Source organism: Pezoporus occidentalis, unplaced genomic scaffold, assembly GCF_034315485.1.
Source record: "Pezoporus occidentalis ecotype Australia unplaced genomic scaffold, CSIRO_AGI_Poc_V1 ctg4, whole genome shotgun sequence".
NCBI classification, from domain to species: domain Eukaryota; kingdom Metazoa; phylum Chordata; class Aves; order Psittaciformes; family Psittacidae; genus Pezoporus; species Pezoporus occidentalis.
The window spans coordinates 20,295,245-20,575,857 of record NW_026915724.1 but is presented as its reverse complement, the minus strand read 5'-3'; the positions used below and the strand labels follow the sequence as shown (position 1 = coordinate 20,575,857).

Below are 280,613 nucleotides of genomic sequence, written 5' to 3'. Positions count from 1 at the left end.
GGAGAAATACAAGTACGTGAAGCTAAAGAAACAGGTGAAATATCTAGGAGCTATTGTACTAACTTTATTTCTTTAAAGACCCTTGAAGTCTGCCATCCAGGTACCAATAGCCAAACAATCACATAGGAGTCCTAATAGTTAACTTTTCTTTAACGGTCTGTCTATGGGGATATCATTCTCTGATTTTCTCCAGTTCCTGAAGAATAATTTGGCTGCCTGTGCAAGCTTGATTTGAGTGTGATTCCACAGCTGCAGAAGCCCATTGATGTGTGGTGGTGAGCAAATCACTGTGTTTTTTTCAGGGCTCAGCTGTTTAAAATATACTGAATGCAAAATCACTGGTAAGTTACAATGTGTTTAAATTACTCTAATTAAAGCTTCTGTAGTATGGCACAGTTCATGATATTTCATTGCAAATTATAGCTCATGTACCTACCATGGCAAGCAGGCATTATCCCTTATCTCTTTATTCAAAAACTAGAAAGAATGGGAAGAAACAAACTTTTCAAGTTAAATTGCAGACTAACTAGCTGAAGTCTTTTGACAAATTTTTTAGCACCTCTGCAATGAGACAAACAGTTAAATTATGGGTCTGAAGAGCTTCATCTGATGGTGGGAGAATGAGAAATCCCTCCTTAGGAAGGCTTTAGACTGTTTCTATTTTTAATAGGTTGGCTATACCATACAAAAGGGTGCGCTTAATATTGCTCATCAAGCTGTGTATCATGCTGTGCAGATTGCAAGTCTTCATGCTGCGGGCAGGAGCAAGTCAAACTCATTAATGGCAAGTAGGTGTTAAGCTAGTGGGGATAGAAGTTTGGGGGAGGGTTGGTTTGGGGATTTTGCATAAAGATGAAGACCACCAGGGAGAACCTTAGAAAAAGTTCTCCTGGCTTCACAGAAGATTGACATTATAAAGTTTCTGGAGTGTCTTTTCCATGTTTCTTGCCAAAGCTTGTTTTCCCTGTCTCAGCACTGCCAAAGACAGGCCTGTGTAACACAATGCTTTGTTGTAAAGAAACTTCCAATCAGACATCAACAGTGATTTCCAGCCAGCCAGGTTGCAGTCACCCAAACTGGGTGTGGAGTTGCCCATTGCTGCTGCAACTGGTGCCCATGAATCTACCCAGTTCAATTGCACATTTAGGATATTTAGATTAACTAGTGGTTTCAGCAGGTTTGGGAACACGGTACATGACAAATAACACCCTCAACTGCTGGGCGTGCAGCACATAGAAGTGACATAACCATATTGGTACAGCACAGCACCCATGTTGACATGGACTTAACAACTTTGAGTTTGATGAACACGTACTGCCTCTGAGTCTGATCTGGCTTGGAATGGGTGTGTTGAAACTTGTAGTTCTACATTTGCCCACTCCAGGATATCCTCTTGTGAAGAATTTTTGTTCCATATCTAAAATTAGTTCCATATCTAAAATTAGTTCCATATCTAAAATCAGGTATTCTACTCCATAAACACTAGGGGGTCTATGGAGTATCTTTCCTTTTGTATATTGAAATTGAAAGTGGTGAAAGAGCAAGGAAAAGGGGAAACAGAAACATACACAGAACAGAAAAACAGGTGCTAAGAGCTCCTACCCCAGAACTATTGTGTGATTGGAGGGATAGATTGGTTTGTTTGTCTGGAGCACTGTAATGGATGACTGCAAGCTCTTTAGGAAGGACAGTTTGGGCAGCTAAGGAGGACATGTTGCATGCCATGCAGAATAATGCATCAAATACAGAAAACTGCTATGAAATAAGTAAGAGGTTTGTCCAGAGCTTATGGGTAGGGAACAGAGGGTACTGAGGGAACTGTGCTAGATGTCTGCTACAGACCATGAATCAAGAGCAGCAGTTGAGCAAAATTGAATATCTGGAAGAAGTCTCATGACCATAGGGGATGCTGCCCTGAAAGGCAGAGGAACTCCAGAGCTGGTTGAAATTCTTAGGCAGCCTTCTCAAAGGGTAAGAAAGAACTGTTTCAATGCTCAAAAAATGAACACATGTAAGGATACCGTCTGGGCTCTCAGCAAACTGGTGGGTGATACGAAACTTGGTGAGAAGCAGCTGAAAAGCAGGACTGAATCTGAGGACCCTCAGCAAGCTGCAGCAGTCAGCTGACAGCAATCTCATGATGCTCCACAAAGACAACCATGAAGCCTTATACCTGGGATGTGATAACCCCACACATGCATTGGGGATGACTGGCTGTGGAGCAGCCCTGCAGGATAGGACCTGGGAATCCTGACAGACACGTTTAACCTGAGTCAGCAACATGCTTTTGTATGGCAATGGGAGCCACCTGTATGCATGCATTATAGGACAGAGTAGATGCTGAGCAGAGTGCTTCTTCCTTTCCTTGTAGCACTTGTGAAATGGCACCTGGAGAACTACGTGTCCGGTTTGGTGCTCCCTAGTACAAAAAATACATGGAAATGCTGGAGCATGTCACAAGACACAAAAAAGGAGAGGAAAAGGAACTGGCTTTTTTAGCCTTAAAAAGCAAAGGGAAAAAAAGATTAAATTGCTCTCTACAGCTATGTGTGGGGGTGATTACAGAGGCAATGGGGATAGACTTATCAGTACACAATGACAGGGCAGGAGGCCATGCTGCAGCATGGGCAAATCCCAGTGATTAAGGTCTGGAACAAGCTGTCCAGAGAGGCTGAGCAGCTTCCATCCTTGGAAAATGTCAAACCTCCGCTGACCAAATCCAGATTTGGTTTTGGTTTCTTAATATCTGTTTTAAGTGTATGCTGAACACCAAGGCTGACTATTTCTTGTCATACTCCCAAAAAGCATGCAGACCATTTGCTGATTATCATCTTTATAGCAAAACTTTTACATGCTTGGATAGTCTTTTCTCTCTCATATTTCTCAGCTAGGTTTAGTATCTTCATCCTTTCCACTTCAGGCCTTTTAAACTGATTCACCCTGGGTTTTGGGTTTTTTTCCCCTCATTATTCTGTCTGCACCTTGTGGTATCCAGAACTGGACATTGGGCCCCAGCTGCTGACTCTAGGCACCACAGGAGGTGAAATAAAACCCCCTGCTTCCTATGCCTTAGGTATGATGCTCAGGTTACAACATACAAAAATTCAGTTTGCTTTTATTGAAATAGCACTACAACATCTGCATGTGTGCAGTTCATATCAGCTACTTAGGCTTTTGCAGTAGTGCTGTTCAGCTGCATGGCTCCTACTCTGTGTTCGTTATCTGTTTCTTTCATAACCCATTGCTCTGCAGTTTCATGCATTGAAATTAACTTTTCAGATTTCAGCCAGTACCCCTGGTGCTCAAAAGTGGAGTTTGTGATGCTCTTTTCAGAGTGCTCCAAATTGGTATTTGTTCGTACTCTGAGATAGAAGTTGTTTACAGAAATGTTGGATTGTGACACTACATTACCTACTACCCCAGAGTTTTAGCTAATGTCAAGTTTAGCTGCAGTGACAGAATTCATCAGCACTAAGGGCAGATAATCAAGACCAAAACACCCCCACCATTTCTTGATGCTCTTGACATTTTCTTCATGGGTATTGAAGTTAAGCTTTCTGGTTTTTTTTTTTTGATTTCATTTTCAGATATACTTTCTGAACTTTTCCTGTTCTCAGACCTTCTTTGTCCTCAATGAATATTCAAAGAGAATTGTTCCAAGATTATTTTGGCTCATATCCCTAGACTCTTTCCTGGAATTCGAGCCATCCTGACAATTAAAATACCTTTAACTCCTTGTTTTCTTCCAGATTCTGGTCTGTATCTCAGTCCTCTGTTTGAAGTGGCATAAATGTCTGGTCACAAATAACCCTAATTGCAGATGAGATACAGATTTGAAGTATACACTGACCTAAATCAGTGCTTAAAAAATCCCAACATCAATAGACAGTGGGATTGATGATACTTAGCCTGTATGTAAACACTTAAACCTGACTTGGTTCTCTTGGATCCTTCTCCTTGCCTTTTCTCTATAGAGGCTGTATTAAATATGTAACTCTTTTTACTGGCTTTTCTGTCTGTTCTGCCTCAGAAATAGTTTTCACTTCATATTGGTCAGTGCTTAATCTTAACATTCATGTTCAATTCAAACTGGACGCTTATTCACAGTCTCAGTACAGCCATTTACTAAACCTTTCTCCTGAAAATAATCTGGCATAATGTATGTTTCGCAAGCTCCATCTGGGCTGACTTTACTGAAGCTGTGCTGTATGTTGTTAAGGTAGAAACTATACACTTGTTTTCAGAAGAAAAGACAGTTCTATAAGAACAGTTAAGAAAAAATACATGGATGTCCTAAGGACTGAAGTTACATAATTTTTTATTAAACATTTTGATTTGATAGTAAATATGCAAAAGCTATAAATAAGTATTGTTTAGGAATGCATTACTCAAATGCAAATATTCAGAGAATAGTATTCACAAACTTTTCTCTCTGTCCACTGTACAGGTGCAGCATTATAGCTAAGGACAAAAACTGATAGAAAGGAAGCAGTCTGTGCTTCATGGCTAGCTGAACATGAAGCAGAAGGAAATGGAGAAATAATCTTCATAGTTCTTATTGATCTCCCTTTATATTGTTGCAAGCTAGAAAGCCAAGCTATTTATTGACTGAACTTTGGATAGCCACCTCTGATTAGCTCAGCTTTCATGAGCAAATCTCAGTTCAGTGAAAACACTGCATGCTGTCAGAAAGCGTAGGAAGATGTGAGGTTACAAAACAGATGTCATTTTTTCTTCTTTACCAAATAAATTCAAAAATATTCAAGGTTAACCTTATCACAGTTGGTGACAAAACAGAAGGTGTTGACATGCTTCTGAACTTACACTTCCTTCATTTTTATTGACAAATGAGTTAAGGTATTTATCAAAGATTGATACAATACAAACTCACAAGAATTGAAATATTCAAACTATAATAAATTTATCTGGATTAAGTCCTGCTTGCCTACTGAAGTTCTCAGACCAAATGTAATGATGCTCCCAGACTGATGTTTCATTTGGCAAACATACTTGCAGAGTAATGTCACTTAAGTTCCATCCTCTGGTCACAGATGTTTCTCCCCAGGAAACTGAATTTACAAGACATACAACTCTGGATTCAGCATTGGCAAATTAAATGGAGCTCAGGGACCTGTTCTTAGAGGCTGTCACACGCCATTTTAGGCAGTCTCTAGTTTCAGGTTCAGGGAGTGCAATGCAGCCCTTGATGTCTCACACTCCAGAACTTCTCAGCAGTCAGTAACAAACTCAGGAATAAAAAACCTGCAAATACGGCTATGGTACCAAGAAAAGTTGAGGGTCATGTATGTACCTTAGATCCATTCCATAGAAGGAAATTTGTTACTGTCCTAAAAGCTTTAGTTACAAACTAGAGTATGCTCCACGCTCCATGAAAACACATCTCCAGCACCCCTTTGTTGATATATTCAGAGGAGGTGGAAATTTTCTTCACACTCCAGATCTAGAGGTAGGCAACTGTGAACTTTTGAGCAAGACCAATTAAATAGGTACCTGATGACTTGAATATTACTAGAATTAAAGACATACTCTCATTTTCATCCTTCTTTCTAGTAGAGGAATGTTTAAAAAATATTAGAGCTCAGTTCTACAGGAAGAAGAATAGAGTAGAAGAGCACAGAACAAATAAGTGGGGTAAAGCAGACAAAAATTAAATTGAGACTAAACAAATAAGTTGAAAAATTATTATCAGCAGGAAGGATCAAGTCTTCTTTTAAAGTCCTATAACAGGACACTCAAAATCTTACATTACCCATCTTTAACTTTTAATTCCAGGATCTTTTCTGCCCAGCTAATTGCAGCTAATATATCCTGATGTTATTCAGGCTGTTTTTCCCCACAGCTGATCTGAAATACATAGCTATCACTCCTCTCTTTGGGTGACAAAGAAACTCCATCAAGTTTAATGCCCGTTTATATTTATCTATTATATTATATATATTATATTATATATTATATATATTTATTATATCTATTTATATTATATTTATCTAATCAGAGAAAAATTTAGGGCCTAGAGATTTTTCCAGTCAATACAGGATGCCCAGAAGTTCCCTCCCGTAGGATGATAAGCCATGGGAGAGATCCAGCAAGGTACTATCACAACTTTTTTCCCTCTCACTTTGGAGCCCAACTGGGAATGTACAATTTCCAATGCCTCTCTTCTGAAATCAGTTCATTTCCAATTCATATCACATCTGTTGTGGTGCTAGAAAGTTGGTGGACTTTTGCTGGCATTTTCCTAAGCTTCTTAATTTCACCACATCTTAAATTCAGTGGATAAATATTCACAGGATTTTTGGTATAAACTGGTCCTTTTGGGATACTTTTTTATGAGAAAACTTATAAAAGTGCTGCCTGGAATAAAATGCAAAATAACAGCATCTTGGATTAACAAACATCAATTTTAAAAATAGCTGCTTTTAATTACTGAGCTTTACATCAGAAAGTCAGTGCAACATCAAGGGGCTGCTTTTCTCTATTGAATGTGAATAATATTTAAAAGTGAGATGTCTTCTAACCCTTTAATTTACACCTTCTAGGGATGGTTCTGACTCACAGTTTTAATTTCTCCCTATTTTTTCCTCCATGCATTGCAAAACGCATTTCAAAGCCTAGAATAAGTGCAGAGACCTGATCCAAAATTCCTTGGCAAATCTCCCTCCTATTGTGAGGAATACTGGCTGCCAAGAGTCCAAGACTGAACTCTGTAAGGACAGAGTTTTTCCAACAGTTCTTGGTCACTTCAAATATCTCTTGTAAATCTCCTTATTGTGTATCAGGTGGCTGAAGATTTCCCGTTCGTACTGTTCCACAGCAGCAGTCCTTTATTCTTAACTTGGACATTGCAGGAAATGAAACGTTCAGCCTCTGTGTGGCTCTTGTAGCTGAAACACAGAACCTCCATGTGACCCAAACTCACATAGAGGGAAGGGTTTGCATTAAATGTTACCACTGCTGAGCTCTGGTATTCCCCCAAAAAATATAGTGGAAGGCTGCTGTAAAATCTTTAAAGGAAAAGGCACTTTTTACAAGACTCATAGTCTCGCTGTTGCTGCATCAGAGCCTTCTGAGATGAATGAGTTTCATTCACAACTGAGGCAAGTTTCATTCAGTTATTTGTTACATCCTACTGACGACTTGTAACTTCCAGTAGATGAGGGTTTTCTTAGCTAATTGAAAAAACATTTCTTGACTATGATTTTTTTTTCTGAAGCCAATTAATTTCAGGGGTGCAAAAGGCAAGCAGTGTGGTGGGTGATCATTGACTTTTTGACAGTACATGTTTTGGTATGGGGGAATGTTTATTAAGCAATGTTAACTTGACCTAAGACTGACTTTGATCTCCAGCAGGAAGACCTATCTAATGATTAAACCATGGAATTAGGCTCTTAGAACCATAGTTAATAAAAGCCTTGCGTGTTTATAACTGGGATGCTGCAATTCTTCATTCTAGAAACATGCTGACCACATGAAATCCAGGGACTGAGGGGGATGATTTAAAGCTATTCACTGAGCAAAGAGCTGCTTTCAGCCAGCCCCAAAAAAGGATTAGTACAAGAGTGAAGGCTGGACTCTGACCTCCTTAGAGGCTAGGTGCCTGAGGGAGGCATATGAGGTGACACACAGCAGGGCAAGATTCATTGAACCAGAAGGGGAGGTGTTAAGGAAGCTGACTCCACTTTTCTCAGCTATGGTACACAGCTGAGAGCAGGTAAGTCCTGCTTTTAGAGGGCTGTTTTCCCCTGGGCAATCACAGAAGAGAAGAGTAGGAATGACCCCAAGATCAGAAACCAGGACCTGGGGATCTCCACCCCACTGGGGCTGTGATTTAGAAAATGGACTGGGGCCCAGGAAGGGCAGGCTGTATTAGGAAGAGAAGGGAAAAGGAGGGTCATCACACAGAAGATTGAGTTGAAAGGATGGGAGCACATGTTGATGGCTCTTTTTCTCTCCCCAGTGTGTAATATAAGTCTGTAAACCTTACAGAAGCCATCCTCCTGCAGTGGCATGATAGGACTACCGGAAATGTTTAGTGCTTGCCTAACCCTAGAGAAAGGAAGCACTGTTAGAGCATGGTGTTCAATGTGTTCTAATGAACCTTTAAAAAGCTTTCTGTAGGCAAATATACAGTCTTTAACATAGCAGAAATAGTTACAGAAAGCCAAAAAGGGATCTTTAGAGTTTAACAAAACTAGCTTAAGAATATGCAAATTTGGTGATTTTTTTTTTTTACCATGGATTTAAAAATAGCTGAATAACCAGAATAACCTTACCATTTGCAGTGTGGTGTTGCATAATGATTTTGGTGCTACCACCAAAGTTTAGAGACTGAAGCCTAGCTATTTGAAGACATTTAGATACCTACTCCTATGAGTGTTGGGGGAGCTTGGGGTAAGATTCAACTGTCTAAGCACAGGTGGATGCTTAGATGGTACCAAAAACCAGGCAGACATGACATGGTACCTGCAGGAATCTTGTACTCTGCTTGAGAGGCAGGTGAGGAGGACACTCTGTGGGTAACGATGGCTCTGGGAATTCATGTGAGTCACCCAAATCACTTTCTAGGTCTTTGGGGAATGTGTTTGCTGTAGGTGCAGAGATGCCCACGCTGGCTCTATCTGAATGTTGCACTGAGCACCCTGCTTCATCTCTTGCTGTGGACTTCTGTACTACACAGGTTTTTTTTGGAAAGACGGCCACAGTGGCAAGGTTCAGGGTCCAAATTCACAACTTTCCAAGGGAGGAACATTTTTATTCTGATCTGTGAAACCTAAGTGAAGACTTGGGTCCTAAAACTGTATTTTATTATGTGTTGGTAAGGCACGGCAAAAATTTTCAATGCTTTATTAAAGGTTTTTAATATGGATGATTGCATATATCCCAGCCAAAATCTTCTCCATCCTACATAGGTATTTATCTCAGCTAGCAGATTTTGTTTGCTCAGATCCAAATTAGAAAGCATTTAAAGCAGATAGCACATCTCTAAAAATATACTGAATTTACAATGAAGCTTTAACATTCTCTTGCTAAATTTCACACATCTCATTTGATTTCTGAAGAAAAAAGGTAAACACAGAAATTTTCTTCACCAGTCCTCATGCATTGCTTGCAACAATAAAAAATGAGTATTTCTCATATTACCACTCTGTGTTTCCAGTAGAGAACAAATGGCCATTCCCTTTACAGAAAAAGAAGTCAAATTCCTCACTGTGGTTTGTACCATTTTTTTTCTCTTTATTGGTAATGTAAGCTCCTATGCAAATTGAATGGCTGCTGCTCAGACTCAGTTGAATATAACAGGGGAGGATGGGACGAAATTACTTCTGTCTATCTTAACAGGACTTTTTATTAAAATTTTCCTTGCATGGCTCCAAATATTTCCAGGATAAATTATCACTTTAGCCATGTTCACATTCTTGTTAATGTATTTTCACTGCAGTGCAAAAGGTTAGGGTAATGGGAAGAGATGAAGGCAGAATGGTTACAGTGAAAACCAATTGCTGCCTGTATTTAGATAATTTTCCTTCCAAGTGACAGTCCATTAAGTCTCTAAATTGTTTTATTTGCTACTTAAGAAAGCTTTGCTTAGTCTTTGGGTGCCAGGAACTAATGAAAGAAGCCTTAGAAGAAGAAAAGTAAAAGTAGAAATAATATGACATGCAGAGCTTGTCTACTTTGTAGAAAAGTGAGACAGTGCATCATAAAAGGTATTTTTTTACAGAGATTTTAGATATTTATTTCTCCCTTAATTTTAGAAAGTAATAGTTTCAAAATTCAGGCTTAGAAAAATGTCCTAATTTTTTATTACTTAAAAAAAAACATAAAATTCTACATTAAATATGTTGGGTATCTTAGTACAGTTCAATTTTTTATTTTTTTTTTATACTGAACAGAATATAAAAAGGTTTTCAGTTTTGGTATCATACAGGTCTACCCTGATTTGTGTCACGCAATCCAATATAAATAATGTTTTGAAATACTCAGTTATCCAAAATTCATAAGGACTTCTGTAAATCAGTTTATATGACACCTCCTCTTCTCCACCCCTGTTCTTCATTGCTTGATATGGCCTCGGTGTTGCTAGCTCTTCTCCATCTCAAAGCTCTTCCAGCTACAGTGGCTTACTGCAAATACACTAGATCTAATTGGAAAGACAACAGGAATTACCACAACCATCTGATATGCCTCTCCTGAGTTATGTGCTCATAACCGAATGTTATCAACACTCATCAGTTGAGGAGTTAAAACTGTCATTATGCTTTTACGTTTCAGTACATTATGCTCTCATATTTGTGTATATTTTTCCATATATTTGCAGTGCTGTCCCACTTGGGAAGAAATATAACTTTTTCTACTTCTATGGAGTATTAAAATGTTTAATGAGAGAGCACAAAATGCCCAAGTGCATTGGGTTTTTGACATTTCACACATAGGTCAGGCATTCAGAAAGCGCTAAGAAGATACCCTGGGAAAAAATGGACCCTGATCTATCCACAACAGGTTTAAACTAGTAAGAGAAGAAAAGAAGACTGTGTGGTCTAATGTCTGTACTTGGGAGTATGAAAGATTTCCAATAAAGAAAATACAGGGTACCAATATGATATCAGAAAATACATGCACCAAGTTTTAAACAGAATTCTTAATGAACTGCAAAAGAAAGAGTATACAAAATATCTGTCAAAGGCTGCAGAAAAAACTTTGTTATTATGCTGAAGAAAAAAAAAGAACAAACAACAAAACTTGTTTTTTATAACTGAATGGGAAAGTTTTAGCTTTGTTTGCAGTTCTAGAAATATTTCATATCAAATTTATATGAGAATTTAAGTTATAGCAATCCTTTTTAAAGGAGCCTGGCCCTAAACATTTAACAAGTCAGTAAAGTAGTTAGTTGTTAGAAAAAGCTATTTTCCTCATATTTAACACAGCATTCCATTTGGTGCATGCACTATATGTAGGGCTGCTTTTCTCTCCTGGGATGTGTGGTGTTTCTTATTGTCTGTCAAGGCAGAACTTGTGGATCTTGTGTACTGGTCTAACAAGGCATTAGCAAGGAAGCTTATTTCACGTAACAAATACCATTGTGAAATATATATTTTACTTGATCTGTCATGACATTTGAAGCTATGGATTTTAATTAAGTACCACAAATCAACAAAGTAAATAGATGCAAAAAAATGGGCTCTTGCCTTGTTTCTTTTTGTCTCTTATTTCATTTGTATTTGCAATATGAGTCAATTAAAGCTATGCTGACTGAAACACATGAATTTGCCTGTTTGTAGACCCAGGCTGAATGCTGAGCTGGCGTTTGAGTTTTACAACTGGTACTTCAATAGTCATTGCATTTTAATATAAAATTTAAGCAGCATGTAAAAAATTGCACAGAAACAAAACAAGACCAGCCTAGAAACTTTGGGTATGACCTCCGGAGGACTTCTGGTCCAACCTTGCAGCTCAAGCAGGGACACCTGAAGACATCTGCCAGCCATGTCCATGGCTTTTGGATATCTCCCAGGTTGGAAACTCCACAACTGCATTGGGCAACCTGTGCCAATGCTTGGTCACTCTCTCAGTAGACAAGTGTTTCTTGAAACTGTGTTTCAGTGTGTGTGCCCATTGCCTCTTGTCATGTCACCAAGCACCACTGAAAAGAGCCTGTCTCTCTCCTCTTTGCACCCTCCTCACAGGTATTTGTACACATTGATAAGACCATCTCTTCTCCAGGCTGACCAGTCCCAGCTCTCTCCACCTTTTCTCACAAGAGAGATGCTCCATTCCCTTCACCACCTTTGTAGTCCGTCACTGGACTCTCTCCAGTATGTCCATCTCTCTCTTGTACTGGGGAGCCCAGAAATGGACTCAGCACTCAGGTTGTGGTCTTACCGGTGCTCATCACTTTGGTACAGACTTTGATAGGCAGCAATCCTGGCAGTCTGTCCTTTTACCATAAAGATTGTTTGGTGTTGTCATTTTGAGGATTAGTAATGCCCAAGTGCTCAGCTAAAAGGTGGGAGTCAAAAACAAAGGGGTTGTAAGTTTCAGCACTGACAAAATCCTTGTTTCCTTTGTTGTGCTTACAAGGGTTTTTTATATAGATTGAAGTTATTATTCTGATCAGTCTGAGCAGCCTGATGTTCAAGAGATTTTTCAACACATTTTTACAAGTTGGATTCTCTATAGACTCACAGTGGAGTAGTCTGAACTACTTATACTTTTTTCCTTTTAAGTATCAAGCAAAAATTAGATAATGCTGTGTCCCATTATTTTCCTAACCTATATAGCCTACATAATCTGTATGAGTTCTTTTATATTTTGCTATGTGAAGCAATTTTGCAAACTATGAAACCCAAGATACTACAGACATAGTCAAATCCATTTCCACAGAAGAAAGCAGTATTACTTAAATGGATTTTAAAATACATTGCTGAATTTGGAAGCAGAATTTGTGACATGGCATCCCCGAGTTGCCCTCTCACCAGAAAATACTGGGTGGAATCATCAGTAGAGAACATTTGCTATCACTATGTCCTGGGTTCAGCAGTAGCAGTCATTTTTCTCCTTCTTGGTAGCTGGTGCAGTGCTGTGTTTTGACTTCCAGCTTGGGAACAGTGTTGGTGAAGCCGATGTTTTCGGTTGTTGCTAAGTGATGTTTACCCTGACCAAGGACTTTGTGAGGCTCATGCTCTGCCAGGGAGGAGGGGAAGCCAGGAGGAAGCAGAGACAGGGTGCCTGACCCAGGCTAGCCAAAGAGGTACTCCATGCCACAGCACGTCATGCCCGGGGTGGGGGTAACTGGGAGTTACCCGGACGGACATGGGTTTCATGGTGGGACTCGTTTCTTGGCCGGTGGTATTGTATTCTCTTCCCTTGTTATTTTCTCTTATCACTGCTGTCGGTGGTGGTGGTGGTGATTTGTGTTGTACATTGGTTGCTGGACTGTTCTTGTCTCAACCCGTGGGAGTTGCACTCGTTCGATCCTCCTCCCCATCCCTCATGGGAGCGGGGAAGGGGAGAGCCCGGGGGGGAGCTCGATTGCTCTCAGCCCAGCGCCACTCACTGGGAGTGAGTGAACAAGCTGTCTGGCTAGGGTTTAAATCATGACATACCATATTCCCAATGCTCCACACTTCTGCTATATTTCTGTTGTTTCAGAGTTTGGAGTATTTAATAGGAGCACCATGACCTAGGGTGGTGCCCCACAGATTCAGTCTCCTATAAGAGAAGGACCCAGCCCACTGTTCTGCTTTGGCACAAGGATGGCTGCTGAGAGGCTGCATTGGGTGGATGTCACATTCTCCTGAGTGGACACAGCCTTTCGGATGAAATCTCATGGGACTCACAGCCACTGAACACCAGAGTTTGCTGTGTACCTGGCCCCTAGCCCCGCTCCACCATCCTGCTCATTTGGCTGAGGATGCTGCTCACAATAATGAGAGTTGGACCTAAATGATCTTAAGGTCCTTTCCAACCCTAACCATTCTATGACACAGTGGTTTATCAGCTTTTGTAGTTAAGCCCACAGAGATGCTGGCTGCGTTGGGACCCTTTACTCCACACCACCCCGCCCGCCCACCCCCCCCAAAGGACAGTTATCGAAAATTGGTTCTGGAAATCATATGGCAAAATGAAGTGACCAAATTGCTACCTACACTTACATTTATGTAGCACCAGACTGGAGGTTACAACACTTGCTGCCACCCCAGTGAGCAGCCAGCCTTGCTAAGTATTCCACATGCTGCTTTCTCACACCATCAGAAGTGAAGAGCATTTGCAAAAAGAATTTTGTGCTGAGATGAAATAATCCTTTTGAAATATTCTTTTTTTCTTTTTTAATAGCAATTTTATTTTTTCCTAGGAAAAGGCAACTGTACAATATAACCCCACTATTCACAATGCAAGGAGCGTGGAGCATTTCCTGCGTTAAAGCAGCGCAACAGTCTCTAGACATATCTAGGACTAAAAAAAAATAAAATTTAATATCAGCCCTGTAAATATAACTATATTTATCTTAACAATAACCTCTTCTTTGTGACATGCCATTTTCCTTTACCTTCTTGCAACTTCAAGAAAGCTTTAGAAAACATGGTTTTGAAATATCTCCGTGTGTGGAGCTTATTAAATTAGTCTGTTTCTTCCAGTATATAAAAAAAAAAAAAAGAATAAATAGATTAAACCTCAAGTCATTTCATGGTCTGAAAAGAGTGTCAATAAAAATGAAATAATGTTTGTACAGTTTAGTAAGGTGGGTTAACCTTTTGAAGAACACAGCAAATGTTTTGTGGGAAAAGAAATTACATTCACATGTCCTTTTGGCTTCACAGAGGTAGTTTTTTAATATAACATGAAAGAGCTGCAAATACATGTATTGAATGGCAAGTATGCTGATGGTTGCCCTGTGGCAGGTTTAAGAAAGGCGACAGGCAGAGCACACAGCAGAACTGCCTGAGAGATCGGTTGCCGTGTCAGTTTTGACATCTGTTTTGGAAGAATTTTGTCTGTCTCTAAAGCAGTGTGATCCTCAGTGTACAGTCGCTTTGGAAGTGTTAGCTAGTCCATGTTGTGCTGAGCACACTGATGCTTTGAAGTGTCAAAAGCTGCTCAAGATATTTTAGCAATATATAAGCCCATTTCCTTTGACGGAAGATTCAAGACAAGGCTGTGGGAGAGTGAAATTTCTTCTGGAAGATTACACTCATTGCTATATTAAGTGGCGGAAAATCTTCCAGTCACTCTAGCCTTTGAAAATTATGATCTACAGCCTGAGTCAGTGTGCTCATATTCTTCCCCTGACTGGGTGGTTGAGGCTCAGGAAGTGTCTCCATTAAAACCAAATGACTGTGGCTGCAAAGAAAAGGAAGGCTCTGGGGTTGAAAAAACCCAGAAATGTCTCTAGCCAAGATGAGGAAGCCAGGGAAACGTGGTACAACATGAAGAACTCTGCACAATTTAATCATTTTTCTGTACACATTTGTTCTGTTCCCTGTAATAGCTTATTGTAATCTAAAAAAAAAAAAAAAATTGTTAATTATGAATGTATTTTTTTCCATTCTGTTAATTTGAGAGACTTTTACAATTAGAATTCATAAACCAAACTCATTTAATGTTCAGAAAGACAGAATTGCCGCTAATTAGAGATAACAGTAAATCAAAGGCATAAAACAATCACATGCTGTACTGAATATGATTACAGCAGCCAATATGTTGAATACTGTGAGATATATTTTCTGTTGTTGATGGGAAAATATGCTGCGTCTTCTCTGATAATGCAGTTTCTCCCCCCTGCTCAGGTAGCCTTTATCCATTTTTCAAAATACTGTCATCCTTCAGATTAGTTGCGGGCAACAAGGCTTTTCATAGCTTGACTCTAATTCCCCATTATGATATAGCACTTCACCTAAGGTATTGCATTGCAAGCAATAGTGAAGATTTACTTTCTACCAGTAAATGATACACAGGCACCAGAGCCAATCTTCCTATTGACATTGTCTATTTAAACAGCTATGGATGGTTCATCAACTCCCTGTGCTAACAGAGAACAGACAGCTCTCATCATTATTTTTCTTCCCAGTTTTCTTCATCCTCCAATTTTGTTTCACTTACTGAAGATTATAGCAGGCCACAATGGAGCAGAGCTGGTTAATAAGCAAGGCATAAAACAAATTAATTATTTAAGTTTGGAAACATGCTAACTCAATCAATTTGAGAGGAAGTTTTAGGTACTGAGTTAACTGATTAACATCCAAACTTGTGCATGTCTCTAAAGAGTCATTTCAGTAATATTCAGCTCCCCTGTCTTGAAAGGAAGAGACACATATTTTCTTGGCATCAGAGTAGATGCCAATTTAAATCTGCTAGCTGAATTCAAGCTCCCTTTCAAGAAAATCTCAGGATATATGAATACATACTCAACAAGACAAAACCTCAAAGTCTGTTGTTAAAACAGAGATGACACTGACAGTGACTGGACTGAATTTACCCCAGGGAATACACTATTAACCTCAAAGCCTGAGCTTTAAGAGAGTAATCTCACTTTACTCCATGTAAATTAAATGAGGATGTGGAGAGTTGTATAAGAAGCAGTCAACAGGGTCTAATTTTGCCTCAAGAATGACCCTCATTTATGAGGCTGTGGATATACACTTGAACCAGCATAACATGAATAGTCACACTGAAGTGTGAATGTTTGGAGAGTCAGTGACCTTTGTATTTCAGACCATTGCACAGAAATAAAATAACAGAACAAGGATGCAGCTCCTCTCCTGGAGGACTTAGAAATGTTTTAGTATATTTTGGCTGCTGGCAGATGATAACTAAGCTAGAATGATAACATAGTCTTCAAATGTTTTTCTTTGTAGATAGTTTATCTGCCCAGCTCTCTGTACCTAAGTCAATGCAAAAGTCAAAGGTATGCTAAAGACATGCAATTCCTCCTGTTTCAAGGAATATGTTTGTTCCATTTTAAGAAGTAAAGCTACCTTTATTCTCACTTATACTGGACTCAGGTCTTATTCTGAAATTACCAGAGTGTGACAAAAGAGTGTAAAACTTTCTCTTGCCAGTTTTGCTCACTTTCAGGGCTCCTTGAGTGGTCAGAAGGCATTAGAAACCTATTGTTCATGAAACTCAGGCTTAGTATATGTAATAGCACAGAGGAATATTAGAAATCTTAAAAATTTAATAGATCAGTCAAAAAAAAAAGCTGAGCTTAATTAGTTAATTGTTAATTAGATTTGGATATATCACACATCTCCCAGATCAAGCACCTTGTAATTAAAAATTAGTTTACAGATTTCAGTTTTCCCTATATGAAAGAGTCATCCATTTTATTTTTATCTCCAATTGTTCTTGGCAATCCATGTCAATCTGGGAATGCTCTGGATTTTGCTCCAAAACTCTCCAGTAAGTGACCTCATTAAAAATAGAGTAGTATAGCATAAAGTGGCAGAAAATGGTTGCAGCTTCCAAAACACTAAATTTCCCAATGCAACCAAATATTTTGGTAACCGGGGCAAACGTAGATATAGGTGGAGAGTCTCTGCTACTTAGAGACATAGAAGTGTTATGATTTAAGCTCTGTTTTCTTCTAGATTATTCTGGTTTAGGCTGTCATTTGATTGCAATGAAGATCCTGCTAGGAGTGTTTTTCTGAAATGAATCTTTAAAATCCATGAGAATAAGTTGGTACAGCTTACTATTTTGTAGATGAAGCCTTATTTTTGTAGCTACTTTTAATCACTGTGATATTCGTTTCATGTATTCAGAAATATGCGCATCACCATTTGTATGAGAGGTACCAGGTTACTTCTGTTTAGAGAAAAAAACAAAAAAAAGTGATGATTTCATTCACGTTTCTCAGCATGTGTGACTCAGAACTAGAAACATTGCTATAAATAACATGAAAAAAATTAGATTGTTATTAAAAGCTAAGGGCTAATTTTTCCTTCGGAAAGACTCACTAACCTACCAGCATCCCTAGTCTTCTGTTGCTCAGAGCACCAACGTATTACATATTCAATGTAAGCTGCTCAGAAATCATGATGTTGGGACAGCATTTAAAAGTTAAGATTTCCTTTTGCATTTTGTATCCAGTAAAGAAAGAGCAGGACAGATTCTTTCATTTTACTTCTATGACCTAGTGTACCTTCCTATGTTTTTATAGTTTTAAAGGAAAGGATTTTTTTAAAGGAACATAATAAAAGCTTTTGTGAAAAATGTATGCTTGCATCTTTAAACAGAAATGCCTACAATTCTGATTATGTGAAGTCATTAAAGGAGTATTTTCTATTTTTTTTCTGGGACAGTCCTTTTGGCATCATCTCATTCAGCATTTCCCATTATAGCCAATGATTCCATTATGTCAGAGCAACAGCCTGGAGCACCTTTGAAAGGGAGGTTTCCCTGGGCTTTGGGACTGTTCTTGCTGTAAGGAGATGATGATTTCATTAAGTGAGATGGAGTAACGTCTTGGTCCTAAAAACCCAATGCAGGCTTGCTGTCATGTGCAATAGCAATCGCGAGGAAAGCAGAGGTGCCTTGCTGCCCACCAGGAAGCACATGGCTTCTTCCGTACTCCACCCTGGTATTCCAAGCTGGAAGCTGAAGGAGATGAAGATGCCAGCCCATGTGCATTTGACTGTGTGCTTGCTCCAACACCTCACATTGAATGGACAGCCTGGAGTCTTACATGATGATTATCCAACACCCAGCACATATTTTTGGTCAGCGCAGGGCTTGGCCTGCAGAAGCGCTGGTCCTCTGGTCACAAGGTCAACCTTGGCTGGCTTCTGGCCACCCACAAAGTCACTGCCTCCCCACCTCCTCCCCAGCAGGGCAGGGAGGGATGGATTAGTACAAGGTGTGATGAATCCAGCGGAGCAGCAGGTTTTCTCCTTGGTTGCATTTCTTTCATTTTCTGGCTTTCATTCAGGCCTACCACTTGATTAAAATTAATCCAGTCAAAAAATGGTCTTAATGTTAATTCAGATAAAAACTGAGCTGAGGCCTCAGAGTATTTCCATTAAGTTCATTCACAGTAATTTCTCTTTCCTTGTTTTGTTTTTTTAATAGGACTATCTCATGATGCACCCACCTTGCCTTCACACAGAGCAGCAATCCTTTTTTAGTCAAGGCAACAACTATCCCCATGGGTCCTCTTACTCCACATGAGATTCCACAGAGCATGGACATGCTTTGAAAAAATGAGTTTAAGAGTCAGCGTACTTTTACAGTGCCTATTGCTGATCAAGAATGGCAAGATGAAATCCTCGTAGGTGTCAGACAGAAAGAGACAGCATATACATTTGGTGTTTCTAAAAGGAGAGAATGAGTGCACCACTTAGGCTATCTGCCTTCTGATCACCTGTATGCTTTCCTACCCCTCCTCCCCTGTCTCAGCAGCTGAATGAGTAAGGAACTTTTGAGGCAGTAAAGGAGGGAGGGAAGGAAGAAAGAAAGAAAGAAGATTTGGGCTGTGGTGAGATTGGTGTTCCACCACCTGACTGCCAAAACTAGTGGCCCACAGAATCCACACTCCTCCCTTATGATTTGTTGGGGAAAAAAACAATCTGTTCACCTTGCTGAAGAGAGTATACCTTCATCTTCAGCACTGGCAGATTCCCAGTTCCTGAGGCTTGGCTTAGAGACTCATGGTAGAGTGTAAACATGCCAGGTGGAGCAGAAGAAAGGCTGGGTCCAGGGAAAGGGAGGTGTATGCTGTCCCTATCCAAACACACAGACAGTTTTTAGGAACAAATGTGCCTTGGAAGGGTATTGACGTTTTCATAGAGGGTCCCAGGGGAGGTAGAGCCACAGCTGCTGTGCTGGGTGAGGGCCTGTCTGGGTTGCATTTGCTTCGCCACCTGTCGCAAACGGAAATCATATTGTCTATTGTAGAACCAGTGACGGACTTTAACAGCAAGCAAATAAGCAAGGGCACGGCTGCAGCTCTGCTGGCTCTATTTTGACTGACTGTAGCTCCATGAAAAGAATGGTCAGGGCAGAATACAGGACCTAAGCCCTGGTAAGAGACTTTTCAGCATAACAGATGAGAAAATTCACATATTTACACACACAGATCAAGAACAAGAAAGCAAATAAATAAATAAAGACTCTACTTTCATTCTTTTCTGCTAGCAAAGAGATATATCTGAACTCCAGTTTTAGTTCAGAGGATTGCAGTTTATTTCTAGACACTGAAATTTATACAGAAACCAACATTTTTTTTCTGTCTAAATAAAGTATGGGAGAAAAAGCTGTAAGGCATACGGTAGCCTTAGAAATCTTATATGCATGTTACAGCAAAGACTGGAGAAAAACAGCTACTAATGGCTAACATGCTGCTGAATAATCCATCCTGTTACCATGATAGGCACACTAGTACCTTGAAAGAAATTATGCTTGTGTGAATGCAGCATGATAAATGACAAAAATAGCCTTGGATCCTCGAAGACCCAGGGAAAGAACTAATCAATCATGTTCTGTTTCATTCTTTTTAAACAACAGTTGTTGCTGATAACAGGTAAGTAAATAGAATTTATTCTCCCAATGGAGGAAAGCTGAATTAGCTGTTTGATGATAAGCTTCCATACTGGGAGCAAATTGACTGTTTGCAGATTCAGGCTTGAAGGTATGTGTTTTGTCAGAGGTATTCTTTCTGATGAAAAGCCACATTTGGTTTTAAAGGCTGTCCAGCTGATGATGCTCACCCAGCAGGGATTTGCAGCCTACATTTTGATGCCTCACTCCCTTATATACATGATTTGGCAGCACTGGTGCTTTCCATTCAGCCAGGCATTCCCCGCCCAAGAACCCAGGATAAAGTTTCACAAATGTGGGAGTCAAACCCTTCTAAGTCTAATGCTATAGACACTGGAAAAAACCTTCTGCAAGCTTCCATCTGTTCGGCCCAGGGAAACAGGGCTTGGGTGCTCACACCCAGGTGACTGATTGACTGAGTAGCTGCAAGTGTGAGTGCGAGCATGAGAGCTAGTGTGAGCTTGAGGGGCTTGTCTCTTGGCCCATGTACTTGTCACTGGCCAGATTTGACAACTGGCCCAAAGTTCTTCATTATCCAGGTCCTGCAAGTTTCATAAAAATAAACAGTAATATAGGTCAAAAGACCATCTTAGGGCTTCCTCTGAGGGGACTGCTGCTATTTAGTTTCAACTCTTACTATATTTAGAGGCCAGATAAAGTAAATAATGCCTGATTTGTACAGAAAAATAAAAATAAAAATAAAGCAGAGATGAGACAGTTTGCAAATTCAGAAATCCCTGTAGGAACTGTCACTATAAGAATTTTATGAATGATTAGTTACTCATCAAGTCATTCCTCCCTTCTGCTTCTCCTTAGATAGTTCCCTTGTTAACCTACTACAGCTCAATAAATACATTTAATTACTGTGGAGCAAAATAAAATGCCTGCTACAGAAATGTACTTTACAAGAGCAGCAAAAATTGTGAATACTCATTGCCCTGTGTGTGTAATCAGGCAAAGGTCTCGTGGATGAAATATTACATGATCACTTAATTAAAGACTGTCTCACAGTGAGCACACACAGGGGGAGTGTACTGAGTCCCTGCTAATTCTGGATGCTTTTCTTTAAATTCTGAATACTTTGGTCTGCAGCCTTTTCTTTGTTTCTTTCTCTTTCTTTCTTTATTTATTTATTTCTCTCTTTTCTTTTCTTTCTTTCCTTCCTTTCTTCCTTCCTTCCTTCCTTTCTTTTTCTCTTTGTTTTTTCTTTTCTTTTCTTCTTTTCTATTTTCTTTTCTTTTTTCTTTTCTTTTCTTTTCTTTTCTTTTCTTTTCTTTTCTCTTTTCTTCTTCTTTTCTTTTCTTTTCTTTTCTTTCTTTTCTTTTCTTTTTTTCTTTACATAAAGGCTCACTTGAAGTTGGTCTGAAGGGCTTAACGATTTCTTTAAAAAACAGGCAAGCATCATTTGAACTTCAGCAGCAGTGTTGTTTATTGACATAACTACTGCATAAATCTCTGCTTCCTGATCGCTTTTGCTGCTGGAGCAGTGGGGGGTTGTGCTGGACTGCAAGCCAGCTGTTTGGAAATGAGAGAAGGTGAGATTCACACATTGTTATTGGATTTCTTAGATATTGACTGACAGCAGAAGAGTGAAGATGCTCCTGGGATCAGACTGACTTCCTGGAGGGCAGAACACCCCAGTGGCTACAGACGGTCTGTCTCTGAGTTCTCTTTTCACTTCCCTTTACTCTTACCATGTTATTTAGTCTTTTATCTCCATCCATCTCCACCATGCATCCTTGCATCCCACTGTTTATCCCATATGCACTTATTCTGCCTCTCCACTCCTACTCTAGCCCTCTTCTCCCATGAACAGGTCCTCCCTGAGCAAAGCCACCTCTTCAATAGCTTGCACACCTGGCCGTGCAGTAAGCTGGCAGCAGGCAACACTTCAGAAGACAAGCTGCCTTCCTGAAAGTTCTGACAAGGATATCCGTACTGAAGTTGTTCATTTATTATGTGAACCGAAGGAACTGTTAATGAGGCCAGGCACCTGCTCAAAGAAAATTAAGAAGAGAATCATAGAATCGCAGAATGATTGGGGCTGGAAGGGACTTCTGGAGATCACCTAGTCCAACCCCCCCTGCTAAAGCAGGTTCCCCTAGAACAGGTTATACAGGATTGCACCCAGCTAGATTTTTATTATCTTCAGGGGAGGAGACTCCACAGCCTCTCTGGGCAGCCTGTTCCAGTGCTCTGCCACTTTCAGAGTAAAGAATTTTTCCCATATTTAGATGGAACTTCCCGTATTTCAGCTTGTGCTCGTTGTACCTTATCCTGTTGCTGGGCACCACTCAAAAGAGTCTAGCCCTGGACTCTTGAAGCTGTCTTTGAGATATTTGTTTATGTGCATTGATAAGATCCCCTCTCAATTGTCTCTTCTCCAGGGTAAAAAGGCCCAGCTCCCTCAGCTTTTCCTCATAGGACAGATGTTCCAGTGCCCTAATCACCTTCACAGCCCTCTGCCGGACCCTCTCCACTAGTTGCTTGTCTTTCTGTACTGAGGAGCCCAGGATTTGACACAGTACTCCAGATGCAGCCTCACCATGGCAGAGTAGAGCAGGAGGATAACTGTTCTCAACCTGCTGGCCACACTCTTCCTGATGCATCCCAGGATACTATGGGCCTTCTTGGCCACAAGAGCACATGTTTAACTTCTTGTCTGCCAGGACCCCCATGTCCTCCTCCGCAAAGTTCTTTCCAGCAGGTCAACCCCTAACCTTTGCTGGGCTGTGGTGTTCCTCTCCCTAGGTGCAGCACCATGCACTTGTCTTTGTTGAACTTTGCTATGTTCCTCTCCACCCAACTCTCTAGCTTGTCCATGTCTCACTGAATGGCAGCATAGCATTCTGGTGTATCAGCCACTCCACACAGTTTTGCATCCTCAGCAAACTTGTTGAGGGTACATTCTGTCCCTTCATCCAGGTCATTGATGAATGAATTGATAAAGACTGGAAACAGTACTGACCACTGGGGAACACTGCTACCTTCAAGCCTCCAGCTAGACCCTGTGTTGCTTATCACAACTCTCTGAGCTCTGCCATTCAGCCATTCTCAATCTGCCTCACTGCCCAGTCATCTAACTTGCACTTCCCGAGATTACCCTACAAGGAAGTTATAGGACACAGTGTCAAAAGCCCTGCTGAAGTCAATATAGGTAACATCCACTGCTCTCTGCTCATTTACCCAGCCAGTCATTCCATCAGAGAAGTCTATCAGATTGGTCAAGCATGATTTTCTCTAGGTGAATCCATGTTGATTACTCCTGATAACCTTCTTTTCCTCCACATGCTTAGAAATGACATCCAGGATGAGCTGTTCCATCACCTTTCTAGAGACAGAGGCTGACTGGGCTGCAGTTTCTTGGGTCATCATTCTTGCCCTTTATGAAGACTGGAGTGACACTGGTTTTCCTCCAGTCCTCAAGCACCTCTCCCATCCTCCATGACTATGAGAATAATCCTATTTCTTAAAATGGACAGGACAGTAGATTCTTTCCTCATCCCATCCACCAAAGCTGTTCGGCTGCAAAAACGTTGCAGGGAAAAAAAGTCAGCTAGCAGAAGACATTTCTTCACGTGGATTGCTTCCCTGCAAATACTATAAAAGGCAGCAAAACTGGCCATTAGATGGAGACAGTCTGTGCCATGGTGGGTGCTCCTCTCCATTCTGCGCGCTATAGCAAATCTTCACAACAAGGAGACAAATGTCTTGAAGTGGTAATAATGGAAGCATTTACTCTGCTCCTTCTGCAATCTTTTGCAAAGAAAATGTTTTCTACTCAAATGTCCAGTGTACCTTCTAAGACATTTAGATAACCTACCTTCCCTTGAAACTATGGTAGGTGTCATGGCCATATTTGCAGACTACTATTTGCAGAGGTAATGAGTTGCGGGCCTATCTCACTAGAGAAGCTCTGAGCTTGGCTGAAAGCAAGCCTTTTGTGATTCCCATTCTCACAAAGCCACATAATGGTAGAGAACTGTGATCCAAAAGCTAAGCTTTCATTAAAGCCAAAATAAAACTCATATATAAATAGAATATGAACCAGGTCATTCTTGCCAATCAGAATTTGCAGACAGTCTGAAATAATAGCTCTGGGCAATATATAAACTGTTCCTATTCTTCTCAATGTGGTGCTAACTAGGAAATCTAATTATCACAATTTAAATGTCAGTATCATTAAATATTTTGCTACTGAATACTCTAACAGAAACATCCAGCTAACGTACTCTTATTACATTCTCAAAACACCTCCCAGATTTTTCAGTGTGTGCCAGATGGGCCACGTGACCTCTGCCCAGTCATCAAACTCTCTAGATTCCTCCCCAAAATCCCTAGGCTACAAGGTAATTCAGCATTGTCAGTCTAACAGGCTGGGATACACCTTGAAAATAAACAATTTGGGAGAAGATAAATAAAATTTAGTTAAAACATGCTTTGCAGGTAACACTCATTTAATTCAATATAATACTGATTCTAATATCCATTTTTATATGCAGTTCGATACAGTAACATGTTCATGATTGCATTTATCTGGATCTGCCATGGCATTTCAGACAGTTTCCTTCCAGGTTTTTTAGGAGCTGGTAAAAAAGATGTTGGCTAAAAAAATAATGCAACACATAAAAGTAAATTTTTATCAGAAAGAAATAGCAGACGTTTGCTGCAAGTTTCTCAGTACAAACGCCTTTCACTTATTGTTGCATATGCTGTGACAGGGGCTGTATTTCACCTTCAGCAAATGACTGTTAAAAACTAGCAAATGAACTCCTGATTTATTTCACCATCCAACCAAAGTGGGTTGTTGTGATTTTTTTTTCCCATTGACGCTCAGAGGCTTTTCTTGAAACACTTGAATCAATTCTTTGCTCCAAATAAAAAATGAATTTTTAGGCTTACTTGTGATCAGAAGCAATAATAAATTATATCCTTTCAGGTACTGATATATATATTGAAAATTGCATTGAATAATCTTCCAGAAGGCAGTCTGACATGGAGGACTCTAGTAACCAAAGACCTGCTTCTTATTTTTATCTTTGATGTCAGTTGTTGGCCATAGGCAAAGCCATGAAGAAAGCCTGAAGAATAAGTTGCGTTCCTTATTATTTGCAACTTAAGTAAAGGCAAGCTTAAGAATACGAGATGGGCAGCTAGAGAATAGACTAACAAACAGAAGGCCTGATGTCCATCAAAAGACAAGCAGAAGTTAACAGATAGGCGGAAAAAATGTTGTGGGTAGGGGCATAGGAAGAGTAGGAATATATAATAAAGATACATGGCATGAACAGAGCTCATGGAGCATTCAATGACCTAGAGGGTGTGTCTCAGGATTGAATAAAAATAGCAATCACAAAATAGACACTCTATGTATGAAATAAAAAAAAAAAAAAAAAGAAGTGTAAGAGACAGGTTTATGTAAAAATGCCATTGTATCACTGAGCTGCTGAATAGTTGGATTCCCCTGCAGTCTCTGTGGCTGGTAATGCACAACATGGGGGTTTCTGTTTGCTGCAGTGCCCAAAGGGTGGCCTATGCACAGCAGGTCCTGTGCCAACACAAGTCTTGCAGCTGGGGTAAGGTCAGCTCCCAGACGGCTCCTGAACATGCCAGTGGACAGTGGGTGAACAGTTCTATCCATGACACTAGCAGACCTCAGCCCCAGACACCTCTGATGTTAATAGTGGTCAATAGGAGAGGCAGATCTAGAAGGATGAGCCAAAGCTGTTTAAGGAAGAGCACAGACACCTAACTTTGGATGCTGGCACAGAAAGGTGACCAAATTCAGAACTGCAGCTCTAAGAATGTGCAGTGTGCCCATCCCCATGGAGCCACCAGAGAGCATTGCAAGTTATCACATCTATAAAAAAAAAAAGATACCTTATAAAATTTATCTTTAAAAATCATGGGTTTGAGGTAAGACTTAAGGAACTCCAGGAGCTCCAGGAGCTTCAGGAGCTAGAGTTATGGCACTGAAGACCTCAGAAAGACTGTATCTGAATTCCTGATGACAAAACACATTTAATGTTACTGTCACTGTGCATGCTACAGAAGTAGGGGCAGTCAATGGCACTTTGAGACTGATTCTCCGGTGTCTCTTGCATCAGATGTATAAACATCTGCCCCAGGAACTACACAGATGGTACAAACTGAGCAACTATATCCACAAACTATGGCTTTATTTCCAGATGTGCAAGTGAGATCCATCTTACAAAAATGTCTCCCTGATGATGTCATCTTGGACAGGAAGACAAATGAGAGCTTTTTGTGTCAAAGCAGAAGTACTTACCACAGTCTGTTTCTTATTTAGATTATATCACTGCTGTCAAAATCAAACTGAATACTTTGCAGTTTTAGATCAGGAAACACAAGTTTCTTCTCAGAATCATCTCTAGGTGAGATTAAAATTCAAACTGTAGTTCCCTTTAAAATGGAGGCCAGTACAGTCTGTGTAGTTGTGCCAAACTTTTCCTGCTTGCCAATTTGTTTGAAACAGGGAAAGCATAGTTTGGACGAGTACTCACTGTGCACTCAAAATAGATCCTAGTTGTGCTTTTGGAAACAACTAATCAATGAGCACTTTAATACAGAGACTTTATTTCCCATCAGTGTCATCCCTCCATATAGCTGGCATACTGCACTTCAAAACTTCTCTCATTAGGTACTCCACAGAGGCCCTTTATTCACTCAGGCTTATCAGCTCAAAACGCACTTGTCTTGTTTTACTGTCTCCTAACCGAAAAGTACAGTGTGGGCTACTGCTTGTTTTAGACTGCTTCCAAGGGCTAATTGAGAGCTCTTTGGATGCACCTTTGCCATCACTTTTGGAATGATAAGTCAGTGAAAAAAAGTGGTTTTTGATAGCCAGGCCACAGAGACCAAAGATCCTGGAGTCTGCCGGCTTGGTGAGGAGCCATATAAGAACAATTCAGATGGAGGACAGCACTGGGTTTGTAATGGTATTTTGTTCTTGCTCTGCCTTCTCATCTCTTTCCAGTCTGCTAGTGCTCAGAGCAGAGAGTGTGTGTGGTCTCTCTGCAGCCATCCAGAAGGAGAGAATTAGTGGTCTTCTTCATGACATGATTAAAGAAAAAACAGTCTTGTAAAATAAATACAAATTTACTGGGATATGAACATTGTCACTGGAAATAAAAACAAAACTCGAATTTTAAATTAGTTTTTAAAAATCTACCTCTCCATAGATGAAAAAAAAGACCAGAAAATTGACCAGATATTCTGTAGAGGGTCAGATCTGTTTCGCATAAGTTTCTTAAGGCTCTCCGGGGAAGAAAAGTCCCCGGAGGTGAGGGGAATCTTAGCTCCCAAAACAAGTCTGTGGCAGGGCTTGGAGGTATCTGTGAGTCTCACAAGATGGTGCTGGCTGGGAATAGAGTATTTCCAAGTAAGCAATGCTTTATTGTGTGCCATGCTGCAAATACTTTTGCTGTTCTGATCTTACCAGACTGTAAACCATTCTCTTTTCTACTCCTGGGGGATCTCGCAAAGGAGAATTATAAACAAACAAACTAAACCCTTTTCTTTGTTCCTGTGTCCTCTGATTCTTCAGTGAAGCTCTCCTTTGAAGAAGATGCCTGAACTGCACCTGAATGGGTAAGCTGAGCTGAATAAATACATTTTGATGATTTGGAATTTCAGAAGTCCACAGAAGCATAAAGTACATTGCTATAGATCCACCAAGCATTTGAAAACTATATTCAAGGCTCTCAGTGCTGCTGATATTTGACCTATCATAAAAGTAATATATTTGGCATCATCCTTTCCAGAAAGAAAACAAGCTAATGGCTTATTATTTGATAAGTGTTTTCAATGGAAACATTCCTCATTCTCGAATAATGTTTTCATCCATAAAAAGTATCAAATCAATGGGAGAGGTCTTTGCTAAAGTGAAAAAAAAAGGATCTTTTTGAAAAGTCCTTTGCTTAGCTTAAATATCTTGCATAAGCAATATGATGATGTGTCTACTTTCAAAACTATTTTCATTGAAAGTATAAGAAAACTTTAAACAAGAAAGTATTTGTTACTTGGTTTTGCTCTAATACAGTATTTCTTCCTGCAAATGATCTGTTAATTGAAAAACACAAAATGAATGTGCTCTTTCTTCCACCTGTGTATGTCGTAATTTTGCTTTATTCAGCAACTTTGAAAGGTATTTCTTTTATTGCTCAATTTTCTTTCTTTCCAATTGAATGCAAAATACACACTTAAAAAAATTGCTTAGTTGTAGAAATTAGAGGAGTTAGGGTGGTTACCGAAAGGAGTGAAAAATGCTGGCCAGAAAGCTCCTGATGCATACTTCCCCCTCTTAGGTAACAGCCTGGAAGCTAAAGCCACTCTGAGATAATTGTAGGCAGCTCTAGAATTACCCCCAGGCCAAGAGGACTCCAAAGTGCAGTGCAACGGGGCCATTTGCAAGAGTTCGATTGATTGAGGTAGACTTCAGTAAAGGTAAATGCAAATGACTGCAAAGATGAGCTGTTTCAATGACTGTTAGACTTGGAAGCAAGTTTGAGTGTCAAAAACCTTGTGTTTGTGTTTACCATCAGTACAAATGTTCACTGGAGGAAATTTTTATAGATCCATCATTCTTCACTAAATATTGCAAACAATTGATAGAAAGCAATTTTAGAAAAATCAGTAGCATCATTTGCAACAGCTTGTTAACATAAGGAACAGAAACCTATCAGGTAGCTCACAGTATTTACTTAAACTGCTAATAAAGAGAATTCAGATGTATTTTCTTCATTTTATAAGTTCATTTTTGTTTAATAACTGTGCTATTTTATTATATGTTTTATAAGGTGGAATTAGTCTAAACTAGTGGGAATGGCCCTATTTCTATTTAGAAAAAAATTAAGATTGGTAAGAACCAATCACAGTTGCCATCCTGGTAAGACTTACTCGGATGCACTGTTTGCTTATTAACCAGAGAAGACAGAGTTTTCTATTTTGCTGGAAGCACACACTGTGTTAGGAAACATTCCTTATCTCTCTATGTCCAAAATATTTATGTGGGAACCTAGAAACATTCCTACCTGTTACACTCATGCAGGAGATGGCTTGAAGTCTGCAGAATGCATTTGGATGTGCCAAGTAGTTCCTGCAACTCTTAAATCCGAAAGGGTTTTATCCAAACCAAACTGCAGACATCCAAACTCATGTCTCACAGCCTAGAGGTTTTAGAATTTTCCACAGGATTAATTATTTATTGGGACCTTGCTTGGGCCTGGGGTACAGTAAGGGAAATTGCATTTGAGTCTGTCAGCATGATATCCTCTCTCAAGTCTGAGCTTGGCCATCAGTATCTGTATCAGCTGCATCAGTCAGTCACAGACTGGAACAAAATTTGAAATACATTTTAGGAGCAATTGCTGACGGTTTCCTGCCTATAAGCAAGATAAAACATTATATATACAGTACTAAGGCACCTTTTTCCTTCTAGAATGGTAAAATTTTCTAGATCAAAATACAGTTGAAATGAGGAGTAGATAAAAATGGATAGTAAACTATCCTAGTTTATCACATTGTCTTTTGAGAGCATTTGCTATAGGTAAGTTTGTAGGACTGAGGTTATAAATCTAGGATTTTAATTACAGAATTCTGAAGTTAAGAATATTGAGTATATGCTGTCAAATATTTAATTTTGAGTCATTCGCCCCCTGTTAATAGATGGAATGATTTTGCCAATGAATGCTATTGATTTTTTTTTTCCCATTTCACAGGTCAGTCAAAAGTACTTTCATTTTTTGAAAAAAAAAACATTTCTGCAACAACAAAATCTATTTGAGAGTTGAACTTGTACTGTTACTTCTACAGCATCCTTGTTATTTCATGGTAAAGTTAAAGTTCCACCAAATTTACTCCCTGTAATAGTGACTTACTTTACAAAGTAATGAATAAAACATTATGCAATTCCTACAAACATCTGGTTTCAATGTAGAATGTCTTAATTCAATAGAAATTGAAAGTTTCCACATAAGACTTGGGAAAAGGTATCCTATTTAGGATGGAGCAATCCATAGTATCACAAATCCATCTTCATTGTGAGAAAAAGTTCCTCAAGACTGTCGTGCTGATTGAACTGTATCTTAGCCTTTATCTTTCGTCACAATAAAATTTGATAGTCAATATACATTAGCTGTTTTCCTTCTGTCTTATTATAAATCTGAATTAAAATCTCAAATCCTGCTCCAGTATCCTGCCTTATTGTAGCCATGAAATTTAGCCAATAATGTTCTAATTCAGGGAAGCACTTAATGGTTACATTTAAAAGTAATTTTGTTCTTTTAGATGTTTTACTAAGCACGATGCTAGAGGACTAAAGCTGCATACAGTGTTATCAAAAGAATGTAAAACATTTAAAATCAGTTTTGTAAATAACATAAAAATGCTAATTTTTCTCTTATTCTCAAGCTAAAAGGTCATGGCGTAAATGCTAAGCGACAAGTTTGACTGCAAGATTAATTTTGAAGGCACAGTACATCCTCTGAACTCGCACAGCCACAGGCTTATCAGAGAAATGGTAACACATAAAACACATGGTTGACCTTCTTTCCAAACTGCTGAGCACACTTCTAAGGCTTTATATTTTACTGCATGGGTGTGAGGCTCTGCTCTCTGCTGGGGCAGATCATGGGGGCCCCACTGAAATCAGTACCATACACCCCTTCACACTACCCACGACTCTAGTGTACATCATGTATGGCATAGTCTTGGCAGGCCTACTTGAAAGCAGCTCAGAAAGATTTTTAGCATCTAAGTTTGTTTCTGAAAAACAGGCTGATAAAATGAGTCTTAACCACTGCAAGCAAGACAGCCTGCTGGATTACATGTGTAAGGTACAGCATAGTGGAACAAAATGCTATGAATAATTCACAGAAAAAGTTGTGGCTCTCACTAAAATAAAAAAATATATGGAAATATATATTCATTTTTCTTCTTTAAAGACTTTATATATTCTTTAGTCTTTATACAAGTAACACTTCAAAGTTGGAATACAAGAGAATCTTCCTGCTTTCTTAATATCCCAGGTTACAACCCTGCTGCTCTTTATATGCTGTTACCAGTTGCCTCACTAAAGTGATGACCGTAAGTGGTGACTTCCAGTCTCACTCATAAAACACACACTATTTACAGGTAGGGTTTTGCAGTGTGGTTAGATTTTTCTAAGTGAGTCTCCACATTAATGTTGAAGCCAGAAATGATAAGTAAAGCTAATAGCTGTCTTCTGTTAGGCCAAGTTTGAAAAGTGGACAGGCTGTATCCTTTGCTTTCAGATTCATTGTCTTTCCAGCAAATTTGAAAAATTATAGTCTCAGTTTTGAAAAGCTTTTTTCATCCACTCATGTGATTGAGAAAGATGCTGCTGACGTCAAAGAAGAACTGGACTTAGATGCATCCATTCTGCCACTTCTACAGTTGTGTGCATTTGAGTTTAGTGTGTGGAGTTAATAAATTGTATGAAAGTAGTCAAATACGTCAGCATATTTGTAGTTATTGAGCCTAATTGATGCTATTCTGTATTTCTTGTTACCTATTGTTTACAGAATCTACTTCATTCTTCAGTTCATTTGAAGTCTTTTGGTTTTTTTAAGTAGGGCCTTCATGAATGTTAATAATCTCTTTTTTCCTGTAATAACTAAGAAGCCAATTTGAGGTCCCGTTTTAATCATTAGTTTTGATCCCTTTATTGAAAATTGAAAATTAAATTATAAAAAAAAAAAGAAAAAAGATTCCACATTGATACTCACCCAAGACAAACATTAACTCACTAAGGAATTACTATCATCTGTCAGACACCAGTGTGAAGGGGATGGACTGATTTTCTGGATTTTTTTTAACAATAAATGTGACACTTGCTTTTGTGAAAAATGTTCAGCTGTTAGGAAGATTAACCCTTCCTCTCCAGAAGAATTTGTGGGCTTATCAGGGAGAATAGTATGGTCTGAAAGTACATATAAATCTATTAAACAATCCTGCTTCAAGCATTTTTTTATTTTTTAAATATCACATGCCCTGCAGATTATTGATCTTAAGCATATGCAATGGTCCTTTTGTAATCAATCCATGAGCCATGCTGTAAAACCACATACAAGAACGTAAAGGGTAGTAATAGTAACCACCACAGCAAAAGTAAATGTCATAAAGGAATGACATAGTCAAAATAAAAAGGCTGTCAGGAAGCACCTTAATAAATCTTCTGATCCTCTGAATGTTTTCAGCTCACTTGTCATCTTTATTTTCTCCACTATAAAAGCCTAAGCTTTAAAAGAAGAGAGTAAAAAGGCAGTGTGAGCATGCTCTGCTCAATGCTTTCTTAGGCTTGTGGCAGGTCACATGGAAATAAAAGCAGCCTTACCTACAGCTGGACCTGGTTCTCCATGTCCATTCTAGACCATCTATGTCAGCAGATGCAGTGCCTGTCTGGCCAGAGGCAGGACTGGCCTGTTCTCTGAGGACCACCCAGCTGAACATGTGGCCGGGAACACAAGTGGGAAAGCGCAGGCTGGGCAGAGTGGGGCAAGCTCCATAAATCACAATGCCTGCCTTAGCACCAGCTCTGATTGCCAGCCCATCTACGCAAACCATAACAAATGAGTCCCAAAGGCAGCCCTAGCAGTGGACATTTCCAGCAGCAGAGTGCACAAGCCCTCACAACAGGGAGTTTGCCCTGCACAATGCAAGGCTAAAAGCAGGTACTGTCCCTGCAGCTCAGCTCTTTCATGGGAAACCCATCCCAGGACAAGGAGCTGGAGGTCCTGCACCGTGTTTCAAGCTCACACTGCTGCATCAGGAAGAAAACGCAGGTACAGCTGCTACAGCAAAATGCAGTTATAAGTCCCCACATTGTCGAAAAAGAAGTAAAATGAGAGAGAAGTCAAAACAAGGGAATCTGCAACTTGAAAATTATCATAAGATGATTGCAACCTGTAGGCCCATCCCATCTCATCAGGGGTATCTAAATCCTTCTCTCCTCCCCTCTCCCTACTTATTAAGGCTTAAATGCCATCTCCGAGGGCTATGCACAGTTCCCACCTCAGCTCTTGCCACAAGCTTACGTTCTCTTCCACAGATCAGGTGCAAGAGAAAAAAAAGCCATGCTGTGCTTTGGGCATCTGAGTCTTTAGCATTGCAACAGGGTAGCGAGAGGCAGACACCAATAGAGGATATGTAAAATAAATATTCCAAATCAGTATTAATCTGTCTTTAACGCTGAGGCACCTGTTCATTCAAAGGATTAAGGCATACATTTCTTTCCTCCTGCATTGTAGACTTTAGTGTGTGTTGTTGGCACAGAAATTTGGGCTAAAATTTTCACCTTCAAATAGGAGCTATTTCTGTTTTATCAGTGAAAAGGCCCAGATTACATACAGCTCAGGCTACAGAAGCACAGTTTCCACTGTCAAATTAAAGAAGGTTCAGTCAAACATGACAAAATGCTTTTTCTGTGGGCTTCACAAATATGTTTGTAAGAGAGGATGGCTTTTCAACGAACTGGAAAGGGACGCATTTAAGGCAAATGCAATAAAGCTTTGCTGCTCTGGTACTATATAGCATCCTGAAGGGATTTATCATGTCACTGGGGTAGAAAGCACTGCTTCTCTTGAAGCATTTCCTCAGACAGCCCAAGGAAATCAAGCTGCGACACACATCTGGATAGCTCTGTACTCAAATGGCATTGCATCTAGAGATGAGGAATTGGCAAGAAAAAAGCAGTAGTCCATGCACTATTACTCATTTCCGCAAATTCTCAATTCAGCAAGAACCATGACTAGTCTAAACAACTAAAGTAAGGTAAAACAGGATTTTTTTTTTGTCAACAAGTGTGGTTTTTTTCATCCCACAGACCATCCAGACAGAAATTCTTACCTGGAGATCCGTCTAAAGGACAGTTAACTAGTATTTTATTATTTGAAAAAAGCTATCCCACCATGAATCTTCAAAAAGCAGGGAAGGAAGGGTGAAACACTAGTAGCACAGCATGTTCCACTGTTTCCAATAAACTAACAGGTGTGGAAGATTAATACATTCAGAGAAATCAGAACAGCCTAAAAAATTCATCAAGCTGGATGTATTTAAGCAGCTGAAAGAGTTATTCATACAAATTAGATGTTGCTTTACTGTTTATCCCTAAAGGAATAAAGGTTTCATAACTTTGTGGGAGAAGCTGTATAGCTCTGAGACTGTAATATACATCTTTTGCAGACTGTTTTGTGAGAAGAGTTCTAATTGATAGCAGGATGGGATTCTAAGCCAGCTTTATGGGGCACTGATTTAAGTGCTGTAGGTTGTATGATGTTGCAGTTAGATAAGCTGCTCTTTGCACAGAGTTCTAGGGTCACTTCAAGTCAAAATTGTTTTTATGAGTGGGGTAAAACCTGTTTGTTAAAATACAAATATTTTTTCTGCTCAGACACAGGAGGACCTTACAGTTAGAAGTTGTCTTCTTGTTTGTGAGATATTTTTCCAGCCTTTTCAGAGCTGGAAAGAAAGAAAGTCATTTATTCTTGGCTACCTTTCTGGGGCCACACACGCTCTGCCTGTCCAGCTGCCTGCTTGCTTTGTGCTTCTTTCCACCCACAAGCTAATGCAGAGCTTCAACCAAATCAATGCCCCATTTCCTTTCTTTTTTGCAACCAATTTCCAGTGAAACCCCTCTAGCCACACGGCCGAGTTTCCAACCCAGCCTTCCTATTTTGTGTTGCACCTTGGGCGGTGACTCGTCTTGTTTCAATTACCACTAAACAAATGAGGCTTTAATTTCTCTTTCATTTCCTTTGAAAGAAAGATGATCAGCATGCCTTTCCACTTCAGTGTGGTCTGTGACTGTCCAGACTTCACACTTGCAGGCTGCCACCAGTCCTGTCCAACAACACTATATGCCTCTTGCGCATTCAGGTCAACCAGACCAAGGACAGATGTTTCTCTGGTTTTACTGCATTTTCGGCCTGGACTGAGGAGCCATTATAGGGCAAAATGGCCAACCTGCCATCTCCTTCATCTTGACATTGCTTTCTGGTTGGAAATTGTCCAATATGTTTTAATTTGAAACATGGGAGTGTATATATTCCATCCCAAACTTCGAACATAAATGTTTTCCTTTCAAACTAAATAATATACCTATTTTGCATCACTAATTGAGACATCCATGTGGATTTATTTAATTTTTCACATTAACACAGGCATAGATTTGATGGCAACAGATGAAAAAACATTCTTTATTTTACAAGCATAATATGGTTTTAATATGCTGGTATGTTTTTAATGATGCATAGCACATTTTCTTTCATCAAAGTCAGGAAAAGGAATTTCACTAGAGTATTTTGTTATTTTGTCATTGGGAAGCAAGAACAGTGCTGCTCTGTGGGGTATCTGAATTAGTCACAGAATCACAGAATGGCTGAGGTTGGAAGGGACCTCTAGAGGTCACATTGTCCAACCCCCCTGCTCAAGCAGGGCCACCTACAGCAGGTTGCCCAGGGCCATGTCCAGATGGCTTTTAAATATCTCCAAGGAGGGAGACACCACAGACTCTCTGGGAAACCTGTGCCAGTGTTTGAGTGCTACCACTGTAAAAAGTAGGGGGGTTTGCATTCAGATGAAATTTCTTGTGTTTTTGTTTGTGTCCATTGTCTCTTGTCCTGGCATTGGGCACCACTCAAAAGAGCCTGCTTCCCTCATTTTTGTTCCCTCCCATCAGGTACTGCTACACTTGCTAAGACCCCCCTGAGACTTCTCCAGGCTGAAGAGACCCAGCTCTCTCAGCCTCTCCTCATACCTCAGAGGCTCAGGTTCCTCAGTGATCTTCATTAGCTGGACTCACATCAGTAAGTCCATCTCTCTCCTATATTGCAGAGGACAGGAGCCTAGAACTGGACCCAGCACTCCAGCTGTGTCCTCACCAGGGCTCAGCAGAGGTGAAGGACCACCTCCCTCAGCCTCCTGGCAACAGGCCTCCTAATGCAGCCCCGGATACGGCTGACCTCTGCGGCAAGGGCACATTGCTGGCTTCTGGTCAGCTGCTTTTAGATCAGGACCTCCAGGTCTTTCTCTGCAGAGCTGACTTCCCGCTGATGAGCCCCCAGCTGTACTGGTGCCTGGGCTTGTTCCTCTCCAGTTGCAGGTCTTTGCATTTCTTTTTATTGTGCTTCATGAGGCTCCTGCCAGCCCATGTCTCCAGCCTGTTTGAGGTCCCTCTGGATCGTAGCACAACCTCCTTGTGTATCCACCACTCCTCCCAGTTTTGTCTCATCAGCAAACTTGCTGAGGATACACTCTGCCCCATCATCCAGATTATTAATGAAGATGTTAAACAGGACTGAACCCAACCTTACGCCCTTGGGTACACCTCTAGTAGCTTGCCCCCAGCCAGACTTTGTGCCTTTGATTACAATCCTCTGGACAGTTCACTTAAAATGTCAAATAATATATGTCTTGCTATTCTCTTTAAGGGTCAAGCCTTGAAAGCTGCAAAAGCAGCATTTCATATGCTGAAATGCTAATTCACACAATTTATTTGAAGTCTTTTCTGTACAGTTTGATAGATACATACTATAGATTGTTGTTATTCTGAAATTCTTCAGAATTATTCACTAACTAAGGAGACAATAAATAAGGAAAGCTCAAGTGACATAGCACGGCTTTGTCATTTGCAATTTCTTAACAAAAAATGCCATTTTCTTAACAACAGTGAAAAATTGCTCTTGTGACATGGGGAAAGAATGATGCTAAAGTAAATTCCTTTCCCTGAATGAAAATATGGTGTAGGACAAACTTAAAATATTAGACAGCATGATGTGGACACATAATTACAGGCATAGCTAGCAATAAGTGACCAGTTAGATCGTCTGGTCAAGTCCCCTGCCAACGCTAAACTGAATTTTGCATGCCTTTTGTATTGTTTTAAGCAGCCTGGGTACTTTCAGTAAATGTGATAAGCATAATTCTGCAGTGTCTCAGAAGTCTGGGGCGAGAGAGAGAGATAGAAGCATCATGTCAAACTACTCAGCGTTGATACTGCAGGTTAGTCTCATTTCAGTTTTCAGAGAAAAAAAACTGTCAAGCTTTAAAGGAGGCCTCACTGCACAAAGAAATTAACAGTAAAGTGCACATTGATTCCAATAAATCTGTTTCAGTCCTGAAACTGTATATTTGCCGGGGCAGGGATGCTGCCTCTTTCTGTAGTCTTTTAAACATCATGTGTGCCGATGATAGTATAAAAATAAAGCTGTGGACAGCTGTAATATCAGATAATAATGGTCTCTGATTTGAAAGCAATCCTCAGGGATTGGCAAATTATAACAAACACTGCCCTGGTCCTTCTAACAAACCCCATCAATTTAAAATGACCAGGCATGGGCAAAGCAGTGTATGGTTTCATTTACTGGAAATGGAACATTTAAACAAGTGCTCTTGGATTTTGCTGTAAGCAGGTAAGTTGTCAGACTAGAAAACTTTTCAGGAACTAATCTGCACCGCAAGGGAAGGAGGACCCATGCTATGGTGAAAGATCTGTGGGATGCCCTTGGGGGGCAAGGGATGTCAGGATCTGGCATTGCCTGCTGATATGCCAGCAATGGAAGGGCCACAGGGACCATTCAGAAAGGTCTTTCTGTAAAGAAAATGCTGTCTTCATAGTATATTACTATAGTATTTATTTCTCCATATATGTGAACTCAGATTTAGTTGTAAATCCACACCTCTGTCTCAGAAGCTTGAGAAGGGCTGGACACCTCCTTTGGAGTTTGGAGAGTGGTGACCGCCAGGCATTCCTCTCCCACCACCTGGTCTCCCAGAAGCATGTTAATAAGCAGCGGCAGACAAACCATTATTAATTAGGTTCTTTTAAAGTAAAAAAACTCAACACTGCCATGCAAATAATACAGAAAGCCCATAAAAGTTTGGATATATGAGGCCAGCCCACACTAGGAAGTACTGATATGTGTAGAAATAATGATGCTCTCTGGTGTAAATGGCTCTTTAGAGTGATGCTGTAAATACTTCCCCTTGTTCATCACCCCATGCTCACAGGCTCTTTATTCTCCCCCGCCGGCCCTCCTCAGGCTTCCACATTCACATCATGGTCAGAGACGAATGTCCTCTCTGTCGCAAGGTTTCAACTTTATATCACCTATTACTGCACATTGTCATGCCAGGTTGCCATAAATCAGATTAACATTCTTCGAATGCAGCCTCGGCAATACATTCTTAGCAGGGAAATTTCAGATAGGGTGCTTAGGATGGTAATTCTAGTAAGGAGAGAATCCTATACAACGTGCTGAAAGCATTAACTGCAATATAAGCAAAAAAAATGCCTCTGAGCTGTTACAGCCTATTAAGTAAATACGTAATGAATGTATGTAAGCCTCCTCCTGGAACATGACTTCGGAAATATGAGCAGAAAGTACCGGAGGAGGGTCAGTGTGATTTATTTGTGTTTTACCTGCCCCAGAACACTCTCATTTCCTGATGAACACAATGACTTGGCACAACTTGAAGCCCAGCAAGTCAGATTTCTCTCGGCAGACATCCTGATCACTCTGATGGACACTGTAGGAACTTGCCATTACTTCCTTTAATGAATGCCTCCCTGACAGGGACTGGCAAGGCCTTTTCCCACATCAGCGGAACAAAATACGCTTCAGCCATTTTGTCCAATAAAGCGAGGATGGGTGATTGCTTCCAAAATGCCTAGAGCCAGTTTCCCTGAAGCCCCAGATACCTGCTCCAATCCACGGCAAAGCACCAGCTTCCCCTGGGAGCCTTCCCACCCCTAGCACCCATTTTATGGCACTTTTTCTACATATGTGGATTCTTCCAGTGCCCCTCTCAACCTTAATAGAGATAAAAAACCCTTATAACATGGGATGATGCACCATCGGTCCTTTCCATGGTAGCCAGTGAAAATCTATGTGGCATAACCAAAGTCACTTTCCTGCTCACAGATTCACTCCTTGCCTTGTAGCCCTGCTCCAGCTGGGAAGCCTGGCCTTGCCATCCCCAGCTGGAGCTGCTGTGACAGCATCCCCACTGTGACAACACCACTGACTCTCAGCTGGTGTATGCCTGCTGATGCCTTGCCCAGGGCCAGGTCCCAGCTCCCTCACCTCATCCTGTGTATTCTGCCATAGACCTGGGACTTTATTTTCTATGAACACTTTGCCAAATAGCAGAAAAATCAAGTGAGGCTATTTAAATAAGTTTTGCCTCTGGCTCTTTGAGCCCATCACCTCTTGCATATCAATTTGCAAAGCTGTAAAAGTCAGTAGCTGTACACAGCTCCGTCGATAAATAAAAATATAATGATAAAAAAAAGCAGGCGGCCAGGAAATCTGCTTGCCACACAACTCCCTTGGAAGGCAGGATGTTCTCGCTGAGCTGACCTCAGCTTATCACAGAAAATTATCCTGCGTGCTGAACTAAACCTTCCTAGTTGGAACTTTAACCTTTGCCACTGGTGGCTGGCACCCTGCACCCTCCTTACAAGGAGACCCTCGCTACAGGTATCCTTTGACCTCTTCAGACGACGTGTGGTGGAATTCAGCAATAATTTTCACCGCAGGCAAACTCCAGGCGAGGATGGAAGCCAGCACTGCTGGACAAGCTCCAAGGGATGCCGCAGCCCTTCCTACCGCAGCGTTTGTGAGGGATCCCGCTTGTCCCTGCTGCTCAGCTCTGGGAGGAAGGAGATGGCTTTCCCCACCACCGGGAACAGGGCTTTGCTGGATGGTAAGCGCCATCCAGCCAAAGCCAACAGGGCTTTGCTGGATGGTAAGTACTGTGCAGGCGGCAGGCTTGCTAAATGCGGTGATGCTGGCTGCCTCCCACAGGGGATAAGTCAGCCTCGTGGTGACTTAGAGACCTCAGCAGGGTCAGCTATAATCTTGGCGTTAATGACTTAAGACATGACACCCAAAGCAGTGAACATGCTTTCTGCCTCCTAGCAGGACATCTCATGACCACTTTGTTCACTACAAGTCTGTCCTGAGCAGTTCTAGCTCTTCCTCAGTGTACTTTGCTCCAGGGAATTTCTCACTTCTGTGTGGGCATCCCCATCACTTCCAAAGGAAGCTGAGGGTTTCCCATCACATGACAGCTGTGTCCCCAGAGGTGCCACCTCACTTCTCCTGAGATTCAGGGTGATCCCAAATCCAATGGGAGATTACCACTGTGTGGGAAGTCTTTCCACACTTCCACCAGTGCAGCTGTACTTTGATTTTTGTCCCACACCTCCTATACACTGTCCTCCTCTGTGTCTAGGGCACATTCGCCTGAAAGCTACCTATAATTCAAGCAAAAAAGGCAGAAAATTGCTGTGGGTTGCTGAGGAAAGAGACTGAATGGACGAGGTGCTGGGGTGTTCTGGCACGCATTATTGCTCGGGAGGTCCAGTCTGCTCACCTGGCCCTGTTCTTCAGTTGTCTCAAGGAAGTTTGTGTTTCCCCTGGATCCGCGGTGGAGCACTCACCCTGCTACACACTCCTGGGATCCTGCTGCCTCCCCAGGGCGTTAAGGACCGTGTTCAGCTAGGTCGGACGGGGCGGCAGCCCCTGCACCCGAGCCTCTCGAAGCGGCTGTGCCAACAGGCTCTTCACATGCCTAATGATGGCACCAAGTAACGTCACGGATTTTATTAGTTTGAGCCGAAGGGGGAAAACTCGGGGCCCGGGTGGAAGGGGTGGCAGGAGCTGCTGCTTTCCTGCACGACTCTTCACCTGCTCCCGGGAGTGCCGCACCGAAGTCCTTCGCCGCCCAGGAGGGCGCTTCGAGCAGGCGGGGCGGAGCGGCTGCGGCGTCGCCAATAGGGAGGTGGAGGGGGGCGGTCCGATCCGTGCGGTGCCGAGGCGAGCTGAGCCGTGCCGGTTGCTGGAGTCTGCCGGGAGCTGCAGGTGGGAGCCCGGCTCCGCGTAAGTTCTGCGGGCCGCGGCTGTCCGCGTCAGCCTTCTCCGCGGAGAGCGGGAGGAGGCGCTTACCGCGGCGGCGGCGGAGGAGAGCGCGTCCCGAGGCAAGCTCAGGTGAGGAGCTGCCTGTCCTCGCTCCCCTCGCTTCCCCGGGCCGCCCTTGCACTGCCAGCCCTGGTGCCGCCGCGCAGCCCGGGCGGTCGGTTCGCGATACACAGCGGGACCGCCGAGCTGTCCTTGGCTTGAGGTCGGCGGGGAGGGCCGAGGGGCCCTCGCGGGGCGCCGTGCTGCTGAGCTCCGCTCCGCGCCTCGGCGCAGGGAGGCGGCCGGGGGCGCAGGTCCGCGCTGCGGGGTCGCCGCTTCCCCTTTTTATTTCTCCTCCTTCGGCGTTTTTGCCTTTGGCTGTTTGTGATTCTCCCCCACCTTCACGTTTTCGCCGCCCCCCGTGGGTCGTTTCGGGGTGCCCTCGATCAGGGCTTGCTCCCCCACAGTCCCCCCAGCGGCGGAGCGGAGTTGCCGCCCGCGGTGCGGTGAGGAGTGCGCGGGGCCGCGCGGCGCGGAGTGCCTCAGGCGGGTACTGCTCTTGCGGGAGCCTGTCCCTCAGCCGCCCTTCCCGCCTCTTTCCCTTCCACGGCATCGTCCGCGGAAGATCCGCCCAGGTGCGGGGGGCTGGGACGCAGCAGCAAAGTTGTGAGCTTTGCGCGGTGCAGCTGCGGAACGGGGCGGGCGGAGAGCGGGGGGATCCGCGCTGCGCAGGGTGGAGCGCGGCCGGGGGAACGTCCGATGGTAAGCCCGTTCGGTGCTGATGGGGTGCTGGAGCCCGTTTTTGGGGTGGTTTAGTGTAGGCTTGGGGTCAGCCCTGAGGAAGCCGCAAGGTTTTGCGGGCGGTCGGTGGGGTCAGCACGTCTGCAGAGTTAAAATGTGTAATAGTGGGGTGTTTATGTGGTGTGCCGCACGCGTACTCACACGTTCAGATGTTCAAAAAAAGCTAAAACTGTTCAGCCGGCACAGTTTACATTTCGGCAGTAACGTAACGGCAGTTCATTAGAAAAGTGATACTAGCAGGAAAATCAGAAGTCGCAGTAGCGGAGCCCCGGCGACAGCGGAGCGGACAGCGCACGGTGACCCGCAGCTCCGCGCTCCGCCGGCGAGAGGGGGCTGCGGGGCGCTCGGGAGCGTGTGGGGCTGCGGGGGGCTGGGAGCGCAGGGTGCAATGCAGAACTGGAAGCACCGAAACTCTGCATTTTGTGCACAGTTCAGTGCTGGGTGGCCATTTTCCTAATTTTTCCTGACGGGCTGTTGGACACCCCTCTCCCCCCCCCCCCCCCCAAATGCTCGTGTGGGACTTGAACCCCCCCTCACCCTCTTCCTAGGGCTGTTTCGGTGCCAGGTATTCGCATTTTTGGATCCCAGTTTGGTGATCCTTCATCAAGCATTAAACCTCATTAAGATGTAGCTAACCGTTTGTGAGAAGGATTTCCTCCCCTCCCCCCCTTTCCTGCTTCAGTCCCTCTGGACTTCATATGTTTGTTCCCCTGTTCTTTCCAGGGAAGGATTTAGCCCCTGGTATGATGGCTGAAATGGTGACACGCAATTTAATGTGCTGCCAGATGCTCACCTTCTTTCGGAGTTTGGGTTAGGCTCAAGCAGTATTAAAAGCTTGCTAAGAGGATACTGTTATATGGTTTCCTCCATTTTTGGGCTGTATTAGAAGCATCTAAAAATATCGGATCATCATTCCTCACAATGTGACTACAACACTTTCAAAGAAACATTCTTGGATATATTCTTTATATATCCACCCCACACCCTTTTTAACCTTGAAAACTCTTAGTCCTGGTACCTACTAAAGAGCTACTCTGATATCCTTGTTCTTGCAACTTGGAGGCATTGCTGTTGATTCTGAATTGAGCAGTTTTTAACATCAATTTCTCATCATTATGAAGGGTCAGGTATTTTAACAAAACTTCCTGAAGAGATCCCCCCTAATGTTCCTAGAAATCCCCCAGCCTTTGCCAGCTGCCATAAACACATGCAGTTAATGTAAGTTTGTTGAGAAAAATGACCTTTTCTTTGGCCTTTAAAACAAAAAATTAATTGGGAGCTAGCAGGAAAGCAGACTATCGGTTTCTCAGTACTACTCCTGCCCTTCCTGCAGCAGCATTTATCTCAGCATATGAAGTTTCTTTCAGAGGTAAATGTTACAGAAGTCCCTCGCTCAAATATTGGTTGCACATTACTGCCCAGAACTAGCTTAGGAAGGCACTTTACTATCTCGCGCAACCTTATCTGCTGTTCTACAACTTAGTAACAAACCCACTGGAACATGAAATGACCTTGGAAAGGCATCTTTCAATCTGACATGAGGCATTCTCTTACAGGGAGCAGCGCTGCTCCGTGCAGAGCTGATGCTTTCAAATGGATGCTTCTGAGCTGACTTTTTAAAGAGGGGAGGCACATGGGTGGAATATTGAATTTGAAGGGAAAATGTTTCTTTTAAAAACAAACCCACTCAGCTGAAGTTGAAGCACCACTCAGCTGAAGAAGAGGTGTATTAAGAGCATACGTACAATAGTGACACTTAAGTCATGGGTGAAAACAAGTCTTTAATTTTAATCAAAGGAAAACAGCATTTCCTCTGCCAGTTCTGATTTGCTCTTTCATGAGATCTTCAAAAGCCCAAATTATTAGTGGGACTAATTGAAAACTAGTTGGGTGTGCTAAATGGGGAAAAGAAGTGATGAAGTCTGAAGCAAGCTTTACATTTACTTGTATTGTTCCTGACATCATAATGTAATACTTCTATGTTGAAAATATCCCAGAACCCTTCCAGCCCCCCAAATGCTCCTCTGGAAAGGCTGCAAAAGCACTTGAGATTTGGCAGCTGTTGAGGGAATTAATGGAGATGGTGCCTGCCCGGTAAGCTTAATGGAATTTTGGCCCAGATACTGGACTTGATGCTTCAGGTCTTGCAAAAGGGTGGTAGATGCTTTCATGACCATGATGGTTTTACCTTTCTGGAGATGGTGCCTCTTGTAGAGCTGTGCCTGCTCGCAGGCTCCCACAGTGCTCCAGCCTCGGGAGCTTGTGCTACGAGTGCCACCTGCTGGGTGATAGAAAAATATAAATTTTATATAAATTAGATACGTATATGTGTGTATCTCTGTGTGTGTACATGCATAAACTACGTTTATGTTCACTTTTATTTACATATGGGTGTATGGGTTTTTCACAGAGTTGCTCTTAGATGAACCTAGGAAACTTTGCCAAGACCTGAAGTTTCTCACCTTCTGAGGACTGACCATAGTTTGTATTTTGTGAAACTCAAATAGCGCTTGGGCTTTGTATTGCAAGAATGGAGGGGAGATTTTGATACTGCTCATGTTTAATGCTGCCTTTGCTTTACTGAAAGCAGCTGGGAGTTTTCAGTTGTATAGCTCATTGCTCGTGATGTGGTAAGCTTGAAGCAGTTGTCTCAATGGTCAGCAAGCTGTGGAGGTGGGGCTGTAGACCTGACATGGAGACTGAACAAACCAAACCCAGCTTTGTTATGCATCACTTAAATGTGAAATCTCCACAGCACTGCTGATTTCATCATTTGTCATGTCAACTATCTTATTTCCATAAAGTTTTTTTTTGATCCGAAATAGCACTTCTCATTTAGATTAGCTGAAGATGCACAGAATTTGTAGGATGTTGCTGGATGGTTTTTTCATTTTAAAGAACATTTTTTCATGTTCACACTTGAATAACATTCACATAGAGGAGTAAAATATTAAAGTCTGCTTCTATACTAGAATTTCCACTGGTAGGTGATGCCATAAATCCAAGTCTGACATCATCCCCAGCAATGGCTTTCCAATTTCCATTAGTTTCTTTCTTGGCCCCCTGGAGCATTGCCTGAGATGCTGTTTAAATACCAGTTTGGTTCAGCTAGATCCAGAGTGAAATCAGATGCAGCTTCAAGGCATGTAATTGTTCTGTATTGTACCAACGGTACTGGGGAAAGATGCATAGCCCTGGTTTTTGTTTTATTTGTTCAACAGCTAACCTCCTTAAGGCTTTCTTGTTTGTTTATTTCATGGTGCAATGGTGCCAGATGAGTCTTTTATCCTGCCTGTGGATTAGGAATGGGTCCAAACTGAGCATAAAAGTTTTGAGGAAACTTTCAGAAGCTTTCAGCTGGAAAACCTATATTGATGTATTTCTGTGATAAATGGATGAAATGCTTCACGTGGTTTTGAAAGTGAATTCCACCACTTGAAAGCTATATGCTGGAGAGTGTGTAACAGTCAGGAACAAGTTGATGATGTAGAAAGCAAGTAGTGTAATTGTAGAGTTCATCTTAAAGTGCAATTCTAGAAAAAAAAAAAAGCACCTGGCATAACAAGAGGGATTACAAGAGAGGGTTTTGAGATGGGGACCCACAGTAATAGTGTGTAACTAAAGTTCACTGTCCCCTAAAACATTCACAGCTAATTTGATGCTTGAAAAATTATGATTTCAGTGTCTGGTGAAGAAGCAATTGACCCTAAAATTACTGCCTGATGCTGAACCAACGTTTTTGGTTTCCTAACCGGTGTCATGCAAAAATAGCATGCAAGGAACTATTTTAGGGGGAATGCAAAATGTCTCTATGGTCTTGCTCTAATGTATTTCTCCTCACTGTGAGCCAAGCAACTGGCATGTAAGGTAGGCAGTGGATGCTGTTGCAGTACTCAAGGCAGTTTACATCACACCCATTCATACATCCATCCTGTCATGGCATATTGTCACTTCCTCCCTCTCCGAGCTGCCCATGGGAAGCTGTCCCTTGTAACTTGTCAAACTTGAGCAACCACCTTTTGTTCTCACTCAGAAATGCATGTGCAGTATTGTCAGTGGAGATGCTGCAGTACTATCCCTCTCTCCCATCCTCTCCACATCCTAAATAAACTAGTTCAGTAGATTTCCTGCTCAAATTCTACAGATTTTGAGTCATCCACGCTATTTTTTTTTGTTCCTTCCTCCTCTTTTTGCACACCACATTTCCCTTGTTCCCACCTACTCGACATATGCTTTCCTGTGACTTCTTGACCTCTTATCTCCTGGTAAATTCATTAATGTTTGTCTTGCTGCATGCCACCATCAAAATCTGACTTTCCTTAATTTGAAGTCCTGTGTTTAGTCAGGTCACTCAGTGGCCATTACAGTCCTTGGGAGTATCTTGGAGTCATCTCTGCTCTTGTAAAAGCATCCTCCAAGTAATCACAAATTCCCTTGCAGGGGGAAAAGGTAGGTAATATCTTGGGCAGTCACGCTGACAGTGATGATATATGGTCACATCTCTGGAGAAGGACTGTGGTTCACAAGACTGACAAGAGAAATCAGAAATGAAGGCAAATCCTTTGTAATCTCTTTTCCCTTTCCCCTCTAATATTCTTCACATGAAGGCGTTGGAAAGGCTCCTTCTGTAAAAGCACTCCTACAAAAACAGTGACACAAAAAAAAGTTGCTCCCTAGCAAAGTGGTAAATACATGAGCAATCATCATCCTTCTTCTGCAGTCTTTGTGCTGTCTTATTAATGGGCCGTGGAGGCAGAGGAGGAGATATTTCATCAGCCGTAATCCACAGGGGGGCTGCAAATTAGTTGACTGTGCCAGTTATGTTTTCCTCTTTGACACCAACAGATAAATTTGCCTTTGTAAGGCATGGTTTCTACAGGGATCAGAAAAAAACCACACCAGGGTCTGTGCAGATAGCTCACTGCCTTCTTACACTGCCTTGGGATTTCTGGAGGGCAAAATGCTGCTCTGGCCCCAGGTCCCTTTGCTGGGACCCAGCAGAAGATCACTGAGTTGTGAGGATATCTGTATTCCTGCAAACAGTTGGTTTGAAGAATATGGATGGTCAAAACCTATGAAATGGGGAAGATACTCCAGTCTGTTGCAGGAGACTTTGCAGTGACTTTTGGCTTCTTAGCATCGCATTAGCCTTGGTGCTGTTTGCATTGACAATCAATCTGATAATCATACAGCTACTGAGAGAAGATGGCTGGTTTTCTTCACTGCCACCTCCCCTCCACCACAGGCTTCAGTGTTCTCTTCATCTGGTGTCTTTGTACTCATGGCTTTGTGCTCTTAACTTGCAAATGCAATCGGTTTCTCTGGTCAGAAGAAGAGCATGCTTTCACTGCCGTTACACATGCATGTGCAATTTGTTTAGGCTAACCCATAGTAATTGCCATTTTGTACAAATCTCTTTAAAGCATTCCCTCTCCAAAGGAATAATAACAAAAAAGCAAAATACCAAATGCTGAACTGGCTGAATGTTTTGGAGTGGTTGTCAAAAGAAATCAATGCTGAGCCTGAGAAAGCTGTAAAACTTGTTCTTGGGCTTTTTATTGGTAGGAGAGGTGACACTTACTGGGTTTGGTCACCCAGGCACTGTTCAAGGTCCAAGTAAAAAATATTTGTTATTTCACCTTGGGTATTCTTGACTGTTTGCAGATGTGTAACTGTGCATAGATACTCTGGTGTGGGGTAGGCCTCGGGCCCCCTTAATTGCAAAGAATAAATTATCAATGCTCCATCCTCGAGTGTGGATTCTGAAAAGGAGCAGTTGCTGTGGCCTGGGGTGGTTTTTGACTTGCTTCCTTGACAAATGTTACATTTCCTCATCAAGGATTTAGAAATGTCAGCAAATAATACACCTTTTCTGGGTGTGATGTTGTTCACCTGTTACTGCTAATGGGGAGGGGTTACTGTGAAAGATTTGCCTTTTTCTTTTGTAAATATATTTTTCTCCCCTCACAGAGCCTTTCTTAGGAAGGCCAACCTTGACAGTTCATTATTCGAGTGTAATTATTATTCTTTTATCAATGCGACATTGCTATTATGTTAATTTTCTTTTAGAGTAAGTTAAGGGTGTGGGTGTGTGTTCAGTCCCTTCAATGAGTTATCTGAAACTATTCTGTAACAGACTTTATAGAAAGCAATAGTGTTGTCTTATTAATTGAATCTGAAGAGTTTTGTTTTTGTTCTCTCCTTTTCTGCTTTGTTTTCCTGTTGATTGCTATGAACATGCTACAATCGTGGACTTCACAAACTGGACAACTGGCTGCCTCCTGGAATATGGATGACACTGGTGAGTCTGCAAAATGAATTTCACTTACTTATGCTACTTCGGAGAAAGAGGAGTGGTGTTTATTGGCAGTTGGGCTGGATGAAAGCTAATTCTGTGATGTTTGTCTTGTAGAAGCAAAAGGCAAAGCTTACTGAATTTCAGCTTTTTTTTTTTGGTGTTTTTTTTTTTCTTAGCCTGTTTTATTGTTGGTAAAGGTGAAGGAATTAACACACCGTGGATTAATTTGAAATAGTGTCATTTTATGAGATTGAGTGTAATAATTTTAAAATTACTTTTCTGTAAGACACACTGTGAAGCAATGGCTTGGAACATTTTAATTTTTCTTTTCTGGCTTATTCAGTTGCTTCTGCAAATAGTTCAGACAGAAAATGATTAATTCATTGGATGGCTTTTCTGAAAAGTGCTGTGCAGTGCTTACTGTTCCTATACCTGTGTTGCCTGTGGTGTGAACTTTAAGAGATGATGTGTTGATAGTGTGTTTGCATTAAATATTGTACCAAAGTTTTCCATGAAAAAGATTAACATCCCAAGTAGTCTCAGGTGAGATCTCTCTTTTTTTTAGTTTAAAAAAAAAAGGCACAGTGCCTTCTCAGGGTCATACTCTTTACTCGCATGCAGATGGCTGACCTCAGAGTACCAATCTGGGGATACGTGCTGTTGCTCGTTGGGGATGAGGCTCTGGCACTTTGGACTTTCTGTGAAAGGTGCAGAGAAAGCATTTGCTGCAAATGTATCAGCCCATAGATTTGCTCCAGAAGCATGGTTGGAGGTGGCAGTATTCGCCCAGCGTTGCTGTAGGAGTAAAGCTCTAAGCACTGACTGGAGGTGGTTGGCAGCTTAGCAGCCTTGGGATTTATCTCTGAGCTATTTAGACCTAGCAGGAGTGACTTGTTACTACTAATAGGCTCAATTAAGGGAAACAACTTGCTTCGCCTCTCACCTGCGAGGTGACAACCTCATATATGCACAGCCTTAAATTCTGAGGGAGAACACAAGTATGACGTGGGCATGGTGTTGGCTGCCTACCCTGTCCCAGGGAGATGCAAATGTTCCCCAGTGTGGTGGTGGCGGCCCCATCCTGGGTAAGGCGTGGGGCTGGGTGCTGGCTACTGTCTGACAGATTGCCACTGGGTTTAGCTGGTGCACACCCTGTTGGGGTGTGTGTGTGGCGCACCACCCCTCTACCTTTCTTCCTTTTCATTCTCTTCCATGTGCAGTCTGTGGCACCTGTGTCTTTTGTACCAGTGCAAGAGCCTGAGACTGAAACGTGGGTCTTAAAGGTTTCTTCTCAGGCACAGCTTTGGAGAAATCTGAGATAAAAGCTGGTATTTTGCTTTTGAGCATTTCCGAAGTATTGCTGTGTAATCCTTTTTATTGATCCGTAGCTTATTCCGGAAAGCCCTTGTCTCAAGGCAATATAGAGAGTCCTGGAGGATAATGGCACTAATCACATTTCACATGACCTTTCAGGCAGGATGAACATCTGTTGCACTGCTGCACTTTTCTCCTCTCTTAGTTCTGGTTACATATCTTTTATTCCTCAGTGTGGCTTAGGAGTGCAGTTAAGAACCCTTCTGCATGACTGGTACATGGCAATTTGGTAACTGAGTAGCAGTAAGGTCTGTAAGTGGACTGCTGCTTCAGATTGATGTGCTTTGATGTGCTAAGAAGCCTTGATCAGACTGAGAGAGTAATAGCTCCTGTGTCCAGGAACAAAAGTAATGTGTGTTTACTGTGATGGACAGACTACCCGAAACTCTCTGAGTCTGAAGATGAGCAGAGTGCATTCCTTATGGCTCTTCTTCAGCATGTATCTTTCTTTTTTAGCCTATTTTGTAATGTATATGAATAATTGGATCTTATGTTACACCTATTTAAAGATATGCCACTTCAGTATCTGGAAATGCAGTAATATGAGTGTTGAAGGGCTGCCATCACCATGGCACATCAGGGGAAGTTTGATGTGATCGCATGGATGAGCATTTCCACCCAAGTTTTATTCTTAGATTTATTTTTCACTTTCCCTCCGATTTGGTTATATTTTAATTTTTTGGCAAATGCAGTTAGCAAAGTTAAAATCTGAAACAGTAATCTAAATCAAAGTGCAAAGTGTACTTTGCATAAACAGATAAATATCAGAGCTAAAAGTGTAAGAAATGATATTTCATTTCCTTTCACTAGAAGAGTAGATTTGATGTCACCCCAACTCTTCCCAGCAGTATGTGGCGGAAGGCCAGGAAACAGTGGGCAGCAGTTGAAAGGAGCGGGGTTCACACTGGTTGCAGGGAGAAGTATTTTCACCATGAGAATGGCTGGCCAGGCAGGGGCACAGTTTGCCAGGGAGGCTATGCAGTCCCCATCCTTGGGATTTTCAAGACCTGACTGGATAAAGCCCTGAGCAACCTAGTTTGATCTCACAACTGACTCTGCTATGGCCATTCCCATCCTTCAAAAATTATGTGAGAGTGCGAATAAGAGGCAGATTAAAACCTGCAGTTGATTGGACTGAGCAGGAGTCTGCTCCCCAATGTGAAGTAGGTGGTTTCGGGTGGTGATGTGAAGCCAAACATCTACTACTGAGAAGAGAGAAGTGGTCAAATACTGAGGCAGCCTTGCAGGAAGAAGTAGGCAGCTTGTAAAGAGGAACACGTACGGGTCAGAGATGTTCACAGAGATTTTGGAGGAGCAAATGACTGCTTATGGTTTAGACAACACCCCTTTGTGTTTTCAGGAAGGTGGCCTGCAACATCAGAGTTAGTCTGGCAAACACTTGAAAACAAACATAAAAAATAAAAAAATGTGCTATTAATAGGATATGGCTTATAAACATGCAAGTGACTGAATGTAAGTGTTTAACCCAATCCCAGTTTTTCTGTTGAATTTCTGATTTTGTTGTCTTGATTTTTGTTCTTCCCAGAAGGGAGTTTAATTTACAGGTTGATTTTCCTTCCTTCCTTCCTTTCCTTCACAATACATGTGAATATGGAAAGCAACAGTTAGTAACTCCAAGTGGGATTTCAAAGGCTTTCTCTTTTTTTTTGCACTTTTTACCATTATCCCGTCTGCTTCCACTCACATAGCAAGTGAACTGTCATTCTTGCTTGTTGTGCCCCAGCTGTGATGGGATATGGTCAGTGGGTGAGATCCCAGCAAGGTCACAGTGTCTCATCCCTTCCATATTTAAAAGCTGAAAGCCATCAGGATTATTGCTGTGAGAAACTAAAAGCTTTAGATTTTAACCTTAACTTTACCTAGACTGTAATCATGCTGCTCTATGTGCCTGCACAGTGACTATCTTTAGAATTATGGACAAAGTCACAATAGTACATGAATATTTTTCCTCCAGTCTCAAATACTACACTGGGTAATAAGCCTTTTATTTTAACTTTGTATATGTATGCAAAGACTTTGTATTTCTTCTCCTCTGCTTTTTCCCCATAGCTGTTTATTTTCAGTTGTTGCATGGATAATAGTGCTGATGAACAAGTATTTAGTCTGACACATAAAAAGCATAGCTGTAAAGAAAATGAAGCAGAGAAAATTACAGTGGCAAAGGTTCCTAAATTATAGTTGTACAGCAAGATTGTGATAAGGAAGTAGTTAAACATTACTATTTAGTCAAACCTGCAACTGTGGCTGGTACTTCAATTGTCTCCTCCTTTTGCTGACACTTAATTTGTGCAGTTGGTGAGATACTCTCCTGCTAATGAAGTCCCTGTTTTGTTGAACCAGAAGCTTGTGAAAGTGAATGGGCGTGTTCCCCCAGATGGTTTTAGGTCAAGTGCCAAACAAATGGTAATTGTTTTCAGATTTGCTTTTAAAATGAATGTTAGGTGCTTGCTACAACCAGTGTTAAAAAAAAAAAATCAACCAAACCAAAACACAAATCCATCTATCTAAGAGCAGATACATGTTCCATTCAGGTATATTGGAAAACATACATAATGGAACAGGACTGAGCCGCAATATTCATCAACAGAAGTATTAATGTTTGAGTTAACTGTATGCTTGCTCCAGCTGGAAAGCCTGTTGCTTTTACAACAGCAGCATGTTTGCTCACAAGCCTCGGGTCTGACAAATAGCCTGGGCAGATGTGAGCATCGCCCTGTGCATCCTCTTCAGTTGAGTTGGGCATTCACTTGTCAACATGATGGCGAGTAGAAGCCATGATCTCCTAGCAGCGTATCTCACTTTTTAAGACCTTTGCTTGCATCACAGCAGCACGACCCTGAAGACCAGCTTTCATCCACAGGGATGTGGGACCATGAAAATGTGCTATGTAGATGTTTCACAGAAATAAGGAGCAAGTAGGGTCCTTTAGAGAGAACTTGTACTTTTCACAGACGCTATTTTTCCTTCTGAAAATTGCTGTTAGGATCCAAGTTGGTGGCTAGTAATTCCTTCTCTCCTCTAATCTCTCCTCCAAGATGATTCAGAAAATGTCCTACGGCAAGCTGGGTTACTGTGGTTAATTTTGTTTGAGAAGGATGAAACACTGTGAGCAAAAGGTAGTCTTTTGTGGTAAAGCTAACTGCCTTCATGCTAATCTTAACCTTGATGAAGCTATTACCATAGGTTTGTTAGGAAGAGAGTTAGGTGAAGGCAGTGGCCCAGGCTGAGCAAAGGTTAAAGCAATCAGTGATACCTCGGCTGTCAGCAGAATTGCATTGCTGGGAATCACATATCAGGCTTTGCACAACTTTATTGTCTATCTGCTTGGCTTTTAGCTGTTCCTGTGAACATGTCCTTCAGCAAGCAAAGGAAAGGCCAAGGGTTGTCTGCCTGTGATTTCTGCTTACCCTTTGATTGTGAAGTCAGCCCAGAGCATGGCTGAAACACAGCAGAAGCAGCAATTGTTTGTGGTGGAGCTGTAGATAAACGTATTTATCCAGTAACCGTGAGGCTGTTAAAGTTGGATCTTGGCAACTTGGCGCTCTTTTTATTTCTTTTTCCTTCTCACCAGAATAGTTATACTGTGGTTTGGTGCTGTTGCATCCTATTTTTAACACCAGAGCTCACTTATCTCTAGTTAAACATGTGGTATGTTTCATTTGAGAGAGCTGGCATTTTATCAAACATCACAGATGAGCTTTTTTGTTAGAACTGATTCAGACCAACTGAAAACGGATCCTTCCTATTTAAAATCAATTTATTCTTACCAAATTCTCATATAGTTGAATCAGTAGAGTTTATTGTCAAAATCAAGAGGGATCAGACTCAGTCGTAGTCCTCTCAAACCAGCATTTTGTTTGTTATAGGGTACTTAAAAATCCATATGTGCCTGGTTTATCCAAGCATTGCAGGTCTTCTACATGAAGTTAATGTATCTGTAGAGGAATATAAATTCTTGTGCAGTTACTCAGTATTAAAGCCTGTCTCTTTATGCAGAGATCTAATTGCTGGCCAGTATATGTTTCTGAAGTAACGACAGTCACTGCAGCTGTTGGAGTTCTGTCATGTTTATGCATGACCAGATATTGCAATAGGCTGGTAAGAATTTGCTGCAAGAACTTTCATTTTTCCAGTCTTGGGAAGTGGGCTCCATCTAGTGTTTAAATTAAAGATCAGAAACTCCAGTTCCTTCTTGAATGCCCTTGCAGTGTGGATAAAGGACATAGTGGAGAAATTGAGATAGGCATCACTTCCGCTGATGATTATCTGGAATGAGACATTTCTCGATACAGTCAGTATGTGAATGGCAGCTGAAACACTGCTTATATCTTGCAGTGCACTTGAAGCTATAATAATCCTTTTATGAAATGGCATATAGTTAAACAGAAATTAAACCAGAATGGCAATAATGTGATCCTGGACTATACTGTGGTTAGCTCCTGTATATATTCTCACATTATTTGATGTGGCATGTTTGAAAGCAGCATTTTTGTCTATGAAGTCAGAATCAGAGATCTAATTGTGAAGTTCTGAAGTAATGAATTTTGAAATGTGTACTGGATGTTAATATCCAGTCAACAGAATAGTTTTCAGGTATGTAATGCTTATCTAAAGAAGCATGTGGGGTTCTGTCCTTTATTTTTACTGTTTTCTTAATATTTCAGTTTTTATAATATGTAGGCCTCTGTTAAAGGCTGTGTAAATTATTTACTTTTTTATTAAAAGCGATATCATGTTTTGAACTGATATAAACCAAAATAGAAAAGTATTTTATAGCTATTGTCTCATGGCACCAGTGTCCTGATGATAAACAATGTTGTAAAACAAGCAAGAAGCATGAAGAACAGTTGTTCATCTGTTCAAGGTGATGATCATTCATACAAGCAACTTTTTTTTCTTTTTCTTTTTTTTTCTTTTTTTTTTTTTTAACTGTCTCAGACTGAGAAAGTTGAAATACTTTAGACTGAACACAGATTTGCCTTCTCCACTGACCTTAAAGTCCAAACTGGAGAAGCAGGGAAGTTGCAGACCTTTGCTGCAGCTTGAAGGCATGTTGGGGTTGTTTAATATGCCCCTGTGGTCAGAGATCTGTGTAGCTGCCTGCCCCTTGCAAAGGTGGAGGAGATCCTTGACACCAATCTCAAGACAGCTCTTGGCTTGTTTTCCACTGGGCGCCAGAGTAATGTAGAGCAGGGGCTGGGATCCAGGCCTGTGTCATTGGCAAAGAGCCCGTTGTTGTTTCATCTGTCAAGTATTTGGGGTCTGGGCTTTCCAGTTGACACTTGCAAGCTGAGTGTGGACAAAGTTAATGGGAAACATCTGGTGCTGGGTGGGAGCAGTGAGATGGTTACCTCGGTTGCATGAAATTGGGAACCATTGTGGCAGGGTGCTGGGGGGCCCAGAAGACTGCAGCATGGGGGGAAAGAATTGGGAGTGGTGGCCATGGGAAGTGGAATGTGGGTGTTGAAACCGCCCTGGGCATGGGGCAGCACTGCTGAGCTCCAGGCATAGGTTTTGTTTTGAGATCCTGGTGTACTTGGCAACCTCTAAACTTCCAGCCCCATACAGACGTAAACTTGGTCTCTCAACCCTACAGAGATAGTAATGTTGGGGTGAACCTGCTGGACTGCCTGGCCAATTTTTTTTTTTGTTATTAAATACTGTCTTCTTCAGAAAAAGAAATCCCAAACATTTATTTAACAGTTGAATTTTTTAGGAAAAAAAAAAATAACACATTGTTAAATCTAATTTACTTTTCCATGTTACTTAATTTCACATTTCTCCTAGAGTGGACAATGAGTGCAGACATAAGTTTGTGTCACTTGAGGTCTCTGAGTCTTACAGTGATCCGGTAGATCACTAGATACCTTGTGTTGTTTGGGGTTGGTTTGTTTTTTATTTTTATTTCAATTACCTATTTAGAAGCAGTGGTTACATGGCAATTTCTGAACAAAACATGGAAATACCTGTTTTCCTTAAATCCTGGAAAAAAACATTTCCCTCCTTAAACAAAATTAAATTTGGTCCAAATAAAAAATGCCCCTGTTCCTTTAAAACCTGGTTGTAAAATTAAAGATTAAAAGAAAGCAAGGCAGTATCTTTCTTTTTGTAGTGCTGGATGATACGGCGTTGTCAACTCAAATGCTGCACCACGCACAAGCCGGTTTGCATGGTAACCAACACCGTACTTATAGCTGAGGCTAAAATTGACCACAAAGGCTTTGCAGGCAGTTTTTATTGTCATCCACCAGCTAACAGAGCACCTCACTCAAATTCTGTCTTCGAATCTGTGAGAGGTGGGCTTTGAACCCATGCTTGCCATGTGCAACACTGCTGGTGATCACAGTGGTGGTGGTTTGTTTTGGTGCTGGGGGGAAGGAGGGTCCCCAAAGAGTTTTCCACATCCCCCCAACATGGCCCCATGGCAAAGCTGCATCAGAACCTCCCAGTCAGGTCCCAAGTCACCTGTGGTGAAGCTCAACAAAGGAAAGAGAAACCTCAGAAAGGCAAACTCTTTACTGTGAAGGTAGTGAGGCACTGGCACAGGCTGCCCAGAGAAGCTGTGGCTGCCCCAACCCTGGCAATGTTCAAGGCCAGGTGGGATGGGGCTTTTAGCAACTTGGTTTATTGGAAGGTGTTGTGCCCATGGTGGAGATGTTGGAACAAGATGATGTTTAAGGTACCTTCCAACTAAACCCATTCTGTCATTCTGTGATGCTGAACTGCAGGCAGGGAGGTGGCAGCACCAGGGGAAGCTCATAAATAATGGGTGCCTCTGAGTCCACAATGTCCCTCTGCTGGGTATAGAGGAGCCCAGAATGACAAAGCAAATGCCAGATAGTCCCTCTGTACTTCAGAATGGCAAAGTTGAGAATAATCTGGAGGAAAGATGCTTTGCTGTACCTAGGAGAGCTGTTGCAGAGTTTATAGCAGCAATTAAGGAAAGCGAAGTCTTGAGAACATGAGGTTACAAAGGTGCTTCTGGCACATGAAAATCGTGTCTCAAGCTTTCTGATCACTTCTGTCACCCTGTTAGAGGAGGAAAGTGATAGAATTGAGACAGGGAGCGGAAAAGAGCAAAAATGATTCATGATTTCGAGTAGTGCAGGTCATGAAGATGTGATTAGTCCTGGCCTGTTTAACCTGAAAGAAAAAGAAAGCTATAAATAAAAAGAGGAGTGGGGGTGGTGGTGTTGTGGGAGCAGGCAGAGAATTGTGGAGAAGAGGTAGAATATTAAGAAGACTTGGCTATTTTGGACTCAGTATCTCAGTATCTGATTATAAAATTCAGTTATAAAATAATTTATTATCTTTGCTTTGCTTTATGGTATAGGTAGCAGATATGCAGTGCACTGTGGAAGTAAATAATAAGGGTAGGCAGTTGGCATCAGCTAATTGAAGGGTTAGGCAGTGTATTTTGAGAGGAAGGGAATACACTAATACATCAACTAACTAGATTAAGGGTGCTAAGACAACAAGATCCTTAATTTAGATCAGTATTTCAGACCACAGTATGTCTGCTCCTGGCTGTTAGTGTTCCTCCATGCAAAGGGCACAGCACCCGTGTTGCAGTAGATCTCTGTTCATCTCTCTTATACTTTCATCTCTCTTCCCAACACAAACTTCAGCCTACTGGTGTGAGAGCTAGAGCTAGCCAGCACTTACAGTCTTGCACTGGCTTTGGGTACCTCACTTGAACTCCATGCTGGGGACTGATGTCTTTGATAGCTGCATGACCTGTTGGGTCTGTACCACGGTAGCATGTGGCATTGGAAATTTATGAACCAGAAACTTGCTGTTAAAAGGACATCAGTATAAACTACAGGAAGAGAAATCAGGAGGGCAACTTTACTGTCCTGCAATAGAGAGGATTGATTTCATGGCCTAAACTGTTGCTTTTATCATTAAATTATCTCTTCACTTGGGGAAGAGATGGATCTGCTAATATAACTTCTTTCTCAGTGTGCCCGTAAGAAATAACAACAAACATCATTGTATTGTAGCTCTGTTCTCACAAGTCTGATGTGATTTGCTTTTGGTATCCTCTGTGCTTATAGGGACATTAATGGTTTCTGAAGGAAAGCTTGCTCTAATTTGTAGTCATTAAATTGGTAAGAATTTGCCTGTTGTCACTGACGTAATTTCTTCTTTGTCTGACCTCATTCACCTGGCATTAAAATCATATTACTGAATCTCACTTTAAAAATTGCTATAGCTAATAGGGAAAATCTTTGCTTTAAGTGTTTTGTTGGCTTGATCTAATCTGTATCTTTAATGTCCACTGTGGGACTGGATCCAACTCTTCAGGGCTGACAAAGTGCCTTTTGGCTTCATTTATTTATTATGGGGAAAACAATTTAAAAGCTTAGTTATTAAAGCCACTTCTTCTATAGGAGAAAGTAATGAAATTGCCCAGTCTGAAGACACAAGTTATACAATTTAGTATCTAATCTTAAATAGCATTATTAAAGCCAAATACCCACCGTTAAAATTATTTGAGGTTCATTTTGTTACAAAACCCATGAAAAATGCCTTTTGACATAATACCTTGTAATGCAATAGGCAAAAAAATACTGCTTTACCTACAGTGCACTTTGCAGGTTACATGTAATCCAGGTTTTATTAGCTTGATTTGCCAGACTGCCTGCCCTTGCAGTAAATGTCCCTTGTGCTTGAAGCCCGTGCATGTTTGCAGCTGTTGTCCTTACAAAGTAGATATGAGGTTAGTTGGAGCTATTCTGTGGTCTGATTGCTGTGTAAATAGCAATATAAAACTAGATCAGACTGGAGTAAGCAATAACATTTGATATGGTTTTATCCTTCCTGTCTTAAATTGCAATGGTTTTATCCTTCCTGTCCTTGCTCTAAAGTTATAAAGGGACACCACCTACCTGAAAATCTTTGATTCTAGAAAAACTGGGATTTGATCTTAATTTGTCAATTAAAGTGTACATGTTCTTGCATACAAAAAAACCCAACAACTTTCATAACTTTTTTTAATGCAGAATACAATGTCGAATTCCTGGAGATTTGCTTTTCTTGATAATTCTGATTAAAGAAAGAATTGGCAGCTGGTCAGTGGTGGGGAAAAGAAAGTGCTGAGTTCATGATGTAAGAGGAGAATAAGAATTTCATTAATTCCAGAGATAACTTTACTTTTTGTTTGATTTGATTACTTTCACACTTTGCATGCAAATATTTCTTCCTTGCTGTGCTCAGTGTTGAAAGAGCTAAAGTAAATTGCAAACAGAAGTGATGAAGACAAGTCTTTTTCTCCCAAAGGAGAATGTAAATGTTATCAGTACTAGGATTACCTTTTTTTTTTTTAAGCAAAGAAAGTATGCTTCTCATAAAAGTGCAATAATCAGAGTTTTGAATATTTAAAGATCAATTTTGTCATTACATCAAACTAGCTCAATCAGAGCAGAAAAAATGCAGTATTGATAAATGATGATGCCTCTGAGTGAGGTATTTGAGATGGTACTATGACCAAAGTGTATTTATAGAGCTCTCAGGAGCTGTTCAGTACTAGCACTGCACAGGAGATTTATCTTCTTGCCTCCTGGTCTGGCTTATTTTACCAGATAAGGAGTAAAATAATTTCCAATCTGTTGCTTATTTTTGAATAGGAAATAATCCATCACTGTTTGGAAATGAGGGCTTTGACTTCCATTCTGAAATTCACTGGTATTACTTTTTCTGGAGGTAGGGGAAAAGAATATAGGGAAACCGACATATCTGGTGATGATATAAAATAAAAAGACTTCTTGTGTGGGGGTATCATTTAATTTCTTCCTGACCTGCATTAAGTCCTAATATGTGCTATTTTATTGTTGAGAGAAAATAGTATTTATTATTTTAGAAAGGAAAAATCTTGTAAAATCTCTGACTGCACTTCATCTCAGACAAGACGGATCAATGACTTTTTCCATATATTGTAGTAGGAATTTACTGGCTTTATGTTTAAAATTCAGTGTTTCTGGTGTTATAATGGTACTACTCTCCGTGTTAATTCAACTGGCTTGCTGCAACATTTCCAGTTTATTAAAAAGAAAAGAAAAGGGGAGGGGGCAGCCTTTCTTGAAGCCTGCTGGCAAGAGGAGGGATGAGAGAAGGGTGTGTGCATAAAGAGGGGCTGCAGTCTGGAGGTAAACCAGAAGATGCAGAGGCCATCATGCAGTTAAAAGTTGAATTAGGTGATGTTCATGCACACACTTCACATCTGTTTAAGACAGGGTGTGTGAGTAGTCTCAATGTCAAAAGACCCTATTATGTTCTTGAAGTTAAGCGGATTTATAATTGTTTGTTGGATGATGTCCCAAGCTGGTCTTACAAAAATTATTGCTTCTAATGAATTCCTATTGCTTGATGCAAATGAAGGGGAAAGGAAATCTTTGAACCACCTATTGTACCACCAGAAAAGAAAAAGTTATGAGACAGAAATTTGGAACCCTTTTATTGACAAATGCAGTCAGCCCTGAAGCGCACCTGAGATTCTGTCAGTGGGGTATTCTCCCCTTGAAGTTCTGCCGTGGTTTTGCCTCCCCTCTCCTTGCCACGTTACTTGTTGCAACACTCAGATGCCTTTTTCCCACCCCACTGTGTATGGATGTCTCCCTTGGATCTCCCCCTTGCTTCCTTCTCTAAATGAGTAACTGCTCTTGACCTCTGCTTGCCATCCTGCTTGGCACCTCACTGCTGTGTCCAGCACTTGCTGTCCTTCCATGCCCTCCTGTCATGCCACAGAGAGCCCGGGTATGTCTCAGGGTGCTCTCCTTGCTCTAGCAGGGCTCTGCCTGCAGCCTCATCCTTGTGCCACTCTGCCCCTGTCTTGCTGCTGGCTTCACCCCTCTGTCACAAGCTCACCCCAGGCAGCTGCATGGGGTGGGGGACTGAGGAGGCTGGTGGCTGTCTGCACAGACACCCAAAGTGGCTGGAGGATTTCCTGTGTTTCCCGTTCTTCCCTCAAATCCCTCTTTTTTTCTAATTTAAATGCTACACTCACATTTCATTTTGCTTTCGTTTCAGCTTTTTTCATTTTCCTCTTATCCTGACATATGTGGCTCCCCTGAATCTGAAGCAAAGGTTAGACCAGGTGATCTTTTGAGGTCCCCTCCAACCTGGTATTCTATAACTCTGTGATATGACTACAGACATACTAAAACTTTCTGACTGAGATCACAGTGGAAACTCGAGGCCAAGATCCTTGCAGCACTAGAAAGCTTTTTTCTGTTTGGATACCTTACCAGAACAGCTCTTTTGAACTGACTTAATGTTTAAAAAAAGAGCCTGAGAAACTTCCGTTTGAAAGTCTTGCAACTTCTATGGTTAGGCTGAGATTGCCTTTAAAGAATCCCAGAGGTGGAGCCGTCTGGCTTGCTGTTACTATCAAGAGCTGTCACCAAAGACAGCTTTCACTGTTTAACCTCTACAAAAATGTTCCTTGCTCTTAATGAATGTCTGATAGCAACCTTAGATAAGTAGATGACGTCTTATGAGAAGGAAATCATTGTGATAAGGTTAACGTTTTAGCTACTGATCTGCACTTTCCAAATGTTCGTATTTACTGGAAGATATCTTGATTATTTAATTTTAATGTAGTTAGATTTGTTCTTATGTCTGGGCACAAAAAGAATCCTTAGGTTTCTGGTTCATCACTTTTATTGTGTGAATATTTTTTTATTATATTCATTTTCTCTGAACTTTTGACTATGAATACATTGAAATACAGTGGTTTAATTGTTATTATCTCTTTTGCATATGTACCATGTTAAACAAATGCATCTTTCATCCATTATGAGGTTACTGTGCTTTGCGGAAAAAAGTGTTCTTTGGCCAGCAACATAAAGATCTGTATGTGTATTGAATAAATGTATCACAACTGCTGTTGAAACCCTTCCCTTCCACATCCCCATAAACTGCTGGTGCTTCCTCCTATGCCAGTTTGCTTCTGGAAATATCCTTTCTAAGCATGGTTAAATGGTAGTCTGTCAATAGCCCAGGGTTTATTTTCATTACTGAGAGGAATGATGCTAGCATGCTGCAGAATGTATCTGGCAGCAAGTGCACAACCATCTTGGCTTTTCAGAATAAATTCAGGATTCCTATGGTATCATGTTTTCAGCTTAGAGCTCTGCTGGTGCAGTGTTAGTGCAGCCTTTTTTCAACTCTCCTCCCTGCCACCACTGTCTCAGGTTCACAGTCCAGCTCACTCTCTCTCTCTCATTGCTCTGCCTCCACTTTAACTTGGACATTTTTTCCAGAATGACAGCTGATAAAATACTGGGTGCTCTTCTTCCCTCCTATGTTTTGTTCTTCTTTTCTCCCTTAAAAAAAAAGGTTTTTTTTGTTTTTTTTTTTTGTTTTTTTACTTGTTGCCCTTCTCTAGGTTTTCCTTTCCGCTGGCTCCTGTACAAAATATAGCCAGAAAAGGACTTTTAATAGCTGTCAAGTTTTCAGACTACTACCAGAATGGCTCTTGTGAGCTTTATATTTTCCTTAAAGCTCTTTGTTTGTGATGACACCCAAAGAAAAGCAGTGGCTGGTGGTCATGAGCTTGCTGGTCATCCAGTGGGCTTCTCTCGTCTGCCCTGCTGTATTCTGGGAAGCACCTCTCTCTCCCGTCCTACACCTCAGATATGAGCAGTTTCTTGAAGCAGCATTTGCGAGGGATGCAGCTGCTGCTCCTTCATGCAGTTTCATACCTCCTCCTGATAATGAAAGTGATAAAATGTTAACAGGCTCTTGCATAGGAGAGAATAGCACTTTGCAGTTATTAATCAAATCCAAACATCCTTACTTCCAGCAGTGGGAGGTTGGGCTCTTGGACCCAGGGCAATGAGATCCTTTCTGCACAGTCCTTGCAGCTTCTTCCATATGCTTTCCTCATCTGGGATGGTGTGCTTTTGAGTCCAGTCTTTTTTATTATTAATTATTATTAGCTAGGGATTTGTGAGAAGGACACTGCTCTCCCTTTGTGGTAGGTTGTACTTGGTAACGAGCTGAGGGACATCCTGTGTCTTTTTGTGGGTCTCCCAGAAAGTAAGAGCTCAGCAGATCCCAGTGGTCAGAGCAGCAGCCATCAATGGGAGAGCACTATAGCAGCACAAGACATTTAGAAAGCAGTCCCAGTTTGCTGATGATTTTCCTAGGATCCTGTCCCCAGAGATCCAAAGGATCCCCTGTGATTCCTGTGGCCTATTGCCCAGCAGAGCACACTTGTCTCTCGAAATAACAACCATCTGGGAGGACTACTGGAAGGGATTCCTGCTTGCTAATTATCTGTCTTCAGCATCTCCTCAGTCCTTTTCTAAGCTGTATATGGGAATCAAAAGCAGCTGTACATGCAATTTTTGAAAATACTATATGTGAGATGTTACTTCTGCCAAATAAGCTGCATTTTGCCCATTGAAGCATTTTGTATATTTTTTTTGCTTTAACTTCATTCTGTGTACTACAGTTAAGTACCTTCCATTGAGCTAGTTTGGAAGTTTCTGTGAGAAGACTACAGCTGTGTATACTAAATAATAAATCAAATTCAGTAGAAATAATTCTTCATTATATTAATTAACAAATGATGCCTTTAGATTCATCTGCTTGAAAGCGATTAATACACCATGCAAAAATAAGTAATTTTCTGGTTTGTCTATTTGTTTGCTTACAAGTGCTTTCTGTAATTCCATGTTGAAATGAGTTTTCCTACCTAGCCAATATTGTAGCAAGACACGTTATAATATACCAAGAGGAAATGTAAACAAATCATAATTTCTTGGAGTAAGGTGCACTGATCCCTCTCTCTCCTCCTTTTGTGGCAGAGAGATTAGTCTCTTATTCCCTTCTGGACCCTTACCCTGCCCCAAATTTATGAAACGCATACAGTCCACCAGATGCTTTGGCAATTATGTTAGCAGAGGTGTTACCCAGGTTTCTGCATTTCATTTGGCAGATGTCACCCATAGTGGCTGCTGACGAGAGGGTGGATGGGATGGTTGGTGGTCAGCAGCCCTGGCTGTTACTGCCAAGGGATGGAAGGGAGAATGCTTTAGAAATCCCATGCAAGTTCCAGGTGCTGGTGGCTTTGCAGGGGAAGGAAGCTGCCTTTATTCAACTCTGCAAACATGGCAGAGAGTCATCAAAGTCTCCAAAGCTCAGTAAGTTGTTCTAAAAAAATATTTAGCGCCTTACTGCGAATATTTGGTATAAATATAGCTGCTCAGATGAGGAAAAAAGAAAAAAAAGGCAGTGATCTGTATGCATTTTGTTCCTGAACTGTCTCCTCAGCATTAGGGCTTTTGCTCCCTTTCCTCATTTAGAAATAGTCATCCACCCTCTTTGCAAGTGTAAATTGCTCTCCGGTAATGAGATCAATGGACCTGCACCGATTTACAGTAGTAGAGAATGATTTGGCTCATTACACACTTAATGAGATACGATCTGGGAGGCCATCTTTGCATGGACAGATAGTAAAATAAACATTAAGGACTAATAAAAAATGTCATATCCTCCACCACTGTGCTCTGGCTGTGCATATGTCATTACATGCAAGTGGTTTAAAGTATCTGTTGGTCAGCTTCCTGGATTGCCCAGATGAAGGCTTTTCTCTTCTTCCTGTTTCTATTGTGCTAAAGCCTGTTTTGTCCATCAAGGTGGCAAGAGGCTTGGGTTAATCTTGGTTTAGCAGATGTCCTGGCAAAGTGCAGCTGCTCTTCATGAAAGCATAGCTGTTGTGTTTTGAGATTTTTTTTTTTGTCTAATGGAACACAGATCCTAATGAAGTCTCTTAGAATAGCATCAGGCTGATGTTAAGGGTGGGTGTTTAGAACAATGATCAGGATTTAAAATCAAACCAATCATCTCAAAATTGGTTGTTCCTGTAATTTGGTTGAGTAAGTAATCAATCATGCTTTTGACAGCCAGCTGGCTACAGTCAAGGCTTTCACATTCCTGCAGTTTCAGTGCAGATCCTCAAAACCTCTACCCCACTGTGACTGCTCTTGCTACTGGCTTGTGCTGCCTGGCAGTTGATTCTTCAGGAAAAAGTTAAATGTGCTTGCTTTTTTTTTTTTTTTTCTGCTCAAAGAAAACGTGATGCAATGATATTTGCGGTGATATTCAGAAACTATACATGTTCCAGCTCTGGTGGTGTGAATTCTGGAAAGGGAAGTGGGAGAATAAGATAAAATTGATTGTGAGATGTGTACTTGGAAAGTAGTAACATAAATTATGTGGAGGTGATCTTCTGCAGATTGTTTTAAGAGTTAAATTATTTTTGTTTCTCAAGCTTATATATGTTGCAAATTAGTAATGAACTAATATAGAAACGTGAATTTTGCTAAAAGGCTGCAATTAGGACTTCTGTAGAAAATGAAGTATGAAAGAGCTCTGCTGCTGGTCATGGTTCCTGCATATTGTTTTCCAATAACTTTTTAATAGTACTTTCTTTTCTCATATACCAATATTTTCCCTTTTATTGTAACACTATAATGAGTTGGATAATGTTATATTTGTGGTTTACTCGCGTCTTGCACATGGGCTTCTCAGGACTGACTTCTTACTCTGTACAATACATGTGATGTTTTTACCCAACACATCAAGAGGACTGGGCAGATCACTTTGACCTTATAAATTTCATCCTTGCACTGTAAAACTTTGGAGTGCTTTGAGCTTGAGAGGCCTCCCTGTCACGAATCGGAGACGTGTTCTCTGATGGCAGTAACTGCGGATGAAATATCTGCAACAGCATAGGAGCCCTTCGGTGCCCAGGGCTGCACGCTGCAGATGCTTTGTTTTGTTTATACACCAGCTGTTTTGAAATGGGTCGTAACTGTGCTGGAGTCCGTGCCACAGAGGAGGCATCCTACATAATCTACAAAACTGCTGTGCTTCAAGTCCAATGATGATGTCCTTGTAAATCAGAAACATTAACTTGCTTAAAATGTACTGTGTTTTATGTGATTTTGTGGTATCATCTGAGATGGGATGCTCAAGATGCCTCTTGTCCACTGACCCCAAAACTTTGATGTGTGACCATGATGCTTGTGAGAAACACAGGTTTGCAAAAATGGCAGACTTCTTGAAGTAGGCGTGAGCCTTGTGGGCTGTCTGGTGCATGCAGAGCTTTTTCATGTATAAACTGGGCAGGACTTAGTTTGCTGCACATTGTACCATTTTCAAACTGAAGTGTGAAATTAAGAGTTAGGGTGTTTTTACCACCCAATGGAGAGGCCATACTCCACTGGGAAGTGGCAGCAAAGATTTTCAGACCTTTTGTTTGTTTGTTTGTTTTCTGGGAGTTGCAACTGGACTACAAGGCACAATCATTTTTCTTATTATTTTTTATTCTACATAAATGCCTCTTTCTGCTGCTGATAGTGATGGGGGGAGTAAATACGGATCAGCCAGGACAAATAAGCCCTTGGGTTTTTTTATTTTTATATATATATATATATATATATATATATATATATATATATATATATATATTTAGACTATGTTTCACATCAACACATCTCATTCGTTTGCTTTGCAAGTACACAAATAGGAAAGTTTGTCCCAGCTTCTTCAGGAGGTTCACAACTATCGCAGTACAGCCCCCGTGTTGTCTTTGGCAGTGTACTCAGGTAGCATCCAAGCATGGTGATGACAGCAGTCTGAAGGAGGAAGGGTAAGGGACACTAAAGGGATTTTGTGTGTTGTTCTCCCAACAACCTCTTGTGGGGCTGGAGCTTCAGTATCTTCTCTGTTGTCATGTATAACTGGGAGGGAAGGAGCTCCTGTGTAAGATGCTTCCCAAGCATCATGATACTTTTGGAGGTTAGACCTATTGCCTTGAATTATTCTTAGAAGCTATTCAATGCTAATGTGGGTCTTTATCTTTGGTGGGAAGTGATGTGATCTGGAATTTCACATTATAATTGGGTGGCTCCATTTCTTCTTGTTCCTGAAAACTTCCTAAGCCAAGACTGTGCTGAGAGCACACTGTAATCCTCCAGTCTTATCAGCCAGTCTGGGCACCTACAGTTTAAAACTACCACAGGGCTGCCTTTCTCAAGTACAATTGAAAGCATAAAATGATTGTATATGAGAATATGCAGAATCATTTTGGAAAGTGAGCAAAGAGGGTTTTAAAACATTTTTAGTAAGTTTTGTAGGTCCATGGCCTTTATGTTGCGTAAAGACGTTATTTTCAAAATCTTTTATGAGCATCTATTTTACATGCTTTTCATTTTATATTAGTCAAGATTTCACAAGTGAACATGCTTTGCTTCTTTGAAAAAAGATAATGTAAGCTCCAGATGTGATTTCATTCTCTGGAGAGGTAAATTTAAACCTAATGATTCCTTCCAGGCTTTGAATCAGCCATTCTTCCTTTCTATTTTATTTTTTTTTTTTTTTTGTCCTTAATCCCTAGCTCATGAATTACAAAAGTAACTCAAACTTTGTTTTCCAGTTCTTTTTCTCTTCTGCTGGCAGGTGGCAGTACTTTTGCTGTGATGTATATCAAATTGCAGCTCGTTGAGGCTCCTCAAAAATACGTGTGCAAAGCTCTTGTGTTGTGTTGTGTGTCAGGGTTTGCACCTTTGGGTTGACAGTATGCTGGCTGAATGTGAAGTCATTGAGGACTTGATCTCTGGAGCCTTAGAATACTTTGATTTCACTATTAAAAAAAACATAAATTAAACCCCCTCACTGGTTGCCCAGAAAGCCATTACTCTGTGGCTGCTTTTTATACTCTTTGCACAACGTTTCAGAATCATTTGCTTTAGAAAATTGAACGAAGAAATGGTCTTGACAAAATCAAATTGAAAGCTCAGCTAACAAAGGGTGTGATTGTAATGTTCTTGCTGCTAATGAAGTGTAATTTAACAAGTCAGTTCAATAATTTGCTTCTAAACCCCAGAGTAAAGTTTCATTCAGTTGCTGTCAAATTTAAGATACCCAAAGTCTCTCAGATGAAGCAAAGACCATGTTTATAGCCCATTTGCACTGGGAGCCAGACTGTCAATGTGGAGCCCTGCCAGCTTGGGCCAGATGAGAATGTGGCTCCATACAGAAAGCATGAGATCTGTGGTTTTTACAAGTAGTTTTTGACCCTGACATCTAATCCAGGAACCACAACTGTAGCTGAATTGCTAACAAACAACAATTTTTATTTTTTAGCACAATAGAAACATGTGTCAAGCACTGAGGCTCATGTGCTGTTCCTAGTCCAGGGAGGCTGGGCAGCCTGCCTTGCATTGCTCTAGCAGAGCAATCATACAAAAAAACCAACCCTAGGGCAATAGCACATGGGGGTTTTAATGCTTTGGGAAGGGGCAGAGAATGACGAGAAAGCAAAGTTGGCCAAAGCAAGTACACAGGGACGCGGTTAAAGTATTTCTTATGACAACCAGAAAAACTGCAATGCCCTTGGCATGGGGAGGTGATTACATCCAAGCTGAGATCACTATCAGCTGTTTTTGTGTGGGAGAAGTCAGTGATGTCACCTACTGGTTCAATTAAATATTGTAGGAATTTAGATGGCAATTAACATCCTACCAGCAATATTTTGCTTCAGTGGTGACCGATGAAGTGATTTACTTTCCATGAACTTTTTACTCGAGAAACAATTCTTTCTCCATTGTGGGCAAAGTGTCATTAAACAGGGATCTCAAAAGGATGAGTCAGCTAAATATGTTCCTTTCTTCATCTTCTTTTCCTTCATCTTCCATGTCTAATATTAATTTGATTCTTTCAGAGGCAGCCATTTTAGTTGATTAAGTGGACCCAAAAGGTTGGCGATGTGTTGCCAATATTTTTAACAGTATGTTCCTTCACAAAGTCATCCATCAGCTTCATGCTCTTTTCAGAGGAGGCAGGGGGAAAGAAACCTATCAATTCTGCATCCCTCACCTCATTCTCCAAAAGATCAATCATTCCTCCTTGTTAATCATCTGGTTGAGTACTTCCTAGCTTGCATTGATTTTTACCTGCCTCCGCTGGAGGGAAGTTCAAGATAGCAAGGAATCTGAAGGACAGAATGACAGACCAAGAGAGGAAGGAAGTGTGGCTTTACTTATCCAGGAGAAAAAAAACAATAAATAAAAGTGGGATCTTACGAATGGTTTATAGAGAAAGTGATCAGACCCATCTTGAAATGGTATGGAAGCAATGGGGATTCCTGGTAGGTGTAAATAAACAAATTTCACAGCAAGAATGATCAAATACCAACATGGGATGCCCAGAGAGTATGCAGATTTTTCATCCTTGAAGATACTCAAGTCTTGACAGAACAAACACTGGATCAACCTGATCTAATTTTGAAGTTAACCCTGTTTTCATCAGATAAGGTTTGATGACTTTCAGAGGCCGCTTCCAGCCTGAATTAATCAATGATTCAAATAAAATCCTATGCTTTTAAACTTGTTTGATTTTTATCAGGAATGACTGCTAGTCTGGGGTTTCTCATGGAAAGTGTTTTATCACCCATAATTATTCCCAATTTGATAGACTTAGGCTAACCCCTTTACCCAAAAGGAGTGTGTGTGTGTGTGTGTCACCTGGAGTGGAAGAGAAGGGATTTATTGGTGGTTTTTTCCCAAGCCAAAATTATCTTAAACTTGTTTTCAAGAGTGAAAGGATAATACATTGTTTTATTTGTATTCAGACATTTTGACAGTCCTTTCTCAAAAATTCTATTATTCTCATGCTTTCTGGCAAAGACCATTAGTCTAGGAGGGTGCGTGGGTCTTTGGCAAGAGAAATACTGCAGAAAACTTTGTGTTCAGTGGGAATTTGAACAAGTTGATAAGACTAGGGCTGAATGGAAGGAAAGCCTCAGAGTGGAGGGTATGACAAGGATCAGAAAGCGGGAGGAAAAGAAGGGAGCAGAATAGAAACGAGTCAGAGGAAGGGATGGGAGGGTGGTATCTTTGCTTTCTCCTGGTTAGAACTCATTTGGTGGTGTGCTTGGAGCCATCCAGCCTCCTGTTTACTCTTTGCAGAAGGGCTATGATAAATGGGGTAAGGCAATACAGGTGATGAAGTAGCAGGTCAGACCTGACTGATCAATCAGTCCTATCCACTGACCCAGAGATACCCAGTGGTGCTATGTCACTTTATCTGAATTTTCCTTTTTCTGTGGTTTGAGCTGAGATTTGAGAATCACAATGCAAAAATGATGAGCTGTAGCTGAAAGCATTGGGATTGTGCTAGAAGATACCAAGTGGTGTAAGCACTCTTCCCTGGGTGGCACAAGCTGGGCATCGCAAATTGATGGATGCTTTTAACTTTAATGTGTGTGGCTCAGTCTCCTGTGTAAAATGGTCGCTGGAAAAATGGTGATTATCAGTATCGATGGCTATTCTTGCAGTGCTCATTTATCAGTGTTAAACAGTACAGGCATTCAAGGAAATGAATAATTCTGTCTTCATAGCTCAATACCTTAAATACTCTTTACACTGGGTAAGGCAGCAGTTTCTTCCTGTCAAAAAAGAAAAAAAAAACACCCCAAAAGCTGAAACAAATAAAAACCAAACAAAAACAAAACAAAACAAAAAAAAACCAAACAACAACAACAAAAAAAAAACACAACAAAAAAACTCACAAAACAACAAAACTAAACAATAAGGGAAGGGGGTTGGAAATAGTGTATTGATAGAAGGCAACTGAATTCTGGCATTCCTTAAGTACTGACCTCTGTAAGATTAATGTTTAACATATTCTGGTGGGTAATTTTACCTAGAATATTGTATTCCTATTTGTTTTGTCGATTTTCTTTTTGTAAAAGTTGGCCCTTGTGGCATGTTCCTCTGAAGCGTTTCAGTCTGTTTATGTCCTCAGCATTACTGACGTTCACTCAAAGAAAAGTAAAAATGGTCTGTCTGAGACCTAGTGGGCCTTTCTGGTGCATGGGTTTCAGCCATCCCTTTCACCTCGCTGACGGGAAATACGTATTTCTTCTACATTTTGGCTTCTGCTTATGATACTGTTAGAGCCTTTATTTTTAGAGTTGCTATCTTTTCTCCTGCTGCCATATCTGTCTGCAGTATATTACAATGCTGCCAAGTTACACTTGCTCTAGACACAACATAAACAAAATTATATGTAAGAAATCTGAAGTTACTTGGATTCCCTGTGAATATTTCACTTTACCCCTCTTGCTAATCTTAATCCTGGGTGTCTAAAGCAAGGCTTATCTGTTGTTGGTATTTACAGGGTATAGCATATTTTATCTCTTATCACTGCCTGGAGTTCTGAGGTGCTACAGGGGAAGAATTAATAATGTTACTTATGTGTATCAATAGAAAGAGCTTTCTCATTCTCATATTAATACCTGAAAATTCTTACTAGACCTGTTAAATAAATTGGAGCTAAAAAAAAAAAGGGAGAAAAATCTTTCATTTTCTTTAAAAAGTGCGGCCCAAATAGTAGGTGGTACAAAGGACAGACAAGATTAAAGGTTTTATTCAGTGTCCCCTCTGAGGTCTGTCTTCATTCCAAGTCTGTTAGTTCTCTGATTATTAAGACTGTTGTGCAAGCCACCTTACTTTGATGCAAAAAAAAAAAGGAAAAAAGAAAAAAAATAACTAAAACAACCCCAACAACAAAACTGAACAAAAAAACACCAAAAAAAAACCCACAAACAACTTTAGTTAGTTCAGAGAATGCCTGTTCTCATTTAGCTCTGAAGAGTAAAAACTTTGAGGCTGAACTTCAATAACATGTGTTACTCAAACATTGCTTTGATGACTTTTTGGGTTTTTTTTAACTTGCAGAAGAGTCACAGAAACACAACTGAATTGGTAATTTGGATGGGTCCTGGTATCTGATCTAGTGCTGGCAAGAACGATGTAGCTGCTCATCAAACTATTGAAAGACAATTTTTGTTCAGGCTGTTTTCAGAAGAGACATGTAGATGTTATGAAACTTACACAGTTCAGTTCAAAACAAAACCAAGTCCAGCCTTTCATTGGGCAACACAGAAGCTCTAGAATACAATGAAATTGTTAATTTTATTCCTGCTTTTCTTCTGTGTCATGTAGGACTGTCTTGTATCTAGTGGCAGTAAAATGGGTTTGACGCTCCCTTATCTAGATAGTGTTCTGAAATTGGGAGGTAGAAGTGGTGCTGCAAGCAGTGATGAAGGGAAGGAATTTAGTTAATTGCAAAGCAAGGTGCAGATGAGCCCTAGTCCAGAAGACCCTGGCTGCTGGGGTGACATGCAGCTGCGCAGTTCATGGGTGACGTTCTTTTCTAGGACTCTCTAGAATAGCTCTAGAGAAGAGGTCCCAAGCTTGCTCTGATCCTGAGTGAATGAGCCCAAGAAAATGTTATGCTCTCCGTGACAACATGTTGAGCAGTGTCTTGCAGTGATTTTAAACACCAAAAAAAAGGATTATGTGGCCGTTCATGTGACTCCATGAATATTGGCAGTGTTTTTGCTGGCCTGAATAACATAGACTCATTTTTGAAGTTCCTGGCAGAGCAGCCCTGGAGCTGTAGGGGCTGCGCCTCACTTTCTGCTCCCATTTGTTTAGGGGCTGGTGGCAGCCTCAGCTCTTACCCTGTCTGCACCCAGCTTTCCTCCTTGCGTGCATGCCTGCTGCTGCTGCCCTGCTGAAAGGATGTCTTCTTTCTACTGCAGGGAGCAAAAAATTAAGCTTGGAATAGAGGAATACTCCAGGCCATGTTATTTTGCAAGTTCTCTGCAAGAAAGGATTGGTGTGCAGGACCAGTGAAAACTCCAGCTATTCTGTGTGTGCTCGCTGTGTGAGGAGATAAGATACAGCCTGTTTAAAAATATTCTTCACAGTTAGAGAAGAACATGGGTATAAAAGAGAAAAAGATGGGTTGTGTCATGGCCCTGGTTGTGCTCTTGTAGCACCCATTTAAATTCCCATTTATGTTTTCCTAATACACTCATCTCCCTTTTTTCCTCAGAGCTGTTTTAATTGAATTTTCTTGTTCTGCCTGCCATTTAGCTGCGAGCTACCCTGACTAAAGCCAGTTTCAATGCAATAAAAAACCAAGCTGTTTCACTAAATTTCCGGTGCTAAAAGCAGCTGACCTTCATGTGCTGCTGGGGGAAAAGGGAGGTCCAGCAGGTCTAATGCTGAGAGCCACATGCAAAATCGTTGTGCACATAGCTTAGATGAGAAATTATTGTAACTGCACTAGCTGCCCATATTAAACACAGTCGCTTTCTTTTCTGTGGAAGTGTGTGTGTGTAATTTTTAAATACTGACTGCATTTGGAATCATCAAATGGGCTGTAATCATATGCTAGAATACATTTGGGAGGAGTATGTATTTTGGAATAATTAGTTCATTACTAAGCATAATAATGTAGCTGTTTCTCTCTAATGTACTCATTTATTTGAAAAAAAAAAAAGAAAACCCGACAAGTATTTTTAAAACTTCTTTAATGAAAACAGCATTACTAGTATTGGATAAAACAAATAAAGGGATGGGGTCAGAATTTAGTTTCCCATAGTACACTTTATACAGCTGTACAGCTATTAAAATTATCTTTGGCTTGTAAAACAGAACAGTCAGCCAGTGTGCTGTTTCTCTGGCACTATAATTTTGTTGCATTTGTTGGGCCAACTGCTTGACCACCAGGAATATCAGACTGCTCAGGGCAGGGACACCCTTGTATCATTAAACTGATGAGTTTTCCCATCCTTTTCAGTGGTCCAAGATTTCATGCACTGAGCTGTTGAGATTAGACCCATCTGTTGCGGGGGGGGTGGGGTGGGGGGTATTCATGTTTGCTTGTGCAGAACTACTGTGGCACATTACTATAGGTATAATTGATTTAATTTTTATTTTTTTTTGACCTCTGTTGTACTCTCTGGGACTCCTGGTAGTGTGTTTCAGGCTCTTGTTGAGTGAGTGATAAGGTTTTCAAACAGCGGTTTAGAAAGTTTCTGTTACTTCTCAATGGTTTGGTTGGAAAAGAATGTGTCAAGATAAGGCCCTTGAGAAGCACCAATGAATAACCCGCATGCAAAAAGGCAGAGAGGCCACTTATTTGTGTTCTGTAATGCTGCTTTAATTCTTAGTTTTATAAACAACAAAAGTGTTCAGGCAGAGAAGTGGCCTTGTGAAATCTGATATAGTTAGGGGATGCTGCCTGGCAGCAAAGTATGCATTAGGAAATAGGTATGGACGAGGGAGGGCTGCTTTTGCCTGGCCCTCCTTTCCTCTCCCCAGTGCACTCAGGTTCGCTGCAGCTTTCAAATCAGATTTGAACCTGTTCGTTTAAGCAACCTGCTTTTATGACTCTGGTCATGAAAGTCCTTCCATTGCTTGAGGATAGCATCTCCTAAAATCATTTACTAGAAAACAGGTGTTAAAATTGGTTGATGCATTATCAGTGTAATGATGAACACTTGAACAAAATGTCTTTTTTTTTTTTTTCTCATATATATGCTTTTAGTTTGAGTTTCTTTTATGGTGGAAAGTACTTTATCACAGTACAATAAAGACTATAAAACTTAAAGAAAATTATAGTCTATACAGATATGAGAAGCCTGGATAAGAGCAGGTCCAGATAATTTATACAAGTTGTCCACTGGGGAGTCTGAGTTACACAATGTTGAGTTTCTGTTATTAACTAAAATTTTTAAAAAGTCAGGTTTTATTGTGAGTTAATATATGTCACACAACTCAATATGATTCATACCATCTCTCCTTTCCATGTTTTCTTATTCTAGTTATTTTCTTATTCTAGTTGCAGTTACAACACTCTGCTTCCCTTCTGCAGAGAGCTTTACAGCTCTTTGGAGCCATGAGGCTTAAGCAAAACCAGAAGATGTAAAAATGTGGGTGGGAGGAAGAAGGGAGAATTCCTTCTCAGAAAGACCTGGTAGTTTTTATTTCCCAAAACCTATGTATATAAAGAGAACTAGAGCCTGTAAGAAAGATGAGGAGAGGCTTTTTAGCAGGGCCTGTTGTGATAGGACAAGAGGTAATGGTTTCAAACTAAAAGAGGAGAGATTCAGGCTGGATGTGAGGAAAAAAATTTTACAGTGAGGGTGGTAAAATACTGGCCCAGGTTGCTCAGAGAGGTGGTGGATTCCCCATCCCTGGAGACATTCAAGGCCAAGCTGGATGTGGTTCTGGGCAGCCTGATCTAGTAGAAGATGTCCTTGCTTATTGCAAGAGGGTTGGACTAGATAACCTTTGAAGGTCTCTTCCAACCTAAACTATTCTTTGATTCTATAGAAACATGTTTAGGAGCATTGGAAATTTAGGGAAGAGAATGTACAATACAGTTGGAAGTTATATTACTGCTACATTGCAATGCTTTCAAAACGCTTTCTCTGGTAAGAATTTCAGGCTGGTTTTCCTTCACTCCTCTAGAAGGTATTTGCAGCTCATCTATTCCACAGAACCTAAGTTTCTCCTGTCAGATTCGTTATTGGTCCTTCATAACGAGCCAGGCTCGCCACAAAATACAGGCTTTCTATGATGTGATCCTGGTATCATCAGACTTGTGTTCAGGCATGTGTTTGCTCATTTGCGTTGCAGTTGCACAGATGAGCTCCCACAACAGGTCTGCAGCTTGGTGATCCAGAAGGTGGAGGTGCTCCGTGGGCTTGTTCAAGCTTGATGTCAGCTGTGCAGTTGCAAGCAGTTGCTGTTTCTCTCTCGCGTTCTGCCTCAGATGTGTCGTCTCTGTGCACACAATGTACAGTTATTCCCCATGTGTAAAACTCTCAAATATTTGGAATTGCCTAAGTATAGCTTTAACTATTTTCTGTGGGCTAAGGAACTTGTACCCAAAATGTGCCTTTTCGTTAACTTCATAAATTTTACATTTGGTAAATAACTACTGTAGGTGTTTGAAAAGTTTCCTTCTTTTTCTTTTGTAAATATGGAAAAACAAAAAACACTTTTATTTTAGTTTGTTTGTTTGTTTGTTTTTCTTTTTGGAAATCTTAGTTTTATTTTCAGATAGTTTATGCAAGTAAACTTCTCTCAATCTGGCATGTGGATTCCCAAGACAAAACTTGAACCGGGATATCTTTGGGAGTGGTTTTCTTCTTTCAGCTAATGCAGTGCAGGCCAGTGTGTTTGAAGTTTTCATTTAACCAAAAAAAGAGTGATATAAACACATTTATTTTTGAGAGAGTTACTTCATCTGTATTTTATGTAAAAAAGGTTTAGACTGTGAATTAGTTAAGTTTGAACAGGGTACCATGTTTTTTTGCCCTATCACTTTGCATCCTAGATTCTTCAAGCAGCCATCTCTCTGCTTTTGAGTTGGCCACCAGCTTGACTTGACTTTTTCTACACCACCCTTACACTGTGAACGTGTCTTACAGATTTCAGGTAACAGGTAGTAGTTAAGAGCAGTCGCTATACTCACTGTACAGAAACTGAGGGTATTAAGGAAATAAGAGATAAGGAAAAAAAGATGTAACATGCCTCATAATCTTACCATAACTCAGTTTGCATGTATATAATACATAACTGCTGTTTTATGGCAAGTTTTCCAGACATTGTAATTGCCTTGTGAATGTTGCTCTGCTAAGTTCATTGACTGGTGAATTCTATACATGAGATGTCTGAGAAGCTGCAAAGTGAAAATTTTATTTGGTTAGTCTAAATAAAATGGATAAATAACGGGGAACACAATTTTAGCTTTAGAGACTCTGAAGAAGGTAAGTGACTAAAATGTTTGCATTGATGATGTAGCCTTTGCAGGAAACCTTACAATTCATGCTCGTTTTAAGATCACAGTCAATTACAGGAAAATAAAAATTTGCTTTTCTTTACTTTGTAAGTTAATCACTGGGGAGTTTAACCTCAGAAGTCCTCTCTTTAATCATAATAGTGGACATATGTCAGAGTATTTGATTTCATGGGAGTTGTGGAGTATAGAAAATCTATTTCTCTCGAAGAGTAGACTTTTTTTCATGTTATTCTAAGAAATGTTCATTATAAGGCGTTGGTGGTTTTGATTTTTTATTTTTTTGGGGGGGGGGAGTGGAGTTTGTTTTATTTTGTTTTGGTTTTTTTTTTAATGTTAATTGCTGATCATTAAAAACTGGGAGGGAAAAAAAAAAAATGAAGCCTGCCAGTGAGGAATTTACTGATGATCCGAAAACACTTTGAAACTCATTTCACGGTACTACACAAAAGTGATCTTGCCATCTGAAGGGTTTTGGCACTCTTGCACTCCAGGAAGTATTTTGCCGCAGTTGTGGTGGTTAAGTTCTCTAAGAATAAGCCACTGTATCTTCTGCTTTTTTGCTTGGATGGAACATGAGAACAAGAGCTCAGGTTTCATCATTCATCTGTATAATCACTTTCAGGTTTCTTCAAAGAGTGGCAGAATCCTCCAAAAAGGAAAATAAAGCAGGACTTTGTATGCTTAATGGAAAGCAGAGGGTGGGTGGCTTGGGGAAAGAGGTAGAGCTCTATATGATGAGACAGTGCTACTGCATCTTTGATACTATATGTTCAGATCTACCCTGCATAGTGGTGAGAGAAATGAGTAGTGATGTGGTGTAGAAGGTTCTGGAGGCAAACTTTGCCTTTCTAAGGGAAATGATTTAGCATGAGCTCAGCCATTAAATGTCCTGTGAGGCTGTAGTGGCTGGTAGCCTGTTTGAGTAACCAAAGCATATGTTGTGATAGACAACCAGCATGTGCAGTGCTGCCTGTCAGCATGCATATAGCTATTGCATATGCTCTCTCTTGCCTGACAGAAAGATCTGAAGGGATATTTGGAGCTCTGGACTTAGTGGTGGTAAAGATGGAGGGTAGAGGACAAGGAGCAGCAATAAAAATCTTAGGAACATGACAGTTCCCATATATAATTTTCCTAACTTTGCTCCCCAAAATGTGAAAGGAACATAGGAGAGCAAATGACTGAAGTCATCTGAACCCTCTGAAGGTTGTTGCATGAATTCATTTATCTGGCTTGCTTAGATTTCTTTTTAATTTCTTTCTTCCAGTATAACACTTAGACTATGGACTAGATGCTGTACATAAAGCAGTAAAATGGCCCAAGCCTCCAGAAATGGATTCAATACCAAAGTCAGAATTGGAGGGCTTTGGGACATTTCATTCCAAACTAATTGAATAATAGATTTTTCTTGCAGTTGTAAATGAAACAACTCTGTGATGCACACTGTATAAATGCAATAGTTCATATCGATGCCACCATGTCTTTCATTTGAGAAAATATTGTGGCTTTCATTATTTCTGCAGTTATGTGTCTTGTCAGGAGAAAACACAGTTTCAAAAGGAAATTACACCTTTTACAGCCTTTGTCGCACTTGTCTGGCACCTCAAGTATCAGTGAAATTCCAGATACTATGAGCTCTGGTTACTTTTAAGAACACTGCTAGTTCATGATAGGTGTTAATAGGTGCAATGGCATTTGCAAATTTTTCCAAAGCAGCTTCATTGGCCAGGATACCAGAGCACAAGCTGATGTAATCAATCACTGTGGTCTCATAGTATTCCTGCAAGCAAGTTGGGAAGCTGAGGACTTTTGTAAGTCCTGCCACTATTAACATGATTTTTATCTTGCAACAAAGATGCCGCTCCATCTTTTTCCGTTTATTACTTTGTTATGGGAGAGGAGCTAGCATTAAAATCTTGTAAAGTGTGTGTGTTTGGCTGCTTTGATTGGTATATTAAAGAGAGCCTTGAAAATAATTTGACCGAGGCTTGAGGAAAAATGAGTTCAGATGTGGGGGAGGACACAGCCTTGTGAAAACCTATTTGGTTTTCAGGCTTTATGTAAATACGTTTTGTTTGTTTGTTTTTTTTTTGGGGGGGGGGGTGACCACGAGATGTATTTACGTGTAACTGCCACCAGTAGCACTGCATTGGCGTCCCAGATGCACTGAATCAGTGTTTGCTTGTTCCTTAATTGGGATAAGGGAAGGCGGTATACACTGTCTGCAGTTACCCAGAAAACAGACTTTTCAACCTGAATCTTTGTTTAGATTTCAGTTTCAGCCTTAGAAACTCCAGCATACACATTGTTTCCCCCTTTTTTTCCTTTTTTTTCTTTTTTTTTTCTTTTTTTTTAGAGGCAATGACAGGAATAGCTACATTTATTCTACTACCAGGAACAAACTGTGTGCCCAGAAGTTTTCTGGGAAAGAGGCAGAACACCTCTTCTAAATGTGGGGTCCTTACGTAAGCTTGTGCTTTCCTACCAGCCTTTTTTCTGAGTTACTTTCTTAAAGCAGGCAAGCTGGCCCAATGCTTAAGGCATTGAGGATGTTGCTTGGCAACTTGAGGCTGTGCATGCGCCTCTCAGGGAGCAGCTGGACAGATGTTTGCATACTGGGAGCTGATGGGAGCAAGCCAGTGGCAACTGAGCAAACCTGGTCCTGAAATTATTGGTCCAGGGGATGTGTGGTAAATTAAACATTTGCACTGTGAGAGGCTGTTCGTGATACTCGTTATTTGCGAAGTGTAAAAAGCTTTTATGAGGGTGAGAGGCTGAGATGCCTGCCTTGGCTATTTTTCAGTGCCTAGGGGACAAATACATATAACTTGTCACTTGGGTGAGTGAAATTTGTTTAGCTTAAAGTTGTGAGTTGAAGGTGATTTCCCCCCCGCCCCCCCCTTTAATGTAATAGTAATGCTTTCATGCTATTGAGAGGATTGCTCTTCAAAGATACAAACCCAGACCCCCTGGGGTTCTTTTGCAGGTCTGTGTCGGGTAAGCAAGTAGCTGTATGGCAGTTAGAAAGAAACCAGCGGTGTGTGTGACTTCTTGCTGCTTTTCTGTCCCAGGATACAATATGCCTTTGGTGTATGCCAGTATATTTGCCAAGGGAAAGACACAAAGATCCTGGGTTGGTACCCCTCATTTTTTCTCCATGAGAACTGAGAGTGAGTTGCAGGGTAAGCTGTCAAAGCAGAAGGAAAGGGTGGGTTTCTCCTCACTACCTTCAATTCAGTTTTACTGGCAGCATCCCATCAACTCAGTGTGAGACTCAAACTGTGTACTGAATTAGAGCATGTTTTTTAAAAGCAGTGCATTTTGAAAGTGCCTAACCAGCTATGAACATAAGGTGGAGGAGCTCCTGGCTGTGCTCAGGGGCTGTCTGTTAGGCAAAGGTGGACTGGTCCCTGGGAGCCCAGTCCAGCAGGGGCTGAAATCTAGGGGTATCGTTTTGAGCAGTTGCTCACATAAATAAAGGCTGGTGGCCAGCACCACAGTCTGACACCAGCACAGGTTGGCGTGACCAGAAGAGGCAGTGGTGTGACTCTGCCGTCATCCCCACTTCTCATGTCACACCACACTGTCTGCTTTTCAGTCTCATATTGATGAGATCTCATGGGGAATCATGGTGAGGAATTGATCAGATTTGTCCTGACTGTTCTATGAGTCTCTCCTCCCTTTTTAGTTTTAATTTGGATTGGTTTGCCTACTTCTTTCCATGGCCTTAATAAATGCTTATAGTGGCTTGGTGGCAGGGGCAGGATGGAGCTGGGAAGGAGCAGCCAGTAAATGGTGGGGAAGACACAGACTTTTCTCCTGTTGGTACTTCAGACGTGTGACTGTCTGGGAAAGCATGGCAGAACGTGGGATGGGGACAGGGTGCAAGGAGCAAGGGCTGTGTCTGGCTGGGTGGGCTTGGAGTAGCCAGGTGCGGCATGGACACAGAACTGTGTCCTTTATTTGTCAAGAGCAGCTACTTTTGCTGTTAAAATATTGTGCAAGAAAAGAAGTAATAGCAAGAGGAGGCAGCGTACTGGGAAAAAATACTTTTCTAACTAGAGACAGAGAAATTGCACTATCTGTTGTGGGGTTTTGCTTTCTTGTTTTCTTCAATAAGCATATTTGGTAGATTAAAATCACCAGTCTTTTCTCTTTCTGTGAGTAAAGTTCACTTACTGTCAAGCATCAGATATGTTTTTTCTTCTCTTCTGCCACTCTGGGAGAATAAAAATTGAGAGGGGTTGTTTGACAGGAAGGATAGCCAAGGAACCTAAAATTCTTCTTTAGACATGCCAGGTTAGAAACGTTTTAATTCTAAGGAATCCTTGGAACTAAAGTAATCTTTCAACCATTAAAGAAAACAGCCTCTGACATGTTAGCATGTGTAACTGAGAGCCAATACAGATATGGATAAATGTGTTCATTTGTGGGCAGGACTTCTTACCTTTTCTCAATAACACTTTAGTATTACGACAAGCACAAGTATTCATTGTACTTTAAATAAGAATCTGCTAGTGCTTCCCTTGATTGCTATTAACCTTCATTAAGATGAGAGGTGAACTGTGTTGGGTGCTATACAAACACTCATTAAAGTGCCTCCCTCCCTGGTAAATCATGCAGCTTGCAAAGACAAATGATATAAAAGCAGTTGGGGGCCAAACCTATTAACCTGGCTACTGAGAGACATTTAATTATAGGTGATAGGAGGAAAAGGTATCTTATAAAGGGATTTGTAGAAGGTGGTTATGGTGTTTCTGTTTCTAATAGCACTTAACAAGTATGAGCATTGATTCTCCTTCGAGTCAGTAAGACGTATGCTTGTGCTCAATGTAAATTGCTCCTTAAGTCCTTCTCTCAGTTAGATGCTTCATGAAAAGAAGACACAGAAGAGTTTGAGATAGTTTGGGAACTAAAATGCCACACTGGGCTTAATGGCATGGAAAAGAGGGAAAGAAGGTATCTGCTGTCCTGCTTAACACACCACAAGTAGGGCAAAGCACCATGCACTGTGGGAATGAGAAAAAAAAAAGACAGAATTTCATGGACTGAAATTGATGGACTCGACAAAAAACACCTCAGTAAAGGAAGGTGGTCTGTGGTGACCTTGATAGAGGTGGTTGCCATCTAGGAAGCTCTGAGTCCTAGAGCTGCTGATAGAAAATGAGAGCTGTCCTTGCCTCCCTCACTGTTAGGCTGTCTAGGAACCCTACTTAAATCAAAATAAATTGGTATTTGTTAACTGCATGTTGCGTATCTTCTATATTTTCTGTTTCCTATAGTCAGTGTATATTAAATCGGAGTACAGTTAAACCATATTAATGACTGTGCATACACAAAATAAATTCAAAATTAAAACCTTAAGTGAGATTAAAAGCCTCAGTTTATTACTCTATCTGAAAACTAATTCTTGTCTGTTTGCAGCACAGCCTCAGGTACATCCCAAAGCATCATATATCCATAAAATTTGGTTACCTTTGTTTATAGTGGGGGCTGGAGAACTGCAGCAGGTGGTAATCACTTAATAATCCAGTTAATGCTCTCAGCCAGAAAGTAGCTACAGATATGAAAGTGGCAAAGGGCAGTGCTGAATTAATTGCAGTAAATCTTATATAGGCAGGATTTCAGTTGCAGCAGCACTGGGGCCAAATTTACTGATTGTTTCTTCAGTAATCTTAAAAAGGGGTGGATTTGGCACTGTCTGGCAGAGTGAGACTTGCTTCAAATGACAGACCAAATAAGTCCCTGCACTGAGGTCAGGAGTAAATCTGACCTGCTGTGTCACTGAGTTACACTAAGGGATATCTCACCTGAAGGTTTACTACTCGCATATTTGAAGGCAGTGGTAATATTGGCTAATTAGAGGTCTGTGGGCCTTATGTTTGCAGTTGGGGAAGACAGAAATAGAAGATTTGGTCTGATTTCCAAATCTTACCTTCATTTGCTGTCTCACAGTGATCGCTCTTAATTATGAGAATTTTGTTTCGTTGCCATGCAGAAAGCTGAGCTGCATGAGTCATGGGCAGAACAGTTTGCTTTTAATAAATGGAAGTGGATACAGTAATAATAATAAAAAAAAAAATCAGTTTGACTCCAAACCCATCCACCCGTCTAGACAGATAGTGCCAAGCTCCTGTCTGCTAAGAAGTATCTTCTTAATAATGCTATAATAATGCTACTACTTTTATGGTACTTGCCATTTTTCAAAGTGCTGTACCCAGCTAATTCATCGTTGGCTGGGCTTGAGACAGCCTTTTGCTAGGTTTGATACCATTTTTGTGTCTTGCTTTTCTGTAATGTGCTCTTTTGAATGCCATGTCCAATCAATTAGGGAATCACAAGAATGTTTTAGGCAGCAGTTCCCAGGGCTGGGCAATAATCCTTGTCCCTGCTCTTCCAGGGTTGCCTATTCATCCTTTCCTGGCAGAGACCATGTGTCTCCCCATTCCCTTCTGCTATAAAAGAAAAGTCCTTGTCGTAGCCAAATACTCTGCACAGGCCCATTTTCTGTAGGCTGCTCTCCTCCAACTAGTACCCCATGGGGAAGGGGGTGCATGTGTTGGTACCTTTTCCTTCCCGACCTCTAATTTACCTACTGCATGTCAGAGGCTGTCTTTGCCTTTATTCTTCTCTAGCTTTTCATGCCAGGAACAGCTCCTTTACTTCCTTCCCTACCTTTGCAGGGCTTTCCAAAGCAGATTGCATGTGTTCGTCAAAGGGGCGAAACCAGAAAACCAAGTGATAGATGGATAGCAAAGGGAGTGCAGGGCAGAAGCTGCTGCCTGTTTTACTCATGTCCTTAGCTTAGTGTTGATCTCTTGGGTGACTCTCGCTCATACAGTGGGTTACTGGGATCTCGATAGCTATATGCCTTCCTCCCCAAAGCCTGGTGTGGTGGAAACTGCCTGGATTCCAGACCAGCATAGAGCAATTTCGATGTGCATCCAGCTCCTTGCATGTTAGGAAAGGGAGAATCCTGGCCTGGAGAAAACACAGGGGAGGTACGTGGCACAAGGGAAAGTAAACTTACTTGGAGGGAAGGCAAAGAAATACCTCTTGTAAGGGCAAAGGAGAAATAGAGGGTTGGGAGGCCCTCGGTGAGAGGTATGTTGGTAATGGAGGGAGGGGAAGAAGGTGCTGAGCAGGGATGGAGAATGGGGCATGCTGGATATGCGAAAAGGAAAGGGGATGATGACCCAGCAGGAGCAGGCTGGGAGAAGTTCTTTGCAGTCACTGAAATGGAGAGGTGCATGGGGAGTGGCACGCAGGGAGCTTGGGTTTAGAGCAGCAGGATACCAAGAGTTCAAAGGCTGGGCACTCAGGGCTACCACGAGTGTGTGGCACTTGACTTCCTGCCCACGCAGGTGCTGGTTTTAATGAGCACAATGCAGGAGTTACATTTCTCTGTAGCAGGCAGCCGGGGCTGCTCATCAGGCGTTTGGTGGTGGTGAGAAAAGGCTGCTTTGGGCCACATGGAGCCTGATGTGTTGGGAGTTGGGACAAACAAACTCAAATGGGATCATTGAACTCATTTACTCCTGACATCCAGGTCTGAAGCACCACTTCCAGGAAGGTGAGAAAATAGCAAAAATAAAACTACTGTCCCACGTCGAGGCAGAACAGTCTCTTCTAGTGCTGCTTGGACTTCATCTGAGCTTCCTTTCATGTAAATGGACAGTGGGATAACTCCAGTGAAGGGGGGGGGGGGAATGAGTCATGTTTCCCACCTATGTGATAAGAGTATGGATTCAGGCTGGCTGTAAATTACTGGAAGAATAGGATTTTAAAATAATTGAAAACTGCTGATTCATGGAAACCTGTCAGATGGAAGCTCCATGGAAGTTTAGAAGTCAGGGCAAGCTGGCCAATTTAACCCACTTGGGGATTAGAAAGTAACATCTGAAAATGCCAATAAAATAAAAACACTGTGAGTGTTGAGTACTCTGAAACTCAGGCCCATATTGGTATCCCAGAAGTACCAGCTATCTCATATCTGTTGCAAAGATTTCCTGCTTGTAGGAATAGCCTGTTAATGCCACTTGATGTTTTGAGGTTAAATCAATGTGCTGAAAGCCTTATAGATCCTCAGATGAAAGATGCTATTATATTTGTAATATATCCACAAAAGGGATCAGAGAATATTGTAGCTGTGGGGCAAATCTGCCTGCAGTAGGGCTCAAGGACAACATGTGTTGCTGTGAAGGAAGTGCTAATACTCCAACAGTGTTATCTCTGCTTAAAAGCAGTGTCAACACCTTCCTCTGTAATGGGCAGGACAAGAGCTGCAAAATGTTGATCTAGTAAAAACAATGGCATTGTTTGTCAAACAGTATTTCTTTAAGTCTCCTAGTTTGCCTTTGAGACTTGCTTTGATTCAAACCAACTCAGTCTTTTTCCTACTTTGCTTCCTGCCCCCCTCCCCCCCATCAAACCTTATTAACTCTAATGTGTGTCTTAGCTGTCAAGTCCATTCCCTTGTGATTCATGATGGCTTCCAGAGCTCCTCCAGGAGAAGAGTACACAAGTCTTTGTATTTCAACTGACTAGAGGTATGCCCTCTCTCAGTTGATGGCATGCATTTTCCTTCTGAAGTCTCTCTTCTTGTGCATGTTACAGTGTGCCAGATCTGCTAAAAGGCACTCCTGCATAGCAGGTGAAGGGTCTCTGTGTGTGTGCATGTCTCATTATGATTCTGCATTAAATACAGAGCAGTGCAGTTTTGCAGATCTGAAGAGAAGCATCAGCTGCCTACTGTCAAAACCTCTTTCCCTTCTTACCCGCCCCCCGAGATGCTGCTAATTAAAGCAGATACTACCCCCCCCCCCCCCCCCCGATATCAGAGGCCTGAATATAATTTGGATTTTATAATCTTGGGGAGCTGTCAATACACAATTTAAAGGGAGAATAAGCCTAATTGCTCCACTGTGTTGCAACAGGATTGAAGGTGCAGCATGAGAGTGGTTCTGTCTGTGGCTCCTACATAGCCCCAGCCATCGCTAGCTTTCCCATGGTCAGTTCCTTCCCTGGAAAAGAGCAAGTTCAGCCGCTTCTGGTCCCCCAGAGAAACGAAGGAGCGGTGTCTCTGAGTGCCGGGGTGCGGCAGTTTCAAATCCAGTCTCTGCTGCTATGCGTGTAGTTAGTTGTGTGCTCTAAGGGGAGCTACGTATTTACCAAAATGAAATGGTGCAAGTAGGATTATCCCCTCCCATGCAGCTTCTGTATGTGTTAGGAATTTTTGTTGCTTTCTGACATGTGGCATGTTGTGGTCTGTGTTGTAGTGCAGACTCAGAAGTAATTTCCAGTTTTACATTACCCTTTCTGCATCGGGAGCTGATGTGTGGCAGAACCTACGGGTTTTTTTTTTTCTGTTTTGGTGATGCTCCTGAGTGAAATAGGGTCCAGATTTTAAGAGCATGTGGTTTGTCACTGGAAATTAAAATAGAAAAGGCTGGTACATTCCCCACCCCCCAAGCAAAACCCCATGTGGAAATCAAAGCCAGACCTTGCCAGCACCCAGCTTACTCCTTACTCACCATCGCTAGGGTTTGGTTACAACTGCCGCAGCTAAACTCATTTGTCTAAATAGAACTCATTTTGCTGAGCCAAAAATCGGCCGGGTCCCTCCGGACGCAGGTGGGGAACCCGGGGCCGGGCTCCTGGAGAAGAAGGTGCACTCCCTGCTGTGTGCCCGGGGAGGTGCCCTCGGCACCCCCCTCTGCCACCGCGGCAGCAGGCGGGGGGGGGGTGTTGGCTCCAGAAACCTGCCGGCATCAGCTTTTGCCGTTCTCCGCGGAGTGGGTTTCCCACCCCCACACTCCCCCTTTCTCTTCTTTTTCACCTCTCTATTTTTTCCCCTTCCCTTCTCTTCCCCCTTTCCTTTTTCCCTCCCTCTCTCCGGAGGAGCCTCCGCAGTCCTGATTTGCTGGGAAGCGGCGGAGGCTCGCTCTGGGCAGAGCCGGGCTGCGCTGCTGACGCGTGGCCGCCGCCGCCGCCTCCCGCCGCTGCGCCGGGAGCAGCCCCGCGCCCCGGTACCGCCGCCGCTCCCCGCCTTCGCCGCGCCGCCGCCGCCGCCAAGGTACCTGCCCACTGCTCCCGCACTCAGTGCGTGCAGTGTCCTCTCCGCAAGGGGAAGCGGAGGATATACCGGCGGGGGGGGGGATTGCATTTCTTTTTAATATATACATTTTATCTATATGCGCACATACATGTGTATATGTATAAATGAGGTTTACAGAGATAAAAACCTCATTCCTAGGAGCCATTTTTAAGTTAGCAGCGCGGGGGGGGGGGGTGGGGGGGGTGGTGTGTGAGTGAAGCCAGGGTGTCGGTGGGAGTTGGGGGGGTTGTGCCGAGGGAGGCGGCGAGCGGTGCCCCCTGCAGAGCGGGGAGGACACGGGGGGCTCCGCGCGGTGTCTGACTCGCTCCGGCCTGACGGGGGGGGATGGGGCACGGTGACACGGACATGGCAAGGCTGATCCCGCTGCAGCTGTGCTGGGGAGAGGGATGAAGGGGGGGGGGGGGTGTTTGCAATTTTAATTTTTTTAGGGCGATACGCGTTTTTGTGGGAAACTTCTGTAGGCGGCAGAGGCATGGCGGTGGAGGGGGGGGTGGTCTGGATTAGTGAGGCGCGGACTTGCCCCCCCATTCCCCCTTCCGCCCGGGTGCCCGCTGCCCCACTCACCTGGGGGGCACAGCGCCCAGGCGGTGCAGGAGGAGCCGGAGCCACTCCGCCCCGGGCCCTCCTCTCCCTCACTGCCCGACCGGGGTGCGCTGCGCGCCCTGCGGTGAAGAGGGGGGGCTGTTTCCCGCTTCACCCCCCCCGGCCGTGGCTTCTGCAATGCGGTGGGTGTGGTTATGTGCGGAGCACATCGCGGCCCCGGACCGCTGCAGTGGCAGCGCTGGCCCGGGTCCGCAGAGGGGGCACCCTGCTGCCCGCGTGTATCGGAGCCGCCGGGCCGCACCCGCTCCGCCCCGCGCTGCCAGGGCTGCCCGGGGGACGAGTCGCGGCTCCCCGCTCTTGCTGCCTGCCTCCTGCCTCGGCACCGGCTCGCAGGTGCGCGGGAGAGGCGGCCCCGGCGCTGCTTCCTTCCTCAAACACGAACACCTCACGCGTGGCTCCGCGAAGCGCGGCGTGGAAGTTGCCGTGCTTGGCCGGGTGTGTGGGCAAAGGGGGACCCCGCACATGTGGCCGGCAGGAAGGCAGTGCGGGCCCGTCCTCCTGCATCCTGGTGCGGGGAGCAGAGAGGGGCTGGTGGAAGAGCAGTTTGGGTTTTTAAGCTTTCTTGGTTTTCACTTTAAGACTTATATATACTGAGAATAAAACTTTATCATATGTACCGAGTATAAAACTCCCACTCTGTGACCATCACAAGTATCCAAGTAGTGTAGACACTCTGTCCTTGTGGTTTCTTGGTCTTACTTCTCTTGGGGCTGTGCTTGAGGATGACGGTGCTTGGTAAAGGTGGTCATTGCGCTAAATTCTGTTCTCCAGCGTTTGAGGCAGAAATGGAAAGTGTATCCTCAACTCAATATGCAGGGTGATTCGAAGTAGAAGGGAAAGTGCCCCCTATGTTTCAACTCCTTTCTGTCAGAATGATGGCAAGTCAGAGGCCTGCCTGCCAAAATTAAAGCTCTCGGTTAAGCATCTTTTTACAGTGTGGTGAACTGAATATCTTTTACATTTTACTTCTAATATTGTCAGTGCTTGTGTCCATAGAAAGCTGAAAGGTTTGTATAAAGAGAGCAGGTATAACTAAATCTCATAGAAAATGAGAATATAAACAAAATCTGTAAGGTTTTGACCAGTAAATTTTGGTCAGGTGCAATTCAGTGTATGCTTTTTCTCAAAATCTGTGGAAGTAGTCCTTTCATAGAGTATTGAAAGGTCAAGATCATCACAGAAGCTGCATTACTGGTGTGGTTAAATTCACTAGTGTTGCTACGCCTGTATTTGTACATGCATAATATAGTATAGGCGAATGCTGCTGTGCTGGTCTCCTTGAGTTGGAAAGTTTCAGCTCTAAGGTGAGGGTGAGACCTGCATGGTAATGAGGGGAGGAGAAACCCCAAGAGCACTGCATTAGAGTAAGAGCCGCTGGGAAGTTTATTCCTTACAGCACTGCTTGAGCAGGAAGGCTCCTTGAGCTGCCAGCATGCTGCAGACCTGCTCACTGCAGCAGAGAACACGAAACACATCAGGGAGTATTAAAAATACACTGCTCAGTATTGACTGGTACAGCTTGGGCCTCTTTCCAAACTAATTGGACGCAGTCGCATCTCCATAAATGATGCAGCTGATGGCCTTTTCTCCCCAAGGCTGCCCCGTATGACCGAGGAGCTGGTCGGATGTGTGTCAGCAGCTCATCCGATGGGAGCCTGCTTCTGCGGTGGGCAGGTTTAGCCTTGAGGAGCAGGAGGAGGAAGAGGGGAAGTAGGGGGGGACCTCAGGGTGTGGCACCCATCCCCAGCACCCCCTCCCCCCCCTAGTGCCTCTGCCTTGGCAGCTTCTTGCAGGGCAGGGCTGAGTCTGCTGGGGAACTGCAGCAGAACTGAAGAGGTCCGATTTTAGTTGGGGTTTTCTTCTCTCTTCCGAGAAGGAGCAAGTGAAGGTGAAGCTAAAGCTTATGTAATTTTTAAATTAAGGAGGGTAAGGTGGTTTTGGGGTATTTTTTTGGTTTTGTTTTTATTTTCTTTCTCTAGTGGGAACCTGCTGAATATTTAGTCTTTGAAAAAGAATCACTGTTTACAGGTTTGTCTTTGGCTGTGTGTGTGTGTGTGTGTGTGGTGTTATAGACAATATGGGCACTCCTGGTAGGTTTGACCCACAGCAGCATGCTCGCACCTATGTTTGTTAGATTTGTCGTTTGGTGCAGTGGTTCCTTGGAGGCTATGCATGGTTTGTTGTGTTGGTTTGTTGTTTGTTGTTTTGTTTTTTTTTTAATACATAAAATGTCACTTCTTTGTATTTCAAGGATGCTCTTGAGTTAACAGAAAGTTCTTGAAATGTGTTAAATGTGTTATTCACGCTGGGTGACATTCAGACTTGTTTCATGGAAACATCATGTATCAGGAAATGACTGCTTGTTGTCTTGGGGAAAACATGAAACCATTTATAAGCTTTTATGAAAGAATACTTGTTTCTCATGAGATGAAGCATCAGCTTTATCTCTTGAGCTGCAGTGTTCTCAACATGAAAGTATTAATAACTGTGTGGCGTTTTCACATCAAAATACATCCTTGGGTGAGAATCTGTGTATGCTCAGTGAGCACTCAGTATATGTTGGGCTTTGAAAACAAAGGGTGGGTCCATGCAGGGAGGGTTCTTGTCTGCAGGACTGTGCTTCTTCAGTGTGTGTAGCATGGCCTTCGGATACTTTGTTTTAGCATCTTATTTATCATGTTTTTAACTTGAAATATGTTATGGCTACAGAGCTTGAATTTTCAAGGTGTTTTGTTTGGCATAATTTCTCTCAACTGAAAATAAATGCGTGTGTATGACTGAAAAATGATTGCTGTCAACTAGGCTGAAAATTAAGCTGAAAACATGTTTATTCCAAGCGATCATGGCAGATTTTTATTTGGTACAAAAGTCATAGAGCGTATATATATATGAAGACCTTTACCAAACCTAGACTTAAATAGGTACTGCTAAACAGTTTGAATCAGTATCATAAAGAAAATCTTTAAAAGAGATGCACTACTGAAAAGGTGATGCATTAGCTAGGTTTTATAGAGTGTTTCTTTTAATTTTTAATCTCCAGTATTAGCCTTCTCTAATAGCTACTACTGTGAAATGGCAAGTGTAAATGTGTATATGGACACATAGCACTTCCTCCTGCATTAGCTGACTAGAAATGCCCAATGAGAAAAACTTGTTTTCTTTGGAAAGACCTCCATTTCTTTAAATTTGAAATGCACAGGTAGTGGAGAAGAAGAGCTCAGGCACTTATCTTGGTGTTGGTAAGAGAAATCCTATGAGCTCTTTGCTCCTGCCCCTGCCACTCTCAATTGTTGTCACCAAAGCATTGGTGCAGGGGAAACTCAGTAGGATTGCTGGGGACTAAATATCTGTGGAAGTGCAGAAATGGGTCAGTATTTGGGACAACTGAGTTAATCTGAGACAATGTGCTGTATAAACAGCAAACTCAGTATCTCCTGCACCCTCCCTGAGTAATTGATAATGGAATTTTAGTAATTGTCAGCTTTTTATGGCTGGGGAAAGATGAAATCTTGGTCATTGACTGTGTCAGCAGAGCTGGTTGTTCTTGAATAAAGTGAATAAAAGCAAAAGGAAATTATAATAATCTAAATCATGTATCTGTTTGCATCCTACAGGGTGCAGTATATGAAGGGTAATACATAAACAAAAGTTTAAAGCAGTACATAGAAGTAAGAAGTGGGGAAAAAAAAATCCAGTTTACTGTAACCCCTTCAGTTTTTATCCTTTCCTTTATAGATCATGGAAATACTTTGAGTGCCTCAGACAGAGAATCCCTTTCAGTGGCTTCACTACATATCAAAACTGATCTGTTGGCAAATTTGGAAACAAAAGAAGTACTGAAATCCGCATGAAGATCACCCACCAGATGTTTGATCCCACTGAGAAAAGTCTTTATAGTTTAGAGGGTTAAAGAAGAATGTGGAAACTGGGGACTCAGAGCGTGTGTGGGGGGGTAAAGGGCTAGAATAAATGAAAAGCATATGTGAATACAAAGAAATATTTTGGGAAGGGGCAAGGGAGTGTGTGAAGAGGAAAAAAAAAAAGCAGGCTATAGCTTTGAATACATGCTTAAGTGCATGTATTTACATGAAATGTGACAGAAGGCAAAAGTCATAGCGCTGCTCTAATGAGGTAGAGAAGTAAGAAAGTTCCTGTGTGAAATGGAGAATGGTTGATGTTTCTGTTCTCATGCTATGTTAAAGTCTGATCTACCAAGGTATAGCGTGTGCCTGTTGCTTGGCTTTTACCACAGCCTTTTTCCTAAAGTAGGGTCTCAGTTTGATCCCAGGTGGGCTGCAGGTAGCAAGCAGGAGAATATATTTGAGGTGGGAACAGCTGACCCTGGCACGTTCTTGGTTGGAGTCCTGTTGATGGATGGTGGGATGTGCATGGAAGAGGAAGGGAAAACACCCATCTCTGGCCCATGTCAGACCAGAGCAAGCTGCCCACTTACACCTGTGGTTTTGCTCTTTTCCTTAGTTGTGTCCTGCTCCCCCAGCCAGGTTCCTGCCTGTTTGCTTCCACTGCAAGCCCCCTTTCACTGGCTGTCGTCACTGGCTGGGTGACCCTTGTTTTGGGCTTCATGGAGGGGTTGCTGCTGGTGCAGGAGCCTCTGGCACCCTCCATCCTTCCCATCACCCAGGAAGGTGGCCAAGCACCTGCTCCACTTCCCCTCCTCCTGATTTGGGATTATCCCTCTGCATTCTTCATCCTCAGAGCTTCCCACCCTTGCAGTGGCTCAGCCTCAGCGCTCTCCACCTCCCCAGAGGGGGGCAGGAGGTGAGTAAATCCTGGGAGGCAGCCTTTCCCCGGTAGGAGGAGGTGACACGGCTCACAGCAGCTGGGGCATGTGACATGTCTGGTGGTGATGGAGCAGGAGTTGTCCCTGGTGGTAGTGGTTACCTTGTTTACTCCTCATGAATCTCAGGGCAATTATGTGTAACACCTCCTAGTTTCCTAGGACATACTGGCTGCAAATAAAATCTTGTTTCGTAAGCCAGCAAATGCAAACAGGCTATGAAGAGGAAAAAAAAACAAACCAAACCCAAAGCAAAAATAAAAACCAAAAGAAAGAAACAAACAAAAAAACCAAACTCAAAACTCAAACCGAAACAGTTTATGCTGAGGGTTCTGTTCTCGCACCCTGACTCATGTCAGGAGTATCTTTATCTGCTAGTCTTCCTACAGAAGTCAGTAAGCAAGGCTTGATTTCTTTTAGACAGAGGTGTCAAAATCTGACCCTACTGTCTTGGGTCAGGAAGCTGTAATCTCTGTAATGACCTTGGAGATGATTACTTCACCAGGTCCACTGAATTCGTCACTGTTTTCTTTCAATTAAATCACTGCTGTGTAATCAGAGCAAGGGTTGGGGCAGGCAGCACTCAGCTCCTCTGCTCCCCAACACAGTGTGATGGCTGCGGATGTCCCACAGCTCTGTTGGAGTCAGTATACGGGCACATACTTCTGTACAGAGAGGAGTATTGCCTCTTGAATATGGAAGTTGTTTGCATCAAGAAACCTAGTACTTCTGGTTTGTTCCTAGTACTCCTAGGTTTATATTAAGAACCTAGTGGTTTTTGACTTTGCATATCAGTAAATATGAGGTTTGATAAAGGTGGTGGGTGAGGTATAAAAGTGTTCTCTCAGGGAAGCAGGGTTTTTTTGCTTCAGCCAGATGGTCTTGGTAGTCCAGGCACAGGTTGCACAGAGCCTTTTGCATGGAACATCTGGCACCACTGCTGGCTGGGCAGGTTGGGGAGGGTGATGGGCAGCTGTCTTTTCAGAGGTTAGCATGTCACCTTGTCTCAAAGCAGGAATAAAACACAGGTCTCGCTCTCACTTGAGGGGCTGGTACAAGACAGAGTTACCTCTTGTTGTAAGCAGGTTTCTTAATATATCATTTTGTAATGGAAGTGTCTGGTTTAACCATGTGTCTTGCTAGGCAGACACTAATGTGAAATGCTGAGAACAGCCCTGGAAGGAGGGGCCAGCTGTGGGGTTGAAAGATAAAGTGAGATGGCAGGTTTTTACCTCGGAATTTGTCTTTTCCATTTCTTCTGTCTCTCTTTTAGATCATTCCAGAAGATTGAAAGTTTTGGTTAATTATATGTGCGTAAAGGGAAACACTGTAATGTAGTTTCCATGTACTGGAGCATTATTCTTGTACAGCTGGAGCTGGCAGCCTTTCATTCCCTTACCACCTTCTTTTTCTCCTAAAAATAGCAACATACTACAGTGGGATTACAGGAGCGGCAGAGGAACGTTTCCTGAGCAACAATTTTTGCCAGATGGTTGTTGAGGTAGCATCAAGAGTGGATTTTGGGGGAGTGAAAGGGAGATAGGAACAGAACAAAGTGAGACAGGGGCAAAACTGGGATGGAGAGGATGAGGCTAGTAGGTGGGAAGCGGATGGATGGTGGGGTTCACTGGGCTGTGTAACATCCTACCCAGGGAATTGGGAGAAACCTCAGCAGTTGAATCATTTAGAAGTTGCCAAGGCAGAGCACTCAGCAGCAATGTATGGGTAGCAAACTCACAGTGTGGAGGGGAGGAGTGAGCAAGATGACCTAATTTCCATCTGATTTCTATGATTTATTAAAGAGTTTTGCAGGCTTTCTCTTAGCAGGCTTAGAGATGGAATTTGAGGCATGGCAATTAGGAGTGTCCTTTTATACTGTGCCAGCACACTGTTGGGATTTGATCACTTCCTTGGAGGGGTAGTGTGCTAAGAGCAGCAAACAGAGGTTGTGGACAGGCTCTACACTAGTTTAGACCTGGTACTTACACTGGTTTGCATTCTGTGTTCATTCCTGCCCTCAATACTACTGGTCTATGGAGGTTATAATAATATATTAATGGGTTGTATCTTTGGAAAAGTAAAGGAAAAATATGAGCACCACCCAGAGCCGTTTCTCGCACCACCCAGAGCCATTTCTCACACCACCCTATTTAATGACACCTTCAAGAACTAGGGGATAGTTAACTTGTCTTAGTTTATTCCAATCTTGGGAATCCCTTTCCGCCTGTAATGGGTTGGAGAAGAAGAGTCAGCATATGATGCTTCCTCCCCCACCGGTTGTCCAAGGCAAGGAGAAGAGAGCACCCACCCCCTTCATCAATATATTTAAATATATTCAGCTAGGCTGGCTGTCTGCATAAACCACGTACTTACTTGCTTTCCTTATAACTAAATATGCCACACATTTATTGTGATGGTGAAAAGCTGATGTAACTAAAGTTACGGGAAAAGCATGCTTCTCTCTTCAAAGAGTTGGTATTGAGGTTATTTTTCTGATGTGTACGGATTGACCACAGTTCTTGCAAAGCCAAATCAAACCATCCAGAACTTCATGTTTTAAGTTTGAAAGTGTTTTATTCTCAGTTGGTAGTTGTGTGACTGTCGTGGTTTAACCCCACCTCTCAGCTAAGCACCACACAGCCACTCGCTCACTCCCCCCACAGTAGGATGGGAGAATCAGAGGAGTAAAAGTGAGAAAACTCGTGGGTTGAGATACAGACAGTTTAACAGGTAAAGCAAAAGCTGCACGTGCAAGTAAAACAAAACAAGGAATTCATTCACCACTTCCCATGGTCAGGCATCTCCCGGAAGGCAGGGCTCCGTCATGTGTAATGGATACTTAGGAAAATAGACACCATCACTCTGTATGTTCCCTTTTCTTCCATCTTCCCCCAGCTCTATATTCTGAGCATGATGCCATATGGTATTGGGATGTTCCTTGGGTCAGTTGGGCTGTGCCAGCCCCCTCCGCCTCCCAACTTATTGTCCACCCTCAGCCCACTCACTGGTGGGGTGGTGGGAGGAGCAGAAAAGACCTTGGCTGTGTGTGAGCACTGCTCAGCAGTAACTGATAATAGGTTCCTGTGTTACCAACACTGTTTCCAGCACAAATACAAAATATATCTTCATACTAGCTGCTATGAAGAAAATTAACTCTATCCCAGCCAAAACCAGCACAGCGACACAGATTTCTTGACTTGTTCTTCATTGTGCAAACCCAAAATTGTATTTCTTGCACTCATATCATATATAAACCATGAGGAATATTTTACTTTGCAGCTTCTCTGCTAACAGGGCAATGCAGAACAGTAAAGCCAGTCCTTTTCTCAGCCCAAGGGGACAGTGATTGAGTTAAGGATGCAGAGCTGAAGAATAAAAAGAAATTCCTTCTTTTTACATTTTTACTGACTTGCCGCTGCTGTGCTACAGGAATAGACATAAAATGCCTTTTGCCAGAGCAAATGGTGGGGTTTGAGGGTTACCCACAGAGTCATGGCAGTTCTAGTTTGTGTTATGCTGGCCAGAAAGACACCAGCAGCTTCCGTAACAGGAGCATCCATAATAAGAAGTAAACGCTTTACCTGGTTTTGGACTCCTTTCCTTTCAGTTCCAATTTTATTTTTACCTGTCTGTTATGCAGACATGATGATAGTGCTTTCTCCATCTTTTGTTCTGAATCACCTCACCCCAGTAGCAGTTTGGTTATTGTACTTTATTTTGCTGTTTGCTTATGTCCTGCATTTTCCATCATCTGACACACTCCTTCCTAGCTCTTGCTGGCATTTTTTCTGTCTAAAAGCCAGATAGCTGTATGAAAGAAGATGCCCCCTGTGACCTTCTGATCCTGTGATGTGGCTTCAAAGAATGCAGTCAATGTAGTTATGCTTCCTTCTCCTAACAAGTTTGTGGAAATCAGTACAAGTGTTTAATATCTCCATAGTTTTGTAAGAAATCTTGCTGTGATTTGTTTTTTAAGTAAAAAAAAAACACCAAAATGATTGTGTGGAACAGATAATACAGCAACAAGCCATCATATTATACAGATACAAGTTGCCCTAAGAAGATATCCGTAGTTCTGTAACTTCCCAGCAGTTATCAAGGGATAAAATAGATACATTAAGTACATACTACATTACACAGTTTACTAGAAATGCTTTGCTATGTCTGTTTTTTTAAGGTATGCCAGGGCTATTGTCATTCCTCACCTGCAGAACTGTGAGTCTTCTTCCTTGATAGTGCTCTCTTCACCTTGTAGATGTTGTTGTAAGCAGAAAAATCACTGCAGGATGGGACTTGGCAAACAAATCAAGGTCTCAGCCAAGGAAATGCATTGTCTGTTCATTTTCTAAACAAAACTAGTTCAGCTGAAGGCGAGTGTTTTGTATTTTGTTTCCACTAGCTGTATTTTGATTTTGTAAAGTAGCTCTGATGGGCAATTATTTCTGTATGTGTGCCATTGTTTAAAAAATACTAGTGGTTAAATATCTCTTAATTAAATGTGAGCCTGAAAGAAACTGTCCAGAAATTGAGAAGGGATAGCACAAACATTATCAAGAGTCTGAGTAAGTGTTTACATGATGAACAGAATTATTTCCTACTTAAAAACATACTAGTTGGAGAAGTGGGCTGAGCAGAAGTAATTCTTGGACTACTGGCATGTTTAAGCCCAAAATTTTAAGATTCTCAAGCAAGGAATCCTACTTTTTGGTTGCATTTTGCCTTCCTTTTAAGAACTTATATAACCCACTGTAATTTAATCCAGTATTATGAAATTGTGGTGTATGGAAACCCCATTTTAAGTTACTCTGTGGAGATTGTTTAGAACTTTCTTTCTTTTTGAACTCTATTTAGACACTTAAAAAGGAAGTTATTGATCTATTGATTATTGATCTAATATCAAATATTAGAAAATTAGTACCTAAGAGTAATATTTAACATCACTTAAGATGACAGCTCTGCAAAAAGCATAGTATCTTCCAGAAGTGGGTTGGCAAGACATCAGGACAAATGCACTCTGTTAGAAAAAGGCAACTCCTTGAAAACTTAGTGTGAGCTTGGACTGTTTGTTCCCTTCTGTAGGGAAGTGACCTGCAATAGGTAAAGCTTTCATTTAGATGCAAGTAAAAAGCTCCTCAAGCTTCTTAGTCCTCCCTTTCAGAGCTGCCAGTACAGAATGAACAGCTCTTTCCAGGTGCAGATAAAGCCCTCAACTTTGTTTTGCTGTCACCTTCCTTGCAAACCACAGCATTTTTTATTGTTTGGGCTGCCCAAGGTCCTCTCCTATTTTGGAAAGCTGAAGCTGGGAAGTAGCAGTGGGGACAAGGATAGAGGTCCTGTGCCCTCCTGACTGCAGTGCCTGCAAGAAGTGCTTTACCCTGGGGTGCTGCAAAATTCTGCTTTCCTGTCTTAGAGATGTTCTCTAGTAGCTCCTGGGGCTGGTAACTCACTGACTTGATCATTTGTTGTAGGTGCTGTGAAGATTAATAATTCAGTTTGTCAGGTGAAAATTTAAATTGCATCAGTCACACCTCTTGTAGAGTTACCCTGTGATTAAAAATGACTAACAGTTTTCAGTGAAAGGCTGTTTTCACCTTCTCTTAACCTCTGAAAGCATACGTATTTGAAGCTTAAATGTGTCACATGCACTCTTCAAAATTTACCTTTAAAATGATACGTTTAATGTAAGAAGAGAGGAAAGTTTCAGCTGTAGTTTAGATAGAACTGAAAGCATATTAATTCCACTTAAAATGTTGAACTTTCTTGCCTTGCCATTAGGAACAAACCATAGCTGTCCAAGCTTTGATTTTTTGCGCCTGTCTGGTATGATACCTTCACTGAGCAACAATGCTTTTAGACTTGACAAAACTCAAATGATCAATCTTCTGGTAGCTTACCAACATCATAGCCTTACAGTAGTTGATAAATCCTGACCAGTTACTGAAATACTTTTCAGCATTAAAACCTTAATGTTAAATTGTTAGCCTCGACCAGCAGGATAAAATTAAAAATGAATGTGTTCCCTTCCTGAAGGTGCCCCACTTTGTTTAAATAACAGCTAACTTTCAGCGAGGCTGCAGCCTTCATTCCCAAAGAAACCAGCCTGTGTTTTCTGAAATGTGAAGACTGGATCTAAGCACTTAATTTATCTGTGCTGTGTGGGGCAAAAGGCAAAGCCAAAGCATGCTGTGACTCCTAAACATGTTAAGAGGAGACACAGGGGTGGCTGACCCCGAACATCCTCATGTCTTCATCAGCAGGCAGTGTGATTGCTACAGGCTGGTGGGTTGTCATGATTGCTGGTGGATGCTGGCCAGACATGTTATGAATGGATCCAGCTCACTGTTTGTAATGATAGTGTTTCGTCTGCTGAGCAAATGTTGCCCTACTCTGTAACAGATAATATTTGGAGATGTTGGCTCCTGGTTTATATTAAGGAGTTGTAGAGCTCTGGGATTGAAGATGCTGTGTGTGGTTATTCAGCCTTCAGGTTCGGGGCGGGGGAGCATTGTGGACTCAGAAGCTCAAAAGACGTCTGAGGTGTTTGAGGCTTCCAAAGTAACACAAGTTTGTGGCTGTGTGATAGTGTTTTCTTGTCCTGGATCTGAATGGCTTGTGAATCATCATTATCCTGAAGCCTGTCTGTGCATGTGCGTACTGAGTGTTATGGTGCCCTAACATGCTCTGTTCAGCTGCCCCAGGGTCCGGTTCTGTCTTGTTACCAGAAAATACAGTGTTTACTTCAGACCTCTTCTCCTTTCCTTTTTCAACTGTGAAGCCAGACACTTTCTCATAAAATACAAAGTCCTCTTGAACACTGTAACAATAGCATCAGACAGAAATGTTGCCAACCATCTCTACTGTTCATGTAATCATTTACGTGAAATGTGAAAAACAGGTTTTCAGATTGAAGTGCTAACCCCAATTGACTGTTGCAGTCCAAAGTAATATGTTTAGTCTTTCGTTACATCTATTCGCAAGGTATTTCCAAATCTTAATTCTTTCATCTCTGAGCTGCTGTTTAAACTTTGGGCTTGGATTGAACATCTTTGTAAGTGATGGTCCTTATACAGCTCTTTCCAGTGTATTTTCCATGCAAAATGTGGAAGCACTTGCAGCATATATCCATCATGTTTTGAGCTTTTTGCTTGAAAGCTTATTTTTATAGTGCTTGAAAACTTATTTTTATAGTGCTTGTTGGCACTATAAAAATGCATTAGTTTATTCATTAAGATAATGCTTCTTGGTCATTTGATTTCCCTAGCAAAAGATGGAGCAATTTGTAAGCAAATTGAAGGTTTTCAGCCTAAAACCTGGAAGTGTAAGAGGCTTTTGTCCTTGCCCATGGTATTGGAAATTGGAAAAAGGGCTTTTTAGGGACTGCTGAGAAACAAATAATGGATATTGGTGTCATCTCCAACTGTGGCAGCTGGAAAGTTTAATTATAGGCTGGAAAGTCAGTTAGGGATTAAGGAAAGTGTTAGCAGAAGGGGTGAATGTTAATGACAGCTGTTTGCTGTAGGCTTCAGGGAGGCAAAATACATATAGCATATGAAGTGTAGGGCCAAACATACCCTGTCTTTGAACATTCTGAAAGTCTAGGTCAGTTGTTCCTTCACATGTGAACCTGGCTTGTATGAAATCATTTAATGGCTCACAGACACGTAGGGGTGTGTGTAGAAGGGCGACAAAAGTCCTGTCTTTGTTTCAGAGCCCTCAGCATGAATGAGCTTGTGTTCACTGTTGGAAAACGGCACCTGGGTCAGGGATAAATATAAACTGGGAGGGTAGCATGAGCCCACATTAGGCAAGGGGCATTGGCCTGGGAGATCTACAATGAAATGTTCAGGGCTGAGGACCTGTCATCCACATGCTTTGCACTGGCTTTACTCTGGTCCCAAAGAGCATGCTGCCTGTGCCTGCCAGAACCTGAGAATTAAAGCAAGTTAGAAACCCTGTGCCACTGAGTATGGGGTTTGTAAGCACACTGTAGCTTGTGTTGCAAACCCACACTGCTAGTTTGAAGGAAAATTTCAAGTCCTTTTGCCTTTGAAAGTGTATAGGTAGGGAAATAGTTCTGCATTTACTTAGGGTACTTACAAATCATATTGTACAGATCAAGCCCCACTGCTGAGATTAGTAAAGGTGCAAATTGCTAGGATGCTTACAGCCAATGCAGTGTTAAGGCTGAAACAGTCTTGCCTTTCTGTAGTTTTTCTCAGTACTGAGTTTAGGTTTTTTTCATTCAAGTACATTTGGTCTGAAAATAGCACTTTTAATTCTTTCCCCTTCTATGGCACAGGTTTTTGTTTGAATGAGGAGGAGTTGAAAGCGATGTGTGCCGGACTTCAGCTTGCTAGGTGCATACATGACTTAACAAATCTGCTTTCTAACACACTACAGCAAGCAGAGGTTATCCTCTGAGAGGACAGAGAATGATAACATGAGCCCTCATCTGAGAAAAAAAAACAAAAAACCAAAAAACCAACAAATCCAAAAACCCAACAAAAAAAAAAAAAAAACCTCAAAGCAACAACAAAAAAAAAACCAGCATTTTTGTTTTGAACAGTGTTTAGAACAGATGTGCAATAGTGACTTGGTAAGACTTCTTCTTACGTCATATGGTAATAGCACATATGGACAAGTCTAAGGGAATCATCTTCCCCATAAAATCGAACTAATTTGAGAGGAGAGCCAAGAGGATGATCAGGGGGCTGGAGCACCTCCTGTATGAAGACAGGCTGAGAAATTTGGGGCTGTTGAGCCTGGAGAAGAGAAGGCTGCGTGGAGACCTCATAGCAGCCTTCCAGTATCTGAAGGGGGGCTATAAAGATGCTGGGGAGGGACTCTTCATTACAGACTGTCATGATAGGACAAGGGGTTACGGGTTAGATTGGATATAAGGAGGAGGTTCTTTACTGTAAGGGTGGTGAGGCAGTGGAATGGGTTGCCCAGGGAGGTTGTGAATGCTCCATCCCTGGCAGTGTTCAAGGCCAGATTGGATGAGGCCTTGGGTGATATGGTTTAGTGTGAGGTGTTCCTGCCCATGGCACAGAGGTTGGAACTAGACGATTTAAGGTCCTTTCCAATCCTAACTATTCTATGATTCTGTGATTCTATGTGGCATTACTTATAATACATTTAATATGTTTCTATGTGTACGTGATCTTCCCTGATAATTAAAAGCTTGTAGAGCACAAAAATGTGTCTAGTTTAATAAACTGTAAAACTTTCCCATATGAAACTTCTGGGTGTTACAACACCAAGGTTGCTGCAAAAAGGTAATAATTTGACCTTTCCGCATGTAATTCAGTATGACCCACCCTAATGACTATATGGTTGCAGTATATAGGGTAGTACAACCGTCTGCTTAACAGAGTGTTCATCACACCAAGTTAGTAGCTTTTTGGTTCTTGCCGATTTCAGTTACAGCTGGAGCTGTTGGCAGTGAAGAGTGTTTGGCATTGGTTATCCTGCCAATGGTGTTTTCTGTCCTCACTCGCATGGTTAGAGGGGGCTCAGGCATCACCCATTGCTGGGTGTGTGCTGTAGCATGCAGGGGATGCTGGCTCTCTCTCTAGCCCAACTGCTTCCCACTCACCAGGGAAGGAGAAAGGAATTTATACCTCTCTTTCCTGGAGAGCCTAGAGTCCTTGGGAAGCTCTTGGAGGGTTTACAGTCCTTGGGAGGCACACTAGGGATGGAAAGAAAGCAGTTTCATGTGGTATTTAAAATACTGGACAAGATTTCACAGCAGGCATTTCCTCTCTTAAGAAGTGTGAGAGGAGGGAGAGAAAAAAAAGAAAAACCCTAACGAAATATAGATCACTTGGTGAAACTGCACACTTGAACCTGTTTCACTTAAGGTTATGTCAGTGTACGTCAAGCAATACACTGACCTGCAGATAAAATAAGAATTAAAAGGAACCCTCATCTTCCTGAAGGCAGCATGCTTTTACAAGACCCTAAAAGATTACAAATTAACAACAGGCTAGAGCCTCAAGTATGTGTGTTCTGGGAGTTGTGCCCTTTATTGTGTGCTTCCATGTGAGTGTGTATGCGTGAATAAGAGAAGATACCCTTAACTTGCTCAGTCTGCAGGCTACTGGGGACTTTTGGGGTTCTTTTGATTTAGTTCTTTTCCCTGGTTGATTCTTTCCCTCTCCAGCTTGGAAAACCCATTAATTACAGCTGTAATTCCAAAGCTTAGATGCGGTTCTGGGCACAAAGGACCCTGCCATGTTTCTGGTCTTACTCAGTACTAATGGATTAGACAAAAAGAAAAAAAAAAGCCTGTGAACCCCACCCTGAAATACTGCGGCAGAAAAGCTGCTTTTCTTCTTAAGAACTCCTAAATGTCCAAGTCCACACTTGCATCTACTTAAGCCAGCTTGAACTAGCTTCTCTGCAAGTTTTCAGTCATCTGAATGCCAGCCATTGTCTAGCAACTGGTTTGAGTGAAATGGTATCCTATACAGGCGTGTCAGCCCACTCCTTGGCACTGCATCTCCATGGCATGTTTACTGTCAGTACCAGGGATGGGGAGAGTAGATGTTCTCCTTGGTGGTGTAACATAGGTTGGGGGTTTGTTCCCTCTTAAGAAACCAGTATCAGGTTAAAGGAATCAGCCTTAATCAGCCTTTTGATTTTCCAGTTTTCACTGGGAAGGCATAGCATGGAGTTCATTTTATAAGTATATTAAGGTGCCTAGATTAACCTGAAATTGCAGTCTTTCCTCACCATTTAACTTTTGGTGTTCAGTAACCATTGAGGCAAGCATTTGCCAAGCATACTGAAAGGGACCTGACACTTCTGTTGCAAATAACTTTTCCCCAAAAGCACTGCTTGTGTTGAAACAGTTTGGGTTCTGGCTTGCAGCCATGGGTTCACCTAAGCATGTTACAAGAAGTGACAGGTAGACAGAAGTAATACATATTTTAACGTGATTGACTTGGCTGGAGACCATAAAATGGGGTAGACTAGACTTTCCTTTCCCAGCACATGTGAGCTTGCTCCCAATTTACTCAAGGTTACAGCACTGCCACTCGGGTCACATTAATGGCCCCAAGGCTTTTGAAAACACACAAGAATGTTGAGTTCCTGCAGTTTTTGGAAATGTCCTTAGCTCCTGTGAAACTACTACAGAAAATGTGCCTAGGGGTCAGCCTGCCTAATTGCTAATAATGCCCCTAAAACCAGCCAAGGACTGTGGTAACTGCTTCTGGGGTGGGTATTTCAGCAGTGGGTGCAAGCTGTAAGTGAAATAGGAAGTGTTTCCAACTGGTATTCCCTAATATTTTAACAAATGAAAGTATCATGTCTTGAATGTACTGTGGATACAGGGAGCCACAGTTGTTCTAATATAAATCACATGCATTCTGTCACTGAAACTAGATCTCATACATTAGTAAATACTTGTTTGAATGATACTCAGCACAAGAGAATAAACTTTTAAAATATAAAATAAATAAAAAAATCAAATAATATCTGCCTAGTAGGTGGTGGTGGTGTTTTTGTTGAATATCATGTAGTTAAGATAGTTTTTTTCAATTTGGGAGATCTTCAGGCAGGAGTTTAGAAAAACAGTGTGGGATTATGATGATACCAAAGGCTAAACTAAGTTGGTGTAAGTGTCATAATATGGTGAAAATACTGAACTCTTTACTACCAGGAGATACAAAGAAGAGTATTCAGAAATAAAGCCATCCTAGGAATCTCTTCAGCACTAGTAGGCACAGTTGATCTTCAGCCTAAAGTAGGGTTTGGATGCTATTGCTTGGGAAAGAGGTGGGCTGACGGGAGAACAGGAAAGAGAACAGAGGGAAGAGCCTGAGAGAGGACTAAAAATAGGACTTGCCAGAAGAGGGAAAGGAGAGAGTGGTCTGAGGGGCGGACAGCAGCCATCTGCAAGCTGCAGAGCCATGTTACACATCCACTGTTGTCGGGGCGAGGAGGAGTGTGCCTACATTTCAAATAGGAAGAATTAGGTCAGTCATTTGGGAGAATTTTCCTAAACAGGAAGGCAGTGGAATAAATGGCCTGTGGGAAGCATGGAAACTTCAGTATTGTGGTATTTTAGTGTCAGGGGACATAGATATATACCGGGTAGAGTTTAGACAGAGGGAAGTGGGAAGGGGACCATGAAGCACTGTTGTTGGTATGCGAGACACTTTGAAACAGCGGGTCCCCTAATTAAGATCTGGCATGTATCTGACGTGCTTGTTTTGTTGGTGGTGCTTTTGGCATACTTGCATGGCTGTTTCTCTCAAAAATAATGTTTGGTGGCTGTTGCTGTAGGGATATTTAGTGCAGTTCTGCAGCTGGGGGAAGGATTATTTGGTTTCTTGCTTCCTTGCAAACCTTGGAAAAAAGGATTTCTTAAAGGTGGCCCCAGCTGTGGTGAAACATGTGCATATAGTGAAGGCGATGGAGAGCAGAGTGGGTTGGACCCCAGCTGCAGGGTACCACTTCTCCAGGGCATTCATGACATCCAGGGAGGGGATGGATTACTTCATTCATTTTTTAGTTCAGATGTAATGGCCATGTCAGTATTGGCATGGAGATTTCTGTCCCCACAGAAAACAGACTGCACAGCGAACAGAAGAGGGGAGGGAGAGGTGAAATAGAATGCAACTCTGTCATTTACCTAGCATCAGCTATAGCTACTAGAAGAATTTTTTTGTCAATGAACTGCATTTTATGATGAAGTAAGAAGTAATTCTCTGTATTTTCTGCATATTAGTAGCTTCTGAAAAGGTTGAGTTGTGAACTAAGATATCAAAATTGTTTGATGTTAAACTTTGAAATGATAAATGCCTTCTTGGGAAAATCTTTCCAGCAAAGAGTGAGACAGTTGCCTTTCTTCCTCTGCACATTACCACATAATGTAATATATAAATAACTTGATTTTTACATGCTGTGATCTGAAGGGTACTGAAAGAAATGAATTGGCATAAAATAATCAGTAGATGTAGTACACAATGGTCATTTGTCATATGTCCAGAGTCTTGCATTAGGTCCTGTGCAACATCAGGAGGAAGGATGGGAAAACCCACCATTTATGGGCCTGTTTCACTGATTTGGGTGCTTTCCTGGTTAACACATGAGACAAGTTCGATACCAGATTCTGTTTGGTGCACTGAGTTTCAAAGTCTTTTACTTTATTTCTGAATTGTAGGATTCTCCCTTAAGTGAGGTAGGTCATTTCTATGATTCGGATTATTTAGTAGCTACCAAATTAGTGGTTTGTATCCTTAAAAAACACACCATCAGACATTTAGCAGAGCTAAGTATAAGTACATAGGGAACAAAATAATCCAGGTTGTCAAGTCATTCATTCATGAGTTAGGAAATAGTAGTATCTGGCTTAATTACATTCACTTCTGATTTCAAATTATAAACTTGATACAGAATGGATTTTTATTTTATTTAAATGATTCATTCCTATTGAGTAACCTGTAGTGATTTATGTGACTTGCTTTCCTTTTTGAATCCCCAGTGATTTAAAAGCTGCAAAGAGCTTTTCTTCCTCTTTCTGCTCCAAGAATTTGTCCATTTCCTCTTACTCTCAGTTTTGTGATTAAGCTGCATCACTGCCACTTTCTCCTTTCTGTTGCCAGATCAATGACATCTACGGAGATGAAGAATGGGTCAGGAGTATATAAAGCAAATTATTCTATAGCTGTATGTATAGCATTTCAGGGTTGAATAGGTAAAAAGGGTCAGACCCCATTTAAAGCTATTTTCTTTGTAATACTGTACTGGATGCTGGTCTCCAAATCCTCATAATTTAGTGTAGCTGCACAGGTGATGAAAGATTTTGGCTTTATAGGGATGCTATGTGAAGACATAGAAAGCTTGCTGTTAATTCCTTGTAGAGTTCATCATGCGAAGGACCCTCAGGACTTAACTAGTATGCACTGGGACAACATGTGCACGAGCTTCCGATGCTTTGAAACCACATCACTAAAATGGTCTGAAAACACGTCACCAAAGTGTAGCTGAAGCTGGGAGAGAATCCCTCTTGCTCATTGATTTTAAGTGAGACACTCTACTCTGCAAATGCCTGGATTTGCTGTAATTCCTTGTTGTCCATACGTTTCCAATCTGACCAGTTTGTTCCTGGAAGTCCCTGCTCCAACACCATCTTAAGGTCTTGGTCTGCATCCAACATATTAACAGCTGGTGGCTTTGAGGCATTGTGGCTGACTGTTAGTATGTGCACTTGAGTTTTGTGGGGACATGTTGGGAGCTGGCCATTTCTCCTAGTTGATGTCTGGCACACAGCGTTGGGCTGGGAGGGATGGTTTTGGAATGACAGCATAACATGCAGCATGGGTGTCAGAGGCTGGCTGCTGGTGCCAAACAGTATTTTTGTAATCTGTGGTGAGTAGTTAAAGCGCTGGGGAGCATGGGGATCCCAGAAGTGTTGAAGGATAAAAAGCTGGCTGTCTAATGCCACTGGTTTAGTTGTTTAGACTCGAAAGATTTTAATTTGTTTGGGGAGCCAGTGTTTTCCTGATGCGGTGCTCCAAACTGGAAAGTCTCTTACTTGATATTGCAGGGTGTGTTTCATGTTCAAAACTGATGTGAATGCCCAGGAGATTAAAATCTTAACTGCAAAATGAATAATGTTTATGCCTTCAAAAGTTGAAAAATGTGGTATAAAATTTGTATGATACTGGGGGGGGGGGGGGGGGGGAAGGGTGGGTGGTGGTGGCGGAAAGATGAAGAGGGAGTGCTTTTGGCCCCAGACCTCGGCGTGATGACTTTCCTCACGCAGAGGCACATTTATTTAACTAGGACCCAGTACGGATTCAGGGGTGGTTCCTCTGTGTTTTTGCACTATCTGTGACTATTTCCTTTCTTTCATGTCTGCCTGAGTTTGAAGGTTTCCCAATTATTTTAATCCATTATTCCAGAAAATTTGCAGGACCTCAGTGATGGAGAGTGGGCGCTGGCCTGGGATGCCGTGGGGTAAGCCATCCATCCCTCAAGCACCCTGTCTTGCATGACCCATGTCAGATGGCTTCCTCTAAGAAGAAATAATTGATGACCTCCTTATAAAATTTTTTTAAAGGCTCAGTTCTGGGCAGGTTCATGGAGAACATTGTGGCCTGCTGAAGCTGAGCAGGCTTCAGGCAGCAGTATGTGAGGGTCCGTGCCAGGTCTGGGAACAGGGAGCAGAGCTCTTGGCTGCAGTCATGTGTCTTGCTGGGATGATGGAAATGGCAGTGGCTGGCTGAAAGAGTCATTAGCCAGCTGACTGCAAAACGTCTGTCTTCTCTGCCCCAAATACTTCCTTTTTTCCATCTTTGAACCACACTGGATTGGAGTAAAGGCTACAGAAAATTAAAAAATTATCCCCCCCCCTCCAAATCATAAAAATGGAGGAAAAGCCTCCATTCACTGCAGAAAAAAAAAAAAATACTACATCACTTTTGCAAGTTAACAGGCTGGGAGAGGTGGTGTTATTTCATCAGTCGCTTTTGCAAGTGAAATAAAGCGCAGTAAAATAAAACAAAAACTCTGTTGGTTTCTCTGCTGATTTCTAGTTAGTGAGATGTCCAGGAAATCAGAAAAGCCATGTTGATATTTTAAATTTCAGTTCATCATTTCTTGTTTTACTTCATAAAGCTTTTGCATCACCTGAGTTAGAAAGATGAATGGCTGTTGGGAGGGATCAGGAAGCCCTTGGAGGAGATGGGCTTCATGCTTTGATATGTCCCTTGTCTATCCGATTCCCTTGTTCCTGTGAGGTTAGGCAAGTCACCAGCTTGGGAACACTAGAGCCGTCTATTTAGGTAGTGTATGAAACAGAAAATATTGTTCACAGGTGTTACAGTATTTTGGCCTGAGGGTAGTGTGATAATGTAGCACACCTGCCATGTGTCAGCAACTCCTGCAACTCTTATTTATTTATTTTAAATTGTGAATTGATTTTATTTTCTGCTCAGTATAAGAGAATATGAACTTTAACGATCTGATGCCTCAAGCACACTCAGTCTCTGTAGCATTAAATACAACTTTTAAATAGTGAATGATGCACAGGGGCCGCACGTGAATGTTTGGCTCCAGAGCAATTCAGAAAGGTCAAAACCTCATGGAAATACAACCCAAGTAATCAAAGTCACTTTGCGGAATACCAGCGTGTGCCATTGAAATCTTTTTCTTGCCTTTTTAGTTTCTTGATGAAGTACTACCCATCAGTCAGTCGTAATCACAGCACTACAAGAAGTTTTATTATTTTCTTTTGTCTGGATTTTTTTTTAAGTGAAATGAGAGGGTGAAGGCGGGGGTGTTTTTATGCAGCTCTCTCATGACCAGCGTTTGTGGGATGCTGCTGTAGTCTCCATTACTGCTTCCTTCATTTCCTTTTCCTCCTCCTCATATCTGCCTCCCCTGTAATTCCCTGTTGTTTCTCAGCATACTTATTTACTGAGTTATTTGTGTGTTATTTCTGCTCCCCCTTACTCTTCCTGTAATTGTAGTATTTGAGCAGATTAAAGCTTTTCAGTGAGCAGATGCTTTGCTGAAGTCTGCTATAAGCAGCAGTTTTTTGTGTTTCTCAGGAGTCCTCCTTTTACCTTTTTGGAGTTTTGTTTGGTTTTTTTTTTTTTTTGTTGGTTGGTTGGTTTGGTTTCTTGTTAGTTTGCTTGGATTTTTTAATGAATAAAGTAGCCACCAGGCTTAGGTTTAATTTCTGTGCACTTCTATAGTTATACCCAGTGCTCCCAGGAGAGTTTGCATGGTCTCTTCCATGCAGGAGCCGTCTGCAGGATTTGTGGTGTGAGCAGTGATCCACAACCCTGCTTTTGGAGCAGGTGGATGAATCTTGGCACTGGGGATGAGGAAGGCAGAGCCAGCCCCCACTCTGGGGTAGGAAAGAGTGCAGCGGCAACTGCACCCCATTTTCTGGAGACCTGTACAGAGAGGTTGGTGGGAGAATGCGATTCCCATCTTCCTCTGCTAAATACATGTCTGCCCACGGGGAAAACTGGTTGGATCAGCAGGGTGGGAAAAAAACAGCCAAAACAGCTTATGGTGGCCTGATTTTTCTTGCCCTGTTCAGAAATTAGGGCAGCCTTGAGGTGATCTAGTTGATACGACCAGGTGATCTGGTGTCTTCAGGGAACCTGGTCAGTCATACCCTTCATAAACCTTGCATGCAGGATGAGCAACAGAAATCATAGTTTTTCTGGGTTTTATTGCTGTGGGAAGCCACCCATCATGAGAGCAAAACAGACACTGGTAATTTCACTGAATCATAGAAATGAAAGGTAACCAGGAGATAGAAATGTTACCCTGTGCATCCCTATGCTCTGAAGCAGAAGGAAATATATGCATTTTGTGAATTCACAGTTGCCAACCCAAGTACAAGGGGTGGCAAAGTCAGTGAAATTTTATTTGCTTATGCTTTCTAAAGTTGCAAACTGACAATTTTGCTACTGCTTTTTATATGTACAGTCTCCAGTGATGACTCCACACAGCTACAGATAACCTGTTCTTGACTGTCGTTATTGTTGCTATACCATCTACTCTAAATCCCACTTCGTGACAATACAGTTCTTGCTCCACTGTTAGCAAATGCTTGATTACCTTCTGTCTGCAAGAAGCTTGTATGTATTGCAAGCCTCTTATCAACTCCCCTCTCCCTATTCCTTTTCTAGGGGTAAGCAAACTCTGCTCTTTAAACCTTTTACTGCTGGTCACATTTTCTGAACCTATTACTGTTCTTCCTACTCTCTTCTTGGCAGTCTTTAGTGCGTATTTCTCAAAAACTATGAATCCCAAACTGAAACGTGGTGCTGCAGAACATGGAATAGGTCCAGCGTCATGTACCAAACTGAAACTCGTCTTGCTTAATGTGTTTCTTCAGACCCTCATGCTACTTCATGCCTGCTGCCTAAGCCACATCACTTTTCACTTCTCAGATCCCTGCTTCCATGGCTGTTACCCTTATCGGAATGTAGTCAGATTCAGGTTATATATGATTTTCTGTCAGACTGCTTTTCTCTTCTTTAAGTCTGTTGAGGATGCCAGCAGCACCAGTGGGTGTGGATTGGGCACTCTCCTTCACTGATGCTCAAAGGGCTGTGATTCCCCAAATTGATAAGTTCTCACAGGTTGTCACTGTGCTACTGATAACTGTAGGCTAGGATTTGGGTGGGGTTTTTTTTAATCATTTGTACAACTTCCCCCCCCCCTTAATCATTTAAACTATTTCTGTGGTTCGCTTCTGAAAAAGTCACACAGGACTGTTTTAAAAGCCTTTCTAAACATAGCCTCTGTCATCTTGTACCACTTTCTGTTTATCAGATGCCCTGTTGGAGAGAGTGGGAGAGACATTGCCCTAGTTTGGCATGGCTTTTGATATGTTCTTCTTGACTGTTCGTGTTTTATTGTTGTTGGTTGTGGTATCTCTTTTTCTAATCTCATTATTTTTACAGGATTAGAAATCCTTTAGCATTTTGCTCCAGCATCCAGCATTTTGCTCTGGTATTAAATGTGCTGTAATTTCTGGCTTTTCTGTCCCCACTTTCCTTCGTAAGATCAGGTGCTGTGTTGGGTTTTTCAATTTCTTTTAGACCTTACCTGGCCTCTGTGGCATCTGCAGAGTAGTGGTTAATGGTTTAGAGATGATTGCTGCTGGTTCCCCAAGACTGGTTTCTGCTAATTTGAAACAGCCTGGCTTACTGATGTGTTTGCTCAGTTCTTCCCTTACTCCATCCAGCCTGCATTTGCACATCAGGTGAAAGATGCCTGACTATCTGGTCCCAGCTAGTTGCTGTTAAATGAGGCACTGAATAATTCAGTCTTTCCTATGTTCAGTAACAGGCCTGATTTTCCTTCAAAATCTATTTATAGACTCTCTTCCTATTGTTTGCTGCATCTCTTGCTGATTGTAAGTCACTTTGCATCCTAGTTTTCATTTCTCCTTCTATGTTGATGTTCTTTTATGTTCATCCCTGAGTCATATGTCCTTGGATCTGCTTTGGTATACAATCCCTTTTTGATGTATTTCCTCCTCCCATCATTTAGAAGCTCCTGGCACTTCCCATCCCCACCTTTGCTAGGTAGAGGATAATCTCTCCAGAAACACTTGGTGCGTTTTCTTTGAGTGGTAGTACCAGAGAGGTGCATGTGTGCCTGAGGTGGGGGAGTTTCAGATCCTAATGTGTAATTCAGGTCTGCCACATTGCCTTTTTGTCCCCTCTGAAGGTTGTGTCTGTTGGTTTTAAGGTGTCTCCTCCATCTCCTCTGGATTACATGGCTCCTTCCTCAGATGTTGTCTCTGGTTTTCCTTCTTTCAAGAAACTTGGTGATTTAACTTCAGATTTCACTCAAGAAATCTGTATCATGCACTTCCCTAGAAGACCAAAAAAGGATTTTAACCCATCCTATGTTCTGCAACACGTCCAACCAACCTTTTTTATTACTAGTAATTAACACCTTCCTGTCCTCCCTGAGGCTATGTTTGGGCCCATGGTTTGTGCCACCAAATCTGTTAAGTCATTAACATGACTGTACTGCATGCTGTACTGGCACAATTGCTGTACTGGCACAATTGCTGCTCATCCTGGTGCTTAGCACCTTTCTTCATTGTTTTTTCATCTTGTCAATGTTGTTATTACTTTTTCGGCTTTCTTTTAGTGTTGTTTTTTGGTGGGTTTTGTTTTTTTTTTCCATGCTGACTCTAATGTGTTTGTTTATATTTTTGATGTTTAAAGTGCAGTGCTAAACAGTCATTGTGTTTGTGAGCTAAAGTGTAATGATTGCACTTGCTGGGGTGAAGGCCCCCAGCGGGGTTAGACAGATGAGTGACCACTGATGCTAGAACAAGGGGTGCTGCTTCCCCCTGCCCATGTTGGGGAGGTTCAGTGCTCCCAGCTGAGCCACTAGGCCCCCCAGAATCACACTGGTGCTGGCACAGGAGAGGTGACAGGAGCATGCATTTGGGAGGGGGCACATCCTGTTGGCCTTTTGGGTCTTTTTTTCCCCACCTGTTTTCATTGAGGCCATGTCTCTGCAGTTGCTCTGGCCTGTTGGTGTCTGCTGGAGAAGCCGTAATGCCAGGGAGATGTCTCCTCTGTAAGGCCTCTGGTTGCTGCTGCCTGGATGGTGATGGGTAAAGAAAGAGCTGGTCTTAACTCCTGGCAAAGTGCCACAGAGGTCCTGCATCTCCTGGGGACCCTGCACCAGGCTTTTGTGGCTGAGGGTACCTCCTGAAGTGAGGGCGAAACTCAACCAAATTAAAGAGGAGCAGCAAAAAGCCACTGTTTTCCTAATAAGGAACCCAACTGGAATGAAGTGAGCTGAGACTTCAAGCAGTCTGATGGAAACAGTTTATGCTTCAAGCTTAGAAGTCGGGGGTCTGGCATGTATTCTTTTCTTGAAACATATTGACATTTCTGTTACTGCTCTTTGCAGCAATATTGTTCTCCGTATGTTCTTCTCATCAGTGTCTCAGCATTATTGGATAAATATGTCTCTAGTTATGCAGAACATTATTTTTGAAGTATGGAATCATTATTTGATTACATAACTTCCAAATTTGGACTTTTGCAATGATTCATAACAATTTTCAGAAAGTATTGTAATTAAAGAACTTTCCACAAAGAGAATTAATTAGATCAAAGAAGCATTTAAATGTAAATCATTAATCTGTGCATTACAGGAAATAGTGACTATGTATAGTACATTAAATTATACTTGGTTCAATTTTGATTTGTCATTACATCCCAATTTTCTTGAAATTAATTTGCAATTTCTTTTGTAATGTGATTTCCATTTGCTTAATATAGCAGATATGTTCACTAACATGTATTTACATATAAATAAAGGTTTATTATGACTGCTGGGTTAATTAAATTAGGGACTCTGCTGTCAATTATCTGTGAATTTTGGTGCTTGGTAGATGTTTAGTCTGGAGAAGAGAAGGCTCAGGGGGAACCTTATTGCTCTCTACAGCTACCTGAAAGGAGGTTGGAGTGTGGTGGGGATGGGTCTCTTCTCCCAAGTAACAAGTGATAGGACAAGAGGTAATGGCCTCAAGCTGCACCAGAAGAGGTTAAGACTGGATATTAGGAAAAGTTTTTAACAGAGAGGGTGATCAGACATTGGAACAGGCTTTCCAAGGAAGGGGTGGAATCATTGTCCCTGGATGTGTTCAAGAAACATAGAAATGAGGCCCTTAGTGACATGGCTTAGTGGTGGTCTTGGCAGTCCTCGGGAAGTGGTTGGACTTCATGATAAGGTCTCTTCCAACCTAGTTGATTCTGTGATTCTGTGCTTTAAGTCCATAGCAAATAATTGGTAATGGAAATGGTAATCTCCCAAGCTGCAGTATGTTGGTAAGTGTAGGTAACAAGGACTAGTTGTGTTGGAAGGTTTTAAGATGCAGGCTTTTTGCGCAAGGGTTTTGCAGGTTTTGCAGTCCCTATGTAATGTCTTTACTTTGTACAGTGTAAGGGTATGAAAAGATTTTTTTTCTGTGATTTGATCTAATAAAAAATGTTCTCAAAAATGTCATGTAGTCTTTTGAAGTTGTGTTTTAATACTTTGATAATATGTGAATGTTCATCTTCCCTTAATTATTCTTCTGCAGCAGTCACTTATATTTTAAACCTTCATACTGCTGAAAGTACATATGTTTTTCACTTTAAGAAGTAACCTGAAGCTAGTTCTTGGGGATTTTTTCTGGGGAGGGGGTTTGTCTGTAGCCAAATTGACTTTAGCCTTTGACTGTCCAGTGTTAGCAGCATCTGGGTTAAGTCTGGACTCAGCTAATCTTTTGGAATCTTTGAATATTGGGTTGTAAGCCAAAACTTTGCTATCCAAGAGCACATCTGGCTTGCATCGTATTACCTCATTTGTATAAGGTAGTGCTCTTAGTGTCTTTTCATTAGTTTGTTTTCTGTTTGCTGAAAAGAGGAATTTGATACGGGGTTGTGCTGGCAACAGAAAAAGTTTAAGAACCTTTTCTTTCTTCCTGTACTGAAATTCACATTGAAAGTCATGATTTTGGTCCACATCCAGGTATAGTAAATAAACAAGAAATTCTCAGCCAATTATGTTTGACAGATGTGTAGACACTGTTAGCTGTTCTGTCAGGTTTGCAGTGTACAAAGGTAGAGTAATATTTATGTTGTTAAATTTCTTAAGATCATTGTTATTTCTTCCAATAAGTGAAACCACCTCTTCCTAGGAGGATTGTTGTGCCATTTATAAGAACCAAAATGCTTTTGAAGTGCGTTTGAATAAAACAGCCTTTTGCTGAGAAAGGCAAAACAACCTATTGTTTTGAACTGAGAGAGGGATGTTTTCTGTCTCGCAATGTAGGTATTTTCAACCTGCACTAGATGGAATGAGATAAATAGTAATAATACAGTCATCTGAGGAGTTTGTAAGAAATTGGATTCAAAATGTTTGTTCTGCTTCTGTTTACATCTGTATGATAACAGTGTGAAATCGATAGTATTTTGTTCTCAGTATTTGTTATTAAACATATTAGTATGCATTGGGAACTAAAGAAGACATTTGGAAATGGATAACCTTGGGTTAATTAAATCCATCTGCTGTCTTGACTAATGACAGGAATATTGTATCCAGGAAATCGCTTATGCTAAAAGATTCGATAATGCACAAAAAGTTTTCTAACAAAGCACTCTTAGAGCAAGCAAGGACTCATGTAACTGGAAAGAAAATCAGTCCCAGAGAGTTACTCACTGTGTTGTGAGGCTCTGCTTCGTGTGGGAATGTCTTCATGTGGGAAGAAGTTAAGAACCACATTTGTTGTTCCTTGAGGTAGAAAATTATAGCTGGCAAAAAAAAAGTAAAGCTTGATTTAATCTCTAGCTACATGAAGTTGTGTCTGTGAAGCTAATTTAAATGGCTGTGTTTCCATACTCTTGAACAGCCAGGATACAAATGTTCATTAGGAAAGAAGCTACATAAGGTGCAAAATTGAGCTTCCAGAAACACATTGATGACAGCTGAAGGAAGACAGACTTTTGGTTCGTATTGGCTATCAGTCTGATCTTATACAGATTAATGCTTTGAGATAGTTGGGTTGGCAGTTTCCAAAAAGCAAATAACGTTGATTGCTTCCTATTTACACTGCCCTAACTCATATCAAGAGGGAGGGGAAAAAAAGACTTTGTACTACAACTTCCAGGCATTACACTTTGTATTGGTCATCTGTGCTGTTTGGTGGTGTTTGGTGAATGGTTTTTCTAGCTGGAAGGCAGTTTTTTGTTACTTCCTAATTCATACCTTATGGAAAAGGAAAATCAAGTACATAGTTTGCTTTTGTTCACTTATTTAGTTGGTTAATTTGCATTTCATGTCTTCATACACCTGTACAAAACATGGTTTGGGGGGGGGAGTTTGTGGAGACCTGGGTGCTTTTAAAGCAGTGCGCTCATAATCAGCTGAAAAATAGTTTATTCCTTGTTCATCTGACAGATGGGCAAAACAAAACTCTGAGAGATTAACATTGTTCTGCAATTTAATTTTTAAAGCATAAAAGAAATAGTGGCTTAATAGAATTAAAGGTGGAGGATGGGTTTGTTTGATCTACATTGGAGGAACTTGTTTAGGCTTCCTTTGTAGTGAGTTGGACAGCGTCATGCTAGGATGTGATTTATCTCAGCTTAATGCAGGCATCTAAAATAGGTCAGTGCTCTGAAATGTCTGGCTTTCTGCTCTGCGTTTAAAGTGACCATCTCAGATGTGGGCACCTGAAGTTTGATCAGGTGAATGCCTTTCTGACTGTCACATTTTAAAAGACATTGAGTTATTATTGCTTTTTGGAGATGCTAAAGACAACTCATTAAACAATAAATTATAATAAGTGTTTTTTATATAACTGTGGCTGTTTGAGTGTAGAAATTTATGATGGATTCCTAAACAAGTGTATCACACATTAGTACCTTGAAAGTATGGCCTGAAGTGTCAATCTGCCATATATGCTTTCTAGTTCTGCTTCTCTCTTGTGCTGTTTTAGACATGCAGGAGGTAGGAACTAGCACTCCTGGCCTTACACAGTGCAAAAACTGAGCACAGGCTGAATGCTGTGCGCTTGCTTGATGTAGAGACACACATACTCACTGTAGAACTTAGCGTTGAAAGTACAGAGTACATAAATGAGTTTGAAAATAATAATTGGCCTAATTTAAAACATTTCTGTCAAGCAGTGTAGCTTATTAAACATCGAAATAAAAAAATAAAAACCTGTACTTTTTTTTTTGGTGATCCCTAATAAACCTGCTTCTATTAAGTAAACATTGCAGTGTATGTTAAGGTTTGATAGTGACTTCCTAGCAGATGAATTAGCAGATGAATATTTTGTGGAACTGCTTATATTTACATAGTAGCTATGGTTACCAGGTTAAAGAAATCATGGCCTGATAAATGAACAGAAATAGATTGCAGCAGATTGGTTTCTTTTCAAGTTGCTTAAAAGCAAAATGCTCAAGGATAAGATCACGAGGACTAAGAATGTATGAGTAACAAACAAAAACACACTCTGCTTAAGTGGCACAAAGTCTGCTTTTTCAAATCTTTGTTTTGATAATGAAATCACGGTATGATTTTTTAACCTTGGGTATAGCTTGTATGTAGTTTGAGAATTGGGTGCCACACACATATTTATAATTAAACTATTTAATTGAAATAGTTAAGATTTTAAATGTATATTGTAATGTTTTAATTTTCATTTAGTATTGGACAAAGTTAAATTCAAACCTCTAAACTTTGTTCATATTCAAGGAAAGTCATATTCACTTTACATCTAACACATAGAATGACTTAATGGAAGTATTTTTTCTTCTGGATGCTCTAGTACTTAGAAAAAAATGACAGAAATGTTGATGAATTCAAGTGGGAAGGACGGAAGTGGGCTTGAGGACAGTTGTACATTTGCACTGAAGTTGGTGGACCCACTTCAGATGTTTCTAGCATATATGTTGCCTGGAAGCGTTGAAAGTACTTGAGTCCATTTCTGAAAGGGAGTGCAGGTGCTGAGGAGTTCAAGCCCTGTTGACTTTAATGTAAAGAACAAAAGATGTAGTGTTTGCAAAAGTTTCCACATGGTTCAGAAACCCAAGCTGCAGTGAATTGTGTTGGATTTAGGGCCCGCAGTCACATGAGCTTTTCTCAGTATGTTATTCTCCTTTATGGCCATTGCTCTTTGTCCTGTTGCTGGGCACCACTGAAAAAGGGTCTGGCACCATCCTCTTGGCACCATAATGTAGAATAAGATCTTATGGCATTGTGCTCTTCCTTAGCGTATGGTTGCATTTAGATCTCTTTTGTACCAGGGAAGGTTTTCTAGGGAACCTTGTCGGTCCTCTTTAGTTCTAAAAGCTGAGCATATGAGACTAAAACTTGTGCCTGATGTTTCTCTGTTTTGTAAGCCTAGCTTACAAATTCATGGCTATGAGATCGTACTCAGTAGGTCTGCTCGCCTTGTTTTACAGAATAACCAACCATGACTACGGAATCAGGATCGGACTCCGAGTCCAAGGATAAAGAGCAGGATCAGCAGGAGAGCCCTGCTCAGCAAGAGGCAGCGGAGACCCAGCCACAGGACCAGCAGCAGCTTAGCGAAGAGCATCATAACGCGCTCGAGCAGTTCTCAGCTGTGGCAGCCCACAGCACACCAGTGAAAAAGGAGCAGGTAAGGGAGCTTCTGCATGCATGCTTGCTGCACCCCACTAGCTACGTGCCCCCACTTATTACTCGTGGGATAAAAGGGGCCTGGTGTGCTATGAGTGGAAATATATATTCAGATGTTTGTGGAAGGATGTTTCATGTGATGCTGTAGATCTTGAGTGGTTGGTCTTTTGCTTTTAAAAAACAATAGTTCTCATGCAGAGTGTTTTTAAATTCATGTTAGGTCTTTTTGTCTCCAGTGCTTAAATATAAGGGAAGTCTTATTAACTAAGCAGGAAATGTCTGCAGTCTTCCATTTGCATTAAATAGCAAACAGTGCCAGTTTTTAAGAAGCTGAAGATGTTTTTAGAGTTTATTTCTTTGATACCTGCTAAAAACTGATTTCATGCTTGCTTGTCTGATGTGTGAGCCATGAAGAATATGTGGACCCTTAAGCTTCTCGTAGTTCTGAAATGACTGCATTATAATTACTCTAACTATTCATGTAATAGGTTTCAGGAGAGCTTTCACATGCTTTTCCATTTGGTTCGTTGTTGCACTTATTAAATTTGAGGAAGCTGCTTTCTTTTTCTCTGTTAATAATTTCCAGTCAATAGGATTAACAGGCATTGTTCTTCATGGGTAAGTGACACACAATTAATGAGGTACCTGCAAATTACATCTCTTAGCTCTGTAAGGTTATGACCTCCACTTGATTGCATTCACACTTGAAGAGGGGAGTAAGTCTAACCCCTCTTCTTCATCCTTTAAAAAGTGGGGTCCTGTTGTTTTACCTAGTTGTGAAACAGTGCTTATGAAACAAGCAGATGTGAGGTGTTACTTAAAATCAGTGTGACCCTTCTGTAGAAGCTATTTGAGGGGCTGGCTGTGCTTTTGGGTTTGAAACAGAGATACAGCCCAGACTTGATGGTGGGGAAAAAGTGGGGAGGTGAGCAATTTCAGATACAAAGTATTTATGTATCTCCCTCATTTAGGGGTGCATTACATAAATGCTTGGGGCAACAAATGATTATGAGACCAAATTAAAAGGACATCTAATAGTTTAAGAGGTAGACATGGCAGAGCAGGATTTCTCATGCTTATTTCTGTTGGAGATCAACTATCGGAAAAGCGGCTTATTTTTTTGATTGCCAATCATTTTTACCATTAATGTAACCCTTGATCACCCTCATGCTGTGCACACCAAAGACACCTCTGCTCTTGCTCCCACACCCACCAATTATGTGTTGGAACAGTCTTGGTCTCTGAAAGAGAGTTACTTTGGGGAAAAGAGGCAGGGATGCTTGTCCAGAAGAGAAAGGCACTGCACAAACTGGTACTAGTTTAAAGTGTAATTCTATCAAGCCTAGGCATAAGTATTATTAATTTTGTTCTTCCAGACATCTTCAGTAATCTTTCTGTCCCCAGTAGAAAAACCCAACAAACCAACAAACCAAACCAAAACCCAAAATAGCCACCAAAAAAAACCCAACTCTTTAGACACCACACTTGTCCATCTGTGTTTACTATGTAGGTTTGAGTTTGGAGACCTGAGATGATCTCATTTGCATGATCCCTTCCTTTCCCAAAGACCACCACTTGTCAGCCAGTGTCTGTAAGAAGCCTTGATAGAAGAACTGGATTTGTGAAGGGATATGTGAGACTTTCCCACTGAGATGACCAGATTGAATCCAAAAGTCCATACTGTAAAATGAATGCCAAATCCACCTACAGTGATCTGCCCAGTATATTTTGTAGGGGCTTTAGTGTCTCTATCACAAGAAAGAACTACTTAAACAGAACACTGAGACAGAGCTGTTGGGAGTAGCATCATTAAAAAGGTCAATGAGAGAACCTTGGGAAGAAAGATTTAAGTTACCAATCCATGGAAGTGACATTTTGTCATTCAATACACGTAAAAAAGAACATTTTAATGAAGACTAAAAGGCTTCTTAATGTTGAGATTAGCAGCTACTAGAGGAAGTCTTACAGTCTTACGATCTTCCTGCTTTCCTATTTTGTTGAGAAAAAGCAAGAAGGTATCATGGAGTTTGGACACTAACATTACTGAGCAACTACAATCAGTAGGTGGAATTCATGTGTTGTGCAAGCTTGGCGACTTCATACCGCAGTGAGAAGCTGTGAAGCATCAAAGAGCATTACTGCTGAATCCTATGACTCTAAAGGCTTTTTTTGAGAGAGGGGTCCAGCTTCAAGAAGGGGTTGGACATGCTGTGTCAGAGTAAGGTGCAGTAATATAGACAAAAATAAGAGACCTTATGCTGAAAAAAACACAAATCCTGAAGCAGCTTGTGCTGCACGAAAATTTAGTCTGCAACACTGAAAATACTGCAGAAATAAAGCACAGAAGTATCTTGGAGAAGAATTAAAGAGAAAATGTAACTGCGCTTGCAGAATTCAAAATAATTCACTGAGTACATGGATTTTCACTGGCCACTTTTTTCCCCCCTCTTCCTAGATACCAGGATGTCGGGTTTCTTTAGGAAGAAGATGCTTAATACAGCCTGAAAGTACCTCAGTGCCTGAACATGTCAGCATAGTTTGGAGAATCTTCGTAATAGTTCTTGGCATGTTTTGTTCTCCAGACAAATGAGAAAAAATCCTTTGTATGATTTTAACATAGACACATTCTGTGATCTTTGTGTAGATGGGAACCTTAACAAATAAAATAACCTCAGTACTTTTGTTTTTTAATATTTATAAATAAGCAAATATCTGCTGTAGTCTTGAGATACCAAATGTCTTAATGAAGACATATAATCACCAGTCCATTAGGATTCGCAGAAACATTTGCAGGCAGAAGATGATTCTAAAACTTAAATGGCTGCTTGATTTCCTTGTTGTGTTCTTTTCTCTCAAGTAGCTTGTCTGTTTTCTTGCAAAAGATTAATTCCATGTATCTGTTTGGGTTTTTTTGTTGTTGGTCTGATGGAGAGGGGTTCTGACTCTCACATCAGAAATCTTAAAGAGCCACCAGGTATGCCAGTGTATTTTTTCCAGCCCTGGAATGACTTTTGCAGCCACACGTGTGTGCACCTTCCCTGGCAGATTTCTTTAACAAAGCATATGAAGATCATCAAAGAGCCCTTCAGCAGCAGCACAGCTCTTCCCAGAGGCCCTAACAGGAGACATCTTCAGTCTTGTTCTTGGTGCAGTAGGTTGGACCACTTGCCACCTGGCCGTGGTTGTGGTAGAGGGGTAACTGACCTTCAGCCTTGCTGTGAGCATGGAGGGGCTCTCCCCATTCCTCACAGTGTTAAATGCTCAGCAAACAGCTAATCCACTGACATACGTTGTTCTTTCATCTCCCACCAGTCTTCAAGGTATGTGAGAATCTTGATATCCAGACACAGATCTGGTGTTCAAGTGCTGGAGCCGGATCGGAAAGAGCTGGCTGGCATTGGGCTGCTTCTGGGGAAGAATTTCCATGGCTCAGGGAATGAAGTGGATTTTCAAATCAGCTCTTGCTCTTTTATCTTTCTAGTTCCACTTTCTTTTTAGTCTCCCTGCCCAGGGAAGCCCACGAGATCATGGCTGTGTGTCCATTCTTGCAGGTTAAGGAGGACTGTGCGATCTTGCCTTGCCTTCTTGCATTTGCCTCTTTGTGATTTGTTGTGGCTTTGGTGGGAGCTGGTGCTGTTGGTAGTGCAGCTGATTCCAAATTCCTTTTCCCCCCATTCACCCAAAGGCAGAGGTGAAGGTTATGGCTTGTTTGTATGAAATCTCTAGGGGAAAGTTCCCTGTGATTTAGCAGTACACTGTTGTTGCTGTTTATATGATGCAAGGCTGTTTTGCTCTCAAAGCAGATTAAAGCATTTGGATGGATTTGCTTCATTCAAGGTTTTTTATATACAATGAATGGAAACCGACTTGGAGGACTAATTTCTATTCTGTTTCCAGCAATGCTGGTTGCTTATTACACTGTCATCATTCAGAGCCAAATATGTTTGGGTTTTCTTTCCTTGTAGTGAGATAATGGAAATACATTATTTTAATTTTATTTTATTTAAGCTTTAGTTTAGGTATTACTTCACTCACGTTGAGGTTTTGTTTGGAGACTGTCAGGGGCATAACTGATGAGAATGGTAATGACTGTGACATAGAGCTGTTGCTAGGGAAGGTGAAATGCTGTAGAGCTGTTCTGGCTTTCATCTAGTGCTGTGGTGTGAGGACTACGGGCTGTGCTGCATCACAGTAACTCTTCAAATGGTCTGACCCTCAGATAAACCCAAGCAAAAGTAAGCATGGTTGTTTCTTCTTACCGCTTTTCCCTGCAGTGTATTTGTCTTTCAAATAGCACCTAGTTCTTGCCAGCTTGAGGGACTTACCAGGCATCTGCAGAGAGCAAAATTCAGCCTCTCATCCTGTATTTATCATCCATTAGCCAGCTGGCTGCACATGAAAGTTGTTTGGTCCCTCACTTCCATCCTGTTTATTTAACCCTTTGCTTACAGAGCCTTTCACTCTCCCAGTCATGTCAGCATCCCCCTGCAGATTCACACTGTTACAGGGATCCATTCCCTCATTCAGGTACTGCTCGCTTACAGACAGCAAAATTAGTGCAAACCTGATGGTCTTTTCCTGTTCCGTATGACACTATGGAAGCATCATACAATTTCAAAGGTAGAGAACTTGAAAGTAATATTAAGAAACTGTAGGAATATCTGTTCATCACATTTACCAATTATTCAGGATTTCCAACAGAGCAAACAGGTGCAGGAAGTCCAAGTGCGATTTTGTATCTATGGAAAAAATAGAAGCCTAAAGTGTTTTTATACATGTCTATCCTTCATGGGTATTCTGTGTATTTTGGAGTGAGAAAGGAGGGTTGGGATGAATATGGGAAGTGTTTTCAATAGGTAAAGGAGACTCCATCCTTCATCAGCAACTTTCTCATCCAAGCCACACTCTAGGCTCACTTAAATACTTCGGTGCTGGGTGCATAGTGTACTGCACAGCATGATTGGCTTATCTCACTTAAAAAAGTATCTTTTTTTCTCTTTTAGGACACAGACAAAGAGCAGGAGTTTGCTGCTGCAAGTGCAAAACAGCTGGAATACCAGCAGCTAGAGGACGACAAGCTTTCACAGAGATCATCATCTAGCAAACTTTCCAAGTCTCCTCTAAAGATTGTCAAGAAACCGAAAAATATGCAATGCAAAGTGACACTCCTGGATGGATCAGAATATGCATGTGAAGTAGAGGTAAATTGCTTTTTGTCTTTGTTTTTTTTTCATCCTGTCTGGAGGAAAACAATTGAAATTAGATTCCTAGTTAAAGGAAAAGAGTGAATGGTCTGATATTTTGCCAGTGCCAAGCACAGAAATGTTTCTGTTGTTTTCTCTGGAGGTTGAAGACGTTGCACAGACTTGAGCTGGGTGAAGGATCATGAACAGTCCCTGGAGGAGATGGAGACTTTAGATTAATATAGTGTCAGCACATGCTGCAACAGAATGCAGAAAATGAATTATGGGCAGCAAAGCCCATAAACAAAGGATTTTGATCCCATCAGGCTTCTCTTTTCCTTGGTACTCTGCTGAGTTGACACTTGCATTGAGTCACTATCCAAACTAATTCTGACCATCATGAGATTAGTGGGGGCATGAGAGATACCCAGTGGAAGACAGCGGAGACGTCAGGAGTGAGTAGCAGTGAAAGTGGGGAGTTTTATGTCCTTGTCCGTAATATCTGTGAATCCTAACTGTGTCTAAACATTACTAGCAGAAAGGTGCTGGTGGTTTTCTGTAAGAAAACTCGCCTTCCTTGCTAGGACTCTACCAGGAGCCTTCTTTTGAAAGGGATGGTCATTGCCACACTTTCACTTAGGAACTAGTCTGTGCCTACAGGCAGACCCACGCTAAGAGGATGCCTTGATTGCAACCCCACAAGGTCACAGAGACGCAGAAAGTGAGCAAATTCAGCATCTCAGAGTGAGCATGAGAGTGGACTCATCTCAGTGTGGACCCATTTCTCTGTTCAGCTGTTGGCACCAAAGTGGTCTTTGGACAGTGGACCAGCCTGTCCTGAGTCTGCTTTAGATCAGGAGGCCATGCACACAAGGCAAGGCTGAGCTCTGACCCAGCAGTAGCCAGGAGGGTAAGAATGTGTGTTGGAGGGCTCGGGAGAGCCAGCCTTCCCTGCAAAGAAAAGCCACCTGGGGGGAATGGGTGAGTGTAAAGGTAGAGATACAGGCTTGAAAGGAGAATCTGCAGGAACACAAGGAGAGAGGGTGGAAGAAAGAAGTTCATGACTGGGAGCCAAAACATAATGTCCTTAAAATCAGATAGCACTCAGCCCTTGTGTTCTCCAACCATTCTCTTTTTAAGTGCTTTGAAGAGTGGCAGGTGAGGAACTTGATTTTTTTAACTGCGGCTTTACAGACTGGGCCAAATTTTGCTATGCCAGGAGTTAGCTTCAGACAGGGGCTGTGATTTTACTGCTCTTACAGAGACTTAGTAGCCATGCTTTTGAATATCTTTTAATTTCACTGGCCAGGTCTTGTGTTGTTTCCTTCAATCTAGCAATAGCCATCTGGCTGCGTACTATGTGACTATGAAATCATTGCAGAAAGCATAGGCAGGGACTGAGAGAATGAAGAATTGCTTGTTGTAGGAGAAGGTCAGGTTTGAGATTATCTGAGGAACCTGAAGGCGCACAAGTCTCTGGACTTGATGAGATACGTCCATGAGTTCTGAGGGAACTGGCGGATGAAGCGGCTAAGCCACTATCCATTATATTTGGGAAGTTATGGTGGTCCAGTGAAGTTCCCACTAACTGGAAAAGGGGCACCATAACCCCCCGTTTTTGAAAAGGAGAAAAAAGGATGACCAAGGGAACTTCAGACCAGTCAGTCTCACCTCTGTGCCCAGTAAGATCATGGAGCAGATCCTCCTGGAGAATATGCTAAGGCATATGGACAATAAGAGAGTGATTAGTGACAGCCAGTATGGCTTTCGTAAGGACGAATCATGCCTGACAAATTTGGAAGCCTTCTGTGATGCGGTCATGGCATTGGTGGATAAGGGAGGAGTGACTTGTACGAGGCATTTGACATTGCCTTGCATGGCATCCTTGTCACTAAAGTGGAGATAGACGGATAGACTACTCAGTGGATAAGTAATTGGCTGTGTGGTCATGCTCAAAACTGTTGTGGCCAATGGCTTAGTGTCCAAGTGGAGACCAGTGAGGAGTGGTATTAATCAGGGGTTAGTATTGGGACCGGCACTGTTTAACATCTTTGTTGGCAACATGGACAATGGGATTGAGTGCATCTTCAGCAAAGTTTGTCAGTGACACCAAGCTGTGTGATTCAGTTGACAGGCTGGAGGGAGGGGATGCTACCGCAAGGAACCTTGACAGGCCTGAGAGGTGCTTTTTACATGGACATAGAATCGTAGAATAGTTAGGGTTGGAAAGGACCTTAAGATCATCTAGTTCCAACCCCCTGCCATGGGCAGGGACACCTCACACTAAACCATGTCAGCCAAGGCTTTGTCCAACCTGGCCTTGAACACTGCCAGGGGTGGAGCATTCACAGTCTCCCTGGGCAACCCATTCCAGTGCCTCACCACCCTCACAGAAAATAATTTCCTCCTTATATCCAATTTAAACTTCCCCTGTTTAAGTTTGAACCCGTTACCCCTTGTCCTGTCACTACAGTCCCTAATGAAGAGTCCCTCTCCAGCATCCCTATAGGCCCCTTTCCGATACTGGAAGGCTGCTATGGGGTCTCCACGCAGCCTTCTCTTCTCCAGGCTGAACAGCCTCAACTTCCTCAGCCTGTCTTCATACGGGAGGTGCTCCAGTCCCCTGATCATCCTCGTGGCCCTCCTCTGGACTTGTTCCAACAATTTTCATGTTCATTTTCTCATCGACCAACACCCCCAAGTCCTTCTCCGCAGGGCTGCTCTGAATCTCTTCTCTGCCCAACCTGTAGCTGTGCCTGGGATTGCTCCAACCCAGGTGTAGGACCTTGCACTTGGCATGGTTAAACTTCATGAGGTTGGCATCAGCCCACCTCACAAGCGTGTCAAGGTCCCTCTGGATGGCATTCCTTCCCTCCAGCGTATCAACCGAACCACACAGCTTGGTGTCATCGGCAAACTTGCTGAGGGCGCACTCAATCCCACTGTCCATGTCAGTGACAAAGATGTTGAACAAGACTGGTCCCAACACCGATCCCTGAGGGACAGCACTCGTTACTGGTCTCCAGCCGGACATTGAGCCATTGACCACAGCTGTTTGCATGCGGCCATCCATCCAGTTCTTTATCCACCGAGTGGTCCATCCATCAAATTGATGTCCCTCCAAGTTAGAGACAAGGATGTTGTGTGGGACAGTGTCAAATGCTTTGCGCAAGTCCAGGTAGATGACATCAACTGCTTTACACCTGTCCATCAGTTCTGTAGCCCCATCATAGAAGGCCACCAAGTTGGTCAGGCAGGATTTCCCCTTAGTGAAGCCATGCTGGCTGTCACCAAGCACCTTGTTGTTTTTCATGTGCCTTAGCATGCCTTCCAGGAGAATCTGCTCCAAGATTTTGCCAGGCACGGAGGTGAGTAATTGACTGGTCTGTAATTCCCTGGGTCATCCATTTTCCCCTTCTTGAAAATGGGGGTTATATTTCCCTTTTTCCAGTTGTCGGGAACTTCACCTGACAGCCATGATTTCTCAAATATGATTGCCAGTGGCTTAGCAACTTCATTCACCAGCTCCTTAAGGACCCACTGATGGATTTCATCAGGTCCCATGGACTTGTGCACGTTCAGGTTTTTAAGATGGTCTCGAACCAGTTCCTCTCCTACAGTGGGTGCAAGGTCTTCATTCTCACAGTCCCTGCGTCTGCCTTCCAAGACTTGGGTGGTGCAGTCAGAGCCTTTGCCAGTGAAGACTGAGGCAGAGAAGTCATTCAGAACCTCAGCCTTCTCCAAATCCTGTGTAGCTTCCAGAGAGAGCCTACATTGTCCCTAGTGACATGTAGTGACAGGACAAGGGATAATGGCTTTAAACATTAAATTTTAGAATTTAGAAATTAGGTAGATTTAGGTGAGATATTAGGAAGAAAGTTTTTACTGTGAGGGTGGTGGGGCACTGGAAGAGGTTGCCCAGGGAAGCTGTCTATATCTCGTACCTGGAAGTGTTCAAAGCTAGGTTGGATGGGGCTTTGAGCAGCCTGGTCTAGTGGACTGTGTCTCTCCTATGGCAAGGGCATTGGAACTACGCGTTCCAACCCAAACCATTCTGTAATTTCTTGACCTGTGGTTCCAGTTTTGTCTGTTAAGATAAGCATGCGAACCGTTAGACTGGAAAATTGACTAATACTGGCTTTGATGGAAACAGTCAAACTCGTTTCAGCTTTAGCCACTTGGTTGTAAAATGTGAGTCACTTTTTGGAATATAGTCAAGCAAATCTTACCAAATAGGATTTCTATGGCAATCTTGTCTAGCAGGCTGAGCTTTATGAAAACATAAGATTAAGCAGGAATGGAGATTTGTTATGTTAGACTTCCACTTCTAAAAAAAAAAAATTAAAAAAATGCTGTGAATAGTACTTCCTTTCAGGAAATTCTGCTTTTTCATTAAACTTGGACTCTGTTGAAGTGTCAAAATGCTTGCATATAGAAGCCATCATGTTTTATTGCTTGTCAGATTTCTCTACTTTGCAAATATTTAATAGCTCTTGAATAATGTCCAATATAAATTTTGTATGTATTTTTCTACTTTAGTCCTGAAATATTTTGAAGTTCTATTGACTGTTCTCAGTGACCACTTTATCTGCTTCTAAGATGGTCAGACTTCCTAGGCAGAATATAATATTGATGAGAATAGAGCTCTTAAAAGGATGAATCCTTAAATGACAAAGCTGTAAGGCTATGATGATGGGCAGACTGTTGGGTTCATTGGAACAGAAGTTAGTTAGGATGCACAGGTATTTCGGGGAACAAATGCAGCTGGCGTGGTGCATGCATTTACATAACTTAAATGGGTGATCCAGACTTTACATCTCTTCCTAGGTGGTATTGTCAGCATATTGTGTGTATTGAGGATGCAACAGCAGGTGCCTCTCTGGCACAGCCCACCTTGGCCAGTGGGATCACTCGGTAGATCCCCAGGGGAGACCACTTTCCATATGCATAAATTTTAGCTATAGCAAAAGGATGCTGTGTCCAGACAAGAGAAATTACGTGATTTTCACTGTGCTTTTTCTGCCAGGGAGAAAAAGCGTATACAAAGGGAGTTAGGGCAGGGAGACTAAGGGTCTGTCTCAGGAGACATCTCAGGAAATCATGTAGGAGGCTGAAGGTGAGGTTCTCCTGCTGTAATTTTGGGTAATAACAAAATTCTGTGGCTGTTTCACAGGAACTCAGGGCTGCAGCATGAGAAATGATCTGTCACATTTCAAAAAAATGCTATCCTATTTTAAGGATCACCTACAAGTGAAATTACTGTATCCCTTTAAACTGGCAGGGAGGGGAAAGTATACTGGAAAACCTAACAAAATATCGAGGTCAGTGAATTCCCTAAGACTAATTCCTTAATAGAAAGGGGAGAGGGGTGGACAAAGCATGGTAATCAAATATTTAATATTTCTATTCCTTGTGTTTAACTCACTTAAATGCAACTTTCAGTGTGGACAGTAGCCCAGGCTAGGGATGTAACAATCAGTGAATGTGAGTCAGAAATGTCATCCCATGTTGTCAGCTCCTGTCTTCCAGCTCTGTGTCATGCTTCTTTCCACTGAAGGCTACAAAGCAGTGTAATCTAGAAGGATCAGAAACTTAGAAATACAATTTTGAGCTAAAATCATAACTCTGTCTGTGAATCTTGGTCTGGATGCAGGCCAGGTATTTATCCCTCCAGACTTGCATTCCCTAGCCTGGGAGCTGGAGATCATTATAGAATCCATCAGGTACTCTGTAGAGTGCTTTGCAAATGGCAAATGCTTTTATGTATGTTAAATATTAATGTCATTTAAAAGGAGCTTATTGTTTTCAAGTAGAGCACAACCTAGAACTTATCAATTATGTGTTTATCCAGTTAATGACCTGACAGCTGAAAGTGCATGTACTCACAGATTGAGATGCTTCTGAGGCAGGTTTTGGTTAATCCATTATCTCATTGATGTCCTTTGTTTCAGAAGCCCCTTTTTCTTATTGCATATTTAATGCTGGATGTTCTTACAGCCTCTTCTGCTTTATCTTTCAGTGTCTCACATTCAGTACTTTGCATGTGTGACACTAGGGGTTTCTCATATTGTATGAGATGTATCTACAGGGATGTCCACCTAAGGGTGCTTCAGCTGTCCATGGACAGCTGTTGGCTTTCAGAGCAGAAGTATTTGCTGTACAATAGCATTGCCCCAGTACTCTGTCAAAGAAAACCAGCATCAGGGTGGCTACGTGGTTCTCTTATGTTGTGAAGAAGCTGGAGGTTCCTAATGGGCGCTCAGTCACAGGAGTTGATGCATTCTGCTTAGAGGAGTGCTGAGCAGTGATTTATACCTGGATGTCCACCCCTGATGGAAGTGGTTCTTTTTGGATTCTTCATTGCATTCTCCCAGCCATCAGCAGGTTCAGAAATGCATTGTCAAAGGCCGTCAAGTCTGGAGCTGGGCCTAAAAGTGCACTTCCAAGAGGATGCTGAAGACTGCTCTGTTAAATAAACTGACCTTGCTTAATGCACTTCTCATTTGTTGGTTTGAAGAACCAAAGACAAAGCAAGATCCAAAACTGCAAATTAGTTTCAGATAACCTTGAAAAAGATAATGAACACACTAGCTCAGGTTTTTCCTAAGATAGAAGAAAGCAATTAGAAAGAATTTATTTCTAGGTTCCTTTCCACTTTAAGTAGGGGTTTTCAAGTACTGTAGTATAATTATGCTATTTCTAGGATTTATTTGTCTTCTTTCTCTGCCCCATCTCAATGTTATGTTATCTAGACTACTGCATTTTAATTAAAAAATGCGAGTGGAACCAGCTGTCATCCTCTCCCTTACATGTAGCTTAATTCGAAGTGTCTTCCTGAAACAGGTTGTAATTTGCCTTCATTTCTTCTCTAAACATATACAAGCTATTAAATGCAAAGTGAGATCAGAAAGCTATAACATAATCTGTATAAATTAATGGTAAAATACTTAATTTTCAAAGGCTCAGCTGTCTGAGCTCACTGGTAATTTGTACTCTTTCTTCCCTCCTCTACTACTCAGACTTTCTTATTGTGCAGGACACCAGTAAGTGAAAAGTTTCCATGGCAGCCTGTCTTGTGGCATCTGCAGCCCTACATCACACACAATGAGTTGCTGTAGGATTCCGATAGGCTGCAGAGCACATGCAATACTGACATCTCAAAAAAAGCTTACTGGTATCCCCTCTTCTTGATGGGTGAGGGTCAATTGAGGTAGGAGAGGACTCTTAAAATACACTGTGGGTTTTTTTTGTCTCCAGTTTTCTTAGCCATGCTGCTGCTGGGACCTAGGCAGTAGCTGGGTGTCCCATGCTGTAGCTGCTGCTACACCTTTGTAATGAACCTCTGGTGACTACCTCCCTGATGGAGACACTATTTTCTTAATGGGTTTCCCTACATCCACACTGGAACACGTTGCCCAGAGAGGTTATGGATGCCCCATTGCTGGAAGTGTTCAAGGCCAGGTTGGATGGGAGCATTGTGTTGCACGTGATTTTTTCTTTTTTTCCTGTTAAAAAGTGAGATTACATGGATACTTCATTTTAAAAAAAATAGGTCCTTAAAGATGGTCATAGGACAGGCTTAGAATCAGAATAGTTAGGGTTAGAAAGAACCTTAAGATCATATAGTTCCAACCCCCCTGCCATGGGCAGGGACGCCTCACACTAAACCATGTCAGCCAAGGCTTCGTCCAACCTGGCCTTGAACACTGCCAGGGATGGAGCATTCACAGCCTCCCTGGGCAACCCATTCCAGTGCTTCACCACCCTAACAGGAAATAATTTCCTCCTTATATCCAATCTAAACTTCCCTTGTTTAAGTTTGAACCTGTTACCCCTTGTCCTGTCACTACAGTCCCTAATGAAGAGTCCCTCTCCAGCATCCCTATAGCCCCCCTTCAGATACTGGAAGGCTGCTATGAGGGCTAACACAAATAAAGAACAAGCATACTGTTGTGGTTTAAATACTATCAGCCATAAATCACGCAGTTGCTGTCTCACTCCTCCCCCTGCTCCTGGAGGGATGGGAAGGAGAATCGAAAGAATGCAACTCCCAGGGGTTGAGATAAGAACAGTTCAGTAACTAAGGTATAACACAAATCACTACTGCTACCACCAATAATAATAATGATAAAGGAAATAACAAGGGAAGAGAATATATCACCTCACCACCAGCTAACCGATAACTCACCCCACCCCGCCCGACCGAGCACTGACCAATACCTCCTCCAACCCTGCAGTGCACTAGCCCTTCTGGGTAACTTCCAGTTACATCCTGGGCATGACGTGCTGTGGTATGGAATACCCCTTTGGTCAGTTTGGGTCAGGTGTCCTGTCTCTGCTTCCTCCCAGCTTCCCCTCCTCCCTGGCAGAGCATGAGATTCAGAAAAGTCCTTGGTCAGACTAAATATTTGAGCAGTAACTAAAAACATTGGTGTTATCAGTGCTGTTCCCAGGCTGAAAGTCAAAACCACAGCGCTGCACCAGCTACTAAGAAGGAGGAAAATAACTGCTGCCGCTAAACTCAGGACACAGACTTATTTCTGCCACTCACAGAAGTGAAAGAGACTGGTGGCTGACTTCAGTGCTGCATGCGTTTCTTGTCCTGGCTTTCAAGCTACCCTCTGGAGGAAAAGCTCTTCTGTGTTTCTGTATGGCAGTGGGGGAACATATGGCCCTGTTGTCCTCCTCCCTGAACATCCAAGTTAACCCTCCCCTGGAACCTGTCTCAGTGTGCATCTGCACACCACTTTTGCACAGGGAGTTCAATAACATTGAATTTCTCATCCATTTTGAGGTAGGTTTTAAGGTCAGGAAGGAAATTCTGTAATAAGCTGCACCCTGCCTTCTGAAGGATACAGTTTCAGTTACCCCCTGCCCATTTTAATTGTTTAATGAATTCCACACAGCCTCTTGCAAATGACTTTACATGTGAAACTGATTACTGAATGCAAGAGGGATTTTTTTTAATGTGTCTTTTCCTTTTGACCTACTCATTGCTTACATTTCAGTTAATTTAATATGAAGAGCTTTGTTTTAGTTTTCTGTTCCTTCCCTGGGATGTGTTTCAGTAAACGTGTCTGGGTTGAGATGCGTCATCGTAGTTACACAGGATGTTTTCCATCCTCAGACCCGATAATTAGGGTTGACTTAGATTAGCCAAGGGATTCAGTTAAGATCTATGGTACCTGACACATGTCAGTAGGAGTCTTGGCATTGCCTGAGTATGTTCCAGCTGAATACAGTTAATACACAGCTCTTCTGTTGTGTGTTTTCCAAGTACCATAGGTAGCTTTTTATGAGTTAAAATCCTTGCAGTTCAAGAAGTGTAGGGGTCTGGGAATCGATAACTGATGTTGTCCAGTTTATAATAATCAACTGTAAGGCTGAGCAGAAAAAGTTCTTTTGCTTCAGTTTGGTAATTAAAAAAAACCCAAACTGAACAGCAAAACATTTGGGGTCCTTTTCAGTGGTAGTGGTGGTGGTGATGCTGATTATTATTATTTCACTGAAGCTAAAGAAATTTAAATGAAAAACAAACTCACTTCATGTTGAGCCAAGCCATATGGAAATGCTGCAAGGTGGAGGGAGGATTCTGGTATGGCCTTTATGGGGCTGGAGCATTTCCTCTTTGCCAGGAAAAGCTCAGCTCCTCGCAGCTAGGAACATCTGGGCCACATGGTATTCAGGGGAAAAGTCTCTTATAACCTTGGTAGGAAAACATACCTAAGTGGTGGGACAGGTGGGGTCCCTTGTAGTTCCTTCAGTTATATGCAAGTATTATACAGATATTGAAGGAGAGCAAAGAATTAAAACCACGTCACTTCTTCAGACGTCGTACCAAGTGAACAGCAGATTGGACTTTAAATTCCACTTCTTGCCATAGCAGAGGACATGGTCACAATCCATGGTCACAATGAAATAAATGCCAGAAGTTTAAAAGAACAATAAAAAATATGTCTGTATATGCCCATTCCACATCCATTTTTTGCATCTAGTTCTCTTATCTCTCGGCTTTCATTAATAGTTTCTGAAAATGATTTAGGCAGTGAAATGATGGGTTTAGCATCGTTTCAGAATCAAATCAAACTTTAATATCAAAATCTTCATTTTGGTACTTCAGAGGCACCAGCCGATTTTCTTAACGGTGAAAACTATTGAGAGGGGTTGACCTACATGGAGAAATAGTTTCAGCTTCCCTGAAACTGCATTTTCTAGGGAATAAATGATTAGCTGAAAACTTCCTAGTGAAATGTTACCTCTGGTTCCCTCCCCTTGGTGCACCGCTTGAACATGAGCCAGGCAACAAGAGCTTGTTCTCCATCTGGCAAAGTTTTCAGACATTTTTTAGTCATGTGCACTCAATGCAAGGCTCATTGCTGGTTAACCTGCTTGCGAGAACCCAGGAGAGGATGGCCTTTTACCCACCTCTTCCCCCAGCAGACAGAGGTCTGTTGGTGCCAAGGGTCCTGTCCTTGTTACCGTCCTTGCTCATGGCCTCACCAGGGTGAGACTGTGTCAGTCCCTCTACCTTTGTTTTCTCCAGGCTCATCACTCAGGGTGGTTCTCACTCCAGAGAGCCTGCTGCTGCTTCTCTCTATGTGTTTTTAAGCACTACTGGAATATAAATCACAAACAGCGATGAAGGGATTTGCTTACCCTTTTCCCTTCTCCAAACAGATGGTCAGATTTTGAAGCCTCGTGCTATTTCTGGTTAATGTGTCCATTCCCCCAAATACCCCATGTTCATACTCCCAGAGAAGTTGCTGATTTTCATGTTGCTTCCTGGCCAAGTCTCCCTGCATTTTCTCATGTTTACTGCCCTATTTCTGTGTCACTCAAGTGCCCATTACCTGCTCCAGCTCCCATCCGAACTGAGTTAATTTCCAACTCTTGTGCTGGTTGGTTCCATTTTGTAGGTGCTGTCCCCACATTAACACTTAAGAGTTTCTGTTTCCAGACCAAAACTAAGTAAATGCTCACTTTATTATCATCCCCTAAAAATGTTACCTGTCATATAAAATGCTAACATCTCATATGGGTTGTTTTTTTTTCCAGACGGGCCCCATGCAGTGTTTGCTGGGCTGCTTTTATGTTTTCTTATCCCCATCTGTTGATACAGTGAACAAAATATCAGAGATGGGACTGGGTGGTGAGGAAATACCTGCTTATAAAGCTTCCATAGGGTGAGGTCTGGCTTTCATGGTTTATCTTGCTCTGGCAGAAATGGTTTTTGATCTGAATTGGATAAAGCTTGGATGTAGCCTGAGAAGAGGCTTATATTATTTTCCTTGACAGCTCCAGCACTGATGGTGTAATACTGTCTAAGGTATCCAGATCTAAAAGACTGATCATCATGCTGCTTCTTCTGCCTCAAAAGCATCTTTCTGTGCTGTATGCTTTATTTATGTTTTTCACTTCAGCTTGGCAATGTAGGTCAGGAAGAGATCTGTGGCTTTTAAATTCATATGGCGAGATTGCACTGTAAATCAGACTGTGCTGCCAGTAGAGCTTTTTTTCAGCTGGAAATAAACATAACATTTATGGTTGACTTTTGCTGATGTATGTCAGGGACTATTTATGTTGCCAGTAGCAGTGGGTTCCCCTTGCTGTGTTGGTACTAGGCTTGTGCATAGTTAGCAGTTATGCAGGATAGATGGGTGTTTGCTGAACTCATCCAAGTATAGGCAGAATAAGGAAGATATTTATATTTATAACCCCTGTGGGAAGGCTTCAGCTGCTGTATTGAATCCCAAGAGACACACCTGAGTTACTGCAGAGCACCTTGAAGGAAATAGTAGGGCAATCAGGAGGCATTAAGCCAATGGGTCAACTGCACATTTAGTTAAAATCCAAGCCCAAACAGTCTGTGTTCTTCAGAAAGCTGAGCATGGAGGGGTACTTTCTTTGTTGAAAAGCCTCCAAAATCATAGAATACTTTTTATCTCTTAATAATACATATTTTACTTACAGTTAATTCATATAGTTTTATGTGAGGATTTAGCAAATGTGTGAGACTAGTTTTAGCAAGCGTGCTGAGAACTGAACTGCTGTTGGAGAAATAGTGTCTGCTGTTTTTTCCTTTGTTGGAGGGTGGTGCTTGTAAGCTGTTGCCAGTTCTCATTTTTTACAGTATGGATTCTGTTGATGCACTTGGGATTCCCAAGCATTTGGAAATCAGCACATTTGACAGGTATTTCTGCAGCTTATGTGCATATGCAGCCATGGCTGTTACGCTTCCATATATAAAGACGTGCTCCAGAGTATTTAGTATTTCTCAGGTGCCTCCATTTGCTGCTTTGCATTGCCATGGACATGCATTGCCTGCTTTCTTCCTAAGCGTACAAACTGTGTAGCATGTGCATTGATGCGCTTAGAGCTCGTATGATGCCAGTGCTCATGTGATCTCTGCTGCTGATGTAGAAGGCAATACCCTAATTTGGTTTAATGCCAGAATCAGGACTAGGTCACCAATCTCCTTACTGGGATTTAACAGTCCCCTAAGTTTTTTTTAGATTAGTGCTGGCTTTTAAGGATTGCAAGCTCAAACGGTATTAAAGAAGGTTGCCCCTGATAAAAACTATGTCATGTTATACAATGTCATTGACACCTGCTGCAGGTATGTAACTGCAGCATAGACAGTGATACATATTTATCTAAATTTTGTATTAAATACTTTAAAGATGGGTGTCAGAAAAGGTAATTTTTCAGGAATGGTATTTCAGTGTGCTAAATTACAGTAAGTATCAATAAGCTGATAAATCATAGTACTGCCATGAAGGGAAAAAAAGTCAATGATCAGTTGTCACTGTATATTAAAATACTTTCTGGTCTACTCTAAGTTTTCTTATCTGGTGTTCATTTATATGTGCAGAGCAGTGTGGAATGGAGTTAAATTAAATTAAATTAAAAAATTAAATTAAATTAAGTTAAATTAAAAAGCAAAAACAGGCAAAATACTATTGTAGTTTTTATTTTAAACTATTAGAATATATTAGTTATCTACTGAGATGCATAGGCAGGTTCATACAATAAAAGTTAATACAGTAATAGAACATTTGCAGAGCTTGTATTGGGAAGCAGCTTTCAGGAAAGTAATTTCCTTATATGAAATACACTCACATTGGGGAAAAAAAAAAAAAAAAACAACAAACCAAAGCAAAGTCTTTTTACACAGCTTTTATTCAAGTAAATCTTTCTGAAATTGCCTATTTCTTAGTTCTGCCCACAGTTGGCTAAATTGTTTATTCAGTAGATTGTATTTGGAACTGTGACCTGGGACATTTCCAAATGCAGTTTACCATTAAAGTATGTAAAAGATTAAATGGTACTTTCTTTTGAAAACCAAAAAATGAATGTATTTGGCTCTGAAGCTTTTCTTTTCATTGCCTGTATTTTTTGCCACCTGAAAGGCTGGCAGAAAGGTCTTGTTCAGTATCTCCTATATGTGCTGGCAAACTGCTTACAAACTGATGAGAGTATTATGTCCATCCAAGGCATACATTTCTATTACTCTGTGTATGCCAAACCCAAGATTTTTCCCTAGGAAACATAAAATAGTTGGAATAAAGAGACCGGATGAGGTAATTTCTTGTATCTTTAAACTTTTGTTTGTCTGAGTGGGAGAGAGGAGTAGAGTATTTGCTATGTGCTTTGTTACTTTGTCTTATCTTACCGCTGTCTTTGGTGTACAACATTGTGCTGGTAAACTCAGCAAAGTTTTTGTTCCGTAGCAGAAGTGACTCTAAAATGTTTTGTATAATGCCTAGAACATTGCTCTCAATACACCAGACTTTCAGATGAGCTAAATGTTGATGTTTCTGGAGCTGCCAGTCCCATTTTCGGCAAGTACCACAAGGGATGTAGGGGCCTAAATTCCAGTGGTTAAATTGTGTTATGCTTTTGAAAACTCTCATCCTGCAAGTTATACATGTTGTCTGTAAGAGGTACTTCAGTAAACCAGAGGAAAACTTGCCAGTTAGCACTTCAGAAAATTCTCCTATTCCTCTTCCTGGATGTTCCCCACTTTGCTGCCTCTAGGGGATTTCAGCTGAGAAACAACAGATTTGAAGAAAATCAGGGTTTCTTTTCTGTCACCTTTCTCCTTTGTCTTCTTTGCCATGTGGAGAGACACTGTGGAAAAGTGTAAACCCCAAGAGCAAATCCTTTGAAAATCCTAATCACAAATGTGTAGAAGTGGATGAAGTTAAACTTCTTTGAAGTGACTTCTTCAATTTATCTTCTGTGAGAAAGTAAATCACCTGCTATTATTTTTCATCTTCTAATCAAGATTTGTTCAAAAAATACATTCCTTCCTATTTAGAAATTTCTTGGCCTGAAGTTCAGTGATTAGTTTCTAGAATTTCTCAGTTCAGCCCTTTGTATTTTGAGCTCAACTCTTTCAGAAAAAAAATGGGAAATGCCACAGTATGTAGATTTTAATTTCATTCACAGATAAAAATGTGCTCCTTACCAGAATGACTGCATGAGTTTAGGACTTCTGATTGACTCTTCATAGGTAGAGAAGCCCTGTGATGTGGTCACCGGCTCCTCTGCATTTAGTACCACACTAAACATTCGCTTCTAAATTGATACATGTTTGTGTATGCACGTGTTATGTACATTCAGTTACTCACATATTTGCTTGTGCATATTAAATTATGACATATATGTAATGTTCAGATCCATCCTCCAGAAATGGAGTTCTCAATATGGAAGTGATCTTGGAAGCACGCATATACTCGATCATTTCAGTTTACAAGTAATGGCTATTTGCGCAAGTAATTTTTTTTCTTGGTATTGGGCATATTTTTGTGTAAATTGGGTAATTCATGAGGAAAGAATGAAAAAATGTGTTGTCAGGAGGTTGGAATTCAGCAACTCGGAGACTCAGCTGGGAGAATTTGTGGGAAGAGAGTGTTCACTGTGGCAAGTACAAAGTATTCCTGACAGCCAGTTAATAGTTTACACTTGTTTGTGTTGCAAGAATAATTACAGAAGCTGCAACATGAGGAGGGAGAAACTTCCCCTTGCTAGTTATTTGTTGCCATGTACATTTTAACTTTTATGGGTATTTTCTTTGCGTTTGCACAGAGGAGACTACCATGTGGCCTGTGCAGTGCAGAAGCCAAAGCGTTGACCAAAATAAGTTGCAACAATGCAATTGAAATTGAAATAGTAAAATGAAATAAAATCAGTGGTCTGGACATGATCGGAATCCTTTTCATCATGCATATTGTAAATGAAAAAATTAGCTAATTCTTCTCCACCAGAAAGAATGGGGAGAGAGGAGAGGTTAGTACAGCCACATGCCAAAAATACATTACAGCATACAAGGCTAGAGCCAGCCCACATATTTATTCAGTGCATTGTTAAGAACCATTGGAAAGTGCAAATGCTAATTAGGAATGTGAACCAGATAACCTCAACATCAGTTAAAGTCCAATTATTCCTACCGGGATTTCATGATACTAATCTGTTTGTCCTTCTTCCAGTGATCGTGCCCAACTGGAGTTATTACAGTAATTGCACAGAGTTTAACGCCAGGCTAGTGCTAATGTGGTTCAGCTCACTGGCAGGTTGACAGCGTTTCCGAGGAAAGCAGGCAATGTTGTTTTAATATGTATTCATGCAAAAAGATATGTGCACACTCTTTCCATTTAAAATCCAGGTCCACAGCTGTGCTCCTTCTGCATCTTGCTGTGCTCCTTGACTGAGCACAAAGGGAGGTGAAGTTTCAATTCATGGGGTGCCCTGACCTTGCAGTTTACTGTGCAGCAGAGATGATGGTTGTTGGTGGCTAAAAGAAATCCCGTTATAGCTGTTCAGCTGTGGGACTCTCTCTCTTTGACTTTTCCCTTGACTGTAAAATTTGGTCCGAATGTGATCTCTTGTAATTGCTTTCAAACAGGAGGAGCATACCTGCATGCTGCAGGCAGCCCTTGCTCAGCATTTTGCATCCATGTGAGACTGCAGCATTGGATTCGAAAGTAGAACCACCCCAAAATGCATCATTTGGGAGACTGCAATGGCTTTTATTTCTAGGAGGCTGGGAGGGCTGTTTTCTGCTTTTCAGCTCCTCATCCTAGCTCACTATCAGTGAGAGGAAGGTAATCTGCTCCTGAGTGAAAATAGAGTATGAGAGTAGACTAACTAACACTTACACTCTATCAGGTACACAGCGATTAACTCCTTAACACCTGAGGAGATGCATGAGGAGCCCATTATCATGGCCCTGCTGGTTCAAAGGGACTGGGGAGAACCCTGATTTAAATAGAGTGTTGCATCAGGCCAGATGTGGCATTGCCTAGCCAATGCCTTCAAACCCTGTGAAAACAGGGGCTCCTCAGACTTGCTGAGATGCCAGGCCCCGTGCAGGATTGACCCTCTAGGGAGAAATATGTCAGACACAGGTTTGTATTCAGTCTGGAAGAAGCCCACGTGGTGACAGGTCCTCAGCAGGGATGTTCTTCTGCTGGAGTAAAGCTGGGGGAGGTGGCTGGTCCTGTAGGTTGGAGGTTATCCAGCAAATGAAGGTGTGTTTTTCAGGGTAAGGGTGCATCGGGGAGAGGCTCAGGCTGTATCACCAAGGTGGGTGTTAAAATACCTTTCAGGAAGATTGCAAGAGGTCGTGTTTCAGGGGCAGAGCAGGATTGCCAAACTGGGAGCCACAGCAGCTTGAAGGAGATGTTTCCAAGAGATATGGAACCTCCCAGCATGGGGCAGCCAAGCCTACAGTCTTGCAGAGAAGCAAAATTTGTCTCTTGGAGGTGGCAGTTCTGGATCCTGATAAACTTTCCTCTCATACAGCTAGCTTCCAGTCTGGGAAGCACCATCCAGCACATAACACTTGAAATCTTCCTGGCCTCTTTCCTGTATCTCATTAAATAGCAAAGAGGGTTCCTGGGGTCTTATTAGCACCTGCATGACAAGGAAGTTGGTGTCACATCTTTGTGTTAAGTTGCTGGTTGCTCGTTTCCCATGTAATTTTCCTCCTTGCTGATCACAACACAGTAGCATATGGTTTTGGTAGCTTAATTGCTGCAATAAAGGTTTATTATTACCCGAGGGTCCTGATGGATGACATAGTGAACGAAAGTCAACAATGTGCCGTGGCAGCACAGAAGGCCGGTGCCATCCTGGGCAGAGTTGCCAGCAGGTCAAGGGAGGTGATCCTTCCCAACTACTTAGTCATGTAGTGCTGAATCCAGTTCTGGCCTCCCCAGTACAAGGGAGACATGTCCACACAGGAGACAGTCCAACAAGAGCCAGGAAGATGATGAATGGCCTGGAGCATATCTCCTGAAAGATGAGATGAGGAAAGGCAGAGAGGTGAGACTGTTCAGCCTGGAGGCGTCTGAGGTGGATCTTATCGATGTCTGTCAATATCTGATGGGAGAAATAAAGGTAACAGCCAGACTGTGCTCAGTAGTACTCATTTACTAGGACAAGAGGCAATGGGCACAAATTAAAACAGAAGAAATTCCACCTGAAAAACAGAAAAAAAAAACAACTTTTTACAGTGGTGGCACTCAGACACCGGCACAGGTTGCCCAAAGAGGTTGTGGTATCTCTTTCCTTGGAGATATGTAAAAGCCATCTGGACATGGCCCTGGGCTGCCTGCTGTAGGTGACCCTGCCAGTCTCAGCCAATCTGTGATTCTGTTGTACTGAAGTGCAATACATATTTTGTGGCTCAACTGATAATGTATCTGTAACAAAGGCTTGCATTGTTTCACTTTAGCAATGTTTATTTATTATAAGTACATGACAGTTTATGGGCTTACTCAAAAGAAGGCTGTGTCATTATTTTTCTGCATTAAGCAATACCAGACATTTAACCAAATGTCCACCAGTGAGAGTAACTGAATTTATAATAATGTTATCCAGGCAGAGCTAAGATGAAAGTACTTGATTTTTGAACTTCTCACTCTCAGTGATGTGCAACGTGTTATCTTGGACTCTTAACCTTGTAAGGGCAGGGGTATGATGAAGGGAAATGGGCTGAAGAAGCTGATGTGGAGAGGTTTTAGTGTGAACTTTCCTTTCTGGAAAAGCCAAGTAGGGGACACAAGAGTCTTTTGTGGCCTTTGGCCTCCCAAGGAGAAAGAAGCTGAGTTCCACAACTGAGGAGAAGCTGGTGAGGAGAGAGGCAGCTTCTCCTCTGCCTTGCATGTGGGAGTTGCTGGTGGGTGCAGGCATGCCGGGTTCTCTGCTGTTGGTTCCTTTCACTGGGAGCTTGACCAGGAGGCTGTTTATTCCCATTCCAGCTTCGACTGAGAGCCCTGGCCTTTATAGAGCTGCAGGGAGGAGGCTGTGAAAAGTGTAAAGTTTTTACTCCCAGGCTTCTGTACTCATTTATACAGTTCAATCTATGTCTTGCATTCTTTCTGTTGCCTTGATTTCCCAAAGCTTAAGTGAAGTGTCTCTTTTTCCACATTTGCACATTTCATTTCATCCCATTCATGGCTGAAAAATATCAAAGAGTAAGAGGAGAAAAGAGGAGGCTCTTGACATATTTACCGTTCCGAAAAACTCCTAATGTACAGGGCCAATGTATTATAGCATTAAGTCTTATATTTTTTTTTAAGTTCTGCGTGTGTTGAAGAGCTGTATGAATTTGTAAAGTGACCTTTGTCTCCTCTTCCTCCCATTCTCTCCCTGACAAAGCAATGATAACTCATGCCTTGTCTGGCATGCTTATTTGGACGCACAGTAAAATTAAAGCAATTAACAAGGGCACAGGAGGTCTGTTCAGTTGCTGAAATTATATATTTCTATTTAAACCTCTTAATTTCCCATGGATTTATGCAGTAGCTCACCCTCACTGTGTTTCTGTGAAACAAAGTTTTAGAAAGAGAGTGTGTGTGCTCACACCACATGGGTATGAAGCAGCAGTGATGCATATTTGCATGTGCACAGGGATTTCTTTTGATCTTTGCATTAGGAGGACATCCGGGCTGGATCCATTGCCAGGCAGTTGCCACTCCCCAAGTGATCCCACAGGTCAGCTATGATCTGGGAAGAGATGCTTAGGGGCAGTGGCAAGGTTGCAGCATGAGGCTTATCTGTCTGGACACTGATGGGCATTTCTGTGATCAGTGAGAAGGACAGTGCTCCTGGTAAGGCTTGTCCTCAACCATCACCAGTTCACACGTGGTGTCTGGTGAAGAGAGGACCCTGACTGGGAAGGGCTGTTAGCTTTATATGATATTTCTGGCATCCTCTCAAACACTGGCAGGGATTTCTGATATCCTGACACAGCAGGAATTTTGTGGGAAGTAACTTGGGCATCTTTGTACAGGAGGAGGAGGATACATTTTGTCCTAGACAAAAAATGATACATGCAAACTATTCCAGGCTTGCCATACTTATTCTCACTTGACTGCAATGTGTAGCCAAAAAGAAATCCTGAGCACTGGTAGGTTTTCTATTAGATGGGTTTTGTTACAGCACAGCCTCACAAAACTGTTTCCTGCAGTTCCCTATTAAAACACTTTATCTTGCAGCTGCTAGCTACTATTTCTCAAACCTGACATCTGTGTAGCTGCATGGATCAGCCACGTAAAACAGCTCCTGTGTTGGCCTTGTGTGACTCTTAAGAGGACACTGGATTGTCACAATTCAAGTACATGTGAATGGTGTAGTGGTGCAGTCATAATGTTTCTCAAAGCAGGTATCCTCTACAGCTAACCTGCATATTTCTCTCCATTCAGTATAATCACTTGGTTTGTTTTCAAGCAGAAAAGACAGTGGTAAAACACAGCATCACTTGCTTATAGCAGAAATGCGACTATTTTGGCTTTAAGGCTTTGAGTTGGATTCTCTCTTCACACCAGTAGTGAGGTTTTTTTTTTATCCACCTGATACTCTCCATGGAGCATCAAGTATAAAACTAACCAGCCTTTTATTATCTACTTCCAAGTTTTGGGCGTGAAGATTTTACTAAACCTTTGCTTCATGTTGTAACAGGGCTGGGGTATATTTATGTTTCCTACTACAAGGTGGAAAGGTTGAGACAAGCAGAACAAGGCCCTAGAGCTGTTTGCCTAAATGATGCTGGAGGACACGGAAAATGAAGTTGCAGCAATATGCTTGTAATGCACTTCTGGTCCTGTTTTATTCTCAGCTAGAGAACACTTGTTAGACTCGTCAGCCACACTCTTCAGTTTCCTCATTGACAAAAATCTAGAGGTTATTTCCCTCTTTCTTTCTAATAGACCTTCAGAACCCCAGTAGAAATACCAAATACAACATAAATTAGGTTACGCTGCACAACTCCCGCCATCATCTTTTGTAATGTTTTCACAGGGTGTTAGGCAGCAACCTTCAGTTCCTTTTTTTTTTTCCTTTCCTCTTGGCTTGCTTACCACTTTTAAAATAGTTTGAGGCCAGCATTGGGCTCCGTGGGTTTGTTGGCATAGCTGTGTCAGCTTGGATTGTGAAATATCCACCCCCCCGGCCAAGGCTGCTGGGCTGGCAGTGCGGTCTGAGCGCAGCTCTGTCAGCAGACACACATAAATTCAGAGGGAGCGTTCTCTCCCCTTCTGTGTTGGCCTCCTGCATTGTGTTTGAGGAAAGCAGTGCACTTCCAGTCTGCTTCAAGTCATGCGTATGCTACAGTTAAAGAAAATACAGCACTGACAGCAACTAAAATGTTTACATATGTGCATGTTCGAAATGAAGAGAGGTTTTTTTGCCTTCAACTCAGCTGCATTTAGGGAAGCAGGCAGTGATGAAACAATAGCCCAAATAATTTTGAATTGTTTATCATAATTGATGCATATTAAAGTTGGTACATATAGCTTATAAAGAGGACATTTCTGTCTGTGTTTGGTTTTCTTGGAGATCTTTTCTCAGTGTTGCATATAGCACTGAGAGCTAGGATGACCTGAATTTTTACCGGCCAGTATGAGAGATACTATGAAGCTAAGGGCTCTGGCTGTTAACAGTGAGAGGTTTTCTCATCTAACAAGTTAGTAGTAAAGAAGATTAGTGGGACACTAGAAAGCTGCTTTTTTACCCAGCTGTGCTCCCAGTGAGATACTAGACTCTTCCAGTGATTTCAGTAGATGGTGGTACCATGTTTCCTCGTATATTAGAAAAAAGGATTCCTGTAATCAGTCCACATAGTGGCCCAAAGCAAGAAATACTTTCACATTTGGTTTACCTCTGGTGGATCAGCCCCAGTCACAGCTCTGATAGTCAATGACCAGGAATACTTTGTAGCACTGTGTGTTGTTGCACACAAAGAATACCCTGGTTTGCTGAGAAATGACCTCTGCATGCATTTGAAATTGCAATTTCTTAAATACAGAAGAGATCTTCTCATTGAAACTTGACACATGACATGTACTGACTTATTTTTAACTCCTCAAGAAGACCTGAACTTTTATGAAAAGCAGGTTTACCCATTCAGCAGATTCTTATGAAGCTCCAAGTCAATAGGTTTAAAAGGTGTGTGAGTTTAATTAAATCATTTGAGGTTACTGATTTGAAGACTGAACAGAAAATATGTTATTTTAATGCTTATATTACTTTATTTTGCAAATGTGATTTATTTTTTTTTCACCTGTTCATCTTCCACAGAAACGTTCCAGAGGCCAAGTGCTTTTTGACAAAGTGTGCGAGCATCTGAACCTTTTGGAAAAAGACTACTTTGGGCTAACATACAGAGACACAGAAAACCAAAAGGTAACCCACCAAACTGCAGCCAGCCTTTGGCATATGGACATGAGAGTTCCCCAAGGCTTCCCCCAGACAGTTGCAAATACACCAGAAGTGGGTTTTATTTTATTTGCCAAGTTCCACAAACATATCTTAAGCTACTGTTTTTTGTAACTAGTTGTCAAGTTTCCCTGGCTTCCCTCTGTGCTGGCTATTTATGACATGAAATAAGTTAATCATATAGCTTGTACTCTTTCTAATATGATTTATTTCATTCTGACGTAGATGAAAGTCAGGTTTATATTCAGAGATACACTACTAAACATATAATACTATAATATGGCTTAATAAAAATACTGTGGTTGGGATACAGATAGGCAGGAGTTGATTGCTCTTGCTAACTGCTCAGATAAAGTAAGGCTTTAAGTCTTGACTTTGTCAAGTTAAGTGTTGTTGATTTGGCTAAAGACATTAGTCTTCAGAAGCACTTGGTAGCAATAGTGAATTACATTCTGCTTCTCTGCATCTCAACTTAAGTATTAAATAAGCTATTAACACTGTCCAAGATGATCTAATGGGCAGGTGATTTGATATATATATATCTATATATATAAAATTTTAGACAAATTATGATGAAAGAGAGAGTATCAAAGGATAATTTAAAATATTGCTGTGCGATTTTGGCACTTTAAGATAAATATTTTGAAAGAAACCAGTAATTAAACTTCTTACTAACATATGCAGTAGCCCAGCAGAGTTCACTAGGTGAAGATATTTTGAGCTTTGAATGGCCTCAAGAGGTTTTCCCTGGTGGATCTGGAGCTATTACTACTTCTTTAGCTGTTTGCTTGTGAGAATAACACCCGTATTTCCCAGGTTTCCCTTTGTTTCAGTGATGTGAAAAAAAAATAAATCAGTCTTTTTGTCTTCTCCTTTCTTTACAGACTTTTAAATATGAGGATTTTGTTTGATTCAGAAAATCACTTAAGCAGTCACTTAGTCCATGGTGGTGCAACATAACACTTTAGCATATGCTCAGTTTTGAGTTGTGGTAAAAGTGAGGCAGATGTTTAAGTGCATTTCCAGATAAGTGTGCTTTCCTGTACTGGAAAGAGAAGAATGTATTCATTTTTAACAGGTGGTTTAGAAGCACTAAACATTTATAGGTGTATAGATTTTAGCTTTTTGGAGCTAAACTGCTAAAAGAATAACTGCCTGCCAACACATTTATAGATCAGTAACATGCGTATTTTTAATGTCAAAGTACTTAGCATTTCACCTCCATCCTCTGCCAGATAACTTCTAGCCACACAGTACATGGGCCCACATCACGTCATCTTCGAAAATAGAAATCCTGATGCATATTTCTTGGTGCATAGTGTGCTTTCGTGCTCAGCAATAGCTGGAGTTATACGAGGCTCATGTTTTGCACCGGAGACTGGGTTTGGACAGCTGCAAACTGGTTGTTTTTGTTGGGGGGGAATTGTTGTGTTCTGCTTGTTTGATATTTCTTCCGTACTTTTTTTCTCTGATATGTTCATTTATCTTTCTTTGGAGAAAGTGGAACTTTATGTTCTTGGCTGTGTGACGCATTCTAAGTATTAAATTGATTCTGCTAAAGGACAAGGCAGAGGTGGCAATAAGAGACCCCAAGCTGCTGCACGCCTCCTCCAGAGGAATTTCATCTGCTCCTTGACATTCATGGAGTAGTAACACATCACTGTGCTAATTCCCCACCTCCTTGTCAGGAGTTTTGGGTAGTCACCAGGCTCTGTGCAGCGTGGATAGGGGCAGCCCTGATGCTGTGATTCTTCCTCAGCTTTCCCCACACACTCCCTCTATCCCCAGGGAGAAAAACTTTTTAACAAGCTTGTAGAAATTTAATTTTCCCAGAACCTACTCTGGCACATATTTCTGTGGATTTATTTTATTAATTTATATTTCATTATTTCTTACATCAAGCTATCTAGACCCTCAGAGGACTCTTCCTTACAGACTGTAGCCACAGGATAAAGAGTAATGGGTTTAAACTTAAACGGGGAAGTTCAGGTTAGATATAAGGAAAAAGCTCTTTACTGTGAGGCTGGTGAGTCACTGGAACAAGTTGCCCAAAAGAGTGGTGAATGCTCCATCCCTGGCAGTGATCAAAGCCAGGTTGGAAATAGACTTATGTGACATGGTTATGTGAGGTGTCCCTGCCCATGGCAGGGGGATTGGAACTAGATGATCTTAAGACCCTGTCCAACCCTGCCTGTTCTGTGATTCTATGATTCAATGTCTGGGAAGGTTAATAGAAGTCCTGCTTTTACCCGAGGACACATCTTGAAAGTTAATGTTATTCCTGCCTACTGCCACTCCAAGGAGAAAGGGGTGGCAGACCTTTGCTTGTTCTAGCTTTGACTCATATCACTGTTGTAAAAATAATGTTTATTGTGTTTTCTAATTCAAATTGAAAAAAAAATGAACTATTTTCTTTGCAGAATTGGTTGGATCCTGCCAAGGAAATCAAGAAACAGATACGAAGTAAGTTTGTTATCATTGTGTGTTTATTTCAGGGAGTCTGGAAAGCTTCTATTCTGGCGTATCTGGAACCCAGACATCTATACAAAGAAATCTGTTTCTCTAAAACGCTATTAGTGTTTGTGAAGACATCAGACCTCTGTGGCACTGAGTGGGGATGCAAGATAAAGAGGGGCTCCTTGGCATGCACAGCCCGTCTGATCCTTGGGGCTTGTTCCTAAATGGCCAGGATAACTTACTGCTCTTGAGTTGAAGGGCCTATCTCATGGGGTCCCCCGGCACCAGAGGCTTGGCAGCCAACTCTTCCCCTTCTCTCATCCACAAGATGAGGGGAGAGATGGGATGTGTCCATGGCTGCCTTCTCGGTGTCTTCTCCCAGGAGGACTTGCTCCCTCTGGGGGCACAAAGCCGATTTCACAGTCTTCTTCTGCATCCTCTTCCAAGTCTCTGGCAGAGGAATTACCTGCATCTTTTAGGTATTTTACCCAATGGTGAGTGCAAGCAGTTACAGAGACTTGTAACACATGAACTTGCGTTGCTGAAAACAGCTTGAGATTTTCAGAGATGTGAAAAACTGAAGTTTGACATTAAGCAATGTAACCTTAGGGACTAGACTGTGTATGTAAATTATTTCTTTGCATTACTGATGTTTATATCATATCCAGAAACACTGTTCATGCCTCATACTGAAATACTCCACTGATGCAAAGATAGCACTCTATCTAAAATATCTTTCCTTCCTGTGTGTCAAAAGCTTGAACTCTGCTCCTAAAATGACCATTCAACTGACAGAGAACCAGGCAATTTTCTGCTTCACATGAATATTTTAAAAAGACCAGTTGTTAAATTTAGCCCTCTGCTACATTAGAAATTCAAAAACCTCTCGAAGGAGAGCCTTGTCAAGACTGCAGGCTCAAAATTCGACGTGCCTTTTTCACCGCCCCTCACTTCCTAAAATTGATGAGAAGTCTGTGTGTCTGATTCTTTGAGCAGGAAATCCCCAGCAGTTCTTTTCACATTTTGTAAATGGTTTCTTCTAGCGCTTGATACATCTGGTAGTTCACATGAGTGATGGGTGAGGTTCAGCAAATTAATCACTTTCCTCTCCCAAGATTCAAAGGGTTAATTTACACTGGCTGGAAAACTTCCCCACTTACTGCCCATCTACTCTGCTCTCGTGAGACCTCACTCGGAGTATTGTGTAGAGTTCTGGTGTCCTCAACATAAAAAGGACATGGAACTGTTGGAACAAGTCCAGAGGAGGGTCACGAGAATGATCAGGGGACTGGAGCACCTCCCATATGAAGACAGGCTGAGGAAGTTGGGGCTGTTCAGCCTGGAGAAGAGAAGGCTGCATGGAGACCTCATAGCAGCCTTCCAGTATCTGAAGGGGGGCTATAGGGATGCTGGAGAGGGACTCTTCATTAGGGACTGTAGTGACAGGACAAGGGGTAACAGGTTCAAACTTAAACAGGGGAAGTTTAGATTGGATATAAGGAGGAAATTATTTTCTGTGAGGGTGGTGAGGCACTGGAATGGGTTGCCCAGGGAGGCTGTGAATGCTCCATCCCTGGCAGTGTTCAAAGCCAAGTTAGACGAGGCCTTGGCTGACATGGTTTAGTGTGAGGTGTTCCTGCCCATGGCAGGGGGGTTGGAACTAGATGATCTTAAGGTCCTTTCCAACCCTAACGGTTCTATGATTCTACTGTAGGACTTTACATCAGTATTATTTTCATTAAAAGTAAGTGATTTGCAATAAAAAATAACAAAAATCTGCCACCTTTTAATCTCTTGAGAAGATTGAGAGGAAGGTGATGTAGACCTTGATGAGTCAGGTTATGCTAAGGGTCAATGCAAATAAAGCAGCTCAGCTCCACACCACTGGTTTAAAATGTATTTAATATCTGCCTGAGCCATGAGATGGACAATGAAAGGTTGTCACAGCAAGAGATTAACCGGGGCAGAAGAGTCTCGTCCTGGACTTGACAGAGGGGACAGATGCATTTGCAGAAGATGACAGCAGTAATTTGCTTGCTCTGTACAATTCACCCCAGGAGTTTGGAATAGGATGATGGTAGAAAAGTAGGGCTGTTACCCATGACACTTTCCAAAAGACAAATAATAATCCTGCTAAATGCTGGTTGAGTTGTACAACACTCAGATATCCATTATTCCACTGCAGACCACAGGGATTTCATCCCAGTATTTGAGAAAAGAGGCTGAGTTATAACACATAGCAAGTGTAACAGTGTATAAAACAGTGTTAGGTTTTATTTAAACCCCTATAAGTGTATGTGGAGGAGGGAGTGTCAAGACCTCTTGCTCTGGTGTCTTAACCACCCATGCTTTAGGACAGGCTATACCACAGGTTAGATTTACTTTTTGTGAGACAGAGGAATAGATTTTTGGGCCATGGCTCCACTCCCACCTCAGTTCCCAGTGGGAGTACAGCAGATACACCTTCAAACCTCTTTAGGAGCTACCTAGGCACACGGAGCCACTGAATTGAAAATCATGGGAAACCTCTACCCTGTCAGATTTATAAGAAGGATTCCTGATTTTCACAGCATTCATGAATGCTTCCTCATTAGACAGCCTATGTGGACTTTTCAAGAGATATCTATTTCTAATTAGATCTGTACTTTGACATCAGAGTGTTCCTTTGGTTTCTTCACTGCATATTTCTTCACTGCTGTAATTTATGTGGTAGAAGTACCTATAAGAGGTATATGCCACACAGGCCTTGTACTGAAAAGGCACTGTCTTGCTTGTAAGAACACTGTGGTCTGGACTTTTGTTACTGCTTTCTATTTGCATTTGAGACATGGCCCAGTATAACCTGTCCCTTTTTCAGAATAGCTTTTATATTTACATACTGTGTGTAACACTTTCAGGGTTTTTTTTAATCTTGCTGTTCTTTCTTTACAACATTTAAAACTACAGCTCCATGAAAAATTTCACACCCTGTGGTGGTGCAAACCAGTATCCATCCCATGGGTCACCTAAACTTACTGAAATAACCAAATAAGAATTCTGTAGCATTACGTACTGGTTTTCAGTCATGCTCTCTGTGTTTGTCCTTGCAGTTTTGTCTGCACAGTAATTTACATCTGCTGGAGACAGGGAGCTATGTGCTGAGGCAGCACTCTATGAGGATGTTGTGAGCTGCTTTGGGAAGCCAGACCTTGGCGTATCGCCCCACCCCAGACCCCATTTGTACTCTGGCCTGCAGTGTTTGCAGCACCTCTGTGTTTTGGGTGACTAGTTTTTAAAGCTTGTATATAGGCTGTGTTTTCAGGTGGTTAAATCCAGTATAACGTTGTTTTCAGACTGAGGATTTTTTTAGTGCTAGAAATAAATTCCTGCTCCCTTAGGATCCTTGCTTCAGTGGAAATCTTACTAAATAAGAAAAGAGCTGTAAAATATGATCTAATACTGTAATTGTGAGAAGGAAAAGTAGTATCTTCAGAGTGATGTATGGGCAAAAGATTCTATATCCTGTTCTGATTAATTGCTTGGCTAGAGTATTTTAAAGTTTGCTGGTAATAGAACAGCATGAGCATCTCTGTTTGCACTTACAATGTTCTTACAGTTAATCTGTGTTCTTTTCCAGGTGGTGCTTGGCAGTTTGCATTTAATGTGAAATTCTACCCTCCAGACCCTGCCCAGCTTTCTGAAGATATTACCAGGTGTTTAAAACATTAAATACCTTTCTAGAAGTGGCTTAAAAGTTGTTTGTAGTAGTGCTTAAACTTTAATTATCCAAGAAAAGGAATGTTTTGTATTGCCATTGGCTTCCTTTCTCTTACGAGCTTATGGAAAATATGTAGTGCTTTGGCAGAGAAGACACTGTGAACAGCGTCTGTCCTCTGAGCTAAGAAGACTTATGTATAATTTAATGTTAAACCCCAGCTTTTCCGAAATACATATTCCTGAGTGTTGAGTTTAATTTTCACAAAGATTCATGATGGCCAGTTTTGCCAGTGTTAGTAAGTTACTATTGTAAGTACAGTCATAACTATGAAAGGAAAGAAGTAGAATAAGGGTAAGCATGCCTGTAAATTTTGTATGTCATTTGACAGGGTAAGCAATTGACGTGCACGGTATCAGGAGCTTGGTGGTAATGAATGGCTCCTCCTTTCTATCCAGGACACTTAGCTCTGCAGTCTTCACCTCTGTTCTCCAGTTTTGTGTTCAGATTGCAACCACAGGAAAAAAAAAAGAACAAAAACTCATCTGGTTTCCTCCTTGGTATATGGTAGGAAAACTTCTGAGCTGTGGCGAGTTCTGTGCCACCAGGAAACTGTTCCGTAGCCTTTTATAACATTTTGCAGCCTGTGGATATTTTTAACCTTCATTGCTTTGTGGACTACTTGATGCTTTTAAGGTAGCATGAAGCCTTTGGCTTAGATCAGAGGTTCCCTGTGCTAGGCACTGCACAGAAAGTCAGTGTGCCAAGAATACATGCTTCAACAGAGGTCTTCCGAAAGAAAAGATTGTTTTTTCCCTCTTGTTGCCCTCAAATCTCCCCTGGGAACTCTGTGTCTTCACCACCAAGCCAATGCTCTTCCCTTTTTCCAGTTTTCTTCTATTTGCTGATCCCTTGCACTGCTTATCCCTGTGTTTTTAACAGCATTTACTCTTTAAATGTATTTTTGAAAAAGCTCAACAGTTTGCTAAAGAGACAACTTATATTTTTTGAATGCTTGGAGTTCAGCACCTATTCAGTTAACAGTATTTGGGGTCTTTAATTATTTTTTCTCCTTAAAAATATCATGAGATAGCTATATAGTTTAGTGATGTATAATAGAAACATGGGATGGCTAATAGGTAATTCTCCCATCTATGTCACTAAACAAATAGGGGCCTACAAAATGAACAAAAGGGGCCTACAAGAATTCTGGAGAGGGACTTTTTACAAGGGCATGTAGTGACAGGACAAGGGGAAATGGCTTTAAACTGGCAGAGGGTAGATACAGATATTAAGAAGAAATTCTTTACTGTGAGGGTGGTGAGACACTGGAACAGGTTGCCAGGAGAAGTTGTGGTTGCTCATCCCTGGAATTGTTCAAGGCTAGGTTGGATGAGGCTTTGAGCAACTTGGTCTAGTGGAAGGTCTTGAAACTAGTTGGTCTTTAAGGTCCCTTCCAACCAAAACCATTTTATGATTCTATGATCTTCATACTTCTTTATAAAGGTAAACTAGGCATTGCTACCCATAAGATAGGCAAGGTTTGTTTTGGGGTTTGGGTTGTTGTTTTGTTGTTTTTTTTTTTCCCAAAAAACTCATTATTATCCTTGTTAACACCTGAAAAACTCTGGGCTTAGGAGCATTAGTAAATCAGTAGAGGAACTGAGGCCTCTTGCTGGTGCTTGGATGATGCTCCTCTGGGGGTACTGGTGAAAGAGTGCTTTCTGAGCTGTCCTTGTGCTCCTTGCAGGTACTACCTCTGCTTGCAGCTGAGAGATGACATCGTGTCAGGTCGGCTGCCGTGCTCATTTGTCACACTGGCTCTGCTGGGCTCCTACACCGTGCAGTCAGAGCTTGGAGACTACGACCCCGATGAGTATGGCAGTGACTACATCAGCGAATTTCGCTTTGCGCCAAATCATACTAAGGAGCTGGAGGATAAAGTGATCGAGCTGCACAAGAGCCACAGGTAAGCAGAGGGCATCAATGTGGGTCTGCACCAGAGCTTTGGCTCTGGTAGGGTACCCTTGTTACCTGAGGGATGTGCTGTTTCTGTAAGGCTGAAAATGTTTTCCAGCTGCTGGATTTTATTTTGGATTCTGTTTCCTTAATAATGATGCTACATTGGTTCCTTTTCCTCAGGGGTATGACACCTGCAGAGGCTGAGATGCATTTCCTGGAGAATGCCAAAAAACTGTCAATGTATGGAGTAGATCTCCATCATGCCAAGGTATGTACTCCAGTTCTTTCACCGGTCATCTTTATCCTGTGGCATAGCACTTGAGTCTGCATGGACTCCATGATTTATTCTTTCTTCTTGTTTTTAGACAGGCATTTTGTGGGATAAATCATGTGTCAACACGAAGAAAGATGACTCATGGGATAAGCATAAATATATCTTGTAACTGAAACGTAACTTAGCCTATAGATTGGAGGATGTTGCACATGAACCTTTCATGTTGATTAAACAACCAGATCCTTTGGGAAAATTTTGAGTGAACAGAGTAGTGAGGAAGGATTTCAGAAGCTGTCCAGAGAGTGACCAGTTGTCATTTCATTTTCTAATTTAATAGCCAACGATGGTATCTTAACCGGATAAGCAGATCATTTCTAACACTGCAGAGGACTTTCAAGAAATTATTTAGCTATGCTGGAAACCTAATCAGTTTGATCATAATGGGGACACAGTTGCTTCTCTCTGTTTTGAAGTGTGGTCTTGCACTTGCCTGGAAGGGCAGTAATTCCACTGGAAACATTCTCCCATGATAAAGCAGTTTCTCTAATCCTTGGCAGGTTAAGTTATGAATAAAACATGGTCATACTTACTGTGGCTTGGGAGAGCCACCTACCAGAATAGTGTTGGTTGTCTGGTTTGTCTTTGTGGGCTTTTTTTTTCCAAATAAATGATTATTTTTCTTAACTCTTCAAAGAAAAGCTAATGGATTTTAACATCTTCAAGGTTTGCATCCTTAACAAATGAGTGCTGAACAAAGAATCCTGAGCTGTGGAAAAAGCTGCATTTTCTGTAAAGGTCAAATTATTGTGAGCTTGTTTTTGTGCTGCAGCAGATCCTTTCAAGAAGCAAGATAAATTTGCAGCTTGGATCTTGAAAGGGTTTGCAGTGGTGTCCCTGGGGCATTTCATAGGAGCCGTGCATGTGTGTTACAGAATCCAAGGCAATCTTTTGTGCTCTGTTAATTGCCTTCACTGAAAATGAAAAATCTGGGCATGGTTCAACGGGCAGCACTCTGCCACGAGGCATGCCGCTGCTTTCCCTGTGTCTTGCAGATAGGCGCAAAATCTTGAGGTGCATTTGGAGCAGAGATAGAAACGGACTGGTGAATGTCGCTCAGTAGCTTTTTTTCAACATTCTTTTTCTGACACAAATCTTCAGCAGCAAAGTGAGTTCCCGTTCTAAATACACTGCAGACTTTGTTACTGGTAATTTAACGTAGCGTAGCATAGCATTAAGGCCTAAGTTGGTTTTTTTTTCAGGATATTGGAGAAAGGCTGTGGAATTTAAGAAAGGATATCCTGAGTTTAATTTTCTTCCTAGAAAATACTACTATCCAGTCTTACTGTTATGTTTGTCTTATGAGAAGACAAGTGGGTAGACAAGCCAATCTCCCTCTAAAGCGATGTTCTGAATCAGAAAAGCTGAAGAAACTAGCTATTCTGTGATTCTGTAATTCTAAGTGGTAACCAAATTGGGTCTGTCTGTGGGTTAAGAAATGCAATGGTAATCTTGGAAACTGATCTGAAGGTGGCAAAAGTAGACTGCGTGAGAAGTAATGTTTAGTTTTAATTAGGTCTGCCTGTGAGATCTGATGGTATCAGGCTATGGGGCAAATATCTCTGTGGATGCCTTTTTGAAAATCACACTGTGGCAGATGTCTCTACATAAATGTCAATTCATTAAGGCTGTGTCAATATCTTAGGTATTCAACAGATGCTGGACTCACCAGCTGCTGTTAAAGCTAGTTCTCAATTACCCAACACTATGTATGATAAAAAATGTATTTAAATAGACAGATTTGCTCTCTGGGCTATCACCACTCTGAAAAAGCCCCATTTGTACACAGAGCTGCAGGGATGTGCAGCTCAGCATCTTGGTGCTTCTGACTTTAGAGCTAACAGTTTTCCATGCAACCATATCACTCCTGAAAAAAGCCAAATTCTTTTATTCAGGTTTCATTTTACATCAGTAGTAAGCATCACGTTGAAAAGCAGTCTTTGACACTGAGAGGTAAGAGAAGCCTTGAATGGATTAACATCTGCTGCAAAGGTGGGGATAAAGGAAGAAGGCATTGCTCAACAAACTGTTGAGAAAGTGTATCAAAAGGAGCCCCTTGCACCTGCATCTTTGTGCTGCATGGGAGCACACATGCATTTCAGGCATTGGCTGTACAGTGGGATTGCTGGCCATGAGACTTCCTTTTTTAGAATGTGTTCACTGTATTTAGACATTACACTTTGCTTAGAAAGCTGAAACTGAAGACCACTGGAAAAAATTAGCTTTGTCTTGTATACGTACTACCTGACAGTGATGCCACATGAGAGATTTAATTAGGAAAAATCTACTTTTAAGGGGTGATTCTATGATTATTGGAACATGCATCCTCTCTTGGTTTGTCTAACATGGGAGTGACTTTGAGGCACAACAATTCTGTGTTGTGTCTCTGATTTTAAAACATACATGAGGTATGTATTTTTTTGTATTTCTATCTGTGCTTTATATGACTTTTCATCATGACTGGCTGTGCATGCCGCTGTGTTCATCTTAAAATGTAATCAGATTTTCACTGTGTGCCTAAAAGATGGCTTGCCAAGAAAACCAAAGGAAAACGATGAATTCATTTCATGATTATCATAGGGTGACGTCTTCATAGCTTCTGTTGTTGGGCTTTTATAACTTTAAATTATTTTAGAATAATTACTGAAGAACTTTGTGCTCTTAGGTAGATCCTTTTTTCCTCTGGCAGTGTTAGCACTCAGCTAAATGAAAAACTCCACAGAATTACACAGGCTAGTAGTGATAGCAAACAGTGAAGATTGAGTTTAGACTATTTGAAGTCTTCTAAAGGAAAGAGAAATGTGTACTTCTTACTTAAAAAATACATATTTATGAGTGTATTCTGACATGATTGTGGCCAAATCTTCTGTAGTGCTAATGTGTCTGACCTACAGCTTCTCTGTCAAAACATGGGTTATAGCACAGGCATGGTCACACACTTTCGAGAGACTCTTTCTTGTCCAAATACCTAACTTTCTGCACATTTCAAAGTGAAAATACTGAGCATAGGCACAACAGCATTAGACAAACTAACAAATGAAAGCCAAGACCAGCAAACTATGGAAGAAAAATCTGTCTAAGGATTCACAAGGCTTAGTCATAGAGATGAATGATGCCAGAAGTAAATTTGTATGCCGTCCCACTTACTTTCAATCTGGTATTTATGCTAATAACACTTTTTTGTTATGCTAATAAAATGTTGCTATATGGTTAATATCATTCTTTTAATAGCATCTAAAATTTCCCCCCTCCTTTTGGAGTCTTTGTAAAATATAGGAAACATTCACAATGCTTCCTGCCTGACCTTACTATTACTTGCATGAATGCAGTCAGTGAGTAGGGTAGCTCTCAGAAATCAGGTCACTACAGCTGATGCGTTAAAAAGACATAGCTCAGATAGAAACACAGTATGTAAGAAGCTGTAGTACTGTTAAGATGTAAGGAGAAAAGTATTTAACAAAGTGCATTACTTGCTTTTCCAGGATTCTGAAGGAGTGGAAATCATGTTAGGAGTTTGTGCAAGTGGTCTTTTAATATATCGAGACAGACTCAGAATAAATAGATTTGCGTGGCCAAAGGTTCTGAAAATCTCCTACAAAAGGAACAACTTCTACATCAAAATCCGACCGGGGGAGGTAAGGACACTCTTTAGTGAATGAACCTTTTCAAAAAGCCCGTGTTCTGCTTGCTGATTTGTCATGTCTTACAAGCCTTTAATATCCCTCTCCATTTACATGTTTTGTGCTGATTTTCTTTGGAAAGATTAGGTAAATACTTTATTTAAAATACAGGTAAAACCTTCTTTGGTGTTTTTATGTTTACATCCATGAACTAACATAAAATATGGCCATCTGCATATGAAAAGCTCATCCATATTATAAATACTTCAAGAATTTAAGTAATATATTGTTTATTCACGGTGTGCTTGTTTATCCACCTTAATACTATGTTAAATGAGCATCCTTTCATCTTGCCCACTAGGAGATGTAGACAGGTCATACCAGATTTTATGAGCTTATCCAGACCAGTACATTTGGAGTTGGAACAGAAATCCGGTGACTGATTAAAAAGCAGCCAGGCATCTATCACTGAGCAGTCTTGGTAGCTGCACACGAGCCCTCCCAGCCCCACTGGAGCTCCTGGTCTGGCTCTGGAGAACGGGATGTGAAATCTTGTACAGTGAGTGCCCTCTCGTGGCTCAGCCCGATGCACAGCAAACACCTGCCTCATGGATTGAGCGTGTATTAACCCATAGATAAAATCATAAATCTTAGGAAGAATCCCAGGAGGAGTTCAGGATCACCACAGGCAAAGGAGCATCTCCATTTTAAGTGCTGGTACAATCACCTGTGTGCAGTAGATGGAAAACCCATATCCATTTTAGAGGGTGGAGCTGTATAGTGGGAGAGAAATCGCGTGCATGAGGACTGGCATTTCTTCCTCAATGCAGTATGGCAGTTGGGATCTGAACCAATGTCCCCAGAACTGACTTCATAAATGACCTGGAAAATCTCATGGGGCCCCCCGCCTGCCCCAGGGACTGAAAACTTCCCGGTCTTGAGTTTGGTTTTAAAACCAAAACACACAGCCAGTGTTGTTCCCAGTGCCTGCACTCAAGCTCTCCATCACTGGAGCATGTTGAGCTCTGCTGGTCGTGATATGTGGCCTCCTGTGAACAGGTCATAGTTCCTCATGCAAAATAATCAGTGCAGTCTCTACCCAAATCACATTTGATGATAATGTGATTCATTATCCCATGTGTCACTTATATCTTGTTTTATTGTTTTGCTGTTTCCTGCCTTGTTTCTTTCTGTCAACTCCACATAGGGATCCAGGCTTCCCTACAAGTGCTCTTCTGCTTTCCTTTCCCCAGTTGCAGCAACACTATTTCACGTACTCATCTATCTGCATCTAGCCATCAACTTGCTACAGTACTTGTAATTGGCACAGTTTTTGCTTCTGGAATATATAAATCTGCAGCACAACCTATAAAGGTCTCTTAGTATCCCAGCCGACTCTTCTCAATTACCTGTCTTCTCCTCATCTCTCCAGGAGATAAATTAGCTAAAAACACTGTGATTTACTAACTGTAGTTCTTTCACTGTAAATCTCCTTAATCTAAGGCTGCATGAGACCACATCAGTCCCTGGGGACTATTGCCGCCCTCCAGACTATTATCAGGTTTCCCACTGTTAACTGGTAAAGTTAAAACAACAGGGCTAAAACACTTAAATGATGTTTTTCTCAGAAGTCTCCCAAGTCATCTTTGTTACTGTAGGGCATGAAACATCACTGTCACCATCAAAAGCCTCTTGCTTTCCGCAAATAAACATTCTCATTGATTATTACTCACAGCTTCCTTCCCAGACACGGTAGTCTATAGGATGTGTATATATGTGGTTATATACACCTTGCAATAAGGTGATGTAGATGGAGGAAATGAAGATGATCCTGTGTACACAGTCTAAAAACAGGTGCACAGCATTTATTCTTTTTCCCTTTTTTTTTCTTTCTCTAAAATTTCTTTTTTTTTTCCTGCCTAGTTTGAGCAGTTTGAAAGCACTATTGGGTTTAAGTTGCCAAATCATCGTGCTGCAAAACGCTTATGGAAAGTGTGTGTTGAGCACCATACATTTTTCAGGTATGTGGATTTCTTTTCCTAAAGGTGCGATATAAAACGCAACAGGGAAGACCAGTTCTGTCAGCAGTGGCAAACCCCTCCAAATCAAGTTGGCCTATTGATCATGAAGCATCTCTGAGCAGACAGGGGAATGTTATTGCTTCTGCAAAATTTTAAATGTTTCACCCAAATTATTCATACTATTTCAATAGATACTGTTTAAAATCACCATATGGTCCCAATTAATTGTTCTGCTTTATCTGTGTCATGATATTATCAGCTGCTATAATTAAAGAGATGAAGGAATCTGCTGCACTTCTGCACATATGCTTGTATAGGGAGAACAACTTAATGGAAAGTTACTGGGGGATGTGGGTAAGAGTCTAAAAAAGAAATATGTATATATATTTCATTTCAAATGAAATTACAGACAGTGTTCAGTGGTGTATTTGTAGTCAGCAGAATATCCAATCCATAGCTGTCATTTTTTTATTACTGAGGAATTGTGCAGCTGTGTCTTTGACATCTAAGAGGACCTGAGAAAAGTTTGGGATAGTGGAATAAATGCTGTAACTTGTTTGTGCTAAGATAGTCAGTAAAGAGATACTTAACAATGGAAACTCAAAAGGGTGAGATATTCAGTGGTGTGAAAGGGCTTCTAGTGCTTGGGAACCTCTCTAAAGATGTTTGGAAAGACTGAAGAATTTCTATTTTTTCTTAAAACTATTGGTTCAGCCTGTCTGTATGTTCATATGAAATGCAGTCTTAGCAGCAAAAGATCTAAAAGGAAATTGAGTGTGCATTTTTGGGGTGTTTTCTGATTTTTAATGGAAAACCAGTGTCTAAAACATAAACTTCATAGCACGAGAATGGTTTTTTCCCATAGGCAAATGGAATGGCAAATTCACATAGCCAAAATAGAGAGGATGAGAAGGCTCTAACCTGAAAAATGTCTGCCTCCCCTGTGAATGAATACTGCCTGGCATACACTGGAAATTTGCTCTGGCCCTGCCTTCAGTATAGCAGCACCATTTTAAATCTGGAGCATAAAGCACTGGAACAGGTTGCCCAAAAAAGTGGTAAATGCTCCATCTCTGGCAGTGTTCAAGGCCAGGTTGGACAGAGCCTTGGGTGAAGAGTCCCTGACTGTGGCAGGGGGGTTGGAACAAGATGATCTTTAAGGTCCCTTCCAACCGAGACCATTCTATGATTGTATGATTCAGCCCAGGTCAGCGTCCCTGATACAAGAAGTAACATTTTTAGTTTTGGTGATTAGAAAATAATAAACTTGATTTTCAAGCAGGAAGGGACTGGGTGATTCTTGCCTGTTAGGAAGAGCTCAGCTCTTCAAATGCATTAGCTAAGCAGTTTTGTCATGCTGTATGAGGGGCATCATTTGATTCCCTTTTAGCTGCAGACCTGTGAGGCACAAGTTATGATGGAGAGTGATACCCAACAGTTGTCTTCTCTCCTCTGCAGAAATAGTGGACTGATTTTTGGAGGAGGCGGAGTAATGGGTGCACTGCTTGGTGTGTTTTAGGCTCCTGCTGCCAGAAGCACCTCCAAAGAAGTTTCTCACACTGGGCTCCAAGTTTCGCTACAGTGGCCGGACGCAGGCCCAGACGAGAAGAGCCAGTGCCCTCATAGACCGTCCTGCACCTTACTTCGAGCGCTCTTCTAGTAAACGTTATACTATGTCTCGAAGCTTAGATGGGGGTAAGGCCATCTCAATTGACATTGTCAAAAGATATCATCATGGTGGTTACTGCTTTAGGTTCGGTGTAAGCCTCTTGTCATCTCATCTCCTTGGGCTTCAGCTGAGTGGAGGTTGTGAGTACCTCCACATTCACTGCAGGGTAGGAGAGGACACAGAGGATTAGTGCTGTGTACTGCTGCAGTCCTTACAGTGTTTGCCTGGAGAAGGCCATTGGCAGCCCAGTCTTTGTGGAGCAGAGCCTCTGTCCTTGACCTCACACCTGCAGAGCACTTCCCTGCTTTGCAGAAGGATGAGGCACCTGGACTTGCCAGCCTGGACCTGCCTGCCTGAACAAGTCAAGTTCAACACTTTTTCAGGGTTTGCAGGAGTAACTCTTTGGGGTTTGGTTTAATTTGGATTTTGTTCCTGTGTAAGTTTTTCATTTATGTTCCAATTCATAAATTAAATATTTCCCTTGACACTTGCTTCCAGTTCTCTCATGTCCAATTTGAGTGAGAACTAACAGGCTTTTTCCATGCATTTCTTTTGAGAATGTGAGATGGGGAGTAACATACACAGGTTAATAGTACATTCTTCCTCTCCTGTCTTTCTCCATGGTTGATGGAGGTCATGGTTCTGCTGATCCTCTAGTTTCAGCCAGCATGTGATTCAGAGTCTCAGCTACTTCTTCAGCTCTTAACTGTTGTTGACTGTTGAGTAAAAAGAGGCTGCAGTTTTTGTGCAAAAAAAAGACTGAGACTAAATTCAGAATTAAAAAAAAAAAGGTGAATTTTTCTGTGTAACATCACAAATGAATTGCAATGAGTATAGTTGATTGTGGGGAGGGGGAGAAGCTTAAGAATACTAGTGACAAGCCTTTTTTTCTCCCCCTAAAGGTGCTGCTTGTCATTAATTATTTTGGAATCTTCTAATTCTGATGTGCTGCTTGCTCGTTACCAAGCAACTGGTGACCTGATCGCTGTGCATGTGTCTCAAAGCAGAAATTATCCTTCTGCGTTATTTTGTTTGTGGCATCTTAAATGAAATGTCTCCCTCCCTTTGCTTTCTCCTGCCTCCTAAGATCATTCCCAAGAGAAAAAAATATCCTAAATGCTTTTTCCCAGCATTTGTTAGACTCTGCGAGGTTTTTATGATGTTAATTTGCATAAGTGCAGATGGGGAAAAGAGGTTTTTTAATCAATGCTTATGATTACTTCACTAACATTACTATAGCACAAACGTGGCTGTAACATTCTGAATCATGATTACACTGTTATCCTGGCCCTGTCGTCTGTTACAGATGCAAGTAACTATAAATTTGAATAGTCCTATTGACTTAGAAATCAGTTACATAATAGTCAAGAGTGGGGTCTGTGTGTATAATAATGTTTTGATTACACTCTATCTGTAAATTTACTATTTATTTCAAAATCACTTATATATATTTAAGTTTGCTAGATTATTGCACATTTGCATCCTCAAATATTCTGGTTTCGTCTGCTGAACTGAATGTCATCACTTCCCAGAATTCTTTAGGATAATGAGCACACTTAACTACCAGGCTTCAATACTCATTAATACAAAGATCCCGTTTCTTGATTCTCAGATATTATGCCTGCGTTACATCAATATTATCATCTTCTTTAATGCAGCACATTACTTATGATGCATTTGATCTGCACTGTTATGTTCTGACATATAAAAAAACCCTCTTCCACCCCCATGGCTGATATCATAGCTGGTTCCCCTTATGTTTCCTGCCTGATAGCTGTGGCAACACATTGATTTTTTTGTTCTGATGTTTTACTACAGCAGCACTTTTAATGGCTTGCTAACATTTAACAACCGTGTAATGCACACATTAGCTACACTAATGTGTGTATACACATCCATAATGTATGTTTATACATATAAAAGCTACAAGCTTTATTTCAAGTAAACAATTTATTTAAATGTATGCACATGCTTCTGATTTCCTGAAACATGACATAGTTGTGTTTTCAGCATATCTTAAATGTTTTACTAACCCAGCTTTTTAATTTTATGCAGCTTCTCAGCAAAAGCTATTTCAGACTTTCCCTCTTTAAATATTTGCTTTTAGCATCAGTGAATGAAAACCATGAAATGTACATGAAGGATTCTGTGTCTGCTGCAGAGGTTGGTACTGGCCAGTACGCCACAACAAAGGGCATCTCTCAGACCAACTTGATAACCACTGTGACCCCAGAGAAAAAGGCAGAAGAAGAGAAAGACGATGAAGAGAGCAAAAAGAAAAGAGCAGAGGAAGTCACCCCAGTCTCGGCAATACGCCATGACACCAAGGTAGAGTTTTGAGGGTTTTGTATTAAACTGACCTGCCTACAGAGCGCTCGAAGAAACACAGAATTGTCAGGGAGGGAGGGAAGGGGTCCCTTATTCTGTGAAAGGAAACTAGAATATACATGGTTGTATATTCTGTTTAGGTACATGTATATACGTGTCTTGAATCAATACTTTTATACTCCTTCTGCATTTCATATGATGTTGTAAAAGTTGGTTCCTGCCTTGGACTTTTTTGTTTTACATTTGTTTAACATAGAGCATAGTGTTTTTACACAGCATTCAAGAACTCTTTAGGAAATAGCTGAAAGTAGCTTGGCAGTGCATGTTTTGCTCCTTTGGTCTTCAGTCGTATTTTAACTTCAGTATGGGCATCATGGTTTTTGTTTTTTGACAAGGTAACAAAATAGTTCTGTGTTCTTGTATGTAGCTCTGTGCTTTAAACTGTTGTATTTTTCTCATTTACTTCTCAAAACACTCTCTTTCCTTACATGTATTTCAGTGAGCATTTTTCTCTATTAACTTCTGGGTATTAATATACTATTATAAGCTTTTTTCTTTTTTTCTGGCTTACAAAAGCATTTACTTCCCTCTTTTGAAGTTTTGCACTGAAGAAAACTGGTTTTGTTGATGATTCTCTGCTCAGATGTTAAAGCTATTCATCCCTCACCATCTCCAGTCCCACACCCACCTCATACACGTTCAGATATAGCTGTGCATTATACCTACTGAGTTACTAAGATGGAGAAAATTGAGCAGGGGGACAGTGATTGACAGTGAAAAGAAATAAGGTAGAATCAGAACAGATCATGTATAAAATGTCCTCTGTTTCTTATATATTGTGGAAAAGAAAAGAGAATACGTAATACTAAATCCAGCATATCACACAAAAGGTGTACTATGGAATGCACTTGCTAAACAAGTCAGATTTACCCTCTTCATTTATGAGAAAAAAACCTTTACACGCACAAAACTGTCATGCATGCCAGTGTTAGAACCTGCACTTCTAACCTTATTGTTTGAGGCCAGAATGAGCTAAATAGCTAAAGGATCAATTCCTCAAAATGGGTTGCAATTAAGATCCCAAAAACCAGAAACAAACATGAGAAAATACTTTCTATTTAAAGTATGGTCTGTAACTGTAGTGTTAAGGAAAAAAAAAATAACCTCTGTAAAATTAGACTGGTGTCTTCTTGAAACTCCATTAGTTTCTGCATTGATAAGTATTTATGAAAATCAAATATGCAGGAAATACCCAATAGAAACGAATTGTGTTCCAAGTGGTTATTAATTTAGGTAAGTGGAGAGATCAGCTGCATTCGGAATATCGTCTCTTCTTTATATATGGCTAGAAATAGTCAAAGATATTTTTAGGGCAGTACTTTGATGGTACTTAAACATGTACAAATTGATGATTTTTACCCCCAGCTTACGAGGTGGATTCTGTTTAAGACACCTGTTAATAGAGTTTCAGTTTGATAAGTCTACAGAGTTCTCAGTCCTGTTTGCACTGGACCTGCTAACAGCTTTGTCTTTCATCATAAAGAGAATAGGGTCTCAAGAAACAGGACAAGTTAAAAATCAATTCCTATTTAAGGGTATATAAATTTTATAGGCAGGTTTTCAACTTTTCCACCAAGACATTTTTCCTTTGTTTTATCCATGTGTATTTCAGTACCAGAAGTTATTCTAAATATTAACACTGCAAAGATGTTAATAAGTGAATAGTCTGTATTAGCAAAGAATAAATTTACTTTGGCTTTTTTGCCTTTACAATATAAAGAGAAGTTCTGTGTATTTAGCTTGTATCAACTCCTGTGAGTCTGTCAGCATTAAATTTTTACTTGAGGTTACTGTATTAAGCCTGTGAAGAAGACATTTGCAAGCAGTTTGAAGTTAGGGTTGATTCTCATTGCTTAATTCAGGAATATAGATTGCCTGAACTGATAGATTGAGTTTTTAACTATTCTGGTTAGAAAAGAGAGAAGTGAAACATTAAGGAAAAGGGAAGGAGCTCTTCCATGCAAATATTTGGCTTAAATCCCATTCCTACCAATTGATGTACCTGCTAAAGATGCAGCTTAGTAGCTAGGACTGATGCATCCTGTGTCTAAGACTTGGATCCTGCTTGTTGGCTCTGATGTGGCACCATCTTGTACAGGCAAATGCTGTTTTGGCTTTGAAGTCATTTTGGTCTTAGGAGCTAGGAGTGGCAGTGAGGTTGAAATGCCTTTTATAGCTGTTTGGGGAGATGCGTGATGGATGGAGCAGCTCAGGTGCTTAGGTTTTGGTCATGGAGACAGTGTGTCACTTCAGCTAAGTGCATCTAGTTACCTTTGGCCAGAAGGTCTCTCATCCACCAGCATTGTGGCACGTCTGTTTTACTGGGGTATTTCGGTGGCAGTGGTGGTTGTTGTCCTTCTAAAGAGCGATCATGGCTGCCAGCGGGGGGTGTGTTAGGTGACAGTCACACCTCCTGCTGAATCACCTCCCTCATCCTACCAATTGTGTGTGCTAGAATGACCTTAAAGTCTGGTGGGATGCACTACAAGCAGCATATCAAAGCAAATCCTGCTTGTTGGTAGCCAGTATTGTTTGCATTGTGGTAAAATTTGTGGCAAAAGTGTTGAGTACATTTTTACTTCTTTGCTATTGATTGGTCTTTTGCATCATCTTTTAACTGTGAAGAGATGTGGCTGTGTGAGGCAGGGACCTCCCTCTGGTCAGCTCCCTTCTTTTAACGTGCTTTGGAAGCAGTGTAGAGGGACAGCAGGGCAAATGGCTGGAAAGGGGCAGAGGGGAGGGCAGGGCTGTGGGGATGCCCAGAGAAGGACAGCCTGTGTGGTGGTGGGAGCCATGCTGAGGAGCTGGCTGCTTGGGGCAGGCATCAGGCTAGTCAAGGTTTTCCCATGGTAACAGCTCATGTATGCATTTGTGCTCCCCCAAACTAGAATGTGTTTTAATTGGGTTTGGGAACCTAGATTTTTTCTTTAATTCTGTAACAGAGGAATTTGGGCACATACAGTTTCAAAATCCTTGATGGTTTAAATTATTACTTCTGAGTCTGCCCAAGGCATAGATGGGAAGCATCTGGCCCCCACTGGGTCTCCTCCTGACTGCAGGAGCACTATCACAAGCAGTATTGGTATTAGAAATACGTTCCCTCATTTCTTTGTTGCTCTCCATGTGCTTCATGTTTGAAAGCTCCTTACAATCTGAAGCCAGTCTTGCAGTAAGTGGAAATTGGCAGCACCTGAAACTCCACATACGGCCAAGAAGGTTTATATGTAAATCCCATACTGCAAATGACTAGACAAATGCTGAAACAAGAAGTTGCCTTTTGTAAGCTGTAATCCCGATTCACTGATACCTATGGTGTGCAGCATGGGAACAAGCACCATGTAACTCAGTAGAAAGTTGTGGTGTTGAAATACTGTTTATAATTTTATATATATATTATAATATTTATCATCACAAAGGAAAATTAACTAATTACAGTTTTCTTTTTGTCCTTTTGCTTTTGCGCCTTGTTTGCTGCTCTTTCTCTGTCACCAGCCATCTTTGCTTGGCACTGACTCCCACCACCCCTCGCCATCCTCGCAGCCTGGCCCCCATGTATCTTCAGCAAAGCTTCGCAGGAGATGCAAGGAGAGCACTCGAACAAAGTCCTTGGGTTGTGAGGCTCCCAAGGAGAGTGCTCCAAAGCACGGCGAGTTGGAGCCAGACTCTGACAGAAAGGGGCGAGTGTGCTCCGCCGAGCAAGATGTGGCTTTCGGCTATAAGCAAAAAGCCAGCAAAGGCGGAACGCTGTTCTCCTTCTCCTTGCAACTTCCAGAGTCATTTCCTTCCCTCCTGGATGACGATGGCTACCTGTCTCTCCCTAACCTCTCTGAAACCAACCTCCTGCCTGCCAGTGTGCAGCACTACCTCCCCATCCGCTCCCCCTCCCTGGTGCCTTGCTTCCTCTTCATTTTTTTCTTTCTGCTCTCTGCCTCTTTCTCAGTGCCATACGCCCTCACTCTCTCCTTTCCTCTGGCTATGTGCCTCTGCTACCTGGAGCCCAAGGCGGCCTCCTTGAGTGCCTCACTTGCCAATGACCTGAGTGACAGTTCAGAGGAAGAGGTGTGTACCTCGGCATCGAACACACTCTTTTTCGTGTTCAGTGCTTCAGTCCTAACCAGTGTTAGATTGCTGCAATAGTGGTCCTACTTTCAGAGCCTCATTTCTGTCTGTGCTGATATGTTAGAAGGGGAGGGTTTGGTTTATTTTTTATGTTTGGGGCTTAGTTTTTTTCCTCCTTTTCTTACTTATTTTTGTTGTGTTGGGAGCACAGCTTGGGGCCCAGGGTTAGGCACAACACTGTGTGGAAGTGGCTTGGTTTAAACTGTGTCAGCTGATGCGAAGTGACTTGCACTAAACAAATTGCCACTGATTAGCTCTGATGTATTGTATGTGAACCCATCTGGACCTTTCCCCCCCCCGTCAGTTTATACTAGGGTTAGAATAGTTATCTAAATAGAGGGTATTAAGTACAATTTCCTGCATAATTACATATACATATGTATATACGTTATATTTGTGTAACTAGCTACCCAATAATAATAACAGGCACTCTCACCAGCTTTAGCGTGTTCAGGGAGACGGAGCTCTTTTCAAGAGGCTGTCAGCTGTAGCCTGAGCCTAGAAAAGGCTTTCTGATCCAGTGAAACCTGGATCTGGATTTTCAGCCTTGATTCTATCTCTGCTGCAGATTAAATTGTTTCCCTATGCTTAAATCCAGTATATCAGTGAGAGGTCAGATTGGGACAGCTGTTCAACAGCTGTGGGCGAGCTTGCCGTTTGCAGCGTTCAATTAGCACTCTCGAAACCAATGCCTCAAGCCACCGGGGTGATCACAGGCAGATAAACCAACTGCAGTAGGAGTCCACAGTGGTTCTGGGAACTGTGGATGTGATAATATATCTGGAAGAAGAAAAGGAATCTGCTTGTTTAGGACCTAGAATAACTGGCATCTCAGTTTTTGCTGGTGCTGTTGTTCTTTGTTGACAGAATAAAATAATGAGCTCGGGTTTTCCTCCTTTTTACTCTTCATCTTCAAATTCAAAACTACAGCTTTGTTTCATGTAAAAAACCACAAAAAAACAGATCAAACAATCATAGACCAGTTGGGCATTGGTAAAGTCATCTTGGCCACTTTTCAGTGCTGTTACTGTAGTTGTCTTCAATAAACCCACTTGTGCATCTAAACATTTGTGTAATCTGCTGCTGTTGGTTTTGTAGGACTTGGTGCCGGATTTCATTTCCTTTTTATAGAAAGCCAGAAGTCATATCAATTTATCCTGTAAAAACATTGCTTTTAGATGCTTTTGGCTCTTTGATGCCTAACAACTAAATAATAATGTGCATTTTCTGATAAAAGGCATCCAAAATGTTGCTGTCTCATTTTGTGTCCTCATTTTGAGCCAGCATTTAGGTCTCAATTTGCGTTAGCTCTGCACTTGGATTAATCTAATAGCAATAACAGCATTAATACAGTGCCAGCTCCAGAGGCAATAACGAGGCAGTGTTTATGTAATGCATTGGTCTGTTCCACTTTCAGAAATGAGCACTTCTTTTCATTAGTAAAGTTAGGAAGTATTGAGCATAAAAATGTATTGAATAGGCTTTTGAGTGTCACTCTTATGAGGGTGATTATTCTGGCAGTGCTTCCTGGCAGACAACACAGACTTGTGCCTAATCCAGTGGGTATTTCTTGTTCAAAATATTGCATGAAAATGAATATGTTTTAAACTCGGGCATGTCTGCATTACATTGGCAAAACAAATCACAGCAATTATCACAATTTAGAGGAGGTGCAGCCGCAGCATCCCCAGAGATAGCTGCTTCCCCTTCCTGCTCAATCACTTGCCTGCCCACAAGCCCCACCAGCAGCTGCACTACAGCCTGTCTCAGAGTTGAACCCAACCTTTCTTACTCTCCACTCCAGAGGAGACCTGCCTTGCTCAGCCTCAATTCACCATTCTCTGCTCTGCGATAAGCCCAGATATTTATTTTAAGTAACACAGTAATGCCAACTTCAGCTCCATGGCTGTTGATTGGCTTATTAGCAGACATGTATGTTGCAATAAAGCAAATTTTGTGCCTTATTTAGGATTTCATTGCTGTCATGATAAAGAAATACAAACCACTTTTTCCTTCTAGTTCACAAGAGATTGCTCACAGTGATGCAGCAGGCTACAGGCAGTATCCTGAGCCAATCTCATACCATTTTGAGCTCTGTTCTCCCTTGAGCAGTGCCTCTGGAGGCAGGCCATGCAGTCAGAGACAGAATCTCACACCTTAGATTTCATTAGCTTTTGTGTTTGTACCTTAGCAGCTGATACTTTTATTGACTTTTCTGTAATGTTCCCAATTTCAAGTTCTTAATGAACCCTGTGTGCCAGACTCATGTTACAGTGCCTTGACACAAATCTTTTAATTACTTTTAAATGCCTACATTCATTAATTCCTCTTTTCTTTTTTCTTTTTTTTCTTTTTGTAAATAGGAGTGACGATACATAGATTTTTTTTCTTTATACTGCCATACCTTTACAATTGCTTATAATCATAGAATTATAAAACAGTTCAGGTTGGAAGGGACCTTCAAAGGTCTAGTCCACCCTCTCTGCCATGAGCAGGGACATCTTCTGTTGTAAAGATGTGAGATCATTCACTAATAAAGAAATGATTTTCTAACACTTTAGTGAAAACAATTTGACCATCTGGGTAGACTATTTTGGCATTATAGTTTCATTTAAAAATAAAAGTGATCTGTCTAGTGAGTGGTTATTGATTGGAATATTGCATGTAACTTGCATTCATGCACTTAACCAGATAGTACAAAATGCCTGCCTGTTCTTCTGCCTGGCATACAAGCAGTACAAGTTATTTAAAGGAATGAATGATATAAAACAAAGCAATGCAAAAATATCAAAAAAACAGTTTTATGAAATATTTGAGTTGTCGGAAAACAACAGAAGACAGGAGATTCAGAGTTAAGACTGGTACTCCCTCTACCAGTAGATTGTTTTTTTCTCTTGTTTCATACTGGTGCGATTTGAGATTGAGATGTATTGTCTTAGTTTTACATTACCTGCCTGGGTTACTTTACATTATCTAAGGACCATAGAAAATCACTAATCAAAAGCAGAGCTTTCACTTACGTTGAAAAAACTGGGATGTGCCAATCTGGGGAACTAGAGAGCACTTTGATTACTTACTAGTTTTCCATAAGCTTGCATAACATCAAAAATAGTCATTTGAACTCTCTTCTCAGCCTGTAGTAACCTATCCTCTACTATTTATTAAATCTTGACATCTGCATTCTCCACTAAACTTTCTTCATGATGTTGAGCAAAGCAGGGATAGATCAGTCTGTGCAATGCTGTGCTTTGTTTCATTTTTCTCATTCTTACCTAGTAAGTGTTTGGGTTTGGTTTGTTTTGTTTTTTTTTTGGGGGGGGGGGAATTACTTTTCTTTTTCTCCTGCTTTCATCTGTATTCTTAATTGGAATGAGAAGTGGTTTTTTTTACACTTTTAATGGCAGTTTTCTTTCTTTTTACTATTGTTAAGTATCAGCTGCTCTTTATTGGAACCGAATGGGATCTGAGCCTTACCATTACTCCACAGACAGACAGTAGATGGGCTGGGGGTACAGTTACTTGAACTCCTTGGTAATGCAGACAGCCTCATTGCGTATAAATGTGGAGACAAGAACAACTTCTGTACAAATGAGGGGCTGAAAGTCAGGTGACTGTTAAAGTAGCCTTTTTTTTTTATTTTAATGATCCTTTCCCCTTCCGGATAAAAAGTCAACCACCAAATTGATCTGTATTGGCTAGAACAAAAATTTGATGAGTAATTTTCTGTTAACGAAATTATTATGGGAGGAAACATTTGTTTAGAGAATATTAGCTTTTTTGTCCCCATTTTTTTTAAGCCACCTGGCTTTCTTAAGAAAAAAAAACAAAAATGCTATTGAAATAACACTTTTCCAGTAATGTTTTATTTGGCTTATAAATTTGTTCCAGTAAAGCCATATACTGTGTACAGTACGCCTGGAGTCTTCCTCTGAGTCTGTTCTGTTTACTAATATAGCATTTTTATTTTGCTTCTTTGACTTGTGCGTGGTTTGAAAAGCAATGCTAATGCAGTTCACAGAGATGTTGAATTTAACAGTTCCCCATATGACCCACGTGTACTGATGAGCTGGGTTTATTCTTTATTCCTGCCTTCCTCTTGGAACCCGGTTACTTGTCTAACCAAATAGACTGACAGTGAGCAGACGGATACTGCAGCTGATGGTGAGACCACTGCCACCGAGGTTTGTACAGTCACTGGCACCCAGTTATGGCAGGGGAGAGTGTTCTGCCTCATCTCTTCCCAACCCTGGGCATGAGGGCTAAACTGCATGTTTCCTATGGCAGTTCGGGATCCTTCTCTGTGCGTGTGTGCATGTGCATATGAGCGAGTGTGAGAGTTTAGAGTTTTCAGTGCTCCCTACAGGTTCCTCTCATCTTTGCATTTGATGTGGAAACTGCAAGGCCACACTGTGCAGATAGCAGGGCAGTGGCAGCCACCCACACCAACACAGCCTACCTGGATGGTCTTTCTCACCAGGTTGTGCCCTGGGTTGTAATACTTGCTTGTTTGCTCGTGTAATCTTCACCTTTTATGTGAGGGAGAGGGGAGAAAAGACAGTTAAAACCATTTTCAAGTTCTCTACATAAAGGTATTTTCCACATTATAAATATCTGAGGTTTTCCTTGACTGTAATGTCACATGTCATCTTCATATACTGCTACCAGGAGTCCAGGGATTGTATTCAGAGAAGAAATGTAAAAAAATTGTATTTTCTTAGCACTGAGGAGCCTCATATCCACAACGTTATAAAGACTGTGCAGGCAAATTCAAACCTATGTGACTCCACTGAAGTGCATATAATGCTTTCATAATTAATATGCCTGCAGCTGCAAACGTGAGCAGAATTGGGTCTGACATCTGGTAGAAGACAAGTATTACCACAAACACTGCTGTAACTTTTCAGTAGGATCTCATTAATATTTCAGACTGTTAAAATTATCAAGGAAAGATTCTGTGTATGACACATCAGGACAATTCGGCCTCTACTGTAAACAGAATAAATTTGAACTGAATTACAAAGTAATCAACAGATTTTCCCATGGGTCATTTGACTAATTAGGACTATATGAAAAATTAACAATAAAATAGCAGCATGAGCATTTAAATAATCCAAGTGGAGCAACAACATAGAATCATAGAATCCTTTGGACTGGAAAGCTTATCTAGTTCCATCCCCTGCTGCCATGGGCAGGGACACCTTCCACTAGACCAGGTTGCTCAAAGCCCCATCCAACCTGGCCTTGAACACTGCAAGGGATGGGGCAGCCACAGCTTTTCTGGGCAACCTGTGCCAGGGCCTCACCACACTCACAGTAAAGACCTTCTTTATAATACCTAAGCTAAATCTCCCCTGTCTCCCCTTGTCCCATCACTACAGGCCCCTGTAAAAAGTCCCTGTCCAAATTTCTTTTAGCACCCCTTTAGGCACTCAGAGCTGCTCTAAGGTCTCCCCAGAACCTTCACTTCTCCAGCTGAACAGCCCCAACTCTCTCAGCCTATCCACAGGAGAGATGCACCAGCCCTCTGACCATCTTCATGGCCCTCCTCTGGAGGTCCATGTCCTTCTTGTGCTGTGTGGCTCTGGAGCTGAACACAGTGATCCAGATGGTGTCTCACAAAGTCTGTTGGGACAAGTCAGGATTACAAAATGCTTTCAAGTGCCTCTTGCACTCTAAGTTCAGGCCTTGAGCCCTACAGAAAGTAAAATATAATCCTAAAAACATGACATTTAAAATGTTCAGTTTATTCCTAACAAATGTGTGACAGTCTCCCTAGCTGCTGTCTTTATTTCAGGGGAGAAGACTCTGTAAACCTCATTTTTCCAAATGGATACCTGTTTTTTTTAAAACATGCAGTGTATTTGCCATCTGAAAATTCATCCCTCAGGACTGGGGCTTATTGTGTTGCTTTTGACAATGTGAGCTTAGGTAAATGTGATGTGTTGTGTCATTCCGGAAGACCACCATTGCTGATAGCTCATGAAAGAATATATACGGGCTAAATATGAAATAAAATTACAGAAATACAGAAAGGGACTGAGGTTAGAGAAATAGCATTTTAAGCAAATACAGTGTGCTTCATTGTGTAAAAAAGCATTGTGGGTGGTTTACCTGTGGTGAGTTTATGCCAGGCTTTGCCTGTGGCCCAGGAAATGCCACATATTTAAACTCTGGTATTTTGGACTTCCAAAGAATTTGCTGTTGCCATCTAATCCTAAATCAGATGTAATCTTGGTGATAATGTCAAACTGCTGCTCTTGACATATAGATCTGTGAATGTGGAATGCACCAATATTTATAAAAGGAAAATGTTCTAAGAGTCCGTTGTTCACAAATAACAAATTTGAAAAGAGGAGACTTGCTCTGAGTTAGGGAACTGTGCAAAGTCAGCCAGCATGTCTACTCCTTCTCCTTAAGCCCTTAACGTAGAGAAAATGTGAATTTAACCTAGTGTGCTCCTCTCACCAACTTTCCTAAAGCCTTCAGTCTTACAAGTGGGTAAGGTGTTGTTTTCCAATCTTTCTCATGCTGGCAGTCGGATCAAGAGGAGGACGGAGATCTAAAGGCACAGGTACAGAAATGAAAGGTCTAGATGTTACTCAAGTACCGATGTTGGAGGTGTTCACCTCTCTCAGCATGTTATTGTGGGTTCTCTGTGAAGAAATGTGTAGAAAACAGCATTTTGTATCCTTTCAATACTGTGTCCCTTACCTTTCCCTTTCTTTTTCACTTCTTTCAGAATAGTCTGATTAAGCGAATACAGGGTGAAAATGTGTATGTCAAACATAGTAATCTTATGTTAGAGGTTGGTATTGGTATATACCAGTGCATGTACGTACATGTGTGTTAGTTTTAGTGGTAAACTGTGAATCTGCACTATGATGCATGAACTGTGTATTCCCACCTGCTAATAAATTAAATAGATTTTTTTTTTCTCAGAGTACGATGACTCCTCTAACTTGTACTATAAATATAGATATATGTGTGCATCCACGCGCATATGTATGTTTGTTTGAAGCCTCTTTATCAGGTGTAAATTACAGCCATACAGATAAGCTTTTTAAGAGTATATTTATGCTCACTTGTACAAGATATGCTATGCTGTTATCTTTCAAAATGCCACATTTTCACAGAGTGTTGTGTTAGTGCTGTGCTCCCCGGCTCCCTGAGATGTTACTTCCCTCTTTACTAACCAACCTGTGTGTTTTGGCTCAAAAATTTGGCTGGCTTAGGATGTATTACAAACTGCTCTATTCTTTTAAAACTGTCCAGGACCTAGACAAAACCCAGGAAGATCTGATGAAACATCAGACCAATATAAGCGAGCTGAAACGTACCTTCTTGGAAACCTCCACAGAAACAGCTGTATCTAATGAGTGGGAGAAGAGGCTTTCCACATCTCCCGTTCGGCTTGCAGCAAGGCAGGAGGAAGCTCCTATGATTGAACCACTAGTGCCTGAAGAGGTCAGCGTGAGATGAAAGGCTTCATTATGTATTTGTCTATTCATTTTTACTTATAATAGTTCTCAGTAGGTTAAAGGCTGTAGGTAGAGGCCATTCCCCACTTGCAGGTGCTCCCTTTTCTCAGGACTCAGGTTCTAGTAACAAAGATGCAAGAAAGAGCAGATACCTTTTATATATATTTAGAGTATGAAATTCACTGCATGGCAGAATTGGGTCTCTCTGAGGGTGAGAAGTGCAGGCTTTGTTACAGGTTCAATGAGCTTGAGGAAGCCCAGCCATGCATGAAAGAAACCATGAAGGTGATGGAGAGAAGATTTGAATAATGGTGACTGGTAGGGAGCAGCGGTGTAGCGGGACGGATGGGGTTATGGTACCAAGCATGACAAGAAAATACAGAGCAAAGGGCAGAATTCTCTCAGTCTTAGAAGGCAGAGAAGAAATAATGATAATTAGACCTGCCTGGAGAGTTCTATAAGAGAACTGATAGTTGCTGCAGTCTGCTGGATACCGTTTCATTGAAGACCCAGTGCAGATTGCTAAGTGTATGCATTCTCATGCAGCGTGCATGCGTGAAAAACTCTTGCTTACTATGGAGTTTTGAAGTGTTTGCAAGAAACTTGCCAATTAAAAAGCTGCCTTTAATTTAGTTTGTGAGTAGATAATGGGATGTAGAGGTGACAACGTAACATTCATGTTGCCATAAAATACATACATCTTCAACAAAAAGCAGAGTCTTGGTTTAAATCCAGTGGAGCAAAAAGAAACATGCACGTGTGGTCTGCATGAACATTAATTTTTTTATTCTACTGTGGGTGGGTGTCTGGTTTCTGTCTCACAGGAATCATCTTTATGGTTAACACTTGTTTTTAGCATTACAGACCAGGAGATGGTCATAAAGTTTGCTTTTGTCCCCCCAGCGCTGATGCGATGCTGTAAGGAACTCGGAAAAAAATTGGCTGGAAAGTAGAATTCGAAAGAGTTTTCTTCTTTCCCACCTCAAATTAAAGATTGGCATTGCAGACCCACGGCTTTCTGAAGAAAGAAATCCCTGGAGACACACAGATAGCACATGGCAGCTTCTCCTCTTAGGGAAAGGGATGCTGCCAAGAAAAAGGCCCCAGCTCCTCTTCTCCCACATTATACCCATCTAAACAGTGGGTGATACAAGCATCAGATGCATTAGAGTGGCCATCATGTTGGATTGAAATACCTAACAAGCAGACATGGTGCCCAAAGCTTACCTTTTGGAACATTATGAAGAGCCTTAATGTTGCTCCTACTGTCTTGGTCAGAAATCACAATAGATCTTATGACCATTTTCATTTGGTTGTAGTTGACAGTACAGGTTGTCTTAAAAGTATAATGGTAAGTATAATGAACAAGATTAAATTCACATATTAAGATGTAAGAAGCTGTTGAAAAGGGAGCAGCTGGCTAGCAGAGCTTCAGAGGAGTGCAGGTGGAACAAACTTATACCTTCCCCCCACCAATTCATTTCATGTCTTTATTACTTTAAAAATTTCATAGCAATTTATCATTAAAATGCACAGGCAGTAGCAAAGCATTACCTACTTATACAATCATAGAATAGTTAGAAAGTTGGAAAGGACCTTAAGATCATCTAGTTGCAACCCCCCTGCCATGAGCTCAGACACCTCAGTCACCCAAGGCTCTGTCCAACCCAGCCTTGAACACTGCCAGGGATGGAGCATTCATAGCTTCCCTGCACAACCCATTCCAGTGCCTCACCACCCTCACATTAAAGAACTTCTTCCTTATATCCAATCTAAACTTCCCTTGTTTAAGTTTTAACCCATTACCCCTTGTCCTATCACTACAGTCCCTAATGAAGAGTCCCTCTCCAGCATCCTTATAAGCCCCCTTCAGATACTGGAAGGCTGCTATGAGGTCTCCACGCAGCCTTCTCTTCTCCAGGCTGAAGAGCCCCAATTTTCTCAGCCTGTCTTCATACAGGAGGTGTTCCAGTCCCCTGATCATCCTCGTGGCCCTCCTCTGGACTTGTTCCAACAGTTCCATGTCCTTTTTATGTTGAGGACACCAGAACTGCACACAATACTCCAGGTGAGGTCTCACGAGAGCAGAGTAGAGGGGCAGGATCACCTCCTTCGACCTGCTGGTCACACTCCTTTTGATGCAGCTCAGGATATGGTTGGCTTTCTGGGCTGCGAGCGCACACTGAAGCTAGCTCATGTTCATTTTCTCATGACCAGCACCCCCAAGTCCTTCTCTGCAGGGCTGCTCTGAATCTCTTCTCTGCCCAACCTGTAGCTGTGCCTGGGAAATGCAGGCTGAGGAAACACATTTCAATCGGAAAGGAAAAGGGCAAGAGTTATGCTTATCTGGTATGTCTTCTTGTACTGCTCAAAAGCAGTGTCCAGTAACTATATCTTATTTGCATCTAAGTAAACTACAGCTGCCCCACAAATTCTCATCCAAATGAACGTGTTTCTGTGGAAAACTGAGTGGATTTGAGCTATCAGAGCCTAACTCTGAGGTGACTTATGACACTAAGGGGCCCCTGCAATAGATAACACCTCACTGTCCTGTTTGGTAGTGCTAAGGAGGATGGTATCAGGTCACAAGTCATGCTGATATAGGAACTTTTCAGGAAAAAAATGAGGCTATGCATAGGTCAAAATCAGCACCTTGGTGTCTACTGAGAGATGCAGCAGTAGTCAGAATAGAGGGCACGTAGATCTGCATTATGTAGTAGCTTCTTCTAGTCAAAGAAGTCATGTGTTTAACTTAGCATATCCACTTTAAAAAATTATTCAGTGCTGTTACCTGTAGCTCTTTACTGTAAGAAGACAACAGAAGGGAAAATATGTAATTTCAAAATGTGTGCTTTGAGCATTTGGGACTTGTGTGCATTTGGTCAGTTTGACTTCTAGCCTGCCTCATCACCAGTTAGTTTCTTACAGTAATGGGGGAAATACTTTGATTTTCTTTAGTTACGAAAAATAATGTTTCAAATATTTGCTGTAATTGTGGCCAGATAGCTGCAGAACGTGAGAGCCATCATGCTAACAAACTCCTTGACAGTGCTTAGTCTGACCTCGATTGAATTAAACCAGCACTTTAGAAATAAGTTATGCATCTCACTGCAGTCAAGGAGATGAGCCATTTCTCCCTTTTTCTAGTTTCTAGTTTTGTAGCCTTCTTTAAATGTCTACCTTTCTTCCTGAGTACATGGAGTATACATACTTAAAAGAGTATGCTTTTATCATGCCATTCATAGCACTTCCATTGGCATGTCTAATGAATACACTAGCCATTGAAGTGGGTAGAAAGAGTTTGGCAAGAAACCTACTTTCCTCTGCAGGGGCTTACTTGCTCTGGCCTAAGAAAAAAGTGGACAGCCTAGAAGCTGGGCTCAGAAGGCTTAGGAACTGGAGCCTTGCCATCATAGAAAACTTTCCCAGTTGATTGAGTTGCAGAGATACTATCCTCACAGCATTGGTAAGGAATGATAGGATAAAAGTGAGGAGGATTTTGGTGTGACACTGTAGAGATAATAGAGCCATGATTAGCTTCCTGCATAGGAAAAGGCTCTGAGACCTTTTATACCTGTAAGGAGAAAGAAAGGGAGAGCTGAAATCTCTTCAGGGCACACTTTCTGCCTGCTTCAGCAGAGAAGGCTGCAAACTCAGGAGAGAGCTAAGTCCAGGGTGAAGGTGGAAGAGCCTGTTCTAGGTTACTTATGGAAGCCATGTAAGTTGGCACCAGACACAGTTAAATGAATAATGAAAGATGAAATGAACACAGTGCATCCACACCCAGGTGTTACTCAGTGTAGTGGTTTTTGTGTTGCACAAATGATATGCTTGTGTCTGCTTTGCATTCACTGCAGAGACACCGATTTCACTTATTGGAAACCTTTGTAAAATCATCTATTTTTTTTTCCTAAATTCCCATGCAGTCAATAACTTGTAGAGAAATATGATGAGATTTGTAGAGAAATATGATGAGCTATTGTATAGTGGACTTTATACCCTCCATTTACTAAAACCGTTTATTCCCCTGACATTAGACCAAAGAAGAAAATGAAAAATCAGAAAAACTCATATTTTTGCAGAAGGGAGGTACTACATTCCTTGAATTGCAGGTAAAACCAAATAATACTTTCTTGAAATGCAGTCAGGCTGGCAATGATTTATTATTTTATTATATTTTCTTCCTTTCCAAGCCCCTCACCCCCTTTTTTTTTTTTACTATTATTATTTCATAAGTTCCAGAGAGATGTAATATGGAGGCCAAATTCTGAGGAATGAGTTCTCTCCAGAGCTTATGGCATCCTAATAGAGACTGATTTCTCTGCTAGTTGGAAGTCTACTTGCACGGTGCTGTTTGTGGATGTTGTTTGCAGTTGTGCATGCATTTCCAGCATCAGCATCACTGATAACATTATGGTGAATCAGGCGCTTCCGTCATTAGAATGAATTTCCTTTATACTGTCAAGTGAATTCAGATTATGCTGAGTGATGGTGAACTTTGTGTTCTTATTGGTTTTTCTATTAGCCAAGTGTGCTAGAGAAGAAGCTGCAGGAAGGAGAATCTGCTGGCACTTTGGTTACTTCTCATCAAATCATTATCCAGAAAAGTATCCCATCATACCCAGAGGTTATTTTTAATTCATTTGATTTTAAATTACCCCATTTGCTTAGTTAAATACAAAGGTTATGGTCTTAAGGTCAAATAACTGGATACCAATTGCATAGTCAAAGCGAATACTATAGCATATTTGCATAAGGAAGAAAAAAGATACTGCATTAAGTTCCCTTCAGAATATTCAGTAGTACTGTGTTTACTGTGCTGTACTGCTCAGTTTAAACAATTCTAAAGAGGGTTGATGTTATTCTAATGAAAACAAGGAAATTCAGTGCAGACTTCGGCTACGTACAAATGCATGCTGTTCTACAACCTCCTAATAGTGTGTTTTTGACAGCTGAGGAACAGTTGAATGGGCTTACTTGCCTTATTTTTGTAATTTGTTTCTGACTGTAGCATTACAAATCATTGCGATATATGATTTTTAACCTCAGGATGATTCCAATCATCATTTTAAACGATGCACTAAAATGCTATTCTGCTTTGGTAAATAATTTTTTTGTGTCCATGTTATATGGGCCTCTAATGGGAAGGAATATGCAAAGAATTCATACTTTGCCTAAGTTGATTCTATTTATTTGCTTGATAACTGCTCTAAGAGGTACAATGGTAAAAGTTATTACATGCTTTCAGAAGAGGTGGCATGGATTTCTTAAAAGTCTTCATGCTTTAGTGCTCCTGATGTATAGATAAACCTTCAGGTATTCTAATTTAGCTTTTATATCTCAAATATAGGGCACTGAGGATTGGGTTATTATAGACAAAGTACCCTCTGAGGTAGTTGATGGTGAATCGAAAAAAAGTCTGGCATACAAAGTAGTGACTGTGAGCAGTAAAACTACCCTTCCACCTGAGATGTTAAAATCCAGTACCATTCTAATGCAGAGCTTTGAGGACTTGGAAAGTGAAATGCAATCCAAAGAGGAGAATAAGCAGAAAATGCTCACCCTAGGAAAGTCCTATGATACTGTATCTGGGAAAACTGTAACCATGACAAGTAAAGCTAAAGAGGGTGAGAAAGCAGTACAGCCTGCAGTAGAAGCTTTGCAAAAAATGGAAAGGGAAGTGCAAGAATCTGTGAAAATCACTCCGGTAGTGTCAGAGTATGAAATCCTCAAGCCTGTCACTGATGAGAAAGCCAGGTGGGGATCCGACGTGCAGAGCACAAAAAGAAAGATGTCTGACTCTTTGACAACTATAAAGGAAGCAGAATTACAGTTACAAAGTCCTGAAGAGGAGAGTTTGAAAAAGACACTCAAGATGGACCAGGATTTGCAGTTACATGGTACACTGGGAAGCTTGCAGCATGGCAAAGCAGAAAAACAACTTGGCAGTGAAGCTATAAAAGCAGGGGCATTTGCCTGGAGAGATAAGAGCCTGTCTGAGTGGAGATATTCCAGAGAACAGCCATTTACCATTGCTACTGCTCACTATGTTACTGAGTCGTCTGCGTCCAAAGTAGTGGTAACAAGTGGCTTTGACTTCACACCACGGTTTAAAGTTTAAAGCATGACTTCTTTTAGGCAATCCCCTCACACCACCCTACTTTTTGGTTCTCTTGCTGCCTGGCTTTACGTTGACAGCAGACAACCCAGCTTATTTTTTTTCCCCTCATACTTTGAATCTATCCACGGTCTGAAGCAGACATTATATAAGGCTTTCAACCTTTCTGGTTTATTTAAATCCATGTTACTGAAATGTAGTATTGCTGCTGTGGCTTGTTAATAGAAGGAAAAAAAAAAAGGTTTGCTTGAACCAGCAAAACGCCAACGCTAACAACTATGCTTTGTAACTACTGCTTACTACAGCCATTATGAATATGCTCTGATTTATTTTCCCATTTTGTTCCTGTTTCCAACCTCTCTGTGCTCCTGCAGCCTTCTCTCCCTTTCCTCTGTCTCTGCCTCCAGTTTTAGCAATTAACATGTCTGTGCATGCGGGTCTGCCTTTCTTCTGTGTATGACTCTACATTTCTTTGTCTATTTAGACTAAACAGTCCACCAGTGAAAAAACCATGGATGGTTCAGATATCTTCAGTTTAATAGAGTCTGCGAGAAAACCGACTGAGTTCATAGGAGGGGTTACTTCTACTTCACAAAGCTGGGCTCAGGTGGCCATTTGATTCCCTCCATCAGCATTATAACCAATTATTTTTGCTTTTGTTTTGTTTTCTGGTTTTATGCATAACTCGGAAACTACATAACTAATGGATGTGTTCTGTGCCTTTTCTTTTGTTACAACAGACCACAATAGAAACTTCATGAGAAAAAAAAAACAAAACACTGTTTTCTCTCATTTCACTTTATTTTGTTCATTTTGTAGGGTGCTGTATTTTGCCTTTATATATCTCACACAAAAATGCCAACAAGAGAAACATTGTGACATTTCACTTTTAAAAAATGAGATTTTTGCTTTTCTACTATTCTGGTAACATCCCGAGAATGAAAACCCATTCAATGTGAGAGAAATAAAGTGGCAAAATATAATACCCATTTTTGTATTTGTGTTCACAGTACATTAACCTGAGGAGCTATTGCAAGTAGCGTAGTCTGGTTCAGACACTGAGGGGTTTTTCTTTTCCTTCCTTGCAGAGAATAGACACGACAACATCTCAGGAGATAACTTCCAGTGAAATGAAGCAGTCAGTTCAGCCACATCAGGATATCATGAAGAAGGTTGTACAGGAGACTGTAGTTATTGAGGAAAGGCGCGGGATGGATGTGTGCACAAGCAGGGATCCTACTAAAGCGGCTGAACTTGTGCTGGATGCCCAGGCTGAGGCAGCATCAGTGGTGGCTGCTGGCATGAAAGAGAAGGAGGGCTCTGCTGGGACTGAGGGGGCAAAGGAGGAAAAAAGGGAGGAGGCTGGCAAAGCCCTAGCCAAACAGGAAGGAGTCGCTGCTGCTGCTGCTTCATGTGAGCAAGCGGAGGAGCACACTACAACAGTCCACATTTCAGAGTCTTTGGAAAGAAAACCTCATTTTGAGGTAACTTGTAACTAAATTGGTCATGTCTGTGCTGAATTGTGAATGTGGGAAATAGTGGACTAAGATAATTTCTGTCATGGAAAGTAAAGCATACTGAGCTTGTATGAGTGCATCTTTACAGCAGGCAGTTTCTCCTCTTATTTCCTCCTTGTGTGGCACCTGCAAGACTAGTTGCTGGCTTCCATCACTGGGAAAATGCCATGCATGTTTTACCCAAAAGTGCTTTTCATGCTACGGAGACATACCTAATTTGGTGGCATTTTCAGCAGGCATTCTCTTTGTGAAGCCCATCAGGACTGACAAAGTTTTATGTGTCCTCAAAGATAGAAAACACGCTTTTCCATGCTTGGCACAGCTGTAAATTAGTGCACTACGGCTTAACCCAGTTTCCTTATCTGAATTTCAAGACCTGTTTTGCAAAAGGGTTAAAAAGTAATAAATTGTTCTTGCTCTTTTTTGTGAGAGCTGGATGGAAGACTAAACCTGGATAGGATTAGTTCTCTTGTCATTTTAAGAAAATACAGAATCTCAGAACAGCTGAGGTTAGAAGAGACCTCTGGAGATCATCTGCTGCAACTCTCCTGCTCAGGCAGGGTCAACCAGAGACAGTTGCCCAGGACTGTGCCAGACAGCATTTAAATGTCTCCACAGATGGAGTCTCTACAGGGTGCCCTGGGCAACCTGTGCCAGTGCTGGGTTAACCTTACAGTGAAAAGGTATTTCCTCATGGTCAGAGGGAGCCTCCTGTCTTTCAGGTTGTGTGCATTGCCTCTTGTAGTGCTTAGATCTTTTCTGAAGTTTGTTTTCATGAAATCCAGCATAGTGCTGAATGTGGCCAGCAGTATATACATGTATGTACCACTGTAACAGAGAATTTTCTCTCTTTTTTATTTATTTTTTTTAAGTGCAGGCCATTTTTTTAGTTGTTCCATTTAGTTGTTTCCATTTCCAAAGGGAAAAAAAAAAAGCAAACAACCAACATTCTGAGAAATCCATAAGCTTTGCCAAATGTTCTAATTCCTTCTTTTTTTGTTCATGCAGTCACCTGTTGTGAAGACTGAGACTATCAGTTTCAGTAGTGTTCCTGCTGGTGGGGAAAACCTTGAAATTTCAACAAAGGAAGTGCCAGTAGTCCATACAGAAACAAAAACCATTACGTATGAGTCTTCTCAGGTAAGAAATTCTGCAGAAGCCAGAGTCTAATTATGCTTTTAAGGGACCCATGTTTCTTCACCCATCTTTAAATGTATGCTTTAAAGTAAACTATTCTCAGTTGTTCAAATATTAAATATTAGTATGGGGAGGATGTACATAAAAATAGGTTACCTAAGGGTGACTCTCATGTCCTTGTGTTGGGCCTTTAGAGAATATTGATGAAGCTACAGATTTCAGGGCCCCAGCTTCTCATCTGTCCTTCCAGAACCAAAGGAGAGTCCCCAGATGCAGAGAGAAATACTGGCACATGATCACCCTAACAGCAGTTACATGCCTAGCATTAGATACTTGTTTTATGAAGAACTGTAGAAATAAGGAACTTCAGCCAGTCCAGTTCTTGCCTCCCTGTGCTCAGGATCTTGGTTTTGATGACTGGTTTTCTCTTTTGGCTCCTTAGGTGGATTGCAGTGCTGACTCAGAACCGGGTGTATTGATGAGTGCACAGACTATCACATCTGAAACCACCAGCACTACAACCACTACACATATCACCAAAGTGAGTCCTCAGAAAACAGGGAGGGTCTTTTTTCCGCAAGGGTATATGTTAATTTCAGTTCTGTTATTTCTTTTGAGGACACACGCTTATACTGTCTGGACAAAATCCTGTTTTGGGTATTTGTCTTCATTCACCTGTCTTTGACTATACTGGCTTCACTAACGCATCATCCAAGGGCTTGACAAGAGTTCTGAAAATCATAAACCCCTTGGATGTGTCTATGCAAGCACAAAACATTGCTGTGCAAAGACGTAACTGCAAATACTGTCTGGAACTGGAAGCAGTGTAGCCACGCTGGCATCATATTGGAAGGAATAATTTGCCTGAGAATCAGGCTCTGTTGACATGACTATAACTGTGTTTGAGTCTTGAGCTATTATCTCTGCACAGTGTTGAAAGCACACAGTAAATATGTATCATGCAGTCATAACAGGACATGCAGTCACCTCAGACACCACCATCACATCGCTAAGGAATTTGCCAACAACCAAGCCAAAAGCTTATGGCTGCACAGACAAACGATGTTGGGTCTTCCAAGTTCCAAGATAGGATCTAAATAATAGTTCTTCCCTAAGGAGAAGCCCTCTTAGTGCTGTGACAGCTCTCTTATCAGTGTTCACCGAGGACAGGATTTCATCTTTCCATAGTGTCATTCACCCTTCAGTAGGTGAGCTATACAGAGGTCATACTGCCCTGTATGTCCTTCTGAAGCCTGCAGTCGGACTTAACTGGGTCTTAATACAAGCTGTCTGTATGTCCATTCTTTTTTCATGGCATGAATTTACCATAAATAACTGCTATTTTTGGCATACAGACATCTCTTCTGACACATGTGAAGATTGACTACAATAAAAATTATCTATGTGGGAAGGACCTCTGGAGGTCATACAGTCCATCCAGAGCAGGCTAACTTCAGAGCTGCTCTGGTTGCAGTTCAGGGTCATTCCCTTTGTGCATAGTGTTTGAGATAGTTCAGTCCAGTCACCTCTGGGTTCCTGCACTGAGCATTCTCTAGGTGAGTAGCAGCCCTCTTTAAGTTACTGACATGCATTTGTCCCTCCCATCTAGACTGTGAAAGGCGGCATCTCAGAGACAAGAATTGAAAAACGAATAGTCATCACAGGAGATGCAGATATTGACCATGATCAGGTAAAGTCTGTAAACTGCTGAAGGCCGTCCTGAAGACTGCTAAAGAGAATAAACATTGCTTTAAAAGATACTATTCATACTGGCATGCCTTAAGTTAAACCGGATTAGTACTTAAATCGGTGATGGTATATTCCATATTTTAATCATTTTCCTCATTTGTAAATTGTGTAATATCTCATGAATCTCTCCACCTTGCTACTGATCATGCATGTTCCACCTCCTTTTTGTTTTTGCCCTTCTGTGGTTTCCTTGGGATAGGCGCTGGCTCAGGCAATTAAAGAAGCCAAAGAGCAGCACCCTGACATGTCAGTGACCAAAGTAGTGGTACATAAAGAGACAGAAATCACACCAGAAGATGGGGAGGATTGACCACAGGTAAGAGGACTAGATGATTTTCCTAGGCATTTACTGGGCTGGCATGTTGCATATGTTGTTTTCCTACCACAGTTCACCTCTAACTCCTTGCTTTCTTTCACTGGCATTCGCAAGTTGCATTTGTGCTTGTTATCAGTTCTGGTATTTAAATGTAAACCACATTCAGCTGTAAATACCTTTCTTCATTCAGTGATGCCAGCTGGAGAAAGAGAAACTACTCATTTGCTTTTGTTGGCTCTCTAGAAAGTCCTCCTCATTGTCCATGCTTTGATATAGTCTAATTTTCTAATTCTGAAGTCAGAAAAATCTGTTGTCTGCTTCTATGTCATTTAAGAACAAATCTATTTTGTTCTTAAAGGTATGCATTTTGTTTAAAAACGCCAAGGGAAAAACGTACAGCTGCTTTTTAAATGTCCCATGCAGATATGTTACTAAATGAAAGTTTTAATTCCAAACCTGCAAAGGTGTGACCCAGTGTGCTCTTGATTTTTCCTGTAAACCCAGCAAATTAGTGTGTCAGTATTTGGATGTCTTGGCTTTCTTGTATTTTAAAGAACATTTTGTGTTTTAAAGCAGCATTGTTTATCAGGATGAGATGATAATGCAGCTTTTTTTGTGCCAAGTTTTTTTTTGGGGGGTAAAGGCATGCTTCTAATTGTGGCTGGCTAAACAGATGTCTTAATATTACTATATTTATTCTGCGTGCAAAAACATGTCATGCATACTAACCTGCTATGCAAAGGCCGTTAATGCCAACACCATTGCACAAATTGCTTTGAATGCTGTATGCATAATGAGAAAAAATAGCTGCTTGTCTGATTTGTTTAAGTCGATAGCAGCATTTTGTTCTTAAAACAACGTATATTCCCTAGCACTTGGTGTAAGTAACAGAGTATAATGCACAGCACCTTTTGAAGCTGTTTTGCTCTCCTGCTTTTGGATATACAGACCCTAAAGAAAACTGAATTTCAGTACCTGTTATTTATTTGGAAGATGGAACCAGTCACTGAGGAGTGAGTAGCTGTGATTCTTGTAGTGTTCTGCTAATTGTTTCAGAGACAACACAATGTAGCTTGCTTAAAAGTCTGTTGATGTCACTAATTCTGTTCACTGGCATCAGTGGACTTTGAATTTGGGCCAAGTTGCTTATACTGGGATGATGCCGTTTTCAGACAGCTTTTGTTACATGCACAAATTGACAGAATCTCTTTTGCAAGAGTGTAGTTAGTTCAAATAATTAACTTGATTCTCTTTCCCGCAGGAATAACCTGGATTGCATATGAATCCAGACATACACACCAGTAGGAATACGAGAGCCTGTATGGAGTCTCAGTTCCAGCCTGACTGACTTGTATCTGTCTATGGAAAATTTCAGTACAGAAGAATTGATCTTGACCATTAATAAAGAAACTGGCAGAGATACCTTCCCATAGAAAGCAATCTGAATCAGCAGCAGTTAAACAATATTGCATGAAGCAACAATAAAATTACAGAAAAGCAGCATTTTTAATTTTCTTAAAATGTTTAAGTTTTCAGCTATACCTGCACGTTCATAAACAATATAAACAGTGATCTCATGTAACACATAAACGGTTCTAGCCTTTCACAGTTTATGAAAGTCTAAACAAATTAAAATTTGTTAGGTGGCAAGCCTTTTGTTTACAGATACTGTAAATGAAGATTACCCCCAAAATGCTAGAAGCTGTATAGGTACTGTGTATAATGTTTTACCACACATTAGATGTGCCAATAACACAGTTTATTCAGTAAACAACTTGAATCTTATATTTGTTTCATCTGGTTTTATTACTGCCCGATAAACAATGACAAATCTTTACTGTTATCAAAATATTTAAATGCTTACAAAGTGTGCTTTGTATACCTGACTGAATACCTTATAAGGTAGTAATGATTTTAGTGTATTAACTTTAATGATTTTTGTCAGCATTGTTCAGAGTCAGCTTCCAGTCACCCTTCACAGATCCTAACCTTGTAAATTATATGTAGTTATTTTGGAAAAAAAAAAAAAAATCTGTATTTTACTTAGTTTGCAGCATTAGAAAATTATTAATCTGAAATAACCATGATGGTTTTCTATTGATTTCCCTTTTGTTCTCAGAGGAAAACAAGAAAAAAATCTGTTTAAGAATCTGGTCAACATTTACTATCTAGTTCAGAGTCAAGCCTTAACCTGTACAGAACATTCACTGAAAACTCGTTAGTGTCCAGCTATAATACCCACTGAAGGGATAGCATCCATTACACTGTCAGCTGCATCACAACACATGGTGAATGTATGTTTCTGCATAGTGAAATAAAAGTGGTAAATGCATCCAAAATTGTATTGTTCTGTGTCTAAAAGCACCTAGTGGTTTTTAATATTCAAAACATTAAGTTATATTTGTAAGACACCACAGGTTCTACTCATTTGCACAGTAGACATTTTGTCTTCATCAGCTGACACTGCACTGTGCAGACAGTTGAAGTTAGCAGAGCATGCAAAGGGATGACACTGTTCACCTCTGGGCATATGATGTTTTCAGAGGAAAAGGAGTATATGGTACCTTCCATTTTCTCTGGTTATGTACTGTTTCACTGAAGCTAAATGAAGGATACTGTGGTTGCTTAGAAAGTAAAGACCAGTAGCACTTGGTCCAGATCCACTCTGTTTTTGAAGTTTTGTTCTGCAACATGGATAAAATTGTCTTTAAAGCAGTACTTACTTATCTGTTCGGTTTTCTTGCTCCTTTGCCACATCCCATTGACAGTCCCCTGGTAGCTCAAGAGAAAATCATAGCAAATAATTCACCCTTAATCTCTGTTCCTTGCAGAATTGAAAGAAATGGGTACAAGCAGACTTTTCAGGACAGAAAGGGCCAAATTTGCCCTTCATTGTTTACACAGGGCTCCCTTACACTGAAGTCAATGGAGTTGGCTTTAGTGGAGAGCAGGATTTGACTCAGTGACATGTTAATAAATATTTTCTTAATTTACAAAAAAAAAATAGTATATATAAAGAGAATAATGTGTAGATAATAATTAAAAGTAATATCCCAAGGCTTTTAAAACTTTGCCCTTAGCCTCTAAAACATCTTTCTTCCACCAGCCATTCTTCATGACTTTAATCCAGAGTGCTGTGTAACTCCCCCTTACCGCCATCATTGCTTACCTCTTGCCTAATGCCCAACACAAAGATTACAGTCTCTTGTGATCTTTGACTGACCTCTCCTCCTAGTCCAAGATCATCTCCGTTCTCAGCCCTCTTGGTGATGGTAGGCTTAGGTCTCTGGTGTCACCAGTGCCTGGTGGCGGCCAGGGCTGGAGGAGGTAATCACCCTGTGTCTCCACAGATGGCATGCCAGGTTCTCACTACTGCATCAGGAGTTTAAAGATAGACCCTGAAGCCATATTGATCTTCCCTCAGGTGCCCCTCATGTCGTCGCCTAAGAAACAGCACTGTATTACCTCAGAGACGTGAGGTGATTGCACAGCCTTCTTTCCAGAGTTAGCATTATGTTTTAGCATGGCTTGAGGAGATTGTATTTTGGTGATACTGCACAGTATGTACGCTGTCTAAAGATACTGTATCTTAAAAAGTTAGCCTCCTTGGAAAGGGTGCTCACAGCTAAGATACAGCCTGAGCACATGCAGACTGTGAGGAGATGAGAGCGGAAAGGCAAGGATGTCTCAGTGCCACTGTTGGCAGTAGACCTAGCCTGGGGGATGGTTCCTATAAGCAATAGTTTTGGTTTTTGTTAGAAACTGTTTCTTGGGTTGTCTGCCTAATGCTGTGCCACATGAAATAAAGAGCACCTGCCTGTTTCTACCAACAATCTTTTGTCTCCGTCTCTTCTCATTTATTGATCTCTGTCCAGCTTCTTGACGTAAAACAGATATTGTGTTATTTGAAAACATCATTACCAGCACAGTCACCAGTACAGCCTCACTAGTTACAGATGGAGTCACAGCTTCAGTCCCATGAGAACTGGCTGCTCTGCACCATTGAAGTAGGTGACCAGGATGATTGGCATGGTATTACTAGGTAAGGATGGGCACAGCAAGCAATCGCATTGGTTATGGCCATCCAAATAGTCTGTTAGTTAAGATCACAAGGTCCATTTGCAAGCTTCACCTTTATATCTTCCCTCTTCACAAGTAATAAGGGTGAGGTAAAGAAGTGTGTTCCCCTGTTTTATACAGGAACAATAATGGTCCAGGTTCTGCAGAGCTAGGAATCAAACCTTAATTTTTAATTATTTTCTGTAGCCTGGTCTATTAAACGTTTGTGGCAGGCCTGAGGCAATGCTGAGATACAGTGACTGATTTTTTTTTTTATGTTTGTTGAACACACCAACAGCACATACTATATACTGTGAGCTGTATTGCCCAGATAAAAGCCTGTCCAGTCAACCACATTTGATCAAACTGTCTGGCATCATATTTATATTCTTAGTTCCCGTACATTCAGAGACCCTACACAAAAAGCTATCTCAAATGAACAGAGTTCAAATACCAAAGGAAACTGCATTTTCTTTGACTTTAGCTATCACAAAGCATTAAGAGGAAAAGTGTTTTACAAAGTACGTATGTTCCACCCATTCACTATTTTGAAAATTAATTTCAGCTCTTCTATACCGTTAACTTTGAGGAAAATCCGTAATTGGGCTATTTCCCCATCCGAAGTCTTAGATCCACTGTCTCCTGAAGTAAATAAAAGAGTAACATTTGGCTAACAGGAGATTAAAAAACAATTTCTACATTCTCTTCTTTCCTTTCCTCTCCATTACATGAAGAAGCAGATACTTGTTTTCAAGTGTTTTCTGTTGGTACTGAACGTACATCAGCTGACTCCAGTGATCTAATCTCCTGAGATGCCTTTGCAATTTATTTTGCTCCTGAAATCCACTCTAATTACAGGCTTTCAGTGTTGATGTTTTCTATGCCTATGTTCTGATGAAATGACACCAAATTCCATCAAATCGAGTAAGACCAAAGTCCTTTCAAACAGGATCTGAGGTTAGATGAACACAAAACAAATGCTTTCTATAACAACAGGAGCTGAACTGGACCTCCTGAAGTCCTCCCTATACATCCCAAGGTATAATGGTGTTTTGAGGTACTGTGGGTGGACTAATGGATGAGAAATTCTTACTCCATTATATAGGGGAAATGTAGCACTTTTCTTAAATCTATAGATTTAAAAGGCTTTATCAGTCTTACACTGCAAATGATGCTGTCTTTTGTTGTTAGTGCTATGCCACATCAGCGAAGAGGTTGTCCATGAGTGCAACACAAAGTACCAGCCTTCCTAATAAAAACATGGTCATATGTTTAAAAAGCCTATTATTAGTTAGGCCTCTTTTAGTTCTGTCTCAAATAGGGATTTATGTTTAAATGAACAATGAGGCATATTACTAATAGGTCTTAGATAAAAATGTTTTTCACAAATTCCTGTATTCATTTATTGAAGCCATATTATTCTATTATCTTGGAGGTACTGTTAGCCCTTGTTCATATTGTAAATTGTTTTATGCCATTAGATTCATTCTCCACCCTTTATCTGTCTCCCATTCAACATCACTCCTGCTTCTCAGCTAGAACTAATGGCTGCTGTAAAGACTGGTAGGAGCAGAATTTAAAAAATCCTTGCTTAAGGGAAACCACTAGACACAAATTATGCAGCTATCTATCTCAGTAAACTCTCTTCCTTCATCTCATGCTCCCAAATGAATCTATAACCTCCATAAATCAATGACCTCACTCTTGCAGCTGCAATGACCATCAATCACTGTAAGCAGGATTAGTGGTCTGTCTTTGAGAATGACTACAGTGACATAAAGGAAAAAGAAAAACAAAAAAAGATTACTGACACTGGAAATTATTTTCATTTTAAAACACATTAGACTTTTATCTGTACATTCTACCAGCTCTGTTTTCGCCAAAGCAAAACTTTAATATGAACCTTTTGTTTCTTTTTTTTCCAGAGTTTACTAGGGATTTACTAGAAATCGTCAGTTGCTGAGGTGAGTAGCTTGAGAGAGGACGCCTGCAACACCGGAGTGGAGCGGGGAGAGATCAGCGTCCAGGAGCCGCACCTCAGAGCGACAAAAGCCATTGAGGAGGGAGCCTTAAGTCCTCAACAGGACTTGCCCAGGAGCTGGCAGCTCAGCTCTCGCGAGCAGCTGACTCACCGGGGCCGGAGCCAGCGGGCTCAGCGGCAGCTGTGAGCGGTTAAAAACCTGCCTGGGGAGCGCGGGGAACAGAGCGGGCCGAGGCAGTTTGCGCGGCGGTTGGGGCGGGGTGACCGCCTGATCAAGAGGGCTCGACTGGAGCGCAGGGGGAGGAAGGACTGCTTGCTTGTGCAGAGAGACGTAGACGGACCGATGGACCAGATAGAGCATGGTCACCACTCGATCAAAACCTGTAGTGAGGAATAACGTGGGTACCCAGACTGAGCCTTCCTGCAGACATACGGCCGTGCAGGTCTCTGGCTGCAGTAAATGCCTGAGCCCAGCACTTGTACTGGAGAGAGCCGGTGACACCGCTTGTGTGCGGTGTGGGCAAATAAATGATCTGCTCAGGCAGGTGGCTGAACTGAGGGAGGACGTAGAAAGGTTGAGAGACATCAGAGAATGTGAAAGTGAAATTGATTGGTGGAGCCACACCCTAAGGCAAGGGCAGAGGGAAGTGGCTGAACAAGTGATGGATCCCCTTCCCTCGTACCATCAGATAGAAGGAGTGAACTTAAGGGACAAGGAGTTATGGAGGGAGGTCCCTCCTCGGAGAGGTAAGCAAAAACCCTCGCAATCCCTTTCTCCCTCCCAGTTGCCCTTGAATAACAGGTACGAGGTCATGGAACTACAGGGCCAGGTTAATGGAGATGGAGGGGTAGATCCATCTAGTGAGTCACCCAGGGCTGGTCACTCACCCCCATGCCTTAGAACTTCCTCAACGAAGAAGAAAAGAAGAGTAATTGTGGTGGGTGACTCCCTTCTGAGGGGAACAGAAGGGCCCATTTGTCGACCAGATCCATCCCACAAGGAAGTCTGCTGCCTACCTGGGGCTCAGATTAGAGATGTTAAAAGGAAACTCTCTGATCTGGTGCAGCCCTCTGACTACTATCCGCTGCTGGTTTTTCAGGTTGGCAGTGATGAAATTATTACAAGGAGGGCAAGGGCAATGAAGAGAGACTTCAGGGCCCTGGGATGGCTGGTTAGAGGGTCTGGAGCGCAGGTGGTGTTTGCCTCCATACCTGTTTCAAGCAAAGGTGAAGAGATAAATAAGAAGAGTCTGCAGATTAATGTATAGCTACGTGACTGGTGCCAAAGGCAGGGGTTTGGGTTTTTCAATCATAGGCTGCTATATGAGACACCTGGTTTACTGGTGGCAGGTGGGATACATCAGTCCCAGAGGGGGAGAAGGTTTTTGGGGCAGGAGTTAGCAGGGCTCATTGACAGGGCTTTAAACTAGATATGAAGGGGGAAGGGGAGATAACTGGGCCTGCTGGGGACAAGCCCAAGAGAAACATGCTAGGGCTTGAAGAATGGCAGACTAGGGAGAACTCTCAATCTATTGTTTCATTTGAGGGAAAGGATAGTTGTTTAGACCCTGTCCTGCAGGGGAAAAAGGGTACCTGGGCAAGAGTTAGCAGAGCTCACTCACAGAGCTCTAGGTTAGATTTGAAGTGCAAGGGGGTTGTAGCTGGGTTTGAACTAGTGGGGCAATGTTCTAGTATGAATGAAGACCAGAAGGCCTCCCGCCTCCCAAGGGTGCCACTAGCGTGATCAGCTCACTCCCTGAAATGCCTGTACACCAATGCATGCAGCATGGGGAATAAACAGGAGGAGTTGGAAGTCTGTGTGTGGTCTAAAGGTTATGACCTGGTGGCAATTACAGAGACATGGTGGGACAGCTCACATGACTGGAATGTGGTCATGGATGGCTATGTCCTTTTTAGGAAAGATAGATCAGCGAAGCAAGGTGGTGGAGTTGCTCTTTATGTGAAAGAGCGACTAGAATGTATTGAGTTCTGTCCAAGGGCAGATGAGGAGCAAGTGGAAAGTCTGTGGGTACGAATTAAGGGACAGGCTGGTACGGGTGATACAGCTGTGGGAGTCTATTATAGACCTCCTGATCAGGACGAAGGGGTTGATGAGGCTTTCTACAGGCAATTGAAAGCAGCCTCATGACTACATGCCTTGGTCCTTATGGGGGATTTTAACTACCCCGATATTTGCTGGAAGACTTACACAGCCAGTCATTCACAGTCTAGGAGGTTCCTCCAGTGCATTGATGATAACTTCTTAATGCAAATGGTGAACGAACCAACTAGGAGAGAAGCGCTGCTGGATCTGGTGCTCACCAACAAGGAGGGTCTGGTTGAAGTGGTGATGGTCAATGGCAGCCTGGGCTGCAGTGACCATGAGATAGTGGAGTTTAGGATCTTGTGTGGGAGGAATAGAATACCTAGCAAGGCCACAATTCTGGATTTCCGAAGGGCCAACTTTGGCCTCTTCAATCAATTGCCAAGGGAAGTATCATGGCAAAGGGTACTAGGTGGTAAAGGGGCTCAAGATAGTTGGTCAGCATTCAATGACCACTTCTTCCAAGCTCAGGATCAGAGTGTCCCAATGAGTAGGAAGTCAAGTAGGGGAGCCAGGAGACCAGCATGGTTAAACAAGGAACTGCTGGGCAAACTCATATGGAAAAAGAGAATCTATGGATTATGGAAGGAGGGGCTGGCCACTTGGGAGGAATATAGGACAGCTGTTAGAGGATGTAGGGAAGCAATTAGGACAGCTAAGGCCTCCTTGGAACTTAATCTGGCAAGTCGGGTCAAGGACAATAGAAAGGGCTTCTTCAAATACATAGCGAATAAAACTAACACAAGAAGCAGTATAGGCCCACTGCTGAATGAGGTGGGTGCCCTGGAGACAGAGGATATAAAGAAGGCAGAGGTGTTGAATGCCTTCTTTGCCTCTATCTTTACTCCTGCAGACTCTCCCCGGGGGACCCAGATTCCTATTGCCCCGGAAGGAGTCAGGATAAAGGAGGAGTTTGCTTTGGTGGGTGAGGATTGGGTTAGGGATCAGTTAAGCAATCCGAACATCTATAAATCAATGGGTCCAGATGAAATACACCCGTGGGTGCTGAGGGAGCTGGTGGAGGTCATTGCTGGGCCACTCTCCATCATCTTTGGTAAGTCGTGGGAAACAGGTGAGGTGTCTGAGGATTGGAGGATGGCAAATGTCACACCAGTCTATAAGAAGGGCAAGAAGGAGGACCTGGGTAACTATAGACCGGTCAGCCTTACCTCCATCCCTGGAAAGGTGATGGAACAACTTATTCTTGACACCATCTCTAGACATATCAAGGATGAGGGGGTCATTAAGAGCAGCCAACATGGCTTTACCAAGGGGAAGTCATGTTTGACCAACCTTATAGCCTTCTATGAGGAAGTAACTAGGTGGATGGATGATGGTAGAGCGGTAGATGTGTTTTTTCTTGATTTAAGTAAGGCATTTGATACTGTCTCCCACAGCATCCTCATAGATAAGCTAAGGAAGTGTGGGCTTGATGATCAGGTAGTGAGGTGGATCAAGAACTTGTTGAAAGGAAGAAAGCAGAGAGTTGTGGTCAATGGGGCAGAATCTAGGTGGAGGTCTGTGACTAGTGGAGTCCCTCAGGGGTCGGTGCTGGGACCAGTGCTGTTTAATATTTTCATCAACGACCTGGATGAGGGAACTGAATGTACCCTCAGCAAGTTTGCTGATGATACTAAACTGGGAGGAGTGGCTGACACACCAGAGGGCTGTGTTGCCATTCAGCGAGACCTGGACAGGCTGGAGAGTTGGGCAGGGAGAAACTTAATGAAATTCAACAAGAACAAGTGTAGAGTCTTGCATCTGGGGAAGAACAACCCCATGTACCAGTACAGGTTGGGGGCTGACCTGCTGGACAGTAGTGAAGGGGAAAGGGACCTGGGGGTCCTGGTGGATAGGAGGATGACCATGAGCCAGCAATGTGCCCTTGTGGCCAAGAAGGCCAATGGCATCCTAGGGTGCATTAGAGTGTGGTTAGTAGGTCATGAGAGGTTCTCCTGCCCGTCTACTCTGCCTTGGTGAGACTGCATCTGGATTATTGTGCCCAGTTCTGGGCCCCACAGTTCAAGAAGGACAGGGAATTGCTTGAAAGAGTCCAGCACAGAGCCACAAAGATGATTAAGGGAATGGAACATCTCTCTTATGAGGAGAGGCTGAGGGAGCTGGGACTCTTTAGCTTGGAGAAGAGGAGACTGAGGGGTGACCTCATCTATGTTTACAAATATGTAAAGGGTGAGTGTCAGGATGATGGAGCTAGGTTTTTTTCCCTGATGTCCAGTGACAGGACAAGGGGCAATGGGTGTAAACTGGAGAATAGGAGGTTCCACATGAACATCAGGAAAAATTTCTTTACTGCGAGAGTGACAGAGCACTGGAACAGGTTGTCCAGGGGGGTTGTGGAGTCTCCTACTTTGGAGATATTCAAGGCCCACCTGGATAAGTTCCTGTGTGATGTACTCTAGGTTACCCTGCTCTTGCAGGAGGGTTGGACTAGATGATTTTTTGAGGTCCCTTCCAACCCTTAGGATTCTGTGATTCTGTAATTTCTTTTTCATTTTCTGTAAGTATCTTTGCCGTCTGCTTCTGTGTAGAAGTGTACCAGGACTCGTCTGTGCATAACTGAAGCTCAGGCAATGATTTCAACTAATCAACTTCAAAACACAGATCCCAGAATATGTGGAGCTTTGGAGCTGCCTGAATTACAACCCAGAGCAGCATGTTTCCACACCAAGTGCTGCCTTACAGCACACATATTCCTCTCAAGTACAGGGCATATGTTCTTTGGTGAATAATCCCAGGTGACTATAGTGTAAAATATAGCAGGTTAGACAAAGCACATTAAAGGGTTCAGAGAAGGATGCATCATAAATCACACAATACAGCAAAGAAAAAAAGGGAAAAAAAAAAAAGGCAATATATCTGAAAGTACAAAAGCAAATAATTATGAAACCTTCAAAGCCTCTCCCAGTAGGAAGAGTCTAGCTAATATGATGCTCATTCTTTCCTTAAATCAAGAGGATACTAGCACAGATACATTTCTTCAATGTATTTACAAGGTTGTTTCTTGGACATATCAGTTTTCTGGCCAAACTCAGTTGATGGATTTAGCATTTGAAGGCTTCTAAAGACATTTATATTCCTTTAGTCCAATCTCTAACTCATAACCAATTTAGACAAATGTGAATCTTTTTTATATGGTCACAGAAGCTTTGACAGTTTGATTACTCATCCTTAGAGCTCCTAAATCCCAAGCTACTGGACAAAGACACACACATACACACATCTTTCCACAGAAAATTAATTGTTCCAAGAGTATCTCTATGAAATTAACCTTGAATACGCATTAAATAATGGATTTGTTTTGATTTTCTGTTCAAAATGCCATCTGGTGACATGTCACAAGATGATTCTTCTCCTGCAATCAAATGCAATATGTCAGTACAAATACTTTTTGTCATATTGATCTATAAAACTGAGTATGTAACATGAAAACACTGCAACATGTTGCCTGCCATCACAGAAATAATGGGCTGTCTTGAATATCTGCACGAGGTGTTCCTGTGACAAGGAGGCTTCTGCAAACTCCGAGAAGAAAGCCCGTATTAGTGCTTATCCCAGCACTTCACAGTCATTTTAAATTTTCTTTGTCCCTTCCTGCTTGCTTTCATATTCTCCAGCTTAACCTGTTTGTGTTTGATCTATCCAGCTCCTTTCTTCTGCATCTTCTTTCCAACTCTTCTCCTGGCTTATGTACATGTGTTATTTCATGGTATTTTTAACACATACCAGGGAAATACTAGGGGAAAGACTGTCCAAATCCACTGCCTGCACACCTTCCTTTACTATCTCAGTGAAGCTACTGCTAATGACTCAGTCATGAGCACAGATGTCAAGTAGTGTCTAGATTAATAATGCAATAGTATGATCATTTGCATTTGCCCCTACATAAACAGGCATGAAATTACAAATATGTGTGAGCAAGCTCAAAGTATTCCTACACTAAGCTAGTAATATCTCTGAATCTACAAGAAAAAACAGCTATTGCTGAGACTCCAAAGTGATCTGATTCCAGCTGTACATCTTTGGCTGATGACATCCATCTTAAAATCTCTGCTTGGCTAAAGAAGATCTCTGTGTTCAGCTACTGTGGCAAGTAGATTTGTCATATATCAATCAGTAAAGCAAATATTCTTTGTCAAAGCTGATGTGCACTGTGTTGGCACCAACAATTAACACACATGCACACCCCCCATATCATTCCTGCATTAGGCAGTGTTTTGCTGCTAGAGAGAGAAATAATGATCTTTAGAGACAACGGTTATGTCTAAGATTTTCTAATATGAATGCCTCATCCTTTGCATCTATTTTCCCCTAGGGGAGGAAAGATTAGACAGAGACAGCAGGATTTCTCTCTTGATTCTCTTGGGAACATACTGATGGAAAGAAGTCATAAGCCTATGGAGGCATTGTTTCAGACATGGCAAGCCTTTGTCCTCAGAAGACACGGTTTTTGAGAGCATTGTATCTGCTGGTGTCTTTTCTGTCTGGTTTGCAGAAGTCTCCTCACCAGCCTTTTCTGCTCAGTTACACTTTGACTAATTAGAACTGCACTGGGGAGAAGCCTGCCTCTCTTCTGCTTCTGCTTTCTACATTTCCTCCTTCCCCTCCCAGCTATTTTTCAGTGTTTCTCATTGTACGCATTATGGTCCCCTTGGTGTTCATCACCCATTATCACCTTTCTTGCAGCAAAGCTTTCAGCTTCATCTCTACCTTTCCTCTCTGGGATGGAGTCATGGCACTTCATGCTGAGCTTTTCTGCCATTTTCCTGGTGAAGAAAACAGTGACACAAATCACAAGACCTGAATATTAAGACTAGTAGACTAGTAGAATACCAAGGACTAGTAGAATACCAAGTAGAATTGCAACCCTGGACTTTAGCAGGGCAAACTTTGGCCTTTTCAAGCAATTGCTAGGGGAAATCCCATGGGCAAGGCTGCTTGAAGGTAAAGGGGCCCAAGATAGTTGGTTGATATTCAAGGACTGCTTTTTCCGTGCTCAAGATCGGAGCATCCCGACACGTAGGAAGTCAGGGAAGAGGGCCAAGAGACCTGCGTGGCTAAATAGGGAATTGCTGGGTATCCTCAAGTGGAAGAGGAGAGTTTACAGGTCATGGAAGGAGGGGCTGGCCACTTGGGAGGAATATAAGGCTGCTGCTAGGGGATGTAGGAAGGCAGCTAGGAGGACTAAGGCATCCTTAGAATTAAACCTGGCAAGAAGGGTCAAGGACAGCAAAAAGAGCTTTTTCAAGTACATGGCAGACAAAACTAACACCAGAGGCAATGTAGGCCCACTGATGAACGGGATGGGGGCCCTGGTGACAGAAGATGCAGAGATGGCAGAGTTACTGAATGCCTTCTTTGTCTCTGTCTACTCTGCTGCAGGCAGTCCTGAAGAGCCCTGTACCCTGGAGACCTTAGATGAAGACAGGTCGACGGAACAGTTTGCCTTAGTCGATGAGGAATGGGTTAGAGATCAGTTGAGCAATCTGGACATCCATAAATCCATGGGTCCCGCGGGTGCTGAGGGAACTGGCGGAAGTCATTGCTAGACCACTCGTCATCATCTTTACCAAGTCTTGGGAAACAGGAGAGGTGCCTGAGGACTGGAGGAAGGCAAATGTCACTCCAGTCTTCAAAAAGGGCAAGAAGGATATAGACCGGTCAGCCTCACCTCCATCCCTGGGAAAGTGATGGAACACCTTGTCCTTGGTGCCATCTTAAGGCATATCAAGGATAAGAGGGTTATGAGGGGCAGTCAACATGGCTTCACCAGGGGGAAATCATGTTTGACCAATCTCTTAGCCTTTTATGAGGAAATAACACGGTGGATGGATGATGGCAGAGCGGTGGATGTGGTCTACCTTGACTTCAGCAAAGCATTTGACACAGTCTCCCACAGCATCCTCATAGCTAAATTGAGGAAGTGTGGACTGGATGATCAGGTAGTGAGGTGGACTGCGAACTGGCTGAAGGAGAGAAGCCAGAGAGTTATAGTCTATGGGGCGGAGTCTAGTTGGAGTAACTAGTGGAGTGCCTCAAGGGTCAGTACCGGGACCAGTATTATTTAATATATTCATCAACGATTTAGATGAGGGAATCGAGTGTACTATCAGCAAGTTTGCTGATGACACTAAGCTGGGAGGAGTGGCTGACACGCCAGAAGGCTGTGCTGCCATCCAGCGAGACCTGGACAGGCTGGAGAGTTGGGCAGGGAATAACGGGATGAAATATAACAAGGGGAAGTGTAGAGTCCTGCATCTGGGCAGGAACAACCCCAGGTTCCAGTATAGGTTGGGGAACGACCTGCTAGAGAGCAGTGTAGGGGAGAGGGACCTGGGGGTCCTAGTGGACGACAGGATGACCATGAGCCAACACTGTGCCCTTGTGGCTAAGAAGGCCAATGGCATCCTGGGGTGTATTAGAAGGGCGGTGGTTAGTAGGTCGAAGGTCCTCCTTCCCCTCTACTCTGCCCTGGTGAGACCCCATCTGGAATATTGTGTCCAGTTCTGGGCCCCTCAGTTCAAGAAGGACAGGGAGCTGCTAGAGAGAGTCCAACGCAGGGCAACCAAGATGATTAAGGGAGTGGAGCATCTCCCTTATGAGGAAAGACTGAGGGAGCTGGGTCTCTATAGTTTGGAGAAGAGGAGACTGAGGGGTGACCTTATTAGTGTCTATAAATATATAAAGGGGGAGTGTCAGGAGGATGGAGCCAGGCTCTACTCAGTGGCAAACAATGATAGGACAAGGGGTAATGGGTGCAAACTGGAACACAAGAGGTTCCACTTAAACTTGAGAAGGAACTTCTTCTCAGTGAGGGTGACGGAACACTGGAACAGGCTGCCCAGGGAGGTTGTGGAGTCTCCTTCCCTGGAGACATTCAAAGCCCGCCTGGACACATTCCTGTGTAACATTATCTAGGTGTTCCTGCTCTGGCAGGGGGATTGGACTAGATGATCTTTTGAGGTCCCTTCCAATCTCTAGCATACTGTGATACTGTGATACTGTGAATATCTGACCTTACTAGTCTTTGGATTCAACCTGCAAATACAATATCCCTACTACCTCAATGACAGAAATTTTCAGAAATATCCATACACGTGCAAGGTGTCGTGCCTACTTACTTGTCAGCTGATATGGCCTGTTTAGAGCCTGCCATGACAGCAAGCAGGGCTAGGTTCTGCACTTTATAAATACCCACATACTGGCTCTCAGTCCCCTTGGTGGATCTGCCTGAGCACTAAACCTCTGAGTGAGTTGATCAGAAGTGCATACAAAAAGTACCAAAGGAGAAACTCAAACCTAAATAATGGTTTGGTTGTTTTTTCTTGAATGATAGACACAATGTATCTATGTCTATTTATCAACAATTATTCCCTGTGAATGTCTACCATCATTCATAGCTCTTCATACCCTGCTGCTATGACTGATGAACAGAAGTTCACAAATGCAGTGGGTGTTACTATTATTGCCAGCTAGAGCCAATCAGAAAACTAATGTCAACCTGAATTCAGTAAACCCATTGCAGATGTTAAAATATACATGACTAATATCATGGCTGATGAAGAACTAGTTAATATTTCCTGCAATATATTTAATAGAAGCTTCCTTTAGACTAAGCTCAGTCATCTGCTGCACAGAAACAGCCAACTCTTGTATCCATATAAAGGTGACTTCAACAATAAGAATATCCCCAGCTAAAACACAGCAAAGCTGAAAAGAAGGCTAGTATCTTCTCCCCAGAAAGTTGTAGGAACTCTTGAAAAGCCTAAAACAGTCAGGACCAATGAGGAAGGGCACTTCCTACTGTTCAGCAGTAAGAGAGACATCAACCTCACAAATGGTTACAAATACGTTTTTTGTGTCTGAATGTATATTTGCTTCACTTGCAAAGAGATGCCTATCCAGTTCATAACAACTATCTGCTGACATTCAAGGGTAGATTCCTCCACATGCCCTCCTCCATAGTTGTATGCTATGTGGTTCAACAGCATGGCTTGTCAGGGTCTCGCTTTTATAGATCACAGGTGTATCAGAACATGAAAAGCAACTTCTCCTTTCTCTTTACTGTTATGCATCACATTTTGAATAAAATTACCAGGTAGTTCTCAGATCAGAGTTACCAGAACCTTATTCTAGACCTAGAATAAGGTTGGCACCAACAATTAACACTGGCTGGCATTTGAGAAGCACCTACCAGCTCTCAGGTCTTCCAGAATACTGCATCTGAAGTAATTTCTCTTTCTAGATCTCACTCTTGGTAACTTTCTCTGTCTTCATTGCTCTGCAGCACTCAAATGGCTGGCAACACAGTTCAGCACTTCTGGAAGCTCAGCAGTGAATGTTACATGTCTTTTTTCTTGATTAATTACCATTTTCATCTGATATGCATGCAAAACAGTATGAGAACTTAGGTGATGAAATTTGCATTTTGAATGACAACAGTGTCACTGTCCTGCACAAGCTTGGTGGGTTCAGCTGCTGGGGTAGATTTCTGTTTGTAAGAGAAGTGATAAAGTCTGAGGGCACAGCTCTAAAAAGCCCTGCTTCAGCCAGAGAAAGTTATCTGTGACTGGCGAGGATAAATATAGGAGATTAGAGTATGGATTTATTTCCCCTACAGGCCATGCAATATATTCTCCATAATCTCACCATAGGCAGCCACAAGGATCCTGTGACAAAGACATATCAGCTGGGTGGAAGACTTGTCATTTTGAATCGATATTATTTTCTGTGTCTTTGTTCCACTGCAAGTACAAATAAATTAGGCCTGGCATTGGGAGTTGGGAGGCAGACCTTCAAACAGAATCATATAATGGTTTCAGTTGGAAAGGATCTTAAAGATCCTCTTGTTCCAGACCCCTGCCATGAGGAGGGACACCTTCCACTAGATCAGGTTGCTCAAAGCTCTGTCCAGGCTGGCCTGGAACACTTCCAGGCATGGAACAACTTCTCTGGGCAACCTGTTCCAGTGCCTCACCACCCTCACAGTAAAGAACTTCTTCCTATTATATAACCTAAATCTACCCTCTTTCCATTTAAAGCCATTACCCCTTGTCCTATCACTACATGCCCTTTTAAAAAGTCCCTCTCCAGTTTTCTTGTAGGCCCCCTTTCGGCACTAGAAGACTGTTGTAAGGTCTCCCCTGATTCTCCTCTTCTCCAGACTGAACAAGCCCAGCACTCAGCCTGTCTCCATAGGAGAAATGCTCCAGCCTGCTGTTCCTCTTTGTGGCCCTTCTCTGGACTTGCTCAAGCAGGTCCATGTCCTTCTCATGTTGGAGCCCCAGAGCTGAATGTAGCACTCCAGGGGGGGTCTCATGAGAGTGGAGCAGAAGGGGAGAATCACCTCACTTGTCCTGCTGGTCACACTTCTTTGATGCAGTCCAGCACATGGCTGGCTTTCTGGGCTGCAAGTGCATATTGCAGGTCACGTTGAGCTTCTCATCAACCAATACGCCCAAGTCTTTCTCCTCAGGGCTGCTCCCAACCCATTCTCTACCCAGCCTGTATTTGTGCTTGGGATTGCCAGGACAGTGCCAGACAGGGAAAAAGTTATGACAGATCTAAAAGACAATATATAGTATCTGCCTATACCACACAGATAAACAGAAATATCTAAGTTATTTACTTTGTAAAAGAAAGACTGTAGGCTCTGGGGTCTGGGATTCAAACTAGCCCAAACAAACAGGTCTGAAGGATATAATCCTGAAAGAAGGCTATAGCATACAGCAGATATGTAGCAGATACACCAGATTGCACTTAAAGCAGGAAAAGTAATTTCAAACTGAAGTTTTGCTGTGTGCTTGCACTTTAAGGACCAAACTTGTGAACAGAAACTGTAAGAGATGTTATATGTGTCCTGGGTTCAGAAGTAGCAGTCGTTTTTCTCCTTCTTAGTAGGTGGTGCAGTGCTGTGGTTTTGAATTTCAGCCTGGCAACAGCGCTGATAACACCAATGTTTTTAGTTCGTGCTCAGTAATGTTTACTCTGACCAAGGATTTTCTGAGTCTCATGCTCTGGCAGGGAGGAGGGGAAGCAGAGACAGGACACCTGACTAACTGACCAAAGAGGTATTCCATAAGACAGCACGTCATGCCCACTACATAAACTGGGGGCAGTTACCCAGAAGGGTTAGGTCACTGCTAGGGTCGGACTGGGTATTGGTTGGCAGGTGGTGAGTTGTTGTATTCTCTTCCCTTGTTATTTCCTTTATCATTATTATTATTGGTGGTAGCAGTAGTGGTTTATGTTATACCTCAGTTACTGGACTGTTCTTATTTCATCCCGTGGGAGTTAACATTCTTCCGATTCTCCTCCCTATCTCCTCCAGGAGTGGTGGGAGGAAGGGGGAGAGTGAGCAAGCGGCTGCGTGGTTCTGGGTTGCCAGCTGGGCTTAAGCCACGAAATTGTGTTATTAATGAAGAACAGTTGGAGCCTGACTTGAAACAGAATGAGAAAAGAAGAAAGGAATTCTGCTGTGGCAAGTTTTGTTTGGGCAGCAAACAGAATTCTGCAAGGTACTCACATTTCTAGATACAATCTTTTTGGCATTTGGTAAACTTTATATGGAATGTATACATTCCACTGTTAGCAGGAACTACAATTACGTCTTTTAAAGCCTTTGTGCCCTTTAAAATTATAGGTCTCCAAATGCTTCATGAAACTGCATAGTATTTCTTTGAAGTATGAACTTACCTCAGAATTTTACTTGAGGACTAATATTCCTTTAAAAGGGATTTTTTTCCACACAGCATGTGAAAGTAACCCAAAGGAAATCACTAGAATTACAATTCAGTTACAAGACTGGTAATGAAGGTTGCATGTTTGTCCATGGGACTGATGCAGAGAGTTGACCAATGTACAGGGGGGTTGTACAAGGGGGTTGTACAGGGGGGTTGTACAAGGGGGTTGTACAGGGGGGTTGTACAAGGGGGTTAGAGGAATTTGCTTGCTTAAACAAAAGTATTGTCTGTTGTAAATGCCTGCTAAGCAGAACAAAGACACCTGGTCCTATTGATAAGGAAAAGCAGACACTTGGTTCTATTGATAAGCAGCTATTGATAAGGAAAAGCAGACGCCTGAATCTACTGATAAGGGGGACAAGCAGATGGTTTATGGCTGGGATACCGACCAAACCCTAAGGCCATACCTGAAGACTAAAAGGTGAAAAGTGCAAGAAGAGGAAGACTCATTTACTTCATCTTGAAGACCCCTACCCACAGGAGGAAGAGTCATTTACTTCATCTCGAGACCCCTGCCCATGACCAGAGGGGGCACTGCGCAGGTGCAGAGGACCTTCTGGCTCACTATAATACGAAGCGGGAATAGGACATGAATATGTATAGGAGTGTTGTGCAACCTTATGAATATATGTAACTTTAGAGAATAAATGTAGAGGGAAACAACACTGAGGCATGCATGACTTTGAGGAATTATCCCCGTGCATCTCAGTGCTGAATAAAAAGCATACCTACTTTACAACTTGAACGAGTCGTGGAGTCAATCCGTGCATCAGGACTGAGAAAGTTGAAAAGAAGAATCTTAACTCCTTCATGTTGTATGGCATCAGGATAACTCTTTTAGCTTTCTAGGCCCATTTATTCCCTGAAAGGAAACCAAACACTCTTCCCATTATCTAAATCTTTCTTAGTCTTGAACAGATTACAATCAATGATATTTAGCACTTCTCACATATCTAAGCTTTTTTTGCCTCTGGCCTGAATCTAGCTCAGTTGAAATGTTTTTTCTGTGGTTATGGGGTTTTATTGCCGGTGATGTGTTTTCCACTGAACTTTAATGACTTCCGAGTTAGATGAGACCAGTTCTGAATTCTGCTGTATCAATCAATCGTAAAATTGTTTCCCCAATCCATCCTGCACAAGGGCAGGCTGAGCCTGGAGTGGAAACCCAGGTGAGGGTTGGGCAGGAGGGAAAGGCCGCTGGTGGCATGAGGCTGCACGGAGCTGCCTCAGTGCTGGGGCCAAGCTTGCAGGTATTATCGAGGCTGCTGTGCCAGGGCAGCCGCCTCCATCCCATGACTCCTTCTCCTGCCTGCAGGCAGCATCTCCTTAGGGAGCCCACGGACGGTCTGCATACGAGGACGCCTAACATGCCCGTGGATGCCCAAGATGAAGCGGTAGCTTCACCGCCCCAGATCCCGGAGCACAGACCTGACCACCACACACTGCCCGAGGAGCACACGACGAAGGAGACGCAGCTGCTTTTCCCTTAGATCTGACCACAAACCTGTGTCCCAGTGCAGCCCTCACCCCGAGCCGGGGCCGCCGCCAAACGCATTTTAACCGCCCCGTCCCGCCCCGGGCCGCGCGGGCCCCAACGATCCTCTCAGAGCCGCGGCGCTGGCGCTTGCGGGCGCGAGCTCCGAGCGTTCCACGCCGCCACCGCGAGCGAGCGAGCGCCGCCTCCTGCCCGCCCGGCGCGGCCCCGCCCCTCCTAGCGCCGCTCCCTCCCGGCTCGCTCCCCGCGTCTCAGCCGAGCCCGCGCCGCGCGCCGCCAAACGGGCGGGCGGGGGGAGCCGGGGTGAGCAGGGGCCGAGTCCAGGTACACAGGAGGTAACGTGATGAGAGGTGAGATCCAGCGCTCTGGAAGCCAGAGCGGGCAAGAGTATTTGAACATGAGAAGAATGGAAAGCTGTCACATCTTCACTCTTGTGCTTCTGCAGTAATGATCTCCTGAGAGTGAAATGGGACCCGAGCCTTACTTGAGTTGTTGCCTGTGAGCAGCATGCAGTATGTTTCAGGAAAAGCCAAGTAATTGGCAGATCTCATTTCCTGGTTAAATTGCTCCTGCAAAACAAACAAGCAAAAAGTTTCAATAGCATGTTAGAGGACTGCAAGTGAACATTGCTGAATCAAAGCAGCCTGCCATGACTAAGGCATGTATATATTTATATATATATATATGCAAGTTATATATTTAGCCTCTGTGTTCATTGTACATGTTGGTGACATGGACAGTGGGATTGAGTGTGCCCTCACCAAGTCTGCTGATGACACCAAGCTGTGTGGTTCAGTTGATACGCTGGAGGGAAGCAATGCCATCCAGAGGGACCTTGACACGCTTGTGAGGCGGGCTGATGCCACACTCCCTCATATGGAAGTATCTGAAGCAAGAATTACAGCACCTTGATTTTGTGTGGTACTCAGTTGCCAGCTGGAGTTAAATCATGACAAATGTATATGGAATCTTGCTTGTTGTCATTTTGTCAGGTATGAAAGCATGTAGTTGCACACACATAAGGCTGACACAAAGAAATGTGGTTTACTTCTGTTACTAACCGTATACCTTATTAATATGAGAGCAAATCTGGAAATTGCTGCATTTGGAAAATATCTGTAACTAAATAAGTGCATAAATAACCCTGGTAATTATTTCAGTGAGTGCTATCATTATGGCCAGCACTGGACAGCATGTGGAAAACTCTGTTTTGACTATGGTAAGCTCAGAGAATGCTAGCCAATATGCAATAGCAGTGTATCACACATCTGCTTTATTTGCACATATCTCTACCTAATGGGTATGAACATCAGCAATGACTACTTACTTTTGATTTAGGGAGAGATGACAATTGAGATGGAAAAGCATATTGAGAGACAGAACCTCTCTTTTAGCACTATATAGATTTTCCATTGACTTCACCTGCACGAGACACACCATTCAAAGATGATCCAGACTGGAAGCATTACTTTCTGTAATAGCCAGAGCTATTATGCTGATACTGTGAAAATGGTTCTTCTCTGTCCTTACCATCCCTTTCTCCCCTGACTTACATTGCATACAGATACTGGGACTGAGAAGGTGCTGTAATAATCATTCCTGAACTGTGTATGTATATCGTGTTATTTATGCAAGGCCTTTGAGAACCTTCTGTATCTTCTTCAGTATCACATTTGGAAGATTAGTGACTTAGCTGTGAAGCTCCTCTAGGCTTTTCTGAAAAGAGGTTCTTTTTTAGCATGTGTTTCTCCTTCCACATTTATGAGACCATCTCTCTGCATTCATGTCAAAATAAAACAGGAAAGAAAACTGCAGAAGTTGGAAAAGCAGAGAACAATGCTTATCCATCCACCTTGAATTCTGTGAGTAATAAATTGGGATTCAACAGTAAATACAGATTAGTTTAGTTGCCAATGTGTAAAATAATTAGACTGTAAGTTTGCAAATTCTGCTGCAGACATGTTATTAATGTAACCCCAACTTATTTTGAAATCATAGCACATATCAAGCTTATTTACATTACTATCACAGATTGTAGTTATATCACTAACACTGTATCACTGTACTTATATCAGCTTTGGCTGAGATGTCAGTGGGCATTTAAGTCCAAAGTATGCATTAGGTAAAGCAGAATGAATAATGTTTGTGATGACCTTAAGGCATGACTGTTATTAATTTCTTTGTGTTTACAGAGGCTGAGCAATGTTCACTTGCTCCAAGTAGTTTGGTGGCAGTCACAACTGCTGGAAATATTTGTATGTGTCCTGTGGAAAAGACTATTAGAGACTGTGGTTATAAAACCTAAACTGTTCAAACCGAGCAGATGTAACTTCTGCTTATTTCCATGGAACTGATAATTCACACAAGCCAATAAAGTATAGCAAATTATGTTTCTTGTATTTCGTGCAACTTGCACAGGGCTGATTGTGACTGTAAAGCCCACATGCATTCAACATTGTGTATCAGTTTGAAAAACACAAATATTCTGGGGACACAAGCAGTGAAAAGAACTTCAGTCAAAAAAGCTGTTAAGAGCAGTCTGGTTTGGCAGAAATTTTGACAGTCCTGTGGCTAATAACAAAGGCTGTTCTCAGACCAAGTCCAGCTGTACATCATCACAGGAGGAGAAGTGGCACACCACAGTCAATTATCATGCCAGCATGCAGCAGCTATATTCCATGTATCTTTTCCAGTCTTCCCCTTGTATGCAAGCTCTTCAGATTTGGAAAAATCATAGGTTTCCTGCCTTAGCAAGAAGCATTCAGCAGTGGTATAACTTCTTGCTGAAGCAGACCAACTGTAAATTGAACTGTTTGCCATACGTGTTGCACTACACCTTTTTTATTCCGTAGTTGTTAAGAGTTCTCATTTTGGTAACTATGTTTACCACTATACATAAGGACATACATTATCCCTGGGGATTCTTATACATCTAAATAGTTCTCTCAGAGGTTAAAGTCAGATTATTTGTGATAGGCGAAACATTGCCAGCTACAATGTACTGGGATATTTTTCAAGCTTCTCCAATGGCGGAAAAGCCAACTACAGCTGCTAGGGTGCCCTGAAACTAGTAAAGACCACTGTGTTTAAAGTCAACAGCAAAACACAGCCAGGCCTAAGCTTCAGAAAGCTGTTGTATTAGGGGTTTTGGTTTTTTTTAGAATTTCACTTCACAGGAAACCAGTTGGAAAAAAAACCAAAACAACACCAAAATTGGTGGTGTATGCTCTGGATCTAGTTCTGGTAAGAATCAAAAAACAAACAGACCCCCCCCCCCAAAACAACAGCAAAAAAACCCAAAACCTAGTCACTTTGCTAGGGATACTCTACTCTGTTAATTCCTTTCCGTATGAAGGAAAAATGAATAAGTCTTTACGAAGTGAGGAGAATTGAAACTATTAAATGCTGTGATCACTTGAAATCACCTGTGGCCGCCTGTTATATCTGACACTATGGTCCCCACTCACAGTACAGGAAAGTATTTTGTTGACCACTATATATTATTTGCTCATAAACAAGTGAAAGGGGAGAAAAGGGGAGAGCTGCTTAAATTGTGTTATCTTAAGTTAGTATTTTGTGCGCATCATCACTTTTATCTACTTATCTTTGGATCCCTTAATGATTTAGAAAAATGTGGCAAAGCAATTTGTTGAAGATTGCACAACTAAAGAAATATTGATGGCGGTTCAAATCTGTTATTCCTATCAGGCAGCCATTTTCCTCCCGAATATGTGTCAGAACTATTAATTTGGATGTATTCCAGGGATTATTTGAAGTGGTTATAGAGGAAATGGCTGGTATACACAAAGTAAGTGATTGCCAACCATTTTGTCTTAGATATCCTACCTGCAGTTTTCACTTAATATGACACCAAATTCTGATCTTATGTAAAGCATTTTTGGGTGTTTCTGAGACAATAAAAATCATTCTTATCTACAGAAGCTGTACCTATGTGTCAATAAGGGCTTCTCTGTACCCACCAAATCCCATAACCAACAGTTAATCTCCTTTCATACTGAAATATCACAATGAGGTCCAAAAATGATCACAGGAATTTTTATTTTACTTTTTTTTTAATCTGGAAGGGGGTGTAGTTGGAGCCAGTGACTCTTCTGGTAACCTTTATCACCTAAGCATCAAAATGAGCACAGTTTAAGGGAAGAAAAAGAAGGAAACAGAGGTGAAGTGACCGAGGTCATGACCTCTTAGAGGAGAATTGAGTACAGAATGCAGCTTTCTCATTCCCAGTCAAGTTCTCAATCCATCAACAAAGAGAATACTTTTCCTTTTGTGGTACTTTTTAATGCCTATTAATTACTATTTTAATTTCACGTAAGAAGCTAATGGTCTTAGTATTTTTTTCTCTTCAAAAAAGCACAGAAATATAGACTTGCATTAACTCCGTGATCCTATGCTACTAAAAGAAAGCTCCAAAATTCTGACATGGTAGTGATTGAGAAATAAAAGTATTTGGGAATTCTTAGGGATTGTAAACTTTAATAGAGGAATGGAGCCAAAACCATTAAGCAATTAATGCATTGTTTCTTTTGGGCAAGACAAGTAGCCATATGATGCAGAGATGAAGAATATTCTAACAATGAACACTGGAGGCAATCCAGACTAGGTCACAGGGGATTGCTTCAGTTTTAAACAGTAAATCTAACAGGATTCAGCATAGTCATTGTGATAGTCATATTATTCCACAAACTTCGTTCACACTGAAGAACACAGAAGGATGTAAGTAACTTTGATACATTCAATAGAAATAATCACTTAATTAAATACAGGTTTTGCAAAATCCAGTCCTGAGAAAGCAAAGGCAGTAATAATACCTGTATTGATTCTAATAAAGGACTTTTATTTTTCCAAACTCTCATCAAACTAAAGGGAGAGGTAGGCCTTACCAGACCTGTGCCAGTCCAACTTTAGATTAGAAAGTAATAAGAAGGAAGCTAGTTTGAATAACTGACATCACAGACCACTGGAATTAATTCTTTCTTCAGGACAGTTCATGATACATTTACTACAAACAAACAGACTGTCAGCTCAGAGAAGAGAAGTTGATACTGAAGTCACTTGTTTTTCTGCACTTTCAGTGACTGATAATGAAGGTTGCATGCTTGTCCATGGGACTGAGAAAGTTGAAGAAGAATCTTAACTCCTTCATGTTGTATGGCTTTAGGATAACTCTTAGCTTTCTAGGCCCATTTATTCCCTGAAAAGAAATCAAACACTCCCCCCATTATCTAAATCTTTCTTACTCTTGAACAGGTTACAATGAATGATATTTTACACTTCTGACAAAGCACTAAGCTTTTTTTGCCTCTGACCTGAATCTAGCTCAGTTGAAATTTTTTTTTCCGTGGTTATGGCGTTTTTTTGCCAGTGATGTGTTTTCCAGTGATCTTTAATGACTTCTGAGTTAGGTGAGACCAGTTCTGAATTCTGCTGTAATCATTCAATCATAAAATTGTTTCCATGCTTTCTACAAGTATTCAGATACAGTAATGAGATCAAAATGCAGATGCTAATGGGCTAGAACCTTTCTGATCTCCTAGGGGGAAAGTGCTAATGAAGGCCTGAAATGTACAAAGAAGAATAGTCAGGGGAAGTGCTGACCATTCTAAAATTTGCACTTTTTCAAAACTGAAATTTTATGCTTGTTAGCAAATGTGAGGAAACTCAATTACCTTTAAATAAAATGTTGTACTGTACAAGCTATTAGTTGTATGACGTTCTCCATCTCTCTTTAAGCATACGAATGCCAAAATAGGCTCAAACTGCTTAGAAAAATGTCCACCAGCAACCAATTAGGGAAGAAAACAGCTGTATCATCTACAGGCAGGCAAGCAGTCTACTTGGGAGGGACTTGATTCCTCCCTACTAGTGGCATTGCGCGAGAAGTTTATGAATGCAGAGATTCTGGTCATTCAGCCTCAGGTACAGAATTTCAAGTATTTTGTGTAGTGTGGACAAGGTTCCATTTCCTTCTGTTGTTGCACCCTGTGTAGCTGACTCTTGTGAAACTATCAAATTAGGTACTGGTTTTAGTTTATTTATAGAGCATTAAATAACAAAAATAGCAGTGGTGAATTTAATGAGTTGTTTTTGCTGCAACCATAAACATCTACCTTTCAGGAATAACAAAACATGAGGTTGACAAAGAATGAGGCTGGAGGGAGATAGAGGGCTGTAGCTGTGAGATGCCTGATTTTTCATTTATAGCCTACCCATAATTATGAAGAACAGTTTCCAGTACTCAAACATCAGATAAAGGCTTAGGGTTTTGACAAACTAAATACATCACAGTAAGCAGTACTTGTTCACATTTGGCAAGCTTCGTTCCTTGCAGAAAATGCTATGTCCACAAATTCACATTGAATAAAGATTACTTTTTCATAGCCATGATGATATACATGATAAGTTGGTAACCACAACTCCACCTCAGAGAGAGTTTGTTTTGCTCTGCCCATTCTCACACCAGCACATCATTCATCAAAAAAAACAAAAAACTGTCTGCCCTACTTACAAAAGCTGGACATCATGTAAATAATTCACAGAGTGGTAGTCTCTTCTATTAACTGCATACCGAAAGACTCTGCCTTGCACATGAAATATGGCTGAAACTGAAACCGCTGGCTTAGTCTTCTAGAACCAGATGGCACATGTGCTCTGTAAAGCAAAAGATATACCTGACCTGTGAATGAGAAATATGGGTTTTTTTGATAGATCAGGCATGAAGAAGCTGTTATACTCTTGTGGATCAGTCATTTATTAGGATTGTGTTCATAACATTGGGTCTGCAACACAAACAGGAATTCTCGCCTAGTGAATATTAACTAATTCACCAAAATGTCTTTTATTCTGCTTATATTTTACATACTTAAAAGTCAAGAAATATTCAGGTTAAAATGGAACTTCAGGCTCTTGCTCATTGGATAACATCTTTACCTAGGATGAAGGATCCAAATATATGTACCACTCTTTCTTTCTCCTCTGGGAGATCTTGCATCTCCTTAGTGTCCTCTTTTCAAAAGAGGATGCTTTGGATGGCAGACAGTAGACATTGCTGCTCTCTAGCAGCACTTCTCAGCTTCAGCATCAGAGTACAGGATCACAACGGAATAAGGCAGGAAGATAACATAAGGAAACCCAGACAGAATGCTGCAGGAAAGGAAGAGAAAGGGAAGTTTCATATTCCTCTGGTACTTGGCACTGGAAATTGGCATCCATCCTTCTTCACTCACTGTCCTATGGTTCCAATCAATTAAGGATGTGAGACAAAGTCAACAAGTGGGTCTAGAGTCAGGTAATTGACAGTGAAAAGGAAGAAAGGAAAATCAAAATGAGAGAGTGACGGGATCATAGAGAAGAAATAGAAAAAAATAGTAAAGAAAAGGAGTGCAAACCCCAAAACATGAAGAAAAATACCCCCAAAGAAGGCAATGAGAACAGAAATAGAGACCGTCCAAGAGGGAGAGTAAAAAAGTGTGTGAAGTTATGCAAGTTACAGCTAAACCAGACTATTTTGCTTTTAGAAACAGAAAGAATATGGAGGGCCTTGTGCACGCACAAAGCACAAACTGCTGCGTTCACATATCCACATCTCTTACCTACCGCAACTGTTGACAAACATCGATCATCACGCATTACTGTACATGACTGTAGGTAGATAAACATGTCACAAGCATGTACTAGAAAGAATTGGTAAGAAAAGTATATAATTAAAATGCTCTTCTGCTTAGAATTCAATACTACTAAATAAGATCTGAGAGATCAGGGTCTCTAGAGAGGACTTGTGTCCCTGCTGGCACAGGTGCAAACTATAAGTATTCTTCAACCACTTACTCAGATGGTGAGATGGCCTCTCACCATCGCTATTCATACAGCTTAGCCAGGGGTTGTACTGCCAACCTCCATCATCTAACCTCTGCTCCTCCTCATTTGTCTCTGCTATTCCATCTTTCTTTTATCTTGAAAGTACAGAAGTGGGTAAATGATGTGAAAACATGACTAACTCGCACGCAAATTTGCCAGGTTGCTAAGGGAAACACACACTGCAAGAAGCATCTGCTCCCTGACTGTCCTCCTCTGTCCTAGCACAGTCACTTCACTTTCAGGAGGCTTACATGGACTGTCCTTGCTGACTCTTGGGAATATGCTAATAGGCTCTGTGATTTCCTTTCACAAATACTGGACATTTTGTATCTTCACTTTCACTCAGCCTGAAGAGAAATCTGACCCATGAAAAGCGAACACAAATAATCTATGTTCTTGTATGGTGACCTTTCCTGCAAGACCAAGATACAATCTGAATAAACGAAAACTGGCCATAATACTGCAATGCTTGTATTGTCACTTGTAACTCAGACTTTATGAATCTAACCATCACAAACACACAAGAACCCACTAACACTTCAAATACATTTTAAACCAGTTACCACTTAGAACACACCAGACACAAACCTTCAGCCTTTCCCACATGCCACCTCCAGTGCTTCACACGTGTCTGCAGAAAGTGGCACTTACCATTTTTCCCTCCAGTTACACAACTTCCTAACAAGCCAAGCGCATACTAGAAAGGGCACTTTTCCCCCCAGATATCCCTGCAATTCAAAGAGTCTGGAAACAGCCTGTAGGTTCAAAAGTTCAACGGTATCTCCAGTCTGGTGTATCAGATAGGAAAACAGCAAAATGACATCAAAGCCTGAATGTTCACCTGCATTAGCTGGGAACAACGTAATTTCATAGGAAAAGTGTTTCACTCTTCAGTTTCTCTTGCCTGGGCACTGCATGGCACTGCCCCACATAGTGGTGTCACACCAGGAGACAGTCCATCTGCCACCATTTCCAGCAGCGGCACCTCAACTGGCACCTGCAGCTCAGGCAGTGAGAGCTACCAGCAGGTGCGACAAGCTGCTGCCTGTGACACCAGCACCCCCTGCACTTTGTGCCAGTACCAGCGAAACAGCCAGCAGCAGCACAGGTAGTGGCCACCAACAGCTTGTCCCAACTGCTGCTCAGCTGTGCCACATCCGCACTGAAGGCATCAGAGCTGCGTGGCTGGAGAGCAGTAGGCCCGCCCCACACAGCCCTGCTGACTAATCCGCAGGGGTGAAGGGCACACACATTGTGAGCAGGGTTCTGAGCAAGGACTGTACAGGATGCCAGGGACCCTGCTAGCTGCCAGCAGCACGGCAGGACTGGGCACGTTGCTGGGCTCCGGTGATGAGAACAAGAACAGACAAGGTCTGGCCAGCCGATGGCAGGAAGACTCCCACCAATCAGCCCGCACCTGATCCTCACATTCATGGGGGGATAGTGCTTCCAGAGGAGAAACTTGGGGAGAGTGGCAGAGCACAACCCAGCAATGCTGCCTGCTCACATCAAGGGCTGCCTCAACAGCAAGTCACTGGGCCTGCACCAGAAGGCATTTGCACAGTGTCTCGCCATCCACTCCAACAACATGAAGCCTTGAGAGATGTGGAGAAGAGCTGCATGGCTGAAGCTCCTGAACAAGAGGAGAACCATGCACCACTTGCTCCTGTGGCACAGGGACCAACTCGACCTGGCTGCAGCAGCACATGTGCAAAGCCACACTCTTGCACTGTAGAGTCCCACAGAAAATGACACTCTTCTGCAGGTCACATCCAGGTGCACCACAAAAAAATTCCGGTTCAGGGATGTGGTCGAAAATAAGTCAAAAGCACCCTGGCTCTGGCAAGCAGGACACAGCAGCACAGCCCCACAGAAAATGGCACAGATCTGCAGGTTATATCCAGGCACATTCTGAAGAAGTTCCGGTTCAGGGATGTGGCTGAGATGAAGTCAAAGGCACCAGCTTCTACTGGCTTTGGTGAGCAGGCTCACACACAGAGCAGTACATACACAGGGCCCAGCACCTGCTCTGCAGCGCCTCACAGCAACTGACACAGTTGTGCAGCATGCAGTCAGGTGCATTGATAGGGAACCTATGGGACAGTCTGTGTCTGTGGTGCAGGGAATTAGCCAGCAACCTGTAGAAGAGGAGGCCATGACCCAGAGTTTGGATGCATTGACGCCAGAAAGGACACCTGCAGCAGCTGAGCACTCCTAGTCTTCGGAGGCTGCACAGCCCCAGGGCCAGTCCATCACAGCCGTTGCCTCCCTGGCAATATATGAGGATGAAGCGGTAGCTTCACCGCCCCAGATCCCGGAGTACAGACCTGACCACCACACACTGCCCGAGGAGCACATGACGAAGGAGACGCAGCTGCTTTTCCCTTAGATCTGACCACAAACCTGTGTCCCAGTGCAGCCCTCACCCCGAGCCGGGGCCGCCGCCAAACGCATTTTAACCCCCCCGCCCCGCCCCGGGCCGCGCGGGCCCCAACGATCCTCTCAGAGCCGCGGCGCTGGCGCTGCGGGCGCGAGCTCCGAGCGTTCCACGCCGCCACCGCGAGCGAGCGAGCGCCGCCTCCTGCCCGCCCGGCGCGGCCCCGCCCCTCCTAGCGCCGCTCCCTCCCGGCTCGCTCCCCGTGTCTCAGCCGAGCCCGCGCCGCGCGCCGCCAAACGGGCGGGCAGCTGGGGTGGAGAGAGGAGGGGAGCGCCGCCGCCGGTCTCGCACACGCGAGAGCAGGCGCGGGTGGAACATATCGCCCGGCTTTCCCGTTCGGCGACGGCAGCCCTTAGGCCCCACGGCGCCGGCTCCAGCTCCCCTTCTTCCGCCCAGCCGCTGCCATGCTGTCCCGCCGAGAAGGCCGATGGAGCGGGCGCAGTCCCCTCTCTCCCCACCGCCCCCGCCTCCCCCACGCTCCCCGGCACAGGCGCGCCCTACCCGCACCGCGCATGCACGTACCCCCGCCCCCGGCGCGCGCGCGCGCACTGGGCGCTCGTGCAGGAGGCGGCGGTGACGATCCGAGAGACGCGCGCGGACGCCCCCTTCCCCCCCCCCCCGGCTCCCCCTCCCCAAATTCCCCCCTCCTCCCTCCCTCCATCCTTCCCTCCCTTCCTTTTCCCCCCTTATCCCCGGCCCCCTCCCGCTTGGTGGCGGCAGCGGCACCGGCAGCCCCCCGCGCTCCCCGGGAAGTGCGGGTCCGCGCGCGCGCGGGCGGCAGGTAAGCGCGAGCCCTCTCACTATTCCTCCACCCCCCCCATTCCTCCCCTCACGCCCAGCTGCAGGACCGCCGTTGCGGTGCGCGCGCCCGCGCTCTGCCGCTGCCGCCTCCATCAGCCCCATTAACGCTGGCGCTGGGTGAGATGGAGGCGCCGCGGGCGCGCCCGCCGCCGCCAGCAGCAGCAGCAGCAGCAGCCCGGAGCACGTCGTGCGCCTGCCTCCAGCGCGCGCGGTGGGTGGGGGGTGGAGGGCGAGGACAAGTCCAGCGATGGGTGCGCACGTTGGGGCGCGCGCTCCCCGCGCGGCGGCCGCAACAAAGGGGCGCGCGGCCGCGGCCTGTCGGCGGCGCGGGCGCCGCGCGAGAACCGTTGGAGAGGGGAAGGGAGGGAGGAGCGAGGGAGGTGGAGGCGCCGGCTCCGCGCAGTCCCGTGAGGCGGCGCGGGGCGGCGGTGGCGCCGGGCTCGCTCTGGAGCGGGGCCGCCTGCTGCTCGCGGGCGCCGCCTCCCTGCCGCAGGGCCGCGCCCGACCCCGGCGGTGGCGGCGCGGGTTCTCGTGGCCGCGGCGGCCCGGCTGGGATGGGCTGCGCCCTGCCGGGAACCCGCCTGCGCCGCGTCCTCGGTGGCGGGTGCATGGAGCGGGCGTGCGCCTGACTGCCTCTGAGGGCACAGGCAGGGCGGTAAGCGCCGCTCCAGCGCGCCTCCAGAGCCGGGAGAGCTGCCGCGGTGAGGCACCGAGCTTGTCTCAGGCGGCAGCTGCAGGAGCTGCCAAAACTATTTTACAGGGTATATAGGAAAATACAGGACGTATTTTCCCCTTTCCTGCGGTGGTAACGGTAGTGTGTAAAGTGTGTGTGCAGGAATAATTAGAATCGCCCCGTGGAATAAGTAACGTAGTTGCAATGGGAGTTACCCCCTGGCTTCAGTCGGTGCTGGAGGTACTCCGGTCAAGTGCCTGCCCTACTCTTCTCGCAGAGTAGTATCTCTTTTTCGCAACAATTACATGCCCCTGCCTACTCTGCAACACTGTTTTCAGCCAATTGCTACATCTGTATCGTTCTGATTTAAGAAGTCTCAGCAGAATTGCATCAAAGTTGCATATAGTTTAACAAAACAGGGTGGGATTGCTGCTAGATTATCAACAGTGACTTTTGGCTGTTTGCTTAAAAAGAAAGCATTTTTCCCACCTTGCAAAGAATTCTATAAACGGACACTGTTGAAATAGTTTTGTCCTGCTGTGTTTGGTGCTGGATTGGTGCATTTTCCTGGGACAGTAGACCCAGAGAGCCAAGAAAAATGCACACAGTGTTTTTTGGGTTTGCTTTTCTTTGTGTATTTCAAATATTTGTGTATTTGGCTATCTTAACATATTATTATTTAGGACTAAGAAAAGAATTTTTACTTTCCTTAGTTTGTTTTGTTTTGTTTGTGGTTTGTTTTTTTTTTGTAACCAGTGCGCCATATGCTGAGATGCGAAGGCATTTGTAGGGAGCCAAGTGTGCCCATACCATGTTAAACACCCAGCACTGTGGGTGGAAGTTGTATGCCTGTCACCTACTTCCATTTTGTATATGGCCAAGGAAAGATTAGACTTCAGGAAAGGAGCTCTCAATAGCTCTGTGTCAGGTGGTGGAGGGTTTCTGCTCAACCATATATTAAGTTTCCCTCCTTTCTGCTGCATTTCCTGCTTCTATCACAGTTAGATGCCTGTGGGAGATTGGGGTTGAATAGTTTCAATTATGTGTTTTGTGTTATCCTTTTGCTGTTTAAGCATCTCCCTTGTGAGCTCGCACCTCAGCAGGCAAATCATATAGTGGGCTGCATCCAAAGGGGTGTGCCCAGCAGGTCGAAGGAGGTTATTCTGCACCTCTGCTCTGCTCTGGTGAGATCGCACCTGGACTACTGCATCCAGCTATGGAGTCCTCAGTGCAGGAAAGATATGGACCTGTTAGAGAGGGTCCAGAGGAAGGCCATAAAAATTATTAGAGGGATGGAACACCTCTCCTGTGAGGAAAGGCTGAGAGAGTTGGAGTTGTTCAGCCTGCAGAAAAGAAGAATCCAGGGAGACCATACTGCAGCCTTTCAGTACTTAAAAGGGGCCTATAAGAAAGATGGGAGAAGCTTTTTAGCAGGGCCTATTGCAACAGGCCGAGGGGTAATGGTTTTAAACTAAAAGAGGGGAGATTCAGGCTGGGCGTGAGGAAGAAATTTTTTTACAATGAGGGTGGTAAAACTCTGGCACAGATTGACCAGGGAGGTGGTGAATTCCCCATCCCTGGAGACATTCAAGGCCAGGCTGGATGTGGTTCTGGGCAACCTGATCTAGTTGAAGGTGTCCCTGCCCATTGCAGGGGTGTTGAACTAGATGGCCTTTGAAGGTCCCTTCCAACCCAAACTATTCTATGTTTGTATGATTGTTTGGAGATCTGGTATCTCTGGTGTCATTTTCCCTGGTCCTGAAATGCACCCCCATCCACGGCCCAGTCTGCTGTCCTTTCGGGTGCTTGGTCTGCTTGCCAGGCCCTCTGCTAAGCCAGCTCAGTCCACTGGTTCAGCAGAAGACTCACCACCTTCTTGATGGGTTGGTTACTGGGTTAGTGGTGGTGATTCCTGTTGAGGAGTTTTTCAGACTTTTAGATGTAGTGCAAAGTAAGTAGCAGGGATGTGGAGTCAGGGAAGTAAAGTAGCCAGAGGCAAGTAAACACATGGTTTATGACCACAGCACTTTCAGATCAATTTATGCAGTTGTCTCTAGAACCTGTCAGATTAACTGGGTATTTTAACAGTGCATTTTGCATTGAAAATAATTGGAAACACTGTGTTTTAAGACACAAATTTGAAACCATTTTTTGAATAGATTTTATAATTGCTTAAAATGTTATTATCTTCCTGTCTTTCAGGGTGAAGGTGGCCCGTTGTGAGGGTTAATCTGCCAAATATTTAATAATCATTTGTTCAGAAGATTTCCCACATTGTTCATGGTAAGGCCTGTGTTTGTTATTTCACATTTTGTTTGTTATGCTGATACATTTAGAGTATTTCTTATACCTTATTTTAGTATTAGCAGTCCTTTAGCTGTAAAAATGACTTCTTTTGCAGATGGGAATTGCAACTTCTCAGAGGAAATCTACAGTTTTGGATAACTAAATCAATAAATATCTGAAACGAGTAATTTATTCATACAAAAAAAAAGTCCTTTATAAATCACTGTAAAGTGTCTAACCTAGAAAAAGACCTGTATTTATTCACAATTTTAAAAAAAGTTTGAGAGTAAAGCTTTTATCATCTGAAAGGCTTTTTCTGGTCATATTGAGAAAAAAAAAGGATTTGGAAATTCTTTTAGTGTGTAAATGACACCGTCTTTGGGGATTTTATGACCTTGACTACTCTATAAAAATTGCAAAACTTCCCTTTGTCATTTTACAGGAGTTTTTCATCAGTATGTCTGAAACCATTAAATATAATGACGATGATCACAAAACTGTGTTCCTGAAAACATTAAATGAACAACGTTTGGAAGGAGAATTTTGTGACATAGCTATCGTGGTTGAAGATGTTAAATTCCGAGCACACAGGTGTGTGCTTGCTGCCTGCAGTACCTACTTCAAAAAGCTTTTCAAAAAACTGGAAGTTGACAGTTCATCAGTAATAGAAATAGATTTTCTTCGTTCTGACATTTTTGAGGAAGTTCTCAATTACATGTATACTGCAAAGATTTCTGTTAAGAAGGAGGATGTAAATTTGATGATGTCTTCAGGCCAGATTCTTGGTATTCGATTTCTGGATAAACTCTGCTCTCAGAAACGTGATGTATCTAGTCCTGAAGAGAACACGCAGTCCAAGACCAAGTACTGTCTAAAAATAAACCGTCCTATGGGGGAACCTAACGATACCCAAGATGATGAGGTAGAAGAAATTGGAGATCATGATGACAGTCCTTCAGATGTGACGGTGGAAGGAACTCCCCCAAGTCAGGAAGATGGAAAATCACCTACCACTACCCTAAGAGTGCAAGAGGCAATCCTGAAAGAGTTGGGAAGTGAAGAGGTTCGAAAAGTCAACTGCTATGGCCAAGAAGTAGAGCCCATGGAAACAACCGAATCAAAAGACTTGGGTTCTCAGACCCCTCAGACTTTGACATTTAATGATGGCATAAGCGAAGTAAAAGATGAACAGACACCAGGCTGGACCACAGCAGCTGGAGATATGAAGTTTGAGTATTTGCTTTACGGTCACAGGGAACACATTGTATGTCAGGCTTGTGGTAAGACATTTTCTGATGAAGCACGATTGAGAAAACATGAAAAGCTACACACTGCAGATAGGCCATTTGTTTGTGAAATGTGTACGAAGGGCTTTACCACACAAGCTCATTTGAAAGAGCACCTGAAGATACACACTGGTTACAAGCCTTACAGTTGTGAGGTATGTGGAAAGTCTTTTATTCGTGCACCAGATCTAAAAAAGCACGAAAGGGTTCACAGTAATGAGAGGCCATTTGCATGCCATATGTGTGATAAAGCTTTCAAGCACAAGTCCCACCTCAAAGACCACGAAAGAAGACATCGAGGAGAGAAACCTTTTGTCTGCAGTTCCTGCACTAAAGCATTTGCTAAAGCATCTGATCTAAAAAGGCATGAGAACAATATGCACAGTGAAAGAAAACAAGTTACAACAGCCAATTCCATCCAGAGTGAAACGGAACAGTTACAGGCAGCAGCTATGGCTGCTGAAGCAGAGCAGCAGTTAGAAACTATAGCTTGCAGTTAAAAGCTAAAGCAGAAACTGTATCAGAAATAATATAAGAAATTAAATTGGACAAAATCTATTATTGGTATACATTTAGACTGAGAATTATCTTTTCAAGAAAACATTTTTAGAGGATTTGAATGCTACATAGTAACAAATAGCGTTGCTTGGTTAGGCATTTTAAAACATTTCAGAGATGGGTATTCTTAGAATATGAAGTATGTTGCTGTCATTAGCAGTATAATGCACTAATACCTGATTTAATTTGAGAATGAGATCAAGTTCTCTATAAAACAGGGATCATCACTGGCTGATGTTTTGTTTCATCCAGCATGGAATACTGCGTACGATGCAGACGTCGAAATCAGTGAGTTATGTTTGAAAATGCTGACATCTCAGAAAGTAACAGACATGGAAAGGAAATACTTGATTTTCATAATTGTGAAGGTGTTACATCTACAGTTTTTGAGAAACAGCTTTTTAATTTCTCCCTAAGCTTTTTAATTTCTCCTTTTTTCACCTAATGTAGGTGCTAGGGGTTGATACAACAGAGTGTAAGGGGGGATAGTGGTCAAAATTAAATTGCTTCCTATTCCATTCCCTCAGATATCCTCTTACTGTAATCAGGGTGTCAAGTTTAATGGAATACTTGCTTTCCTGAAGAAAATGCATTATTCAGTGGTCCTAGCTAGTAAAGCAGAAGTGTCACAGCATTCACCAGTGTTAACTGTGGGGAAAGAGTCTGCCTCATTTGTTCCCATGCTCACTTTTATGCAGATCCCCTGAGGTGGGACAGAGCCACAAGGCAGAAAGGGTGCAGCATGGAGGAGACATGTTCCTTACCTGGATCCAGTAGAAATTAGTTCGAGCTAGTACAGCCTGAGGCTGTAGTTTTTATTATGCAGCTTTCCATTCACCTAACCTGTCACCACAGTGTTTCTGACAGCAGAGGAGGACTAGCTGTACTGGCGAGTGATAGGGTATCACTGCCAGACCTCCAGAGCTGCAGAGCACAGCCATGGGCGATTGCATACCTGCCCACAGTGCTCAGCTCAGCATGTGTGTCATGGCTGGTCACACCAGCTAATAGGTCCTGTTTGAATTTAAGAACTCCTGCCTTCCAACACAATAGCTTTCAGCAAGAGGGAGACTTCAGTGAGAGACTTCAGTCTTAATTGACCCAGAAACAGTGTTCACTAATACCTGTTACATACAGTTGCCTGATTTTTGTTTTTTGTTTTTTTTTTTTTGTTTGTTTGTTTTTTTGTGTTTTTTTGTGTTTTTTTTTTCCTAGACAGGCTGGGTAGATGCTGCTAGTTTAACTGCTAACTCAAAGGTTCAGCAAAGTAAGTGGTCTTTGGATTGCATTCTGCTGTGTGTAGTCAACAAAAGAAAACACAGTAACAGTCATAATGTAATCCAAAGGGATATGGAGCCTTTGTTTTAAATTTGTAAATACTACAGCAGTTGTCAAAGCTTCATTTGAAGTTGGAATGGGCAAAAACCTGCACTCTTAGGCATGTGGCTGGGTAACATTGCTCACTTGCAATACCTATAGCATACGAAAGCGTTAGACCAGTTTCTGGTAAGTTGCCTTGTGGTAGATCACATCTTGCTTTTCTAACTTGAAATCGAAAATGGTGGTTTTGGAACTGTTCTGTGGAACTTTGATTATTGTTTTTTTTTCTTGTTTTGTTGGCTTTTTTTACAGCTTCATTTTATTCATGTACTCATCAGGTTGAGCAGTTATCTTAAAATGCCAATAATTGTATGAAAGCTGGTCTGTAAATAAAACATGAACATAATATTTTAGAAAATGTAAACTTTGGACCTTTACCAATATATTTTTTTAAAATGTTGCTTCATTTTACATTCAGTAATTAGTTTGTAAACAAACTATACATTTTGTATCTGTGCAACATCAGAGGATGTGTATTCATTGCATTTTATTGGTTCTCTTGAGGAACATGATAAATGACCATTGTTAAAATGTTTTACTGTATATTATCGTAGATATAAAGAAAGTAGGTCCAAAATGGGATCTACTTTCTTTTTCTAAATATATTTGTCTTGCTATGTTTTCTTACCTGAAATTGTTTGCCTATTTTTTTTATATAGATGATAAAATTGGGGTTGATATGACTGTGCAGAAGAGATCTGTTGTGATAAGAGTTCAAAAGTGTAAAAGATGAAGACAGCTAAATTTCCTCTAGGTCTTCTATGAAAATCGCAAGAAGTAATGAGCTTAAATTACAGCACTGAACATTTGCATGAGAAAAAAAAAAAGGGTTGAATCATGAATTATTAGAACAGAATGCCTGGGAGTGTGCCTGAGACAGGGGATGTGATTCTGTCCAATTAATGGATATTTTGCTGTTGACTCTGTTGGGGCCAGATTAGTCTAATATTCCTAACAAGGTTTCCAACAGCGCACAAATAGCTAATTAGTGTGTGTGCAAGAATGACAGAATGCTTTAAAAGCATAGATGGCTACAATAACATTAGATACCAATTACTTGTTTTTCTCAGAGTTAAGTAGCAAAAATATCACACATGGAGTTAGTCCTGAACGTAAACTTCTCTGTCTATGGTTTGTGAGTCAAAGGAAGTTCTGTCTTTCATATATATTTGATAGCAAAAAGTCAGTTACTCTTTCTGGCTTATATCAAACATCTGTCCATGTTACAGTGGTGACCGAGTGGCTCTAGTGTGTTGGCATTAAGAATACATATAAGTGTTTGTGTGGCCAGAGCTTACATGTTGATAATGCAGCAGCATGTTGGTTGATGTGAAATGAGGTTCTTGTGGTGGTGCAAGTGGGTCTATACAGTCAACACTAAGTGAGATGCAAAACCAGCACCTTCTCAACTGCAAAAAGATCTAAACACTAAAGAAGTATAACCATTTAGTTAAAAAGCTTTGTACTTTAAAAGACTAAATAACTTAGAGTGAAAAGAAATACTTGAAATAAGAGTTTTGCTATTCTGTGATTTTAACCATGTGTTCCTAAAAATAGTATGTGGGATTTTGTATCTGATTCATTTCTGATTCAAATTGTGCTACTGGTTATTTGGCACAACTCAGTTTGAAAACTGTAGAAGTTCAGGTAAGAACACCTTCCAGCCCTTCTGCACTCCCCACCCCTTCTACACACTCTTCTTTATCAATATTTAAACAAGCATTAGAAGATGAAGCAATTCACAGTGGAGTACTTGTGTTTTAATTTTTCTGCTTTAATCTTTTAAAAAGAGATCAGAATTTTAAAGGTTGTGTGAAAGAAAACAGCTCGTGCTGAATTCGGTAGCAAAGGTTTGTTCATGTAAGCTGCAGAATACTAATTACACCTCAAAATCTTGCCATTTAGGTATCCAAAGTGGAGTTCTTTTGAAGATCAGGCCCCATTTTTCTAATCTAGAGATTGCCTTCTTGACTCCAGTGAGTAAGGATATTTAAATTAATAGAGTTGGTGTTTGGTGAGATATAGAATAAAATATCAGATGAGATCAGAAAGTCTGCCCTAAGGTTAGACTGTAGTTTTAGGGACAGATTATCTATTAGTAAGTCTTTTTTGTCATTTTAGACACCAATCTGTTTTACAGAAGAGACAAAGCATTTTTGAAACAAAGGACATACACTGCTGACAATGTACCACTTTTAGAATATAAACATTTACAGATCTGTGCAGAGTAGGATAGTTCTTCCTAAAAGGTAAAGACAGACCTAAGGATTTCATCTTTTTTGAACAGTTTGTCTGTAGATCACAGTACTATTCTCAATCATAGAATCATAGAATAGTTAGGGTTGGAAAGGACCTTAAGATCATCTAGTTCCAACCCCCCTGCCATGGGCAGGGACACCTCACACTAAACCATCTCACCCAAGGCCTTGTCCAACCTGGTCTTGAACACTGCCAGGGATGGAGCATTCACAACCTCCCTGGGCACCCTATTCCAGTGCCTCACCATGCTAACAGGAAAGAATTTCCTCCTTACATCCAATCTAAACTTCTCCTGTTTAAGTTTTAACCCATTACCCCTTGTCCTATCACTACAGTAATCAGGCAGAAATGTGCAAATTTCATTAAAAATTCCATTACAGCAGCTGGTCTGTCATTTGTCTCCATCTAGATCTAGAACAATTATAACAACATTCATTTTGAAACAGAGGATTTCCATGAATAGATTTGTTAAATAAGTGTCATAAGAATTAAGACATCTCAGGAATTATTTTTAAATGTAATGCAAGAAATCTGAAATAATCACAGGTCTAAAAATAGTGATTTATACAATATTAATACATTTTTCAATGTATTTCTCTCCACTGTTCTTTTATATAGATTTTTATTGTGGCTTTTTGCAGGCCCTGATCCTTTAGATATTTATAGAACTCTGAATCTTGATGAACTCAAGCAGTTCCAATATGACCAGCACTAGAGCTCTTTAAAATAAAAATAGACTTTTGCCATCTTACTCTTAGGTTTCAATTTTCTTTTTTTGTTTGTTTGTTTTTGTTTGGGGTTTGTTGTTTTTTTTTGGTTTGTTGGTTGGTTGGTTTGTATTTGTTTGGGTTTTTTTTTAATAATCTGTAGCTAAGCACCTAGTTTTTTATAAATAAACTTGAAAAAAACTTGTAGACCATTTGAATAAAGTTGTACTTTATCTGACCTGCTCAGTATACGGATATCAAAAAGCGTGGCAAATGCAGAACTGCTGGATATCTGTATCTCAGATTCCTTCCAAGATATACTTTATTTTAAAATCTGTAATTCTTGAAAGAACACTGGTTTGTAAAACAAGTGGTACTAACAAGACATTTAAATTCTTACTGAATGGAAATTCCAAAGATTTGGTTCATTTTTTAATTATTCTGAGCCATTTTGAATAAGTATGTAAGACAGTAACTATATATTATGCATATAAATAGACTTAAAGCTGTCTTTTAAGGCAGCAATAAAGTGAATGGATATAATGCATTGAATATAGAAAATCTTTATGGAATTACAGAGTAATGAGTTATGAAAACTGACAATTTCAACTTTTTCAACTAAAACATAAATGTACTCTTCTGAAAAACTTTTTTTCTAATGCAAACTCATTCTGTTAAAAAGAAAAAAACAACCAAATCATGAGTGCTTACATTTGTAGTGTTCTGACCTCCTCCCAAAGTCCTGTGTGTACATTTGAGTAGTCTGCAATAGCAAGCAACTTAGATGCAATGAATGTAAATTTTGAAAATTTGAAAAGACAGAAATACTATGAGTTTTCATTATTTTCTAATGAAAATCCATTTTTTCAGGGTCAAGGGTACCACAGGCAGTGCTTACAAGAGCAAACCACTGCAGGGGCATCGCAGATTGTGCAGAGAGGAGGATGTAGTATGATTGAACTCCACTGGGAGATCAAAACCTCACTTTTTTCTACTCTAGAATTTGGATAATGGTACTAACACGAGATCCTATGTAACTTCAGGCTGGAGTTACTCTTCAAGGAAAGTTGTCAGTTATTTGCAGATGATTTATGCCTGCTTTGTACTAGTCATTATCATAATCGGGGTTTACAGAGTAAAGTTTTCAGAGCTGTATCTTCAAAGACATTATTTGGTTCTATTTTGCATACTGCCAAATCTTGTTTTATATGTTTCTGTTGTGTTTAAGGTTGCATGGGCAAAGTCAGGGAGAAGAGTTGGGAGTAAAATCAAGAATATACTGTGAAAAATGTTCTAAACATTGATTTTATTAAACTTGAATACAAATTATATTCAGATTTGTATTTAATGTATTCAGGGTACCTTATATTTAAGAATGTGTTTACATTGCTTAAGAAGTTGGTAGTCTCAGATGATAATTTATAGATATGTTTTCATTACCTTAATCTCGAGCATTTAGAATTGGTGTATAGATTTATTTTTTCTGGGTATCAAAGCCATGAGTATCTGTTCATGTAGCTCTATTAGGCTAGAAATATCTAATTACACTGGCTGTCTATATCTAAGCAACATTTAACACATTTTTGGTTCCCAAATAAGTCTATTATCATCCCCCCATTTCCTGTTACAAAATAACTGACGTTTTTGTGAGATCTGCTTAGGACACTAAGGAATGTTTTCTCAGATGGCAATAGCATTTGATCTGATTACTTTGCAAAGATGAAAAGTGAATAAAAAGTGGCTGATTCTGCATGGCAAGATGTTTTACAATTGAATTTTTATGTTTATTTCAAAACTTAAGCTTTGGCATTTATTTGTCTCTGTTCTGCTATAAAGCTTCTTTTGTGACAATACAGTTTCCTAAAGTAGAAAAGCAAAGTAGACTTTGTATCATAAAACTTAATTCTCCTGAAAAGGTGAGTGTTGTTTTGTCTCCCCCTCTTTCCTGCTCACAAAGAAGTCTGGTTAACTTATTTCTGTGTTGGTGCAAGTTATGAGATGAAGGTATTCAGGCAGGAGCAGGGATGAGGGTAAACATGGAAGAGGAAGCAGCTGAACCTTCTTATTTCAGTTGAAATAATGAAATGAGTGACAGTTAACTTTGTCTTATGTCTGGGTGATGATAAACAGAGAGAAGTAATGCACCAAGGCAGTAGGCTTTACCTCCAAGACACAGCTAAATCATGAGATGTTTCCTTGTTTAGAAGCTAGTGGAAAAGTTAAATGAGATCAAAGGATCAGATCCATGGTGATTTAAGGGAACCAATGTTGTGGTTGCTGCAACTCTTTTGCTGGCAATAGCACTCATGAAGTGTCTCAGGGAACCACTTCATGGAGAGCTGAAGCACCTGAAAACTAATAAGTGGTTTGAGTCATTTTTCCTTAACCTTCTTAGTAGCCCCACATGATTGACAGTGCTAGGGTCAGTGGAAGAGCAGGCCCAGTTTAGATCAAGTTTGGTTATTGTGGAGCTGCCTCCTAAGGCAGCAGCATTCTGTTTCACCTGTCATGGTAAAACTGAAATTACTGCTAAAAGGGGCAATGCTGTTCTCTCCCCTTTTGCTGTTACCTTTTGCACCTGTTTCCTCTGTCTTGTTTGCTTCAAATTTAATGGCTTTTGTGGCTTTAGGAGAAGCCAGTCAAGTGTGTTTCTATAACAAAGCAATTCAGTGCTTCAGTGAGTTAGTTTCAGGTTGTTGAACCAATTCATGAGATCTGGTCCAAGGTAAGTGGCAGGAGTGCATAGCTAGAGTTAGGAGAATGAGTGGAGCAGGACTTGCCCAACTTTGGCTGCATGTTAAATGCACAGTAGTGAAACAAAGCACTTGGTGCAAAGCATTTGTGAGAAGCAGTCAGGCAACACAAAGGACCATATATACCTCTTTTGCAACAACCACTGGTGGTAGACTTCTGGGATTTTGAAGAAGGATATGTGTGTGCTTCATTTCTGCTTTTTCAGGAAGACAGAATTTGGGGTTTGAAGTTGCTTTGTTTTCTTTCATTTTTATTGTTTAAATTAATCTGACACTGCCTCTTATCTGCCAATCCTACGAACCCTTGAATTGTGACAAATTGCTTAGGTTAAGGAGAAAAGAATAGTTAAAAGGGACAACAGGTACTTAATTCACTGAAGGACAAAACCCCAAAAGGATGGAAAATCGTATTTTTACATTCTAAGTAAATGTTTACAAGTATCAGAATATATTCACTTCATAGTTATTTCGGTCTGGTTTGGATTACTTACTGTGTAAAACTCATCATCTCTTTAGTTATTGAAAATAAGATAAATCCCAAGTATAATGTATTTCATTAGGTGATGTCAGCAAGAGTGATTCATGTTAAGATTTTTTTTTTTCCCCACCTGTCTTTTTAGTTTAGACTCCTGTGGTAAACTCGAAGTTTTCAGAATGTTTGACTTTTATTTCTTTCCAGGTATAAATATGGATTCATTTGAAAGCCTGAATATAAAAACTGTAGGTATTTTTATATTTCTATTTGGTACTTCAGAGTAAGAAGTTTGAAATGTAGTTCTTCAGTTGTGTATCTGAGGCTGTAGAAGGCATTCTTTTTCAAGAGTTGCCTTTTTTCAGTGAAAAGCTCTTCCTAGGTATGAGTTATGTTCTGATATTTCTCGCAGTTTTCTGTGTTTTAACAACATTTGAATATTTTCTTCTTACACTATTTTTTTTTAATTTTACTAATTTATCCAGATTTTCCAGTAAGATTTAAAACAATCATAGGTTTTTAAAGTATAAAAATAGAGCTTAAACCATGGTTTTTGAGACATAAACTTTGTTATGCTGGTGTAAGGTTTCATTCTTTAACTTTTCAGCACTGTAAATGAAATACTGTACTGAAATAAATCAGATACTCGAAAATACGATGACTGCCATCATAAATGGAGGTATGTTAAACAGACATTTTTTAATTAAAGTTAACACCCATTTTAAGAGTGTTAGTAAATGTTTTCAATATGAAACATAGGTTTAATTTTCCACTTCAGTAATGAACTTTTCTTTTATTCAGTTGTATGACTCTTGTAACTCTCCCATTGTTCCAAGGACAGATTAAATGCAGTCAGAAGGGGGCCTTGACTTGATGGATGTGATAAATTATGCTAAAGTATGGATATCCTCTTACAGATATTTTTCAATTCGACATGGATTATGCTCTGTGAATCTTGCTAAACTAATTTAGGGTTTTGATATTCTGCTTTTCAAATCCTTTCTTTTGTGACATAGTTAATGTTTTTAAACACAATTTAAAATTCATATACTTATCTTATTTGTCCAAATGATTTAAATTTTAGCCATGTATGATGAAATCCCCATCCTTTTGACTATAGGACAAGTTAAGAAACCACATTGTGTATTTATTCTTTGTATTTTATATATTGGTGTAATTCAGTATAGTTTCCCATTCTTAGTTCTTGAAAAATCAAAACTGTTTAATAGCATGTTAAAATTACGATTTTGATATTTACATTTCACATATCTTTGTTCTCTTCTTTGAGCGTTAAATTAAGCATGCAGTTTAATACTTAGGTTGTTTACATTTATCAGAATATTATAACTGAACTTATTGAGGACTTTCATGGAATAGTATTTTCTCGAAAGTTTGTAAATAATTGTAACTTGACTTTTTTTTCTCCTTAGCTCATTGGCTAGCAGTTTTGCCATGGGTCATAAACGCATCTTTACTTCTCTCCTTCTAAGTTCTTTGAAGACTTGAGCATATGCCTAATTTTATGACTTGTGTCAAGTTACACATACCAATAAGCTGTGATATGATCAGGGTCTTCTTGTAGGAAAGAGGAAGACACATGCAAAACCACTCATTTTTAGTCTAACAAATGTGGTGGTGTGCGGGTAGAATAAAAAATGTTTAAAGATGAATTTTATTTGTGGCAGACTCCCAACTTATCCTATGAGTCATTAGCATGGTGCAGAATGGTATGGCCTTGTCCATGTCATGAGTCAGTGGTTGGTTGTGAGGTTCTGTAAGTCTCCTCCTATGTTTCACTGTGTCTCTGCTAGGTACAGACTCATTAGTCAAAGACTTGACTGAATTCCTTGCTGTATAAAAGAATTCCTGTGTGATCTAAAGGCTCTCTATTTTGGACTGTAACTTACTTGTCTTGGTGAAAGGACTGGCTGTCTACAGAGGTGTGACAGGTGGGAGCAGCAATTACTCTGGCACCACTGATTTTTGCATAGCTGTACAAGTACTAATGTTTTAGTTGAATCATTCAGTCTTGTATTTAAAGCTCTTAAATGTATCTAGATATTTTTTTCTTATTGGTTGGCTTTTGCTTTGGGTTCAGCTTCTGTATAGCTTTGACTCCCATCTATAATATAAAGATACCAAGTTACTTCTTATGGGACTGTTGTAAGATAACAAGTGTAAGGCATTCAGATATTGTGAGGGTGATGTGATCAGCTAGAGAGGTTTCCTAGATCAAAGGGAGGCTTTTGGGATTTCTACATGCTGTGAGAAGTCCTGGGGTGGACTCATCTTTGTGATGCTTAAAAAGGCAGACCAAATAAAACCAAAACTGTACAGCTGTTTCTCCTAGACTCTATCTAAAATTTGTCCATGTTTGTACACTTCAGCCCTGGACTACTATGCAGTTTATCAAATTAGTTAAGAAAAATTAATAGACTATTGTATTCAAACTCTAATGGTGACATTAATCTGATGGTATTCACTTTTGCCTGTCTCTGGAAATGGTGCATGTTCTTGCTGCTGGCTTTTGAGGTCTCAGATCTTTTGCTGCTGGAAATATGTGCATTGCTGTTTTTCTGGAGTACTCAGGTAACTGGCTTTTCATTTACTTTTTTTTTGGGAGAATGGTATTTCTGCCCATTTTGATTTTTCTTTTTTTCCCTTCTTTGTTTATTTTTTTCTATCTATCTGTTAGAGGCATATTAATCACAGAAGCATTAATTGTGCTAGTCTAAATATAGGACACTGACTGTTTTGATCCCTGGTATATACATTGCCATTTGACAGTTCAGATATTCATCTAAATAATTTTAGATATTTCTTGCTGATGCTCAGTCACAATTATTTCCTCTAAAAACTTTCCTTGCAGTTTCAGATATAATGTATTGCACCATGACTGGTAAAGATTTTTATTGTTAAACTTAACTGTAAGATAGCCAGTGACTGTAACTGCTTTTTGAAGATCATTATGACAGTACCCAGTTTAGCAAAAGACATCAAGTAGTTCAAGCAGTTTACTGATAATATTAATCTTCCCTCATAAAGAGCTAGGTTTGATTATTAATGTTGAGGTGTGTGAGGAAATTTAAAAAAAAACGGCTCAGAGCTAATTCATTCTCAGAGTTGAGGAGAAAACTTTTTATGAAATGTGAAATCTCCCCAATTTTCTCTTCATATCTTTATTTTGTTACAAAATATTTTCATTTATACTTAGGTGATTACTTCCAAATGATTCTTCCGGAAGAGTGTAAAATATTACCTGTAAAATTTTAGCTGTATATTCTTGTTAATGAAACATGGAACATTATCAGGTAAAAATGGCTTTTTCCTTAAAACATGTTTACTAAGCTTCTGAATATATGTGACCAAATAACTGGTTTCAGCTCCTTTGGAATAAAGGGATTATGTCAGATATAAAACCATAGAATTACGAGTAGCAACAGATGATTTAAAGTGACATCAGTCAACTTGATTTTTTTAACCGTCTAAAAATGTTAGTTAACTGTTAAAATGTTAAAATTCCTAAAAAAAAAGTATCCTCAGAGTAAGTCAAGACATTAAAAAATATCTTTGAAGATACACACTACTAAGTCTCCTGATTTTTACAGGAACTAGTAATTCCTCACTCAAACAGTAAGAAATTAAGCAATACACAAGGTGGGAAGTGTAGAATTACTTATAAAAATATATACAGGTGCTTTTGTGAGTGGTTTTATATTTTCTGTTTCCTACAAGTTGCTGGTACATGTTTAAATGAACAAGGCCAGGTACTGTATTTTAATGATATAACCTCATTTTTACCACTGTGCTTCATTCTTAACGTTTGGTTTTTGTTTGTTTTCGTTTTTAATAACAGGGCATAACTGATGTTGTTTTTCACTGATCTGAAGTTGTATGAGTATTATAATTAGCACACTGTTTGTTTAGGTGGTTGTACTTCATTAATTGCACATTTTCTGAGGTGACAGTTCATTACAGAATTCTTCCCTGTGCAATTATTTCAGTGATTTCTGTGCATTTGAACTTGTGACCAAATCTGAAATTCAAATATTAATTAAATGAAAAAAAAAGAAGCCCAAGATGCTCTTTGATAACATTTTTCTCCTCTGTCAGAAAACATTAATTGCTGGGAGCTTTTAATTTGAGCAAGAAAACTAAAATCCTTGAAATGAAATGTGCTTGTTTAGAGTAATTTATTAGACTACATACAGGGAGCAGTTAAAGAAAGATGTTGCAGATGCCCACCTAAAATTTTACAGGTTTCTTACAGACGTTCAGATCACTAAATCATAGTTACTGTTTTGCAAATTTTTTTACAAGCTGCTCCACCCCCTTGAAACCCAGTCCTTTGGAAACATACATATCATTTGTATATAATAGGAATATATCACATAGATATTATTTGAGGGAGAGAAATGGATTGACATCTTTGTTGCTTGAAGGCTGGATCTCCACTGAACACATTAATCAAGTATGTAGGTGCCATGTAACATCATAAAAAATACCTCTACAAGTTTTCCTACAGTCTTTCAAATTATTTTTCAGTCCTGATTTTCTAAAGTTATACAGTCTCCTTCACCTTTCTCTTAAGAATGCTGAATATTGCTGACTGTAATCTCTTCTGTATTTTATGTGGGATACTTGTACTAGAAATTGTTCTAATTCACTTTGTAGGTATGTGTTAATGCTCAAACTTCAGGTGAACGAGAATGATGATAGAGGGAAGAAAGTTAGGATAAAGATTTTTGAAGTCATATTTTTAGAGGGAGCACCATTTCTGAGCAGCCAGAGGTGTAATGCTTGTTTATTCAGTTGCTTTTGAGAGAAGTGAAATTTAATTTCTGAGCTAAGAGAGGAGAAGGAAACAAATGGCAACAAAGAAGCTGAAATTGCTAATAAGGGAAATATACAGAAATCAGATACTAGAAATTGCATTCCCAAGGAGAAATCATTTAGTATTAAAAAAAAAAACAACACACACACAAAAAAAAACAAAACAAACCTGTCACAAGATGATTAGTTTGACTATGATGATGATGCCATTCTTGAGTTCTTGCTGAAGTACCTGGGCAGAATTATTTAAGCAGGTCAGTGCTTTTCTGTATGTGTACTTTAAGACAAAGGCCTTATTAGGAGACTTACAATATTCCAGATTTAGTTGGAGAATTCTCTGTGTGCAAAAACCTGGACTATAAAAAGAATGAAATAGGCTCTGTGGGTTATGAACATGTGATTGGAAAATGTATTGCACATTGCAAAAATTTACATGCAAATATTAATGAAATTCTTTGGTTTTTTTTAATCCACTTTCTCTAATTTGCACTGATAATCAGTATTTTTCACAGTAACTCTTGCAGGTTAGGCTTATACGGGATAGTTAGTTTATCTAAATTTTGTCCCATCTGGCTGTTGTGCTTCCTGCTTCTGTTATAGAAGTTCAGGGTCCACAGGAATTCTGAGCATGGGTTTTACAAATAAAAGCAAATTAAATGTGAAATATAAAATTTGGTGGAAAAAAAAAAGTTTTGTCTTCTCCTGCTGCTTGCCCTCCACTTTTTTATTTTGTTCATAATTCATAAATTTATTTACCTTTTGTCCCTGATGTCATCTTTCATATGCTGGAACATTCATGCTCCCTCTTAAATCAAAGTGCTTCTGCTCAGTACAGCTGGGTTAACGGGCCTGTGAAATCGGAGTAGAAATTCGTCAGCATTTGAACCTTTGAAAACTAAAATACTGTGACAAAGTTCGGTATCTCTGGAGCCTACTAACAGGGCTGTTAGCTTGTGGTGAAAGCAGCGCACCCCGAAATGTCAGTCAGCGGGAGTGGGGGATTGCTGCGAGTTAATTAGGAGCAATTAGCTGGTCTCCCTGCTGACCAGACAGCTATTACCTTTCTCTTCTTTGCCCTTCCCCTGATGCCGCTGCGGGACAACGAGTTGTGGCAGCGATGATTGCCTGAGAGTGTCCGTGTCCGTGTCGGTGCGGGCGGTGGAGGCACGGGGCCGCGCTGAGCCCCGGCCCCCTCCCCGCCCCGCCGCAGTGTGGAGGGAGGGACCGCGGCCCGCAGCCGCCTCCCGCGCCGCGCCACGCCGGGCGCTGTCCGGGGTGCTGATCCTTGCGAGCTGTGCGCTGTCCGAGGTGCTGAGCCGTGCCGGACCGAGTGCTGTCCGAGGTGCAGAGCCGCGCCGCGCCTCGCCCCGGCGGCACCATGGTGTTCGCTCCAGGTAAGGGCAGCCGCTTCATGTGCCCGGGCAGGGGAGCCCCGTGTGAAGGCCCCGTCCTTTCCGGAGAGCTCCTCCGAGGCTGTGGGGAGGGAGTGACGGCTGAATGCCAGCTGCCACAGAGAAGGGACAGGTGGTTTCAAAGAAGGTGACTTAAGGTTAGGATGTGTGGAGCCAGAGGTTAATAGGGTCACCCCTGTGGTTCCCATCAGGGACAGGAGCCTTCTGTACAAGTGTGCAGGGGACTGTGCACAAAAGGGTCAGAAAGTCACTGCATGGCCTTGCATGGAGAGTGAGTACCCCCCCAGTGCCTGCCAATGAGACAATCATCTCTGAAACTCATGGAAATACTTTACAAATTTCCATTCCTCCTTCCCCTCCACTGCCTCAAGTGTTTGAATGGAAGAGAAGAGAAAGTTTCTTCAGTATAGCTTTTAGTGAAACAAAAATTGACTTCAGCAGGAGCTCATGTCTAATGCGAGACCTCACTCTATGAGGTTGTAGAATCTCTGCTGTGTAGTATGTATGTGCTACACCACAGAAGAAAGCTGAAGAGAATCTGTATTTGGCTTGGTGCATTCTGCTTGCAATAGGCAGTTTGTTGTTCAGAAAGCTATGAGAGACCCAGTAGCTCCAGGATATAAATGTAATTCATGTATAATATCTTCTGTAGCGAAATGACTTGAAATTAACTTTGCTTAAGATGTATAATTGTCAGTAAAAATAGTGGGTCAATAAAAAGGCAACCTAAAAGCTGCAACTTGACAATGAGTAACTATTAATGCCTTTGTTTTGCAAAGCTAATGGAAGTTTTGTCTTCCTTTGAAATTCTATATCCAATCTGTAGAGGGATAAGAATCTGAAATCTTTATACCTTCATTAAAAAAAAAAAATGATCTCGAAGCTGACTTTGCTAACTTGACACAGATGAAATCTGTCAGAAATTAATATCCTTTTTCAACAATCAGAAATTCATTTTGTCTCTTTAACAGCCCAGTTGCCGTCTAATTTGATACTTCCTTGTACATCATGTTCTGAAACTGGGACCAAGTTGTTTATCTTAATAGAACCAGCAGTTGGTTTTTGTCCTACACCTTTCAGTATCAGTGGCTCTTTCTGAATTCCTTCTATCTGGCAGAGTGTCACCATCAACTGTACTAATTTTTCAAAAGCACTATGGGACTGGAATATTGCAGGAAGAGATTACCCCTAAAGTAATGAAAACATGCTTATTTTTCTGCAAAGGCTGACAATGAACAAATCACAAATCTCATTAATAACTGCATGAATTGTTCTTTTCACAACTCTAATCCAGAAAGAAAAAAAAAAAAAAGTTGTGAAAATCTGTTTTGTATAGTCGTCATTCTTTAGTCTGCTTTTACTCAAAGAAAAGTCCATGGTTTCCTTGCAAATGTTGCCATAATATACATAGGGTAACTAAGTAGGAATTTATAAAAGAGATGATAAAGCAATCAGAGGGGCTTGACAGTCTCTTGTATTCAGACAGAGCAAGCCTGAGTAGATTGCATTTTTTTAATTGCTTTTCTTCACTGTAAATTAGCCCTGCCCTGGTGTTATTGCTTTACCAGATATTAAACAACACAGGGGTTTTGTACATCATTATAGCATCTTCATAGTACTTAAGGCCATATGGTATCAGAATGAAGTATGTTTACTGAGAAACTAAGTTTAGTGTCTTGAATCAACTTTTTGGTTTTATTCTGCTGTGATGAATAACCTTATTTTCTGTACATTTATGTTTTGGGAGGGTCAGAGAGGGGAAGAAGAAAATTTGTCTAACTATAAATGGTTTGGGTCAGAATGCTAAGCATCCTTCCCGGATGGGGGTGGGAAAAAAAGGAAACAAACCAATAACAATCAAAAAGAAACTGTCTTCCAGAAAAATAATGGAGCTTGTTTATCAAGATAAGATTTTGCAAATGAATAAGATGATGCTCTCTTCCCGAAGGTAGTAGATACATTATTGCAGAGCACTGAATTAACACCTTGTGTTTATAAACTTTTAAATGGGAAAAGCTTATCGAGTTTAATATACTTTCTCAAAGGCAAAGCCAACTGACCATTGACTGAATAGATACTTTCAAGTTAAACTTCAACTCTTTTGCCTAAAACTTACAGCTACTATGTAAAACAAAAAAACACAAAACCCAAGCAAACAACACCAAAAAAAAACCCAAGAAACAATAACACCCCCCCCCACATACACACAAGACAACAAAAAAAAACCACAAACAAACAACAAAACAGTACCCACTCCAAAGCCCTACAAACAACCAACCAAGCCTGGATATTACTGAGCTAGATACATCAAAATTGTTGCAAAAAGTCCAGTATTTTGTCTTCAAAACTGGACTTTCTGGCTCATTCTAGGCAGTATATTGCTGTTTACAGGTATGCAAAAAATTATTATTTGTATGTGATTTTTATTCATACCCAGATTTAAATAACCTTGAGTCTGTTCCAGAGAAAGGAACTGCAAAAAGTACATTTTTTCCTTACTCGGTTTAATTTGACTGGGCCTTCATTGCACTTTGTTGGGTTGATTGACTAATGCCAGGTTGGTGTATAGGAAATGCAATTCAAACTCTATGAGTTGTCTGGGAGTTCATTTTAGCAGGAGCATTCCCACATGATGTGCTGCCCTTGCACTGGAGGATGATCCATGTAGTAGAAAACTGGACAAGGTATACATGGCGAAGTTTAGCTTCCTTTTCCTGAATTGAACTGGTTTAGGGAAGCTGAGAAGTAGACAAGAAAAGTGTTACTGATTGTTGGATGTAAGGATGAAGGTATGTGTGCCACTGTAGTAGAGAAACATGAAATTTCAAGGTTATAGATCAGGTCAAAAAGCAAAGTGAAGCTGTAATTGTTGAATTGGCAGATTTTCTTAGAAAAATTCAAAAGAGAGTCTATTGCAGAATTTAAAAAACCCAAACAAAACAAACAAACAAAAACCAGCAAACAAACAACCCCACCAAAACCAAAAACAAACACCCCCCAACCCCCCCCCCAAAAAAAAACCCACACCAAAATCCCAGTTCCAAATTAGCTTATAAAAGACTGATGACTATAAAAACTCACGGAAGAAATATCTGTCCTTGTAAGGTTAGGAAGAATAAGCAAAACATTTATTTGTTCTAAAGCATTAGCAAAAACTATAGGATGCACCAAATTTTCTTTTATTACCACGTCATTAATTTACAAAGGAGTGATCACTTCCACTATCAGGATTAACCAGATTTAACAATAACTTTAAATGTTGTTAAACAATATCTTAATGCTTCTTTGCAAATTGCTTTCAGTTAACTTCTCCCCAGAATGACCTTGGGCATATTCCATGCTTATCTTCACCCCTAAAACTTTCTTTCCTCCAGTGGAAAGGTAAAATAAAATTTAAAATAATACTGTTTATTTCTGAGTTGTCTAAACAAATGGGAAACATAGGAATTTTTCATGCTTGAAGGGTTGTTTTTGTTTCCTGATGCTATTTTCCATGAGTCACTTAAACACTTCTGTCTTGGACCTTTGCCCTTATGTGTATGTACTGATACAGCACACAGATGGCCTGCATTTTTAAAACTAGCTTGAGAACAAACTTAGAAACCTATTAAAGATATCTGAACTACCTAATGTTTTTTCCAGCAACTTCTGCTAGAGTATAATTTCAGTGATCATTTTAGTATATTTTTAGAATTTTACTCCATAGTGTAAGACCATAAAAAAAAACCTAAAACAAATTAGAGTTTCATCATTGCATTGTTTTCACCCAGTTAGTACTATACAAAGTTGTGCTTGATTGACTAGGGATCTTTATTTTTGGCTAAATAAAATCTTTTTGCAAGGAATCGGTTTTGATCTGAATACATCAAGGCAGTTTGTTTCAGTGTCTGAACACTCCCATCCTTTACGCTTTATCTACTTTGAGTTGTGCAATTTCATCTTTCAGATGAGTTTTGTTATTTTTCAGTGTCAATTGAAGAATTCTCCTGACATTTTCTCCATAACTAGGAACTTGAAGGCTTTACTCATGACCCTGCAATCCCAAAAGAAGAAGGAGGTAGAACTCATTTTTGTATCAATGTTTCTATGTAAAAAGATGTGTGAATACACTTAAAGTTTAAAGATAGACATTAGAGAAGTCAGAATATTCACTGCTCAGCACCTTTTCCTTACAACAGCAACACAAATAGCTTTTCAACCAGCTTTTTAGCAGCACAGCTGTTCTTAACATTTTTAATCTAGGAGCAGCGTAGCAGACTTGTGTAATGATACTGCAGATCAGAAGTGCATCCTGTACCAAACATTTTGGGAATCTCATTAAGCTGCAATTGAAGACGTAGCAGCTGCACACTGAAACAGATGTGCTTACTTGTCTGAATAGTCCTGGTCTTCTGTAGTGGAAAAGATGGGAAAACAGCAACTTGTTGTGCTGCAGGATGCAAAGACAAAAAAATTCTTGATAGCCTTTTGCTTTTTTTGGTTTTAGAGTTACCCCTGGAGAACTGTTCACAATGCACAGATTGAGACACTATGCAGGGACCTGTTAATGAATAGAAAAATGGCTTGTCCGCATTACTGCTGTGCTACATTCTGCTAATGCTCTAATTCTGCGGTACCAAAAAAGCACCCTAATATAAGATGTAAGAGTATATATATGTGGGATTCTTTCCTAGCTTAGTGTTGATGAAGTCCATGTGATGGACCTAATTTGGAGTCTATAGGTGAGACTACTTTGCAGACTTCATGCAGTCTGATACAATAGATGCTTTTGTCCAGAATTTGTGGTGGAGTATGGAGGCCAGTTGCCATCCAAAATTATCTGTACTCATTTCCAGCTAACAGCTTGCAAGAATACTTCAAAGTGTTTGCCACCTGGTAAGAAGAAATTGTATAGGAGGGAATTTCTTGTTCTGTTTTGCTGAGGAAAAATTGTTTCTTGTGATGACCTCTCCCCGGTGATCTTTTCCTTGCTGTGAAACTCCACCAGCAGATCTCATTAGTGAGGCGGAAAAAAGTTATTTCATAGGTATTCAGAAATGGGATGAAATTAGCAAGCTCAAAAAGTAGTCAACAGTCCTAGATGCAATCTTTCTTTAAAGTCTGAATCAACATAGTGTTAAAAACTAGCACAGAATTTACTTTTTTGAATTATTTTTAACAGATCTGAAGGCTTAAACAAGTGAGGCTGGCACCTCTCACTTCCGTATCACTGGGTTGAATCCTATTCAGCTTAGCAGTGAAAAGAATTCTGTCTTCACAGTGGCTATGTGGCCTATATTGAAGGAGTTCTTCATAGTTGAAGGATGGTGGTAATATGCAACACAGTCATTATTAACATCCTTACTGTCACTGTGTATGGGGTCCATGTATTGAGCAGGAAAATCAAACACTGAATATACAAAAAGAATGACTTACACTGGCTCCTAAAGTTTTTCCTTCCAAATGATTATTCTTAGATGAATTGCTCCATTGTACTTGTTATAGATATAAATAATATGATTCCAAGCTTATAAGTTTTATCATGATATTAAAAATTAAATGCACTTACTGTAAAATGCAGTGAAAGGCAGATTTATTCTTATACCTTCAGTCTCATCAACTACAGATTTTATGAAACCATTGTATTGAGTTTATAAATATTAAGTTAAACAAAAATTCTTCGCAAGCAATGGATTGGTTATTTCTGTATAGTCTTTCTGAAATATCTGAGTAGTGGTTACCCATTTGTGTGTGTTCATTCCATAATAGCTTGCAAGCTCCTACAAAACAAGATTTAATATTTCTTAAGGGATTGCAACTGGAGCAGAATCTATACTGATGTTAGCAGAAATGAAAAGCTGACCTGAATAACCATAAAAAGCTCCGGGTTCCTTTAGAATGCCTTGCCAGGAAAGTCAAGACAGGTGATCTCTGTGCTGCTGTCATCTGACCCTGCAGTCATGTTATCAGAAGATGCTGTCTTCCTTCTTCAAGAGAGTCTGAAATTTTCTGCCTGAAGAAGTAAATTGAACCCTATTCTATTCAGGTATTTCTCTAACTGTAAGGCAAATATAATCTCCTGTGGATTACTTAGATTTACTTCACTTTGTAGTATGCATATCTCATATAATGACACTGTTTTCTTACTTCAGTCAGTGAATCCAGCCACTGTTTGTCAGCACGGAGGGGATGCGCATCCGTTACTGCTTCTGTTAAGTACTCGCAGATTAACATTACATTTTGTCTTGAAGTTAAGTACTCGCAGATTAACATTACATTTTGTCTTGAAGTAAGGGGGATTGGTTTGGGGTTTTGGGTTTGTTTTTTGTTTGTTTTTTTTTTCCCAAGAGATAAGGAAGGGCTGTGTTTCAGCTGAGGTCTAACTAGGCAATTTCTGAAATTAGACTCTGAATAACCTGGTATACATTGAAACACATCTAAAATGTAACAGGATTTGCTGGTTCTTGACAGGTTCCAATAACATCTTCTTTTTTCTTTTTTTTTTTTTTTAACTTTTTACCAAATAACCCAAGTTTAAATACTGCAAATTTAATTAACCTGTACATAGCTCTTCATTTACACTATAAAGTGGTGGGTACGAAAAGTCTTCTAACACCTACCAAAGCTAGGTAGAGAATGTATCTGTAGATTCCAATAAGCTTTTAATATAAAAAAACTTTGGAAGCTTCATTTTGGCTGGCATATTTCAAATAGCATGAAATAACTCACTGCAGTCTTCAAAAATTTATAGTAAACAAACCAAAGAGACTTACAGAAAGAGCAAAACTTGGGGAGAAAAAAAAAACAACAAAACAACAAGCCAAACTTCACTTCAGATATAGCTAATGTCTGGATAAAAATGATACAATGCTACTCTGGAGATATTTCATCCTTTGAGACAATTTATCTGCATTTCTGCTCTGCTCCTTTGCCCTTCCGTTCCTCCTGGGTTAGTGTTCAGAGCAGGGTTGTTCCAACTTCATTCTTATTGTTTGTTTTGAAGAGCAAAGTAGTCTGTGCTTGCCCACTTCCCGATACTGTTCCTTTTCCATGCTGATTGCATGGCAGGAGTTAAGGATGGAGGCAACTGAGTATTGCCATCCTGTACTTGACAGCTATGTGTCAGGACTTAACAAGGCTCCATTTTAGAGCCTGAGAAATAGTGCTGGACAGAATCAACTCTAATGAACTTAAGAATACATTTCTTATTTAATTTTCTAAGATTAAATTTACAATTTCAGAGTAGGACCTTTTCATGAGGTCTCTGAACTGGCATCATTAAAGACATGGAGACAAATAGGGTCTCTAATCCTGAGAATAGCTTAATAACACTCATGCATAAAGTTGGGTTTATGCACATGTGTTGGAAAGCCTTCAGCCCTGGATGACTGCCATGTTCATTCATTCTGGGTGTAATTAACATGACTCATCAACATTTCCTGATTATGGGTGCTGTGCAGCCTCATATTTTATATCTCTTCAAATTAGGCTTCTAGTGCTAAAATCTGAGTAACCAACCTATAAGGCAAATCAAAGAAGGAGATTGATTTTATTTTTTTTTTTTTTTTAACAATTTCAATTCACAGGTTACAAAATATTTGCCAGAAGACACTCCCTTGGAACTTCCATGCTGTGGTTGACAAGCTGGAGGGATACATCACTGCCTAATGTCAATGGGAAGTTAAAAGAGAGGAACTTTGTTTCTTGTAGTAGAAAATGTTGATACAAAGAATGTTGCTGTTAATTACTACAACATATACATGTACATGATGTCATTGCGAACTTGCCAGGTTCTTTGAATTTTTTTGAAAGATCTACGATTTCTAAACACAAGTGAGGCAATATCCTGCATCTGTTTTTCAATAAATATAGCTCCCATACATCTGCAGTGGACCTTGTGATGATGAAGTCTTATCGTCACAGTCTTGCTTACTTATACTTCCATTCAATTTTAAAATTTCATTAATACTGACATTTGGATTATAAAAATTACAGTAGTACTTTTCAGTATAATTAAAATAGATTTACCAGACAGCAGTATTTTTGTTGGACTATTATTAATTTTTATTAATAATAATTCTAATGTTGCAAAGCTGCAGAAAATAGTATAATGGTTAACTATCACAATCCAAAGCAATATATTAATAAAACAAATAGTAAATTTTCTAGTTAAAGGATATACCTGCTGAATTTCATGTAAAAGTGAAGAAAAAATATTTGCTTCATGGCTCTTTCAGCTTCAGAAATTTTGCGTAAAATGGAATTGTAGCTAACAGGGGAATACATTTTGTGTAATTATGAGTTCTGAATTTCTCAGAAGTTTGCTTAGAGGAATGTGATTTTTATTGTTAGCTTTATGTATGCTTAAGCTCAAAGCTTTTTGCCGAAACAAAAATTTCATTTTTTCCAGAATGACTTTGGTGGCATTCATTTACTGAAATTAAACTGCATTTGTTATTCCTGTGAAACAGAACATAAACTTTTGATCTCTGAGGCATGGCCCTTGGGATTCACGGAACCTGTTGTCATAAACTGAGCTGTTCTCTTCAAATGCAATGTTTGTGTTGTGCCTCAAGGCAGGATGCGACCTAACCTGCAGGAAGACATGATGAGCTGTGTAAATGTCACATGCTTGGAAAAGAGGTGACTTGAAAGGCATTATTTTTCTCCTGGGAAAGCAGTAAGGTCATACAGTTGAAGAAGCAAAAGGAATAACTGAGGAACAAGAGAAGTTTCCTGAGATAGGGTTTACATTCATGGTCATGTGAGCTCACAAATGACTTATCTTTTCTCAAAAAGTAAGAGATAAATTATTTCTAGTCCATGTTTTCCAAGAGTTCAAAGTTCCTTCCTACCACAGCTCATTCACCATTTAGCCCCTGCTCTCTTACATGTCAGAATGTTGCTCCTGTTTCCTTCTAAATCACTGATTCTGCACTCACTGAAAGGTGTCTCATCCCCTCACAGTTCATTGCCACCAATAGTGGATCTGGGATGGACTTGCATCTTTGCAAGAGCAAAATCATGCCTGTGGTAGTTTAGCTTCATTATAGTATTTCCAACTATCCCATGAAAAGATATGGTAGAAAACTTAACTGCTGATTCATACAAATTACCTGTTATTAAGTGTTACTTAGCAAGAGTGTTTATGAAACATTAATTTTAACTTGTAGCAAGCTGAAAGGGAAAAGGCACAGGGTATATCAACAGGAAGTGCAGAAGACTACTTTGATTGCAATCTGAAAAGGAAGAGGAAGTGACTCAGGATGCTTTGAAGAAAGTAAGGTGTGTTAAAAGCTCCATGTGCAAAGAGTGTGAAGTTTTTCAAGATTTAAGCTGTGCTAAATGCTATTTCTCTGTAGCTAGCATTTTCCTTGTATACTTTTCTATGCATATTCTGTAGTGCAGAGAATGTAGTCTCCTACACAAGATGTTCTTGGACTTAAACTAATATTAGTTCTAGTAATTGAGATGAATATTTGGAATATACTTTAAATACTTTTATTCTTTTTCCAAACTGCTAGCAAATTTTTCTTCATGTGGAACATCTTCAAGTGAACCAGAGGAATTTCAAAGTACTGATACATGGCACTAATTTTAGATAAAAGTGAAATATGTGACTGATTCCTGCAGTAAGTCCAAAATTTTGAGGGTTTTGTTTTGTTTTTTTTTAATCTCTCAAACTAATCTTTAGATTGTGCAACCAGGCTGGAGTTTACAAAATAGTTTTCATCTGCTATGTTAGTTGGTGTAAAACTCCCCAAATGAAGACAAGTTACTAAAAACATGCTAAAGAGACTTTGTCATGTCTTAAGGTAAAATTGCTAACTTGAGTTTAGTATCACTTAACCTGCATTTTTCAGTTCTCTGTTTGCAGAATTAGGGTGCTGGGTTCCTGTATAAGTCAGGTGAGCATTTAAAAATAGAGAATAAGTAGAAAAGATTTTCTGTCATTGAGAGAAAAAGAGTAGTCATTAGACAAGGATAACTAGTAGACAGAATGCTGTTTCTGTATCCTGCAAGTTTTTCCCAGCAATTACTTCAAATGACTTTGTTTAAGGAAATCTTAGTAAAGCTAGTTATTCTTCAAATCTCAAAACAACATAGGTAAAAATTAGCTGTATCTTATCACCTTAGTAACTCTTATTCTGATTAGCTAAACACCAAATACTTAGACAACAGAGCAATGTCTCAGTTTTACCTAATGGAAAATAGGCAGTTCTTAAAATATCTCATTAATTTTACAGGCACTCAGATTTCTGCCTTTGTTTATATCCACAGCAGTCTGTATTTCAGCAAGGTGGTGCAGTTTGATAGATATGTTCCAGCTCATGATCCCTTTGGGATCCTTACATGAGTCATCTCAGTTTTCCTTAGTTCCTCTTGTGCCAAGAGTAGTGCCAGCATATCAGTAAATAAATGACCTTCTCAGCACTTAGCACAAAGCTATTTTCTGTTCTTGAAAGGAATAATTGAAAGAAGAGGAAGTAGTGGGAATGGTCTTCCAGACATGTTTACTCCTTCAGGAAGTGGAAAAGTTGGAGTTTATAACAGCTTCACCCACTAGAACACAGAAGGGACCTCTGGATGTCATCTTGTCCAACTCCTGCTCAGGCAGAACCAATCTTGAATCATTTGTTCAGGCATGTCCAGATGGGCCAGCTGTGATGGGCACCACACACCTGGGGGAGCCGGACATTCATGTCTGACTGCTCAACATGTCTGGATCCTGGCTGGCAGTCTAGCTCTTACACATAATGGTCCTAATGCAGGCTTAGACCTCCATACAGTGTCAGATATCTTCCTCAAAAAAGGCTATTTTTTTTCACTGTTGTTTTCTAATCTGTATGCTCAGCATAAGCTGCCAATGGTCTCATTGGTCACATCACCCCAGGCCAACATCTCTGACTCTCTCCATGTCCAAAGCCAATTAGCTGTTGTAACCTGCGTTACTATCTGCCTAAATGTGTTACACAGGTGTAAAATTCTTAAGTTTGTTTGAGCTGCCTTATTTCCCTTCTGTGCATACCTAAACCATCAGGGCAGTAATAGCCCAGATATCTTGGGGGTCTTGTTCTTGATATGTTTTCCCAGTAAAAAAAAAGAAAAGAGTCATCTAATGAGTTCAAGCTAGGCACACATAATGTAGGTCTCACTTATCTGAGTGATGCTTTCAGGCAGGGTTTGCTCCATGATAAATGACGGAAAACTTGGGTAGAAATTCACTGGAAAACTAAAACTACTGTTTTTTCAACTGGGCGTTGCTGTGGATGACCTTCCTAATGTAAAAATATTTAAAGTTCAGATTTTGTAGATTGTCAAGACCCAAGCATCCCTAAGGAGAGAAAACTAATTTTAAACAGCGCTGTGCTTAATGAAAGTATGTTTTTAATAATAAGTTTTGAGGGGTTTATGGCTATAAGGGTTGGAAAATTTTTCACATTTCATATAATCTCATAGTCCATTCCAGCATACTCATTTGTATTTACAATTTCCTCTTTATCCATGCTTTTGTTAATATATTATCTTCTGAATATCAGCTGAATTGGCTGGTCTTTTTCAGCCCTGCAAGAAGACTAATTCATTGTGTAATACCAAGTGAGTTTATATTTGAGTAATAAAGAAATATGTGTACTTTCCTGTTAAGCAACATTGAAATTTTTCCAAAAAACACTGTTTCAAGTGCTGAGGGGTGGAACAAACTGAATCAGGGAATCTGACTGTGCCAAGAATTCAAGTGATTCCATTTGGTCAGCTTTTCCAACTTAAAATGTGTTTTCTAAGTTTTCATGGGTTTACCCTCTTAATTGTGGGCAAACTTTGTCATCTCAGTACAGCTGCATTTTTTTAAATTATTCAATTTCAGTAGCATTAAATCACACTTGTATTTTACCCTTAGCATGTATAATATGAACATGATAGAAATAAGTATATTTTTGAAGCCCTTTCAAAGAAGCAGGAGAGATAATGAATAATTTCTTTCTCACAGAGTAAGCTTTCATCATTTTGCTGATAGTTTTATTGGCCCAAACAATCCTGGAATCACAGAACCGCAGAATGGTTTGGGTCAGAAGGTCGATATCCTTCTGTCCTGGGTTCAGCAGTAGCAGTCATTTTTTCTCCTTCTTGGTAGCTGGTGCAGTGCAGTGTTTTGACTTTTCAGCTCGGGAACAGAGCTGATAACAAGCGATGTTTTGGTTTGGCCAAGGACTTTGTGAGCCTCATGCTCTGCCAGGGAGGAGGGGAAGCCAGGAGGAAGCAGAGACAGGACACCTGACCCAAACTGACCAAAGAGGTATTCCATACCACAGCACGTCATGCCCAGGATGCAACTGGGAGTTAGCCGGAAGGGCTGGGAGACTGCAGGGTTGGAGAAGGTATCGGTCGGAGCTTGGTCGGGCTGAGGGGGGGCAAGTTATCGGTCGGCTGGTGCTGAGGTGTTGTATTCTCTTCCCTTGTTATTTCCTTTATCATTATTATCATTGGTGGTAGCAGTAGTGATTTGTGTTATACCTTAGTTACTAAACTGTTCTTATCTCAACCCGTGGGAGTTGCATTCTTTTCGATTCTCCTCTCTGTCCCTCCGGGAGCAGGGGGAGGGCAAGAAAGGGGGGGGAAGTGAGCGAACGAATTACCTGACTGAGTTTAAACCACGACACCTTCTTATGTTGGGGGCCGAGAGCTGAGCACAGTACTGCACGTGATAACGAGAGCAGAGGAGGAAAAATCACCTTCCTTGACCTTGTCTTTACTCTGGCAAAACAAGGAAGTGTCACATAAGAAGTATGTATTTGTCAGGTTGCTACAGGCAGTGTCGTGGATGTGTGTGTGTGTTCCTGCTTTACCTACAGCAATCTCAGCCTTTTTAAATGCTTTTGCAAATGTTTTTAGGGACCTAAGAATTAACAAGCTGGCACTTAACACAGTTTTATACCTCAAGGTCAATTGGAATTTGATGGGTGAGTGCTTTTAGTCTGAACTAAAAGTAAATAGAAATGTTAATGAAACAGATTTTTCTCTGTATGGTGGTGAAAAAGTTCATGTCAGGATTGCAAAATGAAGTCCAATTCCTCATCCAGAAGCACAGCTCAAGTCAAGAAAGGATATGATTCACAGCTGGATGACAAAACCTCCCTGCCCTGTCTTACTGCAAAATGCAGCTGTTCTTGTTTCAGGAGTGGAGCCACAGCTGTCCCCAGAGCTGGGAAGCAGGCATGGGTACCTGAGCTCTATGACTCAAAGCATCCTTAATTCAGTCCTATAGCACTGAGCATATGGAGGCACTATCTGCCCTACTTCATCTACCGTACTTCATCATCTTCTGTGTTTGCAGGTTTCCTACATAATGAACTGTTTCCAAGCACTCCATGGTTGGTTTTGGTTTTGGTTTGTGGTTTTGGGTTGTGTTTGTTTTTTTTTTTTTTGTGGGGGGTGTGTGTGTGTTTTTTTTGTTTGGTGGTGGTTTTGGTTTGTTGGGTTTTTTTTTAATTTCTTTATCCTTCAGATTTTCAGAGAGTAGTCACAAATGCTTAGTTCCCGTTCTTTTTCATTTGGCTGTGGCAGGTGAGAAGCCAGGGACAGAGCAAGATGAAGTTAAGCTGCAGAACGCCAGCAAGCAGATTGTGCAAACTGCTATCCTCCGAGCAGTGCAGCAAGTTTCCCAGGAGAGCCAGCAGAAGGAGAAGAGAACAAACAGCAGTACAAACCTCCAGCTAGAAAGAGGAAAATTAACCAAGAAGCATGAAAAGAAGTAAAGGAGAAGATTGGTTTTTTCAGTCCTCCAGTCTGCATATTTTCAGCCTTCTCTTTAGTATCAGCTGTACTGCTAGTGCAATGTTACTGTCGTAAAGTAAACCAAAGTATAATCACACCTAGACATAGGGTAAAGCTGCAGTAGTCCTCAGCTGAGAAATATTAAGTGCATTAGACGACTAAATCTATATTTATGCAGTGCCTCTTAACAGAAACAATAACCATAGCTATAAAAGTAGTTCCAAGTACAAGCTTTTATGATATGGACTTACTCTGAAAAGCTTGTTGTCAGTGCACTTTCATGTAATTTCTGCGTGCAATGTTTATGTCAGTTCAGCTGGATGGACTCTTCTTTGAGTTACTGGGTTCACTGAAGCTGTCTTCACTGAAGAAATAGCAGAATGCTTTCAGGCTGCTTTGAAGCACGAGTTTGTACTTTGCTTTGATTAAACATGAACTATGCTCGAATAGCAGTATAAAGTAGATTTGGTAAGTTCCGTGAACCAATTTTTTTCTTCATCTTGGGATGGGGGGAAAAGCAATCCAGTAAGACTGTGGTGACTGTGATTTATGACTGTGATCATAGATCTATGGTCTATGTCTTTTTTTAAAGAAGTTAAAAGAAGTACTGAAGTTTTAGCCTACTCATTTGAAATACTTTTTACTTCTGCATAAAAGTCACTCGTGCCTCAACTATTCCTTTAAATTTTCTTGATACTAAGAGAAGAGAAACTGATGTGCTAATATGGAATTCGCCAACTTTTCCTTCAGTTTGGAACTTTGATGGGGCTTGATTTACAGAAAGTTAAGACTGGAGTGGCTTAAAAATAGGGTTTGGATTTATTAATATCTTAAAGGATGGAAATACACTGTGTCTGAATTCTGTTGTGGTAGATATTTCTCACCTGCTGGGCATAAAGTGACTTCAGATATCTACAGTTGTTACATAGATTCACTTTAAATAGCACTGTGTTAAGCTGGTAATACAGAACTTATCCTTTAACTGCTCTATATTGCTGAAGAAATCCATGATTTTTCTGAAGATAGAAATTAAATACATGTAGCTTTAACTTTTATGCTCCCTTACTGTAATGACGATTGCACTATTAACATCTGAAATAAGTAACAGTATATTTAATTCTGGAATAGCTTGTATCTCTGCTTCAACTGAATTATTGTAGTAATACACCTAGAAATACAAAGAAGCAGATACACAGGATCTGCAAAGGAGACAAACTTTTGTAATTGCTTTTCTACTCAGTTAGATGATTCTCAAAGAAACTGATTTAAGTAATTGGTTATAACTTGCTGTGTCCTACTGCTTGTGTTAAACAATTTCAGGATTCTTTCTCATGGCTGGAGGCTTAGTCATGAATAGCCACATTCTGTAATATTAAGTCTTTGAAAATTGCTTGGTTCCTTTTTCTTTTTTTTTTTTTTTTTGTAATTTAACAGCATTGACTATAACAGAAGATGATTTGGCTCAATCTTCTTGTGCTTAAAAGTGCAAAGAAGAATTCAACATGATTAAAGTTTGTCTGAATCCTCTGATAATGGAAACTGACTGAGATTGCAAGTACACAGTTGGTTCACTTCTATAGACAGTGGGTGAGTCTTCCCAGCCAAGCAGACTTTGAAAGGTGGAAGTAATTGTGTCGGGAGGCATGTGCATGTTTGTCATAATGGTTGTCATAATGGTATGTTTTTTTACCATTAGCCTTTTTGTTAATTTGCCTTAGGCTGAGAGGTAGCTCTTTTGTAAGCACTCTTTGCATCTTTGCTTTCTAAGAGCCTAAGAAAACTGATCATGAGTAAAGGTTAAATTCTGAGGCAAATGAGCAGGCAAGCCTAGTGGATGCAGTGCAGTCCTGTTGGAAACACTTCATAGTGCATAACGATGTTTGCCATGGATTCACCTACAGTGCTGTAGGAAGGAGAGCTATAGAACAGGAAAATCCTCATTTCTTGGGAGTTATTTTCTTTTTGTTAATGCCTTTTGTCCCCCTAAATTTGAAATATGTTTCTTTTTTTATATATATATATATATATGTACTTGGTAGTTATTTTAATAATCTGTGTGTAGTTTGGAAATTTTTTGCGTGTCCTATTTTTGTAAGTGTTAAAAAAAGAGGAATTTTAAAACACAGTGAAACCAGGCTTTTGCTGGATCCACTGCTTCATATGAACCTATTCCACTCTCCTCCCACTATGCTCTTCTACAATACCACTTCACTATCCTTGCCCTTTTGGGCACGCTATTGCTCAACCATTAAATGATACCCATCATTTTCAGTGTTGTCAGACATCTAATATCTTGGAAAGATAAAATGGTAGGAAGTCTAAGGAAAAACAAATGCTGTAGCTTAAATAGCATAGTTTTCCCTGAGAGCCAAATAATGTGTCTAGCTATAGTATATATTTCTAAATTAAGGCATGCATTTAGTATTTCTTATTGACAAAAGGTGTTCTGCACACCACTTGCATCCAGGATACGTAGCTGAGATCTGTACTGCACACGAGAGAGTTGCACAGAAGAAAACTTTACCTTTGACTTGTTGTATTCTTACTACATGGTGAAAGCGGGTATTTTTGGTATCTTCACTGACAGATTATATTTTCAGGACAAAACAGAGGTGAGAGAAATTACTACAGATGTGATACAGATCTGATTACAAATAAAAAATCTCAGCTCTTAATATCTTGCATGTCTCTGGTTTCTCTTGTCAAAAGAAGGGAAGCAATTTTCAGATTCACTAGGCAATCTTATGTGTTCATGACAACAATGACAAACATACAATGATAAAACAATGTGTTCATGAGGTTTGTAGTAATCAATGCACTATTCATCTCAATAATTCACATCTGAAAAGTAGAATACAATCAAAATGGTATCTATGTATGTTTAAAACAAATTCACCACCTTTTAGCACTTATCAGTGGTAAGTAGAACGATGCACAAACATGTGAAAGTACATGTATCACATGAAGAAGAATTGGGTGCCTGGAGTTATCCTGCACCGAGCTTGCTGAGTTTTCATTCAGGTTGATTATCACTATTTTATTATGATACATGCGCTATTCTTTGTAAGCAGCAATACCTAAATGGAAATAATGGAAATTCACCTGCAGGATGTTGTAAAAGATTAGTAAATGCCACTGGTCATAAAGTTTTTGGTTCTGTGTGGTTACATTGAAAATCCCTGCTCTAAAATAAAAAAAACAACAACAACCTTGTGCCTTAGAAACAGCTATCTTAATTTTATGTCATAAAAGTAAAAACATAGAAATAGTAATATTAAAGTTAAGAGAGTTAAGAGTTGGAAATCCTTGAATATTTATTCAATAGCAAACAAGGCACCTAAGAATCTTACAGTCTCTACTCATGTTGGTTTTGATGTTATCTTTTCTTTTTTTGGTGACTTGTTGAGTCTCTCAGTTTGTAGTATGTCTACAATGGTAAGTGTATAAAAATAGCTGTGCAACTTTCTTAATATGACTACCATGAAATATGTTGCAGTTGTTCTTTAAATGTGTACTAATGTCAAATATATGGGGTAATATGTCATTACTGAAGGCTTTTCTAAAGAAGTTTAATCTAAATTAGGGGAAAAGATAAGAGGATGTAGCATATATTCTTGAAAGGATGTGGGGTTCATGCTTGCTTATACACTCAGGTCTCAGAAAAAATGAAATTAAGGAAAACATGAATATTGGCATCGCCTAATTTCTCTCAATGGGTTACTGCAAAACAGGGATCAACTGTTAAAATAGTTTCTGGGGATGAGGGGGAAAACCCAAGCTGTTGGTAATGTCTTCTGTATTTGATACTCAGTAAAGAGTGAGCAGCAGTGCTGATGGAGCCTGCTTTCTAATCGATGGGTTTCCTTGTCATCTTTTGGTGCCTCATGATAAGCTCTGGCAGAACCTTTTTCCCTATTTTGGGTTTTCCAGAGCAAAGGGGTTCTCTGAGGTCCAATATGTTTTTAATTTGTGCTGTACCCTGCCTTTCAAAGGGAGCACAAATGAAGTCTCTTTCCTCTACTTCCAGAGCTTTACTCACAAAACCTGGTGGACAAACATGGGCTTTTGTTTTTAGAGACCAACGTATCTTCCCCAGATTTAGTCAACATGAGCAACAATTTCTTTAATCTTTAAGACTGAATGGATGAGCACGCATACTGGCTGTGTTTGAGTGATCTGGGGAACACCAAGAAATAGATACATACTTTAAATGCATTTGCTTCTAAGCTGTTCTTGTCTGCCAGGCAGATTTTGTTTAATTAACATAAGCAGCTTTTCTTTTTTTAATAACTTTTCCTCCAGTGACTTGCTACTTGGATTTTGTTATATGAGCTTGCTAGTTTTAACACTAAACCAATAATAGTTCATGTTTAGTTTGGGTTTGATTAGAACCCCTGTGGAATTACACACTGTGGTGTGGTTTTTGTCTTTTCTTTCATTAAGGTGAGTAGCAACAATAAATAATACCCTAAAGAGAAAGAAGTGTGGGATTTTGTTGTTGTGGTGGTGTTTTGTGTTGTTTTTTTTTCCCTCAGTTGCCTATAGCAGGAGGCCACACAGTGCAGGTCATCACGAATCATTCACATGTGACAGTATCTGGGTGTAGAACTTGTGCAGAAAGAAAATTAACTCTTATGCAAGCTGGAAACTGAACCCACCTAGGCTGATTCTAAAATATTAGAGCAAGACACTCCTGGGAAAAAAATGAGTGCTACTGTGTTGTTCTGAAGACTTAAATGCTACATGCAGGACTTTAAATTGTGTCCTTTGGCAGGGTGACCCACTTGCTCCTGCCCTGAGAAATGAATATCTGCTATTCCATGTGCATATGCATCCCAGAAGCCCCTGTCTCCAGCTGCTATAGTAGATGCACTTGCCATATATTTGCTTAGTAAACATGCCTCCTACTATTGCTTTTTCCCTTCATTTCTTTCATATGAAACAGCTCATTCTGAAAATCCTTAGCCACAGTATGAGCTATGAAAGCCATCTGCTTCCAGAACAGGGAGAATGAATATAATAAATCTTCTTTGCTTCACTGGTGGGATATTAACCTTTTCTCACAGCTCAGTATTTCCAAGGAGGACAACTGTGTTAGTCAGTGCTTCCTTGCCTTTCCTTGCTGAGGGATTACTGATAAAGCAGTGATATTTGCTTCCAAGGCAAAAACTGCTCCTGGGACACAGTTTGCCCTGGCTTGTGACAGTTTACTAGGTTCTGCTGACTTCAGATTTCTGGTAGACTACATACCTGCTTTGAGTTTTTACTTGCTATAGTAGAAAAGCAGACTTTCAAATCTGAATATCTGGAGTGGTGCTTTACCAGCTGAAGAAGTTCATAAGCATGCAGTTCAGCAGCCTTAAGTAAAACGTTGTTGGGTCATGTAATTCCTATGATCATATTTCCCAGAATTACAGATACTTTTATACGGCCACTTTGTTTTACTGAGCACTAGACTTCCTAAATACATAGGCAGGAGCAGGGGGTCATCTTGTCCTCTTTTGTTTAGATCACTGAAACCTGCAGGGAGCAAGAGAAGCTGCACTGTGCAGGAAAATGACCCTCAGTGCTGAGCTACTTTTGTGGCTCTTCCCTCGACCTCATGTATTTTTATTTTCGGACATTCACTTCCAGGCAGTAGTCAAATTGAGAGATCCAGAGAACAGAGATGTCTGAGATACCGGAGGTGCAAGGACCCTCTGTGTCCTTCCATCACCCTCAAATTTAAAGAAATCAGCTCCATGCCATGCTTCCCTCTGGTAAGTGGGTGAAAGAACATGAGACTACAGATTTCCTCAGCAGTTGAGACACTGGGATGCCAGCAAGGAGGCATCAGGAGGCATCCTGTATTCGGGGGGTACACAAACTGTTCCTTCTGTTTGTTAAAGCTGGCTTCAAGGTTCAGTGCCTGAGTCAAGTGGCAATTGCTCATCGCTGAACTCAGAGGAGCTGGATGGATGAGAAAGAAGCATGTCACAGGCCAGGCTCTGGCAAGTAAAACTTTGCAGAAGGCAGTGGGCTTCTACCTAACCAGGAATATTCGTCTACCAGGTGGAATCAATCGAGTCCCTCCTTCTGTGGGGCTGTGTTGGTGCCTTGTTTGGTTTTGTTTAATTAAAGAAAAAAAAAAAAGAAAAGCCCTTGAGTGCTCTGTGTTCACTGCCGGGCAGGGAAGCAAACACCAAAGAAATTTCTACCAAACAGATTTGGAATTCAAGACCACTATTCAGGGTACCTGGCCTCAGAAAAAAAAAAAAACCATTTTTTTTCAAGGCCACATTGGTACATATACTTCTATAATTTGACTTGTGCCTTCAGCCTTTTCTCCTTTGCCTTATAATGCAGGGGACCACTGAAACCTGCAAGATAAAGTTAACCTGCACTGTTTGTTGGTTGGGTAGCGGTGTGCCTGCTTTTTTTACTCCAATTAACCTGTACTGTTGCCTCTCAAGGTCACCTTTTTCCTTGTTCTGAAAAAAATCCTTGATAAAAAAAATACTGGGTCATTCCTGTAGCCCCTGATTTAAGGGGGCTATTTGTGTTCCAATATATCCGAGGCAACATGTTTTTCCTTGATTTAGGCAAAAATCCCTGTCATTATTGCATTTTCTGTTCATTAAACAGTTTTCCCTGTACCTTCATTGTGTAGAAGTAGGATTGTAGAAACTGCCACCACGTTATGATCCTGAAGCTGCTAGAACTGCTGTATATCATGCATGCTAAATCCCTGCTTCCTTGAAAAATCCCTTACTCTTAGAAATCAGATTATACAACTCCATCTAGCTGACAGGCTAGAAGGCTTTTTTGTTTTGGTTTGTTTTTTTTTTTGGTTTGTTTTTGTTTTTTTCTTTTTAAATATCTACATTTTAGTCTATTGGCTTGGAACATTAACCATTCTACTAGGGAGCACAGTGAGAGACTAAGAATTAGGAGCCTAGCTGTTGTGAACTGACTGCATACAAAGCTGATGACATATACCTCCAGGATCTGTGTGACCTGCAATTTGGAGGTACAATAACAAACAGCCCTTCACAGATTATGATATCCAGATACTAGCAGCTTTCACTGTGCAGATGGTGATGCTGTCAGGAAATGTCAGCCTTTGGTTTCCAAACGTCTGTCATATTTCATTAGGGCACACAGATGACTATGTTCCCTCCACTGCTGAGGCTTGATAGCAGGTAACAAATGAGTTCTGCTGGTAATTGCTGTGTTCCTTATTATTTTGTAATCTGTTCCTATCACCCAAACATACATACCTACGAAAGCAAAAAATGCTTCCACACAGGAACTTTCACGCTGTTGGTGACAACAAATGTGCCATCACACAGCGAGGAGCCAAACGCTCTGCAGAAGGGCAGAGAAACCAAATTTTCTTTCAGCGTGCCTCTCTAGAGGAACAGTGCACCAGCCTAAGGATTCAGTGTATGTTTTCAGATACCTATGGGAGACAGACAACTCCTCTTTGTTTAGCAACTGTCACTTTGGTTATCAGACTGTACTGTGTCTCTGCTGTCATTTTGCCTCTACCTTGGACTGAAACTCCAATAGCACAGATGCAAGAAGAACAGGGAGTATAAAAGGACATGATCGAGCCATGATTTTGCCCTGGCAGTTAAAGAGCATAGCTAAAACTCCTGCTCCCTCCCTGATCTTTCTGGCATGCAGTACTGGAGTAACAGCTGAAGTGATGGGGTCTGGGGACCCTAGCTTCTTCTGTTACATGACCTTCCTGTTCAAAGTATAGGAGGACCCAGTGGAACACTGTTGTGGTTTAACCCCAGCCTGTCAATTCAGCCATGTAGCCCCTGCTCACTCCTCCCCCCCCCCCCCGCGCCCCTTCCTCCACTCCCAGAGGGATGGGGAGGAGAATCGAAAGAATGTAACTCCCATGGGTTGAGATAAGAACAGTCCTGTAACTAAAGTATAACACGAAACCACTACTGCTACCACCAGTAATAATAATGATAAGGGAAGATAATACAACACCTCACCACCAGCTGACCGATACCCATCCTCACCCAGCAGTGATTTAGCACTTCCAGGTAACTGCCCCCACTTCTACATCCTGGGCATGACGTGCTGTGGTATGGAATACCTCTTTGGTCAGTTTGGGTCAGGTGTCCTGTCTCTGCTTCCTCCCAGCTTCCCCTCCTCCCTGGCAGAGCATGAGACTCACAAAGTCCTTGGTCAGAGTGAACATGGCTTAGCAACAGCTAAAAACATCGGTGTTAACAGCGCTGTTCCCAGGCTGAAAGTCAAAAACGCAGCACTGCGCCAGCTACTAAGGAGAAAAATGACTGCTACTGCTGAACCTAGGAGAAACAACAATGTAGAAAGGTCAGATTTGGGTACTGAAGACCTTTGAAAATATCAGTCCCAACTCTGAGATGATGCTTGAGTTACAGAGCTGATCTGAGAAAGCAATTTTCCTACAGATTTTTCCTATAGATTTTTATCGCTTATAACATAAAATAACTTATGGTATGTTTTTGCAGGGAACATTCTTTGGAGTGAAATAAAGCAGCTGTTCCTGGGGGAAATAAATTACATACCAACAGAAACTTGCCCAGCCTAGAACAGACCCTCACTGCTCAGTCTTTCTTTCCTGCCTTATTTGTGCTTTATGCATTAAAAAAAAAAAAAAAAATCAACAAAAGAAGCCCAAAATGACAGTAATTTTGAGGTGAACACCCTGTGATAGATGAAACCTAGTGCCTGTGAGTAATAGCAGAAAGCCCGTGATATTATGTGTCATGAAGCTCACAACTAAACATAAATGTCAGACCGTCAGCACTATTTTCATAGTCTGGTACAACTCCATATCAAAAGCCTTGAACGCTACTCCTGGTTGTTTCTGATTTGCTGTTTAGGCTATGTAGGAGAGAGAGACAGGTTGATACCAGGCTTTGTCTTTTTAAAAAGTCTTTCATTTGCTGTTAATGGAAGCCCATTAACTTACCTGGAAACAACCCACCTTGTTCTGGCTGCAGCTGAAAGAAACAATGGTATGAGGGAACGGTGGCAACTTTGTATTCACATTTGGTGCATTGATAGAATCAGAAACCATTAGTAACTTCAGAAAACAAAGATTTTCAAGGGTGTTTTATGGAACATGTTAGAGCAGGAGTAGTTATTAAATATTCACTAGGCTTTATTTTCAACAGGCACATTTCCTGTGTACTTACAAATGATCTTCTCATGATTTACTCCCTATCAGCCATAGTGATCCTAAAATCTCATGTGAGCAACTTCTAGCTTTACATATATTCTCAAATGGTCCTCCTAGAGATTAATCAATGATAAGGAATCATTATTTTCTAGCAAGTGGGTTAAGGGATTCTTACAAATCAGCTCTTCACAGACTAGCTCTACCTGTCCCTCTGCAAAAAGGCGGTCTGCCAAGTTAGCCATTATGCATCACTCTATATCCATCACAGCTGATTAAGGAAAAAAGCCACAGGCCCCAGATGAGGTTTAAAAGTTGCATGTGTTTATGTTTTAATTGTGTTAAGGGCACATTATGTTTTGAGACAAGGAGGCACAAAAGTACAAAATGTAATCAGTTCTAAGTAATGTTAACTTTGATGGCTTTGTAATGGAAAATAACTGCGGTGCTTGGAGGTAGCAGACATAGTTTCAGGCCCTCAGGGCCTCAGTACAAAAGGTGTGAGAAAAGCAGAATAGAAGGACAGGACCTGGGGATGGGGAGTATCCCGGACTAGCAGATGTCCAGGATGAGAGCAGTTAAACTAACTGATAAGTAGAAGGCCAGGATGATTGCTATGACTGTAATGTTAATTAAGCTTGTTGGGAAAAGTAAACGACCCTTAAAGACCAACACATTTTTGTATGCATGCCGGAAACCTTTTGGAAAATGATGTAATATGCTCAGCAACCATATAAGGATGACCTGTATAGCAATTCGGGGACACACGTTAGGAGGAGCTATCCCCCGTGTCTCCCGGCGCCGCAATAAAGAATACCTGCTTGTCAACTTGAAACTCTGTTGGCAAGTTTGTTCCTGGAGTTTTCTCCCAATCAGTTTCTGTAAGAAAGCACCTGGAGAAGCATTGTCTCTGGCTCATTCCCATATTGAAATCCAAAGTATTTCTATTTTTAAAATTACCATTATTGTGGAAGTGTTATCTAAATAAATCAATACTTCAAACACAGTGTAGAATTATTTTCCTAGGAGTTGAGAAACCCTTTGTTATGCTTGTCCTTCTTTCTGAAGCCTGTTGTTCATTGCAGTTAATGAGGCTGAGCTCCAAAAAGTTCCTGTCAAGATTCTCACCACCTTGCCTGGATTTCACCCAATTACACTTTTAACATTAGCTTCAAAATTGCTGCTGCTGCTGCTGCTTACAAATCACGGTCCATATCTCGGCAATAAAATATATATGACAATGCACTATGAGCTCAGCTGACCTGAGTTACCCAGTTATGCGAACATCTGAGGTCAGACTTTCCTCTGTCTGCCTTTCCCAGAAAGAAAGGTTTACGTGCTCACATTAGCTGTCTGTGTTCGTGCCTCCTGACAGCTTTTGCATCTGTTGCAGCAAAACCTGACAGAAAGGTCTCAGGATGTGACACCCCTTCCTGCAAGGACATGGAGCTTCATGGGAAAAATAGTGGGGGGGAAGGCTTGATTTTGGGGGATGCTTTAAGGAAAAAAACCTCTCTCCTGAGCATGTCTGAACTACACACTCTTCTAGTTTCATATATATAACTCAATTACTCTAGGGTTTCTCTTATTATTTATAATAGTTCTTACGTAGAATCATAGAATAGTTATGTTTGGAAAGGATCTTAAGATCATCTAGTTCCAAACCCCTGCCGTGGACAGGGACACTACATGCTAAACTATGTCACCCTGACCAACCTGGCCTTGAGCACGGACAGGGATGGAGCATTCACAGCTTCTAAGACATTTCAGTACAGCTGGGCTTTTGGAGGTTTCTGGGGGGTTGAGGTTTTAAATTCTTTGCACAGGTTACAGTAGCACTCTTTATTTGAGATCTAAACAGCAATATTTGACAGATTTATGTGAACTAAGCCAATTAATGAAAGCAAAACACTCTATAAGTGCATTTGGCAAAGGATTGAAAATAAAGCAATTCATATGTTTTATAAAAAGGAGAGAGCAAAGAGTTCCTTAAACAAGGGAATTTATTCACTTCATACAATATTCTTCACATGAACATGGTATACTCAACTTTTGTCAAGTTTTACACCTCCAATAATGCTTAAATCTTTGTATACACACAAACACATTAAAAAAAAAGTCAGAAATAGTAGCTGGAATCAAACTCTGAATACAGGTACTTTAGCACTAAGATACACAAACAAATTAAATTTCCTTCCTTTTTTTTTTTTTTTCTCTTTTGCCATTATTTTTTTTTAGCTAAAAGATGCCTTTATGGCCACAGAACTTGACATTCATCCTCTGTTGTAAATTACTCTTCAAACGATGCATTACATTTAGAAGCTGAAGAAAATACAAGATCTGATTCCTCTTAACATTCAAATCATATCCTAAGAAGCTCCTCATATTTTTAAAAAAATACTAGCATTACACATTTATTCACTGGAGGCTTCTCTCAGTCTTTTTAATGTATAAAATACAAGTTGCAGCTATACAGTCTTCACCTGATGCACAGATAAAAATCCCCACAACATAGAAAACATGTTACGATCCTTTCAACTGCAAACACAAAATTAACCACTTGGTTAAGATATGCTTCATCATTTCTGAACATTCAAGACAAATGCCTCTTGCACTCTGGAACACTTGAAAATTGATTGAAAATTCAAATGATGACAGGATATTTTCCCATGATAATGCTTTCCTGCATTATTAGCCACCAATATAGTATTTGCCAAAGCTGTATCACTGTACTAAATGTCTAAATTTGTAAATATTCCCAATTCCCCTTCACTGCAGTCTGTAAATATTTAGATGATGGAGAATTCTCTTATTCTGCTAATGAGCAGTAACTCAGGAATACTGGAATAACTTTGAGGAGAATTTGATACTTCCAAGAATTGTGGCATCAGAGGAAAAACATCTTTCCTAAAGAGTCTTTGATTCCTTTCTACATAGAGATGCCTGTCATTCAAGAAATTTTCTATTACCAGGATGTATAACTCTGGTTGTGTGTGCGTGTGCTAAAGAACAAGGCTGTTTCATTAGTGATTGCAGTCAAGCAGCCCCCAAAATGTCAATATCTCATAGACTTTTATTTTTGTAAAAGTTTGGGGTTTTGTTTTTTTTTTTTGCAGAAGTCTGCATTTAGTTCTCCTTTTAAACATTGCTTTAACCTCAGAAGCAGCATCTTTCCCTTGCCATTTCAATTGCAGAGCCATGCTGTGTCACACCACAGAAAACCACTGAGCTTGCTCATGCATCTTGGTGTGGCTGGTAGCTCTGCATGGGAACTTCAGGAGCTCTGGTGGTGGTGTCCCCCTAGAACCAGCTGGACTTTCCCAGAGGATCTTTACTTCTTCACTGAGTATTTGCCATAAAATATACTGAACTCAGTGTGTGGCAAAGACTTTCTGTTTTCAAAGCCAACTTTTGAGATATTTCCTTCTTTACATATTTTTTACCAGGTTTGTAACTGCTAAAACAGTGCCTGGGAAATACAATACATCAGGAAACTTGTTATGGTATTGTGTTAATAATTTTTGTTTGATATAATTTTTATAATTTTTAAATAAGTCAATGCAAACTGGGAAGTTTCAACTTTATCACAAGTTTTCTTAGAGGTTTTGATTGTCGGGCTTGCTTTCTATACTGAATATAGCATTTAATCAACAATTACCTCAAATATGATAAACAACTGTTGCAAGAGGAAGGGGAAAAACAATGCCTGGAGAACAAGTGAAAGGAATATCTGTCAAAAATTACTAGATGTAACTGCTCCTGTCCTAAGATCATGAATGGGTTAGAAACCTTCCCAGCGACCTTTCAGGCTTCTTTTTTTTTTCTACAATTCTGTGATTGTTTAGTGTTTTTGTATACATTATACCATCAGGGTGACTAAGCACTGGCATAGGTTGCCTAAGGAGGTTGTGGAGTCTCTATCCTTAGAGATATTCAAAAGCCACCTGGACATGGTGCTGGAAAACTGGCTTTGTGTGACCCTGCTTGAGCAGGGGAGTTGGAGCAGATGACCTCCAGAGGTCCCTTCCAACCTGTGACCCTATGAAATTTCATTCAGTCTCTCCTCATTCATATAAGATGTGAATAAAATAAGGAATTAAAGAAATAAGGGACTTTCCTTGAATAAAGGATACACTACAACAGGCAGAAGACTGTTAAAGAGACTCTGGGATAACCTCACTCAGTGAGAGGCTTCAGAGTGAGCTCAGCTCCCGCTGCATATAAGTTTCCTTGGGATGCAGGATAAAAGATTTAGTGGATTTAAGGGGGTGATATGCATGAAGTAGAAATCCATTGAGAATTACCATATACAAGAACACTTAGAGACCTATAGCAATTTGAACTGAAAATGGATAGATTATAAGACACTGTTTAAGTTTTTTTTAATCAGATGATATGACAGGTCAGTTATTGTAATAGTTAATGTTTGGTGCTCTTATTTCAAAGTCAGATTGTCTGCTGCCACAGGTCTATATTGTTCCCCTTTGCTGATGTAGAGCAGAATCCTTTTAAATCAATCAATTATAAGAATATTTTCCTGTGCCCTGCACTAAGGAAATGCATTCTAACTCAATGCAAATAGGATAAAACTATTAAAAACAGATTTCCTGTTCCAGCCAAGGCTCTTGAGTTTTATTCAGTCTTACACTACAATATTTTGTGCTGAAGTGTGGACTTTGTTTCAGGAAATTAACATATTCACAATCACATTGTGCAGAGATAAAACAGGACAAGGAATATCATAGAACAGGTTTAGTATGTGTCTTCCTTAACTGTACCAACTGAACTCCTTCATTTGCTAAAGTTGTGTCTCTAGTCTGTAAGTACAGGATGACTGCAGCTACCACATAGAACACAGCATTGCATGATGCATTTGGAAATGACTGATGGGGCACTTTCATGGGATGATCAGCGTTTATCCATTGGGAAAAATTGTACTCCCAGTGAGACTCCTATCCTAAGGAGACAAATGATTCATGGGGAGTGCAGAGGTAAGCGAATGAGAGCAGAAGAGCAGCGCTCAGCCAAAACCAGAGTCACAATCCACACCCACCCCTCCCAGGTAACTACCTCCGAAGCACAGAATGAAAACAGCCTTATAGATGTGCACCACCAATGGCCCAAAGAAAAGGAAATGGAATGGCTGAGCCAGGACAGACTTTCCACCAGCATCCAGCACTCTGCTCTGAAAACGAACAGACACAAATGAGAGGGGTGCCACAGAGGGCTGGTGTTGAAAAGCTGCTATTACAAGGCTTGAAACAAAGTTTCTGAATTTAAATTCTTGATAGGTAGGAAGAACTTAATGTTATTCAGCACAATTTTGTTCAAATTTCAGAAAAAAAAATTGAAATAGTGAATATAGAAGTTTATGCTGAATGTGTTTAATAAAACTAGCGACAGCTTTCTGGAGGAAAAGTCTGTACAATCCATCGATATTTCCTGCAAGCAAAACTCCAGCAATTACAAGACAGGACTAAAAGTTTGTGCAGTGGAGTTATCTTACCTTTCTTAGCATTTTTTTAATGGACACTGTGAGTCATGTGAAATCATAGTAAGTATTTGCTAAGCGTGACTATTAAAAGATGCTAGAGGATAGGAATCTTGTCATAGAGTAAACAATAGTTTTTCAATCTTACCACAAGCTAGCACTAGAAGTAAAACCTCTGAGATTAGTGGAGTTACACAGTTAGTAAAGACATTTCTGTGGTATTACTTGGTGAAGATGTAAAAATCAAAGCATGGTCATTTTTCTTAACTGAGAAGAACACAATTCACTCTTAATAATCAAAATCTAAATAATCCAGAACTAAACCTAAGGAAATAATCAAGAACTAAACCTAAGAAAGGTACAGCAACAATGTGTTTAATTTCACAATAACATGGGCTCTGTTGTAAAGTATGTTTTTAGTGTTAATGAAACTCATTTTAAGACTTATGTGGAAGTAAGGTATCTGTGTGATAATATAACCTGTTTGTTCTGCTGCTTAGAATTTTCTCTGTATTTTTCCCTCACCCACTGTGGGATGATTTATCTCAGTTTCACTGTCATCCTCTTAATGAAGTTAGCCAAGATTCTCCAGTATTAAATTACAGAGAGCACACAGGCTGACGATTTGGAGCTCTAAACTCTTTAAATTGGCAGTCCTTTCTTGGGGAAAACCTCTTTATTAAAGATTTATTTCATTTGCCATTTGAAACTAGTGAATTACCATCAATTTGAAAGTTTTGCTAAGGTTATTCCCTGGCAAAAGAAGGGAAGGAAAATCAATCTCTGCTGCTGCAGAGCTGGTTTTTGTGATAACTGTGTCAGGCAACCTTTAAAGAAATTGGATTGTAGTCATGTTTCAGACACAGCCATATTATATCTTCTTTTTTTTTTTTTAACATGACTGCAGTCTGGTTTATTTTAGAGCTGTTTAAAATGGGATAATTAGTGCACCAATTAGACGGATGGTGAAAGGCAGCTGCTGCTGCCTGCTGCAGAGCACGCTGCAGCCTGATTCGCCCTAGAAGGAGCCAGGATTGCAGGATGGACGTTCCCATGAAGTGAGGAACAGTAGCCCCTGGTTTTTGGTTGGCATGCTTGATTAGATCAGCTCTGTCCAAGCTCCTGCTCTTTAGCTTCATTGGGTGTCCCTGAAGCTCTCTGCTCGAGCCTCAGTTGCTCTCACAGCCTTGGCATTTTCCGAGCCATGTCCTAGGATTAAAACAGTGCTACAAACAAAGGTGCAAGATAGGCGCTGCTACCCCGAGTGCTTTTTATATCTGACAACTTGGTCATCACAAGTGTCTCATGTAATTTTTAACTGCCCTCCTTTCAGTATTGTTCAGTCCAAATATTAAAAATTAACTATTTTCTCAACATATAAATGGAGTTTGATGCTATATGAGGTGATAGTTGAGGTTTTGAAAGGATTGTATCCTAACTGAACACAACACCTGCATTACCTGGTCCTTAATTATATCCCTAAAGTTAACCTGTGTTGTGAATGTCCCCCCCCCTTGAGCTTTGAACATGTGGATTTCTAGTTTTTCTCTGCTCACACTCGCTGTGTGTGATTTTATAGCGTAACCTGGTGCCTCATAGGCTCTGAACATTTTAGATCAGCAAAACTGCCTGGGTATCCTCAAGCACTTGCAGAGCAATCCAGAGCTTCCTGCCTTTTGGCAGCAGGATAAGGCAGCCTCTGTGCAGGCAGCGCTGCCCGGAGGATCTCTTCAGGCCAGGAGAGGTGAGCAAGCTGCCCCTCCAAATCAGCAATGCAGATGAGCTTTGTCTATTTTTCTCCTTGAATAAGTGTATTATTCTGGGCACTGCAAAGAAAATGGCACTCACCGAAATTTTTACCCTTTTATTGCACTTCAGCTAATTTAGAGCAAGTGGTATTTTAGAGCTTCCTCTAAAAAGAGAGACCTTCAGGACAACTGACCTAAGCAACTGTTCTTTCAAGGTGATCCACCTCCCCATTTGGTACTGGTTAGGCAGGAGTCACAAGCAAGTTAATATCTATTATTTCTGAAAAGCTCTCTATTTGATACTTTTATCTATTTTTTCCCATCTGGTACTTGAGTAGGGGAGAGGTAGTGGGGCACCCAGCAGTTTCACATGCATAGACCCAGTGCAGAAGGGACCCAGGGGCTGTGGGTGGTATGGGCCAGCAGCAAAGGGGCACTGTGACAGCTGAACCCATGCCAGCACCAGCTTTGCTGGCTGGTGAGGAAGGTTTTCTGATTCAAGTGAGGTGGCAATCTTACACCTAGGGTTTGTAGCACAGAACTTGCCTCTTTCATGAGCATTGTATGCAGGAGTTTTCTGCTTCTCATCCTGTGGTGGTGCATGCTGGTCAGGAGAGTGTGCTGGGCTTAGGAGAAAAGGAACACTTTGGGTGCTCTGGCTCTTCCTGTTGGCTGCTGTAGGTGTCAGTCAGTATATCCTGACTCTTTGAACTGCAGGATCCTTCTCCAACACAGTGAACAGAGCAGAGGTTTTCCACTCTGTGTCAGGCCTCCAAATTACAAACGTTATTCCCAGCCTCCTGCAGAAACAGGTAAAGTATAGGATTGGGGATCCCTCTGAGTTCAATTCTAACAGCTCCCAAAGGCTTGAGCCTGGGTTTCCTGGAGGCCCAGCAGCATTTCCTTCCCCAGGCATCTTTCACCCGAAAATCTTTCACTTGGCTCATCAGAGAAAGGCGAGTTGATGGAGCAATCGGGTAGGGTAATAAAAGTACCACAGACTCACTCATATGGCTATGCCTACACCTGAGGAACCCCCAACAGTGGCAGGATAAGGGAGGGGATATCATTTGGAAAAAAGATGCCTGAAATCAGATGTGAATTCCTCTGCTCCACTACTCTGAGCAGTTTGCTTAAGAAAGCAAAACCACGATGCTCTTAGTCTGTAGTTAAACAGAGTTTTTCACCTTGTTGCAACCATACTAATAAACCCATTTATTGAGGTCCCAGCTGAATGCCAATGCAAATTACACCATTTACCCTTCTTTAAAAAAAGGGAAGCAAAATATAAGTGTGAGCTTCTTAAAGATGAAATATTGTGATCTTAGAATTACATACAAACAGGTTTGAATTATACACCCCAATTTCATTCTTAGGTGTTAAAAAGAAACAGCATGGGACTACGGAGTTTCCACTGCTTAATCATCTTCCAGTTTAGCTTTTCCTCAGTTTATGTGAGAATTAGATTCCAAATTTGACTGTAGCAAGGAGAGGAAGATCTCCTGCAATTCTTTGAGTATCTTTCCTACCTTCCTTTCTGAGGCTATTTCTTTTTTTGTTTTTCAGAGGGCTTCAACCCTCCCAGATGAAGGTATTTCTAATAGCAATTGTCCCTGATCCCTACAGAATATTCAACTGGCTAAGAAGGGAGAGGAGTGGTATAGTTGTCTCCTGCCTTTCTGACAGCTGCAGTCCAGCCTCCCACATATCTCCATCCCATCTTTGTCAGCCTGCTCTGAAAGCCCCAGGATATTCCACACGCCCTTGGTTACATTTCTGGGACCTGTAATTTTCTCTTATGGAAACCTTGGCGTGGTCTGCAGAGCTAGAAAAGAGGTAGTAAAAAGCTTTTTAACAGAAAACAGCAGCAGGTAGCAATCCTGATCACTAGCCAAAGGTTCATTTATTTTATACAGGAAAAAGAGAAATAAACCAACAGCAACAGAATGAGATGTTGTGTGCCCTTTACACCTGAGGGAATACCTCTCACTTCCATCTGTCACCTACTGTTGTCATCTTAGATCAGAAACTAGTTGGAGTTTTGCTAGGGAAACTGATGGGGGAAACGCAGATTTACAGTGATGTTTGGTGCACCTTTTCATCACCTAAAATAGAATAACTGTTGCATCATTTGACAAACAGAGAAAGTGCTTGCAAGTTCTTTCAGTATAAAATGAAATAATTTTGATGTTTGGGAACTATGTTCTGTTGCCTTTTAGGGTGACTGCTCTGGAGGTGAAATAATGAATTTGACATTTAGGGATACTGATGACGATTACTGTGCTCAGTTACTGAGACTGAGAAGCCACTTGCTTTTTTAAAGGAGTACTAATAGCTTAATTAATATTCATTTCAAGTCAGAGGTAAGTATCTTGTTGGAAGGTAGATCAATAGTGCCCATCACAATTTATAATTAGAAACTGTTGATCATACATGCCACTCCCTGATGTAGAACTGAGGATTTATAGCAAAGAGAATATGAGGATATTAAAGTCTTTCATAGTGAGCTGAGGAGGAGGCAGACAGAGAATACTTACTCAAATGTTAATTAAGAATTTTCCACATCAGCACACCTTTTCTACTTCCTGCCATTGAATATTGAAATATCATAGGATACTTCAAATAAATTTTTCCCTTTGGCATATTTATCACAATTCTGAATGTTTATTTTTAATCTCTTCTGTAAATAAAAAATTACAAATCTTCCAGCTGAAAACGTTTTCCAAGCAGAACATTAAAACATTTAGATGAGGTTGGCACCATTGGGCTGACTCTTCTGTATGATCCTCTTTTCTAATCCTTACCTATGACTCATGTTGAGAATGAGGGAGAGAGAGCGTTTTTTCTTCTTCTTGTAAACCCTAGGAGGTGTCTTGATAAAAGCACGAGGGAAGAGAAGAGAGGGCCTTCAACAGTAAGATGAAGGAGACTGCTCTGTGGCTACTGAGAATTACGTGCCCAAGTGAGTGGTAAATACCATGATAGGAAAGAATTGCCCTCAGGCACAAAGCTGGCAGAGATGTAGTCAATAAACAGATCAATATCCTTTCAGTATTTCTAGTGGAAGCTGAGTCCCTATAGAAATCGCGAGAGAGGCACTTCAGCAGTTATTTCATCTACGTAGCACGTTCTGAAGAGCTGGAATCTGAATTTCTGTGACTTTCACAGGGTGCCAACTATGTTGCTACATTCCCCTGAAAATTAAAATAACACCCTTCCCAAAATAATGGCCAGCAGAAAAACTGTCCTGGTTTTGACTGATATAGAGTTAATTTTCTTTCTAGTAGCTGGTGCAGTGCTGTGTTTTGGCTTTAGTCTGAGAACAATGCTGATAACATACTGATGTTTTGATTGTTGCTAAGTAATGCTTACTCTGATCAAGGACTTTTCAGTCTCATGCTTTGCCAGTGAGAGGGGGCACAAGAAGCCAGGAGGAAGCAGAAGCAGAACACCTGACCCAAAGTTGCCAAAGGGGTATTCCATACCACAGCAGATCATGCCCATTGTATGAACTGGGGGGAGTTACATGGAAGTGGGGATTGCTGCTCGGGTTGGGCTGGGTATCAGTCCGCGGGTGGTGAGAAATTGCATTGTGCATCACTTGTGTTTTCTTCTTTCCCTTTTTAGTTTTATATTCTCTCCCCTTGTTATTTCCCTTATCATCATTATTAGTAGTAGTAGTATATTGTACTTCAGTCATTAAACTGTTTTTATCTCAAGCCCTGGGGTTTGCATTCTTTTGGTTCTCCTCTCCATTCAGCCCTGAGGGTTGAAGGGGAGGTTGAGTGAACAGCTGGGTGGCGCTGGGCATAAATCACAGCAAGGACTTCTCAGAATTTATCTATAGGGCTTCTTGGTGGAAGGAAACATTCTGGAGCAATGAGGTACAGTAAAGCTAGAAAGTAAAAATTCTGCTGAAAGTGCAGTGCTAATGGGAACTGGCTTCAGAGTTGGAGTCTTATGGTTGGTGTATTGAAAAAGGTATTTTCCTTGAATGATGGCATCTGGACAAGTCTCTTTCTTATGTGGATTCTTTGATGTCTGGTAATGTGGAAGCTCTCACTCCTGACTCTCCTGAATGGTTTATGCAGCTAGCTATTTTCACAGACTTTGCAAGAGCTAAATTTCTCTGTGATCACTAGACCTTCATTAAACCTGTATAAAGCCAGAAAAGAGACTCAGCAGACTTCATCTTCCCATTTCTATTGATCTGAAAGCTCTCTAGCTCTACCTTTAGAAAAGCCTTAATTTGAACTTTTCTTCTAAAGCATCTGCCTAATGTTTTCTGGTAATAGAATTTCTTCATCTCTCTTATGGCTTTGCTAGGGATGTCATTTATCAGTGGGCATTTTGAGACCCTGTATCTTGTGTAACCTGTGACATTTTAATGTAGTCTGGGAGTCACAAAAGTTTGGCAAGGCATCCTCTGAAAATCAGGGCCTTAGAGAGATGGTAAATCTCAGAATCAGTCACCAGTTTTGAAAACCTGGTTTATGTTCATATTCAAATTTAAAAAAAAAAAAAGAGGAAAATGGTAAAGCTTGCTAGGCAGCAAAAATAGCTATGAGTAAAAGTGGCAGGATTTGGACAGCAGTAGCTGTCATCAGGTACAACCCACATGTGGACATTTCTATGGCTGTACCGCATGGTCTATGTATGGACAGGCTCCAGCTGAAGTTTTTCTGGAGATAATGATTGCCTACACCATCTCCAAGAAACAAGTTTGTTTCTAAGTGCTTGAGTGCTCAGACCAGTGTCTATTACAGACTTCCAATTTTAAAACATTAGAGTATATTGTATGGTAAAGACTGAAGAGACTTCTGGTTCCAGCTGAGTTGTTTAAACACAATAACACACAATGGTTTCCAAGTCCTGATTGTCTAATGCATCTCTCACTTTGACATAGTATGGATTAATATTACTCATGAAAAAAAAATCTGGGTACAGTTAAATATTAACAACCACCTCTGGCTGTTACTGCTTTCAGATGCAACTGCTGTTACCTCTTTCAGATCAAAACAGCAAGAGCACAGCTTTATGCCTTGGCTTCAAGAATGAAGGAGAGTGACTGCTGAAACTCTTCATACATGTCTAAGATGGGGAATCCTAAATCACAGATTAATGAAAAGATTTAGGCTAAAAATTGTGGCATATTATGCAAAGTCCTTACTAACGGTTGAGCCAGTGTAGTGTTCAGCAGCTTAAAACTGTGACAGTATATTTGATGTCCCAGACCCTGCAGTCTTGGGATGGCACAATGTTTCAGACAGAAACACGAGGTACATAGTGCATTTGGGTGTTGCTCAGCACAGGGGAAATAATATGTGCTACCAATGGTTTTGTGGGTTTCTTAGCAATTTTTTGTATTTGTTGAAGGGTGCTGGCTGAGTTTTCAGGTCAAGTCATTCTGAAATGCCATCTGAAGGTGATTTCCTTACAGTAGGGAACTGCAAGAGATGGGGTCAGGGATGATATTGTGTCCCTCCCTGCCATGCTGCTGCTCGCACTGCACTCACTTTGTTGACTAGACAGTCGCAAGCCTTTAACATGATGGCCCAGTGGAAAAAAAGGCCCTGGTCTGGCTGACATATTTCTTTAAATGAGCAGCTCAAAACCCAGCCTCAGGTAATGCCCCAATAGCTGCTATCACACAATTATGTAGACCAAAAGGAATTTATGTTCTTCTTGTCCCAGTAAACTATTAACCTTATTCATGTAACTGGTCATCACTTAAATGCTGGGAACCCTTAAGTGTTACTTTAGAACCTTTTGGTTCAGGTGTACAACAATTATTTCTTTTGAACTGCTGTAATGGGAAATCACAGAGGAGAGAACACAAAAGGGTAGGGTTATTTTTGCCACTGGAAAAATAGTAGGATTTTAATCTAAATTAACTGAAGAAATAGAAGAGATGCTTATAGAGTTGGAGGAATAAAGAGTAATAAGGGACAAAGACAAAAGGGCTATTCAGGCTTAATGTTCAGCGTTAACGGTTACAGCTGAAATAGTGTGTAATTATTAAAAATACATTGTCCAATAATGCTGCCAGTAGGACTTAGTATTATCTGTTCCTTTGTGACAAAATAGCGAAAACTGTTCATATGTGTCTTAAATTACAATATGACTGGAAACAGTGCAGTAAAAATGTATTTCATCAACATTTTCAGGATCATCAGTGTGGCACCAGGCACCAGCAGCTTCCTCCAGAGACCAGAGACAGGCTTTTGGGGAACAGTGACAGAAATTCCAGTGACATCTTGACCAGAACTGCAAAAGAAATCTGTGACTAGGATGGTTAAAGTAAATAAACTGGTAAACTGGTACTTTTTTTTTTTTCATCTAACAACACAATGACAAGTCGTTCAGCTTTCCTTTTTTTTTCCCCAGACGGAAATTGCTGTGGCCATGGAGAAGGAGAAAAGAGCATCTTTCCCAGTAACTTCAGTCAAATCTGACAGTGGATAAATTTGAAGCAGTGACTTGTGACATGAAGTATTTAGTTATAAACCCAGTATTTAGTTATAAACCAAATTTATGGTCTAGTTGTTACACAGAAATTACTTCCTAGTTCATTTAAAAACTTAATTTAAAGTCACTTCAAAGGATTCCAGTCTTTCTTTCCCCAAATATTTTAACGGACTGTGTCTGATTAAAAATGTATAATATCTTTTTCAGAATCCCACGTGTCCCAAGCCTGATCACAGTTTTACTACTAAACCAGTGGGGACAGAAATGAGCCTCTGGGGGAAAAAAAAATCCCCTGAAGATTTTATGGGTTACTTATTATACAAACACCAAGGCCATTCTGCTATGTTTTTAAAAGAAAGAATAAATCTTTGCTGATCTCTCTGTAGCAAGCTAGCAAGTGCATTTAACTTTCATTAAGGAGAGTATTCTGCGTAAGCAATCCTGACACTGGTTATTTACTGCTTAGTGAATATAAAGCTGAACCAGCTCAATTTAGTTTGAAACTCAGTTTTGGTGTTTGGACCTTTTTGCTTTGCATTGCTTTTCCTCAGTAAAGTGTTGCTCTGGAGTTCGAGGATTCCAGGTTGAGAGAAACACAACACAGTAAAGAATCATAACTAGTTTATTAATACAGAGAAAATATAGAGATAACAAAAGATACAGTAAAGGATAGTTCCGATGTTTGGTTATACCAGCCCCAAGGACCATGTAATGATGGTCAGGAGACCAGCTCCGAGAAACATCATCACAGTGCAAGGTGGCAGGCTCAACCTTAGCGGGCATCCCTGTGGAGGCAACGTTGACCTGGGTAGCACGAGGTTCTGCCTCCCTCCATTGTCTGAGGCTCGAGCTTCTATACTGACAAAAATGCACACTCATTCTGACACAGGGGGCCAGCCTACATTGGAAGAAGTGGCCAGCAATATCTATAAATGTCTCCAAGGGTCGAGACTTTTCCAGGGAGGAGCCAAAGCGGGACCTTTCAGTGAGGAGTCAAAGTGGGACCTTTCAGTGAGGAGCCAAAGCGGGACCTTTCAGTGAGGAGCCAAAGTGGGACCTTTCAGTGAGGAGCCAAAGTGGGACCTTTCAGTGAGGAGCCAAAGCGGGACCTTTCAGTGAGGAGCCAAAGCGGGACCTTTCAGTGAGGAGCCAAAGTGGGACCTTTCAGTGAGGAGCCAAAGCGGGGCTTTTCGGGAGGGAGCTACCAAGGACAAACACTACTTTTCTATTTTTGTGTGTTCCACCACGGACCATTATCTAGTATCACTAACACAGGTGTCAGGGTGCAGACCCTGTGGTGAGTCTCTTTGGGCTGGGTACAGACATACCAGCTGCGCTCTGTGGGTATTTTCAGGCAGCCCAGGAGAGAAGGGTCATTGCTGTTGCTGTTTGAAAGCTGTTGAAAAGACTGGTGTTTTCAACACCATTTCTGGGAACTAACACTCCAAGACTTGCTTAGTTGTAGATTTTTTGGACTCAGTCCAGGAAAGGACAGTACTGAATGATTCAGGTCCCAGAAACTTTAGTAGGCACTGAGAATAAGGGACACTTCCCAGAAGCAGCAGAATAAAGCAATGGGAAGGGGACAGCTAGTTAGGAAAGTAAAAGCTATTTCACGAAATCACAGAATAGCTGGCATTGGAGGAGATCCTCTGGAAATCATCTAGTATTTGGGTGAACGAGAGGTTGCAGGATGATGGTCATGCTATAGCTGCTCTAGTACAGAAATCCCTACAAGCCTCTGATGAACAGCTGTTTCCTACAGTGATCTCAAGAAGCATTTCAGAAATCTTTCTCTTAAAAGGAGAGGCTGGGGCCAGATGGCTTTAAGTAATCGTATTTCATAAAGAAGAGGGACTCTTCATCAGGGACCGTAGTGATAGGACAAAGGGTAATGACTGCAAACTTAAACACGGGAGATTTAGGCTTGGTATAAGAAAGGAGTCCTTTAGTGTGAGAGTGGTGAGGCACTGGAATAGGTTGCCCAAGGGAGTCGTAAATGCTCCATCCCTGGCAGTGTTCATTGCCAGGTTGGAGAGGTCTCGTGGAAGGTGTCCCTGCCCATGGCATGGGGGTTGGAAACAGATGATTTTTAAGGTCCTTCCAACCCAAACCATTCTATGGTTCTATGATTCTATGTTATTGAAAAACATAACTAACTTGCAAAGGAAACAAATTGACAAAGAATCTGCCAAAATATGTCAACTATTGGATATATTTTAATTCCCAATTAACTTTTTTTTTTTCCCTTTTTGATTTCTCTTGAAGCGCCTCTCAAGGTGCCGAAATGCCAGGTGAAATGCAGAGAGCTGAAGCCCACTGAGCTTTGTGCAGCTGGGTCTGCTGATGAATTTGCTGTCACTGAGCTTCATGCCTCAGCTTCTATGGGCACTACTGGCAGAACAGAAGTATCCCACCCAACTGTTTCCTCATCTGGTGGATTTCCCCCTCATTCAGAAACAGATCTTTTATAGCCACTTTGGATTCTGGCCTAGAAAAGCAAGAAACAGTTGCTCAGGGATAAAGTAGCTATTTTGTACAGTTCATACCTGCGGATGTGCTGTAATAAAAGTCACATAAAGCGCTACAGACCAATGAATTCATGCTGCTTGAAAACCACTGTGTAATAAAACAGGCTTCGATGAGCCTTTGTGTCATCTACCCGACTTCTGCTTTTGGAAGAAGAAGAATCTGACTTCACCTGAAAACCTGCCTATGCAGCATAAATCCATTCCAGTTCCCAGACAAGTATTTCTCCACAGAATCAACGTGCCACATCACTCTGGTGACAAATACAAGAGACCCAGCCCGGGGGGAAGAAGACAAACGGTCTAATAAACTACTCTTCCCGAATAATTCAGGGGATTAAAAATGTCAGGCTATGTGAGTGCTTAATAAACCGCATTGATACCCATTACATGGAGGGTCCTGCCCGCTCTCGGAACCGTCACGGGCGGTGCCATAGCGCCACCTGGCGCCGCGCCGCCGCCACCGCCGCCGTGCTGGCTCCGCGCCCCCCGGCGGAGGCAGCAGACGCAGCGGGGTCATCGTCTGTGCAAATACTGGATTCCAAAGGATCCCTTCCGATATACTCTGTTTCTATGAGAATATTCTAATGCCAAGCATAATTGATTATTTAAGCTGTAAGTAACTTCTAAGAAACAAAAAAGTGTATTAAACACAAAGAGTAAAACTACTCTGGAGCCCCCAACACAAGAGGGATGTGGAGCTCTTGGAGTGAGTCTAGAGGAGGCCACAGAGAGCTGGAAAACCTCTGCTATGGAGACAGGCTGAGAGAGTTGGGCTTGTTCAGCCTGGAAAAGAGAAGGCTCCACGGAGGCCGTATAGCAGCCTTCCAGTACCTAAAGGGAGCCTACATGAAAGCGGGAGAGAGAACTTTTCAAAGGGCATGTAAGTGACAAGACAAGGGGGAATGTCTTTAAGATGACAGAAGGTAGATTTAGATTAGCTGTTAGGGAAAAAGTTCTTCATTATTAGGGTGGTGAGGCACTGGAACAGGTTCCCCAGAGAAGCTGTGGCTGCTTCATCCCTGGCAGTGTTCAAGTCCAGGTTGGACCGGGCTTGGAGCAACCTGGTCTAGTGGAAGGTGTCCCTGGCCATAGCAGATGGTTAGAAAGAGATGATGTTTAATGCGTCTTCCAAGACAAACATTTCTATGATAATTCAGCCCTCCTTTGGGTGGCTGAGTGGGGGTTAGTCATTCATTCTGACCCTGAGCAGGGTTTAGTGTGTCAGGCTGAGTGCAGCTCTGTCAGCAGCAGCTAGAAAAGATGAGGGTAAAGCATGAAGGGAGCCGAAGGAAGCCCTAAAGCTCATTCACTATTCATGAAATTATAATTATTTATTTCTAGAGGTAAAAAATAAACAAAAGCATAAAACTCATCAACAAAAGACACTTCAGTTTCAAGCTTTATTATTACTCTTTCTCTGCAGATTTAACCTTTACTGTCCTAAATACTCAATTTCCTCATCCCAAATTGCTGCTATTGTTAGTGTTGTTACTGTCTTGGTGCAAGCAGACTAGGCAACCAGTAGGAAAAGGTGGTTTGTTTCATATAGCTGTGTGTTTTGGTTTGGGTGGGTTTTGTTTCTTTCTTTACTTTTTACAAAATTAATTCCTGTCCAGAAATCAAATGTGTGGTAGAGGGGATACTGTGCCACTGTGGCAGGGCTGCATTCCCTCCAGAGCTGCTGATGCTCAGAGCTGCTGCCCTCTGGGTACCCCTTTGTTTTGGGAAGGCACTTGACTCTACAATCCTGTGGACACTCACTGCAGCATTGGCATTTTTTGAAAGAGCAGATGGCACATCTTCAATATTCCCTGATGGATATTGTGAAAGAGCAGTTTATGGCCCATCTTTGATATTCCCTCTTAAGTTTATCACCTTTGTTCCCTTGGAATTTAATATTCAACATACGCTCAGGGCAGAGCCAAGGCTGCTAAAAATTGCTCTCTCAATTTTTCTTTTTCTTTGCTTTGTTAAACGCATTTTACATTCCAGTCTGTTGAGCATTATTTCCCACAGTATCCTATTGCAGGACACCTTTTTAAAGACCATTCAAACTACAGATGTGGAGGCTTCCTCTCCATGTAGAGTGACCCAGGACCCTGAACGCATCAGATCAGCTGGTTTCTAGGGGTGGAAGAGCCACTTACAGGAGCACAGTAGTGATGTGGACTATTGTACAAGGGGGTTAGGTGAATTGTACAGGGGGGTTGTACAAGGGGGTATTGCTTAAGTTACATAGTTTGCTTAACAGATATATCGCGCTCAGCAAATACCTATCGTGCTTTACCAGGCAGTACCAGAACATAACCTCCTAATAAGGAAAGCAGTTACTTTAGTTTCAGCAAAAACCATTTGGACAGAGACCAGACCCATCCAGGCTCCTAAAGAGCATGCGTGAGGACCAAGGGTGAAAAGTTCAGACCCGAGGAAGACTCGTTTACTTCATCTGAAGACCCCTGCCCATGACCACCAGGAGACACTCCGATGTGCAAAGAACCTTTAAGCTCTTTATAATACGAAGCGGGGATAGGACATAAATATGTATAGGCGTATTGTATAACCTAATGCATATGTAGTACTTTAGAGGATAAATGTAGAGGAAAACGACACTGAGGTGAGCATGCCTTTGGAGGAGTAATCCCCCATGCGTCTTCAGCTGAATAAACGCATCCCTGCTTTACAACTTTAATGAGTTGTGGAGTCTATTCCGATATCAGTAGTAACGGTCACTCACACCCCGCAAGAACATGGTCACCTTTTTGCTGTGTCCTCTACCTCCCACTGGCAGGCACTGAGCGATACCTGACACAAACCTTCCCCTCAGCCTGGGGAAAGCTGCAGTGCAGAAAGTCTCGTCCCTGAGTGCCCTCTAATGTCCCCACTGACCCCTATCACTATCTCCAAGGCCATCCCCAGCTAATCTCTCCTAACACCTTTTCTAATCTAAGCTAAATATCTGCTGGCAAACCCCCTAATTCTGCTTGTTAATTCTCCATCCTCTCTGCTCACACTAGTTACTAACACAAAGCTTTCTACTGGTGAAACAGCCTTCCTGCCCAGGCAGAAGTCACACTTACAGGCATGACACAGAAGATGTGCATCATTTAGACATGCTTCAGTGTTTCTTCTGTGATTGTTTCAATCACCATTAATATTGCTGAGTTTGCTTAGAGAGTAGAGCAGCTCAGCTCTGAAGCACAGAGCTCACCAGAGTGAGCACAGCACGCCCTGCTGCCTGTAGAAGTGATGAAATCTGTTTCCCTGCACTTTTTTTCCTATCTGGTTTCTTTCATGAACTCTTTCAATGAGCACACTAACAAGATCTCTCTTCTGTCAGGCATCTTACTCCATGTTCCAGAGCATCAGCCTTGTACCTCTGATAGCTGCCTCCTTGAAACTGTTCAGCAGCATTCAAAGGCTGTGGAAGAAGAAGGGAATTGCAGCAGATACACACATGGCTTGATAGCACAAATCTAGTTTCATTTAAGAAAAAGCTGTTCTTTTATTATTATTCCTCATTAAATTTATAAGAATATGTAAGGGTAATGATTTATATCCCAACTGGGAGAACTTTTTCTAGTCATATTATTATTATTTTTTTTTAAATTTTATGGTTTACCAATGAATTATTGGGGTAAAAATACCAAAATATTAACAGTGTTTGAGTCACTGTGAAAACAGTTTTTATATCTATATATATGTTTATACCTCTTATTCTAGAAAACAATGTCAAGTATTGTTTTGGTGTAGAATATTTTATATACAGTTGAAAAGTGGGTCCTTTATTCTATCCCAAAACCCCTGAAGAACAAAACCCTTGATTATTGAAACTCTGCATGTCTGGTTTAAGCTTTAAGTCAATTCATTGTAAAACTGCTTCAGAATGGTGAGCAGTGAAAATAGCAACAGCAACAACAAATCTCAGCTATTCCCTTTGCATGACTGGGTCAATTACTTGCAAAATGTCTAATTAACACATAGTGTCTTCCCTCTCACTCCTACTCCTGTCTTAGGTCCTTTAATTGTCTGTGAAATAATGTCTACACTGAGCAGCTGCGATATGGAAGGGAGAAATCAGAAATGACACAAATTCAGTACTCCACAACTATCGAGGTAAACAGGAGGCCAAGTCATCATGCAACACTAATGAGTCCACTACCAGCTTACAATGCTCCTTTTTGCAGTTTGCAGGGTGGTGGTGTCATATAACCCAGCTCAATCATGGAAGGAAAAACCTTCCCCTGCTTCCAGCTCAACGGTCCCTGTGTGGCTGCTTGTCATCAATTAGGATGACACTTGACAAAGCAAGCCCTTCTGGCAATGATCTGTTTTCTGTTAACCTTGGTACAGTAGTTCTTAACAAAACCTACCCAAACAAATTAACATTCATTTTAGGCTGCTGTGGAAAACTTGTTGAATCATAATTAACATGTTAATATGGATTGCCTGAGTAATTTCATATAACAAGCAACACCATCCTTTAAAATGCATAGGTAAGGACTTTCTCAATAGTGCAAAAAATATCTCTTTCTCCACTCCAAGATAAAAATGCATCTTAAAAGGAAAAAGCCCCACTGATCAGAAGCTTTCACCTTGAATAGGGCTATTAAAAATTTGCTATAGAGAATTCCAAAGAGTGGGGAGCGTGTGTAAAGAGGGGCAGCAAAGCCCCACCTTGGTGCTGAAGCATACTGAGCTTTCTGCTGTTTGCAGCCTTCCTGAGATACGTGGGAGCAATGAGCAACTTCAGCACCACTGACAGCGAGATTTTGCTCTGCAACTATGGGACAGGAATGTGCCTGATGAGAGGTCAGTAGATAAGAGCAGGGCACTGGGAGCCAGCCTGTGTATTGAGGCACACAGCCTGACATCAACTGTGCATGCACATTTGCTTAGCAGCTGCATTTTGGTCCCAGAATGATTGCATGTGAAATGGGGAAAAGGGCAGTCTGAATGCTGCATGTGTTTTTCTGACCATCTGCAAACTGGTGTGGTGCTGCAGTAAACCAGATTTGAATGATGCTCTTTAAGCTCATCAAAACTGGGGTCAATTCCCTTCCCAACAACTTCTTTTCTGTTGCACTTACACCCTATCTTGGAAGGACTATAGCTACAGTCCCATGGGCAACCTGGTTTGCAGCTAGTTTCAAGGACCAGATGGATTTGATAGATGTTCGCACAAACATTTGAACTTCCCGTTTCTCATTTGACTGTCAGCTTAAAACTGTGTGAGTCCATCCAGCCACTACAATTAAATTTAACTCTGTAAATTAAACCAGCTAATTTTCCATGAGGGTAAGAGCCTTAAAACATCTGTTGCAAAATAAGGAGAAAATAGATGCTATAAATATTTGCTAGAAGATGTGTAAGGACTTTTACTCACAATTCTGCAAGCACTTCCAATTAACTTCAGGAGCATCCTTAACACTTGGGGACTGGAGTAGCCCACTGGCAGCACTCGTCATGAGAGCAGTTTCCCAGGAACCATTTCCAGAGTCATTTTTCTTGATCAGAAAATGCATGGCAATGAACAAATATGCAGCTACCTTAATACATTCAGCCCAGCGTGAATCATTTTTCACAGCAAGAAACCACTAAGGTTTGAGAAGACTATGGATCACAAGAAAAGGGCATTTCTATAAATAATTAGATTAGAACTAACAAATGTGAAACTTGTATTGAAAAATGTGGCTGTTTATGAGATGTGATCAGCAGTTGCTGCTAAAAGAAATGTTCAGAGACAGATTTCAAAAGCAATGTGTGCATTTCAACCTCCTTCCACCACGAGAAAACACCTATGTTGTGGGTTAGAACAGAAGCCACTCTAAATTATGTAAATAGGCATTGCAGAGTTACAGTGCCAAATGGGCTTTTTGCAGAGAACCCAGAGGGAAAAAATAGCTAGGGAAACTGTAATTTAGTAGGCAAGGTCTAATGTGTTCTCTTATACTTGCTAATGGCCAGACTGGGTGAGGATGCATGTGCTATGAGTGCTGTGCAGTAGTCCTGTGGGCCCATAATTCTTTTCAATAAAACATCTTTTTGAGATTTCATGGGTCATATATTCAAACAAAGCACTAGAAGGACTAGAACGAAACAGAAGGCTTGTACTATGGCTTTGGGTTTTGGTTGGTTTGGTGGTCTTGCTTTTGTTTTTTAATGCTGAAAAGAACCCAGATAGCATCAAAACGGAGAACTGACACATTGATTTCTTTCCACTTGACACCATAGCAAATACTGAATACCTGCTTTTTGGAAAGTAAACCTCAAAATCAGTAGTTGTGAAGGGTTTGATTTTATATAGTGCTATAGTGCTTTGTCACCTGTTTGCCTTTCAAGGGGTCTATATAATGACTGGGGTGGGGTAGTGGACTGGACTGGACCAGGCTAGACCTGCTGGGGCAACTTCAGCTCCTTCATCTCACATAAATGAACGAGGAGAAATGACGGACCTGAGTAATGGGTGAGGAAGT

The 280,613-nt window shown here is 41.3% G+C and overlaps 3 protein-coding genes and 3 long non-coding RNA genes across 34 annotated transcripts; 5 read left to right on the top strand and 1 right to left on the bottom strand.

The window, feature by feature from the left end:
• Positions 1-7,450: 7,450 nt before the first annotated feature.
• Positions 7,451-30,357, top strand: LOC134171037 (uncharacterized). The gene is made up of 4 exons (XR_009967460.1): positions 7,451-7,732; positions 10,977-11,086; positions 27,620-27,663; positions 29,793-30,357. It is a non-coding gene; the product is annotated as an uncharacterized LOC134171037 (long non-coding RNA).
• An 11,271-nt stretch (positions 30,358-41,628) lies between these two features.
• EPB41L3 (erythrocyte membrane protein band 4.1 like 3) lies at positions 41,629-188,680 on the top strand. Of its 27 annotated transcripts, none has more exons than XM_062632934.1 (27): positions 41,629-41,756; positions 117,194-117,366; positions 122,369-122,566; positions 144,134-144,238; positions 146,692-146,734; positions 150,345-150,420; positions 152,173-152,391; positions 152,565-152,652; positions 156,198-156,350; positions 158,259-158,356; positions 159,876-160,051; positions 162,133-162,353; positions 165,906-166,472; positions 170,660-170,713; positions 173,068-173,103; positions 173,272-173,337; positions 173,805-173,996; positions 178,048-178,122; positions 178,536-178,637; positions 179,361-180,089; positions 180,613-180,735; positions 181,217-181,612; positions 182,654-182,785; positions 183,225-183,323; positions 184,392-184,472; positions 184,731-184,847; positions 186,109-188,680. In XM_062632934.1, exons 3-26 carry the CDS (start codon positions 122,513-122,515, stop codon positions 184,839-184,841), a joined length of 3,996 nt encoding a protein of 1,331 aa, XP_062488918.1. In that variant the 5' UTR covers positions 41,629-41,756; positions 117,194-117,366; positions 122,369-122,512; the 3' UTR covers positions 184,842-184,847; positions 186,109-188,680. The 27 variants fall into 27 exon arrangements, with proteins under 27 accessions (XP_062488918.1, XP_062488911.1, XP_062488910.1 ...); XM_062632927.1 differs by lacking the exon at positions 41,629-41,756 and adding an exon at positions 47,965-48,096 and having other exon boundaries at positions 117,167-117,366; XM_062632926.1 differs by lacking the exon at positions 41,629-41,756 and adding an exon at positions 86,099-86,245 and having other exon boundaries at positions 117,167-117,366.
• Positions 188,681-206,113: 17,433 nt separating this feature from the next.
• On the top strand, positions 206,114-207,633 carry LOC134171158 (uncharacterized). The gene is made up of 2 exons (XR_009967520.1): positions 206,114-207,108; positions 207,439-207,633. It is a non-coding gene; the product is annotated as an uncharacterized LOC134171158 (long non-coding RNA).
• Positions 207,634-211,326: 3,693 nt separating this feature from the next.
• LOC134171032 (uncharacterized) lies at positions 211,327-214,012 on the bottom strand. The gene is made up of 2 exons (XR_009967459.1): positions 212,198-214,012; positions 211,327-212,046 (listed from the first exon to the last, which is right to left on the bottom strand). It is a non-coding gene; the product is annotated as an uncharacterized LOC134171032 (long non-coding RNA).
• A 2,184-nt stretch (positions 214,013-216,196) lies between these two features.
• ZBTB14 (zinc finger and BTB domain containing 14) lies at positions 216,197-223,172 on the top strand. Its single transcript, XM_062632918.1, has 4 exons — positions 216,197-216,342; positions 219,238-219,318; positions 219,764-222,352; positions 222,385-223,172. The coding sequence occupies exons 2-3, from the start codon at positions 219,316-219,318 to the stop codon at positions 221,105-221,107; spliced, it is 1,347 nt and encodes a 448-aa protein (XP_062488902.1). The 5' UTR covers positions 216,197-216,342; positions 219,238-219,315; the 3' UTR covers positions 221,108-222,352; positions 222,385-223,172.
• Positions 223,173-231,906: 8,734 nt separating this feature from the next.
• On the top strand, positions 231,907-250,998 carry AKAIN1 (A-kinase anchor inhibitor 1). Of its 3 annotated transcripts, none has more exons than XM_062632916.1 (2): positions 231,907-232,047; positions 248,524-250,998. In XM_062632916.1, exons 1-2 carry the CDS (start codon positions 232,026-232,028, stop codon positions 248,712-248,714), a joined length of 213 nt encoding a protein of 70 aa, XP_062488900.1. In that variant the 5' UTR covers positions 231,907-232,025; the 3' UTR covers positions 248,715-250,998. The 3 variants fall into 3 exon arrangements, with proteins under 3 accessions (XP_062488900.1, XP_062488901.1, XP_062488899.1); XM_062632917.1 differs by lacking the exon at positions 231,907-232,047 and adding an exon at positions 232,071-234,963; XM_062632915.1 differs by lacking the exon at positions 231,907-232,047 and adding an exon at positions 235,435-235,606.
• The last annotated feature ends 29,615 nt before the right edge of the window (positions 250,999-280,613 follow it).

Bases quoted from the DNA above. Each gene is read 5' to 3' on its own strand.
- AKAIN1 (XM_062632915.1), top strand. From the start codon at position 235,576: ATGAGAGACCCAGTAGCTCCAGGATATAAAT. The intron at 235,607-248,523 runs GTAATTCATGTA...TGGCTGTGGCAG, and splicing joins AGTAGCTCCAGGATATAAAT to GTGAGAAGCCAGGGACAGAG.
- EPB41L3 (XM_062632927.1), top strand. From the start codon at position 117,178: ATGACTACGGAATCAGGATCGGACTCCGAGTCCAAGGATAAAGAGCAG. The intron at 173,338-173,804 runs GTTGGTATTGGT...AAAACTGTCCAG, and splicing joins ATAGTAATCTTATGTTAGAG to GACCTAGACAAAACCCAGGA. The intron at 178,123-178,535 runs GTAAAACCAAAT...TTTTTCTATTAG, and splicing joins CTACATTCCTTGAATTGCAG to CCAAGTGTGCTAGAGAAGAA.